This window comes from Aedes aegypti, chromosome 2, assembly GCF_002204515.2.
Source record: "Aedes aegypti strain LVP_AGWG chromosome 2, AaegL5.0 Primary Assembly, whole genome shotgun sequence".
NCBI classification, from domain to species: Eukaryota; Metazoa; Arthropoda; class Insecta; order Diptera; family Culicidae; genus Aedes; species Aedes aegypti.
The window spans coordinates 174,245,477-174,533,834 of record NC_035108.1 but is presented as its reverse complement, the minus strand read 5'-3'; the positions used below and the strand labels follow the sequence as shown (position 1 = coordinate 174,533,834).

At 38.5% G+C, this 288,358-nt stretch overlaps 7 protein-coding genes and 3 long non-coding RNA genes across 19 annotated transcripts in view; 5 read left to right on the top strand and 5 right to left on the bottom strand.

The window, feature by feature from the left end:
- The window catches only part of LOC110676218, a 169,223-nt gene extending 116,263 nt beyond the window's left edge, over window positions 1–52,960 (bottom strand). Inside the window, exon 1 of the long non-coding RNA XR_002500180.1 lies at window positions 51,455–52,960. This is a non-coding gene — a long non-coding RNA (uncharacterized LOC110676218). The remainder of the gene's footprint in view (window positions 1–51,454) is intronic.
- Window positions 52,961–68,247: 15,287 nt separating this feature from the next.
- LOC5578160 (esterase B1) lies at window positions 68,248–96,340 on the bottom strand. Of its 5 annotated transcripts, none has more exons than XM_021843197.1 (4): window positions 96,180–96,340; window positions 95,260–96,121; window positions 94,737–95,205; window positions 68,248–68,750 (listed from the first exon to the last, which is right to left on the bottom strand). In XM_021843197.1, the coding sequence occupies exons 1-4, from the start codon at window positions 96,246–96,248 to the stop codon at window positions 68,303–68,305; spliced, it is 1,848 nt and encodes a 615-aa protein (XP_021698889.1). In that variant the 5' UTR covers window positions 96,249–96,340; the 3' UTR covers window positions 68,248–68,302. The 5 variants fall into 5 exon arrangements, with proteins under 5 accessions (XP_021698889.1, XP_021698894.1, XP_021698893.1 ...); XM_021843202.1 differs by having other exon boundaries at window positions 95,260–96,118; XM_021843201.1 differs by having other exon boundaries at window positions 96,183–96,339.
- A 21,474-nt stretch (window positions 96,341–117,814) lies between these two features.
- LOC5566024 (esterase B1) lies at window positions 117,815–133,664 on the top strand. The gene is made up of 3 exons (XM_001650322.3): window positions 117,815–118,729; window positions 132,532–132,994; window positions 133,059–133,664. Exons 1-3 carry the CDS (start codon window positions 117,961–117,963, stop codon window positions 133,489–133,491), a joined length of 1,665 nt encoding a protein of 554 aa, XP_001650372.3. The 5' UTR covers window positions 117,815–117,960; the 3' UTR covers window positions 133,492–133,664.
- A 22,610-nt stretch (window positions 133,665–156,274) lies between these two features.
- LOC5566007 (esterase B1) lies at window positions 156,275–174,793 on the bottom strand. The gene is made up of 5 exons (XM_021843196.1): window positions 174,655–174,793; window positions 158,384–158,474; window positions 157,483–158,306; window positions 156,941–157,409; window positions 156,275–156,882 (listed from the first exon to the last, which is right to left on the bottom strand). The coding sequence occupies exons 3-5, from the start codon at window positions 158,243–158,245 to the stop codon at window positions 156,459–156,461; spliced, it is 1,656 nt and encodes a 551-aa protein (XP_021698888.1). The 5' UTR covers window positions 158,246–158,306; window positions 158,384–158,474; window positions 174,655–174,793; the 3' UTR covers window positions 156,275–156,458.
- On the top strand, window positions 158,481–168,236 carry LOC5566029 (venom carboxylesterase-6). The gene is made up of 6 exons (XM_001650324.3): window positions 158,481–158,794; window positions 166,422–166,912; window positions 166,972–167,111; window positions 167,169–167,640; window positions 167,701–167,823; window positions 167,890–168,236. The coding sequence occupies exons 1-6, from the start codon at window positions 158,555–158,557 to the stop codon at window positions 168,164–168,166; spliced, it is 1,743 nt and encodes a 580-aa protein (XP_001650374.3). The 5' UTR covers window positions 158,481–158,554; the 3' UTR covers window positions 168,167–168,236.
- LOC5566033 (esterase B1) lies at window positions 168,178–174,880 on the bottom strand. Of its 5 annotated transcripts, none has more exons than XM_021843191.1 (4): window positions 174,568–174,743; window positions 173,755–174,122; window positions 172,708–173,694; window positions 168,178–168,564 (listed from the first exon to the last, which is right to left on the bottom strand). In XM_021843191.1, exons 1-4 carry the CDS (start codon window positions 174,637–174,639, stop codon window positions 168,258–168,260), a joined length of 1,734 nt encoding a protein of 577 aa, XP_021698883.1. In that variant the 5' UTR covers window positions 174,640–174,743; the 3' UTR covers window positions 168,178–168,257. The 5 variants fall into 5 exon arrangements, with proteins under 5 accessions (XP_021698883.1, XP_021698885.1, XP_021698886.1 ...); XM_021843193.1 differs by lacking the exon at window positions 174,568–174,743 and adding an exon at window positions 174,792–174,880 and having other exon boundaries at window positions 168,195–168,564; XM_021843194.1 differs by lacking the exon at window positions 174,568–174,743 and adding an exon at window positions 174,181–174,502 and having other exon boundaries at window positions 168,195–168,564.
- A 12,860-nt stretch (window positions 174,881–187,740) lies between these two features.
- Window positions 187,741–197,603, top strand: LOC5567118 (ester hydrolase C11orf54 homolog). 2 transcript variants are annotated; one of them, XM_021843190.1, is made up of 4 exons: window positions 187,741–188,331; window positions 195,498–195,827; window positions 196,550–196,648; window positions 196,705–197,603. In XM_021843190.1, the coding sequence occupies exons 2-4, from the start codon at window positions 195,800–195,802 to the stop codon at window positions 197,493–197,495; spliced, it is 918 nt and encodes a 305-aa protein (XP_021698882.1). In that variant the 5' UTR covers window positions 187,741–188,331; window positions 195,498–195,799; the 3' UTR covers window positions 197,496–197,603. The 2 variants fall into 2 exon arrangements, with proteins under 2 accessions (XP_021698882.1, XP_001651535.2); XM_001651485.2 differs by lacking the exon at window positions 195,498–195,827 and having other exon boundaries at window positions 187,747–188,331.
- Window positions 197,604–220,351: 22,748 nt separating this feature from the next.
- Window positions 220,352–261,432, bottom strand: LOC5566025 (dentin sialophosphoprotein). The gene is made up of 4 exons (XM_021843189.1): window positions 260,626–261,432; window positions 238,382–239,759; window positions 222,234–222,373; window positions 220,352–222,167 (listed from the first exon to the last, which is right to left on the bottom strand). Exons 1-4 carry the CDS (start codon window positions 261,152–261,154, stop codon window positions 221,992–221,994), a joined length of 2,223 nt encoding a protein of 740 aa, XP_021698881.1. The 5' UTR covers window positions 261,155–261,432; the 3' UTR covers window positions 220,352–221,991.
- On the top strand, window positions 246,908–247,641 carry LOC110676216. Its single transcript, XR_002500178.1, has 2 exons — window positions 246,908–247,400; window positions 247,463–247,641. It is a non-coding gene; the product is annotated as an uncharacterized LOC110676216 (long non-coding RNA).
- Window positions 261,433–264,040: 2,608 nt separating the features above from the next.
- On the top strand, window positions 264,041–283,991 carry LOC110676215. The gene is made up of 3 exons (XR_002500177.1): window positions 264,041–264,168; window positions 264,246–264,561; window positions 283,773–283,991. It is a non-coding gene; the product is annotated as an uncharacterized LOC110676215 (long non-coding RNA).
- Window positions 283,992–288,358: the final 4,367 nt, after the last annotated feature.

Sequence of the window (288,358 nt, the reverse complement as noted above, 5' to 3'; positions counted from 1 at the left end):
ATTTCATGTCTGATGGAGCAGCATCGCAGTACAAAAACCGTAAGAATTTTTCGAGCCTATGTCAATTTAAATCAAAGTACGGAATTTATGCAGAATGGCATTTCTTTGCTACGTCACATGGCAAAGGTCCTTGTGATGCTATTGGAGGAACCATAAAGCGCATGGCCACAAGAGCAAGTTTAGCCAAAGAACGTGAGCATCCAATTAAAACTGCAAAAGAACTATTTGATTGGGCGAATCGCAGAAAAGAAGAAGATTTAACAAAATTATCATTTTGTTTTACTACTACTGAAGAGTACGAATTAACGGCATCAGAGCTCAGCGAGCAATATAATAACGCGAAAACGATCCAAGGAACCCAAAAATCTCACTGTTTCATTCCATTGTCAGAAAATAAAACTAAAGCAAAACTATACTCGAACTGTACTGATAATGATGCAAAAGTGTTCGATATTGTAAAAAAATTGAATAACAATAAATAAATAAATAAGTATTAATAAAATGTTTTCATGATCTCATAACGCATACCCAAATCCAAAACTTTTAAAGTTTATATATAACATTTAGAAACTCATCGATCATACTCTAAAAAAAATATCCTGGTAAAAAAAAATAAATATTTTCGTGTAATCTGTTAATTTATTTAAATTTATACATATATACATATACATATAATATTTATACATATACATAATATTTATACATATAATATACATAATACTAATGAATACATGAAAACGACTTGTTTAACTCACGCAAGGCCCTTAACAATAAAATCAGCAACAAACTGCGGTTCCCGTAATAATTTGCACCGAAAAAAATTTTTTTTCAACTAAATGTGAAAACTGTGACATGTTTGAAATGTCATAACTTTTTTGTTTATTGGTTTACCATCACCATCATTTTTATGGTAGATAGCTAATATAATGGACCGTTTTCCCTCAAAAAATTACGTTGGTATTCCGATAGGGTTTTGAGATATTTGAGTTTTTGTGTCAAAAATTATGTTTTTTAATGCGAAAAAATTTTTTTTTACTGTGTGTATTTTTTTTTGGAATCTTTATTTAGTTGTCTAACTTTGTTTCTTTAGTTGTCTAACAATCGAACGAACCGTTTTTGCTGTGCAGCTTTTTGAATATTTTTGAACCATTTTCACATACACCCTTTTGAAAAGTTAGTCATGACTCAACTTGATGATTTGATATCGGAAAATGACGATTTAGATGGAACTGGAAAACTGTGCAAAGTTTCAGCTCAATAGAAAAAAATGAATTAAAAAATTTACCAAATTTTGGTGCTGTTGCTTGGAATAACTCATTAGTATCATTCCAAACATTACATTCATTTCTTATACCTAGGTGCTCTGTTTTAGACAACATTATCATCCTAATTTGGTAATACAAATTTGAAATTTTATTTACATTTTGTTCACAACATATTGCATTTCATTTGCCGTAGCAGTTCAGATTTTTTACAGGTTAGTTGATTTCACCTGCTTATAAGAGAAAAAAACATGTTTTCAATTTACTTAACCTAAATATATAACGCATTAATCGTGGCAGTAGAAGATTATAACGATTTTTTTCAATATTGGTACAGCATACAACATGGCTGGTCTGAATATTTGTTTGAATATAAAAAGCTTGTTCTTAAGACAAAGTTTTGATTTTCTATTAAAAAGGGGATAGAGACATTTAACAAATTTATTACATTTGGCTTGAATGCCCTCAATGTCATTTTTGAAAGTTAATTTAGCATGAGCCCTAGATACTTAACTTCATCTGACCAATTTATTGGAACCCCTCTCATCGTGACAACATGTCTACTGGAAGATTTCAAATAAAGAGCTTTTCGTTTATGTGGAAATATTATTAGTTGAGTTTTGGAAGCATTAGGAGAAATCTTCCATTTTTGCAAGTATGAAGAAAAAATATCTAAACTTTTTTGCAATCGACTACAGATGACACGCAGACTTCGTCCTTTGGTGGAGAGGCCTGTGTCATCCGCAAACAAGGATTTTTGACATCCCTGAGGTAACTCAGATAAGTCAGATGTGAAAATATTGTATAATATTGGTCCCAAAATGCTGCCTTGGGGAACAGGAAGTCTTTCAGATCTGGAGTTCTGATAATTAACCTGAAGTCTACGATTTGATAGATAACTTTATTATTATATATTTATATATTTATATATTTATATTAATTATTCAACAATGTATGTTCGAAAATTAAAGTTTTTTAATTTTACGATCAAACCTTCATGCCAAACACTGTCGAATTCTTTTTCTATGTCTAGACGAGCAAGACCAGTAGAATAGCCTTCAGATTTGTTGGAACGGATCAAATTTGTTATACGTAAAAGTTGATTAGTGGTCGAATGTCCATGGCGGAATCCGAATTGTGCATTGGAAAAAAATGAATTTTAGTTTATGTGGACCATCATTCTGTTCAAAATGACCTTTTCAAAAAGTTTACTGATGGAGGAAAGCAAACTGATTGGACGGTAGCTAGAAGCTTCTGCAGGATTTTTGTCTGGTTTTAAAATTGGAACAACCTTAGCATTTTTCCATTTGCCAGGAAAATATGCTAATTGAAAACATTTGTTAAATATATCAACTAAGAATGATAAGCTACTTTCTGGAAGTTTCTTGATGAGGATGTAGAAAATTCCATCATCGACAGCAGTGTTGTTCAGACTCATTTCCCCGAAAATAACATTTTCCGAACTACGAAGCCACGAACTACTACAACCATTCTTTATCCACCTAAGATAGAAAAGCAGATGGTTAAGCTTGAGTACTGCACACAAAATCGATCAATTTTGATCCCAGAGAGCCACAATTCGAGTTTCGGTGAAATGAAATGAGTGAGTGAGTGAGTGAGAATCATTTCACCGAAACTTGAATTGCGGCCCACCGAGATCGAAACTGTCGGATCCCATGTGCAACACTCAAGCCCAACCACCTCCCCCTCCATCTCAGGAATACAACGCACAGTTATAACAGTTCATGGCTTCACAATTCGAATTTCGGGGAAATGAGTCTGGTCAACACTGATCGACAGGAGCTTTCATATTTTTGATTTTTTTAATAATAGTTCTCACTTCTTCCAAATCAGTCTGCCAGGAATTTTCGAAAACCTTCTCTTTTCGAAGTCCTGAGTAATTTGACTTTCAATTGGACTAGTAAGTCCTAAATTAAAATTGTACGGGCTTTCAAACTGCATACCAAGTTTTGAGCTTTTTCGCAATTATTTAGTTATAATTTGTTTTCCTCTTTCAATGTCGGTATTGGCTTCTAAGTTTTTTTTTTTGATTTTAGATAATTTCAAAAAGGGCTTAGAGCCAGGGTCCAATTGAGAAATCTAATTTTCAAAATATTTGTTTCTTAATTGTGCAACACATTCCTTGATTTCTTTCTGCAAATCCTGCTATATAAAGCATGCACATTCATCCACCTCATCTCGGGTATAAAATATGGACTGACACAAGGTGAAGCCCTCTTTCTACTACAACACCGTGTGACGTCATAGAAGTGGACTATCCGCCCTTGTGTTATGTGTCCAATTTAATTTTGGTTGAATATTACACACATTTAGCATTTTACTTTTATCCATGCATCATGGTTGTTTGGAACGCGTTTAACACACATTTTCAATCGTAGTAGGCCTTGGATTTTTGAAAACAAGATTTCCTTTTACTCGTGGAATGTCACTTTTGTTAACACTGAACGGTAATATTTATTTTTATTTTTTTTTTTCGAATTTCGAGATTAAACTCATAACAGATTGGAGAAGATTTTTCAAACTCCTCGTTCCACACATGTTACAAAAACTTCCTTCAAACTGCACAGAACGATTCACGGTCTCTTCAATAAACTCTGCGATTAACAAATGCAATGCACACCACGGTCTCAACATTTAGGATCCGTTTTGCTCTATCCATTCACATTTGTGTCGATCACTACTTAATCAAATAATAAAATTCTGGACTGGAAAGCTTAGGAACCATCAGCCGAATTTCACCAAACCGCAGATAAGCAACACGAGACAAAAAAAACACGGGTTAGAAATTTCCACGTCCTTTTTCGGAGTAGCACAACCAGCCTTTTCGCATTTTCTCCTTTTAAAATTATAATCATCGCGATAACGAGAAAAGCACGATGCACCACAACCTATGCTCAAATATTTCAGAAGAAGACACTTTTTCTCGAAAACAGCACCAGCCGATTCACCAGCCGAATCTAATTATTTGCGGAGATGATAAAAACGTGACAGAACAATTTTAAACACACCCGTTCGCGCGCGCAGCTTACTGCGATCTCTTTGATTTTTTGTTTATTATATGATTTTAAAATAGCTCTGAACTCATTAATTTTGCATGATTTTTTTTCGCCCAAAATTTTCATATGAATTTAATTGGAAATCTTTGATTTTTAATAAATACATTTGGCAGCAATTACCGTGATGCATCAATACCCGGACGCTTAAGGCGACACAAATGTTCGAATTCTGATATGAATGTGTTGTTTTAGAAAATCCTCAATGTAATATTGTTTTATACATTGTTTCAAGCAAGATCTTCACGAAAGTGATAACATTATTGGTAAAAACCATGATTCTAATATGAAAATAACTCAATTATTAGAGCATGTCTTGTCTATAAATCCGGACACCTGATGCAAACGATGTCTTCAAATCCGGACACTTTTGAATCGATATCCGGACATTGGTATTATAGTAAGTAATATTAGTTTAATCCAAATAAAATCATATCAACACACAATGAAATATCAATGTTTAATAAACTTGATGTCCGCGTTTGCCCTACAATGTCAAATAGAATGGTACGTTTGTAATATAAGTGGTATGATTACCTGAGCAGAAGTGCATGTTGATTGAACTGCAGTCAATGTGGCTCGAACTGTTATTATGAAAGTTGTACAAAATGTATTTCCATTTAATTCAATTCTGATAGCTCACTATGCTTCCCACAGTTATTTTTCAAGTTTTCTCTTATTTTGTTTTTCTGGAAACTCACTTTCACTAGTTTTACGTTGGTCTTTTAGACGATGTCCACTTCTTGAAACAATGGCTCGTAATCCCGGACAGTCTTTTTGCACAACGATAAATATATATTTCCAACTTATTTAATAACAGTGAAGTCCCCGTATATTCAAAATATCTCTTTTAAAACACGTATGGTTAAAACTTTCTGTAAACATATAGTTCACAAACTTATTCTGCAAACAAGCGATGCGCGCGCGTTTATCCATCGTAAAATTTGAGTTAGAATTGGACCACGATGAAATGACGTCCACCACGAACAAATGATTTAGTTTTATTTTTTTAATTATTTGACGATGGTTACTAGATCAGAAATAAATGTTAAATTATGGATATTTTTAATAGTAAAGGGAGTGAATAAAATCCAAACATATTATCACTTAATTTTACCTTTAATTTATTAATAGCATCAGAGTGTCCGGATATTGGTACCGTCCGGATTTTGATTCACCTCGGTACACACATAATTTAATTTCTGGGCTCCTCAAAAGAGTTGTTTCAAAAATCCTGAAGGTCATTTTTCTGTATGTCTGATGAATTCGATGATATAGATTCAAAGAGGTTGTCAAATATTGCAATATCCTGCAATCTCCATGTGCCGGTTGCTCTAAAAATTGAATTCTTGCATGTTTCAAGTGAATAAACATTTGACCAAAATTTGGTCGAAATCTGTGCTAGTGGGCTTCACATGCTGTGGACGCTTGGTGTGGAATGGCCCATATATAAGCGGGAAATTCGACAGGAAATAAATCTTCAGACCAATATTATTCGGCTTTTGTAGCGGGCATTCACGTTGCACATGCCGTACCCAATATAAGTTCATACAAGCTATGCATCGTACAGGTGAGGAAATCAATTTTTCATGTCCCGGTGTTTTCCTATGCATAGAATAACTCGGTGGCCTTTGCGATCTATTAGGTCTCGTATGCCGTGGACACGTGTGGGTACTGCTGGATTGGTAAAAGGACATCTATTGTTACCACAACCCGCCATCCTGACGTAAAGTAAACGCTTCGACCCTATGTATTCTACCGTCACCAGGCTTTATTGGTGTAGGAGAGAAGGATGTTCAATTTAGCATATTGATACATCGGAAAGGAAATGGGTTCCAATTGATTTTACGAACGGGCGGCTCTTGTTCATAGTGACATGAATGCAGGGAATTTTCCCCCTAGATAGTACTGATGTTTGTATCAATCCAGTGACCTTGCGTAAAGTGGTCTTCCATTTCATTGGGACGTCGGTGGCAATGGCATTGGGGAATATGTTTGTTGTTATGAAGCAACCAGTGGTCTACAAACATGTCGCTAGTGGCCAGTAATATGATTCCATAAATATTACAAAAATCGAAAAAAATATAGGGTAGCAATGCAAACGCTTTTTTCTTTTGTCTAAAAATTTAAAATAAAGGGCTCGAACGCAAAGGGTGACATTTTAGCCGATTTTGAGTTTAGGATACTAAAAAAATCTATAGTCTTCAAGCTTTCCAACAGGGTTTTAGGTGAATTTCATAATAACATGATTCACAATCAAAAGAACGTTTTCGAAAAAAAAAGCCTCTTAATTGAGTAATGCTCTGCGAAAAGATAAATTTAATTGCAAAAGTTCTATACACTTCCACTATATCCAAATCTTCGTTTTTCATTTTATTTTCCTTTGTGATATTTTCCAATTAGCTATAAGTGCTTCACAAGTTGAGAATCACTACCGACCTATATAACCTATGACAGTAACCATAGATGGGATGGGGACTAGTTTCGGGTAGACACAAAAAACCCCAACAGCTATAGGTCACACACGTTTTAGGGGTGGTAAGGCTGGCTCGGCTTAGATACGGTTCACTTATATGGCTCAACTATTGCAGCTCAGGGGCATTGGCGGAAGATGGCATGTGTAGAACTTACTTTACTACACTTTGTGCCCCGTCACGAGGGTCATTGTGAAACTTGCTCCAATGATGCTACTCCTATATATTGGAGGTACTATTTTCGGGTGATAGGCTTTTAGCCGAAGTGGTTTCGATTTTCTTTCGTGTCGGAAAATAATCATTTGTTGCTGGAGCTCATGTGCTGTGGAACGGGGCCAGAGTGGTACTGATTGTCACAATGCGTGTTACTCGTGTTACGAAAGGTCATAACAAATTGGGATTGTCTTGAGTTTGATGAGTAATACTCATGACGTTTTTGTGTTATAAATGAACATACGTGAAATTAGGGCGATTCAAAATTCAAAAATGTTTGAAAATTCAATCTCCCATATGTTCTTTATCATCCTTACCATAAACATAATGTTCTGTAAAATTTTCAACTCTTTCGGTGGTGATTTAAAGGTGGCCCAAAGACAATGCATTGGACCATTGCAATGTATGTTTATATCGAAATTACTTTGGAGAAATTTTGAGAAATGTTTCAATCACGCTAGTACGGTAGTATAAGTACAAACTTATCATTCCATAGTGAAAACTCATTTTCCAAATCTTAATGAAGGATGTTACTAAATAAATAAATCCCTTTTGAGCTAGTATTGTTTGGGATTTTTGTAGATGTTTGCAGGCCATAATCCTGTATGAAGCTAAATAAAAGCAAACAAACTCATGAATCTCTCTTCTCCTACCAGTCGGATTGACTTCCTTTCTTCGGCAAATTTCTTGATTGTGGTGTGAAGAATGAAGTTTTACTGGGATGATAAGTTTGTAAATACATTCCAGTACTAACGTGTTTGGGACATTTTTCTAAATTTCTACATAGTAATTTCCATATAAACCTACATTGTTTTTGGGCCACCTTTAAATCACCACCTAGAAAGCTGAAAATTTCACATAACACTATTTGTATGGTAAGGATGGTAAGGAACATATGGGAGATTGGATTTTCAAACTTTTTCTAAATTTCAAACTGCCCTAATGTGAAATATCGGAAGGTAGTTCATTTTTCAGCGATATTTTGATAATTTAAAAATTCTTGACTGTCAAGTAATTGATGACATATCGTCCAATTCTCCGTTGAATTGTGGTAATGCTTGTGATCTTTCCATTAGTCAGTTTATATCGATGTACTAATTTGTTAAATATGATGACTACGTAGCAGGATATCTATCTACCAAAATTAATATTAATGGAATGGTGTTTGTTTGTCACAAGTTGGCTCGAGAACGGGTCAATTAATATGAAAAAATCATTAAAATTGCATTATTTCAGGACTCCGACGTATTCGTGTACATAAGAGATTTTCTCAAAGGCTATGAAATAACCGGAAAAAAAATATCTGTCATTTTCCATGGCGGGTTACATTGCGTTTCCAACAGCCTACATCAGGGATTTTCAGCCTTTTTCACTTGCGGAGCACTTTTTATAATCTAGATTTTTTCATACCATATAATTCCTAATCCTGAACCACGAATCTTTTTAGTTTTGATTTTATTTATTATTTTAATTCTTATCTGAAGAATTTGCTTTATTTGACTGAGCATTTTTTTTATTTCAAGGTTAAACTATCTCAATGACTCCTGACATACCAACGAAACTAATTAGATTTCCATCAAATATGCAAAAAATCATGACTTTAAAATAGCAGGTATGTTTTGGTTAGTAAATTTTCCTTCTTTTATTGTTAGTTTGAACGACTTAACGAATTTATGTATTGAAATATTTCTAATGAAATTATGTTTTGCTTCTGAATGTGTTCAAGAAAACCCAATTTTACAGCCTAAACTGTCATATGCTTAAGGTTTTCGTAAAATATCCGAAGCACAAGAAAATTCCATAATGATCGTGAGACTCGCAAAATAGTAGTTTACATAACAAGTTGCAGAATAATGGTTTATACAGCACGAGTCGTAAATTACGACGAGTGCTATAAAAATCGAGTGCATGAATCATTACAGCACTGGTTTCAGTTGCGTAATGACTATTCCGGCACTGCATATTTCAGTGCAGGGAAAGTAGGCCGTTTCATGACAGATTGGCGTGATGAAATACAGTGTATTACGATGAGTAATTGCAAAAACTTTGTTTTGTCATGAATGATATCCACCTCTGAATTTTCAAAAGCACAAATTTAGAGAGCAGAACAGTGGTCTTAAATGAAAATTCTATCTATTGATCGCAACCAACGAGATACTGATCCATCAAACTTTCAACGCAATCGGTTGTTGATTCTAGATATGGTTTGATTAAGTCTAATTTAAAACGTATTTTGAAGCAAGAAGTACGGATATTTTAAGGCATTGGTATCACTTTTCAAAACTGTCGCGGAGCACGATTCCGCCATAGGATCAACAACCCCGTCATAATCATTTTAAGAGAATTGGCAACCTAAACATAGAAAAATAATTGACAATATTCTCTGAGTTCAAAATCACTCCAAAAAACTGTTTCTTAGCGAAGACATCTATACGATTCCATTCGAGCTAAAACGAGAGTAAAGGCCCAAACGCAATGATAGCGGAACGACAACGGAAAGCGGAATCGGTTCGCCAGCATTAACTATAGCATGCTTGCCGACTTAGACTTGGGTCACTTTTGTTTGTTGATAGCACAGTCAGGACGGTGTGATTCATGCTGGCGAACCGGTTCCGCTTTCTGTTGCCGTTCCGCTATCATTGCGTTTGGGCCTTAATTCTTCAAGAAGTTGCGAAACTGCAGCAATTTGAACTTATTTTTTCGTATGCTGGGCAGATACGGGTTAATAACTATGAAAGCAATATAAAACACTAAGCTGAGAAACTGGCTCTACACCAATAAGGATGTAATGTCAAGAGAAGAAGAACCCTAAAACTGATAAAAGTTACCCCAGATTACGGTACCTAATTACAATACACTAAGGTTTTTTTTACACGGGAAATACGTGTGAATTTCGGAATCCATGTAAAAATAAATCGTGTAAATTCTGAAATCCATCTAAAAGAAACTATGTTAATTCTGGAATCCGTATAAAAAAAAACAAACCATGTAAATTCCGGACTCCGTGTAAAAAAAAAAGCTATTTTGAACGGTATCTCATGCATATTACCGGGGTTCATTTTTAATTTGAACTTCTAGTCACCCTACGATCAATAAAAAACGTACTTCTATATATCCTTCTGGCTGTTTTGTTTTGATTCTGCGTTCTATTTCACTTTACTCCGTTCCAGGAGCTAAATGACATTTGAACCCTTTTTAATCTGAACGATGTGCAAATTAGCGGGGTACAAATTTAAAAGTGTTCAGATTATATGTGGTCAAACCAACGGGGGTACCCGGTAAATGCCGATATCAGTGCACAAAAAAAACTGTGTAAATTCCGTAAACCGTGTAAAAAAACCGTGCAAAAAAACGTGTAAGAAAACTTTATTGTATTGCAATTGCAGCAATTCAAACTCTCGTTTATCGTACCGTAAAACAAGGTAACTTTGATTAGTGGGGTTGCATTGATCGAAATGGTCCGTTGCAAAATTTTCATGCCTGACTGGTGTTCCTCTTTCTTATATTCATAAGCTTATCACGGCGTGTCTGGTAGAACAATATTATCACAAAAAAATAGGCATCGCTAAACCTTTCACCATTCGAAAGTATAGGTGTTTAGCTTTCTTTTGACGTGTTAGCATTAGCATTAGCATTAAGCATTACGCACAAATTCGTAAGTGGTACAGACCTAGACCATTGTATCAGGGTTGCCTCCTTTTCGTCCGTTACCAAAGTCAGAGATTTGGGATTAACCTCTAACTCTTAGACAAGATTGACGCATCCTCCGATAATCGAGAGCTGTCCTGGCCACGTCCTTGCGAAAGCTGGGGAATGGGAAAGGATGATTGATTGAACACCTACTTATGAAAGATGCAGAGAACTCTACGACCTCTCATAGGTGTTACGGGATGTTGTGGAATGTTGATGGAAAGGGTAGTGCCATAGGATACGTTCGGTAGACGTTCTGGACAATAACGTGAGCCGTAACTTAGCACTACAAAGTGCCCATCTTAATGCACACACTGCAGTTCTTAATCCATCCCGAATCGAACATCCACGAACCACATTCAATTTTTGAATCAACACGCACGGGAGATAAAAAAAAAACAAGTCACGCGAAACGAATTCAATTGATGGTGCCATTACAGAGCACTCTCGAGCAAAATGCAAGCAAATCGAATAAAAGAAAAAAAAAATAGACTTCACAAGACATCTTCATATATAATCTCCAATAAAAAACACATCTATCACTTCGAAAAACATGTTTCTACAGAACATTTGCACGTGGCGTAGCACCGCCGAATCTTATTTTCCAGCTTTCTGATGACGTGTTCCCCAAAAACACCGAGGGATGCCGAATCTATTATGTTAAATGTTTGTTTCTTGAAGTACCTAAATTATTTTCAAATAAAATCATGGTTAAAGTCAGTTTTTATTTTCTCTCAAGCTCGATGGTAGCCTCAAATTAAAATTAAAGTTGACAAAACAAAGCTTTATAAGGTAACATGTTGTAATGGACATACTATGTGATCTTGCGGATTTAATAAGCCATGAGACACTTATTCGTACAGTGGAAGTACACTTTCAGTTTAGTTCAACTAATTTTCATTCTTTCGCCGGGATCCACACAGCCCAGCAGTCAGCAAATGAATTTTAACTGATATGTGAACAAAAAAAACAAGTTTATTTAAAGCAGCACCTTTGGCTGCCATATTGGCATCAAACGTCACTTTTAGTCAAAAAAAAACTTTATCCGAGATTTGCAGAGCTGAGTTCGGCTTTTTGATTTTAGTGTAAATTTGGTTCTAGCGTATAACTGTGGGTAAGTGTACCAGTAATGGCCTTTTTTTTTTTTTTTTTGGGAGGTTAAGCCACTGCGTCCATTGGATTGAACTTTTGTGGCATGTCCCTTTTTACTATTCGCATCATTGAACAAACTAAAACCTGTCCACCATGAATCAAGTGAACAGCTTAAGCACTTTGACGCGTCTTTTCCCAGTCAGGCAAAATAGAGTTAATAAAACCCACAACCTTTCTGGGATTTCCAGTCCAAATTTCACTTGGTGGTAAATAACCCCCGTTTAGAAATTTGGATCTGCGCTTGTATAAAGCACTACAACTGCAGAGCAGGTGTTCCGAGGTTTCGCGTTCCATGTTACAGAAACGACAGATATTATTCTGAACCTGACCAATATTCTTTAAATGATATCTACTCGGACAGTGGCCAGTGTATATACAAAGAACTCTCTTGTTGAGCTCTAAGAGTCTTTTCGTGATAGTTTCATTTGGAACTAAAAATCTTTTAGATTGATTACACCTTGTGGTGACCATCCAATTGGTCATCACCCTTTGTCGTTCCCAGCTTTTTAGTTCCATATTTAGTGCACAGTACGATATGCCACAGAATGGCTCCGGTCCAATGAACTGTGTATTTGAACCCTGTTTAGCAAGCTCGTCTGCCTTTTCATTTCCTACAATGCCATTGTTTCCCGGAACCCAATACAAACATACAGAGTTTTCTTGGCACACCTTTCGCAATGAGAGAATGCATTCCCAGACAAGTCTTGATGAGCATTTATATGCGCCCAATGCCTTCAGCTTGACTATCACAAAAAATACAGATATTTGCATGTCTGTATTTTCTCTCAAGACAAATAATAGCGCATTCTAGTATGGCAAAAATCTCCGCTTGGAATACTGTTGGATAGCTTCCCATCGCCACGGAGACGTTTGTCCCAGGGCCGTAGATTCCTGCTCCAGTTTGTGTCCCAATTTTTGAGCCATCTGTAAAGAATTTTATGGAGCCTTGACGAACATTGGGACCTCCAACATCCCAATCCGTACGCGTCGTATCGCATACATTGTAAGGGATATCAGAATTGTCCACAGTTTTCATCCAGTCCTCATGCATAGTCATCACTGGCTCACAATGGATATGTTGTGAAATATTCAAGTGCCCAACAAGATCACCTGATTTGAACTTATTTAATCTATTAAGCCTTAGAAAACTCTTCTCCGCTTCTAATTGTACAAATTCGTACAACGGTAGCAGATGAAGAATAGCATCTAATGCTAAAGTTATGGACATAGTGGTTCCCTATTTCGCCATACGTAATAACTTTAATGCCTTCAAATTTTGAAAAATGTGTATGTTATAGTAGTTAGATTTAAGATATAACTTGCTGTTAAAGCATTCAAAAATATTTAAAATGTGGAAGTTATCCAAATTTCACATATGGCCAAACAGGGAACCACTATGGCCATAACTGGTACACTTTCCCTATTTCAGTTTTAAATTCCGTACAAATTCAAACTGAAAGCGGTTAATGCGAAATAATGCTCTTTTAAACCATTTTTACACATCAATGACACTTTCTGCAGTGTTCATATTTTCATCTTTTTCACAATTAGTATGATACACAAAGATGCTTGGTTTACTAGTTTGGTAGTAAGAAAACAAAGGAGAGCAGATAAATCCTTCAGGTTGTTGACAACTGTGTATTTCTTTTTTTTTTTTTTTGTATAATGATTGACTGCTGTTCTACGCATATTTCTGCTGCGGTCTATAAGGTTTACATCGAACATGGGGCAAGTAAGCGCAGTAGGGCAGTTGATTTAAATTTAACGGGACAAGTGGAACATAAAAGTAATTCAGTAAATTTTCCAATAAAATATTCAATTCCAAATATTTTTAATATCTTATGGATAATGGACCTTGTGAAAGCATACAGGGTGTGTCATCTTTTATGTTGGTTTGTGAACATTGAATAACTTTGATATTAACCGATTGATTTGGTTTGACATGTATTGAAAACGTCAATTCAGTACAATTTTAATCATGAACAACACCGAAACAACATACCAAAATCCACTATATTCTCTTTGAATTGAAGATGGTCTTGCAGTTGTGTTAACTCAACTTTTATATCCTTGAAAATATCGTGGTCAACAGGCACCATTTGGCTTCATAAATAAGCAAAAATGCCACATTTGAGGAACAGAAAATCTATTCGAGATTCAAGAAACGCCATCCCATGACCAAGTAGTAACAGTTTGGACCAGCGTTCGCGACAAAAAAATCATTGAGTCATTTTTACAAACTTATTTAATTTTCACATACCGACGTACAATATGGTGCACCCTATATCTGATGATGTGCGCACGCGTGGAAAAGTATCTTTTCGAGATATTGAAACCCTTAGACAGTGTTGTGAAAAATTCAATTTCTCACAACTCGCGCTTGAGATTGTTCATGTGTGAGTTGTCAATCACGCAACTCAGCAGGCAAAAAACCATGAAGGAGTTGGCTCACCTTTTTGACTCATTGTCTCGTATTTTAACAGTTTACTCACACACGGCAATAATTTCTTGTTAGTCTGGTAAAATTATAGTAATCCTTTCTAACGTAAACAACAACATTTGGAATTCAGGTTGGTTCTCTAGATTCGTGCTCTTGAAAATTTGATCTTTGGCTCCGATTCATCTTCACCTTAAATTTACTAAAAGTCGTCCATACATTGCAAATTGGGCATATTTTAGGGAAAAAAGTTTTTCTAACATCGAATTTTTTAAGTCCAAAATGATTTTTTTATATTATTTTTATTTCGCTTTAAATAGTCTAGTATGATCATATTTTCAAGTGATTAATGAGTTTAAATAACAAAATAGATTATATTTGTTTTATTGGGAGTAGTTAAAAGACATAAAACGGAAATATACAGAGCCTTTTTTAAACAAGTTCAAAAGCAAATAGTCTTTGATGATGTCTTATAAAGAGCCGTACATGATTTTTGAAGAACGATGCCAAAATGTAGAAATTGGTTTTACTTTGTTTACTATGTTGAGGCTTCTCGATAGCACAGGAATTCATAATGTATGTGTGTGCCCATACCTCGAAAATGTGAAATTAATGCTTAACAGTTTAGGAATTGTTTCTTAGGCAGAAATTAGAGAAAAACTGTTTTGCGATGTTCTAGTATGAACGACTGATTGTTTTTTTCGAGAATGTGAAAATTTTAATTCCAAAGAAAATATTACTGGAGAACTAATCTCGCTCTTAGAGGAAAGCGACAAAGAAGATATAATTTTTCAGCAATGGCTCACCATCGATTGCTGTAACTTAGAAACTATAATAAAGCCTGTTGAAGAATTTGTTACGTATTTCGTGAAGAAAGTTGATAAGCTCATAACTTATGATTTTGTTTGACCTTAAAACAAGGTGAAATACAGGTAATTAGCGACTTTTCTGAAAATTATAGTTTTATCATACAAAACGCTGCTCTAGGATATCACTGGAATATTTCCCAAACATCGATACACCCATTCGAGATTTACCATAAAAAAGATAATAAATTGGAAAACGTTAGTTTTATTATAACATCAGAAGTGTTGACCCATGACATAGCTATTTATTTCAAAATTGATAAATTTTGTTAATAAAAAAAATTCTCGCTATTCCTGAACTCAAAGATATTCCGAAGAAGCATTCTGGTACCAAAAAAGTATTCTAAATGAAAATTTCTTTTTAATCACCTGTTTTTATAACTAATTATATTTTCAGATAATCAGATAATAAAATTGAACATATGCATCAAAAAAACAGTGAATCTTTCTGATTATTTTAATTTTGTTTATGCCAGCAATTCCACTCACCTGAAATTTATCAATGTTTTTCAATAATTTCACCAAAAACTTGCCGCAACTACCATAGAAAATTTCCCCCTAAAATCCTTCAAGAATGTGTCCTTATAGGGTAAATTATCAAAAAATGGAGAGGAGAGCTAGAAGATTCAGAGGCCTTTTGTTTCTACGCCGATGGTTGTAAATTTATAATCTTTGTGCGCTTCGCTAAATCCAAAAAGGTCCCTGGTTGAACTGTTATGGTTTACTCAGTCACGATTCTTGATCAAATCACTCTTTCCCACATCTAATTTAGATGCAAATGTTCAAAATAGTGGGTGGCCCGTAATAGTGTGACCACTGTACTCTTGTCATTCCTTCTACACCAACTTTTTTATCTTTTCATGGTCTACTGCAGTAATTAATCAAATCAAATTATCAAAACAAAACATCAATTTGGTGCATAATCGATAAACATCATCGTATCACGTCTGAAGAACCGAATGAATGCGTAAATAAAACGGAATAATTATTACATTACATCCCATCACAAACTTCGCCACAAAATCTAACGCGGGCTGCTCTCACTCAGCATCAGAAGAGGCAATAAAATTTAATAAAATAAGATTATTGCATCTAGCACCGCGCCCCCATACTGCACTCTATACATCACTCGCTAGCATGGGTGTTGGTGTCCTTCTTTCGATTCCAAGATTTCATCTCTCGCATGTACCGTTTTGTCTACAATTCCGAATAGAGTCGTATTCTGAACACTGGGATTTGATACGGCGATTAAGTTTAATATTTCACTGAAACCTGTCATGAAATTAACAGGAACCTGTTAATGGATACGAGTAACTGACATTGAAGAAGACTGCAAGTGGTAGTCGAAATACGCGTATCTGTCAAAGATAAGCATTCAGGGCGGAATTAAAAGGTACAAGGTACTTCAAATCTTCTTTTAAGATTCTGCTCAGAGGATACGAATACATTAAAAAGAGTTAACTGGAGCCTTTTTCACACCCTTGGAGTTATAACTCCCTAATTTCAACCTCAAATGTTCGGAATATGAATCGAAACGGTACCCAGCAATTGAGTCATTTTCATATCCGCTTGCTTGGCACAACAAACGTGGCCCTCAAGTGTTTATGGATTACCGGGAACGGAGAAAGTGAAAGTGGGAATCTGCATTTTCCGAATACTTTTCCCGTGTTAGGGTTGACGGACCGGGTATAGTCATGAAACAGATTTTGATGTTCGGATGTAAAACAGTATTTACCTACGTTTTGAAAACGAAACAGGTAATGTTGTTGAATTCACCAAATTGATAATCTATTTTCTTTAAGGATATATTTTTATTTAACACTAGTGGTCCCGGCAAACTTCGTCTTGCCATCAAGTAGGCTGTTGAAAAACGCCACCGTGTAGAAAATGACAGATTAGTATTCTCCCGTTTTCCCCACTATCCCGAAGATTTTCCTAAACTTTTTTTTCGCACAAACACGTCGGAGCTCTGGACGAATTCAACAGTGAAAGAATCATGTAAGTCCAATCACCAGTTCTCAAGCCATTTCGTGACATACAAACACCATTCCATTTTTATTTATATAGATGAGTGCCCGATAATAAGTCCATCACCCCACCTACATACAGGTTCAGTGGAAAAGAAGAGGTGTTACTGTTACTAGAATGAGCTAAATTTAATTCAACGCACGACGCGCCGCTGATGCTGTCGCAATACAACCTACAGCATTAGACATATAAAAAGGACCGATACCGTTTTCTTCACACAAAATGGCCGACTTCAGATAACTGTACTGCTCTTCTACGCCTACTTATCTCATGTTCTACGTAAATACTATGGACCGCGCTACCAATAAGCGTTCGCCACAAAAAAAATAGTTGAGAACCATCATTGCAGAATTCGTTCTCATTTTAAAACATCAGCAATATTTCGCAAGTTGTACCAAGCTTAATAAATAGCAGCAGCGAAGACGAGCCCCAAGGAAAGAGCGACGATAAAACCCATTTTTCTCGCTTATTTCCCATTGGGGGTAGGTGTTTTACTCTATTAGCATAATAGACATCCCCGAACATCTGATAGCGATAGTGACCCCCAGGTTTGAAGATAGTTTAGATAGATTTTGTCATGTACTGTTATGCCCATTTTTCTCAGAATTCAACCCCTGGTTGAGAAACAGCGTAGCTATCTGAAACTGATTATTTTGTATGGGATAACGTTTTTGGTGGTTTTTTTTATGTCCGATACTGTACATCAGAAGCCGAAAGGTTCTCCCGTATTTCCTTACCTTCTGTGAATGATTTCCCGTTGTATTGAAGTGCCAACGTGGTCTCTGTTGGAGAGGGTATTGTGGCGAAGATTTATGAGTGGCATTGTCGTGTCAGTATTACGGTAAATCTGAACCAATAATCCCTATCAAAATGAAGAAATATATTTTTATATTAGAAAATGAGCATAAGAGCGCACGATGTCAATGAAGGGCCTGTTGAAAAAGGTTTTTATTCGTTTTTGAATCAACTTCATTTATTGGACGATTTTGTATTAAAGTAATTTTAAGCACAACGTCGATAAAATATATATGCCAAGAAGTGTATTTCAGAACAAAACAAAACTAAAATTTTAGGGATATTACTATATATTTTACTAAAAATAGACAGACATAAAGCTTATACAATGTGATTCGAAATTTCATATTATTTATTTGCCAGTGCGGCAAAAATAGTTTACTTTAACAGAACATTACCTTAAATATTGCTTACTAGTGGTCCCGGCCTAGCAGGGAGAAACCGATACGAAATTTATGTACGTCAAGGTGAGCCGAGATTCTGCTGTCACGAACTGTCACTATGAGCCCAGATCTTTAACAATGGACAAACTTTATAAAAGCGCGTAATTGATCAACACATATTTCTGCATTTTATCAAATGTGACAAAAAATCACTTGAAAAGCTGTTCATGTTTATTCAAAAGTAATGTAACGATAGTACCTTTCATTTTGATCGAATATAAAGTATTCAAATACGCATCATTTTACTTTTTCCAAGGGGGTGGTCACTCTACACACTTCGTCGGCGCATATTTTTTTCATGCTGTGCCTTCAGAGCGCCAAAGTGCGCCAAGCGTGCCAAGCTTGCTATTATTCTAAATGCTATAAAAATCCTATGAACTGAAATTACAGGAAAACATTCTCAGCAAACATTGACATCTAGGACAGGACGTGACAGCTCAACTTAGACTGCCCAGTTGTTTTTCGGCCGATATCCTTGACGATACAAAAGCCAGTGCTACCAGTATTCATTTTAAGCAAATCTTGTGAACAAATTCAAATATCAATGCCCATAATTTGGTTGTTTCTTGCACGCTTCATTCATATAGTGCAATAGAGGATGCTTTATTTTTTAAAATTCAGGTTTATATTAGAAACCGGCAATACTTGTAGAGAAAATTGGCACAATTTCCATTATATTGCTCTCAATGAAGTATATTTAATTGATTTAAGTATTATAGGAGCACATGCGGAAAAGTTAACATGGAATATAAATGGATTCTAAACAAAAAGACTTCATGAAAAATGTTCAAACTTTTTATGAAATTTTAATTTATGATCTAGCAACACGGCCGATGTGAAAGTAGGCCTTTGCCAAAACGACCAATGAGAAGTGGTCTTTTTTGACAGGCAATTGGTTTCATTTTTGTACTGTGACCTGTCACGTCTTGTCTTAGATTGACATCAGTAATTTTCTTTTTGCTTACATCTCATTCCGCGAATTTCAGAAACCTTAGGTATGGTTATGATCCCTTGGGTAGGATTGTACGGTATTAATTACGATTACTTCGGAGTACCATCCGTTTTCGCTTCACAAGGAAATACTTTTTATTAGGCGAAGGCATTTCGGGATACGTTTTACATAATCGACGGAGAATATTACGGGAAGTCCAAATCACTTGTGGGACACATATGTTACTTTAATGGGAAGGTTTGGGAAAGGCCCTGTTGTTTTGGGCCGATGATGAATTATGGAGCATTAACGGTTATATACGAGTTAAGATAATTATATGTACGGGAGGTGTGGTGGAAAAGGAAGGAGTGTATGGGGAGCTGTGACCACTGAAAACCACTGGGCACATAGCGACGTTGAGATAAAATTCTTAGAGAGGCAAAACGAGGACATTCCCGTAGATTGATGGTAATATTTGGACGTTCGCCAAAGTATTTTGAGTTTTCACTTAGTCTTAGGTTTCCCAATACAGTTTTTACTCATTCTATTTCAGACATTCCCAAAATATTTTTTACTCCGACTTCGGGATTCAATGAGTTTTATTAAAAGAGAAATAAAAACTATAGGGGAAAAGCGCAACTGGTTTATCTTTTGTTCTAGTCCTAAAACAACTTTTTCACGTTTTAGCCCGCCTATTTCTGTCAGCAAAACTTGTTTCAATTGCGTCGCCTGCGGTATTCTTCTTCTATAGTTTACTATATCTATTGGTCTGTAACGTCGATCTGAAATAACAAAACAAATGATAAATGGGAAATATATTACAATTAGCATAAGTAAGATTTTCCTGCGCTAACCAGTATGTTTTCCATTATTTGACGGGAAGCAAACAACAAAGAAATATCAATGGTTGCTAAGAACAAAATTTCAGTTCACTGTGATTTTTATAGCGACCTGTTATGGAAAACTATTTTTATGGAAGTGCGCCTGGGTGTGCCTAAGCAGCGCCTGGCACATTGTGTAGAGTGACCACCCCGTTGACTTTTTCCAATAAAATCGAAAATTAAATGCATAGAAAACTTTGGCCCTTTTTCCAAGTTTGTCCTGAACGATCGAAGGTACACAACAAAAGAAAACAAGCGATTTTCATCAAGTCTGCCTTGATTATTGTTGGCAAGCTTGATTTTTCTTGCAGTTTGAAACAAATTTGTAACATATTTTGTGTGTAGTATCGGTGCCTCCTTCCCAGGTCCCGGCAAACTTCGTTAAGCCATCAAGTAGGCTGTTGGCGAACCATATTGATCGTCCCATACGAAATGACAGTTCCGTTCACGCATGGTTTTCCAACTTCCCCGGTGAGTATCCTGGGATTTTTATACACACAGCGACACATATTTTCAGACACATTGAACAATGAAAAAATATTCAGAATCAATCAATTTATATGAGAATAATATTAACATGCCATTTAAAGTTCTTAACTCTTAAAAGTAACAAACAACAACAAGTTACTTATTAAATAATCCATTGTATACGGAACAGTATTGAAAATAACCTTTAATTGGTTATGCTTGTGAAGTATGTATCGAACGAAAACAACACTTACAATCTATCAAACCATTTTTCAGATACGTTCATCTCAATCATTATCGTCATCATCATTAGCGTTATCATTATAGGATTAATTTTGAAGCGGTATTTTTAGGGCGCTCTTAAAACTGTAATAAACAAATGAAAGAATTATAATACCTATTCGTTCACTCCCGCCAAGTAATAAATTTAGATTTTATTCCGAGCACACATGCCTATCGCACTCGACCATGAGTGGATGTGGCTGCAATGTATGCAACAGAAACGAGTTCAACGTTTTTCAACACATCATCAGCATCATCATTATCATTAAAAAGAATCGGGGGGGTGGAGTGATTTTTTGTTTCCATAGCATACTAGGGGACCTTCATTCACAACTTTTGAGGCAATTAAAAGCAGAACCATATATTGCTGAAAAAAATCACCGTTCTGCTTCGGCTTTTTAAAACTATTGAAGGAAATTATTCATTTTTAGACATTATATGCTAATTTCTAAAGTTTACTCTTTATGTTAAACAGTCAAAAACAAGCATTTTTAGTTATATTCTAATTTTATTTTATTTTTAGTAGATAAGAAAATGTTATATTCTCAAAATGTATTGATATATGATAATCAATTTTGACACAAAGTTTCGCTATCAGTTTTTAATTATTGAGCTAATTTAGCCTTTCTCTCACAATATTAAGTAAATGACCACTCAAATTCTCAGGTTTCAGGTTGACCGACGGCGAGGCTGCAGTATCGTTACCAGTTCTGTGGCGTAGTTGGTTAACGCGCCCAGTCTAGCGTATTGGGAGTCGTGCAATCGAAGCCCACCAGAACGATTTCATTATTTTTCACAATTTAAAATCCCAATTTGTCCAAATCGACTTTTGGGTCTACGAACTTCGGGTTTTTTTTGTCACAATCAGCCAGAGTGGTCAGCCAGTTATTGTACAAAACTGTCCCACAATACATATATCTCTGGCGGTCATTCTTGGGTTATTTCGGTGGTCACAATTAGCCAGAATGGTAATTCATCTACAATAAGCTGTCACACGCCTACTTTTGGTGCTTAAACTTAATGGTCCCATATTACGGATTTCCCGGTGGCCATTCCGATTCTCCAAAAGGACCAGAATAACCACCCATTTATCCTGTTGGCAAAATACATCCAAACCTAAACTATCATAAATAATTGGACACAATTCATTTGGTTTTGGGGTATAAATCCGAGTAATTTCGAAATTGTCTAGATTGGCCACCTTCCGTGACTCCAGGAACCGGTTCCGCATGAACCATACTGGACCGAATTTATCAGGCCATGTGCGTCGGAAATTGATTCCGATTTTTTGGATGTTCCGGGTTTCCGGAACCGGTTATGAATAACTAAATGATTTGAGTATCTCTATTAACATTCCACGTGCATACCTATTTAACAATATGAGGGTGGTTCAGATTACTTGCTTAGTTACGAATTTTCTCAACGGTGGAAAATGTTTTGGAAATCTTTTTCCAGTTAACATTTTTATCAATTCCTTAGAAAATTTGGCTTCATTTTTGTAGAAGTCAATAAAACACTTGTTACTTCTAGAGCTCTGGATCTAAAGTGACATTTATTATAACATATATCTTACGTGCCTCCTATGATTGATACATGTTTCTCGGCCTACTACAATTTTCATAAAAAAAGCTTTGTTTCTACGATGCTTCTTTCTTGAGCTATGATTTTTCAAAGAAAAAGCTCAAAATGGCACATTTGCACAGTTTTTACAAATTGGCCATAACTCAAAAACAAAAAAAAAATACCATTTTAAAAATTTCAGCGATTAAAGCTTATAAAATTACCTTCTCAAAAATATCTTTTTGAAAATTTTCCACGAGTTGGAGCATAGTTTTTCCGGCTTTTCTTTACGAATTTTCTCAACGGTGGAAAATTTTGTGGAAAACTTTTTCAGTTTTTTTTTTATTCCTGAGAAAATTTGCTTTCATTTTCATAAAAAAAAACTTTGTTTCTATGGTGCTTCGTTCTTGAGTTATGATTTTTCAAAGTAAGTAGTGTCAGGGGAAAACATAAAAAATCCAACTGAGTTTTCCGGGAAAATAGGCGACCCTGAATTTTTATCAATTTTTTTTATTCATATATTGATGAGCCCTGCCTGTGGAAAAAGTTTCATGGAAATCTAAGACCTTTCGGCCCAAACCCGTACGGAAATAAAAAAAAATCCCCATCTGTATTTAAAGAATTAGACTTAGTTAAAAGAAGTTTTCTCCAATTTTTTCCTTATTTTACTAAAAAAAAATCATATTTGTTTGACCATAACTTCATGAATACTCAATCAACTCCAAATCTTAGCTCTTCAGCTTGAGCTTGAGTTTGAGCTTGATTGGCCACCCGTGGATGCTACTCCAGGTATCGCCAGATCAGCTGCACCTACACAAGGAACCAACCGAATGACTGCTTGGGACTAACAGACACCCTCAGTGTATAAGTGCTGGTGATCTTCTATTTTTAGACAACAATGGCGCCCGCCACGCCAGAATGCAGACCAATGTGGGGAAAGGGGAGGAAATGATGTTGCACTTATACTGGCCCACTGTAGACCGTGGAGTCCGACTGCATCTACGCCAGTTCATGCGGAAGTGTATGGATTGGGGGAAAGGCATGGCAGAGAGGTTTGCTTTTGTGGTTAGCAGACTGCCTATGTATCAGGCGTAAGGAAAGGCATGCGCGTGGAAGAACGGAAGCGTTAGGGAAACGGTTTCTCGTCCGTCTCTGGTTCTAGTTTGAGTGTGATGGATTAAGAATGGAAGATAGAAGCAAGTGAGAGATATACAACTACAAAGTACGAGGAAAGGGACGGGCCTGGGATTGAACCCATGACCTTCTGCTTATGCAACAGAAGCGGTAGCCATTAGACCACCAACCCCGTCTTCAACTCCAAATATTAGTTATTGAACAAAAACTACCCAGAAACATGATTTTTTTTTTAGGAAAAACTCAAGTTTCTTTGAATTATTTAAGTTTTTTCGCCGGAAATTAATTTTTTTTCTATAAAACTTAAGTTTATAAAGCATCTTATTTTAATTATGGGTTATAAAGTGTATATAATTCTCAACATGTGCAAAAATATTTTTGTTTCAAAATTATTTAAAAATTTTTGCAAAGTCCTTTCCAAAGGTTTAACAAATTAGAAAAACCAGTTTCTGCTTTAGAGATAATGATAATAAATTTTCGAGCTGTTAAGTTAAGCCCCTGCTTGTTTTGTCTCACTGAAGATTTGCCCGCAAGGAGCAGTTTTGTCCCTGAGACGGGAGAAATATGCCGTTTTATCTGACGGAAAAGCTGACTACCTCACTATTTTAATTTAACACCTATAAAACTAGTATTTCATACAACTTGGTCGATCTGTAGCACAAAATTGTGACGTGAATGCGACAACGGACTCAGCATCCTCAAATTTACTGGCCATACTTTATTTTAGCAAATGATCTTACCATGGGGCGAGGAGGTTTCAAAAACGTCAAATGTCATACGTTACTAATGAACAGTTCCACATGCAGGAGTTCTCCCCAATGATCAACTGACGGTACTGATTTTGATGAGTTCCATGTCAAATCGGTCATCACAGAACTCGAGCATCTTTGATTTGCAGTAAATTATGCACATGGTTTTGATATGGTAGTATTCAATAGAAAAATTGATCATTCTGACTCAAAAATAACTTTTGAAAATGGCCTATAAATTTTTGCATGCAATTTATTTGAGAAATTCTAATTCCGAAACTATCGATTTCAGAGAAAAATGTTCTATGAAGAAGTTGTAGTAAACCGTTTGGACTAGAAGAAAAACATATACACTGAAAAAATAGTTTATTTTTTATCATGACAAAATCAAAAATAAAACTTAAATTTTAAATTACACAAATACCACATTTAAATATTTTTAAATTTACACCATAGTTTCTTGATAGTAAAGAGAAGTTTGGGACAAAAATTCATGGTGAAGAAAAAAATAGTAAAAAAATTGTTTTAAGAGCAACTATTGGTCGATTTTCAAAATATTTTTTGGTTTTCATCAAAATAAATACGTTCTGATGATACAATAAGAATCTTTAAATTATTCTCAACCATAATGATTATCATGGTCACTTCTCTGCCATTAAGCAAGTTCAATGTAAAAAATATCATTTTAATAATAAAATAGGTCATTTTCACTAGCTTTTAGCGATTCTTCATCAAGAACAATACGTTTTCGAGAGTATAGACCATATTTTTCCCCACTTACTTATTTATGTTGATGGAGAATCGCTAATAACTAATGGAAATGTCCTATTTTATTATTCAATTTATACATTTTTGCATTGAACTAGATATAATTTGAAAATGCCTACATCTAAAGAAGTGATCAATATAATCATTATGATCCAGAATAATTTCAAGAATCTAATTGTATCTTCAAAACGAATTTATTTCGACAAAAAAAAACTTATAACTTTGTCCTTAGAAAAAAAAAATTATTTAAAATTTCTCCATCATGAAACTTTGTATCAAACATCTGTTTACTATCAAGATTCTATGATGAAAATTGAAAAAAATCTTTTTTTTTAGAGACACTTTACACTATTTAGTGCATTCGTGTCTCTAGTAAAGAAAAATAGAACATTACAATTCAATTCGTTTTCATTTTTTTCTAGACCGAGTTTGGTACACTTTCCACTCGTGCTCATTTTTTGCATCAGTTTTCTGGCCACCTTGACTACAAGATCGTTTCGGTTTATTGTTGTCTTCTGTTGTTCCACTACTAGTCTCAGTCGACAACCGTCTCTTCCCTTTAGCTTCTACTGTTGCATGTGCGTTGTCGTCGTCGTCGTTATCGCTTTCGTCCCCATCGTCATCGTCATCGTCGCTTGAGTCAACGGCGGGGTGAGCCGATGGTGCGTCGTCGTTTTCATTCTCTTTGCCATTGCTAGGTCCTCCTTGCGTTGCTGAATTTTTGCTTGTGGTTGATGATGTGCGTTGTTGTTGTTTCGTATCGTTTTTCAGGTAGCTAATGTAGCTGCGATGACCATCGACCACAACGTATGATGGCAGTGGTTTGTCAATCCGCAGCCGAAGAATTCTAACGCCGTTTGGAACCCCAGGGAAATAGTTCTCCCAAACGTCGTTTTGAATTGAGATAACCTTACCATACTGCTGCATATAGTTGGTGATCACCGTGTTTGGCATTTGTGGTGGCAGATCGTGGATCTTTATGATGGTATTGGAGCCATCCACATACACCGGTACGAAGTAATCAACTCCTTCGTAAACAAAGGAGTGTTTTAAGTGGTGTAGTTTTTGCAGACGCGGTGCAACGCTTGCGTTGTTCATTTCTATGAACACGCAGTTCTCGAGGTGATGAAGCTGAATGCTTTTGACGTCGGCCATGTCGAGATCGATTCTATTTTTCAGGAACTCCTCCACCTGATCTAGAATCGGACGTTTTGGCAGGGTACTGAAATCCACTACCAAGGTGTTTTTCCTATGCGGCGACATTTTGTGTATAACACAAAATTCTATCGCAACAGGAACCACGAAAACTTGTTAAACGGGAGCTTCGGTGATAAACGTGTATCGCGAACGAAGAGCGGTTGCCAGCTGGAAAAAAAAATCTTGAATATAGGACTTTTCATAAAAAAAATCTTCCAGTGTATATTTTTTTCTTGTAGTCCAAACGGTTTACTACAACTTCTTCATAGAACATTTTTCTCATAAATCAACAATGTTGAAGTTATATTTTTTTTCAATTAAATTGTATGCAAAAACTCATAGGCCATTATTAAAGTTATTCTTGAGTCAAATTGATAGATTTTTCTGTGGAAAACACTTATTGTACCATATTAAACCAATATGCAATTTTTTTTTGCAAATCGAAGAGCACGATTTTCATTATAATTTTTTTTCGACTTTTTCTGGATGGAATTCGTCTTTTGACGAAAATTTAAGCTTTTGAAAACAAAACAGAACGTCGATAGATTGTAATAATTTGCTTTCTGTTTACAGTAACACCCTATGTCTTTGATGGTGATCAAGTCACAGATGATTTTCAAATTTCCCTTAAAGATCTGCTCCACTTTTGTACCTATTAGGTCATTTTACCACATGTTATTCGGGAGCTTTGCACATATAAGCAACGCAAAATGCGTTTTCGTTCGAACATTTGGAAATATTCTAAGAAGAAGTATTTGTTCTTCTTATTTTCCATCAAAATTCAATATGTTACTTTTTAATAAGTAACTCATTGGAAAAAAAATACATTGGGAAAATATATCTACCCCTATCGTTCAAAATTTAGCCAATTTCTCATGATACTAATTGATCTTGATCTGCTCGAAATGTGTCAAAATGTATCGAAAGCAATCTTTATCTCGGATTTTCTAAGTTCCAGAATTGACTGCCCCAGTTATCAAATATTGATTTTCGGATATCCCCTAAATGACAAAGTATGAGACCATATAAACTATACTACACTGTGTTTAATAAAGTATATGGCATCGCTTCAAATTTTGTGTAAATCATAATAGTGGAAAATTTGTCCTGCTTGTTTCGCCGTAGTAGACTGGAAACACAAGTGAAAATTCAGGATAAGTTTTTTCCTCGATTTGCAGGAAACATGATCCTTCATAGCGTGATAGGTTAGCGTGACCCAATTTGGACAGGTTTGAGCAGCCCAAAGATCTAACTCTAAAGTGAGCATAGTGCCTCCTCTTTCATACAAATTTTAAATTGTGCAAACTCATAACTAATGATTCAAAAGTCTATATTACAATAGCGTCTGCCGTCGGACGGGGTTACTTTTGGAAAAATAACGTTGGCCCTCAACGGGATTACTATTGATTCTGGGGATTACTTTGTTGACTAACGATTGACAATAATTCATTATCATCATAAATAATATTCAAAATGAAAAGCTTATTCTCATTCTATTTAATTCTATTCATGATCTTAAGAATTATCTTTTGATTTTTAAACAAATTTTCAAACAAGCCACTCTTTATGCGTATCAATATGAACTAGCTACGGTAACACCAGAAAGAAGGCTCTGCAGATGATTCACAATGATTTTTTTTAAGGTAAGTTTGAAGCTTCCTTCTTGGTATGGAACTAATAAATTACATTTTTTTCTGGCTCACGCAACAAAAACCCTGGCAACACTGTATGGGTTTGACAACTTATTAGGTCAGCTGTTCACAGATATAAACATAAACAATTTCATCAAAGTACAACTAAGTTACAAATAAAGTAATGTTTTGAGCTATTTTGAGCCGTTCTGTTCTGAACTAAAAATCATTCAATAAGAATTTTGGATGGTATAAGTTATTTGTAAAGATATAACTTATCATAAAAGCTCGAGCAAAAGTACTTTCAATTCAATTGTTATCTTATGCGGAATGCTTGGTACGAGCCTTTGCCATTACTCTATGTTGTTAGATGCTTTTGGAACAAGAATTGTTTTTGTGTATGCAACAGGTGCATATTAGAACAAATAATTTGAGTTTTGAGTTAAGGTACCGCGGGGAAAGTGGGTAAATGGGGTAAGTGAAAATAATTAATAAATTTTACTGAATATGTGAATTAACGTTATAAACTCATGCGTAAACCTTTGAGACCATTGAGAACATTACAATAGGTAAGAGATATCTGAGATTTTTCAGCCATTATTGCATAATAGAGCGAAACATTGTTAACCTGTCCACTATCACTCCGTAAAAAGTTGACGGCGTGTTATCTTATTTTAATATTTTCTGTGGAAAAAAGTTGCGGATAAATATTTTGTACCACTTCTAACTTGTCCCCTGTGACAGTTTTAAACTGCAATAAAAAAAAGTTTAAGAATTAATTCGACATAGGCCTAAAAATAACTAAATTGAAACACCGTCAATTTTCCAATCGCGTGGGGCAAGTGAAAAGTTTTTCATAAGAAATTGAATTTGTGTTTTCTCTTTAGGTAGCTATAAGTATACAAGGCTCATAATTATCATAGAACAACAGAACGTGCTGCTAAATGCTATTATCATGGCCCAATCTTGGAACTTCTCTAATAATAAAGTTGCCAAATATTACGATATTAATATGTTCACTTCGGACAGCCGATTAAAAGGAAGACGTTGATTGAAAAGTTCCAATATAAGAGATCGCCCGGAAATCTCGTGGAATGTCTATGTAAAGCTAGTTCAAAACATAAAAATGGGGTATAGGTGTATCCACATAAAAAAGTTCATAAATACTTTATTGAAATTTTTCGTTTGATTTCTTTTGAAGAATTATCTGACGTCATATCCGATTTTCTTAAAAACAAATAACGAGCGGTGGAAAATCTACAGACCAGAAATGCAATTGCTGTCTCATGATGTAAGAACTAACATTGGATATGTTTCAGTTATAATGTTGTCGAGTCATTTCAACAAACAAAACTGAACAGAGGAAAATTCAAGTAACAGGAATAAAATTGTCTTTGTATACATACCGTAAAATGGGGTAACTTTGATAATGCGGGTAACTTTGATAGTGCGAGACACCCTACATACTAAACGAAATAACGAAGTTTCTGTCAATTAGTTAAGAAAAACAAATGGATTTATACGCAAATATTAAAAATTTACAAGATTTTAGCATTTTTGCAACGCTCACAAACAATCTGTTCTACGACCACTATTTGATAAAGTAATAATGAGTTCGTCACTTACCCATGATAGCCTAGTTATAGTAGAACATTAATTCGGTCTCAAATCTCTCAGCGAAAACCATTTTTACAAACTGGGACCATTTTTGTAATCTAAGTCAGAAATTTCCATATAGCGTGAAACGCCTAGAGGTATGCAACGCCCTATAAATGTTCCGTAATTCATTCAATCTTGTTCGATTTATACTCCATTATCAAAGTTACCCCAAAACAGAAAACCGACTTTCGATTATTTGAAAAATTATATATCCATTCAGAATAAATCTTTTGGCAATCTATCAAGTGCAATCGATAGTTAGGATGTCAGTACTTGTTTTAAAAATATAAATTGTAATTCTTTGAAACAGCATGCATAAATATTGAATTTTTCTTCGAAAAAACTATTAAAGTTACCCCGTTTTACGGTACTTATGTTATTGTTCATTGGGACGCCTTAACTGCCGTGAATCGCAAGTCAGTCCCATCAGTAAAAAGTAGGCATTGAGAAAATGCGCTGTGATGTTTTCAAACTCGTTTTCCATATGAATATTCAAAAAATTCCAGAGGATTGTAACATGTTCCAATCGTAATGAAACTTATAGAACTTGCTTTTCACAAAAATATTTCCCCGAGAAAAATATAATGATGATCAAAACAAGTTACATTTTTGCGTTTCACGGTGCGAAAGTCTGCAGTGGGACTGCTATGCGGTTACTTTTCATTATTTGACTTGCTGTTTTTTCCTATTTTTTCCGAACAAATCATATTATTTCATCAGTGCAGCTGATAGAGCATCGGAAGAGATGTTGAAAACTGAACTCAACTCAATTTAGACGAAAATGCAGATGGGGTTGAATTGCGATTCACGGCAGTTAACAAATGTTAAAGGTAATAGAAATCGTTAATGTAACTGTTAGTTTTTGGATTTATTGTCCAAAACGGTAAACTTTTCACTTGCCCCACCAGTAGGGCTAGTGAAAAGTAAGGAGACTTTTTTCAAAAACTTTGTCTGTACCTTTTTCTTCAATTTTACATAAAAATCAATTTCAGTATACTGTTTATATTTGGTGGGAGTCTAGCTAAAAAATATACACGACCTCATTTGTTTAAATTTAAGATCTCTAGAATTTGAAGAATCCCAACAATGTAAAATCCATTATCCACTTGCCCCACGGTACCTTAACACAGCAAAAAATCCGTTCTCGTATCCGTGAACAGCAGACGTGAACTCGTCAACAACAAAAATACACCGTGAACTAGATCATGTTTATGTGACCATTTGTGGTAGTTCTTGGTGTATTTTTGACATTTCACGTTTTCCAGAATTCTTTTTTGAGCGTGAATATAAAAAAATCTGATCAATGATACCCCAGATTACGGTACTCTTTTAAAAGCGCACTTGTCAGCTTATATCAAAACAGTAAAACCTGCAATCTGTCATTCTGACGATCAAATTTCAATTAAATTTCTATTGTATAATCACCAACCTTGAGCAACAAATACAGGCTATCATCAAACCGAAGAAAGCGTTTCAAATTTCTCTCCTTCCTCCTTCATTATTCCTAAGAAATCCATTAAGCGAAATCAGATACCATGTTTTACAAATCTACCTCCGGTGGAACTCCACCTTCCGGGAATCAAATCATTTTCCATAATGTCTCAGAACACAGCGTATGGGTACCAGTCATATTCTCCCCATCTCCACCTACGCACATGTAAATGTGACTTCAATTTCTTCAATGTCTCGCACAGGCAAACCTGCGAGGCAAAATCTTTAAAAATCGATTTCCTTCCGTTATTCCTTTGTGGTTTATCATGTGCTTTAATGGAAAGTCAAGCATCACTAGGGACGTGTAGGAGCCCGATGAAGACGTCAACGACATGGATGATGCGCCAAGCAGTGTGAGCTGCGGATTCCCTTGTTGGGGATTTCTTTTCAGAACTTTGGCTCACCGTTAGTCAAACACTTGAATTTTGGATCTTTATGGAACAGTTGATGGAGGTAAAAGGGACGGTGGCGTTAAATGTACCGCTTTTATGAATTATGTTTTGAGAACAATCATTTCGAGTGCATTAGAATTTTTGGTCTTACATTAACGTTGTTGGGAATAACATCAGAAGTTCTTTTTTGTACCTGGTTGGATCTGAACATTTAATCTTAACTTAACTTAATAAATTGAAACCGATGCAGGTAGAACATCTGAAATATAAAAACAACTTTTTGCAAAGAGCTAGTTTTTTTTTTAATTTTCATGACCCCATGTTCTACATTCCTTAAGAGACTCCCCTATATTCTCACCAAGGGTTGTGAATATTCCGGCGCCCGCCTTCAGCTTCCGCAATGCGATTAACCGTTTTCTCCCCCACTTGAGATGAAATTGAAGAAGACATTTTCCCATCGCTCAAAATGGATCCCTTTCGGTGGCTGTTGTAGGTATGAAGAACCATCAAATGTATCTGAGTTTTGCAAATTCCTTGAACCAACAATAAAGTTCAGAAAGCCATCTTACGACACTAAGCTCGGAAAAGGAATGAAAAATGGTTTCGTCTTATTGAATTGGTGTTTACTTTTTTGTAGTACAAGACGAAAACTTAATAAAGATATAATCTATGCTATGGAAACAGAATGGAAATCGGTTGGGTAGGATTATCCCATGAGGGTTCTGCTTTGGCCTCGTGGTAGCGTCCGTGTATATCAAGAAGAGCTATTTTGAGGTGTTTGGATTCGATTTCCGGACAGCACAGAATATTTTATGCTATTCGCCTTTTATGGAAGAAGTATACACTAAGGTGGTCAGAAATTCAAAAAACTTTTTAAATTCAAGTTGTCATATCTTCCTTACCATCTTTACGATAGAAATAGTATTCTGTGAAATTTGCAGCTCTTTCGGTGGTGATTTAGAGGTAGCCCAAAGACAATGTAGGTTTATATGGGAATTTCTATGGAGAAACTGTTCCAGAGACATTAGTACTGTAATGCAGTGAACGCGAGCGAAAAGTGCACGAGAACGCAGCAAACATTGAACCCTCGAGCAAGATTCTGCCACTGCTCATGAACGGCCCGTTCAATTTAAAATGCACAATGAAGCTTAAAACTCGAATAAGCTACATCGATCTGTATTGAATTCTACTCATTCAAAATGTATGGAACCTAAACCGTTCCATAATATCTTTCGCATTGAAATATGTTGTGCACCTGTCATAGAATGGGGCCCAGATAGCCGTAGCGGTAAACGCACAGCTATTCAGCAAAACCAAGCTGAGGGTCGTGGGTTCGAATCCCACCGGTCGAGGATCTTTTCGGGTTGGAAATTTTCTCGACTTCCCAGGGCATAGAGTATCTTCGTACCTGCCACACGATATACACATGCAAAAATGGTCATTGGCATAGTAAGCTCTCAGTTAATAACTGTGGAAGTGCTCATAAGAACACTAAGTTGAAAAGCAGGCTCTGTCCCAGTGCGGACGTAATGCCAGAAAGAAGAAGAAGAACCTGTCATAGAACCAATGTTTATTGCGCGTTCAATTTTCATCTCTCACGGGTTCAAATTTATGAACTAATCAATGTTCAAGCCTACTTGAACCCTCGTTCAAAAATTTGAACTGGAACGCAAATTGAACGCGTTCAAATGCAACACTGCTGTAATGTCAGTACAAACATATGATTCCACAGTAAAAACTAATTTTCAAAACTCAAAAAAGGAAGCTGCTTAAGATAGCAATTCAATCCAATGGGACGATGTGCCAAGACTGCGATTAAGGCAACGGCACTATCATCACACGGTTGCGTATGCATAAGTTTTAACCCGTATTGGCCTGAGTGAAAGCAAAAATTCTAAAATCCTCACAGCTCAGCGAATTCTCAATGGATTCAAATGATTTTTTGTCAGTATACTGGCACACATATCTAGTTTCTAGAAGTGGACAGAGGAAGGCGGAAATATTCCTGAGGTTGGAGTTATTCCGGTGGATCATTGGGTCAGGTCGGGTAAGAAGGGTGCTGTACGTTTGTACCCCTGGAGGTAGGCAAATTTCAAGTCACAGATAATTTCCGGAATTGGTTATGATGTGGCCACTACATGACGGAATTTTAAGAAAATAGCATCAGTGTAAACCTTTTGAGAAATGATTGAATTAGATGACTAAGAACTTTGCATTTGATTAATCCTACAAATGACAATTTTCGGGTCCCGGGACGCCTCAAACTTACGATAAAGTGGTCAATTTGTATCTGAACATCTGTGCCAAGCTTATTGAAACGCATTTTAGTGCACATTTAAGTTTGATTTCTACTTTTCGAGCATTGAAACAGTTTAGTATTCAAAAAATCTACAGCCGGTTCTTCCGGGCATTACCTTGGAATGGCCACATCTGGTATATTTTAAACGGTGTAAAACTCTTCATTTATAATGTTGAATAGCAGATCTTAATGATTTATGCAAATTAAAATGATTGTCATTGTGAATAAATATAGGTAACATGGCATGTCCCAAAAAATAGCCCTATTTTACCCGACTTGACCCAGTGACCCACCGGAATATCTCCGGCCACAGGAATATTTCCGAGTTTCTCTGGCCACTTTGAGAAACTAGATATGTGGGCCAGTGAACTGACTAAAAATCATTTGAATTCGTTAAGAATTCTCTGAGCGGTGAGGGTTTCACTATTTTTGCTTTCACTCAGGCCTATACGGGTTAATAATGATTAATGCTAAAACCAAACTTAAATATATTTGGGTACTTTCATGATTCACATTGGCATACAGGTCTTTCTAAGCCTATTCGTCTGAAACTTTGCATAAGAATCAATTAAATGTGATACATATTGTGGTCAAATATGAGCTCAGCAAAAATCCCCTACTCAAGTAAATCAAAACTGCTAAGAATAGGATTTGACTGTCTGATACCCATAAAAAGAAAATATATGTTGCAGCTGCAGATGGGCTACAGGCTACAAAGCTCCAGTAAACAGACACAAAATTCGCCCTATGATATTTACGACGTTTGGCACATGTACGTTCAGTCGAAAGACGTGTAAAGTATTTCCCAAGACCAACGAAGATGAAGCTCGTCTTCTTTTTTCTGGCGTTACGTCCCAATTGAGACCTAGCCTGCTTCTCAGCAGTGTTTTTATGAGCACTTCCATAATTATCAACTAAGAGCTATCTTTGTCAATTGACCATTTTTGCAAGTGTATATCATGTGGCAAGTACGAAAATACTCTATACCTTGAGAATTCGAGAAAATTTCGAAAATATCTTCGACCGGTGAGATTCGAACCCACGTCCGTTAGCTTGATCTTGCTTAATAGCTGCGCATTCACCACTACGACTATCTATTCTACATTTGCAATTTCATTTCCTCATTATTAAAAAACAACGTGTTTATCCAGTTGTTAGAGTAAAACTTAAAGGTCACTTTCAGATTAGTCTCTAATAGTGCCGGATTAACCGAAGTATAAACGTGCACTATGCCGATTGGTAGCTAAAGAGAGCATTTCATCCGCATACTTTCACTAATGCGACGATTTTCCTGACATCGTTTCCCACATTGCCAGTCAGTACCATGTTTTATGACGAATGAAAGCTTTTAGGGGATAAATTAAAAGTCTCGTGCTGTGCTAATGAAACAGTGGGGGTAGAGCCAATCCGTAATGCGCCATGTAGTTGTAGTTGGATATTTTCGGAACACTACAGAAACTTCCGGGCTAAGCATAAAAAGAAAACAAATCCCTAAAAGGAATTTCTCATTACAACTTCTCGTCGCATCCGCCCTGCTGAATTAGAACATATCTCAACGTTACACGCTTGCTAGAAGGGTACAACATTATTGCTTCGTTTCGTGCTACGATGTCTCCTCGGCTAGAATGTTGCAGATGCTCTCTTTTGGTAGGTAAATGTACATCCAGAATGAACAGTAATAACCGAAGGCCATCGGAGTGTGTTTTTCAACTTTATGTTTGTGTCAGCCTGTCAAAAGTTTCTGTTCGCTACTTTACCATCCAGGAGCCGTGACATACCAATTGCAGTGCGTTTGCTGTATGCTGCCCGAAGGACGATAGGTTTTTTATTTTTAGCGCAGAATAACAATACAAAAATACAACGCCGTTAATTTATTGCTATTCATGATACAAAAAAATGGTCCACCAGGTAATTGGACGTGGTGATGCTATTTTTAGATTACCATGTGGCGGGCATGACCTGGTCAACATCGAAGACATTGGTTTAGATATACAATTACATTTCGTTTGTTTATGTTCTTTGCTATGTGGTGAAATTGATGATTAAATCTCATGCTTTCTTTACTATAGATTGGAGTATATCAATATAACTGGTAGGACATAAGGCTAGTTTATCCTAGCTTATATCATGTGTTGAAAATAATTAAACTATGTTTCATGATTTAATGGAAAACATCAACACTTTGGAATCTATTCCTTGATTTACATATGGCGACAGCCTGAAAGGTTTCTTAAATCTCTTGAAAATATATCTCGGTAATCAAAACTTGTGTGAGTTCACAATTTTTACACGATTTATTATGTCTTCTTCTTCTTTCTGGCGTTATGTCGCCACTGGGACAGAGCCTGCTTCTCAGCTTAGTGTTCTTATGAGCACTTCCACAGTTATTCACTGAGAGCTTACTATGCCAATGACCATTTTTTGCATGTGTATATCGTGTGTCAGGTACGAAGATACTCTATGCCCTGGGAAGTCGAGAAAATTTCCAACCCGAAAAGATCCTCGACCGGTGGAATTCAAACCCACGACCCTCAGCTTGGTCATGCTGAATAGCTGCGCGTTTACCGCTACGGCTATCTGGGCCCTTTATTATGTGGCGACAGGAAATTGCGTAAATTTAGGCGTTTAGCACGGTGTCCTCCTAATTTTATTATTAAATATTTCAATTCATATCGTAAATATAAAAAAGTGCAATCAAATTCATATTTCGAGAACCCAACACAATGAAAAAATTTTGAAATATGAATGAACATACCTGAAGCGGGAGATAACTTTTACCCAAAATAAGATTTTTTAATTCATCAATCCTTTCACAGGTGAAAAACCTCGCTTCTCGTACATACTTAACATCGGCGCGGTCGGCGCGGTGCTTCTGAAGCAGGTCAACTGTGCCTGCTGTTCATAATTGTGCTAGAAAGTGTCATGCCGACAGCTGGATTTAACAACCGAAGTACGATTTTCACAACCTCCAGCCAATTTGTTTGCTTCGTTGATGATATAGGTATTGTGGGCGGAACATTCGAAACAGTGGCAGATCTGCATACCCACCTGAAACGTAAAACGACTAAGGTCAGATTGGTGATGGATGCGTCAAAAATAAAGTACGGTAAAATGGTCTCAAATACCACTTTAAGTATTTGTGTCGTTTTCTTGTAAAAAGATCCACATTTGAAGGCTATTCGAAGTCCTAACAGTAACTTTACAATATTTACTGGCTACCACAATGAAAAAATCCCAAATTTGAGATTTTTATTGCGATTTTAAATCGTGTCGAAAAGTTGGTTCAAAATGTCCAAGTGGATGTGGTAGAATGCCATTTAGTATGAAGATCGAAGAGTTAGCAACCTTGCTTCCCCATGAATTTGCTCTGTGGCATGGAAACGCATATTCGCTAATAAAATCATTCCAAAAGCTTACGACTTAGTCAAAAAAGTGAAAAATTGTGGAATTTCACCGGGAAATTAAAGGAAAATATATGAGTTTATGTCAAAGAGTTGTAGCAGTAACATACATACATTATACAAATTGAAACGTGTAAGGAATAATCCAATGAGTCGGGCCATTTAACCTCATTAGTGCGTATTGGGCTATCTTCCCCTACATGCAGATAGATGGAATCGAGTGCGATTACGGTTCCAACGACGCATTGATTAAACCTATTGGTCGATTCAATGCTGAGAAATTAAGCCATGATTTTTCAGTATGTTCTTCTAAAAATGTCACAACATTAAGTAAAATTCAACAAACAAAACTCAAAAAATGTTTATGTCATAATACCTACGAAGTAAGATAAACTCATTGTCTTTCGAATGCGTCAACAAGACGTGTAATCACAGAAATACGGATACTTTTGTCACAGACAAACAGACGTCACACTCTCATCGCTGTCCATCGACCAACTTTTTAACGATCGTTTCAAATATTAGGTAGGTGGTCAATCGACCACCTGCAGCGCTTGCGTCGTTTTTGTTCGTGTTTGAAGTTTACACACTACCGTCACCTGTTGGTCCATCGGGCAACTGCAGTGTTTTTAGCATTGGGCGTACATGATTTCGCGACTATGATTTAGATCGAGATTTGTTCTAAGTGTTACGTCTGTTTCTCTGTGCTTTTGTGTTTTTATGGGGTGTATTTAGTAAGTCAACTAATATGTCACGGGAGTGTCAATATTCAGCCTTTTAATAGACCAAGTACAATATTTGTTATCGTAATGAAAAGTGCAACTTCACATCAAAATTTGTAACAATATCTGTGATCGATATCATGTTAATCGATCATAATTTTTTGAACCAAACTGTAAATAGTGTAAATATTTACTCCTAGTATTTAAGTTAGCTTGAATTAACCCAAAATGAATTTATTGAACTAGTCTAACACAGAACATAACTCTCATAAGAGACTGCGAGATGAGAGAACGCTATCTCAGCGACGATCACGCTGCTGTTGACCACTATGCAAAGCACAAGAGCTTGAAAGGAGTAGTAGCAAATAGATACCCGGAGCGTGATTACCAAACCGTTGTTTGTTTTTTTTGTGCAATAAATCTAGTGGGGTAGACGAAGATTGAATTTTGTAGTGTATCCGAACCTCGGTCGTGCGTGAAGAATCTAGTGCGTGCGTGAGAATCACTAAACTGCAGTGAATCTGTGGACTGCAAACGCCAGGGAAGACTTGCAATTAAGTGTCTGCCTTCAGCCTTCGATTAAGAAGGTGAAGTAAACTGGAACCAAGTGCACCAAATTGTCCCACTGGTTTCTGTGCACCGTTCGTAGCACGAACGAGTCTGCGGCTCGAACAATCTGTTATAATAACATTTAATTTAATTTAAATCAAGTTATAACTATATCATGACGTGTTATAAATGTGATATGAACGCACGTTTTTTTTTGTGTTATTCTAACTAGCAAAGATTTATAACACATTCTATTAATAAACAGTTTTGAAGCATTATCATTGCCTATTATAATTTTGTTATTCCTTACTGATAGGACATCACATGGTAAGCACAAACATTTCCATCATGAAAAGATCCTCGACAGGCATGTTTTATCCTGAACATGGTCTTGCTGAATAGCTACGCTTTTATCGCTACAGTTATTGAGCCTAATATCTGAATGTCCAAGCCAAATCCCTGAAATAATAATGTAGAAGTTCTTAAATCCTCGAAAGAATTCCTATTTATAACATAATTTCAAAACGGTTATAGGGTTTTTTTGCTAGATGCATTGACAAATTCAAAAGTTGCCGTATAAGGAGCTTCATCCAGTCATTTATTCAGTTAACATATAAACAGATAACACTGAATCCCCATTTCACGCCACAATACTCGGTTCGTGGATACATCTCTCCATCCTCGGATCTGCCCCACGCTCGTCAATTCAATGTGCACTTGATCCACCTACCTAGTTCGCTGCACTTCACACCTTCTTGTACCAACTGGATTCGAAGCGAACACCATCTTTGCAGGGTTGCTATCCGGCATTCTTGCAACATGTCTTGTCCAATGTATCCTTCCAGCTTTGCCACCTTCTGGATACTGGGTTCGCCGTAGAGTAATTATTATTATTTATTCAAATACGTAACTCAGCATTCACATCTTATAATATTACATTCAAGTTAAATGATGGATTTGACGTTTATTTTACTGAATAATTTAGATTTAGATTAACAAAAAATGAAATAACTGGTATTTTATTCGAAGTGCTCAAAACTTCTCCTTCTAAATTTCAATAATCCACTAGGTTGAACCATGGTTACATACACTTCTCACGAAAAATGTAAAACCATAATTAGCAGTGCGATGACGTATAATAACGAATTTCTTCGACTTCCTCGGAAAACAGACAATTTCTCAAATAAATAACACCAGGCATTTTATTGTTTACAAGGTGAGAAGCATCTTGTTTTACAAAAATTATCAAACGAGCAGCCTTTTAGACGATGCTGTAAATGAGATGCATGAGACATCCTTCCTAGACCATACACAAAACGTACGCAGTTATTGAGCGCAACAAGCAATTTTTGTATAGCGCGTGCAGATGATTGCATGAGCCAAAGATCGCATGCAATAAAATAAGGTTAAATTAAGCTTTTGAAAAGTTTTATTTTAGCTTCCGATTTAAGGATTACAGCTTTTAATTGGAGCGTTCCTAATTTAGCATATATTTTCCCACATTGGCTCAAGATAACAGAATCCCATTCAAAATTAGATTTAATATTGAAACCAAGAGTCACAGCAGTTTCTATATATTTTAGAGACAATTTGTTGAGTGCATTCCTTGTTGAGCTACCGTGCGAGACAGTCGATAGTTCTCGTGTGTCCGGGTTCACCCCCGTTTTTCCAAATCTTTGGTATTTCGACGCCTATTGCAAAGTGTTTTTAGTGCAGTGAAGAGCCTTAGTTCGGCTTGGAAGCGGAACACTTTTGGCGAAGCCATTGTGTTGCCGATTAATCGAGTTTTGCGCAAAAGTATTGAACGTTTTCGCCATTGCGTGGTTATTTTCCGATCACGTGTATCGTAGAAGACAGCTTGCACCTCGTCCCGTGTGCTACCTGAGTGATCATCGTTTGTGGTGTGCATATAGCGTGCACAGCGGTGCGCTCTCCACACCGACAGTGGTCACCATCGTTATCGACGCCTGTGTTGGTTGGTGGCAGGCAGTGAGAGACCAACCACACATACACCGTACCAGCGAACCAGGAACCAGACCGTCCTTTTTTGATCACGTGTATCATCGAAGGCAGCTCGCACCCCGTCCCGTGTGCTACCTGTGTGCAGTGCAGAGCAGTCTTGGGAACTGTGACCACAATTCACCACAGTTCATCGATTCTGCCATTCCACCAAAACACAAAGCAGCAGCAGCATCAATACCATCAGGCGTTGCGCTGCCAACGGTTCACACACTGCTTGACTGTTTTTGTCTCTCCACTATGACCATTTTCGGGCAGCCATTCCAAGCTGAATGATTGAAAAAAGTGTTAAATCATTCAATCGCTAATATTTCGCTTGTGTTTTCAACTAATTGAAATCTATTAGCTCTAACAGAAAGACCACAATCATTCCGTTACGATACATATAAACAAGTTCAATTTCATACTGCCTTTATCGAGCAAAAATGCAAAACCCCGAAAACCGCAAAAATCGTGTCACCACTGTGCTCGAGTCATTTCGCATTCGGGGTTGAAAAACGTTAGGAAGAAGAAGATTACATTTTTTGAAGAGCCGTGACATTTTTTGTTTTGAACCGTCATGGTTTGCTTTGGATTTTGATGGTCGTGTAGAAAGATGTAAATGTAGAGGCGGTAAATGTTTGCTCCAGTACTTTTCTCATCCCTGGTGCAGAGTTCATCAGTGCGATCATCGTCTGTGGTGTGCGTATAGCGTGGACAGCGGAGATCAACCACACATCTACGCGTCCCAGCGAATGGTCGTACGTTACTTGCTACCTCTCCCCAAGCGTAGACGCCCATCGGTTACAGCATCAACGACGCCAGCGTGGATAGAGTAAAAGATAAGTACCTCTCGTTGTCCTTCTCCTCTTCACGTCTTTTTTGATTAGTTTTTACTGCGTGTGAAAGTTTTCCCTCTTCCCTTTCCCCTTTGTATGTTTTTTTTCAGTTTGATTCAATTTCCATTTCAGTGAATAGTGTTAGTTTGAGTTATTCGTGCGCCCTTTGCGGTGTTAAGCTACCGCAATGGGTGTAGATGATGATGGCGGGGGAACGTCGTATCCCCTCACTGAGTCTTCGAATGTGTTGAACCAACAAAACACAAACACCTCTATGCCCAATCCATGTGTGTCCCCTCAATCTGATGTGTCTCAAATGGACACCAATATTTTACCATCTCCGACGTCCCCTCGCCTCAAGGCCTACCCGCTCGACTCTGGTGGGCCTTTTGTTGTTTTCTTTCGATCCAAAGGCAAACGGTTGAACACTATTCAGATCAGTAAGGATCTGACTAAGCGGTTCTCTTCCGTTGTCGCCATTGACACAGTGGGTTCTGGTAAGCTGCGCGTCACCGTCAGTGACCGTAAACAGGCCAATGAGATTGTGGCCTGTGAGCTCTTTACTCGTGAGTACCAAACTTATCTGCCAAGCCATCGGGTTGAGATTGCGGGAGTGGTCACCGAAGGCAGTATGACCTGCGAAGAATTGATGCAGGGTTGTGGTCGCTTCAAAAACCCTTCTCTCCCATCTGTCCCCATACTGGAATGCAAGCAATTGCATTCCGTATCCCTGGTGGGAGAAAAGAAGATCTATTCACATTCTGAATCCATCTGTGTGACCTTTTCCGGATCTGCTTTGCCGAATTTTCTTGTAATCGGCAAACTTCGTTTACCTGTGCGGCTGTACGTACCGAAGGTAATGAATTGCACAAATTGCAAGCAGCTGGGCCATACTGCCCAGTATTGCTGCAATAAACCTCGCTGTGCTTCTTGCGGGGAGAGACATGTGGATGGTGCATGTAGTATACCGCCAAAATGCGTTTATTGCAACGAAAGTCCACCACATGCCCTCGAAAACTGCCCGACGTACGTACGCCGGCAGCAACATCAGCGACGATCATTAGAGCAGCGCTCTCGGCGTAGTTTTGCCGAGATGTTGAAAAAGGCTGCTCCGTCTGCTGAATCCCAAAATATCTACTCTTCTCTGTCTCTTGATGATCAGGGCTCCGACTCTGAGGTTGGTGAAGGAATTTCCTTCGTTTTCAAGGGTTCATCGAGGAAGCGTGTGAGACTCCAGAGACCCACAAAAAAGCCTCGGAATCTGTCTAGCAGTGATGACCCACCAGCCATGAAAAATACTAAGCCTGTCGCGAAAGTCTCAAAGCTTTCACCTCCTGGATTCAAACTCCAAGAGGAAAGAGACTTTCCGCCACTACCGGGAAAATCTGAAATCCCAAATATTCCAAAATTTCAAACTGCTCAGCCAAAAGAAAGTTCGCATTCGGAGCCCCTAGGGCAACCTCAGGGCGTTCCAATGTTTACGCTTTCTGGCATTGTAGATATCATCCTTAATTTCTTCAATGCTTCTGACCCAGTGAAGAACATTGTCAAAGGATTGCTTCCATGTGTGACTCCTCTTTTGAAGCAACTGGCTTCTAGAATGCCCCTCCTTGCAACGATCATATCTTTTGATGGATAAATTATCCACAGAGGTCGAAGATATGATTTCTGTTCTACACTGGAACTGTCGTAGTATAATGCCTAAATTAGATAGTTTTAAATTTTTAGTTAGTAATTTACAGTGCGATGTTTTTGCGTTATCAGAAACATGGCTAACACCTGATGTGACCCTTCCTTTCCATGATTTTAATATTATTCGCCTGGATCGATCCGACTCATATGGAGGAGTGCTTTTGGGGATCAAAAAGCATCACTCGTTCTACAGAGTCGATCTGCCGCCGATGTCAGGCATTGAAGTCGTTGCATGTCAGGTGACTATCCGAGGCAAAAGCCTCAGTGTCGCCTCCATATATCTTCCTCCGAGATCGGCGATATCTCGCAGAGATCTCTCTCACATCTGCTCTGTTATGCCTGAACCACGGTTGTTCATTGGGGATTTCAACTCCCACGGAACAGGCTGGGGGGAACTGTATGACGACCACCGATCAACGTTGATATATGACCTCTGCGACGACTTCAATATGACAATTCTCAACACTGGGGAAGTTACACGAGTGGCACCTCCAGCTCAAGATGGAAGTCCTAGGGATAGCCGTTTAGACCTCTCAATATGTTCAAGCTCGTTATCGCTGGATTGTTCATGGAGGGTAATCCAGGATCCTCATGGTAGCGATCACTTGCCGATCGTAGTTTCAATTTCCAATGGAACACACCAGTCTTCATCCATCGATCTCGCCTACGACCTCACAAAGCACATAGACTGGGGAAAGTACGCGGAAACGATCATTGATGGAGAACAAGCGGTAGAAGTACTTCCTCCGTTGGAAGAGTATCGCTTTTTATCCGAGTTGATTCTCAACAGCGCTCTTCAAGCCCAACGCCGTCCTGTGCCTGGTCCGTCGGTTCGCAAGAAGCCTTCCAATCCGTGGTGGGATGAAGAGTGTAAGGCACTCTATCGCGAGAAATCCGCCGCGTTTAAAGACTTCCGGAAACGTGGTTCAATTGACAACTATGAGCGCTATTCTTCCCTTGAACGCAAGTTTAAAAGCTTGGTCAAAGCAAAGAAAAGCGGTTATTGGCGTCATTTTGTGGAAGGATTATCACGTGAGACCTCGTTGAGAACGCTTTGGACCGTCGGAAGAAGAATGCGTAATACATCGTCGGTTAATGAAGATCGAGAGAGCTCTCCTCGGTGGATTATCGATTTTGCTAAGAAAGTTTGTCCGGATTCCATTCCTGTTGATCGCGTGCGACGAGATATTCCGGTGGATAGGGACGCCATGGATAGACCTTTTTCGATGGTTGAATTCTCACTTGCTCTCCTTTCATGTAACAATTCCGCTCCAGGAATGGATCGAATCAAGTTCAATTTGCTTAAGGGCCTCCCTGACGTCGCAAAGATGCGCCTATTAAACTTGTTTAATCACTTTCTGGAGTGTAACATTGTTCCGGATGACTGGAGGCAGGTGAGAGTAATAGCCATCCAAAAACCCGGGAAACCCGCGTCGAACTATAATTCGTACCGCCCAATTGCGATGTTGTCGTGTATTCGCAAGTTGTTAGAGAAGATGATTCTCTTTCGGCTGGATAAATGGGTTGAATCGAATGGCATGCTGTCAGATACACAGTTTGGTTTTCGTAGAGCCAAAGGAACGAACGACTGTCTTGCGCTGCTTTCTTCAGAAATTCAACTTGCCTTTGCCCAAAAGGAACAGATGGGTTCAGTGTTTTTGGATATTAAGGGTGCTTTTGACTCAGTTTGTGTTGATGTCCTTTCAGACAAACTCCACGCAAGTGGCCTTTCATCAGTTTTGAACAATTTTTTGTACAATTTGTTGTCCGAGAAGCATATGAGTTTTACTCATGGCAACTTGTCAGTTTCACGAATTAGCTACATGGGTCTCCCCCAGGGATCATGTCTGAGTCCCCTTCTTTATAATTTTTATGTGAGAGACATTGATGACTGTCTCATGGAAAATTGCTCGTTAAGACAGCTTGCAGACGACTGTGTTGTTTCTGTCACAGGACCAACAGCAGCCGAACTACAAGGACCCTTACAAGATACTCTGGACAATTTGTCTACTTGGGCCTTAAAGCTGGGTATCGAATTCTCTGCGGAGAAAACTGAGATGGTTGTCTTTTCAAAGAAACACAAACCTGCCAAGTTTCCGCTTACACTCATGGGTAAGACAATCACTCATAGCTTGTCTTCTAAATATCTCGGGGTCTGGTTCGACGCCAAATGCACCTGGGGGAAACACATTGTGTATCTGACACAGAAATGCCAAAAACGAATCAACTTCATGCGAACTATAACCGGAACATGGTGGGGAGCCCATCCGGAAGATCTGATCAAGCTGTACCAAACAACCATCTTGTCGGTCTTAGAGTACGGTAGCTTTTGCTTTCAATCCGCGGCGAAAACACATATGCTGAAGATACAGCGGATTCAGTACCGCTGTCTTCGCATCGCGCTAGGCTGCATGAACTCGACTCACACAATGAGTTTAGAGGTACTTGCAGGAGTACAGCCCCTGACAGATCGTTTCGCGGAGTTAACACTCAGGTTCCTCATCCGTTGTGAGGTTCTCAATCCATTGGTTATTGAAAACTACGAAAAGCTGCTTGAACATAACCCTCAAACTCGTTTCATGAGTGTGTACTACTGGTACATGACGCTGGAGGTTAGCCCATCTTCGGTTAACACCAATCGTGATAACTTCCTAGAATTCGACTGTTCCTCTGTAGTATTTGATTTGTCCATGAAGCAAGATATCCATGGTAAACCAGATCACTTTCGTTCAAAGTTTATCCCTCCCATGTTTGCAAGTAAATTCGGGCATGTCAGCGAGAGCCGACAGTTCTTCACTGATGGGTCAAAAATGGATGATATCACTGGTTTCGGTGTTTACAACGTTTCTCATAGCGCCTCCTTCATGCTTCAAAAACCATGTTCTGTATATGTTGCTGAACTAGCAGCTATACATTACACCTTAGAGTACATCAGTTCTCTCCCACCCGAGCACTTCTTCATTTTTTCCGACAGTTTAAGTTCTCTGGAGGCTGTTCGGTCAATGAAGCCGGTGAAGCACTCAGCGTACTTCCTGAATAGAATACGCCAGGCATTGAGTGCTTTGTCAATTCGCTCTTACACTATTACCCTAACTTGGGTCCCTTCGCATTGCTCCATTCCTGGCAATGAGAAAGCGGACTCTCTGGCTAAGGTAGGCGCTAAAGAAGGCGATGTTTACGAGCGTCAAATCGCCTTCGAAGAATTTTTTGCATTGGCCCGTCGGGAGACCTTGATCAGCTGGCAACAGAAATGGAGAGACGGAGAAATGGGTAGATGGCTGCATTCCATATTTCCACAGGTGTCGAAAAAGCCATGGTTTAAGGGGTTGGGCATGAGCCGTGATTTCATTCGTGTCATGTGTCGGCTTATGTCCAATCACTATTCGTTAAGCGCGCATACCCACCGTATTGGGCTCTCAGAAAGCAATCTCTGTGTTTGCGGCGTGGCTTACCAGGATATCGAACATGTTGTGTGGGGATGCGTTGAGCATCGTGGCGTCAGATCTGAGCTGACTGAAACTCTCCGGATCCGAGGAAAACAGCAGAAACCTGTCAGGGAAGTGTTGGCGGGCCTTGATTTAGAATATATGAATTTAATCCATCTGTTTTTGAAGCGTACCAATATCCGGGTGTGATTGTGTTCGTTCCCTGTCTTTCTTTTTCCCATTCAAATTGTCCTCTTCTCGTCGTGTCTCCCACAAACCGTTTCTGTTTAGTTTCATTACAGATCTGGACATCCTGTCCCTTCAAGCTTCATCAGCTTAGTAGTCTAAGTAGCTTAAGAAATTCTAAAAAATCCTTTCCTTCCCTGTTTCAAATGTATCCACTAACCTTTAAACTTCCGCAAACTAACATAGTTTTTAAAATAAGTTCAAATTTCAAAATGTAAATAATGTAAAAAAAAGAAAAGATTTCGGCTCTGTTATGCCCTACGGCGCCTGAGCCTGCCAAATAAACGAGATAAGTAAAAAAAAAAATTTGTTGAGTGTTACATCAGGTTTTATATGTCTTTGATTACTGGTACTTTTAAACATAGCATGTGATTTATTAGTGTTCAATGAAAGTTTATTTTTAGTTGCCCATTTGAATATGGAATCTAGGTCGTCATTGAGTTTGCAAACGGAAGCTTCAGATTGTTCTATGTATACCTGTACATCATCAGCAAAAATGTGAACATGGCAGTGCTCCAAGATGGAGGGAAGATCGTTGATATATAATGAAAATAATATTTGACCCTGTGTAGACCCCTGAAGTACCTCTGAGGCTGTATGTAGAAATTTAGAAAAAGTCAATCGCTGACAAAGTGCGAGGTATTGCTGACAAAGTTATTCCAGACTATCTCTGGGTCAGGTAGGGTAAAAACCACATAACTTCCTTTTAGAACTCAACGAAACGAAATGTTTTCATATACGAAGTGTACGGAGCAGTTATTTGTAATAAGTAACGATGCACTAGTCAGTGGATTAATAATTTTATAATTATCCTAGAACAATGCTGAGACCTCCGGAAAGTTCTGAAATTTTGGCTATTATCTACACAGGTGCATACATTATTTTAAGCGAGTGATTTCTACATTTAGTGCTTCACAGCACTCATTAAGCCTTATCAGACGTGTCCACAAATTTCGACAAGATATTAGATATTGGAAGTCATCCAAATCGTCTTGGAATTCAAGTCCTTATGATCTACAAATTCAACTACAGTCTTTACGCACCCAATTCTCGTGAAACATTCTTATTTCTACCCATAATTCATCATATGGCTTGGGATGTGCACTACTATAACTATTGTTAATCTTAGGGTCATCAAAACACACAGAGGTAATAGGCATCAATTACGGTATAAACAAGCTGTATTATTCAAACAAGATGTTTTTAATATATCCATACTTGACCATAAAATTTCTTTGTGAACCATTTTATGAGCGTATTGGTTGTACTATGAATTTAAAATTATTCTGTGATGACAAGATTTACAATACCTACTGAATCAACTGGTGCTGTTTCTCACTTCTTGTCAACATTGAGCCTCTAGAGACATCTGCAGAGCTTGATGGCTACTAAATTGGCGGTTCTGAAACCTAGCTGACCCTTAGTTAGCTGACTAACTCTCTAACTTACTCATCTCTTCTTTCCTTCACTAACTCATACATTTTCTCATTAACTCACACACAGAAAATTTTGCTTTGAGTCCCAAAGTATAAAATATTTTTCCCTCACTTCTCCAAATGTGGCTGCGTTTGGCTTATATCACTTGAGCCTTCATTAAGTGCCTCAACATAGTGTTGAGGATATACATATATCCTCTATATTTGGTAACATATACACTAAAACTCATTTTTCTACTATGAATAGATAAGGGCCTGTGCCATATCAAAAAAAACATCAAAGGATCGCTAAATATGCCATTACATTGCAGGTATATATTCCAGGAAGTTTTTGGATGAACTAGAAACCCTGTTGTACTCCCTTAGTTACCAAAACTTGGATCTGACAATACAAACGCTTCTTAAAAATGTAACAATCTTCTAGGGTCCAGTTCTTCTACATAGAAATGATAAATTGATCTCCGTTAACTCATGTAGAATATGCCCAAACTCCAAAGAGTTCTTGGAAGACCTTAACTTGCACACACAATAATATAAATTAATTTCATACAAGTAGACTCCAAACGGCAAAACCTCGTTTTACGAACTGAGCTCCCTCGTTTTATGCACTGATTCAATTTAAGCACCAACTCAATTTACGCACCCCCGATCTAGTTCATAAAATGAGGTTATAGTGTATACGTAAGAACGGTCATCAGTACGCTTAGGACATAATAGATCACTACTATGAGTGGGAATGTTAAGCGTAGAAATTCACTCAAAACCCCGTATTTCTTGGCATAACAGTCCTACTTTGAAATTCGTAGAACGATTTGGATGGTTTCCAATATCCAATATCTTGTCAAAATTTGTGGACACGTCTGTTAAGGCTTAATGAAACCTGTAGAGCACTAAACGTAGACATCACTCGCATAAAATAATGTATGAACCTGTGTAGATTATGGTAAAAACTCCATAATGTTCTGGAGGTCTTAGCATTGTTCTAGGTTAATTATATATTTCTTCATCGTAACTTATTACAAATAACTGCTCCGTACACTTTTTGTATGAAACCATTTCGTTTTCAAATGGAAAAAAGCAAAGTTTATGTGATTTTTACCCTACCTGACCCAGAGATGTTCTGGAATAACATTTTCAACAATATTCCGAATGTATACTTTCACAATACTCATAAAACTACAACTAATAGTGAAGTAGTCCTCAAAATTACATTACAAGTTGTTGCAAGATTCGTCGAGTTTCTGATAGAACTTCTGTTATTTTTTAGACTGGCACAGCTGTTCCATCTCCTCGCACTCTGTCTCCTTCATGCGTCGTTTTTTCATCTGCTTGTGCCGTTTCCACCCGTAAGGTTCTACGTTCTACCGGGTCTTTTGCTGCAGCATGACGCCTGCGCTGCATTCTTCTCCTCCAGAGTCTGCCTACATTCCTCGTCGAACCAATCATACTGTCGACTCCGTCCCATGTACCCGATATCTCTCAGCTGCATTGTGTACGGCTGCTATACTCCAGTAGTCCTCAGGAGGGGCTTCATTCAGCCCATCCTCGTCCGGTAGTTAAGACTGAAGGTGCTGCTCGTATGCAGTTGCGACATCCGGTTGCTTATATCGCTGTAGGTCATACCAGGACGGCCATCAATACCGCACGTTATCACAGTCGGAGGGGTTTGGGCGCAGTTTAACCATCAGAGTCGATGTTTGCACCATAATGTCCTGACGACGATAATGTCGAAAAAGTGTCGTCAATCAATCAGAACGTGGTCGATTTATAATTATGTCTGCTGTGGTGATCTCCAGGTGCTACGAATGGCCATTTTCTTGAAGGCGGCAAAATCAATCAGTCGAAGGCCGTTTTCGTACGTCATCCGATGAGCGCTAATCTTACCATTAGTTGGTCTGAACTCCTCATCCTGGCCAACCTAGATCTTCTATGATGATTTTGCCATCGTAGCATGGGCAGTTGTTGTACTGCGCCTTTATTATGCTGAAGTCGAAGAACCGGCCTTTGATCCTCAATTTGCACATTCTCTCATTGATCGGCCACCACCCAATCACGCGCCTCTGCGGATTATCCATCACTATAAATGCTGTTCACAGCTCGTGTGTGTTGTCTTAATTGTGGTAGATGGTGTGGTTCTTGGTTGAATCTTCCAAAAACTTTCAAAGAATTTTGGAAGCAAAATAAAAGTAATATATGGATTCGTATATCGAGTGGCCGGTATGATGATACTCTTTGGCCAGGGAAGTCAAGGAAATTTCCATTACTAAAAGATCCTGGACCGACCGGGAATCGAATCCAGACGCCTTAAGCATGGCTTTGCTTTGTATCCGCAGAGTCTTACCACTCGACTAAGGAAGGCCCCTATGAGATCTGAAGATTTTTTTCATAAGTTACAAATTGCACATTCTGTCAAAAAAGTTTAAATATTTTTATAAGGAGTAATATCTTTGGAGGAAATCTTAGAGAAAGTCATAAAAAAATCCCAAATAACAGTTACAAGTCAATTAAAATATATCTTACGTAATTGGGCCCAGATAGCCGTTGCGGTAAACGCGCAGCTATTCAGCATGACCATGCTGAGGGTCGTGGGTTCGAATCCCGCCGGTCGAGGATCTTTTCGTAAAGGAAATTTTCTCGATTCCCAGGGCATAGAGTATCTTCGTACCTGCCACACGATATACACATGCAAAAATGGTCAATCGGCAAAGAAAGCTCTCAGTTAAAAACTGTGGAAGTGCTCATAAGAACACTAATCTGAGAAGCAGGCTTTGTCCCAGTTGGGACGTAACGCCAGGAAGAAGAAGAATTGTTCTAGATACCATAAGGAAAAAGTTGAAGTATTTTCCGAATAATCATTGAAACTATATTTGAAGTTGTAACTAAAAATGATAATTAAATAAATACCCACAGGTGACAAAGGCGTAGCTACAAGAACAAGAACACTTAAATATGTTCAAAATAGTTGTTTCCAAACAATCAAAAATAACGTCACTCATCATTTCCTAGCGTTTAAAAAAAATGCTTTCAGAATTTTTCGAATCGTCAATCCTAGTAATGGTCAATCCTTTCAAGAAATCAATATTGTTTCTAATTATATATTTTATTAAGTTGTTGTACAAACTTTTTCATCAGCAGATCCCCTCGTCACCACCCTTGTAAGATGAAATTCCCAAGTACAGCAAGGTCCCCAATCAAATATTCTCATCTGTTGAAGCCAACAACAACAACAAGATTCTCATCAGCACTAAAACTCATAAATTTGGTACTCACGCAAAGGTTACTGTTTCGTCTCCTGGTACTTCCTGCTCCTCGATTTACTCCACCTATCCCTTTGAAACTCAGCGAAGAATTCAAAAGCCCGCCACCAATTTCCCACCCTCCAGCGAACGGGTTCACTTTTCTTTTGTTTTATGGTAGACGACGACGGTACGGGAAATCTCTGCCACCAACCAGCCCTTAAATGGATTCCTTACACAGCTCACGAAAACTTATAACTTTGTACAGGTTGCCAGCGTACCATTCTTAATATTATCATGCACTGCTGGTTTTTCGTGCGTCGGGCCCCACGGTTCATCGGAGCCAGAGGGTTGTTTTTCACTGAAGTCTTCTTCTGCTTGGAAACATTAACTGTAACCTGCTGCACGAAGGGGATGACAACGGCCACGATTTGTCTAAGGTCAAAGGAAAAAGTCGGGCATTCAATTATTTTCAATTTCCTTGAGGCTGTTTAAACGGTTTTCTTTCAATATATTTTCTTTTGTGTGTGGCAATAAGGATCACTACCACAATCGCGAAGTTCTTGATGCCAGCGGAAGTCAGCTGGTTTGTTCCCAAAGGGGCTTTTGTAGTTAGGCTGGATTCATCTGCCAATTTGTGATTGTTGTCGGTATCATTTGATGGACAAACAACTCACTCCAATGACAATTACGTCGACATGACTCTATTGTCAGCTTTTCCGCACTGGGGTAGCTGTGAGGGGTAATGTGTTATCTTTTCATCAAACTCCATTTATTGTACTGGTAGCATTTTCATGTTACCGTATTCTAATACATGTATGGATTCATTGTTTAACTCGTTGTCAATAATCTTGTTGCATTCGCTCGTGATAAGCCAAAATAATGAACTACACTGAGTGGAATTACGGCCATAAATATCACAATTTCGACGTCGAACAGCACTTCATTTTCCCACGACACCTTTTTTGTACGAAAATTCACAGTAATTGACGATGATATCGGAAACTTTGTTCTCCGAAATATCTCTTCTCAACTGAACTGCACACAATTTGCTACATAAAGCTCTCCAGGATTATATACATCCTTAAATGATTTTCTCGCCTTCGTCCGAAGCATAGAAATTAATAAACTTTTCCAATTACATTCATTCTAGTTTTGCCAATCAAAGGTTTACAAAACCATAGCACATAGTTCAGTGATTGACGCCCCAATTTATCCTATAACATGAGCAACGGAACAGGTGGAAGTTTCCCGGAGGACCGGTCACACGCACACAGATCGCTATCCACCACAGCACTGATGATATGTGATGTTCTATGTGCCCTGCTCAGCTGTTCCACCTGAGGAGCCAATGACAGAACCAAATAAAAAAATCTCCAACCTTCTATCTTAAAACAGCGCTTGCTAACAATTTTTGCGATTTTCCACTTGCGGAAAAATTCCGATATTTCATCCGACAACGACCACGACTGAATACCGACTGAAGCACGTTTCGGAACAGTGTAGTAAACGGTACGTATTTTGTTTTGGATCCGATGAACGCTCCAACCGACCGACCGACACGGCAGCCTCTCTAGAGGGAAAACCTCACTGGGTGTCGCGAAGCGGTGCGATGGTGGTAGAAGATAGCTCCGGACGAACCAAAGGCGGAGAGGAAAATTCTCCTTCGCCAGTCAGTGACGTGCACCATATTGGTGGTCAGAGTGTCCCTCTCGTGTAATGCTGAGAAGTGCAATTAATTTCTCTAGTTAGTACATGGAGAAATCTTTTTGCCTAGATTTTAAGTTTACTTTACTCAAAATTAATTATATCGATTTAGCTTTCATGATGATTTTGATGATTTGGTTCTACCATCTATTGTAGCAAGGCATCTGCCTATAGCACTGGAATAATCTGAAAAGCGATTTGATCAAGATTGTGCTGTTGTCGTGAGCAGTCAGTCTCCTGTATGAAGGGCCAAAAACGGATGTGCGGACCCGCAAGCAGAGACACTTGCACGAAACCCGCGGCAGGGGAAAAGAATCTCCTTCCAGAAGAAAGTTTTCACGAACAATCAAGCCCTCGATTGACAGAATACTCCCAATAGATGGGGTCGAAGAGCCCGCCCTCAATCCACGAAATGTTAACAACAGGGAGGAGGCAGTCCCAAGCTCCCTGTCCAAATCGCTTCATTCGGGTGCCCTGGTGGTCCCTCCCAACCCAGTTATATATGATATAAAAAGATAAATAAATACAATATAAATTAGAATAATCTCACCAAGTTTGTTGGAACCCCATGCAGATTTGTAACACTTAATGAACTGGATGAACTCTCCGATGACCAATGATGGTTTGATTTTTCTTATGGTTCCCTATTTACACTATATGCTATACTGTACTCGCGAAACATGTCATTAATGATTGTGTTCATTTCACGCAAAATTTAATAAGATTGAGATTTCTCACGCGCCATATAATTATTTTTGTTTATTTTCATACAAAATGGTCAGTCCCTTAATGGTAGGAAATGTAGATCTAAAACTACAAAATACTTATTTTGCAATTTTTTATTCCGGATATCCTGTAATGTAACTACGACCCACGCAATTCAACAAGGCGTTACAATGTCACATGTAGCGTCACTCGTCGCTTATATGCAAATCACACGATGAACGCGTCACGCTTCGCTTGACGCGCCGCGTTACTATGTCGTCGGCCTACAGCTTTAGGTTGTTCCACTTCTAACACCACATTTTGTCGTTGTCATGAACATAATGCTCGATGCGCTAAGTTTCACGCACACACGCTTACTGATCTGAGGTACCCATGGCTTCCAGCACTTCAACCACATGATTTTATATAATGAATTGAACAACTTTATAGGGAAATATTTATAATATGCCTTAGATGCCAATTGAGAACAATTCATTCAACATCATTGAATCCCATTAAAACAACGTCATTCAAGCTTCAGATGAAAAAACCCCTCACTTCACTCCACCCACACGACAACACTAATACAATGACTACGCCAGGTTTTTTTTTTCACTTCACATCGGCCAAGCCATTACAAAATCGATCAAACATCTCGAAAAATACCATAATTTCACAATTCTTCACTATACACCATAAAAATTCATTCTTACACGCACTATCCGCTACTTTTTTGAGAAATTTCTTCCATATTATCGAGAACATTGCATTTAAAACAGGAACCGCATCCGCGCACGTCTTCGCCGCCCGAGCACTATTGTCCACTCTTGTTTCAGATATTTACGAGAATCCTTAAAATAATTCCTTTGGAAATCTTCCTGATAATATTTTAGTGATTTCTCTGTGGTTCTTCTGTAAATCGACCGTCCGGGATTCTTCCGGAAATCCTCCTTTAATTCCAAAGCAATTTCTAGTAGAATTTTTAGAAAGATATTTTTCCCTAAGAATCTCAATGTAAATTCTGGAAAAAATACCAGAACGATTTACGGTTGAATCTCACGAAAACTTTCGGTAGAATTCTTGAATGATATCCGGAAGAATGAAAATCGTATTTTTGGATGAATCTCTGCACTGCCCATAACTCTAAAACAGTCACATTCGACATTTTTGACAAATTGGAGTTAATACCATGGAGAGTCATCAAATGACAAATACTTTCGATCAACTTCAATTATATCGATTTAGCTTTCAACCCATAATCTCTCAGTATTATCGGTCAAAAATAGAGAGAGCTGCATTTACCCAATGAGGGGCACTTTGACCAATAAGCCAAATTTTGGTGAATGCAAGTTTTCTTATGTTTAGGCTAAAAGAACTCAATTTTACATTAAATTAACCCAAAATTGAGAATAGTTTTTAATGGAATTGAACTACCAAACTACCTAGTGGAGAACTTGTAAATTTAGCCAATTACCCAGGGCTCAACTACGGGACAACCCAAAATTGAGCTGAATCCCGTCTCCGTGTATGGTAAGGACCATGAACATAATATTTGATATTCTTAGCTTCTGAACTATCGTTCTAAGAAGTGGTTCATGATTTCATTTTGTTGATTTTTATTTCTTTGATACAACATTGTAAAGCCTTCCAAAATGCTAACGTCAAATCTATAATACTTGGTAGCTATAACCATGCAATCATTAGCCGACCATATTTCTCTAACATGTTCAAAATTTGGTTGGAAAATGTTAAAAATGACCCAAGAGATGGGGTAGAGTACCTGTAAGAATATAAGAATGGAGAAAGAAATACCAGCAACCAAGCGCCTCCATGATATGTATGCAACAGGCAGATCGAAGGACATCGGGACATTTTGGTGCAAACAATATAACTATCAATTCGTAGGATATACCCTGGGAAAATCGAAAGAAATTCAACGTACCGTAGATATGGGTCATTCCAAACCAAGGGGGGAGACGGTTTTGCTCTGAGCATGCTATGTGCATCGAGCAACTTTGAGTTACTTGCATTTACTTAGAAATATGCGAATGCAAACAGTCAAAGTATGGAAAACATTCTTTCGGTCTGACTTCTTCCAACAAATGTCTAGTAGATAAGATAAGTGATTTTCTAGTGGTAATGTAGTTTCTTGTCGTGTAGAGTTTGCCATAATGATAAAATATAAAATCTAACTAATATGTTTATCAAACACCTGTCAATTGCATAATGTCTAGCATAATGTCTAGCATATTGCGCGGCAACTCCATTTAATTTCAGTAGTAAATGAAAGCCTAATTATGATATAGTTACACTTTCTTATAACAAACAATTGATTTAAAGCTAGGCTGCAATTTTATTGTTGGGAATACTTCACTGCAGTTATCCATAAGTACTTTTTGATAAATGTGACAATGCATAATGGCCGGGCCCAATATAAAGGTGCGTCCAAAACTACCAAAAACTTTTTCTAGATTTTTATGTTTTTTATTACTTTAAATATACCTCATGTATTATATTATTATGTTCCTTAAATTAATTTGAACTAAAATTAATTTTTCTTTGACTTTTATGACTTCAAATTGGTTGATGTCAAAAAATTGAAAAATCTAACAATAATATAAAGTACAAAATTCATATTTAAGGAATGCAATATTTCCTCAAAGTTACGCACTATCTGAAAGCTTATGGTTCAACACTTTTATCAAGCATACGGATGAAAAAAAATATTTGGTCGATATTTTAATACTATTCAATATTACGGGGCCTATTTTGTAAATCGAGCAGATTCATGTGACTCGTCTGTTTTCATTGTCGATCAAAGCAAGCTTGCATATTTCAGATGTCACCCGTCGACTCCCATAGTAATCCAGTCACATAGAGTGACAACTGTCGAAAAACTCGAGTGACAGAGCTGAGTCGAGCGAATTTTTCGGTCGACAGTGACTTTAGTCGAGTCATTTTGATCGACTCGACTTATAAAATAGACCCCTACATTTTAGTTAGTTTGATGATTTTGGACATGAAAAACAACTCTTGTCGTGTCATGTCGCCGCCATTTCAAACATTGCACATCAAAAATCATCCTGAGATCTTACAAAAAATTTTTTTTGCAGAAATTTGCTGATTTTCAAGTCAGAGCTATTTGAATAATTCAATATTTTTCATATATTTTGACGATATTTTCCATACAAAGTTCATTTCAAATATATTTAAGCACTCTTCATACACATTTTAAGTAAAATAGAAACAAAATTTGTGCTTTCAGCCAAATTTAATTGCATTGCTAATAAAAAAAAAACTGAAAAAAGTATACGTAATATGTAAATAACCCCTTCTGAAACAATAAAAACGCCAAATAACATATTCATATTATATATTTCATCGATTAAGGCGATAAAACTAGTTTTGGCCAAACTTTATTTTTTAGTGCAATGTAAGGATTATGTGGTGAAGTCATCAAAGATACATGATCAGAACATTAATGCAATTAATACACTAGTTATACTATTGATGAATAGCTGTATCATAAATAGTTTGTTTGATAACTGCCCATATGTTATTTGGGCTGATAGAAAGTGTTTTCATCGAAATATTCAGCTCAGAAAAAGACTTCTGATGATAAGCAAAGGCGGCTGCAGAAAACACGATACTAACATTTTTCACTGCGAAAAAACAACCAACACAAATAGGCCTTTTCTTGAAGCACTTTGACAGTTGTTCTATGATAATGACGGCCCTGTGTATGCACCGGCCACCCACCGGTGTGAATAAATGCAAGGCTTATGGTATTGTAAGAATAATAGGCGATGTTATCTTTTCAACGTTTTATTTCAGAATGGTCTTATTTGTCACTGTCCAAGCCAATGCCTACTTAGCTTTGGAACTATGCACCAAAGCCTACTAAAACTCGGCCATCCTGATATTCTCGATGTCCTCATCGAAACAATCATCAGTCAAATCATCATCATCTATTCATTTTCTCATATTTTGAGGTGAACAAACCGCGTTAAAAGGAACATTTGAAATGTGAAACCCTTGAATATCAACTACAACGTATCGTTCATTTGGGAAAATTTTCGAAATTTTATACGGACCCTTAAATTTTGGAGATAATTTATGTGATTCATCTATTTTCAAAACAACAAAATGTCCCTCTCTATAATTTGTTTTTATGTGCTTACCGATAAATTCCTGAAATTCTCCGGATTTCTCACAGAAGATGAGTTTGATCTTGCGGAACAAACCAATTGATTTTCTCCTTCACTCTCATGTTCTTCCGAAACTTCTCTATAGTAGATAATAACTTCATCTCTCAAAGCATTTCTCCCAAAGCTGGTTCCAGAAGCTGGTTCATCGTAGGCGAGGCTTTCAAACCCTAGATCGAAGTCCGCTTGTCCGAATTGCCTTGCTTCTGAAAACTTGGCAGATTTTCCATTCCCTAGAATAGATTCCGCAGGTGAACTTCCAGCTAAATCAAAACGGGCGAAATTTTCATTCTCCACAATCATCTCTGGTTTCGATATTCTCCTGTATAGATTTTCAGCTGTAGACGTTGGTGTATCCCACTTCTGATGTTGTAAGAATAAAAGGCGATGTTATCTTTTCAATGTTTTATTTCAGAATGGTCTTATTTGTCACTGTCCAAGTCAATGCCTACTAGCTGTGCGTACACAAATTCTTTCTGCTCTTGGAAATTTTTAAAACTACCTAAAACTGTAAAACAGTATTTCTCAGTGTCACAAAGCAGTACTTGTCAGTATTATTTTTACGGTACTTTTCAGTATTATTTTTTCTACTATCCTTGTTTGAACCCATGCCTTCGATTTTTCGTTGGACTCGTAACTGAAAGCTAGCGGTGGTAATCATTCTTGAACACCGTCTTGAGAAAAAACCTATTAATAGTAGTTTACGGAACAAGTTGCAGAACGATGATTTTTACAGCACGAGTTGTAAATTTATCCTACGAGGCTTGCCGAGTAGGATAATTACGACGAGGGCTGGAAAAATCGAGTTCTGCAACGAGTTACGTACAATATTTTTTGCAATTTCGTAGAAGACCACTTGAGGGTATCAGACACTATATCGGAATGCATTCACCACTATTTTACAATTTTTGAAAAATTGTTGTGTTATGATTCATAACGCAACTCAAAACAGTTGCGTAATGAGAAAGCGTTGTGTAATGAATCATTACAGCACTGGTTTCAGTTGCGTAATGACTATTCCCGCACTGCATACTACAGTGCAGGAAAGTAGGCCGTTTCATGACAGATTGGCGTGATGAAATTCAGCCTATTACGATGAGAAATTGCAAAAAAAGGTATGTTCTTCTTTCGTTTATTCACTGAACATGGTTGCAACCATGAGCAAACACAGATAAAAATATTTAAATTTCAATGTAGCGTAAACAGAAGAAGATAGTAAAAGTAAACCAAAATCATCTATTGTTACAGCATCACGTTTAATTTTCAACTAAAGATGGTTGAATGTTATATGATCGTGTATATTTCAATTGTATTCGATTGAAAAATATGCAATTTGTCGTTGACATTTCAGTTTATTTGGATGCTCCGAACATGTGCATGAAAATAAACTGAAATTTACTACATATTTTTAGCTGTGAAAGGAAGGGTAAAACATTGAATTCACAACTTCCTCACAAAAAAAAATAGGATTTAAAACTGTCACTAATGGTGGCAATAATGAAAGAAAGAACGTTTCTCCGGAATGCGCACTTTCTTCTAAGGGTGAAATGGTTAATGCTTAAAATTGCATCGAAATGAACAAATATTTCGATGCTCTAGACAAATTTTCTGAACACCAAATCGAAGCAGCCTCTAGCTCAGGCTCTTTGATTTAAATGAGGAAACAAAGAGTGCCGCCTATCGTGTTCAGTTGTTCCGAATTTGGGTGATTTAGGCTTCAGGACTGTCGCGAATTGCCGGAAACTCTGAAAGATCGCCAACTTATTCTCAAATATCTTGAAAAGAGGAAACCCACATTTTTTTACTAACGACGACAAAACTGAACGTTTGTTCACGGTCGTCTTGGAAGGTCTTTCAAGTAACTGTAAGTCACCTGAAAAGATCAAAATTAGAACAAATGATTTTCTTTGATTCCCCCCAGTCGTTGATCATTGTAAAAAAGAGACTCCAATCTGGCATCTGTCGCAATGGCCTTTTCTCATTATTGGGTTCACTTTAACATTAGTGATCTTAATAATATTAAAGCTTTACAAATCCGTTTGACATGAGAACATTTCAATAAACCTAGAGACCATTTCCAGAATCCCACTTAGTGCTACTAAAATTGTTATTAGATTACGTTTCTCTAATGACTCTCAATATTTTTTAAATATTTTGAACTGGAATGCTCGTTCTTTGAATTGTTAAGAGGGCGAGCTATTTAATTAAATAACAGCTTATAACATATGTAAATATAGCAGTTGTCACTAAAAAATATTTGAAGCCTGGATCCAAACTGAAAAAAAATCCAAATTTTGTTTGTTTGTCGTAATGATCGACTGGATCGAGCATGTTGGGGAGTTGCTATTATCATTCATAGGTGTATAAAACATGAATTTGTTCGTCATTTGAAACAAAAGTTTTTGGAATTTTGGGTGTTTCTGTTGTAACACGCAGCTTGGTGAATATATTTTCATAGCTGCCTATTTGCCTTTTCAAACCCTGGGCTGCAAGTTAATTGTTATCAAACTGACTTGCGGAAATTGGCTCTCAATAAGTCAATGTTTTTGTCATTGATGACTTTAGTGTAAAATATCACTCACGGATTAATTCGCAAAGTAATTCCAATGGCAGAATTTTATTTGATGATCATTCAGGATATATCTCAATTCACTACCCTGATAGCCCAACTTGTTTTTCCTTTTCTAAGCACCTTCTACGATTGATTTGATCTTTACCGAATATAGTCAGCTTTGTAGCCAACTGATTACTCACGCTGATTTTAATTCTGATCATATCTTTGTTACATTTCAAATATCCCATGAAGCAATTCATAAATCATAACTTGAAACATGAAAAAAATCTAATTTGTATGTCAATCGGACCACCATAGGACCACTCCCCCGTGATCGAAAATTTGGAAAAGCCTCATAGTATTGCTAAAAATCTTCAATTTATATCTTTGAAATTATTACACAGCGAAACAAAAATATCATTTTTGCACGCCTTACATAAATTAGGGATTGCTTAACCTAATGCCATTTTTAACCTTCCTTAGTCCCTAACAGAAAGTTACAAATTGTGACTTTGGGTCGTTTTCGACCCGAAAATTCAAACAGCTCGCAAAAATCAGAGTGTTGACCGAATTTAGTTCTGTTGGACTTAAATAAAAGGCACACATGTCTTGTTTCAGAAACGCTCCTTGAGATCCGGATTTGGTCACTGGTAAAAAATGAAGCTGCCGGTAGAGGGGTTAAAATCAATTTACGACATTTTTTGTAGTGGCGCCACTATTAATGCACAGTATTTCGATAGGCCGAAATCGTGAACTTAATTCAGTAACTCTTCAGTAATTCAGTAACTCTTAAACGTGATTTTTCTGGAATGGTGTCTTATTTATTTATTTATTTATACTTCATCTTCGACTAAGTCGTACAGATTGCTAGTAGTGTGGTATAATTCTTACCTTAAATACATTGCATATCAGCGAAGTTACATATACAGAGGTACACATTAAAAAGAAAGGGGAAGACAAATCATTATAGAATTACATTGTTCGATTTGGTCGCCATACAACGTTTGTGTGTTCCTGAAACTCACGGCATCGTACTCCATTTGGCCAACTAGATCTTCTCAGGGCAGCATCACGAAATCGTGCATCGATGGAAACTTTGAAAGATACATAGTTCAGTGTTGAGACATTCATCCACGAAGCTACCAAACATTTTACATGCAACACATTTTCCGCTCCAATGGACTCGCATACCATCATCTTAAGTTCATTTGCGATCACGTCGGTTGCAATGTTCGATATGTACAGATCTACTGAATCTTGCATAATATTGGCAACCAGGTTGTTTCTATGCATCAAGCTAACAGGAGTAGAATGTTTAGCGATGAAGTTATGATGTCCTTGATATGATGTCCTTCGGATGAAAACTTTCTAAAAATATAGCGCATATACTGGCGGTAAATGTTAATTCGTAACTTTGGTGTAGGCGGCGCTGTAAATTTTAAATTTCTGAAATGACGATCTTTAAATATGGTGTCTAAGGCAAAGTTTTAGATAATTTAAATACAAACAACTTTGCCAAAGACACCAACTATGTATCTAGTCACATTTCCAAAATATGGAGGTATTTTACGAACGCCTCCTAAAAACAGTTTTTCTTGAATATTTTGAAAATGTGAGGTTTCCGGTAGCAACATTGTTCTACAAAATTGTGTAAACAGTAAAATTGAATCTTTGTCTCGAAGACACTAAGGTTCTAAAATGTAAAGAAAAGCAATTATAGTAATTTAAGTGCATATATTAGTCACTTTTGGGGGTCATATTTCAGCCCTGTGCAATGTTGCCCCCAGATTATTTTTGATCCAGAGTTGACGATTTACAACGGATTATGGTTCCGCATCGTGTCAGCCCCACTTTGTCACCCGGTGTTCATATTGCCTCAATTTTCCAGCTTAAAACCAATGATTTAAACATTTTTCTCTGAAATTTGAGTGAATAATTAACACTTTTGACAAGCAACTGAAATATTGTTTGCATTGAAAGTGTAAAACTGTTCGCATATGCAAACAAACAGGAGGTGTCAATTCTGCCCGGGTGTTCATACTGCCCCCGGTACCCCTAAGTGTTCCGGAAGAATATTTGGAGTAAACCTCGGAGGAAACTTTCGTGCTCCTGATTTCTTGATAACGCTGAATAACTTTCTTAAGAATCCCTTGAAAAAGACTTAAATTATGCTTTAAGACATACAGAGATTTTTTTCAGGAATTCATTAAGTTATTCATATAATAATACGAGAAGAATAACCAGAAGTGATATATTATATTCGATGGAATGCATGAAAAGCAATTGAAATTCAAAAAAAAATATGTGTTATATTTTTTAGAAATTTTCATTGAAATTCCTAAAGGGTAGTTAGCAGGGTTGGGAAAAAATCTGAAATTCGCTCTACAGTAGTCAAACAAAGCCAATCACAGTCAGCGAAGCCAGTGAAACTCACGTCCATCGCTGCTGTAGGCAGAAAGCCTTGAAAATTTCAAAAAAACCCGTTGCTAAGGGCAACCCTAAATTACTGCAGAAAAATGTTCTATTTCCCGCATTTAGAGCCTTCAATGACACTACTGATTTAGAGAAATTCATGTACCCAATAAAGGCTACTTGATGAGATTCACAATTTTAAACTACTGTAGTGAGAGAGCCACGTGATTTTCGCGAAATTCAAGCCTACTACTATTACCATTCCCAGCACTGGTAGTTAGTCATTACCAGGACGAATACTTTAAGGCTTAAATTAAATGATTTTGGAATAATTTAAATTTAAACTTTTTGGAAAACTCTTAAAGAGATATCTTTAAAAGTTATTGAAACAAACTACGAAGTATTTGCTTGAGCTTCTTCAGGGATTGCTAATACTTCTTCAAGCTTCCTAGTATTTTTGTGAGGTGTCTTCAAAAAAATGTCTTCGCACAATTCGTGTTCGGCTTATTTTTGAAATTGTTCATGGCAAAATATAATCTTTGGTACAATCGATAAAGATTTTTTTTTTTCAAAAAATTGTATAGAACTAAAACATCTGACAGGTATTCTATGAAGATTACAAAAGTAGAGTGATTCCCGATTGATAAGAGATATTTTGGATTTTAAGTGAACGAAATTCTCTTGTATGGTGACTATTGTATCATCAGAATCTTTCGGCAAATCGTCTCACACGGTTAAACAAAAATCTTCTTATGTCTTTTGTAATATACGGACCCCTTTCGATGCCCCTTGCTATGCACACAAATAGTAGACTGTCCTCAGTTATTCCACATCCCGCTCGGAGTGTAATAATTACAAAGACCACTACTGCTAGGTAACAAAGCAGTATGTCAGCTGGAGATAGCTTTCCTGATAGGTTCATTCGCTGGGATGTCGATAGACAATGATGATGATAACAATTTATAATCGTATACGAGAGCTATTCAACGGAAGAGAACAAGTGGAAAATCGAGAGGAAATCTTTACATCGTACCAACCGTAGCCGACCAACTTGTCGGGACATTTGTAGATGCTCTCGCTCTTACTCTCGTGCGTCGGAATTCAACTCTGCTCTCGGGAAACCGATTTGTTAATACGTACCGGTAGATAAATAGTAATTTAGGCAAAGCGACCCTTCTTGATCGTACACCTATCATCAATGTAATCGTTATGTAGAATGTGGTGTGGAAGAGCGAAATTTAACGAATCTCGAGAGCAACATATCGCATGACAAATTCTTAAGAGCAGCGCCACACTTGAACGCGTTGTTCGTAGTAATGAACCATGATAGATAGATAAAATTGTTTTGCATTTTCGGAATATTGCAGAAAGTGTAGAAGCGATTTCACCATACTGAACAATTTCAAGAAAGCTGCAGTTTAAAATCTAATTTTCAAACATTTGATTCTCTTACCCATCCAAAATAAATTTTGAGTTTTTAGCGATTGATTATATTTTATTGATTATAATGATATTAAGAATTTAAGCCTACCCAAACATACAGCGATTTAATTTAAATAAATTGGATATGTGATATTTCAAGTTCTACTAAAATTCCTGAAGAGCCATAACTTCGGTAAGATATCTGCAGTTGACGAAGATAAATAAAAGTTTTCATCACTGTAGCAATTATAATAAGACAGTATTAGCAAGGTTCATAGATAACGTTGTATTAATATAAATTTAAATCGAGTTTAAGATATTTTGCTGAACAAAAACGCCAATTAAATGGGCAATGAGGTCCTAATCGCCTCATGCTCGCTCTAGTGGTTCCTAGCTTGAATTCGATAACATCAAACAAAAGAAACAAACTAACGACACCCGAGCAAAATCGAAAATAAAAAAAAAACAAGTCGAAAGCATATCCTGTTTTATTGATCATCACTCATCACTGCCGATTTTAACACGGGTTTCTGTTCGATTTTATCACGCCACAATTATTATATGAAGCTCGAACATTTTTTTTTTAATAAGCCGAAACAATTATAATATAGCTATTTGACCAATTTTCTACGTGCTTTGTATTTCATTTGCTCTATTTCTGCAACATAAATGTCAAATTTTGATACGATTTATATAACAGAAAAATACCTTTCAATTTAATCACGCTTCGGTATACCACGCCAAAAAATTTGGGATCCGTGATATAATCGAGAGATTACTGTATTATATTCGATATCATACTTTGGTTTCGTTTTGCTATCTTTTTGAATAGTTGGTAATCCCGAGCAAAGCTTGAGATCATAATGAAAACTAATTTTGATGTTGGGATGTCGCAAATTTCGAAACCTCACTTTGTTGTCATTTTGGTCGTTTTAACAGAAAAAAATCAAAACTGAGAGCAGAAAAGAGAAATCAAATTGAAAACAGTTTTTGCTGTTAGTGAAAGTAAATTAAAAACTGTTTCTGCTATCATGGACAGCAAATTGAGAACTTACAGATAAATACATGTTCTCGATTGACAAAAAAGTGAGTCTGCGTCAAGATGATTGTTTTATTTTTATATTTTCTTATTGTATATACAAGTATCACGAACAAATTTATAATTTATTGATATTATAACTTTAACAACAATTCAGATTGATAGCAGAACAAAAACAAAATATGATATTATTTGATATTGATAAATTTATATCAAATTATGATATCAACTTGATGGTGAAAACAAAATATGTTCAAAGCTATGATAGTATACAAAAATATACATTTTTCTTGTTGCAGACTTGTTTCGATATTAAAATATGAATTTCTAAGTGAGTTCTCAATTTGCTCTCAATGATAGCGATTTGCTTTTACTGACAGCAAAAATAGTTATCAATTTGATTTCATGGAAACATTTTTCTGCTCTCAGTTTTGATATTTCAATCGTTAAAACGACTAAAATGACAGCAAACTGAATTATCAAAATCCACGCCAGCACAACATCAAAGTTATCAAATTCCACGCCACACTGTTAAAAATAATGAAGATGAGACGTCATGTAAAATTCATGTATGCGATGTAAACCTGACGACATGTAAATTTAAGTCATAAATCATGTAAAAATGTGTTATATGTCATGTAATCACACAGAATCCTGCTGGATTACATGACATATAATTGAAGTTTACATGGCATATCATGTAAATCTCCATGATATTCCACGCTCCAATTATGTGCATTATTTGTCTCAGAAATGTACACGTTTCGTTCGAACTGTGCAGCACAACATCAAAATTTGTAAGCTCAAAGATTTATTATCGTCAAAATTAGTTTTCAATATGATCTCAAGCTTTGCTAGGGAAGACGGTTTTATTTTGTTTTTCGTTTATAATATTGTGTTACCTCCTTCTTTAACAATAATAGTTTCACTTACACTACCCGTCATAAATACGGACTCACTAAAATAAGTATTGCAACACCCAGCTGAATATTGAATCACCCTGAAAAGTTTAGCATCACCTCAAAACAGGTTAATTCACATTGCTATATCTCGAGATCCTTACGACTTACAAAGAAGCGATCTTCAGCAAATTTGTTCAGGGGATCAAGGACATCCGGAAAGCGAACAGTTTAGTTCGCGATTTTGCCGCTAGGTGGCCTAGTGAGTATGCAAAATTGAGCATTTTGAACTAGTTCTAGCTTGTGATCCATAAGAGATAGAAAGTTCGGGTCTTCGGCAAAGTTGCTCAGGGGTTCAAGGACATCCGGAAAGCGATCAGTTTAGTTCGCGATTTTGCCCAGACAATAAGAAATCGCATGAAAGTTCACGTTATAACTCGTTTATTCATACAAATTACATCAAACTCGCAAAACACCGTGGATAAACTCGTCAGATTGATGAGTTTCCTCGCATAAAACACTTTTTTCTGAGTTCATTTGTACATTTTGCTTCGTCCCGTACACTCGTACAAAGTAAATCGAATCAATTCGTAGCAGCTGTCAAATCAACATTTGTTATCATAAGTTATGTCGCATAAGATCACAGGTCAGTTCGGTAGAATATTTATACACTCGCATTGTATGTTATTATTCATCACATAATATATGCATGCATATCGCCTCCACTTTTGTACGTAGAAGGCCTTTTCGCGACATCTTATAAGTGAAATTTTGCACATACAAAGCCTCCAGGTGATTTCGTTATATGTACATTTTGGTTGTCTGGGTGCCGCTAGGTGGCGCTAGTGAGCATACAAAATTGAGCATTTCAAAGTAGTTCTAGCTTGTGATCCATAAGAGATAGAAAGTTCGGGTCTTCGGCAAAGTTGCTCAGGGGTTCAAGGACATCCGGAAAGCGATCAGTTTCAGCATTTTGAACTAGTTCTAGCTTGTGATCCATAAGAGATAGAAAGTTCGGGTCTTCGGCAAAGTTGCTCAGGGGTTTAAGGACATCCGGAAAGGAAACAGTTTAGTTCGCGATTTTTCCGCTAGAAGGCGCTTGTGAGCATGTAAAAATGAGCATTTTGAACTAGTTCTAGCTTGTGATCCATAAGAGATAGAAAGTTCGGGTCTTCGGCAAAGTTGCTCAGGGGTTCAAGGACATCCGGAAAGCGATCAGTTTCAGCATTTTGAACTAGTTCTAGCTTGTGATCCATAAGAGATAGAAAGTTCGGGTCTTCGGCAAAGTTGCTCAGGGGTTTAAGGACATCTGGAAAGCGACATTAATTCAATATTCCGGATGTCCTTGAACCCCTGAGCAACTTTGCCGAAGACCCGAACTTTCTATCTCTTATGGATCACAAGCTAGAACTAGTTCAAAATGCTCAATTTTGCATGCTATCCTTGAACCCCTGAGCAACTTTTCCGAAGACCCGAACTTTCTATCTCTTATGGATCACAAGCTAGAACTAGTTCAAAATGCTCAATTTTACATGCTTACTAGCGCCACCTAGCGGCAAAATCGCGAACTAAACTGTTCGCTTCCCGGATGTCCTTGATCCCCTGAACAACTTTGCTGAAGATCGCTTCTTTGCAAGTCGTAAGGATCTCGAGATATAGCAATGTGAATTAACCTGTTTTGAGGTGATGCTATACTTGTTGGGGGTGATTCATTATTCAGCTGAGTGTTGCAATACTTATTTCAGTGAGTCCGTATTTATGACGGGTAGTGTATATTGATTGATATTATTTAGAAATATGCTTGTGAGTACTGTCTGACTATTCAGCGTTTTATAAGGTTTTGTGATATAAAACAGCCACAAACATTATTTATTACATCATTTGTTTTTTTATATAATAAATCTATGTATTTAATCATTAATATCATTTGAAACCATTTTTATTGACCATTATATGTTTTACCACCCACGCTTTCATTCATCAAATAATTGCCGTAATAACGTGCGAATATTTCGCGCCAAAACTGAACTCTTTCCAAAAACGGATTTTCTATCATCGTCAACTCATCATTCAAATTTGCTGCGTTCAGCACAAACTGCGAATCATAGGCCGGCTTGACTGGCTCCCACACAAAATCTATTCCTCCGTTGGTCGGCGGAGTGGGATTTCCATATTTCGCGAAGTTTGTCCACAGTTTGCACATCGTCGATCGGAATTTATCCTCACGGGAGCCTGGCTCGACGTCGGTACCCATCCACGTCGAGCTGAACAGATAGAGCAATTCATCAGCATGGCATACTCCTTCAAGATGCTCCGGAACAGAGAACAAAGTGCGGTACTTGTTCAGTTTTCCTTCAAATGAGTCCAGATAGAAATATAGTGGTGCCCTGAAAATATATCGATAAAAAATGTTACTTGTTCTAAAAGCTAGAAATCGAAAACTATTTAAAAAAAGGAAGTTTATGACATTAGCAGATAGTCAGATTGTTGGCACTAAGTAGTTATTTGTGAGTTTGTATCTGTTTCTCTATTAAGGCTCAAGAATCCATCATTCAACCATTAGCAATCATCAAATATCAAAAACCAGTTTTATTCGTTCATATTTAAAGAAATCCGTGTAAAAATCTAGGAATGATAGATTTTCTTAAATTTTGCTTTAGTTTTGAGCAAAAAAAATTGTAAAACGATGATGGTTATTTTCCTCTTAACATGGTCTAATTAAAAACATTCCGTGAATAACACTGATATCATAGAGAACAGACATTCCTGCTAGTACACAAAAAAAGCTGATGTTTTGTAAAGACTCAACCCAAAATACATTGAAATCACTATGCCCACCATAGAGCGTATTGCGCCATTTTAGATATGTGATTTTAGATATGTAACCACTTATCTGCTGTCTTATTCACCACTGTCCGTTCCGTTAGAAATAAGCCAAACCAGCGCCACCGCGATGTGGCTACCTGTGTTGCCATAGCCATAACAATTGGTAAATTTGCACATATTATATTGTAACCTAAAAAGCAATGGCAGCAGATTATTCGAATAAACGTCATGAGCATGTTGTCCCTAAAACCATATGCTCGTGTGGACTTAAGCCGAACGATTAAAAGTTCGTCTCTGCTAACGGCTTGGTTTACAAATTACTTTAAAAATTAGTCAAATAAACAAATTAGTTTCAACATAGATAACATGGCTTCCTCAGCCGAGTGGTTAGAGTCCGCGGCTACAAAGTAAAGCCATGCTGAACGTGTCTGGGTTTGATTTCCGGTCGGTCCAGGATCTTTTCGTAATGGAAATTTCCTTGACTTCCCTGGGCATAGAGTATAATCGTACCTGCCACACGATATACGAACGCGAAAATGGTAATTTTGGCAAAGAAAGCTCTCAGTTAATAACTGTGGAAGTGCTCATAGGAACACATAAGCTGAGAAGCAGGCTCTGTCCCAGTGAGGATGTAATGCCAAGAAGAAAAGAAGAACATGACTTACAAATGAAGCTGCTTAGAAGGCTACATAAAAACTTCAAACTAGCTTCAACCTACATTGATTATGTCCTAAATCTTTTTCATATCATAATTTATCAAATAGCTTTCAAATGCACCTGAAAGTCTTGATTTTAAACTTTGGATTATCAAGGCTTTCATTTGCTAATTACAAAGAGATGATCAGTTATGCCCTTAAAACAAGATATCGAATCACATGCCATAAGTTCAAAATACTTCTAGTTTGAGATTATCTTCGTACTTTCTGATGATTAATAGCTACCAACTCAAATCCCTGAAAAATCTTGTCGATCAATCAAACTTACTCATTTTGATAACGTGCGTGAAGTTCACTTGCGACATAGGCTGCCATTACGAACATGTTATCGGACATGATATCGACCAATGTTGACAAACGATCCACAGTGATGCCATTATCACCAAAGAAGAATCGTCTAACTTCATCAGCGGCTTCTTTTAGACGATTTTCATCCAGTGGCAACTCTTGTGGCACTATCATTTTTGAATCTGCTCCGTAGAGCTCAATATCTCTCGATAATTGGGCAGCTACAAGAAGACCTTCATTGCTAGTAACTCCGGTCATCATCGGAATTTTAGTCATGTTGGGCTTCATCATCGAACTGATGCAATTTTCCATCAAAAATGATTCTTCCGAACACTCAGATTCAACTACTGGCGTGAATGCGAAATACTTATTTGTACGTTTTTCGTTCTCGCTGAGAACATCCGGCGAATGAAGAAGAAGATCCTTAGCGTTAGCTTCCATTAGTGTCTCTAAAATATGAATATTATTGCATCATTATCAAACTGAGTAATCCCAAGACTTACGATAAACATCATTATCACTCGTAGACTTGGCACCCATAAGCTCAGCCAGTTTACGAGCCTTTGCTTCAGGATTGCTTTGCAAAACCCAAGGATTATAAGAAACGCCAGACATACAGATTGCCTTGTGGAAGTATTGTCTCGAGCTGTCCGCTAGATAATTCAAATGCACCGAGGCTCCTCCGGCACTTTCTCCAAACAGTGTTACATTGCTTGGGTCACCTCCGAAACGACTGATATTCTCGTTAACCCACTTCAACACCAGTCGTTGATCCTTCAATCCCATATTACCATAGATTCCAACAGACGGCAGGCATAAAAATCCAAATGTTCCCAATCTGTAGTTGCACGTCACGACAACAACTTCTTCCTGCAGCAAAAATTCAGGACCATAAACAGCAGCATCTCCACTGCCAAGATTAAACCCTCCACCATGAATCCATAGCATAACCGGCAATGTCGCAACATCCTGATCTTTCAGCAGCTTTGGTGTGTATACATTCAGAAACAAGCAATCTTCCGATGCAAACTCTTCGTTCTCTGGTGGATAATACATGTAACTGTAGCAGTTGCTGCCTTCCTTTTGACAATCCAACACATCGCGATCAAATTTTTGCACCGGCACTGGTGGTTTGAACCTTAAGTCACCGACTGGTGGTTCGGCGTAAGGTATGCCACTAAAACGGAAGTAGTTCTTTCCATTTGGAAGCACTTGTTTTACACCACGAATTTTACCAGGAGCGATTTGCACTATTACATCATCTGCTTCTCCATTCACATGACTCAAAGAGATGGGTTCTGGATCTTGAGCGGATTGGGGTACACTAAAAGCCGCAGCCGTTTCTTGCTCAACAGAAGGTTTCACCTGAGATTTTAAGGTTGATTAGTGTACGTAAAATTTGGCATAAAGTTGATAGAAAAAATACTACCACTTCAACAGGTTGAGCAACATGTTTGTGCACTGCAGGCGGAACGTACAGTTTTCTAATCACCATCTTTACACGGGAGGAGAAGAAATAATAATGTGGCTCTTAGTTTTGGACTGCCGAATCCCAATGTACTAAATGATACCTGCCCAAATCTAAATTGTGTTGGTTAAACAATTACGAAGATAAGGGTTGCATTATCATAATCAAAAGATAAAATTACCAACGCTTTCAAGGTACCGTACCTCACTGATATCGATAAGTATAGGCGAAAACATACAGCAGGGTGGGCTAATTGGTCGGCGTTAAGTCAGAGTGGACCAAGTCACATTTTTCATATTTTGAGAAAAATGGGTTTAAAGTTTAACGCTTTGTAATTTTTGAACTCGTTTGAAGTTAGGTTCAATATTTCTACACCTCTTTGTATTACTTCCAAACAATATAATGTGAAGTGATAATCATGAAAAATCGTAATTCAAACTTCTGATAGAACGATTTTTTGATGGAATATGTGTACTTGGTCCACTCTGACTGTACTAAAGACCAACGTTCGGTGAGTTGGTTCACTCTGACTGAACAATTTCTAGGAAAATAACAATCATTCAATGCTTGCATGGTCAAACTGGGTACATATCTCTTAGAAAAGCAGATTATCAAGACCCTTCGACACCAGTATTGTAAATTCTTCTATATTCCATTGGTCAATACCAAGATCAGTGGAATTACGATAGCTTGAAAATTAAGGTTTTGCAGGGTCAGGGCATTGACGACCAGAAATATTCAAATATGTGTTCAGTCAGAGTGGACCAAGTGAAAATCTTGAGTACCGACCAAAATATACTGGTCCAATAAGCATGTTCTAGCACACTCCATACATACACCACAGAACTACCATAAGCTTCTATTGGACTCTGGAATTGACTCAAAAAATGCAATAATCAATCAGTTTATTGCTTTTCAACACTTGGTCCGCTCTGTCTGCACAGAAATTGTTGCAATTTCTGACCACCCATCCAAATATGGTAAATAGTCAAAAATCAAAATCAAATGCATTGAATTAAGTAATATTCATAAATTTCTATTGATGGATAAGTAAAAGAATCATCGATGTCGAAAAATCTGACAAATCTCTTGAAATGTTTTTCATTTCCTAGCATTCCTTAGCGCGTTGATCATTTTAGCTGTTATGGTAATAAGCACTTGGTCCACTCTGACTGCACACTTTATCGATTTTTATTGATCATCCAAAGTAAATTTGCCACATATCTCTCGCAGTTTACAGCATTCATCAAATCTGGTCAAAGTGAAACGGAGGTAAGGTAATTTCGCATCTAATGAGAGAATAATCCAATTTTCCCAAAATTTGTACTTGGTCCCCTCTGACTTAACGCCGACCTATTGCGATACTAATAAAAAAAGCTAATTCCAATACTCATAAAGAAGCTGTGCTTCTTTGTTAATCAATGATCTGGTGTCTCTTCTGAGCACGATATTCTTATAAAGATTTAACAATAATTTTTGTTATTTGGCACGGTAAATACTGGGCATGGCGTACCATTGGTACCTCGCGTACCTGCAAGAATAAAATAGACCCCTTTGAGTGGTCCTTAGCCTCCTGCCAGCAGCTCCTATCCTTATCTCCTCGCGCTACTGGCCGGGGTACGAGCAACTTTAGGGAAGATCGGGTAACCAACCCCGGTGGGATTTTTGGTCGTATGCTGACAAGGAAAGAAGGGTTTGCAAAGAAGAACTCTAAGCTAAACTAAACGGCGAAGACCACAGCGACGTAAAGGGACTAGCGATTGGAAGCTCGGTACGTGGAACTGTAAATCTCTCAACTTCATCGGGAGCACACGCATACTCGCCGACGTGCTGAAGGACCGTGGATTCGGCATCGTAGCGTTGCAGAAAGTGTGTTGGAAGGGATCAATGGTGCGAACGTTTAGAGGTAATCATACCATCTACCAGAGCTGCGGCAACACACACGAGCTGGGAACAGCTTTTATAGTGATGGGTGATATGCAGAGGCGCGTGATCGGGTGGTGGCCGATCAATGAGAGAATGTGCAAGTTGAGGCTCAAAGACCGGTTCTTCAACTTCAGTATAATAAACGTGCACAGCCCTCAATCCGGAAGCACCGATGATGATAAAGGCGCTTTTTACGCGCAGCTCGAACGCGAGTACGACAGCTGCCCAAGCCATGACGTCAAAATAATCATAGGAGATTTAAACGCTCAGGTCGGCCTGGAGGAGGAGTTCAGACCGACTATTGGAAAGTTCAGCGCCCAGCGGCTGACGAACGAAAACGGCTTACGACTAATTGATTTCGCTGCCTCCAAGAATATGGCCATCCGTAGCACCTATTTCCAGCACAGCCTTCCAAACCGATACACCTGGAGATCACCACAGCAGACAGAATCACAAATCGACCACGTTCTGATTGATGGACGGCACTTCTCCAACATTATCGACGTCAGGACCTATCGTGGCGCTAACATCGACTCTTAGCACTATCTGGTGATGGTTAAACTGCGCCGAAAACTCTCCATTGTTAACAAAGTACGGTACCGACGGCCGTCCCGGTATGACCTGAAGCGGCTCAAGCAACCGGATATCGCAGCGGCATACGCGCAGCACCTCGAGGCTGCATTACCGAAAGAGGGTGAGCTGGATGAAGCCCCTCTTGATGACTGCTGGAGAACAGTGAAGGCAGCCATCAACAATGCAGCTGAGAGCAACGCACAGTATTTCGATCGCTCGAAATCGTGACCTTAATTCTGTAGCACCTTTAAATGTGATTTTTTCGGAATGGTGTCTTCGGACGAAAATTTTCTAAAAATGTAGCGCATATATTGACGGTAAACGTTAGTTCGCAACTTTGCCACGGGCGGCGCTGCGAAACTATTTTTTTTTTTTTTTTTGAAATGACGATCTTTAAATATGATGTCTTCGGCAAAGTTGTAGATAATTCAAATACAAACAACTTTGCCAAAGACACCTAGTGTGTATACAGCCGCATTTGCAAAATACGGGAGTATTTTATGAACGAACCCCTAAAACTAGTTTTTCTCATATATTTTGAAAATGCGAAGAGTGCGTCGAGAAAGCCCGAGAAGTCGTCAGTTTTTTCCCTCTCGGGTGACGCGTTCTTTTCTGCCGGGCAGTGCGTCGAGAAAGTCCGAGAAGTCGTCAGTTTTTTTCCCTCTCGGGTGACGCGTTCTTTTCTGCCGGGCAGTGCGTCGAGAAAGTCCGAGAAGTCGTCAGTTTCTTCCCTCTCGGGTGACGCGTTCTTTTCTGCCGGGCAGTGCGTCGAGAAAGCCCGAGAAATCGTCATTATTTTTCCCTCTCGGGTGACGCGTTCTTTTCTGCCGGGCAGTGCGTCGAGAAAGTCCGAGAAGTCGTCAGTTTTTTTTTCCTCTCAGGTGACGCGTTTTTTTTCTGAGTGCTTTTATATGGCCGAGCACACGAGTGAAGCTGAAAGTGGATTGTGGCTGCTCAATCAAGCGGTGAGCTCGTTTCATGCTTTTTTTCAAGTCTATAAAATATGTATGACCGCACATTTGATCGTTACATAAATATGATTTTTCAACAAACTATGAATGGTTCGTCACTGTAAGTGTCGGCATAAACTCTTATTTATAACTTTATTGTTTTATATTTTTTGTATTAAATCACTTACCTTCATTTTTATACATAAAAAAATGCTTTGAATGGTTTGGTCTGTGCTAGAAGTGTAGACTTGCAAAACGTTCATTTTATTCAAAAAACTTTGGATGGTTCGCCACTGTAAGTGTCGGCATAAGAATATTATGTGATGGTCTAGCCAATCGATATTTTTTTTTTTCAATTTGAGTAAAATATCCTGTAGGAATGTTGCTTTTAGCTATTTGTTCAACAAACTTTGAATGGTTCGTCACTTCAAGTAACGGCATTATTTTCTCATACTTGAAAATTTTTCATGTCAATCGAAAAAATTTTATATTTCTAATAAGCGGTTTCTTCACCACCGCTTAGGCCTTAAACCTGGTTTAATCGTATGGGTAAACGTGGTTTACGGCTCAAGCGAAGGTGAAGAAATTGGCCCTAAGTATGTTTATATCTCACAAATAATCGCTTATCATGGTCTAATCGCTTATCAAAGTGAATCCTGTGACCCAACGATCCTCCCCATTAACAAACATCCCTCCCAGTAACCTTTGCGGAGATGCAGAGGCAAACACGGTCTCCAAATAGCAAAGGTTACACACTAACATTCCTTCCCCCAATCCCACCTGACTGCAAGGACGTGGCCGGCGCCGTTATTGACCCTGTATAAATAGAGGCACTGAATTATGCACACTGAAGAAGATTATGGCCAATCCCAGCCGAACTTCTAGTTGATTCTTTATGCATTTTCAGTGACTTCGGTCAATCACGGAATAGCAACCATTGATATGTGTAGTCAGTCTAAGCTAAGCTAAGCTAAGCTAAGCTATATTTTGAAAATGCGAAGTTTCCGAAAGCAACAATGTTCTACAAAATTGTGTAAACAGTCAAAATGAATCATTCTCTAGAAGACACTAGGTTTCTAAAGATCAAGGAAAAGCAGTTATAACCATTTAAGTGCAAAAATCAGTCACTTTTGGGGTCCGTGTATTTATTCGTGTGGCAGATGAAACCTAGTTACTTAATTACTAGTTGTAAATGTCGATAGTGTTATTTGTATCCACAAGTATACCTTTTACTTAGAGGAAGTTTCATCAATGACTCTTATAACCCTGTTGTACTTATGGGGCCCAGATAGCCGTAGCGGTAAACGCGCAGCTATTCAGCAAGACCAAGCTGAGGGTCGTGGGTTCGAATCCCACCGGTCGAGGATCTTTTCGGGTTGGAAATTTCCTCGACTTCCCAGGGCATAGAGTATCTTCGTACCTGCCACACGATATACACATGCAAAAATGGTCATTGGCATAGTAAGCTCTCAGTTAATAACTGTGGAAGTGCTCATAAGAACACTAAGCTGAGAAGCAGGCTCTGTCCCAGTAGGGACGTAACGCCAGAAAGAAGAAGAAGAACCCTGTTGTACTTAGTTATATGATGGGTAGAGGGCTATGTGGCTCCAAACTTCTTCTTTTTCTTCTTCTTGACACATTCTTCATGTTTATACACACACTCAATAGGATCCAAATACTTTTATGAAGAAAGTTCTCAAGAGTCTTTACAAAATGACTCGCCATACAACTATTTTTCGCTTGCAGTTTGAGCTATTTTTCGTACATAGACACTATAGCAAGTGCAAGCTATTCAAATTACGTGAAATATTCTGTTGAGAAAAGAATCACTATTGTTGAGAATCATTAAATCACTATTGTGTGAATCAAATCAGTGTTTAAATGTTAACGCAATTTATATGGTCGCAACACTCATTTACATATTGATCCGATATTGAGGCTCTTGCGTGATTTTTGGATTTGAATTTGATACATCACTTAATTTGCTACTCACCGCATCGTGCTTGCACGTGTCATAGTGTCTATCTCAAGTAAACACTAGCCTGCTTAACCCTCAAAGCCCCGGGACAGACCTTTCATTTTCAATTGACTGGTGCTCAGGAGCAAATAAGTTTAACGAAATGCGGTTTTCACTACGATCGATGGGATGAGTTAGACTTTCTGCGAGTGGTATTTTCAAACCGGAAGTTCAAGTCTGGACATGTTTTTCAACCGGAAATAAGTGTTCCCTAGTCACATATTTTATAACTTTGGCAACGAAACCAAGGTTTAACGATAAGTTTTAGCTAGTTTTAGACATTATATAACGGACCAAGGCAAGAATACACTATTTGATTTATTTTCTTGCATGAGACGAAAACCGGAACCTGGTTCCGGAAGTACTATATGAGTAGGAGCCGAGGCTAAGGAACACATGTAAATTTGACCTGAAGCAACATATGCGGCTACTTGAATGTCATGAAATCATCTCAGTAAGCCAATGCAAGACATCAACTCTCAATATTGTCAATTGTACCATATGACCAAGGCTGGAATGTAGGGTCACTTCCGGTGAACCAGGAGACAAATATAGATGAAGCTCAAAACTAGGCATGCGACTGCTCAAACTTCATGAAATAGTCTCAGCGTTGCTGTAAGAACATGCTTCTTTCCTATATGGGCACTTAGACCAGATTATCAAACGTTGTCCGGATGCTGAGGTCACTTCCGGTGAATCTGTAGACAAACATAAATAACAGGTAAAACTAGACATGTGACCGTTCAGACTTCATAAAAGAACCCCAGCGTAGCTGTAAGAACATGCTTCTTGCCTGTATGGACACTTCGGCCAGATGATCAGACAATGTCCGGAATTTGAGGTCACTTCCGGTGAATCAGAAACAAACATAATTGGCAAAACTAGGCATGTGACCGCTCAAATTTCAAGAAATAACTTCAGCGTTGCTATAAGAACGTGCTTTTGTTTGTATTTTATACTTGTATACTTCGGCCCGATGAACAGACAATGGTTTCTGAGGTCACTTCCGGTGATTCAGGGAACATACATGAATAATAGCTAAAACTAGAAATGCAACCACTGAAACTTCATGAAATAACCTCAACGTTGTGGTAAGAACATACTTCTTGCATCAATCGATACTTCGGCCAGATAATCAGAATATGAGCGGATTTTGAGGTCACTTCCGGTGAATCAGGAAACAAACATGGATGAAGCTCTAAACTAGGCTTGTGATTGCTCAAACTTTATGAAATAATCTCAGCATTGCTGTAAAAACATGACCCTTGCCTGTAGAGACACTTCGGCCAGACGACCAGACAATGACCGGATTTTGAGGCCACTTTCGGTGAACCAGAAGACACACATGAATAAAGTATAAAAAGAGGAGCGCGGCTATTCAAACTTCATAAAATCGCCCAAACTCTGCTTTGCTGTTTGCAATTGTCAAATACAATCAACTACACAAGCTATAAGAATGTTGTACACATTTTTTGATAAAAGAGACCTAATTTCTTTTTTTCATATTTGTTTCCTGATTCAGCAGAACGGATCTTAAAATCCGGACATTTGGCTGAAGTTTTGATACATGCAAGAAACATGTTCTCTTGATTCACCGGAAGTGAATTAAAATCTGGATATTGTCTGGTTCTATGGGCGAAGTATCAGTACATGTAAAAAGCATGTTCATACAGCAACGCTGAGGTTGTATTATGAAGTTTGAGTAGTCGCATTTCTAGTTTTACTTTTTTTTCTATTTGTTCCCTGAATCACCGGAAGTGACTCCAGAAACCGGCCATTGTCTGGTCATCTGGAAAAAGTGTCCATACAGGCAAAAAGCATGGTCTTACAGCAATGCTGAGGTTCTTTCATGAAGTTTGAGCGGTCGCATGTCTAGTTTTACCTGTAATTTATGTTTGTCTCTAGATTTGCCGGAAGTGACCTCAGAATCCGGTCAATGTTTGGAAATCTGGCCGAAGTGTCCATATAGGCAAGAATCATATTCTTACAGTAACGCTTAGACTATTTCATGACGTTCGAGCAGTCGCATGCCTAGTTTTGACTTCATTCATGTATGTCCTCCGGTTCACCGGAAGTGACCCTACAACCCAGCCTTGGCCACATGGTAAAATTGACAATATTGAGAGTTGATGTCGTGCATTGGTTTTCTGAGATGAATTCATGACGTTCAAGTAGCCGCATTGTCGCTTTGGGACAAATTTACATGTGTTTCTTGACCGCGGCACCAACCCGTAAAGTACTTCCGGAACCCGGTTCCGGTTTTCGTCCCATACAAGAAAATAAATCAAATGATGCATTCTTGCCTTGGTCCGATACATAATGTTTAAAAATAGCTAAAACCTATCGTTTGATATTTGTTTCGTTGTTAAATTTGTAAAATATGTGACTAGGGAACACTTATTTCTGGTTGAAAAACATGTCTAGACCTGAACTTCCGGTTTGAAAACCCCACTCGCAGGAAGTCTAACTCATCCCATCGATCATAGTGAAAACCACATTTCGTTAAACTTATTTATTTTTGAGCACCAGTCGATTGAAAATAAAAGGTCTATCCCGGGGCTTTGAGGGTTAATCATCTTTATGGTCTTATAGTGCTATTATTCGACCAATTAAGCGTGTCAGCTGTATAATGCTAGCACGCAGAGCGAATTGAAGTGCTATTTGGTTACTTGGGATGTACGAAAAAACGCAAAAATCTCAAGTAAAAAAAAAGTTGTAATGCGAGTCATTTCGTAAAGCGTCATTTCTCGAGATTGAGAACTTTCTACAAAAATGTATTTGGAACCTATTGGTTGTGCGTAATGATGAAGAATGTGTCAAGAAGAAGAAGAAGAAGAAGAAGAAGAAGTATGGAGCCACATAGCCCTCTACCCATCATATAACTGAGTACAACAGGGTAATAAGAATCTTTTTTTTTAAACTTCCTTTAAGTAAAAGGGATACTCGTGGATACTAATGACACTAGCGACATTTACATTTACGTAATCCGGGGGCAAATTGATCACTATTTTACAACTTTTTGTTGTGTTGTCCTTCGGAATTCAAATATTGTCAAATAAATTTCGACAAAATCAGTACTCCATTGATCTTTATCAGTTTACGTAATCGAATATTTATGAAATAATATTCAACATATCATAAAAATAGTTTTAATATCAAAAAAATAAAATGTCACTTTGGGGCGAATTTGATCACCATACAAAAAAGCAAGTTTAAACAAAAACAAATCCCTCTCTACTAAATTTGTGTCTCTTGAATCTAAAAATGATGTCAAAATTCTTACAAGTCGAGTATTTCATTATTTTATTGCAAAATTAAACTTTGAAAATCTGCCTAAAACGCCTAAATGTAGGCAATTTCCATTGAAATGAGCACATTATTTGAGAATAAACGGTTTTATGAGCAAAAAACTATACTTTCTATGCTGTATGATATCAAAAATGAGTTCAGTAGTTCAAACTTAAGCTTACACAACATTTTAAACACCCAAAGTTGACATGTGGGCTTAGCACCAGTTGATTGTTTAGCACCGACATTTCCAACTGTGTTGCTTACACTATCAAAAAGTGTGAATATGTCTATACAAAACTCACCCTACTAAAAATGTTATGGTTGAAAATCATCAGTAGACATCTATAAACTAGAAAACATGGAATGTATGTGGTGCCAATGAAACCTTTAGCATCCTTGGGAGGAATTGTGTTTTTGTACCGACCTGATCAAAATCGTCCCAGTGATCAATTTGCCCCCGGTTTACGGTACTAATGATGTATTATGAGTCCTACTAGGCTTGATCTGCCACCACCTGCCACTCGAATAAATACACGGACCCCAAAAAATGACTGATTTGTGCACTTAAATGGTTACAACTGCTTTTCCTTGATTTTTAGAAACCTAGTGTCTTCTAGAGGATGATTCATTTTGACTGTTTACACAATTTTGTAGAACATTGTTGCTACCGGAAACTTCACATTTTCAAAATATACGAAAAAACTAGTTTTAGGGAGGCGTTCATAAAATACTCCCGTATTTTGGAAATGCGGCTGAATACACACTAGGTCTCTTTGGCAAAGCTGTTTGTATTTGAATTATCTACAACTTTGCCGAAGACATCATATTTAAAGATCGTCATTTCAAAAATAATAATTTCGCAGCGCCGCCCGTGGCAAAGTTGCGAACTAACATTTAACCGTCATTATATGCGCTATATTTATAGAAAATTTTCGTCCGAAGGCACCATTCCGAAAAAATCACATTTAAGGTGAAGATCAATCGAAGCCAAACATCAAATTCTCAAGAGCACGAATCTGGTGAACCAAACATCCGTTCAGGCTGAAAACTTAATCGATTGGTAGGGACCAATCGATTAAGTTTTCAGCTTAAACGGGTGTTCGGTTCTCCAGATCCGTGCTCTTGAAAATTTGAAGTTTGGCTTCGATTCATCTTCACCTAAAAGGTGCTACAGAATTAACCCCTCTACCGGCAGCTTCATTTTTTACCGCAAAATAAATATTCAAATCGTTATAACTTTTTTAATTTTCAATATTTTTGCACCATTTTTTCACAAGTTCTCAAAAAACTCTTCTAGTTTAGAAATCCGTGTCGATATTAATTATTGGTCATCTGGTTTGAAAGATATTCCGATGTTCCTTGGGGGACCGACTTTTTCCATATAAAATGTCTTCGGCGGCCATTTTGTTTTTGATCAATTTATCAAAAACATAAAATGTGGTCTATATAATGCCAGGTAATAAGGAGCTTCTCTGAAAAAATCATACAAATCGGTTCAGTATTCTTGGAGATATCTGAAAATTACGATATGATGTTTTTTGAAGTTTTTAAGATCTTTATTTGGCCAGCGTGGTTCCAGAAACCTAAATGGTCATTATTTAAAGACGGCTGTACCAAATTGCTTCATTTTTTCACAACATACTCTCATTAATGTATTGTTCCGAAGAGTGAATATCCGAATACGATTAAAATTCTGTAGCCTGAGAAATTAACGGGGGGTTCTAGTTACGGGTCGGTCCCCCAAGGAATTTTGGAATATCTTCAAAACAAAATGACCAACGATCAATATCGACACAGATCCTAACACTACAATAGTTTTTTGAAAGCTTGTGAAAAAATGGTGAAAAAATATTGAAAAACAAAAAAGTTATAACGATTTGAATTTTAATTTTGCGGTAAAAAATGAAGCTGCCGGTAGAGGCGTTAAGTTCACTATTTCAGCCGATCGAAATACTGTGCAACGTCGGGTACGTGGGACGGAGTGGACGAAACGATTGGTTTGACGAGGAATGTAGGCAGATTCTGGAGGAGAAGAATGCAGCGCAGGCGGTCATGCTGCAGCAAAGGACCCGACAGAACGTGGAACGTTATAGACAGAAACGGCAACAGCAGACCCGCCTCTTTCGGGAGAAAAAACGCCGCCTGGAGGTGACGGAGTGCGAGTAGATGGAACAGCTGTGCCGGTCTCAAGAAACACGCAAGTTCTATCAGAAGCTCAACGCATCCCGCAACGGCTTCGTGCCGCGAGCCGAAATGTGCAGGGATAAGGATGGGAGCATTTTGACGGACGAGCGTGAGGTGATCGATAGGTGGAAGCAGCACTTCGACGAGCACCTGAATGGCGCTGAAAGCACAGGCAATGAAGGTCGAGACAACGCAGGAAATGCCTTGGTCAGTACTGCGGAGGATGTTTACCAACCAGCCCCCACTTTGAGGGAGGTTAAGGATGCCATTCACCAGTTCAAGAACAACAAAGCTGCTGGTAAGAATGATATCGGAGCTGAACTAAAAGAGATAGGCCCGGAGAGGCTGGCCATTTGTCTGCACCGGCTGATAGGTACAATCTGAGAAACAGCACAGCTACCGGAGGAGTGGAAGGAAGGGGTAATATGCCCCTTCTACAAGAAATGCGACAAGTTAGATTATGAGAAGTTTCGAGCGATCACCATTCTAAATGTGGCCTACAACGTATTATCCCAGATCATCTTCCGTCGTCTGTCACCTGTAGTAAACGAGTTCGTGGGAAGTTATCAAGCCGGCTTTGTTGACGACCGATCGACAACGGACCAGATCTTTACTGTACGGCAAATCCTCCAAAAATGTCGTGAATACCAGGTACCAACGCATCACCTTTTCATCGATTTCAAGGCGGCATACGATAGTATCGACCGCGTAGTGCTAGAGAAAATCATGGACGAGAACAGCTTTCCCGGGAAGCTCACGAGACTGATAAGAGCGACGATGGAGGGTGTGCAAAATTGTGTAAAGGTTTCAGACGAACATTCCAGTTCGTTTGGATCCCGCCGGGGACTACGACAAGGTGATGGACTTTCGTGCCTGTTGTTCAATATTGCGCTAGAAGGTGTTATGCGGAGAGCCGGGCTCAACAGCCGGGTACGATTTTTACAAGATCCAGTCAATTTGTTTGCTTCGCGGATGATATGGACATCGTCGGCCGAACATTTGAAAAGGTGGCAGACCTGTATACCCGCCTGAAACGCGAGGCAGCAAAAGTTGGACTGGTGGTGAATGCGTCCAAAACATGCTAACTGGTGGAGTGTTACGATAGACGGAGATACGTTCGAGGTGGTCGACGAGTTCGTCTACCTTGGATCCTTGTTGATGGTTGACAATTATTAATAACGTTAGCCGTGAAATACCGAGGCGCATCATCAGTGGAAGTCAGGCCTACTATGGCCTCCAGAAGAAGCTGCGGTCAAAACAGATTCACGCCCGCACCAAATGTATCATGTACAAAACACTCAAAAGGCCGGTAGTCCTCTATGGGCATGAAACGTGGACGATGCTCGAGGAGGACCTGCAAGCACTTGGAGTCTTCGAACGTCGGGTGCTTAGAACGATCTTTGGCGGTGTGCAGGAAAACGGTGTGTGGCGGCTGATGAGATGAACCACGAGCTCACCAAACTCTACGGTGAACCCAGTACACCCGATTCTGTTTTTGCACGGATTTTTTTTTACACGGCCGTGCAAAAAAAGTTTGCATACATTTTTTTTTCGTCAAAACCTTATTTTTGCATGAATCGTCGAGAAATGATGTTACTTTTTTTGCACGGTTTTTGAAATTTTGAACTGAAAACTTTTTTTGCACGGTACGCATCCCCCGTGCAAAAACAGAATCGGGTGTATCCAGAAAGTGGCCAAAGTTGGAACTATACGATGGGCAGGGCATGTTGCACGAATGCCGGACAGCAACCCTGCAAAAATGGTGTTCGCTTCGGATCCGGTTGGTACAAGAAGGCGTGCAGCGCAGCGAGCTAGGTGGGTGGATCAAGTGCGTATCGATTTGGTGAGCGTGGGGCAGAACCAAGGATGGAGGGATGCGGCCACGAACCGAGTATTGTGGCGTGAAATTGTTCATTGAGTGTTATCTGTTTAGATATTAACTAAATAAATGAAAACATGAGGGTGATGTGCTAGTATACATCGTATTAAGTTTTGATCAGTGAGAACCTGCAATTTTCCCAGTATAGCAGTGAATGATGCTGATACAAACAGATGCCAATCAATGCTTTCCCAAAACGGCTTACGCATTGTGTAATAAGATTTTGATAAACCTTGATCGTCTTTTTGGAAGTAATGCAATGAAATTGCGTCTTGCCGTATTCTCAATTCGTCGTATCGTTTTCACTTCTGTCGCAATCAGTTTCCAGATTCGTCTCACAACTTACGGCTCAGTGTGATATAGTGTGTGGTTGAAAACATATCAACGATATTATAAAATGTTTTACCAGAATATATAGATCTACGGGCATTTCCCTCCATTCCTTCAGCATGATGAAATATATAAATTTCCTTTAGAATTCATTGTTTGCCATCAAAATTTAGCTCAAACATATAAACACATATCCTTTTGACCGAACAATTATGACATTTGCCCACAATGCAGCGAAAACAACACAATCAAAGGACCTGTTTTTTTTACGTTGGGCATCGCGCACAAGCTTTGTTTTCTCGGTACGACGGATTGAACTTTGTTTACCTTCTCAATTTTGAGCGGTCGTTGAAGAAATTTCATAAAATTTCGTGAATTATAGAACTTTCTCGGCGTGTGATTGGAATGAAATCCTTCAGTAAAGAAGTACGAAGGTTTTCCATAGTGAAAATAAGTGCCCGGTGAAGTAAGTCACACAGGGGACGGGAAGAAACTTGTATGATACAAGTATACAAGTTACAAGTTGTATCATAAAGTGGTGTGACTGGTGTCGATCGCTAAGCATTACTCTCAAATCGTGTTCGTCCATGCGATTTCGGTGAAAAAGTGCAATGTGGATAATTGAACTGAAGTTATTTATCGGAATACAATAGTTTAATTGCATTTTTGATGCACAAGTGTACGCACCATACCAGCTTTCACAAAATAACGCATGGAAAATGAATCTATGTTGCAGGTAAGTTGGCCGTAGCGCAAAATTTTAAGTTTAATACGACGAATAATAGCGCTTACGACGAATTAGAACGAAACCCTATTCAAAGCGTTTTTTTTTCTCTTATAAGCAGGTGAAATCAACTCACCTGTAAAAAATCTGAACTGCTACGGCAAATGAAATGTAATATGTTGTTAACAAAATGTTAATTCAATCTTAAATTTGTTTTACCAAATTAGGATGATAGTGTTGTCTAATAACACAGAACACCTAGATATAAGAAATGAATGTAATGTTTTTAACGATACTAATAAAGAAATTTAAAAAAAAAAGAACGAAACCCTATGTGACGCATGGTTAACTTTCGCTAAATCAAGCAATACCAAGGATGGAAATCTAGTGATCATGATAAAACAAATGATGCATCGTGGTTGTTCTTTATCATGCGATCATAGCAACAACGATAAACCCTTAGTCGTCAAGCCATCATAACAAACTTCGCTCCGCGAAAAATGAATCGCTTGGCATGTGTGCTAACGATCAATTGTTCGCAAAACGAATTCATAAATTTTGGAAGATTTTCACGCTTTCACTCTGCGAAATGACTTCTAGCATACCGTGATGAATCAATACCCGGACGCTTAAGTAGAGACAAATGTTCGAACTCCATTTAAGCAAATATTTTTCGAATTAAATTGAAGTGTGATGTTTCCACAACAAGCTTTACACCTAATCTTGGTATAAACGATGTATTTTATGTTAAAAGTTATGAAAATGTAATAAAAAACATTTAAACAATCAATCATGTCTTGTCCTTAAATCCGGACAGCTAACGCATACCATGGTTTTAAATCCGGACACAAATGAATCGAAATCCGGACACCTGTATCGTAACATGAATTATTGGAAAGATATTCAGAAAATTGTATTGTACTCAACTATTTTACTACATTGTGATCATTTGATTAAATTTTTGATTCAGGCGTTTGATCTACGAACCTAATAAACATAAAATTTTAGAAAATATGTGGTTCAATCACCTCTACTGGCTTAGGACTCATACGATTGGGTACTTGGTGTTTATTCAGTATCAAAAATTGAGTCAAACTGATTTTGTTAGCACTTGTTATCACTTGTAACTTTTTAATGATTGTATTTTCTACTTTCCTGTTAAATTTTCTTTCCAATCCAAACATAGCACTTTTGAACGATGTCCGGATTTGTAGCCACTTGTCTTTCATTCCGGACAGTCTCTTCTTTCACATTTTAAAGCTTATTTTAACGTTTGGTCACTAGTGTAGTGCTTCACAATATCTAAATATATGTTTCGTACACTATTTTCACTAAAACACTTCTAGAATAATGTAATTTTGACATACAACTGTTAACTTAACATTGTGGTGCGTTCGTCGAGACTCTTTCTAAAATGACCCGCACTGCAAAAAAAAATACGCCAAACTGAAGCATCAATTTTGTTTTTCTTCTTCTTTCTGGCGTTACGTCCCCACTGGGACAGAGCCTGCTTCTCAGCTTAGTGTTCTTATGAGCACTTCCACAGTTATTAACTGAGAGCTTTCTATGCCAATTGACCATTTTTGCATGTGTATATCGTGTGGCAGGTACGAAGATACTCTATGCCCTGGGAAGTCGAGAAAATTTCCAACCCGAAAAGATCCTCGACCGGTGGGATTCGAACCCACGACCCTCAGCTTGGTCTTGCTGAATAGCTGCGCGTTTACCGCTACGGCTATCTGGGCCCCAATTTTGTTTTTATTTTTATCAATTATCAGCCAATGCTAACTAGATTATGAATGAAACTAAAATGATTAATAGTCTTGAAAAAAGAAGTTGTGTATAAAATTATGTAAAATATTATATGATTTGTATGGTTAATTAATGATAATTATCAGAGTGTCCGGATATTGGTACCGTCCGGATTTTGATTCACCACGGTACCATTTTTGATCCTAAAGTCAATCGTGCATGGAATGTGAGGGAGATTATCTGTGAATTTTAAATTGATTCGCATTAATCGCAACTTGTTACAATATCCGACAAACCTTGTGTCCTACGACAAACAGTTGATCGGATATATATATATATATATATATATATATATATATATATATATATATATATATATATATATGATATTAGACTGGCCCACCTTAGTATGGGAGAAATATAAAGTTGTATAATTCCACGGGGCACCCGCCAGGATTATTCTTTAGGGTTAGAGGAAGACTTTCTGAAAGATTCAGCTCATTTGGTCGTTCCACGAGCTGGCGCAATTGAATTAAAGTTAATATGGGATTTTCAGCTCCAACATACCGGAAACAGCACATCATCTCCTGTTTGAGTCAGGAAAATTGTTGTTCGCGTTCAATTGAACCCAGAATGTCAAAAACACTACTTGATACTATAGCAAACAATATTGTAGAAGGTTGTATGATGATTAAAATTGATAAAGTTGGTGTTTTAACTATCTGAAGTAGATTTGCAATATTGCTTAGTATTCCTTCAACATAGCTGGGTTTTTTTTTTTTTTTTTTTTTTTTTTTTTTTTTTTTATAGTAGGGTTCAAAAAAGCTTCAAAAGCCTGGCCTGTTGTGTGTTGGCACGGTGTGGGACTCACGTTAGGCGTGCTTAACCACTAAAAAACTTTCCCTACTGCTCCTGTGCCTCGATCTCCCCCGGAACTACATCAGGCAACTTCATCGGGGGAGGGCTGTGCTCATGCACTTCTTCAATCTCAGCCTCTAACTGTTCTGCTAGTTCGCTGTTGGAGCGTTTTGCCCAATTGGCGGTTGAACATCTCGCCAGGACTTTGGACAGCTTTCTGTGCGACGACGCATACTTCGCTTGGGCTGGCCTCGCGTCAGAGCTCTGTTGATCTTCTACTGGACGCTCATGTGCACTTCGTTGCTCTACGACGACTTGTTCTCCGCTGCTGCTGTTCGAGCTCTCCTTGTTGACCAGTTGGATGCCGAGGTCGGTCCAGCGATTCCGGTTGGAGGATGACTTCCGGTTCACTGGCGCCCAGACGACCCAAAACTGGTTTGTGACGATCGATGCTACTCGGCTTAGTCCCCGACGGTGGAGCTAGCCTACTCCGGCTACGCGCTTCTTCATGATTCGATACAGGCCGGTGGAGTGCCGAAGTCGGTCCAGCGATTCCGGTTGGAGGATGGCTTCCGGTTCGCTGGCGCTCCGACGACTCAAGCCGGTGATACGCTACGTACTACTCAGAGTAGTCCCCGGCGGTGGATCTATCCTACTCCGACGAAGATTTCCCCGGCGGCGGAAGATCTCCCGAACCGATGCTATCCGGGCAGATGCCGAGGTCGGTCCTGCGATTCCGGTGGAGGGAAGCTTCCGGTTCACAGGCGCCCCGACGATCATTTGCCGGTGCAACAACGCGATCTACTCAACTAGTCCCCGGCGGTGGACTTAGCCTACTCCGAAGCTGGCCGGGCAGATGCCGAGGTCGGCCCTGCGATTCCGGTGGAGGGAAACTTCCGGTTCACAGGCGCCCGACGACCATTTGCCGGTGCTATTTCGCGAATTACTCAGCTGGACCCCGGCGGTGGACTCAGCCTACTCCGACTCGACGTTGGTCGGCCAAGTGCCAGGGTCGGTTCTGCAATTCCGGTTGGAGGATGGCTTCCGGTTTGCAGGCGCCCCGACGACTATTAACCGATACTACGCTACGCCCGCTCTACTCGGTCTAGTCCCCGACGGAGGATCTAGCCTACTCCGATCGCGACCCGGAGCTCTCTGGTCTTCACGCCATCTCCTTTGCAGCAACGACATAATCGCCGTTATTCCCCTGTTCACCGCATTCCAGGTGCTTTCATGCTGGCACATGTTCTGCACGATGTTGTCCGGATTTAGAACGCTTGCGGTTTCTGACATCATCTCGCTTCGTATATCCCTGAATCGAGGGCAGTCAAATATAACGTGCTCCGGTGTCTCCTCGATATTTGGACAGGCCGGACAATGTGGCGATTCTGCGTGTCCGAATCTGTGCAGATATTTCCGGAAGCATCCATGGCCTGACAGAAACTGGGTCAGGAAGAAGTTAACTTCTCCATGTTTTCTGGTCGTCCACACCGACACGTTAGGAATGAGCCTGTGGGTCCACCTTCCTTTCTCCGAGTTATCCCACTCCTGCTGCCACCTGGCCATTGTGTCCAACCTAATGGTATTCCTCACATTCCGTGTGTCCCTTTGCTGGTAACATGCGATGTCTTCAGCCAGAGTGATGCAGATGGGGATCATTCCGGCGATAACGCACACTGCCTCCGATGATATAGTGCGGTAGGCACTCGCAACCCGTATAGCCATGAGCCGGAACGTACCTGCCAGCTTATCTCGATTACGTTTGGTTCCCAACGCTGCAGCCCAAGCCGGGACTCCATACCTCAGTATAGACGATGATACGGTCGCTAGAAGACGCCTCGTGCTGCTTCTTGGTCCTCCAATGTTGGGCATGATCCTGGCTACGGTGTTAGCAGCTTTCGCTGCCTTTTCGCAGGCATAGTCTACGTGGCTGTTGAAGTTTAGCCTGTCGTCGACCATTACTCCGAGATGCTTTAGAGAGCGCTTCGATGGGATTGCGTGCCCTCCGACGTTGATTTCCAACTGCTGTACCGCCTTGCAGTTGCTGACCAGCACCACCTCCGTTTTATGATGAGCCAACTGCAGCTTGACTCCAGTCATCCACGATTCGATGGTGTCTAGCGATTCCGCCGTCAGCATCTCCACCTCCTCCGCAGTCTCACCAGTTATCGCAAGAACGACGTCGTCTGCGAACCCGACGATCTCGACTCCATTCGGCAGTGACAAGGTTAGCACTCCATCGTACATCATGTTCCACAATGTTGGACCAAGTATGGATCCTTGTGGAACTCCCGCCGTGACTTCAATTGACATCCGTCCCTGGTTCGTGTCGTAGACCAGTACCCGGTTCTGGAAGTAACTTTGCAGAACTTTACACAGATATCCGGGAACCCGCATTCTGTGTAGGGCTGCGGCAATAGCCTCCCAACTGGCACTGTTGAACGCGTTCTTGACGTCTATTGTTACCACTGCGCAGTATCGATTGCCTCTCCTCTTCTGCTTGGCCGCTTTCTCCGCGCACGCGATGACTGCCCGAACAGCATCCACCGTCGAAGTCTTTTTACGGAATCCGAACTGCCTTTTCGACAATCCGTTCTCGCCTTCCGTGTAGATCGTCAGCCTGCCGAGGATGACCTTCTCCAAAAGTTTGCCAAGAGTATCCAGCAAGCATATTGGTCTATATGAAGCAGGATCTCCTGGCGGTTTTCCCGGTTTTGGCAGTAACACCAGCTTCTGCACCTTCCATCTGTCTGGGAAGCAGCCTTCCGCTAGACACTTCTGCAACGCTGTCCTGAATATGTCTGGGAACGCCAAGATTGCTGCCCTTAGCGCAACATTAGGGATACCATCTGGTCCGGGAGCTTTGTTCAGCTTCAATCCTTTCGCAACCGTTATCAGCTCGGCGTTAGACACTTGTATACCGGCATTTTCCTCATCTACGTCAGCGTACGGTGTGGGCGGCCACGCTGTTGGAGCATGCGTAGGAAAGAGACCGTTCACTATCGCCTTCAGTTTGTCGGGACACATTTCAGCTGGGGTAACTGGGCCCTTGATCTTCGCCATCACTACTCGATAGGCGTTGCCCCAGGGATTTGCGTCAGCTTCCCGGCACAACTCCTTGTAGCAGTTCATTTTACTCGTCGATATTTCCCGTTTGAACGCGGCTCTGGCCAGTCGGTAGGTCACTTTACGCTCTTCCATGCTGGCTTCGGATCTAGCTCTCTGCACGCGTCTTCTGGCTCTTAAGCAGGCTGCGCGAAGGGTGCTGAGTCTGTCGTTCCACCAGTATGCAGGACGCCGTTGATTCCTTGGCTCCAGTTTTCTCGGCATAGTCGCGTCACACGCTCTCGCCAACGCTTCTGTCAGCTCTCCTGCATCCATGTTTGGAGCGTCGCTTACTGCTCGGAGTGCTTCGACGAAAAGATCCTTATCGAAATGCTTCGTCTTCCACCTTCGTTCTCCATTCCTCCTCTGCCATACTGCACAACTTCTCTGGCCAACGCAGTAGTGGATCGCTTGATGGTCACTGTGGGTGTATTCTTCGCTAACTCTCCAGTTCATATTGGTGACTAGTGACGGGCTGCAGAAGGTCACGTCGATGATGGACTCCCTACCGTCTTTGCGAAATGTGCTAGCGAGACCGTCGTTGCACAGCCTTACGTCGAGCTTCGCTAGAGCTTCCAGCAAACTGTATCCTCTCGCGTTGGTCAGTCTGCTACCCCACTCCACGGCCCAAGCATTGAAGTCTCCTGCTATTATTACCGGCGTTCGACCGATCAGCTTGTCGGTTAGCACATCCAACATCTGGGTGTACTGCTCCAGTGTCCATCTCGGGGGGGCGTAACAGCTACACACGAAGATTCCGTTAATTTTAACGATCACGAAGCCCTCGTATGAGCGTTCGACAACTTCTTGGATAGGGAATCGGCCCATTACTTGAATCGCCGTCGTCTCTGCTCTGTCTGCTACCCAATTGCCGTTATCGGGAGGAACCCGATACGGTTCTGCAATGATCGCAATGTCGCACTTTGTTTCTGTTGTCGACTGCCACAACAGTTGTTGTGCGGCGTCGCAATGATTGAGGTTCACCTGCGTTATCTCCATCATCATTACTGCCCTGCCTTCGCCTTCTGATATTTGGGGCACTTGAAGCCACCCGTCGTATGGGCGTTACCTTCCTCCACCTTACACAGCATGCACCTAGGTGACTTCAGGCAGTCCCTGCCAACGTGACCTTTTTCACCACATTTCCTGCAGTGTTCGGACCTGTCCGGGCCTTTGCAGTTTATTGCCCGGTGGCCGAAATCCATGCATTTGAAGCATCTCTCCACCGGATTTGTCTTCCGAGGGATCAGTTTCAGCGGGCAAACCGACCATCCCACCTTGATCTTACCAGCCTCGACGAGTTTTTTGGCTGCTGCGACTGGTAATCGGATCGTCGCTATTTGCATACCTCCGTAAGCTCTCCTCAGCCGGATGGACTGTGGTGCTTCTTCCAGGTTGCATTGAGATAGCAGTGCACCTCTCACGTCGTCTTCTGTTGTGATCTCGTCCAGTTCTCTACATTCGATCACTGCCTCCTGGGATAAGGCTCTCACGCTTGCCTCGTTGCCCAGCGACTTCGCGATGAGCTCTCGGCAGGCCGAACTCTTGATCGACGGATCTTTTTTAAGCTCAAAGAGCATGTCACCTTTCTGGGTGCGCCTGGTTCTCACCACGTTTTCACCCAGCTCCTTAAGCTCTGGGTCCTCCCTCACTCTCCTGAGAATCGCCGCGTAGCTTGTCTTATCGCTTGCCTCAATGACAAGAGCATCGCCCCTGAACCTCTCGCGAGGTGACCGTTGCTTTTCTTTCTTCTTCGGTTCCTTTTTTTGCCGCTTCCTCATAGCTGGGTGGTAGCCACTAAGCGCATCATAGCCACCTATGACGCTGGGCGAGCTGCGGCACAAGGTGCATGCACATGTGTGATTGTACGGGAGTGCTGATCTAAGCCTTACTTTCAACAACTGAAAGCTTAATGAAAATGAGCTTAAATCCAGATACAACCTTCGGCAACTATGTTCATTAGCGTATCAACTAGTGAATTTGTCATTCTGGGCTCAATTGAACGCGATTAACTAGTGTATGAGACGAAATAGTGACATAGGGTCAATTTTCAATATATTTGAGACGAATATTCCATACAAACTTTGAATTGAATGCGCCAGCTGGGGGAGCAACCAAATGAGTTGAAATTTTGAGAGAGCTTTTTTCTTACCCTAAGGCACATATCTAGGGGGTGCCCCGTCGAATTTTACAACTTTTTTGTTTAAGGGCCAGTCTAATATGATATCTATGATTAGCGCGCGTGGTGAGGTGTTGAAATCATGTTGCTGCAAGAGCGATGGCCCTCTTGGACCGTTCAAATATCGTGTTGTTTGTCGTTAGAGCTGATTTTTTTCCATCCTAGAGCAATACAAATGCATTGAGTTGAAAATCTCTTGATTTTGCACAATCATCCGCAATATGTCACAATTTGATCCATAATATAAAAATTGATCCATAACAGGATTTTCAGAAACTGATAGTTTTTTTTAATTTTTATGCAATCCTAAGTAAATATTACACTCAAATAGTTAACTAACCGAAGTTCCCATTTGAAACGATTCATTTTGTGCTCTTACATGAACATTTTATGTTTTCTATGTTGTTTTATTGAATTTTATGGGTCGGACTCAACACTATTTGATCCATAACTGTGGAGTCATGTTATATACCACTGGCACTGTTTTCAAAGAAAAAAAATCATTTAAATTAAGAGTGCAAGCTCACCTGAGTGATCATAATAGTATTCAAATTGGCACTTGAATATCAAGTTATCAAGAGTTAGCTGCACTAAAAGTGACTTTCTGGAGCAAGTTTTGCACATTCCTTCAAAATCTGTTTATCTCGCCCTTTGATTACGTTTTTAAAAAAACTTTCAAATTCATTTAGCGAAGCTGCATAGAAGGCTACTGTTTTGATTCATGTTATGGACACTTAAGACTCAGTAAAGTATAACTCGACAAAAAAACATGTAAAATGAATCATTCCGAATTATACCTCAGCGTTATAAAGCCTTGAGAATACTTAACATTTGAATAAAGGGAGAAGAAAACGCACCTTGAATAATTTTAAATTAATAGAAAAGTGTGGACTCTTCGTTATTCTTAATCCGGACGCATCCTCAGTTTTGTTTAATGCTCCGGATACTTTGAGTCAAATACCGGACAGCCCATAAAAATCATAATCAGAAAGGTCAAACCATCTTTTCGATGCACCAAACCATTAAAACGACGTCCAAGGCAGTTTGGCATTGTTAATTTTCATATATATCTATTGAAAATACTAACAGAAATGAGCTTCTAAGGTGGGAGCTTTTGGCTCGCAAATATTTGAATATTTCGTCTGAAATTATTTCTATACAAGGTAGAGTAACCGGAACCTCAGCTTTGATAATGTCCTATCTCATACATGGGTAATATAACCTAACACAGAACATTTCGTACTTTCTGATTTATGATTATTGATAGCTATTTGAGTTGGAAGATCTAGTTGATCAATCGAACTTACTCATTTTGATATCGTGCGTGAAGTTCACTTGCGACATAGGCTGCCATTACAAACATGTTATCGGACATGATATCAACCAACGTTGACAAACGATCCTCAGTAATGCCATCATCACCAAAGAAGAATCGTTTTATTTCATCAGCTGCTTCTTTCAGCCGATCTTCATCCAGTGGCAACTCCTGAGGCACTATCATTGTTGAATCTGCTGCGTAGAGCTCAATATCTCTCAATAATTGGCCAGATACAAGTAGACCTTCATTGCTAGTAACTCCGGTCATCATCGGAATTTTAGTCATGTTGGGCTTCATCATCAAACTGATGAAGTTTTCCTTCAAAAATGGTTCTTCCGAATACTCAGATTCGACTACCGGCGTAAATGCGAAAAACTTATTTGTGCGTTTTTCGTTCTCGCTGGGAACATCCGGTGAATGAAGAAGAAGATCCTTAGCGTTAGCTTCCATTAGTATCTCTAAAATAGGAATATTATTGCATCATTATCTAACTGAGTAATCCCAAGACTTACGATAAACATCATTATCACTCGTAGACTTGGCACCCAAAAGCTCAGCCAGCTTACGAGCCTTTGCTTCAGGATTGGTTTGCAACACCCAAGGATTATAAGAAACGCCAGACATGCAGATTGCCTTGTGGAAGTATTGTCTCGAGCTGTCCGCTAGATAATTCAAATGCACCGAGGCTCCTCCGGCACTTTCTCCAAACAGTGTTACATTGCTTGGGTCACCTCCGAAACGACTGATATTCTCGTTAACCCACTTCAACACCAGTCGTTGATCCTTCAATCCCATATTACCATAGATTCCAACAGACGGCAGGCATAAAAATCCAAATGTTCCCAATCTGTAGTTGCACGTCACGACAACAACTTCTTCTTGCAGCAAAAATTCAGGACCATAAATAGCAGCATCTCCACTCTCAAGATTAAAGCCTCCGCCATGAATCCATAGCATAACCGGCAATGTTGCAACATCCTGACCTTCCGGCAGCTTTGGTGTGTATACATTCAGAAACAAGCAATCTTCCGATGCAAACTCTTCGTTCTCTGGTGGATAATACATGTAACTGTAGCAGTTGCTGCCTTCCTTTTGACAATCCAACACATCGTGATCAAATGTTTGCACCGGCACTGGAGGCTTGAACCTTAAATCACCAACTGGTGGTTCGGCGTAAGGTATGCCACTAAAACGGAAGTAGTCCGTCCCATTTGGAAGCACTTCTTTCACTCCACGAATTTTACCAGGAGCGATTTGCACTATTACATCATCTGCTTCTCCATTCACATGACTCGAAGAGATGGGTGCTGGATCTAGAGCGGATTCGGGTACACTAAAAGCTTGAGCCGTTTCTTGCTCAACCGAAGGTTTACCCTGAGGTTTTAAAGGTGATTAGTCTACGTATAGTTTGACATAAAGTTGAAAATATTACTACCAATTCAACAGGTTGAGCAACATGCTTGTGCACTGCAGGTGGAACGTACAGTTTTCTAATCACCATCTTCTCACGGAACGAAATGGAATAATAATATGTCTCTTAGTTTTGGACTACTGAACACCAATGATAAATAATAACTGCCGCAGAGTACTACCCATTCCCAAATCTGAACTGTGTTGGTCAAACAATTACGAAGATAAGGGTTTCATAACCATAATCTAAAGATAAAATAACCAACGCTTCCAAGGTACCGTACCTCACTGTTATCGATAAGTATGGACAATAGAAATATTAGTAGTAGAACGCTAATGGCGCTGTTCTCACAAAACTGAATTAGTTTATTATCACCTTTAACTGTATCTTTTCATTGTTTGTAGTTGTTTCATTGTAGTGGATGATTTTAAAATTTATTTGACTCTTTGAGGACCGGTACTCAAGCTGTCAGCGCGTGGCAAACTAGATGTTGGTAACACGAACAGTAGCGACATTAGCATTCTTAGGTTAATGCTTCTACTGTATGGACCAATGCACGAGTTCATTGATTTGACTTTTGAGCAGTGCCGAATACACTGGTTTCTATGGCCACATAAATAACACGGCACCGGAGATATGGCAATGATAAGAGTTTATTTGACATTAATATCCATATTTAGCGTTTCTCTTAGCTCACCATTTAGGAAAATAGAGTAAGATGAAATTTAGTGTTGATAAGATGATTTTTAATTTAAAAAAATCATGATATAATTCCCTAACTTGACCCAAAATATATAAAGCACTTATTATAACCATAAAAAATTGGAACAATGTTTGTCTGAAATTATTGATTACTTTGATCGACATTTGGTCCAATGTTTCAATATTGGATATTTTGATTATTTCCAAGTGTTGTACCAGGGAATCAGCTAAAGAGTCATCTTCCAAATATCATTTCAAATTCTCTGTGGAGTCTTTTTTCGGTTTATGGACAAAAGGTCGAGATAAAAAAGGTCGAAAATGATTTGCATAGTGGAAAATTTTTCCTTCTTTGAAAATAGATTTTCGACCTTTTGTCCCTTCATTTTTGTTCTGCGACTTTTTGTCCTTTGGACCTTTTGTCATAGATTTTTTTTAACCATCCCACGTTGCATGTACATATCAGTAAGGTGGTTCAAAATTACAAAAAAAAAATGAAAATCTGATCTACCATATCTTTCTTACCATTCTTACCATAAAAAAGTGTTCTGTAAAATGTTTCGCTTTCTAGGGGGCGACTTAAAGGTTGCCCAAAGACGATGTAGGTTTATATGGAAATTATTATGCAGAAATTAAAGAAAATTGCTTAAAACATGTTAAAACTGGAACGTACATAAGTACAAACTCATCATCCAATAGTGACAACTCATTCTTAAAACCATAATAAAGAAATTTGCTGAGTGCAATTCGATCAACGAAAAGAAACAGAGGCAGTGGCGCAACCAAAGGGGGGAAAAAAATATTTGCAAACTTGTAATATAATATAGTACTGAACTGAGTAGAATATAGTACAAGTTGGTCGTTTTATCAAAAAAAAAAATGGTCGAGTTTGGAGGATTGGATCTCGGCTTCTAGTACTTGGATTGCCTTAAAATTTACATCCTAACTTGGAAATACATAGGTTAGCCGGAAATTCGCAACTTTAAAAATTGATCTTTTGAGTAATAATAAATCTTCAAATTTAACAAAAACACAAAAATAAAACTGTTCATTCCACTATTTTGCGAAATTGATCAATAATTCAAACTTGTCTTTAGAACTATATTATTTAGTAAAAATTTTGGATTCGAATAAAATCAAAGTGAAAGTTAAGACATTTTTCAGACGATGCGAAACATACGATGACAAAGAAGTTTGTGTTTGAAATATCATGAATTTTCTGCTGAGTGAAACTATGGGAAGTGAGTGAAAGCTTATTTATGAATATCAGTGCAAATTACAAAAAGCCCACTAGAAGCCAAGACCCAGGTCTCCAAGTTTGATCTTTTAATATGAAAAGCGACCCGGGGACAATTTATTCTGTTCAGTGCTGTAAGGCTATAATATTGTTTTGCCTATTCTGAAAACTTAACTGAAGCATTTGTGTCAGAAATTAGTCATCCATTTAAATATATTGGGAAAAAGCTCCCATCCGCAGCATAAATAATCTTTCAATTTGCTCATTACATTGCAAACTTTCCGAACTTCAGAGCATATGAATTTCCGGAGAATCGTTTCTTCAGTTTTAAAAAAATACGCAGATAATGTTTTCTCCTTCTGCATATCGAATACTGTAACATGGGACGACAACGAATGCTAGGGTAAATATTCAACGAACACAGATAAGTAAATGCTGATTGAGCATTATCACGCGTTATGTATTTTAATCTTGTTTAATGAGTTTAACCAAGTATGCACATTCAAAACAAAATAAGGTACCCCGGGGCAAGCGAGAAACCGGGGTAAGTGGGGCGTTTCGTCATAGCTCAACTAGGATAAGTTTTTCATGAGGGTATTCTTCTAGAAAGTTGAAGATACAATGACAAGGAATGTATTTAGTACTAAACATATTGTTATTTTTATTACCATGTTGTTCATGTAACAGTTGTCAGTTCAGCGCCATTTTCAACTTGCATGCCAAATTGTGACACGTTTCACGTCTTGCATTGACTCGCAAAAAATAAATGTGTTTTAAATCGAATTTCCATCAGTAAGCTATAATTTTTAGTATTATTACAAGCTGCTAACGATAAACCAGTATTTTGTTTTCATTTCATATGAAATTTTCGATGGTCTATCTTACCCCAAAATATATTTGTACCTGAGGTAAGTGGGACCTATCAAAACAAAAACCAGAATCAAAACTTTTCTACACGTTTCATACATTTTACTAGAGAGTAGCACTAAAACATTCAAACAAATGATTTTTATAAAAAAAAAGATCAACCTCGTAATTGCATAAGAGGGAGCAGAAAAGTGTTATTATTCTTCATTTTTGAATTAATTTTTTATTTTTGAAATACGACTTCAAAATTGAACAAACACACAGCTGAAATTTGAAATGCATCATAAGAACGATTACTTTTCTATATTATTTGAACATTATTTGTTATTTCTACCAAATTAAGTAGTGATGGAAAACAATTCCATCCCATAAGGTGGTTTTCTGCCATGCATATAAATAATAACAAAACATATTTATAATTTCGTCAATTATTGATTGTTTATGTGCTACACTTTAATCAACAACTTATAAATGATATATATTGAACATGTTCAATTTCTCTTTCTGCTTTTATTGAGGAATTTCCAGTTAATATTAAATGTGAGGTGACATACTATTAAATAAAGGGTTTCTTCTTAAAACGTAACGTATTTTATGGTTGATCCCTTATGCACATCAAATATGTACTTAAAATTAAAAATCTATGACTTATCAGTCCTATTATTGTAATGGTTGACTTACTGATGTGGAATGACGCATGAAACTGGATGTGTCCCACTTGCCCCGCTTAGCGAGGTAACTGCGTCCATTGGCTCATTCTAAAACTTTCTTCCAAGGTTCTCACAATTTCGAAATCATTCGATTAGTTTCATGCACACACCAGCAAATATGTTGCCAAAACGTGATTGTGTTGTTGGATTTGAAAAATATTGACATTTGAAAATTTTATTGAACAATTTGTTTGAACTATCGTTTTTTTCGTTCCCACTTGCCCCGCGGTACCTTATACTAAAACTCTACAACCCATTTTTTTGTTGAAACATTGGGTGCAGAACCATTTGGGCACTTCCCTGATTCACTTTGGCATGGGGGATTTTTCTCGGTAGAATTGTCTGAAACTTTGGTGTAAGAAACGCATCAGTACGATGCATATTGTGGCCAAATATGAGCGCTCTTGCTTTAAAAAAAAACCCCACTGCCGAAGTGAGCCAAGAATGGGGTCTGGCTTCCAACTTTCCCAAAAATTATTACCTTCAAGATATCTAACCCCCCAAACCCAAATCCTGGTAGCGCTACTGAAAAGAGGTTAATTTGTTTGCTATTATTTCGATTCATGTGGCCCTGCAAACAACTACAAAAATCCCAAACATAATTAGTTCAAATGGGTTTTGTTTCTTGAGCAACATCCTTCAATAAGGTTTGAAGAATGAGTTTTCACTATGAAAAAATAAGTCACACCTACATTGGCTTTGGCTACCTATAAATTAAAACCGAAAAAGCTGGAAATTTCACAGACCATTATTTTTATGGTAAAGATGAAAAATTGTATTTTCAAACAATTTTTAATTTTGATTCACCCTAATGTATCAACCTTATTCGTATCGCCGAATACCATGTTCAGATATTATCTGTCACAGGTCGTTATTTTTTGTTTTGTTTTGTTTTTTTTTATTAGTATCATTTCAAACATTACATTCATTTCTTATATCTAGGTGTTCTGTGTTATTAGACAACACTATCATCCTAATTTGGTAAAACAAATTTAAGATTTCATTAACATTTCGTTAACAACATATTACATTTCATTTGCCGTAGTAGTTCAGATTTTTTACAGATGAGTTGATTTCACCTGCTTATAAGAGAAAAAAAAACGCTTTGAATATACTTAACCTAACTTAAGGTGAAGGTGAATCGAAGCCAAAGTTAAAATTTTCAAGAGCACGAATCTAGAGAACCAGACATCCGTTTGAGCGGAAAACTTAATCGATTGGTAAGTCGCTGGTGGTGACCAATCGATTAGGTTTTCCGCTCAAATGGAAGTTCGGTTCTCCATATTAGTGGTCTTCAATATTTGAGTTTTGGCATCGATTCATCTTCACCTTAACCTAAACATATAACGCATTAATCGTGGCAATAGAAGATTGTAACGATTTTTGCCTGAAATTATTAATCATTTTATTTGACATTTTTTCCAATGTTTCAACATTGGATATTCTATGTAACTCATTGGTACTATACCAGGGAGGCAGCTTCAGAATCATTTTCAAAATTTTATTTTGAATTCTCTGCAGAGCTTTCTTTCTGGTATTACAACAGCTAGTCTATTTTGGTACAGCATACAACATGGCTGGGCTGAAAATTTGTTTGAATATCAAAAGCTTGTTCTTAAGACAAAGTTTTGATTTTCTATTAATAAGGGGATAGAGACATTTTACATATATATTACATTTGACTTGAATGCCCTCAATGTGATTTTTGAAAGTTAAATTCTTATCTAGCATGAGCCCTAGATACTTAACTTCATCTGACCAATTTATTGGAACCCCTCTCATCGTGACAACATGTCTACTTGAAGGTTTCAAATAAAGAGCTTTGGGTTTATATGGGAATATTATTAATTGAGTTTTGGAAGCATTAGGAGAAATCTTCCATTTTTGCAAGTATGAAGAAAAAATATCCAAACTTTTTCGCAATCGACCACAGATGACACACAGGCTTCATCCTTTGGCGGAGAAGCCTGTGTCATCCGCAAACAAAGATTTTTGACATCCCTGTGGTAACTCAGGTAAGACAGATGTGAAAATATTGTATAATATTGGCCCCGAAATGCTGCCTTGAGGAAAACCAGCTCTTACAGGAAGTCTTTCAGATTTGGAGTTCTGATAATTAACCTGAAGTGTACGATTTGACAGATAACTTTGAATTATTCTAACAATGTACATATGTTAGAAATTTTTTTTTTATTTTACGATCAAACCTTCATGCCAAACACTGTCGAATGCTTTTTCCATGTCTAGAAGAGCAAGACCAGTAGAATAGCCTCCAGATTTGTTGGAACGGATCAAATATGTTACACGTAAAAGTTGATGAGTGGTCGAATGTCCATGGCTGAATCCGAACTGTTCATTGGCAAAAAATGAATTTTCTTTGATGTGGGCCATCATTCTGTTCAATATGACCTTTTCAAAAAGTTTACAGATGGAGGAAAGCAAACTGATTGGACGATAGCTAGAAGCTTCTGCTGGATTTTTGTCTCGTTTTAAAATTGGAACAACCTTAGCATTTTTCCATTTGTCAGGAAAATATGCTAACTGAAAACATTTGTTGAATATATCAACTAAAAATGATAAGCTACTTTCTGGAAGTTTCTTGATGAGGATGTAGAAAATTCCATCATCGCCAGGAGCTCTCATATTTTAGATTTTTTTAATAATAGTTCACACTACTTCCAAATCAGTCTCACAGGCATTTTCGAAAACGTTCTCTTGATTGAGAATATTTTCGAAGTCCTGAGTAACTTGATTTTCAATTGGACTAGTAAGTCCTAAATTAAAATTGTGCGCACTTTCAAACTGCATAGCAAGTTTTTGTGCTTTTTCGCAATTAGTTAGTAATAATTTGTTTTCCTCTTTCAATGCCGGTATTGGCTTCTAAAGGTTTTTTCAAAATTTTAGATAATTTCCAAAAGGGTTTAGAGCCAGGGTCCAATTGAGAAATCTTATTTTCAAAATTTTTGCTTCTTAATTGCGCAAAACGTTTCTTGATTTCTTTCTGCAAGTCCTGCCATATAATTTTCATAGCAGGATCGCGAGTGCGTTGAAATTGCCTTCTCCTCACGTTTTTAATACGGATCAAAAGTTTCAGATCATCATCTGTAATCATGGGTTCAAATTTTACTTCACATTTTGGAATTGCAATGCTTCTGGCTTCAACGATGGAATTTGTTAAAGTTTCAAGAGCATTGTCAATATCCAGTTTTGTTGTCACAGGTCATTTTTTCACTGAATCGTACGCTGTCTTGAAATTAATTAAGAGATCATGAATCTGCAAGTTATACTCCAGAATTTTATCTAAATTTATACGCAAGGTAAAAATCTGGTCCGTTGTCGAATGGATTAAGAAGTCTCTTTCTTTGTGAAGATCAACCGAAGCCACCTCGAATTTACAAGACCACGAATATGAATATTAACATTTTAGTTTATCGATTACACTGGAAAAGGACAACTTTTTGTGTTCAATCCTCTAACTGCTCGTCATAATAATATATTGAAAAGTGAACAATAACACAATAACAAAAAAAAATCTTCTCAGACACCTAAACTTTTCAAAGTTTGATGTTTTCTCAAATGAGAAAAGCTGTGGTAGATCAAGTTCTTAAATTCTGTAGCAGGCCAAATTCTTATAAATGTCTTAGTTTCGCAAGAACTCTTAAGTTTGTTTACTGATAACATTTTAGTTCTGATGATGAAGCGTGGTCTTTATGTTTTAGACCAGGGCTGCCCAACGTTATGACCGCATATTGTGCGACCCGTGGAGGGCTCGAAGATTCTTCTCGTATTTGACCCGTTGACTATTCTACTAACCCGAAGTTAGAACATACCAAGACTAATCGGTTTAGTTTTCAATTTAGTTTCAAGCCAATATTTTAGTAATGTTTTTTTTCGAATCTTCTTAAATAATTAATTTTATGAATGATTAAAATTGTTGCTTTTGCATTTTTGGCGTTTTGCAGCTTCATAGGCTGTCGGTTGCAGTTTTAATACCGGTTAAAATTGTTCTATGCATAAATCTGACTTGAGACAATAATTTGAGAGTTTAAAGTAGATGGAGTACCGTGTACCTTTTAATTCCGCTCCTAATTGCTTATCTTTGACAGATACGCGTATTTCGACTACCACTTGCAGTCTTCTTCAGTGTCAGTTATACGCGTATCTGTCAGAGATAAGCATTTAGGAGCGGAATTAAAAGGTACACGGTACTCCATCTACTTTAAAGTTTCTCTATTTGAGATTCTGCTCAGAGGATTCGAACATTCATTAAAGAGTAATAATTTGAGGTTCGTGATAAAAAAGGGGCCCAGATAACCGTAGCGGTAAACGCGCAGCTATTCAGCAAGACCAAGCTAAGGGTCGTGGGTTCGAATCCCACCGGTCGAGGATCTTTTCGGGTTGGAAATTTTCTCGACTTCCCAGGGCATAAAGTATCTTCGTACCTGCCACACGAAATACGCATGCAAAAATGGTCATTGGCACAGTAAGCTCTCAGTTAATAACTGTGGAAGTGCTCATAAGAAAACTAAGCTGAGAAGCAGGCTCTGTCCCAGAGGGGACGAAATGCCAGAAAGAAGAAGAAGAAGATAAAAAAAATCATTTCTACCATGACTATCTTCAACATTCAAAAAAACGTAGCATGTACAAAACTCGTTGCCAATTTTCAAACATAATTTCTCTGAATCATAAGCTAATACTCTTACAGAATTTTGGAAATAAATTTTACCACAACCTAAGCGTGATTCACGAAGAATCCTTGACATGATAATAAAAAAGACAGGCTTTAAATAAAATCCAGAACAGAATTTTTGAGGAATTTTTGACACGGCTTTCACGGAAAATATAGCCAGGATTCTCACTGAATCCTCAATAGGAATTCATATTTAGTCTTCTAGCTAGGATTTTTGACGAATTCAATATGTAATTTTCTAAAATCCTGTTAAAGGTTACAAAATAACACTATGTGATATTTTGACAGAATCTCATGCAAAAAAATGGAATTTTAAGCAGGTTTCTTTTAAAATACTGGTTAGCATTCTTAAAGATTCCAAGGTACGATTTCGAAACGATTATTGAGTGAGATTCTGTAGACATCCTAGAATCCACGATTCTTTTAAAATTTTGGAAATTCTGACCAAGATTTTAGTAAAAGCTTAATCAGGATTTTAAAAACTTCTGTTCCATTCAAATAATTTTAGGTCGGATTCTGGGAAAAAAATTGGAATATGATTTTTATAAAATCCTGGGAATTACTTTCATGGGTTCCGAAGTTTCTGGGGTGGATTCTTCAAAATATTCTGTAATAGATTATAACATATTTTCAAAAGAGACTCACATAATATCCATCCTGATGCTTGTAGTAATAATGATGTACTTGGGAAAAATAATTAATGATTTAATAAAACAATTCGCAAGTGTATGTCTGGAAATACTTGAGAGTGTCAGATTTCGAATGTATCGTGGTTCATCTTCGTTCGGTTGCTTCAAGTTCTACTTCTTGTTGTAACAACGGACCAGTTATGTGAGTGTGTGAGTCTGAAACTAGCAACACATGCTTGGGCTTGCTTTCTGGTACAGGTAGCATGGTTGAGTGACGGCAAAGATTGAATGCGTGTGAGAGGGAATGAGAATAAGTTCAACCAGAGTTGGTGTGCGTGACGTGTTACTGCTGGGCTTGATGTTGAAGGCCGTTCTGTTGAAATGATGCGTGCGTAAATGATTCTGTGAACGACTTTGTTGGCGAATGGACGTGTTGTCCTTGATTCGCGTTTTCGGTTACTACAATGGCGCAGTTTGTAGGAAGTCTATCAGAAGTGATTAGAAATCAGGTTACACTCAAAATGTGTTATTGTATTTAAGAAAAGCGTAAGTATTTTACCTGGGGAAGCGGAAAAAATATGAGATTTTGAAGTATCAAAAAAAAAAAGTGATTTGTTTAAAGTATCAAATTCTAACGGAATTCCAGTAGGCTCACCATGATTTAAAAGTGGTGAGTTGGCTGCGAATGATCCAAGATGGAAGCAAAAATGCTAAAAATAAAAGGAATTCCAGTAGGCTCTCCAGGTGGTGAGTAGGCTGAGAATGGTCCGAGATGAAAGCAAAAATGCTAAAAAAAAAACGGAATTCCAGTAGGCTCATTAGGTGGTGAGTAGGCTGAGAATGATCCGTATTTAAGAAAAAATAAGGAAGAGAAATTAAATTGAAACAAAAAAAAAATGGAGTTCCAGTGGCTTATCAGGAGATGAGTAGGCTGTGAATGATCCTAGTATGTAAAAAAAAAGTGAAACGGAATTCCAGTAGGCTCGCACTTGAGTGAGTAGGCTGAGAATGATCCTATGTTAAGATAAAAAAAAAGCAGTGAAAACTGGTCTACTTCAGATGACAACAATACAGATTTTATTTTCTTTTTTCAATAACCCTGGCAAGCTTTATTGATTGAAAGGTGATTTTTGATTGATGAACTCAATTACGAATCTACATATACAGTAAAATGGACGCTAGCCACATTCATTTATGTATGAGTGGATTTTCAATAAAGTTTCTGATGATAAAGTTTTTGATTCGATTTGAATTAGATTTGGATTGGATTTGGATTTGGATTTAATTGAATTTGGATTGGATTTGAATTAGATTTGGATTGGATTTGGATTTGGATTGGATTTGGATTGGATTTGGATTTGGATTTGGATTGGATTTGGATTGGATTTGGATTGGATTTGGATTGGATTTGGATTGGATTTGGATTGGATTTGGATTGGATTTGGATTGGATTTGGATTGGATTTGGATTGGATTTGGATTGGATTTGGATTGGATTTGGATTGGATTTGGATTGGATTTGGATTGGATTTGGATTGGATTTGGATTGGATTTGGATTGGATTTGGATTGGATTTGGATTGGATTTGGATTAGATTTGGATTGGATTTGGATTAGATTTGGATTGGATTTGGATAGGAATTGGATTGCATTTGGATTGGATTTGGATTGGATTTGGATTGGATTTGGATCGGATATTAATTTGAAACGAATTTTGAATTTATTGTGAGATGAAGTGTTGGTAGAATTGAATTTGAATTTTTTTCTTACAACGGAATCAGATTTTTATTTATTTATTTTGAATAGATGTTTATTAAAATCGGATGATGATTTCAAGTCATGATAAGGTTCCGATTGAATAGAGTGGAGAAGGGGGAGAATGTAGTAATAATGATGTACTTGGGAAAAATAATTAATGATTTAATAAAACAATTCGCAAGTGTATGTCTGGAAATACTTGAGAGTGTCAGATTTCGAATGTATCGTGGTTCATCTTCGTTCGGTTGCTTCAAGTTCTACTTCTTGTTGTAACAACGGACCAGTTATGTGAGTGTGTGAGTCTGAAACTAGCAACACATGCTTGGGCTTGCTTTCTGGTACAGGTAGCATGGTTGAGTGACGGCAAAGATTGAATGCGTGTGAGAGGGAATGAGAATAAGTTCAACCAGAGTTGGTGTGCGTGACGTGTTACTGCTGGGCTTGATGTTGAAGGCCGTTCTGTTGAAATGATGCGTGCGTAAATGATTCTGTGAACGACTTTGTTGGCGAATGGACGTGTTGTCCTTGATTCGCGTTTTCGGTTACTACAATGCTGGGCAGCAATTATTTGATTTTCAATTTCGCTTAATAAAATTTGCTTCATTCACTTATTTTTATCAGATTTCATGAACTTAATTTACTGACTTTTGTAAGATTTCATGAGAAAATGTTTGTTTTTAAAAAAGTGGCCCGCCACGCAAAATTATTTCTGCGATTTGGCCCGCGGTTCAAAAAGGTAGTTTGACCCAGTGCTGGGAATGGTAATACAGTCGACTCTCCACATCTCGATGTTCTACATCTCGATATCTCTCCCTATGTCGATGATTTCATAAGTCCCTTCAGTCTGCATACTCCACAATTGCGATCGAGTGGGCTGCAGTCAATTCCACTTCTTCGATCGATTCATCGTAGACCTCCAGCGTAATATCGTCGGCAAATCCAACGATGACCCGCCGGGAATTTTAATCTCAATACCTCGTCGTACATGACATTCCATAACACTGGACCCAGGATGGAACGTTGCGGGACTCCTAAGGTTATGTGAAAGCACTTCCGACTCACCTCTGTGTCATAGACTAATACCCGATTCTGGAAGTAACTTTCGAGAATCTTGTACAGGTACTCGGGTATCTCCAGACGCAGGAGCGCATCAGCAATAGCTGCCCAACTGGCACTATTAAATGCGTTCCTTACATGCAGAGTCACTACTGCGCAGTAGCGAATCCCCCTCCTCTTACGCTGGAGTGCTATCTCAGCGGTTTTCTTAACCGTCAGAATAGCGTCTACGGTGGACCTCCCTTTCCGGAAGCCGAACTGGTTGCTTGAGAGACCATTTACACCATCAGTGTACCTCAACAGTCTGTTGAGGATGATCTTCTCGAGCACTTTCCCCACCGTGTCAATCAAGCATATTGGTCTATACGCCGACGGGTCACCGGGTGTTTTTCCCGCCTTTGGCAATAGTACCAGGCTCTGCCTCTTCCACACATCTGGAAATACTTTCTCGTCCAGGCATATCTGCATAGCAGATCTGAACATCCCGGGAGCCTACAAGATTGCGACCTGGCCCTCAAGTTCGGAACTCCGTCCGGACCGGGTGCCTTCCCCATGCTGAGGGATTTTGCAATCCCTACAAGTTCCTCATCGGTTACCCTATCCTCATCGCCAGCCCCAATCCCCGGCTGTCCTACAAAAGGAGGCCATGGGCTAGGGTTGTGGCGCGGAAAGAGACCATGGATGATCCCCTCCAGCATCTCTGGAGATTGCTCTGTAGGAGCCATTGCACTTCTTGTCTTCGCCATAACGATCCTGTAGGCATCGCCCCACGGATTCGCGTTGGCACTCTGACAGAGTCCCTCAAAGCAGGCCTTTTTGCTTGCCCTTATCTCGGACTTCATCGCGACTTTGGCAGCGGTGAACACCGCCCGTCGTTCTTCACGCTCTTCCTCGGTATGTGCTCGCTGCATCCGCCTCCTGGCCCGTAGGCAGGCACGGCGCAGGTTCGCAATCGCTTGAGTCCACCAGTACGTCGGTGGTCTCCCATTCCTAGGGTGGACTTTCCTAGGCATGGTCGCATCGCATACACGCGAGAGCACCGCTACCAGTTCGTCCCCACTTAGGCCGAGTAGGTTACGCTCACGGCGGAGCACCTCTCTAAGTGCTTCGTCATTGAAGTACGATGTCTTCCACTTACGAGAGCTTGGCCTTGACCTAGCCGCTTCGTCTACTCGCTGCCTGCTGTTGTTGTAGTCGATACTGTAGCGAACGGCCAGGTGGTCGCTGTGAGTGTAGGCATTGTCTACCCTCCAGATCGAACTACTCGTTAGGCCAGGACTACAAAAAGTAACGTCGATAATTGACTCCACTCCGTTTCGGCTAAAGGTACTTTTGGTACCAACATTAGCCAGATCGACATCTAGCACGGCCAGTGCCTCTAGCAGGATTTGACCTCGCTGGTTCGTGATACGGCTTCCCCATTCCACGGCCCAGGCATTGAAGTCACCCGCTATTACTACTGGCCTTCGCCCTGTCAGTACGGTCGACATACAGTCCAGCATCTGCGTGAACCGCTCGGTCGACCAACTCGGAGGCGCATAGCAGCTACAGAAGAGGACCCCGTTTACCTTGACGATCACGAAGCCCTCGTAGGTAGTAGACACCAACTCCTGGACGGGGTATTTACCCGTCGTCCATATCGCCGCCATTTTTCCGGATCCATCCACGACCCAGTTGCCGTTGCCAGCGGGTACTCGGTATAGGTCCGATATGATGGCGATATCCGTCCCCCACTTAGCAACTGCCTGGTACAGCAGTTGCTGAGCTGCGTCATAGTGGTTCAGGTTCAGCTGCGTTACCTGCACTGTGACTTTTCGTTTATGGCTCGTTTGAAGGTCGAGCACCTTGAGCCTCCCGTTGGATGCTTGTTGCTACGGACTTGCCGGAACAAATCAAGCACTTGGGAGGGTTCTTGCAGCCTAGTGCCTTATGACCTTCCTCACCACAACGCTCACACAACTTGGTCCTATCAGGGCCTTTACAGCCCCAGGACTTGTGTCCTGGTTCCCTACACCTAAAGCAGATCACCGGTTGCTCGTGTATGGTCAATGAGCATACTGACCAACCCACCTTGATCTTACCTACCCTAGCGGACTTATTTGCGTCCGCCACAGGTAGCTGTACTAAGGCCACCTGAGTTCCTGCCGGACCTTTCCGTAGCCGAACGGCAGCGGTGGGCACTTGTACCTCGCACTGTTGCCGCAGTGCCGTGACGAGCTCTTCTGCGTCAGTGATCTCGTCAAGGTTCATCACCTTCAGAGTCACTGCCTGCGTTAGAGCCCTCACCTCGACACCCTCGCCAAGGACCTCTTCCGCCAAGCTTTTGTAGGCGGCACCCTTGCGCTCCTTGTCGCGCTTAAGCTCCAGGATCATTTCACCTGTACGAGTGCGTCTGACACTGCGTGCGTCGGCTCCTAGATCTGCGAGCTTCGGGTCGCTGCGCATCGCCTTCAAGACTTCCGAGTACTTGGGCTCTTCCGTCTTAATGATGATCGCATCACCCTTTTCGCGCTTGGCACCTACCCTCCTACCTTTCTTTGGGCTGGTATCCCTGCGCTCCTGCACTTCCAGAGGAAAAAGAACTCTTCTTTTGCTCTACGGTTGTCCAGGGGGCGATCCGCCCTAACCTGTGGTGATTGAGGACCTCTCAATGGTCGCAACCCCCTGTTCCCGTCAATCCGTGAGGGGCCAGCCTTTTCGGGCCCACCCTTCTCAGCTTTCCGGGACGCCTGGCTGGGGTCCGATTTTCCGGCACTTCTGCCGACTTTCGGGTTAATATTCGCCTGGCCTTACGAGCGCCGCCGGGTAGCTGCTCCCCTGACGGTTGCCTCACACGCTTCTGCGATTGCTTGTTGTAAGCATTCGCTTCCGCACTTTTGGGGCTACCCGCGAAAACGAAGGACTCCGTCTGGGTAGATTTCGGCACCTTCAATTCCACGGGTTCTGCCGCTGCCACAGTCGCCATGGGTTCAGCATGGTTCTGCTTGGCCGCCAACATCGACTTACGAAGTCTGAACAGGGCCTGCTTGAGGTTCTTGCTGATGTTAGACTTCGAGGATGCAAAGTCAATGATGGAGTCAAGCTGCTGTGCAGCCACTTCCATCGCAGAGAGCCCATCTCTACTTTTATTGATGGCCCTCATCAACCCCGATACGTTAGCCGGGGATGAAATATGGTGTCCAGCACTAACACTACGTGCACTGCTGCCTCCTCCTGCTTCCGCTCTCCTCAACGGAGACCTAGCTAACCCACTTCTTGCGAAGGGGTTCGCTTCCCTACTACTGCTACCTGGGCTACTACTACTATTTTGATTAGAATTTGTACTCACATGGATCCCACGAGTTGCACGGGAAAAGAGGTCCACCACGCCAGAGCCCTGCATTAACGCGGTAAGGGACAAATTACTGTCAGGGGTGCCCAGGTGCCCCACAGGCTTCGTTAATGGCCGAACATCTTTTCCACTCTTTCGACCATTCATTCCTCAGCACGTTTTTTCGTTTCACACCTTGAATTGGGGTTACCGAGTATTAGTATTGTTTGATCCTTCGACCTGGTTGCTTGCTCCTGCGGAGGCGAGCGACGAGGGTAGGATCAAACATGTCGCGCGTCGTTCGCGAACCACGGTGGAATAGTATCGCGGATCCCGTTAGTAGTGTTTGATCCTTTGATCTTGTCGCTTGCTCCTGCGGGGCGAGCGACGAACACTTGTTCGGCGTTCAATGCTTTTATCGAGTAATATCGCTAATCCGGTTAGGCGCATTAATTTCAAATTATATATTTATCGTTTACCAAAACGAATCCTTTGCCCAAACCTTTCCCGTATCCAAACTCCCAGTGTCTACTTGTGGAAGTGCAGAGGACTCCTCGGCTTCCGTTAAGCAAGTAACACGTCAACATTTCCCTCCTATCCCTAAATTGACCTGCATTCGGACGCAGCCGGCGCCGTTATTGTTTGTTATAATAATGAGAGCACCAGTAATTACACATTGAGGATGCTACTGATCCCGAGTAGTGTCTGTTGGTTCCCTGTGTAAGTACAGCTGTTCTTGCAATAACGGAGTAGCATCTGCGGGCGGTCAATCATGCTCATGCTCATGCTCACACCTTGAATTGGGGCGACCCGTACCGCTTTCAAAGTACTTTAGCCCATCACCAGGAGCGCCACCCGGCGCATTAGGATCCAGGCCAGCGAGATCCTGATTATGGAAGACTGGCAGCATAAGAACATGGACACGACTATGGACCACGCATAGGAACTACGCTACAGAGCTGACAGTCGTACTATTCTACACCCTTAGTAAGGATGGATGACACCTCCCTGAAACGGCGAGTGGGTTAATGGTACGGTTGCCCCCGTCCCGTTAAAACCTTGGCAGGCCTCCAAGTACGTTCCAAACCCGCCACCTTAGCTGGTGGAAGTAGGCTCAGTTGAACCTTTCCTGACTTGCGCCGATCTGGCTCTGAACTTGGCACCCCATAAGGGGCCGGGTCAACCCTAGCATGGCGTCACTGCTGGCAAACATCACCATGGGATCACGAAGGCGACTACTTACGACGGGCGAGGATAGCGGCTTAGAGGGGGGACCCACTAAAATGGAGAATTTCCAAAACAATGCCGAAACAATGGAGTTTAATGCAGCAGGAGTCGAGCGCGTTCCAGAAAAGCGGAAAGGTGCCGCGTTCGCCGTTGCATACCACGGAGAATATACCGACGGCCAGCAGTAGCTAGAAGCAATGTGAAACACAGGGACCACAAGGAGGATTAGGGATTCAGAGTCCAGTGTTCACACCGAAATCGAGCAATAACACTCAAGGAGGCCAACTACCAGAAAACTTGAGGTTGACTGAGGTAAAGAATAAGGTCGATGAACTCATACAGTTCGTTAAGGACCGGCACAATGTGCATACTGTGATCAAGAACAAGCTGACGAGCATCAAATCCGCTGTCAACGCTGCCATGAAGGAGCAGGAAGCGTTGATGATGAGGGCAGAGTCTGCCGAAAAAACGCTGAGATTACCGTCGGGGGACATGTCATAGCATCACAGCGGTCACTCAGACACCTGGGCGTGATGATAGACGATCGGCTAAATTTCAACAGCCACGTCGACTATGCATGTGAAAAGGCGGCAAAGGCGACCAACGCACTCACAAGGATCATGCCGAACGCTCATGGTCCGAGAAGCAGTAGGAGGCGTCTTCTGGCTAGCGTACTATCGTCGATACTGAGATACGGAGTTCCGGCCTGGGGTGCAGCACTGCAAACCAAGCGCAATCGGGACAAGCTCAACAGCACGTTCCGGCTCATGGCTATGAGAGTAGCAAGCGCATACAGAACAATATCGTCGGAGGCGGTATTTGTGATCACCGGGATGACTCCGATTTACATCACCCTGGGAGAAGACATCGAGTGTTATCAGCGGAGAGGCACTAGACAGGTGAGGAAGCGGCGAGGATCGGCTCGCTGGACAAGTGGCAGCAAGAATGGGATGCCTCTGAGAAAGGTAGATGGACCCACAGACTCATCCCGAATGTGTCGACCTGGGTAAACAGGAAGCATGGCGAAGTAAACTTCCACCTGACACAGTTCCTGTCGGGTCACGTTTGCTTCGAACAGTATTTACATCGGTTCGGCCACGCGCCGTCACCGTTCTGTCCTGTGTGTAGTGAAAGAGAGGAAACGCCGGAACATGTTGTTTTCGACTGCCCGAGGTTCAACATGGAACGAAGCGCGGCGGTGGCTGCTTTTAGACAGGACTTCAATGCAGACAGAATTGTAAGCAAAATGATAGGCGATGCTAATCTTTGGAATCTGGTGGAAAAAATGGTGGTGGAGATAACATCTATCTTGCAGAGAAACTGGCGGGAAGAACAGCGAAGCGAGAGGCAGAGAGCAGTGCCTGGCATCGTATCGTTGGGGCGCTAATGAACCGGAAGTCAACCCCCAACCGGAATCGTTTGACCGACCTCGGCACTCGAGTCAGCCTGACGAAGATCTCCCCTGCGATAGCCGCCGGTAGTCGGGGCACCATCAGTGCGGACGTCTCCCCAACCGGTACTGGTGACAACCTCCGACGCCGGGGGAAGTCAGAAGGAGAAGGAAGCGAGAAGAGATGAACGATGAGAGGAGGCAGAAAAGCGGAAGAAGATGGAACGGCAGTCTGCTCAACATGCAAGAGCAAACCACTGGCAGACTGCGCAGAGTGCAAGAGCACAGAGCGGAAAAACGTCAAGAACGTAAGAGAAGATGCACAGCACATGTATTTAACAAATATGTCAAAGCAGAATTGCTGTCTTCTGGTCAAAGCTCAACTATCGTATGGTAAATATTAAAAACATTCCGTTATTCTTAACCCGCAGTGGTAATGCGCTATATGCTCTATTTACGCTCATGCGTTTTGCAGGTCCCCTTTTCAGGGCGCTATTTGAACCCATTGTGGTATAGAGCTTCATGCTCTCATTTCGCTTATACCGGGTACCCTCGTTGGTTTGACCTCATTTAATCTGAACACTTTTCAATCTGTGCCCCGCTAATTTTCATCGTGAAATTTTCCCTCTTTAAGGCGCAAGTAAAAATGAAGCAAATGTCAAAAATGAAAAAGCAGTTTTCGCCGTTACAATCGACAAATCAAAAAATAAATAAAAACACACAGCTTTTTCATTTGCAAAATAAAAAGGCTGCGTGATTTTTTTTTTTTTTCCGATTTGTTGATTTCAAGGGCGAAAACTGCTTTTACGTTTTTGACATTTGTTTCATTTTTACTTGCGCCTTAAAGGACCCCACTCCTGTTTCGTCCCATCTTTCCCTTTCCATTCCTTTCCCATCGGGTAGATGGTGAAATAGTCTCAAATATGTTGAACATCCCAAATGGCGGGGAACGTGCCTCTGGAGCCGGACTTGTGATAAGCGACACAATCAATGGACCAAGCATTTCTGAATTGATCACGCCACCTTTGCACCTTTTCTGCATCGCTCTCTCCCATATGAGCAAGCAACAAAATTGATAATAAACTTTTTTTGTAAGAAATACAGGTATGTTCCGTTTTTATCACGTTCCCCTTTTTGTCACGCTCCGATTTTGTCACGTTCCGATTTCGTCAACAAATTATTCCGTTTTTATCAACACACAAAAGATGTTTTAGTTTTTGTTTTCAAAATGTATAGAATATAAACTAAATACTTATTTTGAAGTAGTTTGAATGCTTTTAAATAGCCTCAGAGTTAAATTTTTGACATTATGTTTATGATGAGCACCTACGATACATGGTAGGTGTCAAGTTATATACGATTCAATAAGGTGTGACTCCTTCTTATCCACCAATCAATTGGAGTTTTCAAACTTAGCATGGTCTGTTCGACAAGATTGACTCATGCTTCAACAATCGAGAGTTGCTCTGGCCACGTCCTAGCAACAACTGGAATTTGTGATTAGTTGAATTCGTACTTAAGAGAGTTGCAGAGACATCTCCTTTTTCACATATAACATGGCATCAAAGCACTTTCTATGTGAATTTGATTTGGTCGGTTTTTCGACCCCTCTCTCCCTATGGTATTGATGTTTTGTATGAAAATAAAAAATAATTTGTATGGCACGTATAATATCTCAAACACCCTCACTCCCCCATAACTCCTTACGTGATTAATGGACGATCCCATATATGTTCAGTTCTTTTAAAAAGGGATGCACTTGTGAATGAACTCAAGAGTGTTTGGGCAACGGCAAGAGATATGATCGAGTTTATTTCATTTTTGATAAGACTGTCGACCCCGTCATATTTTGGCGTTTGAGCTTTGCTACCTGTGCCTGTGTTGGTAGCAAAGCTCAAAGCTTTGAGCCAACCCTTTTCCAGTAGAGAAGCTAGGCAAAATACAGGACGCTTCGATGTTTACTGACTTTAAAATGGCTTGCTCAATGTTCACCACCTAATTAAATTTCAATCTTGTCGCTCCCTTGCGACGCCTATGCACCTATTCGTTTTCATCATTTGCTTCTATAGACTCCCTTTACCTTTGAGTCGCATGACCGATATAGCCATAAAACAATAATAATTTAAAAACAATCACGGTCGAAACCTTCTCCTATAAAAAACTAGAACTTTAGGTTAGTTTATTGCCAGTCTACTTGTGATGTAACGTAAAACTAAAAGGCTATGGTGGCGCTGTTCTAGATTGGCGATTAGAGCATCCATGTCGAAGTTGGTAGTAATAACTTTAGAAGAAAGATCACGCAATCGTTTTACTGATAAGATTTTGACAATTTAGCAACACAGGAAACCGTAAATGTTCATTTCAGTTTGCAAAACTTTTGCAACATAACCCCACATTTAATCGCCAATCGGGTGTGAAATGAAAAAAAATGTACCTTGGCATAAAAGCTCTCAGTTAATAACTGCGGTAGAACACTAAACTGAGAAGAAGGCTCTTTCTCAGTTGGAATATAATGCCATAAACAAGAAGAAGAAGCATAGAGATGAGGATGAACAGTAGAAAAAGAAGTTGTTTCTTGTTTAATGTTTCTTAAAAAAAAATAATGATCAGCATGACCCACTTCTTAGTAGTTATTTTTACAAATATGACGCATCTTATGATGCAAAGGACATTTATGTGATTATCATTTTCTTTATAATAATTTATAATATTCTAAATTACATTTATTAATATTCTAATCAAGAAAACTAAAACAATTAATGATTTATGACAAAATCATATTGATTGATAGGAGTATGCAATCAACTTTCATTACGAACCCATAAGAATGAACAATCTAAATGCTTCTCACAGCTCCTAAACACCAATACTGTGCATTTATATGATGGAAATGTGTATTATGCTGACAAAACAAAATTTGTTTTTCAAATTTGTAAAATATTTTGTCTAAGAAAATTATTCCGTTTTTGTCACGGTTCCGTTTTTGTCAACTGAAAATTGCCGATCGTGTTGATAAAAACGGAACATACCTGTAGTGCGATAAAAGATGCAAGATAAAAATCATCAAAATTACCAATGTGTAGTATTGAATAGTGCTAAAACTAAATGCTCGATAAAAATGTTAAACCATAAGCTTTCAGATAGTGCATGACATAAGGGAAACATTGCATTCATAGAATATGAAATTTGTGCTTTATTTCAGCATCACATTTTTAAATTTTTCGCCAACGCCAAAACATCAACCAATTTGACGTTTTTAATATAATTTATTTGAATTTTTTCTCAATTCAAATCAAGGATCATAATAATATAAGACAAAAGGTATATTTTAAATTAAAAAAAAAACATAAAAATCTCAAACTCCACCGCTGTATTACTGGTTGGAAAATTCCCCTCTCAATCGTTGCACATAGCGGGCTAAAAAGCAAATATATACTGAATTTGTTTGTGGTCGATTCTCTCAAAGTGCGAGTCTTTTTGTAATGCTTAAAACAGCATGAATTAATAATACACGAATGAAAAAATTTCAACTTTGGCAAAACAATTTTCAGTTGTTAACTGTGGAAGTGCTCATAGAACACTAAGCTAAGAAGCAGGCTCTGTCTCAATAAAGTCATAATGCCAAGAATAAAAGCTTAAAAGATTGAAACTACTAAAATATTGATGTCATGTTGTTTTCTGCTAGCATCGGCTTCAACGACTACAAACCAAAATATGTACGTCGCAGACGAAGCCGATTGATGTTCCCCAATGTAATTATTGACCTATTGACAGACGACTGTGTAATACTGAGATGATTACGCAATCAAAACAAACTAATAACCCGGCGCTGGTTTGTACATAAGTGGTTATCTATAGTGACAAAGCATTTTCAAAAGCGTTGAATCGTTCAATACATAATACAATTACGCCAGCTCAAATCATCTCAAATGATTCAAATTTATCTACTCTGGAAGGTTTTGACTGAATGTGCGAAGCACAAGGAGCGTGATTTTTGCCTTGATATAATCTACTGCATCATGACTTTTGATTTTATTTATTTAACCGAGTACTATTTAAATTTGATTACAAGCGTCGGTCTTGAGCATCACCGGTACGGATTTCATTTTCAGTCGATTTTGTGACTGCACAGAGGCAACAACATTCACCTTCCCCAAACTCTGCGACGATTGTGATCTGGCAAAGCCCAATTGGATCATTTTATTTGAATCAATTTAGTTCGTTAAGCATTATGTCCACTTTGGAACGTGTTATAACTCAACTCAGTGCCGGTAAAGTTCAAGGTTGCAAATCTGCACTACCGAACGGGAATAGCTATTGCTTCTACAGAGGAATCCCATATGCCAAACCTCCTGTCGGTGAGCTTCGTTTTCGGCCACCTGTTGCTTTGGAAAGATTCGAGGAAGAAGTGCTGGATTGCAGTTATGAGCGGAGTTCCTGTTATGCGTATATGCATTTCCCACCCACGGTGGCCGTTAGCGAGGATTGTTTGTACGCAAATGTCTACACCCCGATAGATCCTACCGAAATCGAACGGACAATTCCACTTCCTGTAATGGTTTGGATCCATGGTGGAGGTTTTATAGCAGGAAGCGGCGATGCAGCTATTTATGGTCCTAGATATATAGTGCAGGAGGGGGTCATTGTGGTGACGTTCAACTATCGATTGGGTCCCTTGGGATTCCTATATTTCCCAGAGAAAGGAATTTACGGTAATATGGGATTGAAGGATCAACGGTTCCTACTGAAATGGGTACAAGAAAACATTTCAAAATTCGGAGGAGATCCCGATAATGTCACGATTTTTGGTGAAAGTGCAGGTGGTGCATCATGTCATTTGCAATATCTGTGCGAATCCTCTCGGAAGTATTTCCACAAGGCAATATGTCAGTCGGGAGTAGCTTTCACTGTGTGGACCGAGCAGATGGATGCAGTTTCCAAAACACGCAACTTGGCCAAGTTCGTAGGCTGTGTAGCAGAGAGCGATGATGAAATTTACGGTAATTCAACAAATATAACTGGATACACGTTTGTTATTTTTTTTTTTTTTTTTGCCTGACACCACATTTTGCAGTTTATCATAAATTCATTGATCTCTATTGAAAAATTAAGAAGAAAATAAGAATTTGCTAAGAAGCTATAAGCCAGCGAAGGCGGAACTTAAATTATTTTTTGCAGAAATATTTTTAAACTAATATCATTAAAATATGAAAAAAAATCGTTGAACATTTGAATGGTTACAGTATATTTTTATCAGCCCAGTGACAGTTCAAAATTTGTCTCTGTGAAGAGCTTTGTGAATTTTGATGTTTTTGAATGAGAAAAGCTATGGTAGGCAAAGTTCATAAACGTTGCCTCAAATTATTGAAAAATTGTTCGCTTCGCAAAAATCTCCAGTTCAGTTTACACCCGATTCTGTTTTTGTACGGATTTTTTTCACACGGCCGAGCACAGGTTCCATACATTTTTTTTCGCCAAAACTTTATTTTTGCATGAAACGTCGAGAAATGGTGTTACTTTTTTTGCACGGTTTTTGAAATTTTGAACTGAAAACTTTTTTTGCACGGTACGCATCCCCCGTGCAAAAACAGAATTGGGTGTATTGATATAAAATATAATCATTATTCTTATAACCAATCTGATAATGAAGCGTCATCTTTATTTTATATAGACCATAAAATTGAAGGTGCTATCTATGTTTTAATTTGTCGAAGACTCCGAAGACACACACACTTATTCTGGATTTATGTGGTCGGCATTTTTTAACTGGGTTTAAACTAGAAATGTACTGCAAAATTAGTAATAATCCAGTATTTTTCTCCCAAAACTATTGATTATCAGTTAGAATCTTTACTTTGTACTGAGTACGGTAGTTTAACCTTTACAGTACTGGGTGCCCACATTGAAGAGTAGTGTTTGATCCTTCGACCTTGATGCTTGCTCCTGCGGGGGCGGCGATGAGGGCAGGATCATTGATCTATTGAACGCGTCGCTTGCTCTTGCGTGGGCGAGCGATGAACACTTGTTCGGGGTACAATGCGATTATCGAATTATTTCATGTATCCGGTTAGGCGTGATTATATCATGGATCGCATCCCCAACAATGTGTGACTCCCAGATCTCTACCTTATCCCACTAACCCAATATCCTTTCCATGACAACCGTGGAGATGCAGAGGTGATCTCGGACTCTAGTAACAACGGTAGTCACACTAACATTCCTTGCCTTCCCTGATGACCGTAGGGACGTAGCTGGCGCCGTTATTGACTTTTAAAATTTGAGCTCTCGATTTGTGTACATTGTGTACATTAAGCTAGTATCAAGCCCCATTCACTAAATCTCTGTGCAACTTCGATTGTTCTGGTCGGTTATTTATGCTTATGCTTTACAGTACTGGGAGTACCATCGAAATCGCATCAAAATTCGGTACCATCACCGAATTTTAAACAATTTATGCATGATTCATAAATATAACTCATTGTGATTTTCCTGTAAATCTCTATCCTGGAAAAATCTATCGAATGATGGCGAAGATACAGTGTTTTGAAACTTTGACGTCGGCATCAAGTACTTTAAAAATTAAACAACACTTTTATGAGAATCTGCTGTTGAAAATAAATCAAATTGAAGCAACCGTTTTTAGCAATGAATATTTATGTTTCTAGTGCAACTCTAGCTTATAAAGATCTTATAAACTTTATGAGGCATGATATCGCAATTTTCTGATTTTTTGGAGACAACTCAACTAATTTGTATGATTGCTTGGAATAAGCGTCTTAGTTTCCGACAATGTGTAGCCCACTATTCATATAAATATCGAGTATATCGAAATCACGGTGTGCCTGAAACCATTATTAACGAAAAAATGATAAAGAGTTTGGCACTTACCATTCGAAAGATATAATATTTAAGCATGATGAAATGCTTGTTGCGAACCTGATTTTAGACAACTGAAATAAAATCTTAAAGACATGTTCACTAACTGCAAATATGCATGAATACTATATGGTTTGAATGTCGAATGTCAATCAAATTGACCTTTTTAATTGTAAATAATGTCCTTTAATATGACAAAGGAAAATAAAGGATCACTAATCTCAACTTCATTGTAATAAGAGTAAATATACAAATCACTGTAGCTTCGACGAAATGATTTCAAATTTACTGAGGAGCTACTTGGATATCACATGTTTTGAATGTTTAAAGCAAAGTTGATGATCCCTTGATTGGTTTACAAATTAATAATGGTACACCGTTAGGGAATATTTTGAAGCATGTGAAAAATATAGCCCAAAACCTCCAAATCACGATAGTTTTCGATTCCCTCGTTAGAATATTTTTAAATTCGGAGAAGATGCTTTAGTATAAGCTTTCGAATGGTGGGTGCCTAAATCTTGAAAATTGTTTTCGTTAGTAACGGTTTCAGGCACACCGTGTAAATATCTTCAAAACTACGAAATCAATGGTCGAAATCGAAACAGAGTTTTTATGGAACAAAACTATGAATAATCACGTTTTAAATTTTGTGTGGTGTAAAATGATGCTGACGGTTGAGGAGTAACTAACGAAAATATTATAAATTTTGTTAAAAAAGGTATTCGTTAACACGAAAAATTGTCTGTAGTAAATAAAGTACTTAAATCAATATACCAGCTGATGAACTTGCAATAAGTGTTAACGGGAAATTAGGAAATTATATTTGGAGATTTACCTAAATATTTAGTCATATATAGTTAACTCTGTACTAGAATACAAGTTTCAAGATTTATATTGTTTACTTCGGAAAATACCATTGAATTATATTCTGACGATTTCGAACAAAGTTAACCCTTTGCGTACTACTCTGATGAGTTTATTTATTTATTATTGTCGTCAATCATGTTTGTAGACCGTTACAGTTTCTTATGCGCTAGTTACACTTCTACATTCAATTACCTAATTTTTCTTCTTAAGATAATGTGCGGAAGTATTGTTTTAGCTTCGCTTTGGACCAAGTTAAGTCGATTGAATTGTAATGTTTATTATAAGTAGTCATCATTTGGTTCATTGGCCCAAATTTTGCATAATTAGTACGGTGATAGTTGATTGCAAATAGTTCTCGATGGCGTAAACGTCTGGATGGTACATAAAAGTTTAATTTAGATAATAATTCTGGTGAATCAACTTTATGGGATACAATATCGTTTATAAATGAAATCATGGCATATTCACGACGCTCTCTTAGTGTTTGAATATTAATCAACATACATCTAGCTTTGTAAGATGGTAATGGAAATTCTGTCCAACCTAATTTGCGAAGAGCATATAATAAAAATTGTTTTTGCACCGACTCTATCCTTTCATCATGTACTGTTGAAAAAGGTGACCAAATTATGCTGCAATATTCAAGTATTGATCTAACATAGGCAATGAACAATGTTTTTATTGTGTATGGATCATTGAAGTTATAAGCGAAGCGTTTAATGAAGCCTAACATATTATTAGCTTTATTTATCATAGTGTTATAGTGATCAATGAAAGTAAGTTTTGAGTCTAAAATTATGCCTAAGTCTCTGATTCTATTACATTTTTCAACATTTTGATTGCCTAAAGTTATTGTTACATTGGGAATGTCTCTTTTCCTGTTAAAAGATATCAGGTTACATTTTTTTACATTCAGTTGTAGTAGGCTTTTCTGACACCACGTGTGGAAGATTTGTACTTCGTGTTTAAAAGTATGTATGTCCTGTGCAATTTTTATTTCCAAATAAAGTTTAATATCGTCAGCATAGATTAATACTTTTATTTTGCCAAGAATAAACGACAAATCGTTTACAAACAGTATAAACAAAAGCGGACCTAAATGAGAGCCTTGTGGAACCCCTGAAGTGGCATGTATTGGAGTTGACTTTTTCCCTTTGAATTTCACTATTAGCTCGCGAGTGGTTAAATATGATTCAATCCATTTCAGCAATTTGGCTTCAATACCAATTTTTTGTAGTTTAAATATAAGCATGGGTATATCAACACGGTCAAATGCTTTACTAAAATCTTTTTTTTTTTTTCTATGTCGTTTATTTGAGAGGCTCAATTGTTTAATTGAAAACTTCACGGAGCCGAGGATCATGTTAACAAAATTTGTTATTCTAAACTATTTCAAAGAAATTCAATGATAAGATCTACGAGAGCTCTTCTTCCTAGGCTGTGAATCGGAACTGGAACTGGAGTTCGCAAATTTAGCTCGCCGTATATTTGCAGTTTCGTTTTCGAACGCTTCCTTGATGGCAATTGCAGCCGCTCTCATTTTTTCCATGCTCTCCTGCTGTTGCGTTTCCTCCTCCGAGGCGGGTTCAGTTACCCACATAGTTGCCTCATTTTGTTCCGTGTCGTCTGTTTCCGAGGGCTGGTCGATAAATTCCTCATCGAGAACTTCGATGATTTCGTCCGTCGGCATCACTTGCTCCGCAGGTATCACTTGCTTTCCGGAAACTACCGCAGCATATGAATTTATCGCTGACTTGTCCTGCTTCATCTGTTCCTGTTTCCTTTCCCGAGTTTTCCGCTGAGGGCAGGAGTCCCTTCGATGTCCCACAGTTTGACACAAAAAACAAGTGTCTTTCAGACCGTCGTAGAACATTTTGGCTTTCCGGCCCACCACATCGACTGAAGGTGGGATATCTTTCCTTACATCCATATATACTCCTCGCACTCCAGTGAACATATGGTCGAGGCCCAAATTCGGAGGAAATTTTTCTCGTACCACACGTTCTATTTTGCCGAATTCTCCAAGGACTGATAATAGTTCATCATCTGGTAGTTCCGGGGGTAAATCGAATACCCGCACGTAACGTATATCGTCACCTGCGATCGTCATACGCACCTCTACTGTTGTTCCACTGGTATATACAAATGATCGTGGTCCCGCGTTCCTTTCGAGAGAGTTCATCATAGCTTCCTGGGTTGTAAACTTGATGAACAACGATCGATCACGCGCTGTTCTGTATGTTGTCTCCATCAGTGCCACATCCGTATCCAATTGCTTGACAAAATTGGCGATTTCGATCCAAGACGGTCGTGGGCTTCCCATCGGGAAGCGAAATTGAACAGTGTTCACAATCATCACATCACCCATGATGATGTATAGATGGAATTTACACAGCACCGAAAGCACTACCGGCGAACGGCGTAGAAGTTAAAAATCGAGAAACAAAAGAGATTCCTAAACAGCGCTTGCTGATGACAAAGCAATACCGCAGTGCAGAGCGCACTTTTGCCTTCGACTTTGTCTGACGACGGCAGAGATCGAACTGTTTACTAAAATCTGTGTATAAAGCTTCTACATGATTTCCATTTTCCATAGCACTCAATGAATAGTTTACAAATTCGAGCAAATTAGTGGCTGTCGAACGCCCTTTAAAAAAGCCGTGCTGCGCTGTAGTTATTCTGTTTTTGATTTGGATGAATACTTTTTCATTTATGATAGCCTCAAAGAGCTTCGGAATGCACGAAATAAGGGCAATGCCACGATAGTTAATAATATCAGATTTTTTGCCAGATTTGAAAATGGGAACAAGGTATGAGCTTTTCCACATCTTTGGAAAGACTCCAGACTCCAGTGACATATTAAAGAGCCAAAATAAGGGGGTAGTTAATTCAATTGCTAAAATCTTCATGAAGATTGGTGGAACTCCATCCGGTCCATTTCCTTTGGTTGCATCCAAGTTTTTCAAACCATTCAATATTTCATGCACATCTATATGACTGATACCAACATCGTTAGGAAATGCAGGATGGAAATCGAAATATTTATAATCACGATCAGCTTCAGAGTATGTCGTGTATACTTCTTGAAAAAATTTTGAAAATAAGTTGCATATATCTTGTGAGGTATGGCCAACCTTTTCATTAAAATACATTGTAGAAGGAAAGTTATTGGATTTTAGTTTAGATTTAACATAGTTGAAGAAATTCTGTGGACAGTTTTTGATTTCTTGCTCAGTTTTGGAGTTGTAGCTTTCATATGCCAATCGCATTGCTGAGTTGAGTTGTACGCTCATATTCAAATATACTTGTAAATTCTCTTGACTTTTATGCTTTTTGTAAATTTTATGTAGTTTCTGTTTACGATTCTTCAAATTTATTATTTCTTTATTGAACCAAACAGGATGTTTTGAAAAACCATTACACCTTCTTTTAATGATTGGTACTTCTTCTAATATTATTTTGAACAAACAGTTGTAGAAAACTTCTGTTGAATTATTTACATCATCTTTGCTTCTCAAAATCGATTGCCAGTTAATGTTATTTAATTTATTTCTAATGTTGTCATAGTTAGCTGAATTAAAGTCGAATATTTCCTCAAATTCATTGTCAATATAGAAATCTGTATTAGAAATAAACTGAGAAAATTCTATTGCCGTATGAAACACTTCATTTTTCCAAAGTGGAGTCAATGCCTCATTAACACAAAAGTCATCAGAGACGTTTGTCAGCAAGAGATCAAGATAACAGTTTTGTTGATTTTTTACATGATTGATTTGATTAAGACCTAAGTTTGCAATTTTGTCAAATATAAACTGTAGCAATTCACTTTCTCCAATGACTGGGAGTAATATATAATCATTGTCCATATCTGGTATAAAATCAATGTTGCGTTGATTAAAATCACCGTAAATATGAATCTTAACTTCAGGGGGTAAACTAGACATAACATTTTCCGCTACACTAAAAAATTTATCGTATGTTTCTTTGCACGCATTGTTAGGAGGAAAGTATACGGAGACAAAAATATGTGTCTCGCCAGACAATTGCACTTTCGCCCACACGTGCTCAAATTCTTTAAATTTAGTGGTAACGATAATTTCAGAGTTCAATTTTGCTGAAACTGCGATTAAAACTCCGCCACCCGACTTTTTTTCAGACCATTGATAATTACGATCAGCTCTATAAACATTGTAATTATTTCCAAAAATTTCTTCACTCCGTATACTCTCATCCCAACTCGTTTCAGTTCCCAGAATAACAGAGTATGCGCAACCTGATACTTTACGATGAATTTCAGTCAATTTGGCTGCGCTTCTCATCCTGTTAAAATTTTGACAATATGTTATAATTTCATTTGAAGCACCTGATGAGTTTACTGAAGAACTCGATGAGTTATTTTCATTAAAACTATCTAATGCTATCTGGGTCGTTTGCTTATACTCTACCTCTGAAGAACGCGTCAAGTTGTCATCTACTTCCTCTGAAGAGAGCGTCAAGTCCGACGAAAACACGAATGTTTGCATGCGCATGCTTCGCAAGGTGGTGAAGGTGGACTTCTCTGTGTCATGATGTGTTGTGGATTCGTGAGGCCGTCCGGTTGATAAGGGTTGAGTGTTTCCCGTTTTTCAAATCGAATAGTTGGGCGATAATTAGATGGTGGTCGAGAAAATTGATTTTTTGCCGCCGCAAGGAGTTCACGATCGGGTGGAAGATAATTTTCGTTCATATTAGATTTATTGCTGTTGTCGTTATCGTATCTACGACTGCCGAAAACTGTGCGGCGCGGGGCATTGGTGTAATTGTTGTTGCAATCGTTGTTTACATTTTTTTCCAAACGGCTGTTTCTGCTGGTTGTAGAATTTCGAGTTGCGTTCCGCTTACGTCGCCTTCGAGCCTTCTCGGCCTGCTTTTGCTGATCCAAGCGGCGGAGTTGGCGTTTGTCGTATTCCTCCCAATTCGCTTTCCATACTTTCCTCGTACCTAAAAGTCGCCAGCCAGAGTTGTCCTCTTTTTTTGCATTCAATTCAGCATTTAAACTGGGAGGAGAATCCAATGTGGGGTCTAGTGATTCAACTTCGGTGCTGGAGTTCGTCATAATATTTGCTGATATGGCTTTCAGCTCATTCAAAATATCTATTTCCAGTAATGGGTTGTTTCTCATAGGCTCCAACGAAGTTATGTCTAAGATCAAAGATGCTAATTCTCCTACATCTTTGCTAAGACCTTTCACCTCGTCAGTGATATTGTTTGCTATTGACTGCACTGCCGTTGATATGCTTGATTTGGACGACTCAAGCGCAACATCAAACATCGCAGTGATGTGGTTTTTAACAGCATTTACATTGCCAGCAAAACAACTGCTTTCAAGTATTTCAAGATAACCTCAATGCGCACTTTAACAGATTTTTGTCAGCACCTTCATAGGTTTTGGAAACTAACACGAGAAGAATTTTAAAGACTTTGATGTATTTTTTTTTATATAATATTTTCAAGTGATCATTTAACTTTTGATAGAAACTGTCCCCTATGGCTCCTCACTTCATGGACTGCATATCCCTAGGAGTTTTTTTAATTGATTTCACTACAAATTGAAGAGCAATTAATTCAAAGAATTTAAGAGCAAATCATTTAAAATATATGAAGTTCTGTTAATTAACCTAAAGTGTACGATTTGACGAATAACTTCGGATTATTCTAACAATGTGTGTTCGAAAATTAAAGATTTGTAATTTTTCTATCAAGCCTTCATTTCGAACACTGTCAAATTCTTTTTCTGTGTCTAGAAGAACAAGACCAGTAGAATAGCCTTCAGATTCGTTGGAACGAATCGAATTTGTTACACGTAAAAGTTGATGAGTGGTCGAAATTCGAACTGTTCATTGGCAAACATTGAATTTTCGACCATTATTCTGTTCAAAATGACCTTTTCAATAAGTTTACTGATGGATGAAAGCAAACTGTTCGAACGATAGCTAGAAGCTTCTGCAGGATTTTTATCTGGTTTTAAAATTGGAACAACCTTAGCATTTTTCCATTTATCAGGAAAATATGCTAATTGGGAGTGCTTCGTGAAACCCTGAGAGAGAGGAGACAGCTGGCTTAGATTGCGAGCTCCCAAAAGTCATGGAAACCTGTCATCAACTGTCACTGGAAAACCGCACATTCGAAGGGCAGAACGTGAAAAACCGTCAAAATTTAACCGAACTAAAACTGGATGTAATTGAAAATTTAGGTTGTTTTCCTGTGCAATCGAATATAAAATAGTTGAATATTTAAATATTGTCGATTGGACTCCATTTGCTATTGCAAATTTTAAATTTTATGATCTTTTTGATATCAAATGGAATGTGAAAATGGTTTTGACCCAGTTTGTACTCTCCGAACCATTGTGCATAGCCCAAACATGAGAAGAAGAAATCAAAGAAGCCAAGAAAACAAGCCAGTTGTCAGTGAGCTGTCTCCTCTCTCTCAGGTGAAACCCAAGCATGACAGTTCGGTTTTGCGTCGTCCGATGGATTTTGCTGACAATTTCGCGCGTGCTTTCGTTGCCGGAGATTTTTTTTTTCCCCTGTTTTGGAGCGTCTAGCTGGGTAATGCTTCGTGAAGCCCAAGCAGGACAGTTCGGTTTTGCGTCGTCCGATAGATTTTGCTGACAATTTCGCGCATGCTTTCGTTGCCGGAGAGAGAATTTTTTTTCCCTGTTTTGGAGCGTCTTGCTGGGTAGGTATTTGGGAAGGCCCAAGCAAGACGGTTTGTTTTCGGGACGCCAAGAAGTTTTGCTGTCAGTGTCAGTTTTGTGTTCAGTCGAGAATGGATTACCAACTGGTGAGTTCGTTTCATGTTTATGATAACACATTTTTTCTTGAAAGCGTAACTTTTGTGTAATATTAAAACAAACGTTGTATGGTTCGTCACTGTTTGTGTCGGCATTATGCTCTTTTCTTATACAATTTCAATATACATACATTTTTCTCTTTTTGACATTATTAAAAATTATCTTTTGAATTGTTCGACATTGTGAATGTTGACGTATTTTCTTAAACTTCTGCCATATCGAGACAAAATGCACAGTAATACTCATATGTAATTTTCAAACAAACTATGTATGGTTCTTCACTACAATTATCGGCATTATTCCTGTTTCATATAATTTAAAATACATACATGTAATTTTCAGTTTCCGTCATTAATTAAAACGTCTTTTGAATTGTTCGACATTATAGATGTTGACGTATTTTTTCCAAAAACTTCTCGAGACAAAAATACAAAACTAGCTTTAAATATAAGTCGTATATTTCCCCCTTGTCCATGGATCGCATCACCGACCAGAGGTGACTCCCAGATCTTTTCCTCCCTCACTAATAAACACCCTTCCCGTGGTGATTGTGGAGATGCAGAGATATTCTCGGTCTCTAGAAGCAACAATCATTACACCCTAACATTCCTTCCCCATCCCAACTGACTGTAAGGACTTGGCCGGCGCCGTTATTGATCAATAATATTAGATCTGCTAAAATTGCACTTCGAGAGTAAGCGGAAACTCCTATCCCTTATTCATTTAGATCGTAGTGCAATTCTTACCAGTTCCGATCAATCACGGAGTAGCAGTCAGTCTATGCTATGCTATGCTATGCTATGCTTATCAGGAAAATATGCTAATTGAAAACATTTGTTAAATATATCAACAAAGAATGATAAGCTACTTTCTGGAAGTTTCTTGTTGAGGATGTAGAAAATTCCATCATGATTGAGAATATTTTAGAAGTCCTGAGTAACTTGATTTTCAATTGGACTAGTAGGTCCTAAATTAAAATTGTACGGGCTTTCAAACTGCATAGCAAGTTTTTGAGCTTTTTCGCAATTAGTAATAATTTGTTTATCTCTTTCAATGCCGGTATTGGCTTCTGAGGTTTTTTTTTCAAGATTTAAGATTATTTCCAAAAGGGCTTAGAGCCAGGGTCCAATTGAGAAATTTTATTTTCTAAATTTTTGTTTCTTAATTGTGCAAAACGTTTCTTGATTTCTTTCTGCAAATCCTGCCATATAATTTTCATAGCAGGATCGCGAGTGCGTTGAAATTGCCTTCTCCTCATGTTTTTAATACGGATCAAGAGTTTAAGATCATCGTCTATAAACATGGATTCAAATTTTACTTCACATTTTGGAGTTGCAATGCTCCTGGCTTCAACAATGGAATTTGTTAAAGTTTCAAGAGCATTGTCAATATCAAGTTTTGTTTGTAAAGAAATGTTAACATCAAGATTAGAGTCAATAAATGTTTCATATATATTCCAGTCGGATCGAAAATAATTGAAAGTGGACCTGATAGGATTGAGAATCGCTTCATGGGATATTTGAAATATAACAGGGACATAATCAGAATCAAAATCAGCATGAGTAACTACCGTTTTGTCTCAAATTCCGAACAGACTCATATTCCGAACACTCTGTTTTTGTATGGCTGTTCGGTTGAAATGTTTCGCTGAAATATGTCATCGAATAACAAAGAAATGGCAGTCATTTGCAATTCAATTCTAACGTTTTACAATCTATTTTATACCTCTGGAGTAGTGGTGATTCTCTAGTTCGAGACCAGTAAAACTAGCTTAGATAAATATATTTGCGAAATTATTCATTAGAATACGCTTTATTCGTGCTGTTCGGAATTTGAATCAAGGTGTTCGGAATATGAGACAGATTGAACACAGTGTTCGGCATTTGAATCAAAATGTTGTCCCACGCTTTCACGTATAAACAATACGAAATAAGTTAAAATTAACAATTTTATCGGCACACCCAACAGCTAACAGTTAAGCTTTGCGGAGAAATTGAAATTTTTACAAATATCAGCTTATTTATGCCTATCAGATGCATTTGAAGTCACTGTTAGCCTTAAGTGTTCGGAATATGAGTCAAAACGGTAATTGGCCACAAAAATGACTAGAGTCGGTTAAGACCAAATCAATCGTAGATGGATTTCTAGAAGAGGAAAAACATGTAGGGCTATCAGGGTATTGAATTGAGAAACATCCTGAAGAGTACTCATCAAATAAAATTCTGCTGTTGGAATTACTTTGCGAATTATTCCATGAGCGATGTTTGGCATTCAAATCACCAATGACAAAAAAATTGACTTATTGTGAATCAATCTCCGCAAGTCATTTTGGAGTAAATTAAATTGCTGCCCAGAGCATTGAAAAGGCAAATAGGCAGCTATGAATGTATATTCACCAAGCTGTGTTCAACAGAAACAATGTTTCAAAATCTTTGGTTTCAAATGACGAAAAAAGTTGACGAAAACGTATGTAAAAACACGCCGATGATTGAAACTGTCCCATATGCCCCATTTGATCGAATTCATTACGATAAACAAAAAAGTTTGGATCTCTTTTTATTTTTGATCCATGTTTCAGTAATAACTGCTATATGTATGTTATTAGCTGTTATTTTAAACAGTTATAATTAAACAGCTCGTCCCCTTTACCAAGAATGAGAATTTAAATTTAAAATATTTATAAAACATTTGAATCCATTGGAGAAACGTAATCCGATAACATATTAGTAAATATTACACCAACTTGGACTGCTTCAGCCATTGTGGTGGTTTGAACATTGCATCAATTATTAAATTAAATTAATCGGTTAAAAAATCAAAATCAGAGGGAGATATTTCACTACAATAAGGTGCATTTTCTGAGGATTTTTTTGTTGGAAATTCCCGTTAAGTAAGAGAAGGACTAGGAGTTGCCTGCAGCGACAGGGGTTTTTCCATATGATTTGAAGCCATTAGAACGGTTATCAGTAATAAGACAATTTGAAGAAGAGAAGTTGAAACTGCCTGCTAAAATATCGGCATACGAGTTTCCCCGGGTAAATTCATTATAAATTAAAAGATTCGAACGGCTTCCCGACGGATTAAAATTTGTTTGTGAATGAGCATTATTATAATTTACCTTATGGGTATGATTCTCAAGCAAGCAATCGTTAACTTAAAAATGAGCATTATTGGAGATTCTGCCTGAGGAACGAAAAACGTTCATCTGGTACGAGCCTCGATGATTCTACACGATGAGTTAACGCGAAGGGCAATCCCGAAGGTTAGATTTATGGTTGCCCAGCAATTTTCGCATACAAACTGTTCGATATCTTCCTTCACAGGACAGATGTCCTTAGCGAGAGAAGAACCTCCGCAAATCATGCATTTAGCATCTATGTGGCAATATTTTGTTCCATTACCCCACTTTTGGCACCGACGGCACTGGGTGGAGTTCTGAAAATGTCCTCCAGGTTTCTGGAATTATTCCCATGTTACACGGACATCAAGCATAAGTTCTGCTTTATCTGAAGCTTTAATATTATTTAGATCACTTTTGTTAAAGTGAACTAAATAATATTCTTGAGAAGACCCTGATGGAGTTTAAGATCTCCTGCCTAAAGCCCCCATATTTGGAACAACTGACCACGATAGGTGACAGTCTTTGATTCCACACATGAATGAAAGAGGCTGCTTCGATTTGATGTTCTGAAAATTTGTCTCGAGTATCGAACTGATTGCTCATTTCGATGCAATTATCAGCATTAACCTTTTCCCCTTTGGAAGAAAGTGCGCAATCCGGAGAAACCACATTTCTTCCATTATTGCCACGTTTAGTGACAGTTTTTAATCCCGCTTCTTTGGAAGGAAGTTGTGAATTCAGAGATCAGAAGTTATCCTTTTATTCGTGGTTGCAACCATGTTGTGATATGGCCTACGTAGAAAAATATGGAACACGTTTCGGCTGGCATAAAAAATGTACTGATATAAGTTTAATTTTATACATGAATGACAGTCAGCATGTACTCCCTTTAACGTTCAACAAGTTCAAAGTTGTAGGGTTTCTTCCTTCGCGAATGAATCGAACACGATTTATGTTATTTAGTTACTTACTCGAACTAGTCATTCCTACAAAAAGTTATTCCATCACTTATCCTTCCATCCATCCTAGCTTACCATACATATTCTAATGAACGAAGTCTCAATTTACTTTATTTCTAATTTTTATTTTTATTTATTTACTAGAAACCCTCATGAGTGCACCCGCTGACGATCTCATAGCTGGCAGTGAACAATGTGTTTCAGATCTAGATCGTTCGATTTACAGAATCTTTGCATTTTCTCCAGTAGTAGAACCAAAGGAATCAGAAGATCCTTTCATAACCGAAAACTACGTGGATATTCTAAGAAACCCGAATATGACGAATATTCCACTAATACTGGGCTTAACCAGTAATGAAGCCATTTGCTTCATTCAAAACCTCTCGGTTGAACTTTATGCAAATGATGCAAAACTATTCGTGCCTCCTCAATTGGCTGTTCCAGAAGACCGATTGCTTCAAGTTGGAGAAGAAGTCAAACGGTTTTATTTTGAAAATCGAACTGTTTCATCTGAAAACTTGCAGTTTCTTTTGGATTTTGTTTCTGACTGTATGTTTGTCATACCGGTTTGTGTGGCAAGCGAATTGCATTCGAGATATCAGCACAGGTAATTGCCTACAATGGTATATTTCGGCGAAATCTATTTAAAAACGTGTTCTTCTCATTTTTAGTGCTCCACAATATTTCTACTGCTTTTCATTTGAAGGTAAATCGAATCACATAAAAGCAATGTTCCAAAACGACTACCAACTAGAAGGTGCAGCTCATGCGGATGAATTGACATACATGTTTGAGGCAAGCTTTTTCACCACCGAGGAGATGGATACCGATAGCCAGGAATACAAGATACGCAAAGCTATGTGCCGTATGTGGACAAATTTTGCAAAATGTGGCAATCCAACGCCGGATGAAGATCAACTGGATATTTTGTGGCAGCCAGTAGAGAAAATAGATCCTGATCAGGAGAAATATAACATCAGAGCGCTGGACTTGAACGAACCATCCAAAATGGTAGACCACCCATTCGAAAAGCGAGTTAATTTTTGGAAACGATTGTTTGAAAAATACGGTGGGAACTATTTGCTTCATCGAGCATTGCAATGAAATCCAACTTCTTCCAAATTGTGTTCAATCATAAAAATGCCCTTTGAATATATATAACCCTCGATGCTTTTATAAAAGAAATACTAGAGAATATAATTAACTGATTGATATTAATCCAAACTACTTTCGTGTAAAACGATGAAAATAAATTTATTCTCAATGTTTTCAATACATTTTTGAATGCATAACCTAAGAACATGTTCATGTGGGTGATGTGGATGCTGTGCACTACCTTAATAAGGATGTGCTTGAAGTTGTTGAAGACTTCTTCGGGGATACGACTGCGATGAATATGTTCTAGGTTTTGGCTTTCAGTCTATTATTAAATTATGTACAAATATACACAGAAAAAAATATTTAATTTTCAATGTGATGTAAACTGAAGTCTACTGTAAAAATAAATCAAATTCGTGTGTTGTTACAGCATCATGTAAATTCAAATGAATATACATTCAATTTTCAACTAGAAAAATAATTGATTGGTCGTTGAAAATTAGGTTTATTTTGATGCTCCAAATATGTGCATGAAAATAAACTTAAATTTACAACATATTTTTAGCTGTGTACAGAATACGATAATTTTGACGTAAACTGTCGAAGAAATACTCAGTCGAAAACTAGATGTACACTCCCGTGCATAAGTGTGGGTTCACCACCTAAAAAACATGCAAAACTGTTCAGTCCATATCTCTGTGATTACACGTCCAATTGAAACTCTCTGAGCCACAATCGAAAGACAGAGTTATTCTTACTTCGTATGTATTTTTCCGAAAACATTCTTTGGACTTTGTATACTAAATTTTTACATGAAGTTGTGACATTTTTCAAAAAACACACTGAAAAAACATAGCTAATTTCCTCAGTATTGGATCGACCAAAATTTTAAAACAAGGTGTCATTAGAATAGTAATCTTATATTCTTTGAAGGGCACTCACGAAATGTTTGCGGAAAAATCTGAAAAGTAATCAAAATCAATGAAACAGTCAGTCAAGTCATCGTGCAAAAGTTTGGGTTCACCTGAACTTTTTTAAATCTGTAAAATCTCAAACCAATCATGTACGCTCCATTACTTGAGCTCAAAACTTTTGCACGATTTGCATCATACTGAGGGGTGAACCCAAACTTTTGCACGATGACTTGACTGACTGTTTCATTGATTTTGAATACTTTCCAGATTTTTCCACAAACATTTCGTGGGGTCTCTTCAAAGAATATAAGATTACGATTCTAATGACACTTTAATTTAAAATTTTGGTCGATCCAATGCTGAGGAAATTAGATATGATTTTTCAGTGTGTTTTTTGAAAAATGTAACAATTTTAGGTAAAAATTTAGTATACAAAATTCAAAAAATGTTTTTGGAAAAATACAAACGAAGTAAGAATAACTCTTTGTCTTTCGAATGCGGCTCAAGGAGTTTAAATTGAACATGTAATCACAGATATATGGACATAACACTTGTGTATGTTTTTAAGGGGGTGAACCCAAACTTTTGCACGAGAGTGTATACATCAAGATTAGTATCCGGTGTACAAAAAAGCTAAAATAACACCAATATAAATACGGCAGACTTCCATGGGCTGGACACTTAGTCACTGGACACTAGGACACTTAGGACAGTCACGGTTTACAATATTCAGGTTATATATTCCGAAAACTGACAGCTACTTGACGACGTCATTCCTACACCCAAAATAATTCGGATGGCGGATTTCCCTCCTAGCGTATTAGGTGCTAAATCCACCTATTGATGGTAAGATTCGCCTCCTAAGCGTAGACGGGCAAACCCGTCAATTGAAATCGAGCACATTGGACTTGAAAATTCGAGCAATCTAAATGTTTACGCCCGACCCACACAATTGCACAACCAATCCGAAGCCGAATGATGGCATCGGAAACGCACACTTAGGCAAATGGTCACGCAGCAAATGGATGGTGGACATGTCAGAGGAATGGAATGAATATTGCAATATAAAACGCTTTATATATTGCTTTTGTCACTTCTCCCATCAAGCCGTCGATAGGTTCGTGGAGTTAGTACTGGTTTATGAATCGGGAGGTCCATGGTTCGAATCTGAATAAGCGCAAGTATATATTTTGTTTTTATTTTTTGGTTCTTCAGGCAAATTTATGAATTTACCCGATTTCTTGTGGCGAATTATCATAATAGATTCCGGTCCCTGTATTTAGATAATCATTTTACTTGAGTGACTATCGAAATAAGGTACCGTGTGACAAATGGGTAAAGGAAATCGTATAGAGAGGGTTCTTAAAAAAAATAAAATGAATAAGATCTACTATATTTTTCAGATTGTTTCCTACTAAATCTATGCTATATTTAAATTTAATGTTTGTGCCAAAGTTCAAGGTAAATATTGAAAATTTTGGAAGCTAGTGGGACAAGTGAAAATATTGTCGTTTTAAATGACTGAACTGAAACTAAAAAAATAACAGTCAGATCTGTGATTTCAAATGGCCTCATTTGTTAGTGTATGAATACACAAAAAATCACACATAAATAATAAACATTTTGTTCTTTTTAAAACAATTTTCTTGAGTAAAGTTATTTATTTAGCAACAATGTTACTTTTATTGAAAGTAATAACATCATCGAAAATCAAACACCATTCTATTTTACCGATTTTCTACTACTCATTTTATATAAAGTTAAGTTATCTCTTTTCTAAGTAATGTATTTATTGCCTTTATCGAGCGGATTTAACCCGGTCAAAAGTGTTAACATTCTTGTACCTACTGAATAAGTCATTATTTGAACCTAGTATCCAAATTCATGCGTCATCCGCTGAAGCCATTCAGAACATTACGATGTACATGTTTTTTTTAAATTTCTTTATTAGTATCATTCCAAACATTACATTCATTTCTTCTATCATCCTAATTTGGTAAAACAAATTTAAGATTTTATTAACATTTTGTTAACAACATACTACATCTCCCTGGCTCTTCACCCGAAAGGCTTTGGGGTTTCACATATTTCGACATGTTGAATCCAACAAAAATAGTCCGGTTGAAAACCCCGTGTAACACATCGTGACCTTCCCTTGTTAGCTACCCCATATACCCGATTGCTCCAAGGCTCCGCCACAAGAAATTTGCCTTAGACACCAAAATATGAAAAACAAAAAAATAATAACAGTAACTGGATTCGAAACCGCAACCTTCGGATCCTCAAACATAAACCCACATCACTCGCCTATCACAATTTCTCATGTGTGGAGTTCTCTACATCACACAAAATGGAACCATCTTGTCACGGAGGACAACCTGCAAGAGGAGCAAAATACAACACCCGTTGGACAGCCAAGTGCGAGAAGGGGTGAGATGATATGTTCTATAAATATATTTAAAGTACCAACGCGGTGCTCCGGGATTTTCTTATGTCGTTTTCGTTTTTAGGAACTGGGTCGGTGATCAACACATAAACAAACAAACGTCAAGCTAATTGTAGTTCGGTCGAACCTGAATCGGGTTGGGGTTGAAACTGTGATTCAGAACGGGTTGCGCCAGTTCCAACCTGGGTTCAAAAACGAATTCGACATTACTTATACCAGAGTCAAAATCTATATGTTTGTATATCTTTATTATCGGCAATGACTTATACATTTGCAGTGGAAATAGAATTTCATGCCGTGCGTGTTGGATTGGGTAATATATTAGGGAGAAACAAATAAACACACTTGACTATAACAGTCGGGCGCTTTATAAGCAGAATTTTATCGTTGACGTTTGCTGATTGATTTACTTTTCATTTATTTACATTTTGGTCTCCTATTAGTCGTATGGTTGGGGACGGTATGAGACTCCTCGAAGTAGGAGACCCAGGGTTTGTGGGATTCGATTCATTTGACGATGTAATATTGTAATCAAACATCTAAGTGTGCATACAGCAAACTGGATTACCGTAATTCTTTTAACAATTACTTATCAAAATAGAGGCCGTTGATAAACTATGTTATCATTTAGCGGGGAGGGGGTATCTAGCCAAAGACCACGGTCCACCCATTTGTGTTTCAAAGAAAATTCCACCATCAACTAAACCTGAAAGGTTTCATTAGCAGTCGGATGGTTCAAATTAAAAAAAAAAAAGTTTTAAAATTCAATATTTCATATCTTCTTTACCAACAACGATTAGAAGACGATTAAGATTTCTATGGAAATTACTATGACAAAATTTGAAAAAAAAAAATGTTCCCCACATGTTAGTACTGTAATGTTAATACAAAATTATCTCTAAGTGAAAACTAATTCCTCAAACAATAATAAGTAACACTGCAGTAGAAACAAATCTTTTTTGAGCTAATTTTGTCAGGGATTTTTGCAGAAGTTTGTCACACTATAATCTCACATTTCGCTTAATAATAGCAAACCAATTCATAAATATCTCTTCTCCCATTTTTCAAATTTCTGTTTCATTCATGAACAAATGAAACACATGATCATTGGGCGAGCGGGGGGTTATTCGTCAAAACCACACAAAAGCACGAGGGGGGAGGAGGTGACTGAAAAGTCAGGAAAAATGTTCACGTGGTTTATGGACGACCCCTAAGAAAGATATGGGTATTGGAATTTCATACTTTTTTTAAATTTAAAACCGCTCTTATTAGCAGTCATTTACATTTACCGTTATATTTTTTTTTGTAAAGAAGATGCAATAGTACCTAACTGGAATTTACAGAAATTACAATAAGGTTTAATTATCGCACTCAACATTTTACACCAAAGCCAGATTTTCCATATTTTTGGAATTGATATACATAAATAATAATTCTCAAAAAACTTATGTGCACAACATAATCGCAATATAATGGTGAACGCGTCACGAAATGATTTCTTCAACCCTTAAGTGGATTTTTTGGTGTTGGTGTTCGTTCAGAGGTTTGCCAAGCCGCATAACTATATAAAACTCGTGAAGATCTTTTCCGAACAATATTTTTTCTACATCCCAGAAAATTTACTTAAAATAATAATGCTCAACATATTGTCGATTTAAAGTCATGCTTAAGAGCATTCATGATGTCAAAACTATGTATCATTGCTTGACAGTTATCGAATGAGTGCAATAAAACTTATTTTAATCTGCATTTTACTATGCATATAAAAATAAACACACATTGTTTGAAAATGTATTGGAAAATATGAAGTTGGTGCAGTCCCATATTGAAAAATAAAGGCATACCAGTCTCCATATGAACTTTTAATTTAAATTTCAGCTGCAAACGTGAATTGTGTTCAAGTTTATTATTTTTTGCTGATCATTAGAAGCAAAATTAGTAAGCTATGCGGTTGTGTTAAATATGTCAGGAAGAAATGTAAGGGGTCATCCATAAATGACGTAGCTATTTAGGGGGGAGGGGGATCTTTACAGGGCCCATATAGCCGTAGTGGTAAACGCGGAGATATTCAGCATGATCAAGCTGAGGGTCGTGGGTTCGAATCCCACCGGTCGAGGATCTTTTCGGGTTGGAAATTTTCTCGACTTCCCAGAGCATAGAGTATCTTCGTTCCTACCACACGATATACGCAAGCAAAAATGGTCATTGGCACAGTAAGCTTTCAGTTAATAACTGTGGAAGTGCTCATAAGAACACTGAGAAGCAGGCTCTGTCCTCTGTTTTGTTTGACTTATAAACTTGGTTTATAAAATGATGATTCAGCTTCAAAACATTCATCAAGATTGAAAAGAAATCTGAGAAATTTTAGATTTTCTTGATAAATGCAATCAAACAGATTTTTCAAAGCTTTAAATGGTTATGTAAATATTATATTATATTCGTGTCTTAATTGATAAATTTATAAATAAACAAAATCAAAGTTTAATAAATAAAATAAAAATCAATGCTTTAACTACTTGGAGTACATTGTTTTCTCATTTGTTAACAAGTCATAAAGTCAGCCGTTTTCAAGACAATAAAATATGCTCTTTTCGGCAAATATTACATGAAACAATATATTTATACCGTGTATTATGCATTCAATGTTGCAGGAGATCTCACTCAATCAACTCATCGATTTGTTTTGAAGTATCAATGCTCTTGATGGAATAGCCTGAATATTAATGAGGACAACAGATTCGAGTGATATCGAAATTGCCCTATCATTCAATTTTATTGATACCTTGGTAATTTGATAATTTTTTATTATTTAACTGTTTCATTATAGGTTGTGTAGGTTTATTTTATTATGAAGAAAGATAATGAAGTTCAGCTGAAATATTAATAGAGATAAATAATTTGTATAATAATCGCTAAAATTTTCTAAACATTCCAAATATATCAAGTGTAATCTTTTCTATATCTGGCCACTGATTGCCAAATGGATTTGAATTTGGATAATAATTCATTTCGAATTAATATATTGTATTGTTCATTTTCATTGAAATCTATTTCCTAACAAAGAATAATTAAAAAAAAACAATCCTTTAATAACGAAATTTTTGTTCTAACTAAAAATATATTGTACCCTAACTCAACAATAACGAGCTTCATCAATCCAATCATTTTTTTTTTCTTATTTTCTATAGTAAACTTGTTTGGCTTGGTGACAACAGCAAAAGTAATACAATTTAGCCTATATGAAACTAGATACCAAAATTATGTAACAGGAACTGTGTTTATTTGAAACTGTTTTCCAAATTACTTTCGAGCGCTACTGTATATCATACTGTTAGATTAGATTATCCTTACATTTTAGTCAGTAATTAATATCAAATTTTGTATTGAACTTCTGAATTCTAATTTTTTGTTTCAACCCAATCACTGAGGAAAATTAATAAAAAATGCAAAGGGGGGGCCTTCCTTAGCCGAGTGGTTAGAGTCCGCGGCTACAAAGCAAAGCCATGCTGAAGGTGTCTGGGTTCGATTCCCGGTCGGTCCAGGATCTTTTCGGGTTGGAAATTTTCTCGACTTCCCTGGGCATAGAGTATAATCGTACCTGCCACACGATATACGAATGCGAAAATGGCAACTTTGGCATAGAAAGCTTGTCACCTTCCCAAAGAAAGGTTGCATGAGACGGAGACAAAATGATATGAAGAGGAAGTAGCGACCTTCGACTCACCTACCAATTTCCTCTAAAAAGGTTCGAACGTGGAACCACCATGAAGTAGACTAATCGAGTCATTCCGTTACAAGAGAAAAGTATAAATTTTACATGCATGAAATGAGTAAATGGGTTTTATTTGTACTTACGTTCTATTTGACGACTTACTAACTAGATGATCTCTTAAACCTAGTGTTGTGTGGCGTCAGTGTCCAAGTGTATCCCACGGCGACAGGAAAGCGAGGATCTGTCCGGACAGAAGGGGGACATCGGCTTCATGCCGATCACTCCGCAGCAGACCTCACCATCAGCCATAGCGGTACAGCGGCGCACTTAAACCACGACGTGATGGCTACCAGGGCCATTGATTTTAGGGTAAAAGAGGAAAGCCTAAATGGAGAGGCATATTGGGGGCACACTTTAGTAATTATCCCATTACTCCTGGGTGAAACTTGGGATTAGTTCTAAACTTCGTTCAAATCTCTTACCGATCTCCAATAATGTTTGGTCAACTAGTCCATCATGATGCTAGTGCATCTCCACGTGAACTAGGTGGACTTTGCTGTCGGAAGGAAGAAATTCATTTTCACAAATCAAGAAGCTCATTTCACCAACCACTTTACCGTTTCTTCACCATACACATGCACTCTACTTAAACTCTTCTTGTCGGTCAGGCTTTCGATATTAATTTGCTAGCTAGACTTGCCTGCTTAGCGATTAACCAACGACTGACTCTATTTGAAATTCAGTGTAGAGATGTACCCTTAGGTAGTATCCATCTCCATCTACATACATGGGTACATGGGTGGCGGTAATTTGCAATGAGAGAGATTATGAGAGAATAGTTTTGGCTAGGGTTTCCGATACCATATTATGGATATAATCTTGGTGTAATCTGGTCTTCTCATGATGATGGAGATCAGGCCTCGCTCCCCATATATTGCGCTCTCGGCTTTAGGTAGCTATATAGATGATAACTCTCATCTCTTAGCGTGATCGTATTGCGGTCTATTTTGGTATGCGACACTGGATCAAGATGAAGGGGTATAATGTTCTGTTGTGTTGTTGTGTCGTGTAGTGGTTGATACATGGTAAGATGACCTATACTTTCATTTTGAACGGTAGACAGTGGGAGCTATACTGATGCTCACGCGATCTACAATTAGTGATGATGTGAAAGTTACAATACCCCCACACCAGACTGCAATATAGAGATCAGATCTCTGTATAGCAGTGGCTTCTTTCTTACCATGAGCAATCCACTCATGCGATCGACAATTGTCGACCTTGTAAAGTAGTGTAGGGTGTCGTCAAGTGTAATCTGTTTTCCCACATAAAGATCATTCTTGTCTGAGCAAACCTTTGACCTCTCATGCGTATATGGATGTTTATTTGCCAGATAGAAGCATTCGTTTTTACTGGTTCAATTTTTGCTATTATTTTTAATACGAAGGTCAACAACAGTCAGGAACAGATCCATGATCATTCGAAGTTAACTGATGCGCCAATTTAGGACAAACTATGATCACTATTCCAATCTGCTCAGTCAACTGAAGGTTGCACTGGCGTTCATTTGAGGAACATCAACACAAATTCCACATTACAAATAAACAAACATTCATTTCACTTCAAATTTCCCATATTTTCATACTTCACACATAAAAGATTCTCGGACATAACAATTTAACTTGCATACTCGATCTAATTCTACATAAACCCGAACACTCTGCTAATATTACGCGAACACTCGGATGACTAAAATATTCATACCTACACAAACTCTATATTCTCAACTTATCTTAATTCTCGGTATACTTTCGCAAATACTTCATTGATTCAAACTTTCACACAAATTCTTCACTTTTATACTACGCTTAACACTCGTTATACTTTCACAAACGCTTCATTGATTCAAACTTTCGCACAAATACAAATTATTTATTCTTAAATTACGCTAACTCTCGGTGATCACCATTTCCTCGAACATACTATCCACATATCAGTTTCTTAATCATTCAATTACACGCGATTTTCATTCATACGATCTATAACACAATTTCTCAAATACACGACCAAATTTACTTATATTCGTAATACATATTTCTCGAAGTATATCTCACACAATCTATTCAGGAATCAAATCTTGCGCCGCAAACACACCTAAATTTCTGCCTTCTTCATCTTCTAGCTCATATGATGATGCTCCTCTCCTGGCAATTATTTTACATGGGACATATACAGGGCCAAGTTTGGCTGAATAATGATCAACAGCACTTGAAATTTTGAAATTCTTCTTGTAAACTTTTTGGCCGATGTTAAAAGTAGGTGGTAAACCTTTGTGCCTGCTGTCATAATTCTTTTTGTACTTTTCAAACTGTTTTTTATTGTTTTTGATTACTTCTCCATACACGGTGCCCATAGCTTTAGTCCTGCGTTCGATGAATTGATCTGATGAAGGATCAGAAGTGCACCTATCCTGAAGATGGTCCCTTCCATCAACAATCGATTCATAGCCATGCACTAGGAAAAATGGTGTGAATCCCGTAGATGAATGCTTGGTGTTGTTGATCGCAAACTCTATTTCCGGGATCTGAGAATCCCAGATACGATGATCATTTTGACAATAGGTCCGGATGCAGGCTAGAATAACTCTGTTAACCCGCTCAACAGGATTGTTTTGACAATGTCTCCTGCTATTTTTAAAATGATGCACATTGAACTTAGACAACAAATCTTGAAACTTATTAGCCAAAAACGTTACAGCATTGTCTGAAATCAATACTTGTGGAACACCAAATTTCAAAAACCATTCACATTTAATTAACTGAGTCAAACTTTCAACACTAATCTTTTTAACAGGGAACAGACGAACATATTTAGTGAACACATCCAGACAAACCAACAAATCACTGTTTCCTGATTTACTCCGAACAAAACCACTAATATAGTCCATAGCAATCATTTGAAATGGACGCGTAGCATTCTTTTGCTCTCCCATTGGAGGAACACTAGCAATCGTGGAATGCTTCGACTGCTTACAAATGCCACACTTAGATAAAATCCTTTTGACATCAGATTTCATCTTAGGCCAATAATATTTTAATTTTATTCGCTCAAGGGTTTTATCTACTCCAAGATGCATTAGTTTGGCATGTTCTTCTTCCACTAGTTGTGTCATCTTGTCAGGCGGCACAACCACTTTCCATTCCAGTCTGCCCATATCAAGAGATGATCTGGAAGTGACAAACTTGTACAAGTCGCCATTTTCTATTTTAAAATTCTGGTATTTTTCTGGTGCGTTGCTCACTTTATTTTTCAAGTCGTTGTACCATTTTGAAGTCGAGTCATCAAAGATGGCACAAACAGCACGACTTAGGGCATCGCAAACTACGTTGTCCCGTCCTTTTCTGTGCTTGATGGTCATGTCGAATTCTTGTAATTTGACGGACCATCGTGACAACCTTGAACTAGGACGCCACTTAGAATTGCAGATGAACGTGACTGCAGAGCAATCAGTTATCAGCGTGAAGTGAGCACCCTCTACATAACATCTGAAATGTTCGATTGCTTCGAGAGCAGCTAAGCCTTCTTTGTCGGTGGGCCCATACTTCTTTTCACAAGAGCTCAGCTTTCGTGAAAAGTAGGCAATAATGTGTTCTTTACCATCCAACACCTGCGTCAGTATGCCAGCTATTGCTACATCACTAGCGTCGGTTTGAATGGTAAATTCTTTTGTCCAGTCTGGGTTGGCTAAGACCGGCTCCGAAATCAAACATTCTTTCAGTTTGGTAAATGCCTGTTCGGCCTTATCATTCCACCTAATCTTCTTTGGCTTACTTAGCTCTTCATATCATTTTGTCTCCGTCTCATGCAACCTTTCTTTGGGAAGGTGACAAATGGCGCCCAACGTAAATGTTACTGTACAGTGGATAACCATTTTGACGAAGTTTTTCTATCATGGAGTCATTCGCTTATAATAAAGCAATTTCTGATTTTTCATGTGCAATGGTGGATGGCTTTTGTATATATGCTTTTGTAAATATGTATATAGTAATTTAGTATTAATCTTTCTGGATTTTTTATGGAATTTATAATTTATATATTTTAATTTTACTTGGACATTAGAGCTGGAACTCTTGCATTTTTCTCTGAATTTCCGCAAGAAGTTGTAAATATGTCAAAAAAATATATCTGTTTAAGCAACCTGAGTTGCAACAATATTTGAATTAAGCTGCATATTATCAATAATTTGAACTTTCTCCTTGAATTCCACATGTTTCTCATAAAATCAAATTAATATTACTGAATTTTACTGAATTTCCCAACATTTACATAATTAACACGCTTATTGATTTTAGGATAATTGAATTGAGTAGCCGATCTCCAAATAATCATTTTATCGATCTCAAAGTAATTATTTCGTTAATTGAATAGAAGAAAAGTGAAATAGAAGTGAAAAGGACACTAATGGCGCATAGCATTGAAAGTGAAGATATCGTGGATAATTTAACTGATTTTGACGGTGAAGCTAGTCCGGTAATGAACATTAATAAAATGAGTCAGCGGCAAGTTCGTAGACTCACAATCTCTCCCACATTTCGGGATAGATTAAACGAAGTTTATGAGAATAAAGCGAAGCAAACTGCGGATTCGGTTATGGAAAATCAACGGGACAAACACGAGCGCGAGAAAAATCCGGATAATGAGAGACAAACCATTCCTCCCCCGCCGCCGCCGGCAATGCAACGTGAAAAAGTAATGCACGGTGAAGATTTGGATACTATTCGCGAACCAATGATAGCAGGTGAAAAGTACACGGGTACTAAGAAGAAGATTTCGTCGGTAGTTCAGGAACAAAATGGTGCTCCTGATTTAGATTTGAACTTCAATCCTGAAGTGATTTTAGTTGAAGGCCAGAAGGATTCGGTTGAATTTCTTCCACCAGGTTTCAACATTACTTCTCAGTTTTCAAATCCGGCTTTGTCGAACAATCCCCTATTTTTCAACCTTCCGAATAGCAGCTCAAACAGCAGAAAATCGCTTCCGGTTTCACAATGGCCGATTAAGTACGCAGGAAATGACAATGGAATTGGTTTGAATCTTTTCCTTCGAAGAGTTGAATTTTTTGCGCACTCTGAGAAGATGTCGAAAGAAGAATTGTTTGAATCAGCCCACTTTCTCTTAGTAGGACCTGCTCAAGACTGGTTTGTTGCAAAATGGCCGATTTTACGCAACAAAAACTGGGATTATTTCATCCAAGCCTTGAGACACCAGTTTTTGCCAAGTAACATTGACCACTACATAAAAGTGCGTTCATTCTCAATGTTTCAGGCGAAAACAGAATTATTTTCGAACTTTTTGGTTCGCATGGAACAGTTCTTTTTGTGCAGAACCACTCCAATGTCCGAAGAAGACAAATTCGACATAATGTGGCACACAATGAGGCCCATCTACCGAGACCGATTGGCCTTAGTGGACGTGAAAGATTTACATACTCTTGAACAACTATGCACTCGAATTGATAACAACAACGAATCAATCATGAATAAATTCGTTCTCTCATTCGAAAATCAAAAAATTAATGAAATCAATTTCAGTAGCAATCCCAGAGCAAATTTTAATTCCATTGTTAGACCCCAATCAAGCAATAGTAATCAATCCAATCAACAACGAATTCAACAACATAATCAAAGTAATAGTAGAAATAACCAAAGCAGCTCAAATCAAAATTTTATTCCACAAAGCAATAGACCAAGGAACAATTCTAATAACAACAATAATCAAAATATTCAGCAAGAATACCAACCAGATTGTGGATGGAGAGAGTTATCGTTAAATGATATTCTGAGGCACTATAAAGTTCCTGATCGTAGAATTTGCTTTAATTGTCGGAAATTTGGTCATCATTTCACGAAATGTTTCTCAAGGCGCAATGTATTTTGCTGCATATGTGGACTTCCGGAATTTCATTACGAGGAATGTCCATTCTGTGAGGCAAAAAACCAGAGAAGGGGAGATTGAAGGAGGTGATTTCCCCAACCTCAGAAATTCCTCCAGGTTTTCACCGTGATCCAAAAACCGTAAATGTTTTTCAGCAAATTGTTTCCGAATTTCAGAATACAGATTGTACCGATGAGAAACAAGAAAAAGATGATTCAATAAATTATTTTGGTTATTTTCGTCAAGTTGAAACCGTTTTTGTGAATTTAAATAACGATGCTAGATATTTTTTGAAATTTAGTGTTTTAGGATTTCAGTTGCATGGATTATTGGATAGTGGGAGTAGTGTGTCATTAGTTGGAGAACACTTTGGAAATTTAACTAGCTTTCTGCAAATTCAAGATCTGAACAAAGACCTCAAAATTTCAACTGCCAGTGGTGAACCGATGCAAATTAAAGGATTTGTAGACGTCCCATTTACTGTGAATCACTCAACGAGAATATTACCTTGCTTAGTAGTACCTGAGCTTGGAACTCGTTGTATTCTAGGAATGGATTTTTTCAAACTATTCAATATCAAGCTGACTTTTGAAGACATTGAAATCATTGGTAATCTGGTAACCTGTAATATTGAGTTAAGCAATGAAATTCAGCCAACTTCTCACGTTCTCAACGCGGAAGAGACTGAATTACTAGAATCCGTTAAAAGTTCTTTCAAAACATCAGAGCCTGGCACTCTAGAAGCTTGCAATGTCATGGAGCATAGCATTGAGCTCACAGATAACAATGCCATTCACTTGAATCCCCATCCATGGTCTCCAACAATTCAAAAGAAAGTGAATGAAGAAATAAATAGATTATTAGACTTAGACATCATTGAGCCCTCAAACTCAAATTGGGCCTTGCAAGTAGTACCAGTTACCAAAGAAAATGGTGATATGAGACTTTGCTTAGATGCTCGTAAATTAAATGCCAAAACCGTTAGAGACGCATATCCTCTAGCGAGCTCAATGAGAATTTTAAACAATCTAGGCAAAAATCGATATTTTTCAGTTTTGGATTTGAAGGAATCGTTTCTACAGGTCAAGCTTGCGGAAGACTCTAAGAAATACACCAGTTTTAAAATCATTGGCAGGGGACTTTTTCAATACAAAAGATTACCTTTTGGGTTAATCAACAGCAGTGCCACTATGTCTCGTATCCTTGACAGAGTTTTGAAAGAAGGGCTCTATGAGCCATTCATATTTTCGTATCTTGACGATATTATAATTGCAACTAGAACATTCAAGGACCACATAAAATATCTCAAAATTGTCGCTGATTGCTTACGAGAAGCGAACCTTTCCGTAAATTTGGCCAAGTGTAAATTTTGCCTGAAAAGAATAAAATATTTAGGATTTATTCTTTCAGAGAACGGCTACCAGCCGAACCCTGAAAGAGTTACTGCGATCTCCAAGTTTGCTCGACCGCAAACTCCAAAGGAGATTCGCAGATTCTTAGGGATGGCGGGATACTACCGCAACTTCATCCCGAATTTTAGCGGTATATCAGCCCCTATCTCTGACTTATTGAAAGGTAAGCCAAAGAAGATTAGGTGGAATGATAAGGCCGAACAGGCATTTACCAAACTGAAAGAATGTTTGATTTCGGAGCCGGTCTTAGCCAACCCAGACTGGACAAAAGAATTTACCATTCAAACCGACGCTAGTGATGTAGCAATAGCTGGCATACTGACGCAGGTGTTGGATGGTAAAGAACACATTATTGCCTACTTTTCACGAAAGTAGGCAATAATGTGTTCTTTACCATCCAACACCGTGGGATACACTTGGACACTGACGCCACACAACACTAGGTTTAAGAGATCATCTAGTTAGTAAGTCGTCAAATAGAACGTAAGTACAAATAAAACCCATTTACTCATTTCATGCATGTAAAATTTATACTTTTCTCTTGTAACGGAATGACTCGATTAGTCTACTTCATGGTGGTTCCACGTTCGAACCTTTTTAGAGGAAATTGGTAGGTGAGTCGAAGGTCGCTACTTCCTCTTCATATCATTTTGTCTCCGTCTCATGCAACCTTTCTTTGGGAAGGTGACAAATTGATATGAAGAGGAAGTAGCGACCTTCGACTCACCTACCAATTTCCTCTAAAAAGGTTCGAACGTGGAACCACCATGAAGTAGACTAATCGAGTCATTCCGTTACAAGAGAAAAGTATAAATTTTACATGCATGAAATGAGTAAATGGGTTTTATTTGTACTTACGTTCTATTTGACGACTTACTAACTAGATGATCTCTTAAACCTAGTGTTGTGTGGCGTCAGTGTCCAAGTGTATCCCACGGCGACAGGAAAGCGAGGATCTGTCCGGACAGAAGGGGGACATCGGCTTCATGCCGATCACTCCGCAGCAGACCTCACCATCAGCCATAGCGGTACAGCGGCGCACTTAAACCACGACGTGATGGCTACCAGGGCCATTGATTTTAGGGTAAAAGAGGAAAGCCTAAATGGAGAGGCATATTGGGGGCACACTTTAGTAATTATCCCATTACTCCTGGGTGAAACTTGGGATTAGTTCTAAACTTCGTTCAAATCTCTTACCGATCTCCAATAATGTTTGGTCAACTAGTCCATCATGATGCTAGTGCATCTCCACGTGAACTAGGTGGACTTTGCTGTCGGAAGGAAGAAATTCATTTTCACAAATCAAGAAGCTCATTTCACCAACCACTTTACCGTTTCTTCACCATACACATGCACTCTACTTAAACTCTTCTTGTCGGTCAGGCTTTCGATATTAATTTGCTAGCTAGACTTGCCTGCTTAGCGATTAACCAACGACTGACTCTATTTGAAATTCAGTGTAGAGATGTACCCTTAGGTAGTATCCATCTCCATCTACATACATGGGTACATGGGTGGCGGTAATTTGCAATGAGAGAGATTATGAGAGAATAGTTTTGGCTAGGGTTTCCGATACCATATTATGGATATAATCTTGGTGTAATCTGGTCTTCTCATGATGATGGAGATCAGGCCTCGCTCCCCATATATTGCGCTCTCGGCTTTAGGTAGCTATATAGATGATAACTCTCATCTCTTAGCGTGATCGTATTGCGGTCTATTTTGGTATGCGACACTGGATCAAGATGAAGGGGTATAATGTTCTGTTGTGTTGTTGTGTCGTGTAGTGGTTGATACATGGTAAGATGACCTATACTTTCATTTTGAACGGTAGACAGTGGGAGCTATACTGATGCTCACGCGATCTACAATTAGTGATGATGTGAAAGTTACAAGCTCTCAGTTAATAACTGTGGAAGTGCTCATAAGAACACTAAGCTGAGAAGCAGGCTCTGTCCCAGTGAGGACGTCAATGCCAAGAAGAAGAAGAAGAAGAAGAAGAAGGGGGGGGGTGCTTGATATGCTACGAATTTTCCAAGGGGAAGTATCAGCATTTGTGACGAAACGGTACGAGAGGGGAGGGGGGTGTAAAAAATCAGTGAAAAATGCTACGTTATTTATGGACGGCCCCTAATAGAAAATTATAAACATTTGTATGAAAGAAAAACTTCAAAGTTTGCGCGCTATTTTCTCAGTGCCTACTTTTTTCAATATGGGCCTTTATGGACAGCATAAGTTGTTCTTAGAAAAACTTTCTTATCGAAAATGTCTCTGAAATTTTGTCCTGAACAACTAATTCTAATCACAATTCATAGATAGTCAAAATTAAAAATGATAAAAAAAAAGATTATTGCGTTATATAAAAATGAAATTTTGTTTTCATATTTTTCATGATAAAAAAAATCAGTATATATGTTCTCTTGACTTCTCCAAACGGTTTACTACAATCTCCCCACTGAACGTTCTGTTCTAAAATCAACATATCGGTGCCATAATTCTTAAAATAAATTGCTTGCAAAAACTAATAGCCAATTTGCAGAAATTGTTCTTGAGTCAAAATGATCGATTCATCTATAGGGGCCCAGATAGCCGTAGCGGTAAACGCGCAGCTATTCAGCAAGACCAAGCTGAGGGTCGTGGGTTCGAATCCCACCGGTCGAGGATCTTTCCGGGTTGGAAATTTTCTCGATTTCCCAGGGCATAAAGTATCATCGTACCTGCCACACGATATACGCATGCAAAAATGGTCATTGGCATAGTAAGCTCTCAGTTAATAACTGTGGAAGTGCTCATAAGAACACTAAGCTGAGAAGCAGGCTCTGTCCCAGTGGGGACGTAACGCCAGAAAGAAGAAGAATCTATAGAAAACTCTTTTACTATTATACTAAAACCATGGTTAAAATTTAATCCCATATATGGCGCACGGTTTCTTATAATCGGCTCATTCTGGGTAGCATTCATCAGCATTGGATCGATATTTTTTTATCAATGTGAAAGTAGAACCGTGATCTTGTTTTCTTTGAATAGCACCAGCAAAAGATTCCACAGAGTTTTCATGTTTTAAAGACTATTCATTTTATAAAGAGGACATTTTGTTTATGCTTTATCTTTTTTATCATGTATATAAAATCCCAGAGTTTTCTTTCTGTCAGTAATGCTTTGAAAGGTTTCATTGAGCAGCATACAACAGCAATTTAAGAGCACAACAACAGTCAAATTAAGAGCACTGCAAAAGTCCATTTGAATGTAACAACATTACAAAAGGGTCCTAAAGCCCTGTCCCAATTTAAGTGCCAAACGCTTACGTTCAGGCCAAAAACACATGTTTACTCAATTTTTTAATGTTTTTCATTTGTTTAAGTACAAAAAACATTTTTATAGATTATATAGTTTATTATATTATTATAGATTATTTATTATAGATAGTTTTTATAGATTTTGTCACACTCCTTGATTTGAACTCAAATTTCGGGTGTATTTTGTTTTCCGTGTCCCTTCCGAAATGTCAGATAGCAACAACCCCAGTGTTAAAACTAAAACCCCTGTGATATTTTTGTCGACTAAGCGAACGTCAAACATGATCTCAAGTGTCAAGGTTCATTTATGGATCCAATTTTGAAATTAAAGTTTAAATATGATATATCCGTTATTTGAGCGAGAAAAATTGCTAAAGTATTTGCAGTAATATGATCTTTCGTGTTATTAAATGAAAACAAGATTTAATTAACCATTTTAGGACCCTATTGCAAATTGTGGAGCACTATAACAGCTATTGCACAGGGTGTTCTAGAGTTTTCCGGAGCTTTGTCCTTCCTAATTCATATAAAAGTCACGATCTTTTTATCATTGTAGTTTTCCGGTTTTATGAACTTGGACGGTAATCAAAATGTAAACAAACCAACTTTATGCTGTTCGACCGCACTTAAATTCCGATGCAAGTTGAAAATGTGATTCATTACGGGTTTCGTCATTTCAATATAAGGTTCAAAAACAAATAAGATATTTGCAAAGGAAAGATAAACATGATTGTGGGCCGAATATTCTAGTTTTTTTTATTTACACAACCTTCTTGAGTCGATGTTCCATGGTTCGATATCGACTTATGAAGGCAAAATAAAAATATTTTTTTATGGTAACTATAATGGTCCCCTAAAAGAGCTTTCCAAAGCATTCCTGTTCGATGACTCGATATATTCATTAGTCGATAGTCCCCTAATTACAATTCGAGTCGTTGTATATCGTTGACGATCGCCATCGCAGCACAAAGATCTATACAGAAATTGTAGCACTGATTAATCGGGATTCAATAGAATATTCAAGAATTTTCAGTCAGATTCTTCTCTCTAATTTATAGAAGCTTCTGGAACTTTTGAAATATTTCACAACAGCATTTAAGGCTGTAATTATTTCAGATCAGAATAACGGCACTATAACATATGGTATGGTTAGAGCATAAATTTGGGCGATTTTGCGTTCATAAATATCATGCGTGTCTCAGCTTATTATTCATACACCAATGGCATATTATTATTCATACACCAATGGCATAATAATCCATGTTATCATTTTGCAATTGAACATAAACATTATTAATCTTTGAAAGAGGTTTTTGCTTGAAAATTCTTATGGAACGTGACTAGCCACGCTGGGTTAGCTAGTTTATCAATGAAATCATAATCGGTTTTCTGTGCATCGTATTACTATTATTTTCCTCTTATATGGAAATATAAGATCTTACAAAGAAGAACAAAGAAGTTTCGACAAAAAGTTCCTAGAAAAGATGTTCTTCAAACTTAAACAATATTTTTCACATACCAAAAATCCGAATTTTTATGAATGAATTGTGTTTTGGTATACTCAACTATTATACTTGGCTCCAGACCTACCAATCTTTGACCATTCTAAACATTGTTCCTTATTCGTGTGAATTATAATTATTTTGATGGCTTTTTTGTTATAACACCATCGTGCAATAATATAATAGTCTAACGATACTGTATACAGAAAACCGATTACGATTCTATTGATATATTATAAAGATATAGCATGCACAAGGTGTCCACTTTATAAAATTAACAGTCCTTAAGTAAGTTCTACAATAGAGAATGTGGCTACTCTGGTAGGTGATAAATTATTATGAATATACATTAAACTTGTTCAACATACGATGATTAACGCTTTAAAGGAGACTTGACTGTATATCTTTATTTTGCTGGGGATAACACATGTTCACATGTTTATCAACAGCATGAGCAATCATGCATATGAAACGTAAAACCACATCGACTTTGGTTACACTTCACTTCAGTAGTAAGTTTGGAGCAGTAGATACACGGTGTGCTAGTCGATCCGATGATTATGGTTCGAATCTGGTTTGCACCCTCTCGGTTTTTTGCGTATTTCCATACTTCCAATACATGCACTTAAAAGAGGCATATGTGTGGAAGTTTTATTTTTTAATACATGTGTTGGTGATGCACGCACATGAAAAAAAAATACACATGCGACATCAACCAGGATTGATCCATGGTCATGAGCGTGAGAACCAAATACTATATCACAGCATTAAACCTGCTTGTTGGTATGCGTGGTTCAAAAAGCATATCAAGTTGTACTTCCCCATTTGTACCGTAAAAACTGCTCGACTCAATGACCGGATTATCTGCCTATCAATAGACGCTCAAAAACGTCATGTCGCTCAGAAGAACACTTTTCCGCCATCAATAGACGCAGAAAACGCCTATAATGACGGTTTCAACTTTTGGGTGTACAAGTTTCAATTCTAATGTTGTTAATTGCATCGAAATGAGCAATCAGTACGATGATCTAGAAAAATGCATCCTTTATCTCAGGCTCTTTGATGCAAATAAAGAAACAAAGAGTGCCACCTGTCGAGATCAGTTGTTCCGAATTTGGAGGAATTAGGCAGGAGATGTTGAACTCCATTAGAACAATCAAGGTTTCCTTCCATATCACAAAGAAAGGAGACTGTCGCGTTTTGCCGGAAACTCTAAAACATTGCGAAACTCTTCTCGAACAGCTTAACGATAAAAAGCACATTTTTTATTTACTTATGACGACGAAACTGAACGTTTATTCAAGGTCGTCTTGAAAGGTCTCACAAGCGACTATGAGCCACCTGAAGAGATCAAAAATGGGATAAATGATTTACTTGGACTTTCTCCAGTCGAAGTAATCATTACGAAAAAAGACCCAATCTGCCATTCTCCGGAGAGGATTTTCTCGTGAATATTATTTTGTTCACAATAGTGATCTAAATAATATCAAAGCTTTAGATATAACAAGACTTATGTTCGATGTCCGTGTGACATGGGAATAAGTCCATATACCTAGAGGAAATTTTCAGAATCCCACCCAGCGCCGTCGGTGCCAAAAGTGGGGTCATGATACAAAACATTGCAACATGGATGATTTGCGGAGGTTCTTCTCACGCTAAGGACGTCTGCCTTGCGAAGGAAGATACCAAAAAGTTTGTATGCGCAAATTGCGTGGGCAACCATAAGTCTAACTTTTGAGCTTTCCCACCGCGTAGACGAATCGTCGAGGCTCGTGCCAGATGTAATATCCGTTTGATCAATTCCGCCATCGGCCGAACCAATAAATGCTAAGATCAAACATGCACGTTCATATAAAAATAATCAATATTTGTATACTCCAACTTAAGCTACCACACCAGGTAGATGAACGGTAACGTTTTTCGTTCCCGGAATTCCCCAGGCAGAATCTCCAACAATGCTATTTTTTAATTAATGATCGCTTGCTTAAGAATCATACCCATCAGGTAAATGATAATCATGATCATTCACAAGCTAGTCGGCTAGCCGCTCGAATCTTTTGATTTCGAAAAGATTTACCCAACAAAATTCCTTTGCCGATGTTGTAGCAGTTCCAACTCCACCCATTCAAATTGTCTTCCTATGGATAACCGTTCCAATTGTTTTCAAATCATATGGAAAAACCCCTGCCGCTGCAGGCAACTCCTATTCCGTCTCTTCATTAATGGATAATTCCAACAAAATATCAAAATATCAGAAAATGCACCTACTTATAGTAAAATATCTTCCTCTGATTTAGATTCTGATCTTATCCCTGTTACATTTTAAATGTCCCATGAAGCGATTCTCAATGCTATCAGCTCCACTTAATAAATAATTTTCGAGCTGCTTGGAATATTGACAATACTCTCGAAACTTTATCAAATTCCATTGTTGATGGCCCCTTGCATTTGCAATTCCAAAATGTGAAGTAAAAATCGAATCCGTGATTATAGACGACGATGTTAAACTCTTGATCCATTTTAAAAACGTGAAGAGAAGGAAATTTCAAGGCACTCACCATCCTGCTATGAAAAGAAATTAAAAAACGGTTTTCTTAATTGAGAAACAAAAATTGTGAAAATTATCAAAAACTAAATAAATAAAAACCTCAGAATCCAATTCCGGCCTTGAAAAAGAGAAACAAATTATTACTATTTGCAATAAGCTCAAAAACTTGCTATGCAGTTTAAAAGCGCGCATAAATTTGATTAAGGACTCACTAGTCCAATTAAAAATCAAGATACTCAGGAATTCGAAAGCATTCTCAATCTAGAGAACGTTTTTGTAATTTCCTGGGAGACTGGTTTGGTAGAAGTGAGAACTATTAATAAAAAAAAAACAATAAACAAAAATCCTGCAGAAGCTTCCAGCTATCGTACAATCAGCTTGCTTTCCTCCATCAATAAACTTATTGAAAAGGCAATTTTGAACAGAATGATGGTCCACATCAATGAAAATTCAATTCAGTTCGGATTCCAACATGGACATTGGACCACTCATTACGTGTAACAAATTTGATTCTTTCCAACAATTCAAGAAGCATTTTTATTGGTCATACTCTTAGAAAAATCATTCGATATGTTGGCATGAAGGCTTGATTATATAGTTAAAAACTTTAATTTTCCAACATACATTGTTAGAATAATCCAAAGTTATCTGTCAAATCGTACACTTCAGGTCAATTATCAAAACTCCAAGTCTGAATGACTTCCTGTAAGAGCTGGTGTTCCTCAAGGCATCATTCTGGGCCAATATTATACAATATTTTCACGTCTGACTTATCTGAGTTACCTGAGTTGGAATAATACCAATAAATAACTGAAAAAAACACGGTTATTTCGATAGACGACACTTCTGGCTAACATTGATGAAAAGACACGAGGTATCGAAAGGTGAAAGCAACACCACGATGAACATGTGAATGGAACAGATGGTCTGGATAGCAAGGTGAACCAAGCAAGCATGGCGACTTATGCCACCGGAAGAGGAAGTAGGGATACCATTCAACATTTTCAAACCACGCACAAACGGAGTATGTTTTGTTGGATATTTTCAATTTCTTTATTAATCTTAAGCATTTGTTGAAATATATCGATTTATGCAGTACAGTACAATAAATATGATATATATAACAATTCGGTGGATAAAACCCACATTAGTTAAGTCATAGAATAACGATAAAAACTTTTGAATGCAAATAAAAGTAACAATACTATCTTACATCAGCTTTGGTTCCAGAAATGATCCATTATATCTATGATAGAGATTCTTCCAAAAGTTTAACACTTCTCGGAATGGATTTTCCACCATCTCTATTTTTTCATCGATTTGTAAGCAGTTAATCGGCACATTATCGTTACAATCATTCGATGATTCGTATGGTAGCCAAGTGCATTCCATTCCAGTTGACGTTGGATTGCCTGTTTTTGCAAAATTGGTCCACAGTTTGCACATTTTCGCACGGAACCGATCCGCCATGCTCTCCTTCTTTACGGCCCTTGTGTAGAAATATGAAGAACTGAGCAGATAGCACAGTTCATCACCATGACACGCTCCTCGAATATAGTCTGGAACGTTCCACAGTCGTCGGTATTTATTTAACTCGTCTTCCATCGAAAATTGGTAGAAATAGAGTGGAGTGCTTGAAAAACAATAAATATCAAAGAATTATTATCATACGGCTAGTTACATACACTTACGATGGATGATGCTTTCGTTGTAGCTCCAAAGACATGAGTGTTGGCAAAACATAGAAGATATCGGAAAGTAGCCGAGTCAGTTCGGAAACTTTTTCGACAGTTGGTTCACTATGGCCTGTGTAAAATTTGAGAACCTTGCAAGCAACTGGTTTTGCCATTGCTTCCGGTAATTCCAACGAGTCTGGAAGAAATCTCTGAGGTTCGCTTCTGTACAGATCTAAATTCTTCAAAAGAGAATTGACTTTATAGGACAGTTCTTCGTTGTTTACGCCAAATATGATAGGAATTGAGACCCGATTTGGGTTCTTTGTGAGATTCAATACATTTTCGGTGAGGAATGGTTGATCAGATTCTGGTACTTCTATAACAGGTACAAAAGGATAGAACACGTCGAGGGATTGTTCGTGTTCAATTAAAGCACCCATCTGCTTGGAGCAGATGACTTCTGCAGGCATGTAGTGAAGGAATTCTACAAATAAAGAAATTATTTACTTAAAACCCGTGTTGACTTTATTGTTTTAATATCAACTTAATAATCTTACCATAAATCTCCTGGTCTGTGTTCCCGCGGCACCCAATATGTTGAGCTAATCGACGAGCCTTAACTTCTGGATCGATCTGCAATATCCTAGAGCTGGTAGCAACACCAGATTGGCAAATGGCTTTATGGAAATATTTAGTAGATTCATCGCTGAGAGTATGTAAGTGAGTAGATATACTTCCAGCACTCATTCCAAAAAGTGTAACATTAGTTTTATCGCCTCCAAACGCCAAAATATTGCTATGCACCCATTTCATCACCAAAAGTTGGTCTTTAAGACCCATATTTCCATAAATACCAAACGTGGGAAGGCATAGGAATCCAAGTGGTCCAAGGCGATAATTGAAGGTCACCACTACTACTCCTTCCTGGACCAAATATTCTGGATTATATAGTGCGGAATCGCCACTCCCGGTACAAAAAGCACCTCCGTGAATCCAAACCATAACCGGCAACTTATCTTTGATTGATGTGGTTGGACCAATGGGCGTGTACACGTTTAAAAATAAGCAATCTTCAGAAGCGACAGCATCAGGTGGCATATAACTATAACTGTAGCATACGTTCCCTTCAATGCTACAATCCAAAATTTGACCTCCAAATGTTTCTAACGGTTCAGGTGGTTTGAAGCGCAGGCATCCAACAGGGGGCTTTGCATATGGTATACCTTTGTAACGGTACCATTTTTCGCCATTGGGCAATGTACCCTTCAATCCGGCGACCTTTCCTGGTCTAATTTGAACTATTGGCCGTTTCTCCGACATTTACTCTGCTGTCTCCAAAACAAATCTGAACCACTAAATAACGACCATAACAGAACGTCGACTGGAAAGAGTTGCTCTCAATTATGTACTAAGGCATTATCACTCGAACGAGATAAAGTCACATGTAGAGGTACGTACTGCATTATCTGGTTTCACAATCTCCAACCGCAATCGTTTCCATTTGTTTCGTCTATCCACCACGACGCTGAATACTGTTGGACGCTCTGGCCTAGAAATAGAGCAATAAAAAACAGTCAGAAAATAACAATCAACCATACTCATTTAGTTGCAGTTGAAGCTTCTCTTGGGATGGATATCGAAGACGGTAAATTAGATTGTGGTTCACCAGATGCGTCAGTGGCAGAGAAGTGTATGTCAAGTAGTGATGCTACTACCCAGGGCGATGGACAATGTGACACGAGAGTAATAGCTCAAATTAAAGCTGGGACGTTGCGTGGAATAATTGAACGGCTGCCCAATGGAGGAAACATGTACGTCTTTAAAGGGATTCCATACGCTCAAGCACCCGTTGGTGAACTGAGGTTTAAGGTAATTTTGGCAAATTTAATTTTAAATCCTAACCGTTGAAATCATACAGATCGAAAAATAATTATTAAATGTACAGGATATGTACATGTATTATTGAAAAAAAAAATGGATAGGTGAACTTGTTTTGAAAATCATTTTGAACAGAATGATCAACGGAAATCCAATTTTTACTAATAAACAGTTCGAATTTTGACATGGACATTCGACCACGCATCAACTTTTACGTGTAACGAATTTAATTCGTTCCCACAAATCTGAAGGCTATTCAACTACACTGAAAACAGCATTGCGGTAAAAATTACCATGTTGATAGTTTAAAATAAATGCACAGCACCACTTCTTTTGTGCAGACTACCCACTGCATTCATTTCAATCACAATTTGTCGTCTTATTTTACCATGCTGGCGAAATAAGAGGTAAGCAGTGTAAATCACCATGTTCCATGGTTATGTTGAAAACCAAGAAAAGTTATTCTTTCAATCATCTCTTGCATTCAAAGCAACGACAATCATGTAGTAAATTTTACTATTAGACGTGGTAACGATAAATAGAATTCGAAGTGGAATATTCAACCATTAATTGCATTTAAAATAAAGAATGCCGAGTAGTTAATATATCTAGCTGCTTGTATTATTGGATATTATTAATTCATCAAGGTCCACGCATAATGCATTTAGATTTATCGGTATTCCAATCTAAATGCAAATGCGCATACCTTGAATAGAGTCAATATATATTTGCAAAATATTATTTTTTATTTAGTTCGATAATTTTCACTTAAAAATGCCTTATCATTATTTAGATTGAAGAATTCGTCGTTGAATTTTGGAAGCAAAACAAGAGTAGGGACGATATGCATGACAGCTTCTGTAAACTCATCCGCTTTCCTGTGGCACCGATTACAAAGAAATCTGGGTGGAGGTTCTCATTGCTCGATACGTAGGTCAAAGTACACTCCTGTAAATGAGTGAGCTTATAAGAAAATGAATTATGCTGTGATATAAAATAGAAGCAATTACAGCAGGTTTGGTTGGTTTTCTCTACTATACATTGCGCGACTCGAGTCTCGGCAGCTCTGGATTTTGGTATGAGGAACTCTAGATTCTCAGCCCGGGCTAAAAATATAAATTAGTATTACTTTATATCCAACTCAAATTTAGATCATACGCACCATTTTGCAGGTCTGAATCTTAAACATTTGAAAACAAGAACTTCTATTTCTATATAATTACATTTCTGTTATTTTATTATTTCTATTCAGCTACTTACAAATAAAGGAGAATTGTTTGATTTAATTAATACATTTTGAAGCGAACCACACAACTAAGCAAAGTCCTTTGCTTGTTTGCAATGTATCACAAATATAATTAATAAATAAAGTACCATAACACGGAGTAACTTCCAAAGTGCTTTGCTTTCATATATATTTTTAATTTATATTTTTACAGCAAATGCATTGGCGTTTTACAACTAACTTGAATTCCAATAGGAATCTTAATATAAACATCGTAAAAAAGCATAACAAAAACAATTTTTACTAGCTATATTAAAATTTATGTTTTCCATTGTTATACTAAATAAATAAAGCTACTCGGTGAAGCGAAATTCTCTTTAATAAAGATAATAATAAAAGTTTTCAAAATATGGTACTGCTCTAACACTACCAATTTGGCTATTATTTTTTTTCTGACTTTTGAATACAGCTAACTCAACCTTGAAGTATTACTACTTAATTTTGAGTTATTTGCAAGTTGGCGTTTAATTTATTTTTTATTCTAAGAAAGTTTCCAAAATAAAGAAACATATTTCTCGGGTGAGTTGAATTATAATATTTCTAAACGATGTTATAAGCATTTTGTAACATTTGTATTTCAGATATCTAGATTCATGTCAAAATCATCCAAAAATGTGATCTTTTGGAAACAAATATTGAAACACTCAATTTTTAGTTCCGAATCTCAATTAAATCGGTAAGGATTGAACATTAATTTTTTTGCACAATAAGATGATTAACATATACATTTCCCCACATTCACACTTTTTGACGAGTTGAGACGAAAACCGCTGAATTGAAGTGGAAGCCAGTTTATGAATTGGATACCAGGGATGGATATTCGTCAAAAGAACGAAAATTAATATGTTAATATATAGTATTATGCTTCAGTGTTTTAAGTTTTTAAGAAATACCATTTTGATTCATATTACGGACACTTAAGGCATCATTAAAGTAGAACTCATCAAAAAGCATGTAAAATAAACCATTCCGTATGATTCCTCTGCATTATTGAACCTTCAAAACACTAAACTTTCGAATGGTGAGTGAAGATTTTGATTCCGCAACATAAATGATTTTAAGTAAATAGAAATGTGTGAACTTATCATGATTCTTATTCCGGACGCTCCATCGCTTTTGCCCCATATTCCGAACACTCCGATTCGAATTCCAGACAGGTCAAACAAATCATAAATAGAAAAGTAAAATCATCAATTGAAATTGTCAAACCACTAGAGAGACACCTAAGGTAGTTGGGCATTATCAATTTTCGTAGATATCTAAGGAAAATGCTTATCAAAACGAGCTTCGAAAGTGAGAACTTTCGAACGGCAAATATTGATACATTTCGTGTGAAATGTTTCCCATACAAAGTAGAGTGTCCGGAATTTGAAGTTGTCCGTGATATGAATCAAAACGGTACCTTGCAAATAACAAATAACTACCTTGCAAACAAAAATATATTACTTGTTGAACTTTCCATATGATTCATATTGAATGATCAAACCTTGCGTTAACTTACATAATGCGAAATGTAGAAATATATTATTTGTGTTGCCACCTTTTCTGCCCATGTTTGCATAGTCTACGTATGCGCCGATATTACCAAATTGCATTTTTCCATTGATATGCATTATTTATTTGATCATACTCTCGTTGGACATGCGAACAACTTCTTTTTGTTCCGAAAAATTTGAATTAAGGTAGGTGTACTAGTTATGGCCATAGTGGTTCCCTATTTCGCCATACGTGATAACTTGAATGTCTTCACATTTTGAAAAGTTTTGTTTGTTCTAGCAGTAAGATATAGGATATATATTGATGTTAAAACATTCAAAAAGATTAAAAATGTAAAAGTCAGTGAAATTTCACATATGGCCAAATAGAGAACCACTATGGCCATAACTGGTACACTTTCCCTATAAGAGAAAAACGTAATGACGTGAGCACATACATCAACTTATCACTCGGTTTGCCTACTGTTTAATTGAATGGAACAACTCACGAGTTCACTAGTTTGACGTTTGAGCGGTGCCGAATTCATTCGTTGCCATGGTCACGTAAATAACACAGCACCGCTCAAACGTCTCAAAGTGAACTCGTGCATCGGTCCATAGTTTAGCGTATAAACCAGGTTACTATGATAGTCAATTCATCCATATAATCAGACTTGATAGAAACTCCTCTGCGAGGCAGGTCAGGCTACTGAGCTATCCGCAAAACAAAAATTCTTTGCTCACTAGCGCCGTCTAGTGGCAAAATTTCGAAACTTTCGCCTCAAATAATGTTAGCCCTTGTGATACTGAACAACTTTGTCGAAGTCACCATCTTTCTAAGTGGTCAGGCTACTGAGCTATGCGCAATACAAAAATTCCATGCTCACTAGCGCCACCTAGGGGCAAAATTTCGAAACTTTCGGCTCATATAATGTTAGTCCTTGTGATACTGAGCAACTTTGCCGAAGACGCCATCTTTCTAAATGGTCAAGCTACTGAGCTATGCGCGAAACACAAATTATTTGCCCACTAGCGCCGCCTGGTGGCGTAATTCCGAATCAGAATAACTACCGCATGTCAGTCCTTGAGCTACTGAACAACTCTTCCGAAGACACCAACCTTCCAAAACATCAGGATCTAGTGATATCATATGTTACAAATTTTTGCATTCTTATCCCTCATGGTTCATAAAGTGCAAATCAGAAAAAGCGCCCTTACCGGCCAAGTTCTCAACTAAAAGGATGATCCTCAACTCCTAAAGGTAGATCGTACTTAGCACTGAAACTTCGCCGAAGACAGAACTGTGCTATCTCTTTTGGCATACGAGATATTCAACAACACCCCCAAAGTGATATAATCCCATAAGCCCTGGGTCTCCTATATCGCAGATTCCTATAACGCCCCCAACCATGTGTCTAATAGGAGACCTGACTGTACATGATTGGAAAATACAAACATGACTGATAATATTTTCGGGAACCAGTATACAAACATGGCCATTTTTCGGAAGTTAATCAACGTATCTTAATGCGTCCGGCGGCATTCAATTTTCAAAAGGATCTAGTTTATTGGTAAATTGTAAACATCTATATAACTTCACATCGCATAAAAATACAAGTGAAAAAAACGTTATTTGGACATGACTTCGGAAAATACGGAACAACTCCGGTGGTCCTGAGGCCAATGCATGGCCAGACAAATTTCTGAAACTAGACCAACAGTCGAATGCTTCAGAATACATCCATTTTCATTCATTTTTCAAAAAGTTATGACCATTTGAATTTAGACAAATTTTTGCCTATTCCAATCATTTTACGTATCCCCTGTACCTAGTTTAAATATATAATATGTGCATACGATGGATTTCTTCATGTCGAGTGTATTACACGACACTGAAGACGGCCTTAAGGTTGAGGTTGAGAGAAGGTCCTGATCTTCTTATTTGTAACCCAAGATCGGTCGCATGCGTGTACTGAGTACACGCACCCTGAAAAAAGTTCGCTTTTCATGCACAGCTCGAGCGAGGTGGTGTCGGCAATGGCTGAATGCGCGACCGCTTTTGAGTTAAGCTTTCTGCTAGTGCACCGTCGTTAGATACTTCTTTCCCCAGATTAGTGACTTTGATCTTTCAGTGCAATCTTGAAAGTTTGATTTCAAGCTGTATTTTTTATTTTGTTATTTAACAACAACCATGTCATAACACTAGTGTGGTCCAATATTATGGTAACCAAACCTCAAAGCAGTGCTGTTAAATGTCACGAATATCACGTGACAATTGAATATTGCTTATATCTTTCTTCCTCATACAAAATGTCATCGCAAAATGGATGTTTCCATAAACAATTCTGAATTGCTGTCTGTTGATCATAATAACCGATGCCATATATCGCTTGTGTAATTAGCATTTAGATTTCCCAAGAAATGTTACATTTAACAGCACTATCTTTAAGTAATCATTCTCGATTCTATTTAACATTACTGTGATTGAGGTTAGTATTATTTAAAATAAAAACAATAGCAAAACACAATTTATACAGTCGACTTTCCGTATCTCGATATCGAAGGGACCATCGAGATAGGGAGAGATCGAGACAAAGAACATATTTTTAATGAATACTCCCACCATTGTCAGAAAAATAAGGAAAATGATGGGCATATCAAAAAATCGGGAATAAAAATCACATCGAGATATGGAGATATCAAGACAAGCAGGATATCGAGATATGGTTTATGGACAAAAGGTTGAAAGAGAAAAGGTCGAAAGGACAAAAGGTCAAAACTGATTTGCTCGGTGGGAAATTTTTCCTTCTTTGAAATTTTTTTTCGCCATTTTGTCCCTTCTTTTTTGTTCTTCGACCTTTTGTCCTTTCGACCTTTTGTCTTTCGACGTTCTGTCCTTTCGACCTTTTGTCTTTGGACCTTTTGTCATAGATTCCAATCGCTGATTTTTTCCTCAAGTCTGGGATAGCACTTTGAAGGCATTTAGGATAGTGTTTGCACAATAACTTTCACATTCCATTTTGTCGTCCTTTTAGTAGATGAGGCATCAGAGTGGTTTAAAAAATCTTTTTTTGCTCCACACGGCTCATTAGATTCAAGATCAAATTCTGAGTGTGCTCCTAAAATTTGAGCTCATTCGGATGAAAATTGAGACTGCACAAGCCCTCCATAGTTTATATGGGAATAACTATAAGAAAAGCAAGCAAATTATTCTATCGGTCATAGTGTTTTCTCATGTGCTCTTGGGGATTAGAGCTACGTTGATAATGTAAGATACATTCATCAGCTATAACTTTGAAGAAAACCCGTTTTCAAATCAGACGGCTCAGTAACTAGTAACCGATGCAAACAAGCAGCCAATCTCTCTTGATGAGTTCGGCTCCTATACCATCCTTGCCAGTGGCCTTGTTGTTCTTGTTTGTTTGTTTATTTATTATACGTAACATAAGACTTACATATTTTTGTGTTACAAGATAATACCATGGGTAACAAAGTGTCTTTATAGTCTTGAGCTGTTAAATGGCATCCTTCCATCGTGCCTTCCCCATCGTGGGAGCTGGTTGGTTTTCACTGTCTGCTGTACTGTCATAGCCATCACCTTCGCTGTCCTGACTTTCTGTGTCTGTGCTCTCTACACCATTCAAGTGTTCGTCGTAGTGCTGCATCCATCTTTCGATCACCTCGCGTCCATCCTTATCCCGGCACTTTTCAGCTCGCGGCATGAAGCCTTTGCCGGATGCGTTGAGCTTTTGATAGAACTTTCGCGTTTCTTGAAAGCGGCAAAGCAACTTCGTCTCTTGGCATTTCATCTCTTCCAGGCAGCGCTTTTTATCCCGGGTTTGCTGTTTCTGCTTCAATCTGTATTTGACAACGTTTTACCGCATACCATGCTGCAGCTGTGCTGCCTGCGCTGCATTTTTTTCCTCCAAAACTTCCTGACATTCCTCGTCGAATCAATCGTTTCTTGAACTGTGTTCCACGATAGGTTCTGACGTCCATCGAACAAAAAGTGGTCGAGGGCCTGACACCAACCCCCTAGATTTCTAGAGGAATATTCCCCCTAAATGTTCGGAGAATCATAGTACGTAGTTTAGTTAAGAATCCTTCTCTGGCACTTGAACGAGGATCAGCCGCCCCTGACATGGGGAACAGACGCTGTTGTGAGCCGCTCCTAACTCTTACACACGCTTCAGGTTTGCAGAAGCAAACCCCACCCCCTCCCCTTTCAGCATACGACCAAAGTTCCTATCAGGGGTAGTTAACCGATCTTCCCTAAGGTTACTCGTACCCCGACCAATACCGCGAGGGGTTGCTGGGAAGGAGGTGAAGAACCACTCTATTGCCTTCCTTCAGGTTCCTGAAGTACCAAAAATGGTACGCCATGTCCAGCATTTACCACGAGGCGATCGGTTGGCATTTTTTTCCCTTTCCTTTCTCTCCTTCCACGAGATCGTGAGCCGAGTGGTACTGCTGTAAAAGGTAAGTGCAACGATTTGCCTCCCGAGTAAAATCCCCAAACGAGTTGAGTACCCAACATTCTCCAAGCCAATTCTGTTTTCGTCTTGGCAGCTCGCCACCATTGGGATAAAGTTTGCTTCTCAGCTGTTAAATTTTGTTATTTTTTTCACTTTAGCTAAATTTAACATTAAAACATTTTGTTCGCAAAGCCCATCATTTAAAATTGATCAAACTTACAGCTATTGTACTGTTCATTTTTTACGGTAATTTACGGTTTTAATTTAGTACTTAAAAAATGTTTTTTTCATGATCATTAACACAAAACTATTGAAACATAATTAATTTAATTCATAAAATAATTCAAAAAACTATTTTATTATCATAAATATATACTTAACAGCCTCCCCGCCCGCTTGAAAAGCTCACGAATGAAATACTGGACTGCACACAAGATGGACCGGGTTGTTACACAGTCGACAACTATCTACCGAACGACCGCATGTCGGAGAGCTGTCTATATTTGAACGTGTATTCACCGGCCCAACAAAGCCCCAAATGTGAAACTGACAAAAAGTTACCCGTCATGATATGGATCCATGGTGGGGGCTTCGTTAGCGGAAGTGCCCAATCATCTATGTACAATCCCAAACACCTGGTCCAGGAAGGAGTCGTCGTGGTCACCGTCAACTACCGGCTAGGACCACTTGGCTTTCTCTGCCTACCGTCAATGGGAATTTACGGCAATATGGGACTGAAAGATCAGAGAATGGCTTTTCGATGGGTTGGTGACAATATATCGGCTTTCGGAGGGGATCCCAATAATGTCACAATTTTTGGACAAAGTGCAGGAGGTGCATCCGTGCATCTGCATTACCTCTCGGAGATTTCTCGGTAAGGTCTACAATTCAGCTAATGTAAATGTTCAGTATTTTCACATTTTTTGTTTATAGACAGTATTTTCATAAAGTAATCGCTCAAAGCGGGACTGCTTTCAATCAATGGGTCTTTCAGAGAAATCCTGAAGAACGTTCACGAAAGCTGGCGACCCTTCTAGGGTGTCCATCTGATGACGATGACAGGTTGATCTACGGTATTTTTGACCACTTAAATTCGTAATTCAGAAAATAATACCAAATTTCATCCATAGACACTTTGATGAAAGCATCTCCGAAGGAGCTAACTGAAATTCAATATGAAGTTATGTCTGACCGGGAAAGAAACGTATTAGTAAACTTTCCTTTCACACCTGTGATAGAGAAGCCCGGTTCAGATGATCCAGTTATAACGGATAATCACATGAATCTAGTGAAACAGCAATTCGCTAAGGACATTCCAATCATTATGGGTATCACAAATGAAGAAGGAGCTGGTCTCGCCAATCACGTAATTGATAATATGGAGCAGTATACAACAAGCATAACGGATCAGCTGGTTCCTTTTGCATTTCACAAAGAAGATAATCCAAATCTCCGTGATATATACCATGAAATAAAACAGTTTTTCTTAAAGGGAGAAGCGTTAACTTTAAACAATGTTCCAATTCTGGTACAAATTTTGGGTGATAATGCTAATAAATATGCCGGGTACCAATCAGCCAAACTGCACTCACGTTTTCAAACGTAAGTTAATATAAATGTTAAGCAACATGCTAGAGAATAATAATTAATACTTTTTTTAAGAGCCCCGCTCTATTTCTATATTTTTTCTTACACATCTGAGTTGAACAAAATGCGGCTATTAGCGAAAACGCCTGAGAACTGTCCTGGAGCTGTTCACGGAGACGATCTCTGCTATCTTTTTGAGTAAGTTCGAACAAATTTCATATTTACCTATAGCTAACCATTGAATTCAAACGAATTTGCACACAGGTCATCGTTCTTCAACACACAAGCGGTGAGCCCCCAATCAATGGCAAAGCGACGAAGGATGTGTCATCTTTGGACGAACTTTGCCAAATTTGGCGAACCATCACAGGAATGGCCACAAATACCTCTGCATGATGACAAAACTCGATTTGTATTGAAAGCTTTAGAGATTTGTGATAATCTTTCAGTAGTGAACAATCCATTTTCCAGTAGATTTGATTTTTGGGACAATATTTTCAGGAAATATGGTGAAACTCAATGCGATTCTTACTGTGAATAGAAACAACATAGTTTATACAAAAAAAAACTATTTTAATATCAATTTTACTTATAAACTTCAAAAATACCTATACATTTCCAGAACCGGATGATTACAATTTCACTTTCAACATTCCCTCGTTAAAACGCCTGTAGACCGATCGCCAAAAGTCCATCCTATGCTTATCCGGATTCGTGATCATTTTCGGTTCCTCGGTGATATCCAAACAATTTAGTTGGAAATCCTCTTTCGATTCGGCCGCAATCTTCCCAACCGGATCCCACCGATAAGGAAGCGTGCTGTCCTCCGGGGGAGTCGGGTTCCCATACTTGGCAAAGTTGGTCCACATGCGACACATGTAGTAGCGCACACGAGCCTCCGGGGACTCAGGTTCTACCTCGACTGGAGCCATCCGAAATCTGAAATGCAATAAAATAAAACTATTTGAGTCAGGATTTCACCACGGAGTCTTGTATAACTTAGTTTAAAGTAAAAATAATTATTTTGGCAAATGTATTGCTTGTGCATAAAATTCCAAAAATCTTCGAAGTGATTTGCTGCAAATTTTGCATGGTTCATAAGAATCTAATAATTAGAGATATAAAAATTATAATTTTTGACGTCGATCAAACAACTAATGCATAAAACATTTTTTAATTTACAATTTCAATAAGTGAAAGTGATTTCAAATGCTATAATTTTTTAATGAGTGTCAGATGACAGTAAGGATTTATCGGATTGCTTCGTGATCATCTACAATGTTCTTCATCGTAAGATTTCCGATTGGGGATAAAATAGCAGAAGTGGTATACGTGCAGCTATACAGCAAGACCATGCTAAAGCTTAAGAGTCATTTCGTTGTGAAAATTTTCTCAACATCCAACGATTTACGATTGCAAAAATGGGCAAATGTCAAAGAAAGCTCTCAATCATCAATTGTAGAAGTGCTCATAAGAACACTAAGCTAAAGAAAGTAATATGTGATTTATATTTTATAGAGGTCAATTGGTGTTTGAAAATTGTAATAGTAAGTTTTCCAAAATAAATTCCATATTGAACGGCTGACCCTAAATCATAATAGTACCGATTAAGCTAAGCGGCACAGTTGTTAAAGGACCTAAATGACACCTGAAATTGGACTGGAATATGAATTAACATTATTCATCTTTCCAGTATTAGACATTCCCCCGCAATGCCTTTATCTGAACTATTACACAACGTAACAAAAATGAAATTTTTGCGTGTCTCAAAGATCAAATAATGTGTCTCTTGTAGATTTCATGTCGCTGAATCTGACGTCATTCTCAAAAATGTTCCAGCACATCACCATTTTTAACTTGTATATAAAGTTGTATATAAAGTTGTGATCCAATCCACCAAGCATGCAAAATTGGACTTAAACTTTCAATTTAGATATGATTTAGTTGAAACTGTACGTTAAAATTTAGATTAAATTGATTTTTTTCAACATACTTGCTATCTCCATACAAAATTCATCGTTTCTCTTATACGGCAAAAATCAATACTTTTCTTTAAGGTACTGTGGGGCATGTGCGTAATGGAAATCGTATAGTTGAGTTTATATACATCATAAAGACTGTAAATCAAAATAAATAAGGTCGTGTATATTTTTAAGCTTGACTCCACAAGCGATGAGCCGAAATTAATTATGTAAATTTAAAGAAAAAAATAACAGAAAAAGTTTTTGAAAAATGTTTCTTTACTTTTCACTCGGCTTGGAACAAGTGAAAAGTTTGTCGTTTTGAACAATAAATTGAAAAACTAACAGTTACATTTACAATTTCTATCTACTTTAACAATTTCTATCTACTTTAACGAGTTCCAATGAACAATAACACAAGTTACATGTAAAGAAAGAAAATTTTATTCTTGGCAATTCAGTTTTCTTCTTTTCAACAAACATAGTTTGTTCAAATGATCCGACAACATTTTCAACGTTAGTTCTTGCATCATTGGAGAGCAATTGCTCTGTAGATCCACCGCTCGTTATCTGTTTTAAAGAATGTCAGATATGACGTCGGATAACTCTCCGGGAGAAACTATTTCTTGAAACGGAATCCTTCAATAAGGTATTTAGAATCTTTTTTGTGTTACTATATCAATACCCCATTTTTATGTTTTGAACTAACACTACATAAATATTCAATCTCTAATAATAAACTTTTCACTAGCCCCAAGTGATTAGAAAATTGACGGTGTTTGAATTTAGTCAGTTTTAAGTCTACGTCGAATTAATTATTAAACATTTTTTTTATTTCTGTTTGAAACTGTCGGAAATGACAACTGTGGTACAGAAAATTATTTTTCGCAACTTTTTTCAACTGAAAATATTAAAAAAAGATTGTACGTCGCCAACTTGTTACGAAGTAACAATTGACAGGTTGACTATTTGTCGCTCTATTATGCAATAATAGTCGAAAAATCTTAGGAATCTTTTACCTATCACAATGTTCCGAATGGCCTAAAAGGTTTACGAATGAGTTTAAAACGTTAATTCACATATTTGGTAAAATATACAAATTTTTTTTCACTTACCCCATTTACCCACTTGCCCCGCGGTACCTTACCAACAAAAAATACTTTTTACCATCTCAAGTATTATGAACTTTGTTGATAAGTAACATTTTACACATAAAGTTTGAATTCTGTGACAAATTAAGCAAATAAATTGCCATACAAGCTGGCAAATGCAAGTTGGCTGCAATAGTGAAATTTTGCATTTTCAACAATTAATATCTCAAAAACTAGACGTGATGTGATATTTTTGAAAACGGCAATGGATTCAGCAACCCTTAATTGAGTGAATAACGGAATGTTGGTACTTGAGACAAAAACGTGTTCCACAGTGCTATCTATCCGAAAAAATCATCGACATAGGGAGATATATCGAGATGTAGAACATCGAGATATGGAGAGTCGACTGTAATTACTTTTGAATTTGAAAAAATCTCTAAAAAAAAATAATGAAAATTGTTTTTATGATATCTGAAATTTGAATTTGAAATAATTTGTTTTTTTTTTTTTCAAGAGTCTTCTTATTGACAGGGCTTGTTCTTTTGAAAATAAAAAATATAGAATGATGAATTTTCCAGCCAATTTCTAATAACAATCGGTTTTGATTATCTTCAAAAATCGACCGTTCTAATCGTTGTTCCTTAAAGATTTAACCTGCCAAATATTTACCGTTTTTGTTTTGTTTTCAAATGGATTGACCCAACGGTGGGCAAGAGATTGGATCATGTGTGAGGCAAAAGCTCGCTCGCCGAAACAAACCCAACCATTTATGTTTGCTGAAAAATACACACCTAATTTTCATAAAAAAAAAATACCAAAACAAGCAAAACAAGGGTACTTGTAAGATAATTATACTATATTATATATTATACATGTTACTATGTTATTTATTATACTCGCAAAACTAAGTACAAACATAAATTTTTGTGCCTTTTTCACACGACTTACTATTTGAGCTAAAGAGTTAGATCAATAGTGTCTTCAGCAAAGTTGTTCATAATAACATTTTCAAATCGCGCAACCATAAGATTTGACAAAAAGAAATATTAAAAATAAAAACTATCTTGTAAGAAGATGCAAAACTCAATTACGAACAACTTATCTGAAAACATCATACACCTAACGTCTATTATCAACCTCTTCTCGTTCTCGAACAAAAGTATTTTCTTGCCAAATTGTCATTTCGGATAAGCTATATTGTGCTTTGCATTGATAAATGGATTATTGGGAAAGTTGTGTAGCGCACTTCGAAGGTCACCAAGCAGTGGTTCCAAATATGTTTCTAAGCAAATTGATCCATACCCAAAGTTCTTCAAATGTACATTTACGCGACAAATTACACTGGATTTTCTATCCAAATGCAGATTTGCACTTGAGTGCATCATTGCTACAATTAATTACAATTGAAAATTAATTACAATGAAAATTACAATTTTCGTGAAACAAATAAAACAAACAAACTAGCAACCCTGTTGAGAGCACATGCTTTTGATAAAACGTAAACAATTTTCGTTGGCGCGAAACCGATTCACTGCCTTTTCTTGCCCGCCAACGGCGAAAACAAAGGGTTTGACGCTTCCCACTTATGAACCCGCCCGCACTTCTGAAGTGCGGGGTCCAATAAGGTGGGAACTGCGCAATACAATCGCGTACTTTTATTAGCGTTCCCGCACTTGTAAAAACTTCTGCGATAGTCCAGTGGTGAAAGAAATGCGCAATATTATTGCACACTTTGAGCCTAAATATTGCACACATCCATAATGTTGCATATTGCGTGGAGTTGGCTCGCTAGTGTAATTGAAGACGGCGTAATATATTGCGCAGTTCCCGCCTTATTGGACCCCGCACTTCAAAACTGACGCTGCTATTATTCTGAACAGCACTATACAGCTCGCGAGCAACACATTAATTCCCATTATTACATATCACAGTTGAAGAGCCTCTTTTTGTTAACAAATTATCCTGAAGAAAATAGTTGTCTCATTGGGTATTGTGCTATACAATAATAAAATATATTATATACTTACAGAAATTGATATGATAATTCGTCAGCATGGCACGCTCCGGGAACCTTCAAATTCAGCAGTCTTTTGTACATGTTCAACATTCCATCGAAGCTAAAGTTGTAGTAGTAAAGCGGTGACTGATGTTGATACCGAGAGTGCAGCTCACAGCAAACGTTAGCCAAGATTGAAAAGTGGTAATCGCTCATTAAATCTGCCAACTGTGGAAGCATCTTTGTGGTAATCGGTTGATTACCAAAGTAAAATTTCTTGATTTCCTCTCCCAGCTCGTTACTCGCCACGGTGCCAGGATTAACGTTCACGGTCCTAGGTATCAATCGAGCCATGTCGTTTTCATAAAGCTCAAGCTTTTTAATGCCATCCAGCAACATTATTGTGCCTTCCCTGTTATTTACCCCCATCATCACCGGGATATTTGGAATGGCATTCGGAGTCTTCATAACGTCAATTGGCGCTTTCGTTACAATTGCATCCGTAGCAGACTCGCTCTCTACAACCGGCTTAAAAGGCATGGGCAAACCACGAATCTTTTCATCGTCAGTCAAAACGCTTACCATCCGGCCAACGACATCTGCAGTAGAGGATGTCATCAACGTTTCATATACCTCTTCGTCAGACTGTCCTTTGCATCCTATCAACTTGGCCAATGTCCTAGCCTTATACTCTGGATCACGTTGCATAACCCATTCCATAATACTGCAACCACTCTGACAGATGGCCTTGTGAAAATATTGTCTAGAATTAGGTGATAGCAAGTGCAAATGTACCGAAGCTGCTCCTGCACTTTCCCCGAACATCGTTACATTGTTTGGATCACCACCAAACTTTGCAATATTTTGTTTTACCCATTTTAAAGCCATCAGTTGATCTTTCAATCCAGAATTTCCTTCAATACCTTGACTTGGAAGGTATGTAAATCCTAGTGTACCGAGGCGATAGTTCAACGTTACTGCTACAACATCTTCTTGTACTAAGTATTCCGGTGAGTAACTGAAATAAGCAAATTTTTAAGACATTTGATTACTGCTCAAAATCTTTTTGCTAACTTACCAATCGCTATTACCACTGCCAAACATAAATGCCCCTCCATGGATGAAAACCATCACTGGAAGTGCCTTATCGTCACTTCCTATCTTCGGTGAATACACATTGAGGTAAAGACAGTCCTCCGACCCTTCTATTTCTTGCGTGAACATATTCCTACTGAAGCACACATCTCGTTCAAAGCTACAATCCAGTATAGGATACTGGAATTTATCTAAAGGCTGCGGAGCCTTAAAGCGCAACTCTCCGACGGGTGGCTTAGCGTACGGAATTCCGCGAAATGCAAATGATTCGTTTCCATTGGGCAGTTTCTCCCGGACACCAGATACGGTGCCCTGGTGTACCTTAACATTAATGCGATTAGCCGCGCTCATCTGTGGGATATTCAATTTTAAACAAAGATGATATGAAGTTCTTTCGAGACCACCCTACTAGCCTTCAAAGACTGCTCAATAGTATGAAAGATTTTGACACAAAGTTAACTCTCATTACCGACACACCTGCACCGCACAAAACTTCTTAAGGTACTGACCGTTGACTTGAGTTCGCGATGATAAAATTGTTAATCTTATCATGCGAACTGGTTCAGTGTTCAACAAGTTGCAAATAATTACGTATAATGCATAAGGATTAGTAATGGCCCATCCGCCACCATTCACACGCACATTCGTACATCATACATCGAGTCAAAGTTCAATCAACATAAATCAATATTATCGAATGCTGTTGTAAATCTCCACTGAAAACGAAACTTAAGTAAGCAGGCAAATTTTGAAATCTAAAACATTCCAAAAACTTATCATAATTATCAATACTTGCCGATCGAGCACTAGTACCAATTTCGATGTGACGTAGCAACTTGCAGCTTAATGACCTTATACCATATAGCATTTTAACACCACTTACGACAGACACCCTTTTCGTAAATTTTAGATGCGTTTCTTTATGCCAGATATCAGCAGGATTTGCTCTCGTTATAAACTTCCAATGACAACAATTATGTTTAAATGATGATTTTTATAAACCAAAATACGTGTACTAACACTAGAGTCATATACGACTGTGAATTGTTGTGGACTTCGATCTTTCCAAGTGCGTTTGAGGGGAAGGTTATTCTACTACTGCTTTAATTTTCTAGCAAGACACGAGTGACACAGCGAAGTACGTGCTCGCACATAATGAATGAGGTAGGAACATCAAATACGGTTGATATGGATTGGAATGAACTCCACAAGCTACGATGAAAGCATAACGAAGTGAACATGCTCAAAACGCCGACGTGAAGCCAGATGTGAAGACTTGAAAGCGCGCAATTACGCTTGTGGAACGAAGTACGAAGGTAATCATAAACTTAGTCATGTGGCGGCAAAGGGCAATGTTTAATGTTCAATATAATTTACTCAAAATATACAAATTAACATTTAAAACCTCTGATGCATATTAGCTAAGATATCTACAAGCTAAGAAAAATCATTTAAATTTACGTAATTTGTGCCCGACATATTGAAGCAGGAAAAATTACGTAAATTTTAGTTAGAAATGACGTAATTTTCCGCTACATTGAACTGAATACTGTACGGATAACATTCAGTCATATTGGATGTAATTTAACACCATCAAACTTTCGTCATTTGATTTTTTACATCGAGTATTTGGTTAACCATAAAAATTTACATATTTCACATATCGTTCGAACGTCTAGATGTATGCAATGATCTTTACTTCATGATGGAACTCTTAATTATTTTGATGAAAATACATTTATATCTGTTATAGAAACGGTTGATCGTAATTGAAATTGTGAATTGTATAATTTGTCTTAAGAAATTGGGCCAAAAATGCATATGCTGATTATTGAATAACACTCGTAATTTGACTTGAAAAATTATCTTCAGTATGGGAATACAGTTTTGTCTCAGATTCCGAACATACTCATCTTCCGAACACTTGGTTATTGTATGGCGATTTGGTTGAAATATTTCGCTGAAATATGTCACCAAATAACAAGGAAATGGTAGTCAATTGCAATTCAATTTTAACGCCTTCAATATAATTTATTCCGCGGGAGTAGTGATGATTCTCTAGATTGAGACCAGTAGAACAAGCTCAGATAAATTTATTTGCGAAATTATTCATTTGAATACGATTTATTCGTGCTGTTCGGAATTTGAATCAATCATATTCTGAATTTGAATCAAAATGTTGTTCCATGCTTTTACGTAAAAACAATACTAAAACTAATTAAATCAACATTACTATCGGCACACCCAACAGCTGACAGTTAAATTTTGCGGAGAAAATAAAATTTACACAAATATCAGTCAATTTATGCCAATCAGATGCATTTGAAGACACTGTTGGCCTTAAATGTTCGGAATATGAGACAAACGGTACGTTTTTGAATGATGGATTTGCAATTGTTAAACAATATTCGAAATTTATTTATTTACTAGTGGTCCCGGCAAACTTTGTCTTGCCATCAAGTAGGCTGTAGGAAAACGATTTGAATCACCCCATACAAAATGACAGTTCATTCTCGCTTTTTCGACTTTTTTGGTGAATATCCTTAAATTTTGATTCACACTAACACGTCGGAACTCTTGTCGAACGAAGCGGAGAAAGAATCATGCAAATCCGTAGACCCATTTGTAAGTCATTTCGTTACATACAAACACCATACCATTTTTATTTATATAGATCACTGATCAATGTGAATATAAAAATTGACCCATTAATAGGTGCCAATGGGTCAAGAAAACTGGACTGTAATTGATCCACATTAGAAGCAAAGCAAAATAATCGTCCTCTTTTAAAATTTGGTGCGAAACGCAAATATCAAATGCGGTAAGATTTTTCCCAAGGAAGGTAAAGTCAAAGGATGATTTTCTTTGCTGGGTGGGCGGTGATATAGATCATGGTTGCTAAGTGTCCTTTGATTACTTTGTGTTGCCGCATTTGAAGAACATTTAGACTAGTTTGCAACGTCAAACGCAAACAGCAATACTACTTACCAATAACAGTAAATATGATGGACCATAATATATTTTTTAACGTTCAACGCTCCGTCATCGTAATCATCGTCATCATCGAAACTTCAAAAGCAGTTTTTTATGTTCAAAACTAAAAATTATTCGATGAAAATATGTTCATTGTGTTTCGTTTCGTGAATAGAATACAGTGAACAAATTTTCCTGTAAATTTTCTTGATTTTAAACGAAAAAATCAGAGGGGGTTGTGTACAAGACACGACCGCATGACGTTAACTACGCCAAGTGATTTTTTGCATTTGAATTTTAGTCGATTTTCATAGTTGCAGCCTTCCTTTAATTCAAACTCTAACATAATTTCGTGACGGTCGCAACATTTTAGATTTTTAATTGACACCCAGTATATTGCCGTAAGATGTAGTTTACATCAAAATAAGAATGAGCGAAGAAGCAGAAAATTATCTCCTTTTATAGTGCACTAGCCAACCCAAAGGAATCGTGGAAGGCAATATGAACGAGTTTGGTACTATGGGAAAACTTACTTTTGCAAAGAAAAATCGCCAGAGGTCGCCCATTGACCTCTATAAAAATTCTGAACACAGATCTCGATAGGTATTTCTACGATGAACAACATTGCCAAAGACCGCAAAGCAATCCGATGTTTGTGAAAAAAGTTATTAAGCATAGACTATTCGGAAATTTTGTCCGATTTTGTTATTATTGTTATTCCCTTACGTGTTAATCAACGTCGCCTTGCCAATAGGTTTTCATTGAATAACTTTTTTCACAAGTGTCGGATTGTTTCACGGTCTTCGGCAATATTCATCGTAAAAATACCTATCGAGGTCTGTGTTCAGAATTTTTATAGAGGTCAATGGGCGACCTCTGGCGATTTTTCTTTGCAAAAGTAAGTTTTCCCATAGTAAATCCCATACAAACTTTGAACGGCTGGCGCTAAAATATAGTTTTCTCCGATCGAGTTGAAATTTTGCACAGTTGGTATGGGACCTAAATGCAATCCAAAAAGTGAACTGGAGCAAGAAACTAAGTTTTGTCCCACACTAATGTATTGTAGTTGCTAAAATATGATGCAGAGCTACTTGTAAAAGTACCGTAATCCGGGGAATCATTGATCAGCGGGGTAACATTGATCGGAATAACTCATCTCGGAAAAAAATCGTATCATCATCTATTGACCAAACATTTCTAAATTACGAATGGTGCTTCGCTTTCTTACATTCATGAGCTAATAAAAGTGAAGATTTTTGCGAAAATTGTGTTAACCTTATGCGTAAATTCGTCAACTTTTCGAAACAATGATTTCAATGGTTAAGGATGACACTACCGAAAATTCATGCCTCACATGAATTCCGCAAACGATATGAGCAAGAAAAATGCGATTCTTACTAAAAATGGCATTGTCGAAAACGATTCCGATGTCAAAATGTTCATAAGTATGCTCAATTAGGCAACATTAATGAATAACTGTTAAGAATGTAGGATTCCCTTAGGAAATTGCCTACCTTTAGGTGTATTCCGTGGTTCGAGGTGTTTTTAATTTTAAAATAACTAAAAAAATAAATGATTGTAAATGTTTGGTCTTCATATTCGGCTTCAGAGGCCACGATTCAAGTAAGTCGTTACTTTTCAACATTACCGAACGTTGTTTACATAGGTTCGATCGATCAATGTTACCCCATATCAACTAAATCAAAAAATCGCTTAAAACATTTTTCAAAACAAGCTTAAATCTTTCAAAAAATAAAATACAGTATGTACCGTTTTGATTCATATTACGGACACTTAAGGACTCAGGAAATATAACTCAGCATAGAGCATACAAAATAAATCATTCTGTATGATTCCTTAGCGCTATCGAGCGTCGGAAGCCCTTTACTTTCGAAAGGTGGGTGAAGAATACGCTTCCGCAGCTTCAATAATTTGAAATAAATGAAAATGTGTGGCTTTTTCATGATTCTTATTTCGGACGCTTCCTCACTTTTGCCTCATATTCCGGACACTTTGAATCGAATTCCGGACAGCTCATGATAATCATTGATGGAACATTCAAATCATCAATCGAAATCGTTAAACCACCAAAGAGACATCTAAGGTAGTTGGGCATTATAAATTTTCAAAGATATTTATGGAAAAAGTTTACTAAAACGAGCCTTGAAATTAAGAACTTTTGAACAGCAAAAATTGAAACATTTCGCGTGAAATGTTTCCCATACAAAGTAGAGTGTCCGGAATATGAAGCTGTCCGTAATATAAATCAAAACGGTAGTTACGAGCTATGCGTGGCAATACTTGTTTTAAAAATATAAAATTTGCAACATGTGCATTTTCAAACGAAATATTCAAGAAAAATTCAAAAAAATGATCAATGTTACCCCGGATTACGGTACCATGAATAGGATACGGCTCCCTTATAGTGATTCAACACAACGTTTTAGTGGCGTCTCATTATTTACATAATGTGTCGTTCAATCATAACGTGAATTGCGTCCTAGGTAATTTACATTATTTTTAACAGTTTAGTGCATTTATTATTATGTGACTTCTATGTACATGTACCGCATTATAAAGGGCCATACTGTGAACAAAACCCGTCGAGTATTGTTCTTAAGAATATTATTGAGGACTACACTTTGGTTTGGTAACGATAGATATCTTTATTGCTAAATGGTAGCACATACATCACATCTGTTGTACAAACATTGGACTAACATGGAAAAAGCGCGTAACTGATTAAAACACATTTTCGCATTTCATCAAAAGTGACAAAAATTGAATGAAAATCAATTCATACACAAAATGTAAGTAATGTCACGTGAGCACCTTCCAACTGATTGAATATAAAGCTTTGAAAAACGCATCGTTTTACTTTTTACAATGAAAATTATTATTTATTGCATAGCAAACTGTGGCCCTTTTTCCATGTTTGTCAGGAAAGATCGAAAGTACACAACAAAAGAAAACTAGCGGTTTTCCCCAGGCCTGCCTTGATTGTTGTTGGCAAGCTGGAGTTATCTTGCAGTTCAAACAAACGTTGTTCTATATTTCGTGTGTAGTATCGGTGACTGTTGTGATAAAATAAACTTTTACATTGAAATTTTTGATTTAGAAAATCAATTCTTATATAGCCAGCACAGACCCTACTTTTGTGTTTTGTTGGAACATAACTAGTATTGAATGTTTTATCAATAATCTATCGATTTGGTGAGTTTAAGTACATTGTATCTAAGATGTTCCACAAGAATTTTTGTTTCAAATTTTATTTGGCTTTGCTAGAAAGCATTTGACAAAATGGTAGAATTCTTAAAAATCACTAGTTTCTCTCGCCACACAAGATAACTTCACAAAATCATAGGTTTTCAGGTATTTTCAATATAAATAAAAATAATTCATTTCAAATTGACTTACCGTTTTGATTCATATTACGGACAGCTTCAAATTCCGGACACTCTACTTTGTATGGGAAACATTTCACGCGAAATGTTTCAATTTTTGCTGTTCAAAAGTTCTCAATTTCAAGGCTCGTTTTAGTAAACTTTTTCCATAAATATCTTTGAAAATTTATAATGCCCAACTACCTTAGATGTCTCTTTGGTGGTTTAACGATTTCGATTGATGATTTGACTGTTCCATTAATGATTATCATGAGCTGTCCGGAATTCGATTCAAAGTGTCCGGAATATGAGGCAAAAGTGAGGAAGCGTCCGTAATAAGAATCATGAAAAGGCCACACATTTTTATTTATTTAAAATTATTGAAGTTGCGGAAGCGTATTCTTCACCCACCGTTCGAAAGTAAAGGGCTTGTGACGCTCGATAGTGCTAAGGAATCATACAGAATGATTTATTTTGTATGCTCTATGCTGGGTTATATTTCCCTGAGTCCTTAAGTGTCCGTAATATGAATCAAAACGGTATGTCAAATATCTATATTTTTGGATAGGCAACAAAAATTTGAGATTTTCACATGTTTTAACGGAAGGACTTAGTTTTGACCCTTTTAAAAATCGATCAAAGTTGAAACCAGATTTTTAGTTTCTCTTCAAATTTTATATACTTAACATTATTATTTACAATAAAATAAGTGATAGTCTGATGATTTAACGTATCGGCAATGATTAACATATTTTTTAAGATTTTTATTGTACGTACTTTATGACATAGCACTAATTGCGTATAACAAAGACACTTAAATATAACGCGATTTGTGCAAAACTGTGCCCATACTACTGGGACACCCTATAGTTATTGATTTATACCCAATCGCAAATAGCATATATAATTGGGTTGTTTAGTGAAGACAAATTCACAGTTTTTTATCGCTTGATCGAAAGAGCACATTTTTCTAAGTATAACATGGTTTTATTGCACAAAAAATTACAATTTTTTTTTTTTTGCACTTCAATATCTTAATGTTGATATTATAAATTCTTAAAAAAGATTTAAATCCGCCGACCTAATGGCATTTCAATTTACATAATGACAGCTCGTCCCGAAGTAAAATTTGCCGAGGGGTGATTCAAAAGTGATTTCAAACGTGTTTTAAAAATAGTTCCAGGTCACGGAAAATTGCAAAACTTTGGGTTCTAGTTTAATTTTTAACGTAGATTCAGAATATGTAAGAAACTAGATACCTCTAAACAAGCCAATTAAAATTTTCTTCTGCACCTTGGAAAACTGACACACTGATTTTCCCCTTGAATATTAGCATTTTTCGAAACTTTTTACCGAGATTGGCACCACTGAGCAACGCAACTTCTGACTAGTTCTCAGCAGACTAGAGCACAAGGCAGTGATAAAAAATTGCCAAACGCAATTCAGGTTGTATTTACTTCGTACTGTTTTAACCTAATCAAACTAAAAAAATCCTGAAACCAGTCATTTTAAAAAATAAAATAAAAAAAACGAATACCTGCGTAAAATTTTTAATTAACACTTCAGTCGTCGCACTGTTGTATTTTGTACAACACTGCTGAGAAAACCTCACTTTTCGTTCACAGCAGCAGTGTGGTGGTTCTGGTGGTGCGACGACCGGAAGGTTAACATTGATTGTCAAGAATTGTTGTAACATCACATTTTCACGAAAAACAATCTCATTGAAAGCAGAATTCTGGACAAACATTTGAAAAGGGCTCAAGAGGTCTTGAGCCTTTTTTTTAGAAACGTTGCTGTTGAGCCCTTTTTAGCCCGCCCACGCAAACTAACCCCACTATCAGATTTATAAGCAAATATTAAAAATTTACAAGATTTTAGCATTTTTACAACGGTTACACACAATCTGTTCTACGATCACCATTTGATAAAGTCATAATGAGTTCGTCACTTATCCATGACAGCCTAGTTATAGTAGAACATGAATTCGGTCTCAAATCTCTTAGCGAAAACCATTTTTATAAACTGGGACCATTTTTGTTATCTACGTCAGAAATTTTTATATAGCGTTAAACGCCTAGAGGTATGCAACGCCCTATAAATGTTCCGTAATTCATTCAATTTTGTTCGATTTTTACTCCATTATCAGGTTACCCCAAAACAGAAAACCGTCTTTCAATTATATGAAAAGTTATATATCCATTCAGAATAAATCTTTTGGCAATATATCAACTGCAATCGATAGTTAGGATACCAGTACTAGTTTTAAAAATATAAATTGTAATTCTTTGAAACAGCATGCATATTGAAGTTATATTCGAAAAAACTATCAAAGTTACCCCGTTTTACGGTGCATAAGAATTTGTATTAAAATGTATTTCTGAATAGATATCATCTCATACTTATGTTTCTACAATGAATTAATCATAATTCATGATTTTAGAATAAGAGTATGTATATTTTGATACAAACCTCTAGGCGCTTAACGTTATATGGAAATTCATGTCTTTGAGTGACAAATAGGCTCCAATTAGTAAATTTTCCCTTACGCTAAGAGATTTGAGACCAAATTCAAGTTCTACTGTAACTAGACCGTCAAGGAAAAGCGACGTACTTTTGAAAACTTTATCAAATGACTATCGTAGAACCGATTGTTTGTGAGCGTTTCGAAACCGCTTAAATCTCATCAATTTTGAATATTTGTATATGAACGAAAATAGCTCTGACATGAAATGTCATACTAAAACTCTTTACTTTTGCATTTGTTTTGCTCGCTGTTTAACAGAAATTATGTGATTTCATTATATATATTGTGTGTCCCGCACAATCAAAGCTACCCGCATTATCAAAGTTACCCCTTTTACGGTAATTATTAACAAACCAAAACTTGATAAAAGAAAGGAAAAGTTATATGCAAAATATTGAGAGCTTTGATGCAAAGACCTATTATTGCAGAATTATTCAAATATATCCTTCTTATGAAGCCATATGTTTTTGTTCAAAATGTTCAAAGATGTTTTCGAAACAAGATACAGTGTTTGTAAAAAATAAATATGTGTTGAAATATTAATAGGAGTCAAAGCTGCAATGAATATGTAAACAGCAAAAGCTTGAAAGAATAACTCAAACAGCGTAATATAAATATCATGAACCAAACAATAAAATATTAAAATAAGGCTTTCAAAATATAACTTGGGCAGATTAATGTATTCATTTTACATCCTTTTTTCAGTAGGAAGTTCAATATCAGCTCCAAAACCAATAATTATTTGAGTACAGTGGTCACACTATTATGGGTCACCCACTAATATGGGTCATTTGCATTTACATTGCATGTGAAACAGAGTGACTAATAATCGTGACTAGGTGACCCATAATAGTGTGACCACTGTAATATTGCTCCAAAGAACAGCGTATGTTTAAAAGAAGGTAAAATTAATTTAAATTTTTATTAGCAGTTGTAATAATTATAATTGATGTTACATCATATTTCGAAAGAACAACCAATATTTGAAAGAAGGGTAAATTTGTGATAGACATGTCAAAAGCTTCAGTGCCTTAATTTATTCCTATAGGGTAGAAGCACCATTTTTGGCCATACGCCAGTTGTAGCCATAGGGGATTATACATCATTTTACATAGCCAATCAGCATAAAACCTTTTGTGTTCAATAGATCACATTCACATGATAGTGCTACATTCATTTACTCATCGAAATTGATTCAAAACATAAGAAAAACAATTCATTTTCCTTATTATTTTAACTCCCATACACCTAATTTGGCCAGGGCACTCCTAATTTGGCCACTCTTATGAGAAATCAATGCGATTGGCCAATTTAGGAACCGAAGTTAAATCTCTGGCCGAAACTGGTTCCGTTGTCCTATATTGACCAACGGGATTTTCAAAGCGAAAAAATGGTTTTAGCTCAGTTTTGATATTTACACACATAATATGGATTGAAAGCTTGCATTTGACATATTTGTATTATAAATACGGCTTCCCATTTAATTTTCATCGACAATTTCTCTTAGGCTGGCCAAAACCGGTGCTTTTACCCTAGTGCAACTCAAAGAATAGAGCGCTGCATATGACGAGCCTAACCTCACTTATTTGACAGCTGCTGGTCCTGTTGTTTACGTTTCGGACTCGGTCTCGGTCGTTTTTTCCATCATTTTTTCATCTTCGCATTTCTATCATCAGCATGCTGATGGTGACGATTTTCCACGGTAGGAAGATAGAATAATACGATCCGTGGGTATCTGCAGTGGATTTGACCTCTCCTCGCAGCAAACTTTCACGAAATTAAGAATGATTCGAAAAAAGTACTAAGTCCAAACTGTAAACAACAGGACCAGTACCTGTCAAAATTGATGCGTGACGTCACAGTGCAATGGAGTATAATTGATATGCGAAAGAAGGGAAATCTGTGGGTAAATAATAATACACTATTTGCGATATTTTCTCCACTGTGGGTTATGAATGAGTTCATCCAAGAGCATGGGATTGTTGAACAAAGCACCATTTTGTTTTGTATCAATTACAGGTCGGACTCGATTATCCGGAGTATCGATTTTTTTTTTACTCCGGATAATCAAATCCTCCGGATAATCGAATCACTAAGAAAAAAATTGAAATCCTCGATAAAAGAACTTAAATATTATCTTTTTCGTTGTTTTATTTATATGATACGGTGGTGTAGCCAGAATACGAACAGCAGGGGTCTTTACAAGAAAAAAACATTTGATCACCATGCACAAAAAACACTTTTTCAAACTCACCTTCCCCCACGTTAAAAACTGCAAAGCCATTCATATTGTATATTGCAATACCAAATTATCTCAGATTTATGCATAAAAATTGAAAAACAAGAACATCAAAAAATAAATCCCGAATAATCGAGTCTAAAATTCCGGATAATCGAATCCCAGATAATCAAGTCACCGGATAATCGAGTCCGACCTGTATTTCCACAATAAACCTGATGTCGTTAGTGGAATTAAAAAGAAACGTTAGTCACCTTAAGGAATTATTGATTTAATACTCATTATGCCAAACGACTGTTATGCCAAATGACTTTATGCCAAGGCCTTAAGCCAAATGGCCTTATATCAAATGGCCTTATGCCAAATGACTTACCACTCTCTTAGACATGTTCCAGCGCTTTACAATTTTTGCTAAAGGTCGCCAAAGCTGTAAACGAATTAATTAATTTCATTTAATGGGATAATATTTAAACTATAGTTTATTAAAAGTTTTAGTTATTATATCGACAGTTGCATGTTAGAAACGAAATTTAAACTTTTATTTGAGACATGATTTGGTTTGAATTGCATTCATCATAATAAATCTTCGAGCTGTTTAGAAGAATACCTGTAAGTAGATGAAAAAACGAATTTAGTACTATATCATTTAATTGCACTAGAGTTTGTATCCTTTGACAAATACGCGTATTTCGACCTCAACTGTAAGGTCGTCTTCAGTGTCGTGTACTAGACTAAGTCGAGTCTAGTACACGACACTGAAGACGGCCTTACAGTTGAGGTCGAAATACGCGTGTCTGTCAAAGAAAACAAACTCTAGTGGAATTAAATGGTATAAGTCTAAATTCGTTTTTTTCATCTGCTTTCATCATTTTTTTTTTCAAAATACCTGAAATCTGTATAAAGACCTTCTTTGCAGATAGTAGGGTAACGTATATAACTTGGACATGCATATAATTTGGACAGGCTGGTCGATCTATGTTCATTTCCAATGGGATAGTGAGAAATATATTTACGGGATATCATGTATTGCTTTACGTTTTGGAGGCTAATGCTACAGTTTGTAAACTTTTTCTCTCCAGAAACTCAAAGTACAATAAGACATTAAACATATAAGGAACATAACGTAATAAAATATTAGTATCTAATGCAGTTAATCGATCGCCGTTTCCAGACATATACTTAGCCTGTCAAAAATACATAATTTACCCTATTGCAAACTTCGTCAATACATATTCTTTAGTTCAAAACAAAATTTATTTCTGTAGTAAATTAACTTCCAAAAATCCATCATAGTTATCATCGTCATCATTAAAACTCAAAAAGCCGTTTTTCTGTTCTACACAGACATTTCATCGATGAGATTTTTTATCGCGCGTCCCTTCCAGTAACCTTTATGGAAATGCAAAGTAAACACGGTCTCCAAATAGCAAAGGTTACACACAAATATTCCTTCCCCCAATCCCACCTGAATGCCATGCCACAAAATTAAAAATTGTTTTTGTTTTATTTTGTCCAACGTTTCGGCCCGTTTAAGACCTTCTTCAGGGTCAATCCAACATCAACAAGAAACTACAGTCGAACAAACAACGATATGGCGTCGCTCTTGATTCTGTATAAATAGAGGCATTATGCACAATTAAGAAGTTCATGGCCAATCCCTGTCGAACTTCTAGTTGATTCTTTGTGCATCTTCATTGACTTTGGTCTACCACGGAAAAGCAACCATCTACACTGCTGTGAATCGCAAGTCAGTCTCATCTGTAAAATGTAGGCATTGAGAAAATGGACTGTGAAGTTTTCAAACTCGTTTACCATACGAAAACAAGTTTCATTTTTGTGTTACACGGTGCGGGAATCTGTAGAGGGACTGATATGCGGTTACATTTCATTATGGGACAATTTGACTTGCTGTTTTTTTCCTAATTTTTCCAAACAAATCATATTATTTCATTAGTGCAGCTGAAAGAGCATTGGAAGATACATTAAAAACTAAACTCAACTCAATTAAAATTAAAATTAACAAAAATTCAGATGAGACTGACTTGGGATTCACGACAGTATATGTGTAGTCAGTCCACTAAACTAAGCTACAAACAAACATTTCATCATCGGTTGTATGATAGAAAGCAGTGAACTTGTTTTCATAGAAATATAAATCTCAACAAAATTTTGCACACCATCCATTGTTGTTGATTTGCATAAATTTTACGAAAAGCTGTCCCCGAATTTACATATAATCTATAGGATAATCGTAGGATAGTTTCCACAATCCAGAATGTCACACGTTTTGTAAAAAAAAAGAGCATAAAACCCCTTGCATCCAATCCAATAAAAGATTTTCCGTCTACCAGATTCCGATTACACTAGACGAACTTTCGAATGTTACCAAAATCATACAGTTTCATGTGCCCAAAACCGCAACGTCCGATTCCAACTGAAACAAATCCGGCTTCTTTTCAATCTCTTACACTTTTATCAACTGTTTATTACATAGCCAGCACGAAGATTCTAAGGCTCTAGCTTATTTGAAAAGATTTTCAACAGGGTCATAATTCGAATCCGTCACCCTCATTTACCTAGTCTTTTTGGACAGCTGAATTATGGTATTTCTCGCGTTAAATCATCTTAACAGTGTATTGTAATTTTCCAATATTTTTTATGCGTACATATATTTTAAATATTACATATGCATGCAACTGTTCATGAACCTATGCAAACGCAAGAATTTCATTCATTTCCATTTGAAATCAGTGCACATGTACTTTGGCAAACGAGTTTCTCACTCACCCAAAATAATAGCACCTGCGCAAAGCACACAACCATAGGTGAACGAAATGAACATTGTTTTGCCTAGTCTAGATAAATTACGATAGTTCCTTATGAATTATCCCAGTTTTTGAACAAGAAAGCGAGCTAGTCACCCCAAAACATTATTATCTCGCATCGTTGAAGTGTATTGAAATAAGTGATAAGGAAGTGATAGTGAACCGAGGAGGATTGTTTGCGGTTTTTTTTTCTAGTGTTTACAAATGATAAAATAATATTTACAACTCGTAGACTAGATGAAAAATGCATACCCACACATTGAGTGGACAGCTGATTCGTGTCCGTATTATAATGGTGAACGAACGGGTTTAGCAACGACACTCACAAGCAACCACCATCGAACGATCCCTACTTGGGAGTTTGTAGTCAATCAAAGTGACTTTCATTCAGTCGTCGACGTTGGGCGCTAAGTGCGAAAGTAAGCCTGCAGTCAGGGGCCTTTTTTGGATCACGGTGTTATTATCTTAATTATAAACTGTTTGGAAAGCTAGAGATTTTTTCCTAAAGACCTATCAGTAAATTAATATCGAATTAAAATGGCCAGTATCGATACAACCATACTACCGTTCGAAGAGAAACCCTTATACGTGCCATCATTGGACGAGGTGTGCAAGGGTAAGTTCAAGTTGGATTTTATTTGCCATGTAGCCGATCTTAGTAATGATTTTTTTTCTGTGCATGCATCTTTGTTAGAAGAACAGGTTTTATGATTTAAAACTAGAAAGGCCTGAAGATCGGACAGAAAGCAAAAACACGCAGTTTGGAATTTCGAAGCAAGGAGTTTTTGAAAAGTTTCAATAGAACAATAAATCTTAAAATAAAAATAAAATATTGTTAAATATTATTTTTTTAATAATGTTTTTAAGAAAAAAATCGTGTTTTCATTATTATGAATGACTTTACCAAACACGTATGTTTCACATGGATTCCGCAAATAATATAAACTGATGAATATAATTGACTAAGACGATTTCAATACAAAAATTTCAAGAAGTATGTTTTATCCACCGGAAAAAGAATTAGACGGTAGTTTACAGCAAGAGTTTTTTTTTATTAACCAGCCTCGGGCTGGAATTTTTTCATAATAGAGAGTCAATCAATCAATCAAACTAAACTATCCAAAATATGTCAGAAAATAAAAATGTTAGATTGTCAAAATTTCCAGCCAATTCTAAAAAATATTGATTTTGATAACCTTCAAAAATTGAATGCTGATCGAAATCTGATTCTCTCGCATTTGATTATTGAACCCATAAAGATTCGATTGCGATTCAATTTTGAGTAAATTGTTTATCAATGTGTTGATAATCGGAATTTCATGGCGCCCCTGTGAGAATCTCCATATTTGCTCCCCTTAGTTAAAGCTTAATGCCCTTTTTATGATACAACTTAGTGTAATATAAATAAGGCATATTCCAAAGTGAGAAAATCCTTGAAGTGATAAAATATTGAAGTTTTTTTTAATTTTAAGTACCGTAAAGTGCCCTAATTCAGCGCATTGCCTAATTCCGCGCATTTTACACAAAATTATTTATATATGGAAATACAGATTAATACTCCAAGAACTTTTAACGCCATTTGATGCTACTTTGATTTAGAATAAGTTTGAATCACAAATAAGAGCAAATAAAGCAGTTTTTTGCGGCGTAAAATCATCAGTGGAGGCCCGTTTAAGTTGAGGCCATTTTTTCAATTTCCTTAGCGGTCGTGCTAAGACTGTACGACACAAACAAACATGATTTAATTATTGAAAATGTTTTTAATCTTTCATGCAATATTCTATGGAACTACTTGCTACAGATGTTTCTTGATGCTTCTATGATATCTTATCAAATATTAGCATAATTACTGAGATTTATCCCAAAAAGTATTGCGCGGAATTAGGCCACGTCTTTTTTCATAAGTCCCTAATTCCGCGCACTACTATTCACAGAACAACAAACAAGTAAAACATGCTATATTCGTCTTCACAGCTGAATATTTATCTGACGAATTATTTTCATGCATAAATACGTTTCACAAACAACCGGAATATCGGGAAAGCCCACTTACAGGGAAACTAGCGGCCGTTCAAAAACCACGTGGTCATTCATGGTGGGAGGAAAAGTTTGTCCAAAACCAAGGTCCATAAACATTTGTTATTGTATTAACATTTGTTATTGTATGAAAAATTCCGAACAGACTCATATTCCGAACACTTGGTTTTTGTATGGCGATTTGGTTGAAGTGTTTCGCTGAAATATGTCATCAAATTACATGGAAAAGACAGTAAATTGCAATCCAATTTAAACGTCTTCCAAACTATTTTATATCTTGGGAATAGTGACTATTTGCTAATTCAAGATCAGTAAAATAGCTCAGATGAATTTATTTGCGAAATTGTTCGTTTGGATACGAATTATTCGTGCTGTTCGGAATTTTAATCAAGGTGTTCGGAATATGAGACAGAATGAGCACAGTGTTCGGCATTTGCATCAATATGTTCTTTCAAACATTTACGTAAAAACAATATTACAAGTTAAATAAACAATTTTATCGACGCACCCGACAGCTAACAGTTAGATTTGGAGGAGAAATTAAAATTTTCACAAATATCAGCTATTTTATGTCTATAAGATGCATTTCAAGTCACTGTTAGCCTTAAGTGTTCGGAATATAAGTCAAAACGGTATTTGTTGTTCATTAAGAATTAACGAATGATTTGAATATTCGTCAAATTCTTCAAAACTTATTTTTTCTGTTATATATTATTGAGATCAAAAAATTTGTTTGGAAATTCACGTAGAATTTGTCAAGATACCATCTAAAAATTGCATGCAAAGATTGTTACATGAAAGTAAAGAATCAAATTATACAATTGCTATGAATGTAAGAAAGAGTTCTACATGAATTTTTAAACAGGTCTTTATTTTTCTTTGATTATCATTTCTATTGATATCAAAAGCTTTTCCTACAATGATAGTCGTTGTGTGAGTAATTTACACAAGATTGTATCCAAGAAAAACCATTGATAACCAAGTATGTAGCTTGTTGTTACTGAGCAAACAAATGGATTTCCACGTTATTCAACATTGCTACGATGAAGAAAAAATCCTCCTCAATCCCTCAAGGGTGATAGTTTTAATTTTGGTCTATCCATTTGCTTAAAACCAATGAGCTACGCACTCGGTTACTAATAGCTTTTATGGCGAGATCATAAATTTTACGAGTTATGTAAGCGTTATACGAGAGTTAGAGTTAACTAATGCGTGGTATGCACGTAAAACGTGAAGCACTCAAGTAAATTTTCTTTTTACCAAAGTATTTTGACAGCTGATCCAGTATGAGCGAAATGTCACTTTTACTTGCGGAAAAATTCTAGACAGGTGTTAGTTTGCGCCCACGTAAACTGTTATGTGTAGGAATTCACGACAATGCTATCAGCTCCATTTCACAGCAGCGTACAGCTCAAGTAATTTTGGTATCAGAATCATGCCTTGACCGTTTCTTGTCCTATCCTTTTGCACAGTACTTATGAGGCTTATTATTTTATTTATTTAGTTGGTATTACATCAATTAATTTGATAAAACCTCGTTAACAATGTTACGCTAATTAACTCGGTCCATGACTGTGTCTCTCCAAATTCGATTTTGGCCCACGTTCTCCAGATCTTGTTGCACCTGATCAAGCCACCTCGCTCGCTGTGCTCCCCTCCTTCTTGTACCAACCGGATTCGACGCGAACACCATCTTTGCAGGATTGTTGTCCGGTAATCTAGCAACATGCCCTGCCCAGCGCACCCTTCCGGCATTCGAAACCTTCTGGATACTGGGTTCGCCGTAGAGCCTAGCGAGCTCGTGGTTCATTCTCCGCCGCCACACACCGTTCTCCTGCACTCCGCCAAAGATCGTTCGAACACTCCAAGTGCTTGCAGGTCCTCTTCCAGCATGGTCCATGCTTCATGCCGATAGAGGACCACCGGTCTTATAAGCGTTTTGTACATGGTACATTTGGTGCGAGGGTGAATCTTTCTCGACCGCAGCTCCTTCTGGAGTCCATAGTAGGCGCGACTTCCACTGATGATGCGTCTCCGTATTTCACGACTAACGTTGTTATCAGCCGTTAACAAGGATCCGAGATAGACGAACTCATCAACCATCTTAAAAGTATCTCCGTCTATCGTCACACTGCATCCTAGGCGGGTTCTGTCGCGCTCGGTTCCGCCTATCAGCATCTTTGTTTTTGATGCATTCATCACCAGGCCGACTTTTGTCGCTTCACATTTCAGGCGGGTGTACAGGTCTGTCACCTTTTCAAATGTTCGGCCGACGATGTCCATATCGTCAAGAAACAAGCCAATTGGCTGGATCTTGTGAAAATCGTACCTCGATTATTGAACTCGGCTCTCCGCATGACACCTTCAAGAGCGATGTTGAACAGCAGGCACGAAAGTCCATCACCCTATCGAAGTACCCGGCGGGAATGTTCACCCGAAATCTTCACGCAATTCTGCACACCGTCCATCGATGCTCTTATTAGACTTGTGAGCTTCCCGAGAAAGCTGTACTCGTCCATGATTTTCCATAGCTCTTCGCGGTCGATGCAATCGTAAGCCGCTTTAAAATCGATGAACAGGTGATGCGTTGGGACTTGGTATTCACGGCATTTCTGGAGGATTTGCCGTACAGTTAAGATTTGGTCCGTCGTCGAGCGGCCATTGATGAAACCAGCTTGATAACTTCCCACAAACTCATTTGCTATTGGTGATAGACGACGGAAGATAATCTGGGATAGCACTTTGTAGGCGGCATTCAGGATAGTGATCGCACGATAGTTTTCACATTCCAGTTTGTCGCCCTTCTTGTAGATGGGGCATATGACCCCTTCCTTCCACTCCTCCGGCAGCTGTTCCGATTCCCAGATTCTGACAACCAGCCGGTGCAGACAGGCGGCCAACCTCACCGGGCCCATTTTGATGAGTTCAACTCCAATACCATCCTTAACAGCGGCCTTGTTATTCTTGAGCTGGTTGATGGCATCCTTAACTCAATGTGGGGCAGATTGGTTTCCTTCATCCACCGTGCTGACGTAGTCACTTCCTCCGCTGTCGTGACCTTCTGCGCCTGTGTTCTCCGTGCCATTCAGGTGTTCATCGTAGTGCTGCTTCCACCTTTCAATCACCTCATGTCCGTCCGTCAAGATGCTTCCGTCCTTATCCCTACACATTTCCGCTCGCGGCACGAAGCCTTTTCGAGATGCGTTAAGCTTCTCGTAGAACTTTCGCGTTTCTTATGAACGATGCAGCTGTTCCATTTCTTCACATTCCACTTCTTCCAGGCGGCGCTTTTTGTCCCGGAATAGGCGGGTTTGCTGCTTTCGTTTTCTTTCATATCGCTCCAGTGGAATTGAATGCGCCAGCTGGGGGAGCAACCAAATGAGTTGAAATTTTGAGGGAGCATTTTTCTTACCCTAAGGCACATACTTAGGGGGTGCCCCGTCGAGTTTTACAACTTTTTTGTTGAAGGGCCTGTCTACGCTCCACGTTTTGTCGCGTCCCTTGCTGCAGCATTGCAGCCCGCGTTGCATCCTTCTCCTCCAAAACCTGCCTGCATACTTCATCGAAACAATCGTTACATGTCCTCCTTTCCACGTACCCGACGATGCTCTTAGCTGCTTTGTTGATGGCTGATTTTATGTTGCTCCAGCAGTCCTCAAGAGAGGCTTCATCAAGCTCGCCCTCCTCCGGCAACGCCACCTCGAGATGCGGCGGCGACGTTCAGTTGGGCGTTGATACCGTACATTGTTGATGACGGATAGTTTTGGGCGCAGTTTCACCATCACTAGATAGTGATCAGAGTCAATATTAGCGCCACGATAGGTTCTGACGTCGGTTATATCGGAGAAGTGCCGTCCATCGACCAAAACGTGGTCGATTTGTGATTCCGTCTGCTGTGGTGATCTCCAGATGTATCGATACGAAGTAGGTGCTGCGAATGGCCATGTGCTTGGAGGCGGCAAAATCTATCATTCGTAGGCCGTTCTCGTTCGTCAGCCGGTGGGCGCTGAACTTTCCAATCGTCGGTCTGAACTCCTCCTCCTGGCCAACCTGAGCTTTCAAATCTCCTATGATGATCTTGACGTCGTGGCTTGGGCAGCGGTCGTACTCGTTCGAGCTGCGCGTAAAATGCGTCCTTGTCATCATCAGTGCTTCCGGAGTGAGGGCTATGCACGTTTATGATGCTAAAGTTGAAGAACCGGCCTTTGAGCCTAAACTTGCACATTCTTTCGACCACCACCCGATCATGCGCCTTTGCATATCACCCATCACTATAAAAGCTGTTCCCAGCTCACGTGTGTTGCCGCAGCTCCGGTAGATGGTATGATTACCTCTAAACGTTCGCACCATCGAACCTGCCCAACACACCTCCTGCAGCGCTACGATGTCGAAACCACGGATCTTCAGTACATCGGAGAGTATGCGTGTGCTCCCGATGAAGTTGAGATATTTGCAGTTCCACGTACCGAGTTTCCAATCGCAAGTCCATTTTCGTCGCTGTGGTCTTTGCCGATTGTTCCGGTCCGTATTCTCTCGTTGACGTTCCTGTGCTGGTGTATTTTTTACGGCTGGCTTGCAGGGCCTGACACCAACCCCCTAGATTTCCGGAGGACCATTCCCCCTATATGTTCGGAGGGCCATAGTGCGCAGCTTAGCTTAGAGTCCTTCTCTGGCACTCGGATTTCTGTTCGTATTGACCCCTCTATTGGAGCATCATATTTTGCCAAAAAAAATATTGTTTTTCAAAATTTTTGCACCATTTTTTCACAACTTCTCAAAAAACTCTTCTACTTCTAGAATCTATGTCGATTTTAATTATTGACCGGAGATATTCCGAAATTTCTTGGGGGACCGACGCGTAGCCATAACCCACTTCAATATCTTAAGCTACAGATTTTTTCTCGTTTTCTATTAATCATTTTTCGAATCAATACTTTAATGAGAGTTTTGTGAGAAAATTAAGCGATTTGGTGCAATCGTTTATGATGGGCCATTTATGTTTGTGGTACCACTCTGGTCGTAGGAGGATCTCGAAAACTTCAAAAACTACATCATGTTGTAACTTTAAGACTGCTTGGAGACAATCACAGAAATCGCAGATTTTTTTCAGAGAAGCTTTTTATTACCTAACATTGTATAGCCCATGTTTTATTTTTATTTTTTAATAAATTGACTCAAAACAAAAAGCATCTATCACAATAAATTGAAAATAAAATTGTGTTCTTGGATAGCATTAGTTGGTTTATAATTTTAAATCAAAAGAACATGGACAGTGATACGGTAAAACGGGGTAATTTTGATAGTTTTTCAGAGGAAACTCTTAAAATTTCTACATTTGCAGTAAGAACAAAGATAATAGATCAATACATGACCTATAATTTAAACAACAATTCGAAGATGATTCAAGATTAATTGCCTATTCAATCTTGAATCATTTAAAAGTTGTTGTTGTGGCTAATTATGAATCAATTGATTTGAATGAAACCTCGATCTCGTTGAGGACGCATTCCTCGTAATAAGGGAATGGAAAAAAAAAAAGATTTTTTTTTTATTAAAAATTCTGGAATTTGTCATGTCTACCTATATCAAGTGATAGTCATTACAATACCCTATGACTGTGGTATATTTTACTTGTTCGTACCTACTGGATTTCTGAGCTATAAATACTGGCTGCTGTATGCGCAGAAGAGAGAGACTTCCCGGACGGTGGACTGATTAATATATAATTTTATTCTTTATTTTCAGGATATAAAAGTGGCGACGAGGATCATGGAAACGCGTGTTGGAGATAATCGTTTTTCTTTGGGGTGGCGAATTGCCAATTTCATTTGTTTTGAAAAGTGTGGTGAAATTGCCGATATGAGTTGAACCAAATTGTTCTTTAGAGCTGACGAAATCGTTGTTTATTGTGAACAAAGTTGTTCTTTAGTAAAGCGATTGCTGTATTGAGATGAACGGAATTGTTCTTTAGTGTTGACGAATTTGTCAAATGTAATTTTGAGCAGTGTGAATACGAATGTTTTGTTGTAAATAATCAAATTTGTGATATGAAGATGAAATTGTGGAATTTTCTAGGTATATTTTCAATTGTTCATTGTATGAATTATTGTAACGTGCAGGTGTCTTTTTAAAGAGTTATTAGAAAGTTTCTAAAGGGGAAAGGACTGTCATGTCTACCTATATCAAGTGATAGTCATTACAATACCCTATGACTGTGGTATATTTTACTTGTTCGTACCTACTGGATTTCTGAGCTATAAATACTGGCTGCTGTATGCGCAGAAGAGAGAGACTTCCCGGACGGTGGACTGATTAATATATAATTTTATTCTTTATTTTCAGGATATAAAAGAATTATCGGAAGTAAAAACATTTTGGTGAACATTTCTTCATCGTTGCTCTATTTACATTATTGCAGAAAACTGATTTACTTCTTGTAACATGTTTTGTATTGTAGGATAAAGAACCACTATATATTGTTTTATGAACAAGACATATTACAGATTCATTTAATTTTGTGAAATTATTAGCGAAAGAGATGATCGAAGAAGTCAAGAAGTCGCTCATGTCAATTAATCCCTTGTGAAGAAACAGTGTCGAAATAGTCTGAACTGCGCTGGTATTCGCTACTTTCCAGCAAATTGATAAAATTCTAAAAACCAATGGAAAGAATTAACTGTTCAAAGCAATCGTATATGCTAGAATTTTGCATACCAATGTGCACATAAACATCTTCAACATTAACTTTACATTTCAAAGCTATTGAATTAACTATTTTATCTTCTATTTTTCCATAGTCGTGGCTTCTGGGCTGAAATCTAATTTTGAAACTGTGCAAGTTGAAGTCGTAGATTGTCCAAACTTAACGGAGGATCCATTCCATCTAGCGAGTCAAGGTAAGTCATAGAGAAAATATGTTCCACAAATCACTAGAAATTACATTTCCTTTTAGGACTCAATGGCAGCCCCACTCTTCTGGAAATTGGAGGCCCTCCGTACCTTCTTCCTCACGTGGATTACACCAAACTCTACGATCTGGTGGCCATTTCCGAACGGGCACTTAATGTAACAAAAAAGGAGTTCCTTGCAATAGGAGCTGGAGCCGGTCCATATCCGTATGTCGACTCCAATTGTGAAGGCATGTTCAACCTGAAAGTCCATGCCAATGGACACGTTTTAAGCGAAAGCCACCTTGCGCGAGTAACACCAGACAGGAAAAAAGTACTTCTTGAAAAGATTCCCAATACGGAAACTCGTTGCGCGCTTTTGGGTAACATCTTCCTTAGCGAAGGCAAGCCCGGAAAAGTTCTCAAGGTCAAGTGTAAGAAGCGCACTGGAAACAAGGATTTCATCGCTAGTATTCGCACTACCTTGGAACAGCACTACGGCGAACGCACTGTTGGCATGGGAGGTGTATTTCTGCTGAAAAATGGGAAAGCCAAGCAACACGTGATGTCGCCATTTTCCGAAACCGCCATTTATACAGAAGACGAGTTGAACAGCTGGCTGAATTTCTTCGACATGTCTGCAACGCTGATCGCCGTTGGAACCCTGGTAACAAACGAGTGCGATCTGGACCTGCGTTTGCAGCACTTCCACAGCTTCTCCAGACATGGGGAAGGTGGTCACTATCACATCGATACGACCCCGGATACGGTCGAGTACGAGGGTTATTTCAATTTGGGAGAAAAAATTGTACGGGTCGACAAACCAGTCAACACTCACAAATTCGGACGTGATTGATGTTCTACTATGGAACAAGTCTCAATAAAAAAAAATCAAGCAGAAGTTCAAAGCTCATCGGTAATTAAATGCCTTATTAATGTTTCTTTCGAATGATAGATAACCGAACACAGCCCAGTATTTCATTGTCCATGCAAAGTGTTGAAGTGAATGATAAGCCGTTTTGTTTGATTGACATTGGTGTCGGCGAGTAAACTCGTGCGATTGACTGAAACGGAAAGAAATTGCCCAGGAAGGGATTGTCCAAACAATATTTTGATGTATGCGCTCAATAATTATTTATTTGTTAGTTCAGTTAGTATCAACTTATTTGAGATGAGTAGACTCACTGACTCGGGGCCCAGATAGCCATAGCGGTAAACGCGCAGCTATTCATCAAGGTCACGGGTTCGAATCCCATCGTTCGAGGATCTTTTCGCAACGGAAATTTTCTTGACTTTCCAGGGCATAAAATTCGTTTGTACCTGTTACAGGATATACACATACAAAATGGCCAACCGGCAAAAAAGCTTTCAATGAAAACTGTTGAAAGTGCTCATAAGAACACTGAGCAAGCTGAGAAGCTAGCTCTGTCCTAGCTGGGACGTAATGCCAGAAAGAAGAAGAAGAACGACTCATTCCCCATTGAGGGGCCCAATTAGCCGTAGCTAAAAAAACATACAAAAATTTTGTGTCCACATCTCTGTGATTAAACGTATAATTGAAATTCTCTATGGGGCATACAAAGGACAGTGAAATAATCTTACTCCGTAGGTATTTCGACAAAGAAAATTGTTGAGTTGTGTTGACTAAATTATTACCTAAAGTTGTGCCATTTTTCTAGAAACACACTGAATAAAAACATTGCTATATTCTTAGCATTGGGTCGACCAAAATTTTCAATTAATATGACATTATATTCTAGCGGAAAAATCTGAAATCTGTGTATCATTAATTAATTAGTCATTTATGACAACGTGCAAAAGTTTGAGTTTAATCCTCTGTATAGTGTATCGTGCAAAAGTTTGGATTCACTAGACCTTACTTGAAGCACGAAAATTCTGTGAACTAACATACCAATTATGTGCGCACCGTTATTTACGTTCAAATAAACTATTAACTCTTGGAATTGTTCGGAAAACGGCTGAGACAATATTAAAAATTGTTTGCAAGATGACTTGAATGGTTCTTTAATTAATATTTAATAGCTTTTAGATTGTTCTCCAAAATTTCGCTAGTGCTCTTAACAAAATATAAAATTGGAGTTCTAATGATGTATTCATTTGAATGTTGGTCAATCCAATTCTTTCATAAATGCAACATTTTCAATTGAAAGGCAATAGGCAGCGCGCGTGAACGGATGTGTTCAAAATTTATCTGTACCGTTTTTATCGTCTCCGCAAATTATTAGATACGGCTGGTGAAACGGCTGGTGTAATTAAAAAAAAATGTCTATAGCGGAAATCTATTTATTCTGCACGCGTTCTGCTGGGCAGTGCTTTGTTAGATCATCGAAGCCAAACCTCTTATTTTTGGAAGCACGGATCTGGAAAGCCAAACAGTAGATCGAGCTGAGGGCTTGATTGATTGGTAACTCGCTGGTGATGACAAATCGTTCAAGTTTTAATTTTGAATCGCTATCTGGATCTCTAAATTTGTGCTCTTGAAAATTTGAGTTTTGGCTTCTTTTCATCTCGGTTTTTTTTTGTGTCGCCGAAGTTTTTTTTTTCTTGTTTTAGTTTGCACGCGTTCTGAGTGCAATTGAGTTCAGGATTTTGGCGTCGCCGGAGTGATATTTTGCTTTTGTGAAATGAACATACTGATAGAAGTAGCTTACAGCTGCTTAATCAAGGATTGATGACCAATTTGGTGAGCTTGTTTCATGCCTTTATTATAAATGTACAATATATTAAGAAACGTATTTTTATCATGACAACAGTGGAAATGTTACTTGAATAAATTAATTTAACAAAATATGAACAGTTCATCATCCTAAGTGTCGACATATACTCTTGTAAATTAACATTGAAACCCCTTTTACCTTAATTGTATCATTATAAAAAAATACCTTTGAATGGTTCGACGCTAAAATTGTCGACTTACCATATGTTCACATTGTCTTTAGTGTCCCAGACAACCAGAAATCGCATGAAATTTCACGCAATAACACGTTTATTCACACAAATTACATCAAACCCGCAAAACACGGTGGACAAAATCATCAGATTGATGAGTTTCCTCACATAAAACACTATTTTTCTGAGTTCATTTGTACATTTCGTTTCTTCCTGTACACTCGTACAAAGTAAATCGAATCAATCCGTAGCAGCTGTCAAATCAACATTTGTTATCATATGTCAAGTCACAAAAGGTCACAGATTAATTCGGAAGAAAATTTATGTACTCGCATTGTATGCTATAATTCATCACATAATATATGCACGTATATCGCCTCCACTTTTGTACGTAGAAGGCCTTTTCGCGACATGAGTGAAATTTTGCACATACGAAGCCTCCAGGTGATTTCATTAGGTATGCGTACATTTTGGTTGTCTGGGGTACTGAGAGGTATATTTTGAACTGAGGTTACATGAATCGCATCACTTACCAAGGTGAATCCTGATCATGCAGCTATAATCTATCCCCATTAAGGCTAAATAGCCCGTCATTCGTTTTGACAACAATGATGACTTTTCAGCTTGCATTTCAAAGTGATAAAAGTCAGTCTTGATAGTTTATATTGACATGATAAAGTATCACTGTACGCGCTGACATGCATAAAGTATGCAGATACTTTTTCAGCTGTGTCAGTGCAAAACCAACTGATTTTCTTGGATTCGAAATCGTGACATGAATTAGCAACAATCATCAACGACACGTACAAATTTCAATGACGGCCTACTTCGCCTTAACGAAACTCCTTCCCATGACAACCATTGCTCACAGGTGGCGTTGCAGCATGATGAAATGTCTCTTTTGACATTTTAGGTACTCAACCGTCCTGAGAAAGTCGGACGTCCAACTTTGACAGTTCATAGGTATCACTATTATTTTGAACTGATTTTGATATTTCTATCAGCAACATAATCGGACATTATTCAAGATCAACGTTAAATAAACTTCTCATAGCTACCCATAGCTATTTAGTGAAAGGCAATTTGGAGTTTTTTGAAACACTAATTTAACAATAAAACTAAATTGAAAGCGATCACATGTAGTTTCTTGGCATAAATTTGCTTCTAGAAGTACAATTAACAAGTTTCAGCAAAATAGTAAATGCGTTTGATTGAACTCAATATTTGTTAAATTAAGCAAAATTCTATTTTTCAAAACTGTTTGCTTATATGTACCACAGACAAACAGACGTCACACTCTCATCATTGTCCATCGACCACCTTTTTAACGGTCAATTCAAAAATATGTTAGGTGGCCAATCCGCAAACCGCAGCGCTCGCATCATTTTTGCTCGTGTTTGACGTTTACACACTACCGCCATCTGTTGGCGTGTTGGCCAAACACAACGATTTTAGTATTGGGCGTATATGTCCTCGAGACTATGATTTTGATTCAGATTTGTTCTAAGTGTTACGTCTGTTTGTCTGTGTATGTACTATATAAAGCAATTACTTGTTTTTTTTTTTCAACAAAAATATGTTTTTGTAGTCCAGCGAACATGATTGAGAGCAGAAAAGGAAATTTTGAATTACTCTCAAAATCTACTAGAAATTATTGATGTTCATACTGTTTGCATGAAAAGCAATATTTAAAGCTAGGACTTGTTTTATTTTTCGAAACAAACTCACGTGTAGAAATTTAGTGAGTTTGGGCAAAAATAACATTTTTTTAAACACTCAAAACTTCTTTTACTAAAAACAACATAAAAATCCTGATTTTTATAGCTATTTAACTATTTAACTGATTTTTATAACAATTTTACTATAACGTAATCTGATAATTGTATAATTGCTTGACAAAAAATTACTGTAAAACAATTAAATAAAATTCACTAAAAGTTAAGACACACGACTTTTTGCTGTATTTGTTTCTATTACTGCGGTGTAGTTTATATACGCAATGTATGTAATTACAAAATAATAAGAACTGCGAGCTGCAGAGGTGAGTCAAAATTTATGATTGAAACTCTGTGTGAGTCATAGACAATTTATTCCTCCTATGCTAGTGTCCAATCTACGAAGTATACCGTGACTACGCTAACACGCATGTGACAGTTGCTTGTACTTCGTTCATACGAGCTGTTCTGAAGCAAAGTGGTTTTTTACAAGGTATCTAGAAGGGAGGTACCCCAATGTGTCAGATTTCCCATTCCGCCATTTTGAAATGCCAAGTGACAGCTGGCGAGTTTGTTTTGGTTGTTTGGATATCAGATGCATGGCGTGACAAAGTAGGTATAGAATGTTTCTTTTACACCCACATCTGTGTGGTATACGCGGCAAAGTATCTGAATTTACTTCAGTGTGTAATGCACTGATAGTAGAATGACTTAACTTACGAGATAAAGTTACAAGAATACAACCGCCATCGTCAGACGGCGCATCCTCTCTTTCATCTGTAGACCATCGGTGGTGGGTGGCTCTCATCCGCTGCACTATTCGAAATTTCCACATTGCACATGCATGTATTACATGCAATTGTAAACCAATTTTTCAAATAATCTGCTTTTCTTCGACACAAAACATCGGAATACTACATTAAAGACGAAAATTTGATTCGCGACAAAATGCTGGAGAAAATTTTCACTTCACTGTGTTTATGTTTGTTGGAATAAACATTCCCTAACAACCCCATAGAACCGGTTGAGTACACAAACCCGCCAGCTAGCCAACTCGCCAACTGTCACTTCCGCCTTCCCCGCAGCTAACCACACCGCGCACCCACTGACTGCTGAGATCGGTAAACCTGTCATTATAATAATCTTGGTATTTTATGGGTATCACCTACTGGCAGACTCAAGTGGGCTGGTCTCTAGTTGAGATACAGGTGCAGATTAATGACTTCATGAAACGTTGCGAATGCATAACCAATGACTATCTCGAAGTAAATAAGCGAGTACGATATCCCTTGGTAGTTTATCATTATCAACTAAGATGGAGCTCTGGAATATACCTATTTGGTGTGTTGCTGATCTGTGGTTCAAATGACTAAAGCAACAGACATGATGATATTTACAATAACTTACAAATTTCAATGGTATCAAAAAGATCTAAAAATAATATCCAAAATTCACTCCTGGAATACCATTACCATATCATATTTATTTAGCTTTTGTAAAATATAACTAACATCAGCAAGCTATTCATTAGATCAGCAAACATCAACTTCAGCTATGGCTTATATACCTTATTGCGCATAACATAGGAGATACAGTCGAAGCGCGTTATAACGACATCGCAAAGGACCGTCGCAATAGAGAAAAGTCGTTATAGAGAATAGATATAACATTGAAATATTTTTCATTGGACCGAAAAATGTCGCTATAGAGAACATTTGTCATTATAAAAGTTGTCGTTATAACGAGCTTCGACTGTAATAAGAACCGGAACAATCGACAAAGACCCACGCAACGAAATAAGGATTACGATTGGAAACTTGGAACATGGAACTGCAAGTCACTTGGTTTCGCAGGTTGCGACAGGATAATCTATGACGAACTACATCCACGTAACTTGGATATCGGATAGCCGATCAACGCAAGGATGTGCATGATGAGGATAAAAGGCCGTTTCTTCAACGTACACTGCCCACACGAAGGGAGACCCGACGACGAGAAGGAGACGCTTTACGCGCAACTGAAGCAGATTTATGACGGATGCTAGCCGCGTGACGTGAAAATCGTTGTTGGCGACATGAACGCACAGGTAGGACGAGAGGAGATGTACAGACCGGTGATCAGGCGGAACAGTCTGCACTCCTTATCTAACGACATCGGCCAGCGATGCGTCAACTTTGCAGCCCTTCGTGGTATGGTAGTCCGAAGCACTTTCCGGAAAATTCTTCTCTGACATTACCAATGTTCGCACATACCACAGTGCGAATATAGATTCGGATCACTACCTAATTGCTGTATTGACAATTCGATTGACAATTAGAAGTTCGGCAGTCAAAACTTCGGCGAAGTTCGGCGTCGGCATTCTAATTTAGTGCTTCGCCGACGCATAAGGATTGCCTTTGTCGGCGTAGCACTTCTTTAGAATGCCGACGCCGAACTTCGGCGAACTTTTGTTTGTGATATTTCATTTATCTTATGAACTTCGGTCTAAAGTTCATCTGAATGCACAATATGTATGCGCTCAAAACTTTCGACGGAGACCAACTTGCGTCGAAGCCTAACGCCGCGGCTTAACATCGAGCGGCTACGGGGCTCAGAAGTAGCCCAAGAATATGCGCAGCAGTTGGAAATGGCCCTACCAACGGAAGAGCGGCTTGGCGCCGCCACTCTTGAAGATGGCTAGAGGCACATAAGATCCGTCATAGGTAGCACCGCAACAGCAGCACTAGGTCCAGCGGCCCCGAATCAGAGAAACGACTGGTACGATGGCGAATGCGAGCAGTTGAAAAATGAGAAGAATGCAGCATGGGCGAGAATGCTGCAAAACCACACGAGAGCGACCGAGGCACGATAAAAACAGACACGGAACAGACAAAACTCGATCTTCCGAAGAAAAAAGCGCCATCAAGAAGAACGAGATCGCGAAGCGATGGAAGAGCTGTTCCGCGCTAAAGACTCACGGAAGTTCTACGAGAAGCTTAACCGTTCGCGCAAAGGCTTTGTGCCACAAGCCGACATGTGCAGAGACTGTGACGGAAATCTTCTCACGAACGAACGTGAGGTGGTCGAAAGGTGGCGGCAGCACTACGACGAGCACCTTAATGGTGATGTGGCCAGTAGCGAAGGTGGCACGGAAATAACTTTGGGAGCACTTGCGGACGACGAAAGACTTCCGCCTCCAGATCTCCAAGAAGTAGAAACGGAGATTAGACGGTTGAACCGAGCGAATTGCTAAAATACGGTGGTGATGCACTGACAAGAGTGCTGCACTGGATTATTTTCAAGATTTGGGAGGAGGAAGTATTGCCGGAGGAGTTGATGGAAGGTGTCGTGTGTCCCATCTACAAAAAGGACGACAAGTTGGATTGCGCCAATTACGGTGCAATCACAATTTTGAGCGCCGCCTACAAGGTACTCTCCCAAATTCTATGCCGCTGTCTATCACCAATTGCTAGAGAATACGTTGGGCAATACCAGGCAGGATTTATGGGCGAACGAGCAACAACGGACCAGATATTCGCCATCCGCCAGGTGTTGCAGAAATGCCGCGAATACAATGTACCCACACATCATTTATTCATCGATTTTAAATCGGCCTATGATACAATCGATCGAGAACGGCTATGACAGATTATGCACGAATACGGTTTCCAGGACAAACTGATAAGATTGATCAAGGCAACGATGGAGCGAGTGATGTGCGTAGTCCGAGTATCAGGGACACTCTCGAGTCCCTTCGAATCTCGCAGAGTGTTACGGCAAGGTGATGGCCTTTCGTGTTTACTGTTCAACATTGCTTTAGAGGGTGTGATAAGAAGAACGGGGTAGACACGAGTGGCACGATTTTCAGAAAGTCCGTTCAGTTACTTGGTTTCGCCGACGACATTGATATTGTTGCACGAAATACGTACATCCGACTAAGGGCTGAAGCTAGGCGAGTCGAACTGAACATCAATGTGTCGAAGACGAAGTGCATGGCAGCGAGCAAGATGGGTCGATCAAGTGGAGGACGATCTGCGGACCCTTCGCAGAATGCGTGGCTGGCGACGGGCAGCCATGGACCGAGTCGAATGGAGACGTCTCCTACGTACAGCAGAGGCCACCCAGTCCTTAGCCTGACTGGTAAAATAAGTAACTCTCCTTAACTCGATAGGGACCATCGAGTTAGGGAGGTATCAAGTTAAAAAAAAATAGAAAAAAAATAAAACCAGTGCAAATGCGATCTAAGAGACCATTCATTCCATTTTTGAAGCCCGGAGCATTGCAATTCCAAAATGTGAAGTAAAATTTGAATCCGTGATTATAGACGATGATCTTAAACTCTTGATCCGTCTTAAGGCCGCACGGGACGTCATCATAATCACCCTATCCATTTCAAGAAGCAAATCCCAAGAACCACTCCATATATCTATGCGAAAATGTATCACTATGATTCTATATATGTAGTGCACAATCCGATAAATTTTCAGCTTCATCGGTTCACCAAAATTCGAGATTTGCTTCCACAAAGTTTTGATGATTATTGTTAGAGTGAGACGAAAGATAGGGAAAATAACACGGTCTCCCGTGTCCCCTTAAAAACGTGAGGAGAAGGCAATTTCAACGCACTCGCGATCCTGATATGAAAATTATATGGCAGGATTTGCAGAAAGAAATCAAGAAACGTTTTGCTCAATTGAGAAACAAAAATTTCGAAAATAAAATTTCTCAATTGGACCCTGGCTCTAAGCCCTTTTGGAAATTATCTAAAATCTTGAAAAAACCTCAGAAGCCAATACCGGCATTGAAAGAGGAAAACAAATTATTACTAACTAATTGCGAAAAAGCTCAAAAACTTGCTAGGCAGTTTGAAAGTGCGCACAATTTTAATTTAGGACTTACTAGTCCAATTGAAAATGAAGTTACTCAGGAGTTCGAAAATATTCTCAATCAAGAGAACGTTTTCGAAAATGCCTGGGAGACTGATTTAGAAGAAGTGAGAACTATTATTAAAAAATTCAAAAACATGAAAGCTCCTGGCGATGATGGAATTTTCTACATCCTCATCAAGCAACTTCCAGAAAGTAGCTTATCATTTTTAGTTGATATATTTAACAAATGTTTTCAATTAGCATATTTTCCTGACAAATGGAAAAATGCTAAAATTGTTCCAATTTTAAAACCAGACAAAAATCCTGCAGAAGCTTCTAGCTATCGTCCAATCAGTTTGCTTTCCTCCATCAGTAAACTTTTTGAAAAGGTTATTTTGAACAGAATGATGGCCCACATCAACGAAAATTCAATTCTTGCCAATGAACAGTTCGGATTCCGCCATGGACATTCGACCACTCATCAACTTTTACGTGTAACAAATTTGATCCGTTCTAACAAATCTGAAGGCTATTCTACTGGTCTTGCACTTCTAGACATAGAAAAAGCATTCGACAGTGTTTGGCATGAAGGTTTGATTGTAAAATTAAAAAACTTTAATTTTCCAACATACATTGTTCGAATAATTCAAAGTTATTTGTCAAATCGTACACTTCAGGTTAATTATCAGAACTCCAGATCTGAAAGACTTCCTGTAAGAGCTGGTGTTCCTCAAGGCAGCATTTTGGGACCAATATTATACAATATTTTCACATCTGACTTACCTGAGTTACCTCAGGGATGTCAAAAATCTTTGTTTGCGGATGACACAGGCCTCTCCGCCAAAGGACGAAGCCTTCGTGTCATCTGTCGATTGCAAAAAAGTTTGGATATTTTTTCTTCATACTTGCAAAAATGGAAGATTTCTCCTAATGCTTCCAAAACTCAACTAATAATATTCCCACATAAACCAAAAGCTCTTTATTTGAAACCTTCAAGTAGAGATGTTGTCACGATGAGAGGGGTTCCAATAAATTGGTCAGATGAAGTTAAGTATCTAGGGCTCATGCTAGATAAGAATTTAACTTTCAAAAATCACATTGAGGGCATTCAAGCCAAATATAATAAATATGTAAAATGTCTCTACAGTCAGGTCTCCTATTAGACACATGGTTGGGGGGCGTAATAGGAATCTACGTTATAGGAGACCCAGGGCTTATGGGATTTCATCACTTTGGGGGTGTGGTTGAATATCTCGTAGGCCAAAAGAGATAGCACAGTACTGTCTTCGGCGAAATTTCAGTGCTAAGTACGATCTACCTTTAGGAGTTGAGGATCATCCTTTTAGTTGAGAACTTGGCCTGTAGGGGCGCTTTTTCTGATTTGCACTATATGAACCATGAGGGATAAGAATGCAAAATTTTGTAACATATGATATCTCTAGATCCTGATGTTTTGGAAGGTTGGTGTCTTCGGAAGAGTTGTTCAGTAGCTCAAGGGCTGACATGCGGTGGTCATTCTGATACGGAATTACGCCACCAGGCGGCGCTAGTGGACATGAAATTTTGTTTTGCGCATAGCTCAGTAGCCTGACCACTTAGAAAGATGGCGTCTTCGGCAAAGTAGCTCTGTATCACAAGGGCTAACATTATTTGAGCCTAAAGTTTCGAAATTTTGCCACTAGGCGGCGCTAGTGAGCAAAGAATTTTTGTTTCGCGGATAGCTTAGTAGCCTTATCACTTAGAAAGATGGCGTCTTCGGCAAAGTTGCTCAGTATCACAAGGGCTAACATTATTTGAGCCTAAAGTTTGGAAATTTTGCCACTAGGCGGCGCTAGTGAGCAAAGAATTTTTGTTTCGCGGATAGCTCAGTAGCCTTATCACTTAGGAAGATGGCGTCTTCGGCAAAGTTGCTCTGTATCACAAGGGCTAACATTATTTGAGCCTAAAGTTTCGAAATTTTGCCACTAGGCGGCGCTAGTGAGCAAAGAATTTTTGCTTTGCGCATAGCTCAGTAGCCTGACCACTTAGAGAGATGGCGTCTTCGGCAAAGTTGCTCAGTATCACAAGGGATAACATTATTTGAGCCGAAAGATTCGAAATTTTGTCACTAGGCGGCGCTAGTGAGCAAAGAATTTTTGTTTCGCGGATAGCTCAGTAGCCTTATCACTTAGGAAGATGGCGTCTTCGGCAAAGTTGCTCAGTATCACAAGGGCTAACATTATTTGAGCCTAAAGTTTGGAAATTTTGCCACTACGCGGCGCTAGTGAGCAAAGAATTTTTGTTTCGCAGATAGCTCAGTAGCCTGACCACTTAGAAAGATGGCGTCTTCGGCAAAGTTGCTCAGTATCACAAGGGCTAATATTATTTGAGCCTAAATTTTGGAAATGTTGCCACAAGGCGGCGCCAGTGAGCAAAGAATTTTTGTTTCGCGGATAGCTCAGTAGCCTTATCACTTAGGAAGATGGCGTCTTCGGCAAAGTTGCTCTGTATCACAAGGGCTAACATTATTTGAGCCTAAAGTTTCGAAATTTTGCCACTAGGCGGCGCTAGTGAGCAAAGAATTTTTGTTTCGCGGATAGCTTAGTAGCCTTATCACTTAGAAAGATGGCGTCTTCGGCAAAGTTGCTCAGTATCACAAGGGCTAACATTATTTGAGCCTAAACTTTGTAAATTTTGCCACTAGGCGGCGCCAGTGAGCAAATAATTTTTGTTTCGCAGATAGCTCAGTAGCCTTATCACTTAGAAAGATGGCGTCTTCGGCAAAGTTGCTCAGTATCACAAGGGATAACATTATTTGAGCCGAAAGATTCGAAATTTTGTCACTAGGCGGCGCTAGTGAGCAAAGAATTTTTGTTTCGCGGATAGCTCAGTAGCCTTATCACTTAGGAAGATGGCGTCTTCGGCAAAGTTGCTCAGTATCACAAGGGCTAACATTATTTGAGCCTAAACTTTGTAAATTTTGCCACTAGGCGGCGCCAGTGAGCAAATAATTTTTGTTTCGCAGATAGCTCAGTAGCCTTATCACTTAGGAAGATGGCGTCTTCGGCAAAGTTGCTCTGTATCACAAGGGCTAACATTATTTGAGCCTAAAGTTTCGAAATTTTGCCACTAGGCGGCGCTAGTGAGCAAAGAATTTTTGTTTCGCGGATAGCTTAGTAGCCTTATCACTTAGAAAGATGGCGTCTTCGGCAAAGTTGCTCAGTATCACAAGGGCTAACATTATTTGAGCCTAAACTTTGTAAATTTTGCCACTAGGCGGCGCCAGTGAGCAAATAATTTTTGTTTCGCAGATAGCTCAGTAGCCTTATCACTTAGAAAGATGGCGTCTTCGGCAAAGTTGCTCAGTATCACAAGGGATAACATTATTTGAGCCGAAAGATTCGAAATTTTGTCACTAGGCGGCGCTAGTGAGCAAAGAATTTTTGTTTCGCGGATAGCTCAGTAGCCTTATCACTTAGGAAGATGGCGTCTTCGGCAAAGTTGCTCAGTATCACAAGGGCTAACATTATTTGAGCCTAAACTTTGTAAATTTTGCCACTAGGCGGCGCCAGTGAGCAAATAATTTTTGTTTCGCAGATAGCTCAGTAGCCTTATCACTTAGAAAGATGGCGTCTTCGGCAAAGTTGCTCAGTATCACAAGGGCTAACATTATTTGAGCCTAAAGTTTGGAAATTTTGCCACTACGCGGCGCTAGTGAGAAAAGCATTTTTGTTTCGCGGACAGCTGAGTAGCCTGACCACTTAGAAAGATGGCGTCTTCGGCAAAGTTGCTCAGTATTACAAGGGCTAATATTATTTGAGCCTAAATTTTGGAAATGTTGCCACAAGGCGGCGCCAGTGAGCAAATAATTTTTGTTTCGCGGATAGCTCAGTAGCCTTATCACTTAGGAAGATGGCGTCTTCGGCAAAGTTGCTCCGTATCACAAGGGCTAACATTATTTGAGCCTAAAGTTTGGAAATTTTGCCACTAGGCGGCGCTAGTGAGCAAAGCATTTTTGTTTCGCGGACAGCTGAGTAGCCTGACCACTTAGAAAGATGGCGTCTTTGGCAAAGTTGCTCTGTATCACAAGGGCTAACATTATTTGAGCCTAAAAATTCGAAATTTTGCCACTAGGTGGCGCTAGTGAGCAAAGAATTTTTGCTTTGCGCATAGCTCAGTAGCCTGACCACTTAGAGAGATGGCGTCTTCGGCAAAGTTGCTCTGTATCACAAGGGCTAACATTATTTGAGCCTAGCGTTTCGAAATTTTGCCACTAGGCGGCGCTAGTGAGCAAAGAATTTTTGTTTCGCGGATAGCTCAGTAGCCTTATCACTTAGGAAGATGGCGTCTTCGGCAAAGTTGCTCAGTATCAAAAGGACTAACATTATTTGAGCCGAAAGTTTCGAAATTTTGCCACCAGGCGGCGCTAGTGAGCAAAGAATTTTTGTTTCGCGCATAGCTGAGTAGATTGACCACTTAGAGAGATGACGTCTTCGACGAAGTTGCTCTGTATCACGAGGACTAACATTATTTGAGTCGAAGGTTTCGAAAATTTGCCACTAGGCGGCGCTAGTGAGCAAAGCATTTTTGTTTCGCGGACAGCTGAGTAGCCTGACCACTTAGAAAGATGGCGTCTTCGGCAAAGTTGCTCTGTATCACAAGGGCTAACATTATTTGAGCCTAAAATTTCGAAATTTTGCCACTAGGCGGCGCTAGTGAGCAAAGAATTTTTCCTTTGCGCATAGCTCAGTAGCCTGACCACTTAGAAAGATGGCACCTTCGGCAAAGTTGCTCAGTATCACAAGGACTAACATTATTTGAGCCGAAAGATTCGAAATTTTGTCACTAGGCGGCGCTAGTGAGCAAATAATTTTTGTTTCGCGCATAGCTCAGTAGCCTGACCACTTAGAAAGATGGCGCCTTGGGCAAAGTTGCTCAGTATCAAAAGGACTAACATTATTTGAGCCGAAAGTTTCGAAATTTTGCCACCAGGCGGCGCTAGTGAGCAAAGAATTTTTGTTTTGCGGATAGCTCAGTAGCCTGATCATGTAGAAAAAAATACATGTTAATGTTAATGTTAATGTTAATGTTAATGTTAGTCCTTGTGATACAGAGCAACTTTGCCGAAGACGCCATCTTCCTAAGTGATAAGGGTACTGAGCTATCCGCGAAACAAAAGTTCTTTGCTCACTAGCGCCGCCTAGTGGCAAAATTTCGAAACGTTAGGCTCAAATAATGTTAGCCCTTGCGATACAGAGCAACTTTGCCGAAGACGCCATCTTCCTAAGTGATAAGGCTACTGAGCTATCCGCGAAACAAAAGTTCTTTGCTCACTAGCGCCGCCTAGTGGCAAAACTTCGAAACGTTAGGCTCAAATAATGTTAGCCCTTGCGATACAGAGCAACTTTGCCGAAGACGCCATCTTTCTAAGTGGTCAGACTACTTAGCTATGCACAAAGCGAAAATTCTTTGCTCACTAGCGCCACCTATCCGCGAAACAAAAATTCTTTGCTCACTGGCGCCGCCTTGTGGCAAAATTTCGAAACTTTAGGCTCAAATAATGTTAGCCCTTGTGATACTGAGCAACTTTGCCGAAGACGCCATCTTCCTAAGTGATAAGGCTACTGAGCTATCCGCGAAACAAAAATTCTTTGCTCACTAGCGCCGCCTAGTGGCAAAATTTCCAAACTTTAGGCTCAAATAATGTTAGCCCTTGTGATACTGAGCAACTTTGCCGAAGGTGCCATCTTCCTAAGTGATAAGGCTACTGAGCTACCCGCGAAACAAAAATTCTTTGCTCACTAGCGCCGCCTAGTAGCAAAATTTCGAAACTTTCGGCTCAAATAATGTTAGTCCTTGTGATACTGAGCAACTTTGCCGAAGACGCCATCTTTCTAAGTGGTCAGGCTACTGAGCTATCTGCGAAACAAAAATTATTTGCTCACTAGCGCCTCCTAGTGGCAAAATTTCGAAACCTTCGGCTCAAATAGTGTTAGCCCTTGTGATACAGAGCAACTTTGCCGAAGACGCCATCTTTCTAAGTGGTCAGGCTACTGAGCTATCTGCGAAACAAAAATTCTTTGCTCACTAGCGCCGCCTAGTGGCAAAATTTCGAAACCTTCGGCTCAAATAGTGTTATCCCTTGTGATACAGAGCAACTTTGCCGAAGACGCCATCTTTCTAAGTGGTCAGGCTACTGAGCTATCCTCGAAACAAAAATTATTTGCTCACTAGCGCCGCCTAGTGGCAAAATTTCTAAACCTTCGGCTCAAATAGTGTTAGCCTTTGTGATGCAGAGCAGCTTTGCCGAAGACGCCATCTTTCTAAGTGGTCAGGCTACTGAGCTATCTGCGAAACAAAAATTCTTTGCTCACTAGCGCCGCCTAGTGGCAAAATTTCGAAACCTTCGGCTCAAATAGTGTTAGCCCTTGTGATACAGAGCAACTTTGCCGAAGACGCCATCTTTCAAAGTGGTCAGGCTACTGAGCTATCCTCGAAACAAAAATTATTTGCTCACTAGCGCCGCCTAGTGGCAAAATTTCTAAACCTTCGGCTCAAATAGTGTTAGCCTTTGTGATGCAGAGCAGCTTTGCCGAAGACGCCATCTTTCTAAGTGGTCAGGCTACTGAGCTATCCTCGAAACAAAAATTCTTTGCTCACTAGTGCCGCCTAGTGGCAAAATTTCTAAACCTTCGGCTCAAATAGTGTTAGCCTTTGTGATGCAAAGCAGCTTTGCCGAAGACGCCATCTTTCTAAGTGGTCAGGCTACTGAGCTATCTGCGAAATAAAAATTCTTTGCTCACTAGCGCCGCCTAGTGGCAAAATTTCGAATCTTTCGGTTCAAAAAATGTTAGTCCTTGTGATACAGAGCAACTTTGCCGAAGACGCCATCTTTCTAAGTGGTCAGGCTACTGAGCTATGCGCAAAACAAAAATTCCATGTCCACTAGCGCCGCCTGGTGGCGTAATTCCGTATCAGAATGACCACCGCATGTCAGCCCTTGAGCTACTGAACAACTCTACCGAAGACACCAACCTTCCAAAACATCAGGATCTAGAGCTATCATATGTTACAAAATTTTGCATTCTTATCCCTCATGGTTCATATAGTGCAAATCAGAAAAAGCGCCCCTACCGGCCAAGTTCTCAACTAAAAGGATGATCCTCAACTCCTAAAGGTAGATCGTACTTAGCACTGAAACTTCGCCGAAGACAGTACTGTGCTATCTCTTTTGGCATACGAGATATTCAACGACACCCCCAAAGTGATGAAATCCCATAAGCCCTGGGTCTCCTATAACGTTCTGGTGTGTCTGATAGGAGTGAGCGTAATAGGAGTGCACGTTATAGGAATGCGCTTAATAGGAGACCCGACTGTATCCCCTTTTTAATAGAAAATCAAAACTTTGTCTTAAGAACAAGCTTTTGATATTCAAACAAATTTTCAGGCCAGCCATGTTGTATGCTGTACCAATATGGACTAGCTGTTGTAATACCAGGAAGAAAGCTCTGCAGAGAATTCAAAATAAAATTTTGAAAATGATTCTGAGGCTTCCTCCCTGGTGTTGAAACATTGGAACAAATGTCAAATACAATCATTAATAATTTCAGGCAAAAATCGTTACAATCTTCTATTGCCACGATAAATGCGTAATATGTTTAGGTAAAATTAGGTTAAGTATATTAAAAACGTTTTTTTTTTCTCTTATAACTCACCTGTAAAAAAACTGAACTGCTACGCCAAATGAAATGTAATATGTTGTTAACAAAATGTTAATTAAATCTTAAATTTGTTTTACCAAATTAGGATGATAGTGTTGTCTAATAACACAGAACACCTAGATATAAGAAATGAATGTAATGTTTGGAATGATACTAAAAAAAAAAAAAAAAAAAAAGGAGACCATTAAGGTAGCCATGTAGGATTACCATCCGTCCTGATTTAGCAGGACATGTCCTGATTTAGCAGGACATGTCCTGATTTTAAAATTCTTTTGAGGCGTCCTGATTTATTTTTCATATTTTAAGTTTGGCGAACACCGTGGAATATCATAGATATTTCGGATTAGGAATAGCTATCCTACTGCCAAAAAAAACAGCAAGAATGTTCAAATGGAATCTTTTACAAAATCCATGTTGACAAAACGCTATCGGTTCGCAACGCGGTTCAGAAATCGACTTCTGTCGCATAGAAAGTTTGGGATGCGTTTCATACTGTGTCACAATTCCTTCAAATTCAGTCGATGTTTGACGATATGTTAATAATAAAATCATTTGAGCTCGTACTTGTGAGTGTTGGTTATTTTATGTCGTGAGAGTCAACGGGAAATTCGTGTTAAGCGTTTGGTAGAATGTAAATTCTACCATGGCCAAAACTAGAAAATTAAAGTTGGTGAGCCCTCCGTTAGTTTCTGGAAAGATCCTTAACGAATTGCTCTTAGAATCGTGTTGAAAACACTGTCGGTTTCCAGTAAAAATCTTTGTCAGATTTCTCCCTAAAACTTGAATGATTTTTATAGGACTCTTCATGAATTTCTAGCGAGATCCTATCTTAAAATTTATCATAAGCTTCTTTGTGAAAATTCTAAAAAGATTCTTAGCACATTCTTTTTAAAACCATGATTCAAAGAATCCAAGCGACATTTCCTCGATCTTTGATAAATCTCTGAAAATACTTTAAGGTGAAGATGAATCGAAGCCGAAACTCAAATTTTCAAGAGCACGAATCTGGAGAGCCGAACATCCATCTGAGTTGAAAAATTAATCGATTGCTAGTGACCAATCGATTAAGTACTCCAGATTCGTGTTCTTGAAAGTTTTAGGTTTGGCTTCGATGCACCTTCACCTTAAGCAGATTTCAAATGTTTTTTTTTAGATTCTATGAAATATACTTTTGACATTCTTAGACTGTTTTTTTGACATTCTTAGGAATGTTCTTGCAGAATCTTGATAAGAGAGATTGGCGAAATTGTTGCAGGATTTCCTTAATAGATAAATGGATGTTCAGAGACCGTCAGTAGATTCTTAAAGGATTACTGACGAGATGCTTTATGTAATTTTAGGTGACAGTCTGACAAACAGGATTTCTACTGTGTTTTTTTTGACAGACTTCAAACAATAATATTGAGAAAATACTTGTCAGTAAAAACAAAAGTCAAAACACACTAGAGTCTTCCGAAAAGGGATAGATTATTGTGTTTCAAAAATGCTAGTAATAAATAAAATAAATGCTCATGCTCATACCCGCTAATTGGAAGTTTCTATGTATGATACAAGTCCTCAACGTTAAAAATTTAAAAAAAATCTATGTAATCGCTGCTGGTCGGAATATGAGTCATTAGAGTGGTTCAAACAATCGTTTTTGCTCCACACCGTTCGATCCTAAATCAAATTCTGAGTGTCCTCCCAAAATTTGAGCTCAATCGGATGAAAACTGAGGCTGCACAGCCCATTAAAGTTTATATGGGAATTTCTATGGGAAAAGCAAGCAAATCATTCAATCGGTCATGGTGTTTGCCCATGTGCTTTTGGGGATTAGATCTATGTTGATAATGTAAAATACATTCATCAGCTACAACTTTGCTAAAGATCGTTTTCAAATCGGAATAAATTTGAAACAAAATGGAATTTGTACAGGAAAATTGTGAAAATTGCAAATTGTCCTGATTTTAAATCTCCAGGATATGGTCACCCTATAGCCATGAAAACCATCTTTTACTATGGTTCTCTTACTCGATATCGAGTATTTTTTAAGCGTTCATGTGACGTTATTTATTTCGGATTGAAGCATATTCTAAGAGGGGAACATTGTTAATCGGATTATAAAACTAAAAATCTGTTTATCATTTATTTGCACAATTTATTTGATGAGTAGAACATTACATTACGTTAAGATACAGTAATGGAAAACGTGGAAAATGTACGGTAATAATGTCTTGTTATCCCAGAAACATACATGCTGGCACCACTTTTGCGAGAGTTATGGGAATGTTATCAAGGTTGAGTATCTGTTTCAGTCGAAAGATCTTCTTCTTGGCATTACGTCCTCACCGGGACAGAGCCTGCTTCTCAGCTTAGTGTTCACTGAGCATTTCCACAGTTATTAACTGAAAGCTTTCATTTCCAATGTTGCCATTTTCGCAATTTGTATCTCGTTTGGCAGGTACGATGATAGTCTATGCCCAGGGAAGTCAAGGAAATTTCCATTACAAAAAGATCCTGGACCGACCGGGAATCGAAGGACACCTTCAGCGTGGTTTTGCTTTGTAGCCGCGGACTTTAACCACTCGGCTTAGGAAGGCCCCGCAGTCAGTCGAAATATGTCGGGGGAAAAATCTTGGGGTCCAACTAGCCATGACGGTAAACTGAAAGCTTCTCAGCAAGACCAAGCTGAGAGTCATGGGTTCAAACCGAGCCGTTCGAGGATATTCGAGAGATAGAAATTTTCTTGACTTTGTGTTTATCACACAATTTACAATCGAATGGTAAGATTTGCACTCAGTTTGCTAAATTTAAAAAGAAGGTATGAAGGAGATATTTTACCATTTTAATAACATATTTATTTATTACGAAAATGTTTCTTTGACTTTTAGAGATTCAATTCTCAATATTATCAATATAATCATTTAGAAACAAAGTCAACAATGAAAATTGTAATAACTTGAAGGCTTGTTCCTGAAGAGCAGTGAGTTTTCTATACTAAGTTGATTTTAGTATTTTAAGCCTATTTAAATAAATCGGTGTACTATATGTTGAGAATATGCATTTCAAATTGTACCGTTTCATATAAAAAAAAAAACAATCAATACGTGTTGTATTCTGCACAGTACTGTGTTTATTCGCGTGTTAACAGGTTATTTCAAGATATGAGAAATTCAACGATCGAGTTATTGATAAACATTTGGTCTTGTACATTATTACTCCGATATTCCAATATCATCAAAATCTCAGTTGATGACTCAACCCTGGTAACATTTCTGTAGCTTCCACATGTGCATCTCGCGAACATCAATATGCAATTGTCTTTCGCATTGGACATCACTGAATTATTTTAGAAGACCATGCAATCTTAGCTCCACACAGCCCCGAGTAACATCAAGAACGTGACAGTGACAACTATAGAACCTCCATTGTTACGAATAGAACCGACACTTCGAGAATGATTGTTGATAATGTAACATTAGAATGACTAAAAAATGACAGTGAACGTGTTGCAATATGGTAGTTTGTTGAACAGATCACAATAGATTGATTCTAACCTGGGAGGGAGAAACCGATACAAAATTTATGTACGTCATAGTGAGCCGAGATTCTGCTGTCACGAACTGTCACGGTGAGCCCAGATCTTGAAGAATGGACAAACTTGATAAAAGCGCGCAATTGATCAAAACAAATTTTTGCATTCCAACAATGTTGAAAATCAATTCCTGCAACACCCAAAAGCAATGCCACGATAGTACCTTTTAATTTGATCGAGTATAAAGTAATGAAACACGTATCTTTTTACTGTTTTCCAATCATCATTAAAACTGTATGCACATAAAACTATGGCCCTTTTTCCAAGTTTGTCCAGAAAGATCGAAGGTACACAATAAAAGAAAACTAGCGATTTTCCCCAAGCCTGCCTTGATTGTCGTTGGTGAGCGGGAGTTATCTTGCAATTTGGAAAAGTGTTGTGTCATATTTCGTGTGTAGTATCGGTGCCTCCCTCCCAGATTCTAACATACTGCGAGAAGTATCGTTCCACAGAATCTTCAGTATTTTCATTCTCCAGAATACACCATTTCCAAGATTCTCCGTATAATGTGAAGCTTAATGAAAAGACCAAAAACTGACGAAATTCCGAAAGGATAAAAGCTCCAAAACGATTTGCTTCAACCTGCTGTCACTCCAGCTATTACCTTTTGTACTCGACCTGTCGAACGTCCGTTCTTTCGACATTATGTCTTAAATTCCCTAGAATGAGGAAAAAAGGGCTAAATTTTGAAAACATTTTCAAAAAATAGAAAGATTACTTCGAAACATTTTAGGGGTTTTTAATGATTTCTAAGTTTGTTCGTCAAAAAATTGCACAAATGGCACCTCCGTGCAATTCGATAAATATTTGTTTAAAAAGATTTATCAGGAATTCCACCATAAACTTGCCAAACAAACGAAATTCCTCAAGAGCTTTTTAGAACTATAAATTTATGTGATTTGTACTAACGTAAGAACAATTTAGATTTTTAAAAATTTCTTAGTATTTGATTCCGAAGAAAAAATCAATGATCCCTATATTTAAAAAAAAAATAATTGTTCTAAAATTATGCCCTAAATAACTCCATGAATTCTTCCTAAAACTTTTTTGATAAAACGCAAGCTGGGACTCTTCAAAAAAAATTTACCTGACAAATCCTCTAAGAAACTTTAAATTTGACAAAGCATTTTGTAAGAAACTCCCAAAATATTTCATCAAGAATTCTTTTGAAGATTTTTGAAATATTCCTAGAGGAAAGATTCACGGACTCGACCAGCAATTTCACTGGGGAAGGCTTCAAGCTTTTTAAGATGGATTTTCCCAAGAAACACCGTCAAAAAATATTCCAGAAATTCTTTCCGCCATTCGACTGACATTCTTTCCAGGAAGTTGATATCAATTTCTAAAACGATGTCTCTTCAACATTTTTTTCAAGCATATCTTTTTAGATTATTCAATTCCTACAACGATCTTTGCAGAAAAGTCTTGGATAGATTTTTAACAAGTCAACGAGATTTTTCCAGGAGCTTCATCTATGATTTTTCCCGAAACTCTTGTGAGGAATCCTTGAGCTGCTCTAGAAATTTAATTTATTTTTTCAAGCATTATGTTTTGATAACCCTCAGTTTTAACAGCAAGCTTTTTCTGACACTTAATGCAAGAATTTCATCAGTAATTAAGTCAACGATTTTCCTATAACATATTTTCAAGATCTAACAAGGAATGCTAACTGAGAATTTCTTGGGACAAAAACAAAGAAAACTCTGTAGTATCTAATATTGTTAGTAGTATTCTAGGAAAGTTTCTACAGTTATCCTTAGAGAGAAATTCTTGAATGAATCATAGAGAATCATCTAGATTACTGGAGTAGTTACTGGTGTCGATTCTGAATGAATCGAAGAAAATAATAAATGAACTCTCGGGCTTAAAACTCACTGTTCTAATCTCGTAAGCACGTAAACCACATTGAAATTTTCCGCCTATTTTATCATAGGTATATCTGCATAAATAATGAAAACGTGATAATTCTGTTACTGAAGGTTATAAAACAAATGCCAATTTATCATACTAGCGAATAAATACAGCTGCTCAATGGTTTGTGTTTGATAATTAAAAATGAACTGAATGGTTTAAGTTTACGTCACTCCGCCAGATTACAGTAGCAAAATGCTCCTCAGAGGTATCATGCATTCCATTACCTCATTCCTAAGACATTCCTTAGGAGTGATTAGTGGCAGTATGTCAGCAGAATAATGAGAAGTATTCTCGAAAACTAATTCATATAGACTCAAGTCAAAAAAGTATACAAACTTACTTTATCGATCCTACGTGTTTCGCAGACAAAATTCTACACGTTTCGCTCTGAACCAACTGGATTTTTCACTTTTCGAACGTTTAATTTCCAATTTACAAAACGACGAAAGTAAGATTTTCAACTTTCGCAACCTAACCACTACTTTCGCCGCCCCGCTGTATGGAGAGACAAAGTGACTTAACCACGAATCAAAACAAAACACTACTTGAGTCGATTATACACTGGTAGAAAAATGTCGCAAGTAACTGAATGAAACGGCTTATCATTTTGTCATAAAATTCTTGTGTGAAATAAAAGGAACTCCATAGTTTTTGAACGCAAGCTCATTGTATGCAAAATTTGAGCAATGTACACGTCGAAAAAATGTTAAAAAGGTGATTCATTTTAAAACAGTTTTAGAAGACAGGTTGTGATTGTTCTGATTTAATTTTCTCAAACCCGTATGGAAGTTACTTACGTCGCTTTGAAAAAGTAATCGAGTATTGTCTAAAAACATCTCCTGAAGATATATCATGGGAGAGTTGATAACATTTAAAAAAATATCCTTGAACATGTCTCAAATTGATTCCTGAATTTAAATTATCTGCCTTTGAAATTTTATCTTGGTAGAGGAATACGGGGCATAGTTGTTCAATGCCTTCAAGTGGAAATACCTGAAAGTATAACATAAGAACTTCTTGGGCGAGTCATGAATTGGATATATACACGAATATTTTGTAAAATGCTCAGAAAGTACTTGAAAAATCCTCGGAGGAATCTTTATTTTTTGTAAGAAAAAAACACATGATGTTATCCGTTGAAGAAATCCTTCGAGAAACTCTGCAGCTTACTGTAGATTGCCTGCATGATATATAAAATTATTGTTGGAAGAAACGCTGAAGATGTTTTTTTTTTGGCCATTAATCAAATATTCATACTAGCAATCCATTTTAATAGACCCGTTACTATGTGGAGAAATTGTATCAGATCGCATTTTGGAGTTCACTTTATTTGTTCTAATAGAATAAAGGATTTTTATCCCATCATATCAGTTGGGTACATTTCAAATTACGAACTGTTTTTTTTTTTTGAAAATATAAACTTTTAAAATCTTGGATACAGCGTCTTCTGAGGAGATGGAAATAAAACTAATTCTGGAAAATGGAATTCTGTGGAATGCTGTTTTTTTTTTAATTGTTACAGTTTCCAAAGCATGCAATGAGGGGCAAAAATCGCAAATGTAAAGCAATGTAGTAATCCAGCACATGTAACTTGCAGAAATTACCATACATGAAAATCAACCCGCTATATTAGAATTTAAGGAAACTCGACGCTCCTGTGCTTAATTGTCTTCCGTTAAGAATTGATTCATTACTTAAAGTTTCTGTCTCGGTTTCACTGACCTGTTTAATTATGAAATTGAGCGAATTGATCGTCCAAAAGATGTCCTTCGTCAGAATGTCCGAAGCCAGCATGTGACTACCATAGTTTTGTTATTACATAGATAAGTGTATCTAATCGAACTGTGTAACAGTAGAAAAATAAAACTTAATTTCGAAATAAATAAAATAGTATACAATCGGCAATCAGCAGCCGTTCTGGCGAGGTCATTTTGGTATCTTCATAAAATATTTATTTTAATTGGAATTTTTCAAGTCTGAACTAGGTACAATTTCTTCACAACTTTTTCCTATCACCTAAAACTTTTTGTTATGTGGCATCGAACCAACATTGCTTTGGAGTTATCTACAGATTACCGATAAATTTATAGTTTTCGCGTTAAGTATCATATGAACGTAACTTAAATTATCAATTTTCTATTCATCGATTTTCTTTTTGAACTAGTACGGAAAATTCAATCGATGTTTTTCAATATTTTAAGACTTTCTGATGATAAAAGAGAAAACTATAACTGTAGTTACGCTCTTACGATAGATTAACGTGAAAATTTGGTTACTGTGCGTCGCCAGGAAATAGGTATTCAATAAAATAAAAATAAATCTCTGTAACAAATGTCATAAGTATGTACCTACCAGTAAACTTTTATGGATTTACAATTTACATACCTTCATCACATGTTTAATCATATACAACTCTTTAGTTCTCCTAATTCTACTGCGGGAGTGTGACCTATCTACGTTAATAGGATTATTACCGACAACACGAATTGGACTGCCATCTAGGCATCGGGCATCCCATAAATATCCCTAAAACCGCCTTGCTTGCTTATTGTATTGTTTTCGATTCAAACACACTAAAACTAAATCACAATGTTCCAAAACTCTGCCTAAATTTGTTTTCGATTCTAGGGCTCGTTCGATGTGGTGATGAGCAAACGTGTAATCAACACTTTCACATTTATAGCACTTTCAGTTACACTTTGAACGATCGGACAACCCGAACGATGTACTGCCGACAGATGGGACACTCGCTGAGCACCTTGCCGCAGTTGATGCACGTAGCCATGTGGCCACATTCCAGTATTACACAATTGATGGGCGCGTCCATGCAGATTCGGCAAAGATCATCCGACGCCAGCCGTTCTGGTGCTGTAAGATGAATTATAGCATTTTAATATTTTATTATATCTAACCACAAATGTCGGTAAAACTTACAAACAATGGATTTGTGGTCCAACCATAGCCTCAGGACGCGCTCCCGTAACTCCGCCTTTTCACAGCAGCCTTTGAAGTCCACTCGGTTCATCACCAAGATCTTTTTCAGTTGTTTCACCGAAAGCACATCCAAATCAGCGCTGTAGTAAAGGACAAATGTAGAGAAGGAAAAATGAAGATACTTAGATATAATTCACGAGGAATATTTAATAAGTTTGCTGACTTGCGATCTAAAGTTCCCTATGGACTACAAAGGAATATATCAACTGTCCCTTTTATCTTATCTTTTTAGATACTTGGTAACTATTTCAATGCATGTCTCTATTTTTCATAGAAGTTCTTCAAAGTATCTTCTAAAAACTAAAATGGTCTTCAAAGTCACTTTTTTTCTATTAGCCCTTACAGTGAACCAGTGATGCAAAATTATAGAGTTCTAAGAGGAACCTTCAGATACACTAAAGCGATTATTATAATGGTATTCGGGAACTTCCTCTTAGATTTATCGAGGAAAGTTTGAAGAATTCTAATACTGATTTTTTTCCAGAAATTTCTTCGTTTTGAAGACTCCGTTTAGCATATCTCAAGAAGTTCCTACAAAGATTCTTAAACGATTTTCAAAAAAAATCGTCCAGGAAATACGTTCAGATTTTTTAAGAGATGCTTACAAAAATTTCTTCATGATTTGCTCCAGTATTTTCTTAAGGGTTTCCTTCAGAGATTTTTGCACCGATTTCTTCAGTAGTTACATACTTTCGCAGATGTTCCAATGAACCCAACAAGATTTCTTCTAATTTCTTCCAAGCTTTATTCCACAAGTTTTGCATAAATTCGTTTATGAATTTTGTTCCAGTAAAACCTACAAGAATTTCTCCAGGATATTCTTCCATATCGATTCTTCAAGAATTCATCCATAATTTCCCTAAAAATGATCCAGGAAGTTCTAAATCATTTCGAACAGAAATTTCTCCAAATATTTCTTAAAGAAGTTCTCCAGCATTTCGTACTAGGATCACTTCTGTAATTCTTATGAACATTTCTCTAAGGGATCATTCAAAAATGACGCCCATCATTTGGGGGATGGGGGGTCTACGAAAGTAGGATAATACGTGCATTAGGTATTGGAAAAAGCGTGAGAGGGGGGAGGGGGGTCTAGAATTCCCGAAAAATGATGAACGTCATATTTGCAGGGCTGGTAGCAAGAATTGGTACCAAAAAAAGTTATTTTAGTGATCAAATTTGAGAAATAAGTGACTAAAAAGTGACTTTCTATTCTCGAAAAAGTGACTAAAAGTGACTTGAAAAGCAAGCCGTAATCAATTTTATTTCAATTCTAGTATACTGTTTTACGATCAATATCAATCATGATAGGGAATATTTCATATGATCTTCTGCAGGTAGTAGGTCTAGTTGAGTACCATATTTGGAAATTTTTATTGTGCTTCCAAATTTACAAGATATTGCCTAGAATTTTTTAAAACAGGGTAGTTTATATTTACGTAAAAAATCCTTTTTAGTAGATTTTCAATATTTTCAAAATGTTGTGTCTTTTATATTACCACAATATTTTATATTGTTAATTTTAATAAGAATTTTTGTAAAATTAAAATTTTTGTCATTTCACATTTCCATTTAAACTCCAGCTCTTCTACCTAATAAGGTCAATATGTTTATGCATTAATCGATATTTCAAATAAAAAATGATGATAGAAGATTGAATTTGATTGGAATACTGCTTAAATCGCGTTTTTTAAACGCCGACTAAGGAAGAAATTTTTCATCAGTAAGTTTAATGGAAAGTATTCACATTCTAAGACTTCCTCGTAAAATTACAAGTAACTTTTCGTTTTGCCGTAAATTATATACCTTCATGTATTCAATCTGTTTTTTTTTAAAGGAAAACCACGAACGAAAAAAATAATTTAAAAAATATCATATTTTTTGTGAGAAATTTTGAAAAATTGACGAAGAATTTCTAAATAAATCCTAGTGTAATTTCTGATGAAACTTGTGTGAGTTGTAATGATGAATACCTACAAGGATAACTGAAAGATCTCTCGAATTCTTGATGAATATATTTATAGATAAATTGCTATGATAATAAAAGCATATTAATCCATCAATGGTCGGAGCAATAACTGTAAGAATTGCTGTAGTATTAACTAGTGTGGAACCTTGGATGAAATTTTAAAGAATCTATGCAGGTCTTGTATTTGAAAAAATATCAGTAAAGTGTTTGAGCCGCAGTAATAATATTTTGAAGAAATGCTGGACAAATTTCTAGAAGAATCTAATGAGGAATCCCAGATGCAATTCTTGGAAAAGATTTTATCCAATAATACCTTAAGTAAGTTTTGAAAAATTCCGGAGAGAAATTATGGATGAATTTTTGAGAGAATCCTTAGAAAAAGGCCTGGATTAAATGAAAAATGCGTAAGAATTATTGTAGGGTTTCTTGTAAAAATGTCGATTTTTTTCGAAAACTCTATAATAAACCTTTGGGTAAAAACTTCTGTAGGGCATGCGGGAAGTATCCTAGAAGTAGCGATTGAAAAAATCTGTGAAAGAATCAGTGATCTGGAGGAAATACTGAGATTTTTTCTTCAGAGTAATCTCTGTGAAAATTACTGGAGGTATTAGCGTGGGAATGCTCTAAAATTTTTAGTATAAAATTGAGAAGAAATTCCTCTGAGCTTCTATTGAAAAATTGCTGGTGGCATACCTGCTGGAGTTCTTGAAAGCATTCTAGAAGGAATCTCTGGATAAATAGTTACGTAATAGTCTCTGAAGATTTCTCTGGAGCCTCTAGAATGTTACACCAGAATTTATTGCAAGCAGATTAACCATCTATTTCCGACGATTTTAATCGCCAGTTTCTTTATAAAAAAGCGTTTTTATAAAAAGTAATTCAAAAAACAATATTTCAAAGGGTCTACTTTTTTCAAAATCAGTTTAAAATTTGTTGGTTGTTTTACAATAGAAAACTGATTGCTTACCAATAGTTTTACTATTCAAAAAGTTAGTTGACTTTTGGATTAATTTGATAAGTATAGAATCATAATCTACTGTTAACTCTCCCTTACTCGATATTTCGTATCTCGATATCGCGTTAGAGAACCACAGTAAAAGTTGGTTTTCATGGCTACTGCGATGGTCCCTCGGATCGCATTTGCACTGGTTTTGTGTTCCATAATTCGATACCTCCCTTACTCGATAACCCCTTCAATATCGAGATATGGAGAGTTGACTGTAGAAACTAACGCATAGTATTCCTCCGGTTCGGTTTGCCTCAAGTTCGTCAAAAATAATTGAGCTCTAGAGCTACCATGGGAAAGAGAGGGTTATGGCAAATAAGTGACTTTAGATACCATATTGCTTATAATGTCTTTAGAGACCTTAACTAAAAATAAACACTTTTTGAGATATGCATTGAAATAGTATCCAAGCCTTTAAAAAAGATCTGCTTACCTGAAAATATACTATTTTTACTAGCTTTAATCTTTTCCTACAAATATTATTTATTTCATATGCTCATGAAATATACCCAACTAGAACTGGGAATCGTATTTGCCTCTCCCATTTTAGCAATCCTAAGTCCTACTACCATATTTAAACAAGTTATTCGGATTATTAAAAATAATTTAAAGTGAATTGACTGAATACTTCAAGTTGTAACAGCGGCGCAGCCGAAATTTTTTTTGATTGAAGAAATGTTGTGTTACAAAAAGGACATATTCTGCCATAATAATTACTGGTTCGAGGTTTTTTCCTGCGTATAGTCGAAATCCTCTGATAATTCCAGGTTGAATAAAATTCCCTGATAATTCCAGGTTTTCCAGGATTTTTTAGGTAGTAGACACCCTAGGGTGCAGTTGCTAACTTAAAACTTAGCCTAAATTAAGAAGGCCGATTCAAAATTTTCTCTCGAAAAATTAGCTCAAAATAGTTGAAAAAAGTGACTTATTGACGAAAAAAGTGACTTTAGTTGAAATGGCTTCAAAAAAGAGACTTTAAAGTGACTGGCCTCAAAAAAGTGACCAAGTCACTAAAAAGTGACTCGCTACCAGCCTTGCATATTTGGGTCATCCTTTTTTTTTAATTAGAATACCATGCACAATTAAATTCGGAAATCTACCTCAGTTAACGGATTAGCCGAGAACCCAGCAATTATTTGCCGGATCTCTGTAAAACTTTTGAACGTTTAAACTTTTTTACGAATTAACGTTAGAATAATAAAGAAGTACCGGTATTCGGTGTTGAAAAATACCCGAGAGTTCAGCTGTTGGGTTCTCGGCGAATTCTTATGATCATTTCCAAACATTTTTTTTTTTTAGATTCGGTCCGATGTTTTTCAAGGTAATCTTACTGATATTATATAGGTATTCAAGAAGATGAATTTAATTGCAGTTTCAGAAAAAAAATTACTCTGAAATTATCGTTGCCACTTAATTTAAAGAATTCGAGCACGTTTGGGCAAAAGTGCAATTGTCTGCCGAGACACATGTTTTTTTCTCCGTATACTTTCCTTCAAACAATGCGTGCAAAGAAACATACGATATTTTTTTAGTATATCGGAAAAAAATATGTCTAGTTAACCCTCTGAAGTTAAGGTTCATATTTACGGTGATTTTAATCAACGCAATATTGATTTTATACCAGATATGGACAATGATAATATATTACTCCCAGTCATTGGAGAAAGTAAATTGCTGCAGTTTATATTTGACAACATTGTAAACTTCTTAATTAAATCAACCATGTAAAAAATCAACAAAACTGTTATCTTGATTTCTTGCTGACGAACGTCTCTGATGACTTTTGTGTTAATAAGGCATTGACTCCACTTTGGAGAAATGAAGAGTTTGTTTCACACGGCATTAGAATTTTCTCAGTTTATTTCTAATTGACAATGAATTTCTATATTGACAATGAATTTGAGGAAGTATTCGACTATAATTCAGCAAACTATGACAACATTAGAAATAAACTAAATAATATTAACTGGCAATCGATTTTGGAAAGCAAAGATGATGTAAATATTTTAACTGAAGTTTTCTACAATGGTTTGCTCAATTTGAAATTTATAAATTCCCAAAAAGGGGAAACCATTAACCCTTATCGGCCTGAAAAGCCCGCCAGGCTTGAAAACCCTCCACTCTTTGACCCCATGCGTCCACCTATAGTCAGACTTACCGAAGAATCTGCAGCCGGGGACCAACGCTTCCTGAAAGCACGTCTACGGGACCCGAAAATCATGGACATAGTGCGGACCTATCTTTCATTCTTGCATGACCAGTCCCCTTCAACATGTATTCGTGTGTAAATTGTCTTTTTTAAAACTAGCGCATCTTTAACCTTAGCAGCAGAAGGACTACCAGCGGACACTAATCTCTTGCGCGAAATTTTCTTGGACGTCCACGAAGAACTCGGAATTTCGCGAACCGACGCCGTAGAAGACTTGAAGTCGTACCGGGCATTCTTATCCAGCGAACGCATACAGCGACTGCAGCTTACCGAGGAGAGTGCAAATAAATTTTACTCAACCGGCTCACAAAATTTTCGAAAATAAAGAGGCCTTCCTTGGAAACAGACATCACTGACGTCTACACAACATCCACCCTTCACACGCTACCTGACGCACATAGTAATGTAGGTATTACTAATATTGTAATTGTAATTTTGTAATTGCTCAATCCACACCCTGGCAGACAATTATCCGCCAATCTAGACACGGGCTGGGTGAGGACCTACCAAGCCTCCCCCGTTAACATGTCCTATACCGTTTAGCACACCGGGTTCTTCCACAAGCAGGCGCCGGAATTAAAGCGGTCCCACAAGTTTCAGATACATTAAATAGATATAGTCCCTCTGCCACTAAACCGAATAGCGCCCTCCATCTCATCACCAGCACTGCCCATCCCGCACACCAAACAAAATGTCGGAAGTGGCGTGCCGTGTAGCACATCAGATGTTCTACAGACCACACCACCTCCGACACCATGCTCAACGTACAGCAAAGACAGCGCTAATAAAAGCGGAATGCGCCATTCGATTCAGTACCAGAGGGACTATAAATGTAACGAAGAGGAAATGAAAAGATAGTAGAAATGGTTTGGCTGTTGGATTGCTGGAACGAGAAGAAAGAAATAAAGTTATTACGTTAAAACGTGATTTTTATAGTTGAATAAATGTATCGATAGTTTCTCATCTGTTTCTTTTCTGTATCGTAGTTCCGTCGATTCTATCCACCTCGAGTTTTGTCGACTCCGCTCGGGCAATGAGGACCGTGATGAAATGAAAAATATAAAAATATAAAAACATGAGCATTAGTGTTTATCTATTATTTAATGTGGTTCTCATTTGCTTTCAAATACCTAAGTAACATGTGAACTCTGCCTCTATTAGAAAATTCTAATAAATCATAATTTATTCTCCTCCACTTTCCCTAACACAAAGTATTCCTATTTAATAAGACAAGTGCAAAAGCACAAATAAAAGTGTGAGACCGCATCGAATCATGTTGATGCCCTCAGAGCACTCATTCTTCGATTTGCGAAATATGAGTCCGCTGAAAACACCGACCCGACTCGACGCAATCGCGCACCTCTACCGGCACCTCCGCACATGTAAAAACTTCTGCGATAATCCTGTGGTGTGAAAGAAATGCGCAATATTATTTTGATTTCAATCCTAACTTCATGACCCGTAGGCTCTACGCGTATGATTGTTCATTATTTAGGCTAAATATACCTGTTTATACCTGTACATCAGAAAAAAAAAAAACGAAAAACGACTACGAATATCTTGCAGCGTAAAGTTTAAGTGATCAAATATTCATCCTCTCTTCGACCCTGCACTATAATAACCTCCTAATATAACGCCGAGCTAAAGATTCTTTCTTGCGTTACACAATCTGAACAAGAAACCATTTTCAAATACTTCCCATAATTTATGCGAAGCAAAACAGATTCCACTTTCTACGTAATGTAACCCAGCATAAACAGCTGCCCAACTCTCCAGACCAACGCCCTCCAAGGTCCAAGGTGCTGCTGCCTTACGTTCAAAACTTCTTTCCTCAAAGTCTGTCTATCAATTCCGAACTCTATTGCATACTACAATACCAATCAGACCCTATTCCTGACAAGACACAGAGTCACAACCCCAATGTGATGGATTTACCCACAACCTTGTCATAACCCCTCTTACGTTTCGCTATCCTCGGAAGTCACCCATATTGATGCTTGGCAAAAAATATCAGTATTCAATCCACAAATCCCAGATTACACCACATTACGTTGGTCCGTTTGGCGTCGCCGGTGGATACCTGTTCTGACATTCTTTTCTTTCAAACCCCATTTCAAGCCTGTCCCCCCACTTTATCAATAAGAATGTTGACGAATCACGATAATCTGAAGATCGTGACCAGAACGGAGGTAGGATTTATCACTAGGGACCAACCACCACCATAGTAATGTAGGTATTACTAATAATCCAAAAATTTCTTCGCGTTCTCAGCTCAGCCAAAATGAAGGAAATTCAACAAAAACTTTTATCTTCTTCTTTCAATGTAATTCTTGGAACTGAAACCAGCTGGAACGAAAGCGTAAGAAACGAAGAAATTTTTGGAAACAATTTCAATGTATTTCGACAAGACCGAAATTTGCAACACTGTAATAAGAAGTTGATCTAGGATACTCGACTGGAAGGATTTTAACTGTGATTTTATGGCTTTCTCAGTCTAGGGAAATCAAGACGGAAAGTTTTGTTTTGCCCTGTTTTTGGCAAAACAAAACTTTCCGTTTTGATTTCCCTAGACTGAGAAAGCCATAAAATCACAGTTGTAATAAAAAGTCTAGTGGTGGAGTCCTCATAGCCATCAATTTACTTTACTTCTGAAGAAATTGAAACTTTCAAACACAAAGAATTCGAAAATATTTGGGCTAAAGCTATAATTAATAGAGAAACGCATATTTTTTCGTCCGTGTATTTTCCACCTGATGAAAATGAATCACTTTTACTTCCAGTCGTAGGCGAAGACAGCACTTTACAATTTTAATTCGACAAAATATCATATTTTGGCCTAAATCAAATTAATCACGTAAAAAAACAGCAAAATTCTTACTTGGACCTCTTATTTACAAATTGCACTGAAGATTTCTGTGTGTACACATCATTATCACCTCTATGGAAAAATGAAGTATTTCACACAGCAATTGAATACTCAATCTTCATACATAAGACTTCTCTCCCCAGCGACTGGGAGTACGAGGAAGTGCCGGAATACAATAAAGCAAATTTCAAAGAAGTCAAACGTAGACTATGTACAATTAATTGGCAACAAATTATAAGTATTGAAGGAAATGTCGACACCGAAGTAGACAAATTCCATTCAATTATTCAACAAACAATTAATGAAACTGTGCCAACAAGAAGAAGAAGACGTATACAAAATAACAAATTACCGGTGTGGTTTAGTCTACAACTGAAAAATCTGAAGAACAAGAAACAGAAAGCGCATAAATTATACAAAAAAGAAAATACTGTCACGAACTTACAAATTTATCATGACATATGTAACCAATTCAACTCAGCCATTAACTCCGCACATGAAGAATATAATCGTAAAGTCGAATCCGAAGTCAAATCATGTTCTAAAAACTTTTTTAATTAGTGTTTAAATTAAAAAGTAGCAATTACCCTTTGCGAATGTATTTTGACGAAAACGTAGGTGAAAACTCTTCCGATATCTGCAACCTCTTTGCAGATTTCTTCCAAGAAGTATATACCACCTACTCCGAAGAAGACCGCGACCACAATTTCTTTTCTTTTTTCCCAGAAATTTCTAATAGTAGGGAAAGTGTACCAGTTACGGCCATAGTGGTTCCCTATTTGGCCATATGCAAAATTCGGATAACTTTCAAATTTTTAATCTTTTCGAATGTTTTAACATCAAGATATATCCTATATCTTACTGCTAAAACACTAAAAAACTTTTCAAAATGTTGAGACATTCAAGTTATCACGGCGAAATAGGGAACCATTATGGCCATAACTGGTACACCTACCCTATATCTATTGAAAAACTATCACAACATGAAATCTTATTTATTTATTTTATTTATTTAGTTGGTATTACATCAATTAATTTGATAAAACCTCGTTAACGATGTTACGCCAATTTACTCGATCCATGGCTGTGTCTCTCCAACTTCAATTTTGGCCCACGTTCTCCAGATCTTGTTGCACCTGATCTAGCCACCTCGCGCGCTGTGCTCCTCGCCTTCTTGTGCCAACCGGATTCGACGCGAACACCATCTTTGCAGGATTGTTGTCCGGTAGTCTTGCAACATGCCCTGCCCAGAGCACCCTTCCGGCTTTCGCAACCTTCTGGATACTGGGTTCGCCGAAGAGCCTAGCGAGCTCGTGGTTCATTCTCCGCCGCCACACACCGTTTTCCTGTACTCCGCCAAAGATCGTCCTAAACACCCTTCATTCGAACACTCCAAGTGCTTGCAGGTCCTCTTCCAGCATGGTCCATGCTTCATGTCCATAGAGCACACCCGGTCTTACACTACCGTGCAAAAGTTTGGGTTCACCCCCTCCAAAACATACAAAAGTGTTCTGTCCATATCTCTGTGATTACAAGTCCAATTCAAACTCTTTAAGCCGCATTCGAAAGGCAAAAAGTTATTCTTACTTCGTATGTATTTTTCCAAAAGCATTTTTTAAATTTTGTATACTAAATTTATACTTAAAGTTGTAACATTTTTCAAAAAACACACTGAAAAATCATATCTAATTTCCTCAGCATTGGGTCGACCAAAATTTTAAATCAAAGTGTCTCTAGAATCGTAATCTTATATTCTTTGATGAGACACCACGAAATTTTGGCGGAAAAATCTGGAAAGTATTCAAAATCAATGAAACAGTCAGTCAAGTCATCGTGCAAAAGTTTGGGTTCACCCCTCAGTATGATGCAAATCGTGCAAAAGTTTGGGTTCATCTGAGCCACACGCACATCATTTTTGTCAATATCTCTGCCATTTTTCAACCGATTTTAATAGTTTAAAGCTTTTTTGAGCGCAAATAATGGCGCGTACATGATTGCTTTGAGATTTCACAGATTTAAGTAAGTTAAGGTGAACCCAAACTTTTGCACGATGACTTGACTGACTGTTTCATTGATTTTGAATACTTTTCAGATTTTTCCGCAAAAATTTCATGAGTGCTCTTCAAAGAATATAAGATTACGATTCTAAAAACACCTTGTTTTAAAATTTTGGTCGATCCAATGCTGAGGAAATTAGTAATGTTTTTTCAGTGTGTTTTTTGAAAAATGTCACAATTTTAAGTACATATTTAGTATACAAAGTTCAAAGAATGTATTTGGAAAAATAAATACGAAGTAAGAATAACTCTTTGCCTTTGGAATGCGGCTTAAAGAGTTTGAATTGGACGTGTAATCACAGAGATATGGACTGAACACTTTTGCATGTTTTTTAGAGGGTGAACCCAAACTTATGCACGGGAGTGTATAAGCGTTTTGTACATGGTACATTTGGTGCGAGGGTGAATCTTTCTCGACCGTAGCTTCTTCTGGAGCCCATAGTAGGCGTGACTTCCACTGATGATGCGTCTCCGTATTTCACGACTAACGTTGTTATCAGCCGTTAACAAGGATCCGAGGTAGACGAACTCATCAACCACCTCAAAAGTATCCCCGTCAATCGTAACACTGCTTCCCAGGCGGGCTCTGTCGCGCTCGGTTCCGCCTATCAGCATGTACTTTGTTTTTGACGCATTCACCATCAGGCCGACTTTTGTCGCTTCAAGTTTCAGGCGGGTGTACAGGTCTGCCACCGTTCCAAATGTTCTGCCGACAATATCCATATCATCCGCGAAGCAAACAAATTGGCTGGATCTTGTGAAAATCGTACCTCGGTTATTGAACCCGGCGATGTTGAACAGCAGGCACGAAAGTCCATCACCCTGTCGAAGTCCCCGGCGGGATTCGAACGAACTGGAATGTTCGCCCGAAATCTTCACGCTATTCTGCACACCGTCCATCGTTGCTCTTATTAGTCTTGTGAGCTTCCCGGGAAAGCTGTACTCGTCCATGATTTTCCATAGCTCTTCGCGGTCGATGCTATCATAAGCCGGTTTGAAATCGATGAACAAGTGATGCGTTGGGACTTGGTATTCACGGCATTTCTGGAGGATTTGCCGTACAGTGAAGATTTGGTCCGTTGTCGAGCGGCCGTTGATGAAACCAGCTTGATAACTTCCCACAAACTCATTTGTTATTGGTGATAGACGACGGAAGATAATCTGGAATAGCACTTTGTAGGCGGCATTCAGGATAGTGATCGCACGATAGTTTTAACATTCCAGTTTGTCACCCTTCTTGTAGATGGGGCATATGACCCCTTGCTTCCACTCCTCCGGCAGCTGTACCGTTTCCCAGATTCTGACAATCAGCCGGTGCAGACAGGCTGCCAACCTCTCCGGGCCCATTTTGATGAGTTCAGCTCCAATACCATCCTTACCAGCGGCCTTGTTATTCTTGAGCTGGTTAATGGCATCCTTAACTTCCCTCAATGTGGGGACAGGTTGGTTTCCTTCATCCGCCGTGCTGACGTAGACACTTCCTCCGCTGCCGTGACCCTCGGCGCCTGTGTTCTCCATGCCATTCAGGTGTTCATCGTAGTGCTGCCTCCACCTTTCAATCACCTCACGTCCGTCCGTCAAGATGCTTCCGCCCTTATCCCTACACATTTCGGCTCGCGGCACGAAGCCTTTTCGGGATGCGTTAAGCTTCTCGTAGAACTTTCGCGTTTCTTGTGAACGATGCAGCTGTTCCATTTCTTCACATTCCGCTTCTTCCAGGCGGCGCTTTTTGTCCCGGAATAGGCGGGTTTGCTGCTTTCGTTTTCTTTTATATCGCTCCACGTTTTGTCGTGTTCCTTGCTGCAGCATTGCTGCCCGCGCTGCATCCTTCTCCTCCAAAACCTGCCTGCATTCATCGTCGAACCAATCGTCACATGTCCTCCTTTCCACGTACCCGACGATGCTCTCGGCTGCGTTGTTGATGGCTGCTTTTATGTTGCTTCAGCAGTCCTCAAGAGGGGCTTCGTCAAGCTCGCCCTCTTCCGACAACGCTACCTCGAGATGCTGCGCGTATGCGGCAGCGACGTTCGGTTGGGCCAGTCGCGCTAGGTTATACCGAGGCGGGCGTCGATACCGTACATTGTTAATGACGGATAGTTTTTGGCGCAGTTTCACCATCACCAGGTAGTGTTCGGAGTCAATGTTAGCGCCACGATAGGTTCTGACGTCGGTAATATCGGAGAAGTGCCGTCCATCGATCAAAACGTGGTCGATTTGTGATTCCGTCTGCAGTGGTGATCTCCAGGTGTATCGATACGGGAGGCTGTGCTGGAAGTAGGTGCTGCGAATGGCCATGTTCTTCGAGGCGGCAAAATCTATCAGTCGTAGGCCGTTCTCGTTCGTCAGCCGGTGGGCGCTGAACTTTCCAATCGTCGGTCTGAACTCCTCCTCCTGGCCAACCTGAGCGTTTAAGTCTCCTATGATGATCTTGACGTCGTGGCTTGGGCAACGGTCGTACTCGCGTTCAAGCTGCGCGTAAAATGCGTCCTTGTCATCATCAGTGCTTCCGGAGTGAGGGCTATGCACGTTTATGATGCTGAAGTTGAAGAACCGGCCTTTGAGCCTCAACTTGCACATTCTTTCGTTGATCGGCCACCACCCGATCACGCGCCTCTGCATATCACCCATCACTATAAAAGCTGTTCCCAGCTCACGTATGTTGCCGCAGCTCTGGTAGATGGTATGATTACCTCTGAACGTTCGCACCATCGAACCTGTCCAGCACACCTCCTGCAGCGCTACGATGTCGAAACCACGGATCTTCAGTACATCGGAGAGTATGCGTGTGCTTCCGATGAAGTTGAGAGATTTGCAGTTCCACGTACCGAGTTTCCAATCGCAAGTCCATTTTCGTCGCTGTGGTCTTTGCCGATTGTTCCGGTCCGTATTCTCTTGTTGACGTTCCTGTGCTGGTGTATTTTTACGACTGGCTTGCAGGGCCTGACACCAACCCCCTAGATTTCCGGAGGACCATTCCCCCTATATGTTCGGATGGCCATAGTGCGCAGTTTAGCTTAGAGTCCTTCTCTGGCACTCGGACGATGATCAGCCATGACATGAAATTTTATCGGCACTAAAAAACTTGGACGCATCAAAAGGAGCAGGACCGGATGGCATTGCACCCGTGTTCTTCAAAAATCTCTCAGAAGAACTTACCCTTCCCTTAGAATGCCTTTTCAACATGTCTCTAAATAATTGAAAATTCCCAGAAGCTTGGAAATCCTCGTATTTGGTGCCTGTTTTTAAATCTGGTACAAAATCTGACATACGGAACTATCGCGGAATTGCCAGTATCGCCTGTATCCCCAAACTCTTCGAATCTCTCGTGAACGACAAAATTTTCCAGCAAGTAAAAAACCAAATTACTTGTAGGCAGCATGGCTTTCTTAAAGGCCGCTCAACATCTTCCAATCTGCTAGAATTTGTATCATTTATTCTCAACGCAATGGACAATGGCAAGCACGTAGAAGCCCTCTACACTGACTTCAGTAAGGCATTTGACCGAATCGACATACCATTATTAATCTTCAAATTGCAAAAAATAGGAATGGAGCCAGGACTCTTGAGTTGGATCCAGTCATATCTATCACATCGGAAACAAATAGTGCGCTTTTAAAATAAATCATCAGCACCCATTTCTGTAACCTCTGGAGTACCCCAAGGTTCTCATTTAGGCCCACTTCTTTTTATTTTGTATGTAAACGACATTTCCTTTTTACTTAGACAAATAAAATTTCTTATATATACAGACGACATGAAGCTCTTCATGGAAGTAAGTAATTCTAGCGAAGCAGAAGAATTTCAGGATGACATTAACTTATTCTTCACTTGGTGCAAAAAAGTCTACTCCAACTGAATATAAAAAAAAATGTAATTCAATAGCATTTAGTCGAAAATATGTAACACCACCAATTTTTAGGAAATCAAGTAGTGCAGAAGTGTAAAATTGTAAGGGATTTTGGCGTAATCCTAGATTCTAATCTCACTTTTGTAGAACATTATAATTCCATAATAAACAAAGCTGTTGCTTGGCTTCATTAAGAGGTACAGTAACAATTAACAAGACCCTTATACTATTAAACTATTGTATATTACATATGTAAGACCAATTCTGGAATATTGTCACCTAGTATGGAACCCGTACCATGTCGTACACGAAGAACGCATAGAATCAGTACAGAAGCAACTCCTTTTATACGCCCTTCTGAAATTGAATTGGACTGTACTGCCACTTCCGTCGTATGAAGCACGCTGCATGCTCATCAACTTGGAAACACTTAAGCAACGTCAGGAGTTCGCAATGATTCTCTTTATAAACAACATTATTTCGAACCGTGTAAACTCTGGTGCACTTCTCTCTCAATTAAACTTCTACACACCCTCTCGGCATTTAAGAACAAAAAAAATATCTTCAAAAAAATCATGCAGAACACATTATGCTCAAAACGGACCAATAAACCGTATGATGCGTCAGTATAATGTACATTGCGAATTCATTGGCATTACTATATCTAAAGAGCCGCTTAAAAACGACTTAAGGTCAATAGAAGTTATCCATTGTATGTGAGAAATTATTGTAGTTATTGTATGTAGTCTACTTATGCTTGACGAAATAAATAAATGAATAAGTTATTAATAATACTATATAATATAATTCACGTGGAATAATAAGTTTGCTGACTTGCGACCTGGCACAGCTTATAGTTCCCTATGAAGGACTATGTCAATCTTAACATGGCCTCCCTGCTTGCATGTATAACCATAGCAGGGTATCTTCTTAGATACTTGGTAACAATTTCAATGCATGTATGTTTCAATGTTTCGGGAGAAAACTGCATCTTAAATTTTGGCAAATAACCAATTCTAAATATTAAGGTTCTATTTAAAAATGAAAAAAAAACATACTTAAGCCAATTTGGTAAGTTAAGTCAGTTGTAATTTTCGATAAAAACAACGTTAACAATTATGTAACTGGTTGTAAACAGCTTGGTTAACTTTTTGAGAGTCTTTGATGCTATTGCGAAATTTTAATAAGGATTATCTGAAAAAAAAGCGGAACACTTCAAATCAAGATTTTTCAAGATTCCTTCTATGGTTTTTTAATTCTATATTCCAGAAGGTGCAGAATGACCTAAGGAATCGAGCCATGTACTCAGATTTGATGATGTTGAGCGGGACATCGTGAAAATTAGCCGGTAAGCTTAAGTGGAGTCATCTGGCAAAATCGATGAAATAATCTCTGAATGAGGTTTCTGGAGAACTATGGACTTTCTACTAGAAAGTTTCTATAGATATCTGTGAAAATGTTAAGAATTATTACAGCAGCAACGCATGCTCTCCCTCCGGTGATTCTAAACTTTTTGAGGAGTTGCAATATTGATTACGAGTATGGCAATACTCGATGGAGCGATTCTATTCTTTTGGCGGGTACTGTACGTTAATGTGCTTTATGCGCTAACTACTCCCCAAATTACCGGAGAATATGTTTCACTAATGGCGTTTTCGGTTTTAAACCTGGGGTCAGAGCTGACCCGACTCGCAATAAACGAACGAAAACGGATCCAGGTTCGAGTCAAATCGAATATGTCATACCTACATTCGAACTGTCAGTCACACAGTTTCATGAAATTTCGCTTCTCTGAGTGCAAAATCACAAAAGAAAGTCTCAATATTAATGAAATAAATATTGCCGAATGCTTTCGTAAACATCTCTTGTTATTAAAATTATGTTTTAATCATTAATTTTTATAATTATAAAAATGTAAACAATCAATTTTTGACAGTTGAACCCCGCTCAGGTTGGATCGCAAAAAATCGACAGAGCGAGCCTCGTTGTGCTTGGGTCGAACTTGGGGCGGATCCGGTTTCGACCCGACCCAATAAAAAAACGTTTTGACAGCTGTTAGAGCGAATCCAGGGCGAACCTAGGTTCGCCCCAGCAATAAACGAAAACGCCATAAATGTGGAACTGCAAAAAAACATACCTTTCCTTTATATCACTGAGTTTTATCTGGCTCATGCCGGCCAACTGTTGATTACCCGACGAATACACATTGGTTTTTCCGATTGTAGTATCTTCATCGACCTTGGGATAATGGGACGTTTGCACCCGACTTTCATCACTGGCGCCCAGCGATGGTAAAGTAAATCCCGCTGCGATCCCTTCGCACAGAGGATCCGCCTCCGCCAGGCTAACGCTAGCGTCTTCGCTTATGGATTCACCTTCGGAGAGCTCGATTGATCCTTTACTGCGCCGTTCCAAATAGCTGAGGAACGCCTCCAATTGACGTCGTTTATCTGCCTCCGGAACTGATGCGGTATCGAGCAGCTTTCGTATTTTCTTCAGCTGCTTGCGAATTCCGCTACGTCTTTTGCCACACTTAAAGCATTTGTTGGTGTCGGTAGACGTTGCTTGACTAGACTGGGCTAATGTTTCCTGTGGATCCACCGATCGAACTACTACTGTACTGGCACCGTTATTGATCATCATTAGATAGCTATCGGAGCGTCTTCTGGCTACCTGATGGGTCAAGGGGTCACAACTGACCGGGGGTTGATTCAACTTGTCTGAAGAATTTAAATCACTAGAACTATCAGTCGTTTCGGTAATTGTAGCAGTTGTGGTAGTTGGTAAGTTTGTAGCACTTTCTTGTGTGTCCGAAGTATCGACATTATTGATTACTTGCCAGGGTTCCGTATCCGTTAAGGCAACCATTTCTACTTCTGGAAGCGATTCATTTGCATCACATTCAGGATTTAACTCGTCGAATGAAGATGATGAGGTATCAGTTTTCGATTCCGGAATGGGTAATTGTGCTACATGCATCGCTTGGCTAGTTCCAGCTTCCGAAATAAGGTTCTCTTCTGAAGAAATCTTTTTGGATTCTTTTCTGCGTGGAGTATCCAACTCCTCACATTCCTCGTCGGAACATTCACAGTCATTTTGGTTCTTCTCCGATGCCAACATATTATCTATCCTTTCACTGAGAGAAAGTTTGGGGATCTCACTTGATTGTGTACCGGGCTTGGATTTTTCATGCTCCGGAGAAGAAACGGACGAAGTATTGTTGCTGGAATCTGCACCGCTAGTAATACCACTGCCGCCAACATCACTGGAATCGTTGGTTGGCGATAATGCTATTTCATTTGGCACATCTATCTCGGAATCACGGACCGGCAACGATGGCTGGCAAGCTTCCCTTCCGCTTTGGGTCGTTTGCTGATCGCGAACCCAGTATACATCATTTGCACCGAACCGTGGCTGCTGATGAACACTTGGATCAGCCTGAGGACGCGACCTTATATTCTCCTCTGCGGACGGATTCGTATATCGCGGACCAAAGTTGGACGTTTTGGGAATATCTAAAACAAAGTAAAAAATGTATTTAAAGTTTTATTAGATACAAATGAGGTAGATTATTTCAGTGAATATACACAGGCATAAACTTAATTTCATAATCATTTTCATTTTGCAGCGTTTGGTGAGGCGAAAAGAGCGCAAGTCAATTCAAAGCAATGACAGAAAAGTCTTTGCTAACCACACAAAAGCCATGAGAGAGGAAAACTAGGATTGGGTTGGGGTATTGGGTAGATGGTATGGCTTGACACAAGAATGCTAATAATGCTGCAAAATGTAATGAAAATTCATTTGGTTATTTAAGAACTCATAAAAAAAAGTGATTTACAATTAAAACTGATTTAATAGTACAGCACAATAAAGTCAAAATAGCAAAATGATAAATGAACAACACAACTTTATGTAGTGAAACAAACTGTCATTCATTATATATTTAGTGTTCAAAAGTTTAGTGAGTCGTCGCTGATGTCCAAAAATTTCGTACTGTGATGCAATTTGTATGATATTCCTACTTTAATATTGTTTGGTTTATGAAATGTTTATTGTCATTAGTCAGCATTAAAGTAAGAATACACCTTGTCATACAAATGCCTACAAAAAAGGAAAGTATGTATGTAGGGGTAGGCGGGGCATAGTGAGCATATCAGGTATTCCGTCACGAATAGCACTTAAGTAAGCGATATCAATATTTGACGGATTCCGGTGAAATCTCAACAGCTGTTCAGCAGTTCGGTAAAGTAAATTAATAGAGTACGGTGATTTTATAAAATTTTAGGAAAAAATCAACGGAATCTTTAAGATTTTGACGGAAATACGGTATTTTGATTTAACCGAACGGTTCAGCTGTTAAAATTAATTATAAGCGCCCTAGTAATACATAATGAACGAGTCATGATTTGTAAAGCTCAGATGTTGTTGAATCTAGCTTTTAAATTATCAAGTCTTTTTTGAACAGGTTGCACACACAGGGTATTGTTGAGTAATGTGAGATCTACGGTTATACAATTTTTATAGGTCATCGTTTTCCAAACTTAAATTTCGTCCCCTGCATGTCAGTACCTCACTTAGTATGTGTTCATTTTTTCATTTATTTAGTTAACATCTAAACAGATAACACTGAATCAACAATTTCACGCCACAATACTCGGTTCGTGGCCGCTTCTCTCCATCCTCGGTTCTGCCCCACGCTCGCCAAGTCGATACGCACTTGATCCGCCCAAGGGTGGAGGGCGGCTGTCAACTGGGAGTAAAATTGAAAAGCCGCCAACCTAAGTCCAGAACCAGTTTTAAGGCTTAACGCGGAAAAGTAAAAATCATTCTTCGCAAAATTACAGGTAATCAATGCGCTTGAAAGAAATTGTTTGCAAGCAGTTATTTGCTACGTGCTACTGCAGTGCGCTGTTGGCAATTTAATCAGAAAATTCTGCTAAATTCCCGAAAAAGATGTTTGCGAGAAAATTGATTACGCCGTCACCATTGTTTGGTCGTTATTTTGTATGGTTGTTTACATTTTAGAACCAGCGACACGTCGGGGTAGCAATAAAGAGCCGCCAGTTCCACCCTTGGATCCGCCCACCTAGCTCGCTGCGCTCCACGCCTTCTTGTACCAACCGGATCCGAAGCGAACACCATCTTTGCAGGGTTGCTGTCCGGCATTCTTGCAACATGCCCTGCCCATATCGTATCCTTCCAGCTTTGGCCACCTTCTTGATACTGGGTTCGCCGTTGAGTTGGGCGAGCTCGTGGTTCATCCTTCGCCGCCACATACTGTTTTCCTGCACACCGCCAAAGATCGTCCTAAGCATCCGACGTTCGAAGACTCCAAGTGCTTGTAAGTCCACGTTTCATACCCGTAGAGGACTACTGGCCTTATGAGCGTTTTGTACATGGTACATTTGGTGCGGGTGTGAATCTTTTTTGACCACTACTTCTTGTGGAGGTAGACGAATTCGTCGACCATCTCGAACGTATCCCCGTCTATCGTAACACTGCTACCTAGGCGAGCCCTGTCGCGCTCGGCCCCACCAGCTAGCATGTACTTTGTCTTGGCAGCATTCACCACCAATCCAAACTTTGCTGCCTCGCGTTTCATGCGGGTGTACACTGCCCATACTCGCATAACAGTCCCATATGGATTTTAACCATTTTTTAGTTAACTTCATGAATGGTGTTTATGTTTAGTGTACTTTATGAAATCATGCTTAAAATTGAATTTTTGTATGGACAAAATGCGAAAAAAAATACCAAATCATGTGCGTCCCATATTGAAAGTACCCGCATATTAGTCCCATTAGTAAATTACAAAGAAGTTGAAGCAAACCTGGCCCTGTTAAAAGTTTTGTAATCTTGCATCGTATTGTTTTTTTTTTTTTATTAAAAGGAGAAATAATACAAATTTCAATTACTCAAACCATGTTTATTCATGTAAAGTATTTATGTTTACGTGGTATTAACCTATGCGTACCCAACGTCTGTTTCTGAGTATTTTGAAATCTTCAATCAGCTGTTAAAAAGTCATTTTCCAACCGATTTTCTTGAAACCAATGGCAAGCGATCCAGATTTGTCTAAATTTGCAAGGGCCGCAAAACGGAACCGGTTCACCTAATGGTTCCGGAGTTATTCCGGATTCCGTTGGGGTCAGAACCTATCGAAAAACGAATTTTCAAACAATTTAACTTCTTTACACGTGCTATTCGATATTTATGTACATAAAATACTATCAATATATACAACCATATACAATTCAGTGTTAATGACCTCTTTGGACACGACAATCTGTTTACTTGTGCCAGATATGTTCCGGAAGTCCTGGGGAAGGTGGTCATTCCCACAATGTTATCAGAACCATTCGTGCGACACCTCAATCTTCATGATTTGTCAAATAATGAGTGGAAATGGTCATTAGAAAGTTCAACGACCATTCGTGATTGACCTGGTCACACCGGACATGTTTTGAACACCCTGGCGGAAGTGGCCAATTCCACAATGCTGTATAAATGTTCGTGCGACATATCAAACTTCATGATTTATGGAAACAAGAACGAAAATTAATGTTCTGGACATCCATGACCATTTTGGACCGTGTTACACCGGACATATTCCGGATACCTCTTGGGAAATGGCCATTTTCTAAGTTTTTCCAAAACAATTCGTACAACACCTCAAAAACCACGATTCGTCAAATAATGAGTGGAAATGGCTATCAGAAATTTCAACGACCATTGGGATCATGCACAAATTATGTCACGCTTCAAGGAGGGGGGAGGTGTCAGGCCCAGCGTGACAAGCCTTAAAAAAAATGAAGGCTTCATACAAAAAGCGTGACAAAGGAGGGGGGGGGCGAAAAAGTCCAAATTTAGCGTGACATAATTTGTGTACCATCCCATTTAGGATTGAACTGATTACATCTGACATGTTCCGAGCACTCTGGCGAAAGTAGCCAATTCCAAATTGTACAAACCTGTTCAAACCATTCAAGCGACATATCATTCATCATGACTGGTGGAACGATAGTGTTATGTGATATATTTGCAATCATAAAGTAAATTTCTTGTTTTTTATCGAAAAATTTTAAAAACTTTATTATATTGATAATGGTATACACTTTTATTTAACTCCCTGGGCTTGGGATTATATTTTCCAGGGAGCGATGAGTTTTGATAATTGATCGCTGTTGTTAGTAGCTTTGATTAGATGTTGGGTGAATTTCAAAGCAATGGCAACCTTTTTATTACAAAATTTAGATTTTGTCTTCTGACCTAAAGATTCTGGTTAAACTACTGCATAGTGCGGCTATCACTCATCAAAATTACTTTCACTTCGGGAAAATATAATTTCAATCTGGCGAGAAGATTACAAACTGAGGGTGGGTTAGGAGCACAGTCAGACCCTTGAATGTGCAATGTGGGGTAGTAATTGGGAATGCCATTGACGGTTTGTAATCTTCTACAAGGTTTTCGAAAACCAACAGGGCGCGTGCACCGGGTTGCGGATAGGAGCAAAGGGAGATCAATAGCATCTACTTAAAATAATAGAGCAAAAAGCCGTTCCATGATTAGGTAATGTTTAGCGATCTTCTATGGTGTTCTAGTACTATAAAATTTTTCACTCACTGGGAATTCTGGCCTTGATAATATCAATAGTGATAAAAACATAAAATAATACTCAATAAGTTCAATGTATCTTCAATGTAGTCATAAATGAAATAAAATCAATTTTCTATAATTGACAAGGTTTTGAAGACAATCAATGAGTGAAAGAACTACCTATTAGAAAAGCCACATCAGCTAAGGCTATACATATACAAATGTTGGTCATAGGGTCATGGCGAGCATTCGGTATGTATGTCTATGACTGATTCTAATCTAATAGGGGCACTAGAAGACCACGCGGACAATTTCGAAACAAATTATTTTTATACATCGGTCTTATGATCCGAAAGGCTCAGCTATGCTGTAATGTCATTTTTTAAGCTATTCATTAGTGCTGTTTAATTGTTTATTATTCTAACAAAACTACATAATTACTCATTACTAATCACTGTTCCTATATCCTCTCTTTCTCACCTTCTTATCTGTTGCATGATTATGATCATTACTAATATAATGCATGAGCATGCACAATAAGAATAATTTCAGAACTGTAAGCAGTCCATGGATAACTGGATAGAATAGCTTCGAAAAGGATGCTCAAAACAGAATAATTCTGGTCAGGGAAGTATGAACCACATGAGTAAGTAACACATTTCATTTTAATAATATCAAATATTTTTATATAAATCAGCACCGCCAATCAGTGAACTGAATTATAATTTTATATCTGTACATAATAAAAACAGATAAAGTTTGTAAAGTTGTTACCATCGATTGAATTGCGTTCTTTATAGTAATGTTCAATCATTATCAAAAGCTCCTAAAGCATCGCATCGTGCCATCAGCAGTTCTTAGCATCACTCTCATATTGTTATTACTTTGTTGTTTATTAAATTTCTATAAAGCGATCAGCTCATTCTTTCTTACTTGTACAATTGTTTGAAATTTTAATAAATCAAACCAAACTTCAAAACTCAAATTAAATTGCTCTCAGCACATTTACATTTTGCAGCATTAATCGCATTACTGTGTCAAGTCTTCTCCAATTTCCTATACCCTACCCCAACCCTTCTTATCATTTCCGATGGTGTTCAAGTGGTCCGCATAGACTATTACGGCCATTACCTATCCCTGCCCCCGGCTTTGGACTGACTTGCGCTCTCATTGCCCCACCAAGCGCTGCAAAATGAAAATGAAAATGAAAATGATAATGGTATACACTTTTATTTAACTGGTTTTATTTTTGAAGTCAAAAACACTCCTTTATGGTGGTCACTTCAAACTCCAACATTGACCCATCATTCACAACAGAAGCTGTGTGAACCTCCATGCGACCCATGTTCATTGCAGATTTTCTTAAGGCACATACTGCAAACGGTTTTCACTTTTATATCCTTAGATCTGCAACAGAAGTAGCACCTTTTTCTTTCGAAACTGTTCTTGTATTCTGGATGTAGTGTTATTTCCTGTGAATTTTTGAAAACCTGACACAAAATCAAGTTTACGGTTCTCGTATGGGTGTCACAAGCAATATTGTCACACCTGTAACAATGTGACATATTTGTCCGACCCGTACACTTGAAACAAGCTTTCGTCAACAAGATGTATCGTCCATACATTTGTTCATAAGAATTAATGTACTTATTGATTTTATCTTGAACGTTTATAGATAAACCCAACGTATCTCTTCGCAGCTTTACAAGTTCAATGGCCAATTCTTTTGCCAGCCAATCCAAGAATTTGCGTTTTTTGCTTTTATCATTGGGGCAATAGTTAGGATTCGCAGTCGTGAAAAGAAAATAGGCATTATGGCTGCAAATATCAATTAGGTTCATGAACGTGGCAAACGACCACCTATCTGTTCTTCGTTTGCACGTATATGCAGCAGTCGCTTTATCAATGGTGTCTACACCACCTTTCAATTTATTATAGATTTCTACAACTTTCGGCTTATGCAAACCCTTCTCTGCCTCATTCTGTAATAAAATAAGAAGGAATTTGTTTTTAAAATCATAGAACATTGAATATTTGTTAAAAAAAAAAGATCAAACTGTAAGCTAATGCACATTTACTTTTGCTTCCGCTGTTTTTGTTACAGTTCGACTTTTTTTTATGTGGATGGTTGGTCGTTCTCAACATTCTCTATATCATGATCGGCATCGTTTCCGCATCAGTTGACAAAAGCAACACAGTTTTGCCTTTCCATTCTGTCCATGAGGTCAACATCATATCTTCAGTGTATCCACACAGAGCAGTTCCAGGTTCAATCTTCTTTTTATCTATAAATTCAAGTGGAACCTCTCTCTTATTGCTCCTAAGTGTGCCCACTGATACTAATCCATTGTCCTTGATGTTGTCCTTGATTTTTCTCTGGTCTATCGTTGGTTTTGCCTGAGGAAAAGATTAATAAATTCAAAATCCGAGGATTATCAAATTTACGAAAAAAGAGATTTATGTGAAACTCACACATACAGGCAATTTCCCTGTTAGTAGAAATTATTTCAATTAGACTCCACATACAAATGTGGTAATGTTAATTTTACTCAAGCTCAAAAATATGAGGAGTTTGAATTTTACAATAAATTATTTATGAAAATTATTGTTTGTGATGCAGAACACCATCATTACATTTTTGATCAATATGGACTGTTGATTATCAAATCTGTGAAGTGGCTTTCATTCATACTAAAGCGTAAAGTTACTTTTACAGTCAAACCTCCATGAGTCGATCTCTGAAGGGACCAGCAACTAATAAAAATATCGAGTAATGGAACACAAGTGGTTTGGAAGGTGGTTTGGAAAGTGGATTGAAGGGATCATCATAGTAACCACGAAATTTTGCTTTTAGTATGATTCCATGAGTCGATATCGAGAGATGGAACATCGACTTATGGAGGATTCACTGTACTTATGTTCTCATATCAATAAAAAAATATTTTTATAGCTACTTTCTGGTTATCATGACTGGTTTCATGTACGCTGATAGACAGGTATGGATTTTAGGGGTGGGGGAAACAAAATTGAAAATTACTACTGATGTGCAGTCAAACCGGAGCGGTATTTTAGTATTTTTTTTTAAATCTTTAACATTGTCAAGGATATATTATTATCACAATATTAATCTCTTTCTTTTGGTATTTTAACTCAATTTGTATATATTGCCCCTTTCATGAGATCTGATCAGAGCCCTCCGAAGCCTAAGCCCGCCACTGCCGATAATAGATAATAATGTTTTATGCACTCAAAATAATCCAAACGTCATTGCTACGTGAAAAATCACGTAGATCATTCCAAATTCATTTTGCCTCATCTTCACCTGACCAAGGTAATTATAACTAGAGCATATATAATCACCAAATGGAGTCCGGATGATTGTTACCGAAGCTACCCGTCGCACTTACGTGAAAATCACGTAGGCAATTAAATTCATTTTGACACCGCGTTCATTCTCTGTTTTGACATCGCGTGCATTCTCAGTTCAATTTTTAAAATGGTGGCCGCTTGTTTTTCCAGGAGTTGCTGGACTTTAAAACAACCTTTGGATTGATTTCATGGTAAATATGTGTTAGATACTGGAGAATATCAATATTTTATAGCTTTTTTATATCTTTCATAGCTTACGAAACATAGAACAGCAAATCCGAACAAATTTGTGTATGTTCTAATGCAGTTGGACCATGGATGCCACCGTGTCGGTCAGTGGGTATTGGACATTGATTCACACCATCAATTGAAAACAATGTTAATACATTGTATTCGCAATAACGATTGAATGCAATAAATAATTGAATTCTTTTTGTTTGTTTTACTTTTTTCAAATTGAAATACTTTTTAATTGGCAAAGCCAATGCAAAGCAGAATTGGATCTCATTTAACTATACCGATAAAAATCAATAAAAATATCATCTAGGATCCACTAAAGCACTTCGTAGAAGCAACGTGAAACTTCATGTAGCAGCTACGTCAAACTTCGATGGAACTGATGAGGTCTATTTGTTCATTCAAGGGTACCTATGATCCACGTAAGCGCTACGTGAAAAGTGCGATGGAAAAAAACCACGTATGTTTTCACGTAAGAATGACGTTTGGATTATTTTGAGTGTGGTTATGGTTAAACAATTATATACAGTATCGGACATATAAATGCTCCAAAGCCGTTTTCCCTTACAAAATGGTCAAGTTCAGATAGCTATATATCCGCCGTTTCTAAACCAATTCTTTTCATTTTTTCTGTTATGAACTACAAATTTTCTTAATTTTCAAAAACTAATGTAAAAGTAGTTTGAAAACTATGGATTCAAAAGTTACAGATAGGTTGAATTTTGACATAAAAAATGCACCAAGACACAAAGTTATGCAGCTGAAAAACTACGTGGCGTAGAATCTTGGTGTCTTCAGCGTATTTGTTAGTTGAGTTATAAGGATCAAATGCGCTCAAGACACCGAAAGGATACGCCGCATAGTTTGTCTGATACCTCACTTTTCGTCTTGGTGCATTTTTTATGTCAAAATTCAACCCATCTGTAACTTTTAAACCAGTAGTTTTCACACAACTTTTTTAATAGTTATCAAAAATTGAAGTAATTTGTAGTTCGTCACAGAAAAAATGAGAAGAATCGGTTGAGAAACGGCGGAGATATAGCTCCCTGAAGTTGACCATTTTGTATGGGAAAACGGCTTTGGTGCATTTTATATGTCCGATACTGTAACTGTATCAGTTTATGCATTATATGAATTCGAATTAAGGCAACAAAAACCAATGCCGAAAACAAAATGTTGGATTCCTACTGAAATTTAAAAATTGTCGATATTACAATTCAAGAAAATTATCTTGCAAGTTCTATTTAAACTACGAAAAAATAACTAAACCAATATATTTGAATGAGATATGCATTCTGTTGAACACTTACTTGCATAGATATCAAAATTACACATCACTGATGATCGTGCATCGACAGCAGCCCAAACTTTGATGCCATAACGACAGAGCCACAACTCAAAATGTGTGCTTACGAGCCGCTAAACCAAAAATAGTCAATAAAAATCTTCCTTTTAAGTAAATGCTGCTGCTCTCACTACTATTGTACTTCGGCCAATGATCACCGAACTCTTCGGTAGGCTTAACTTGTTATGGCTTGAAATTGGGTTGATTTTTTTGGCCAGAGTTTCCACAGTCACCCCTAAGTAGGTACATGCGACTTCTAAACCTAAGTAGTAAGATGGTTCAAGGCATACAACAGGACAATTCACATATATCTAAGGAATCTTCAACAGCTTTGCCGTCTTCATGCTGGCCAAAAATTGCTTTGTTGCATTGCTTGAACCCAACATCCTCGTGGTGGATTCCATTAACTTTCTAGATTGGCTGACCAGAACATGTTCTGCAGTTAAATAAAATCCAGGAGAGTCTTCAATATGATCACTGTTACCACCGAATAGTACAATAACTTTGAAAGACATTTTTAATCCAAATTTATTATTATTAACAGTTGCAGTTGGGAAATTCCTTGGGATCTAGCGTTGCATCTACTGTAAACTTGAAAACGATTGTGTCAAGGTTCATAAAAACATAGTAAGCCAGTCCCCCGTAATGGGACTGGTATGCGGGTATATTTGTGTTTGGCAAGAAAAATACTCGGATAACGAGTCCCATTGGATTGAATCTTAGATTAAGATTGAGTAATGCCACTACAATTTACTACTGTCAGAAACGGTGAAACGAAAATGTTATGTGTTATGTTTAGAAGCGTTTTTCTCGACATGACGATTTTCCTAATGGGACTGTATTGCGAGTATGGGCAGTACAGGTCTGCAACCTTTTCAAATGTTCGGCCGACAATGTCCATATCATCCGCGAAGCAAACAAATTGACTGGATCTCGTAAAAATCGTACCCCGACTGTTGAGTCCTGCTCTCCGCATAACACCTTCTAGCGCAATGTTGAACAACAGGCACGAAAGTCCATCACCTCATCGTAGTCCCCAGCGGAATCCAAACGAACTGGGGTGTTCGCCTGAAACCTTCACACAATTTTGCACACCCTCCATCGTCGCTCTTATCAGTCTCGTGAGCTTCCTGGGAGAGCTGTTCTCGTCCATAATTTTCCATAGCTCTACGCGGTCAATACTATCGTATGCCGCCTTGAAATCGATGAAAGAGTGATGCGTTGGGACCTGGTATTCACGACATTTTGGAACTTAGGGCTCTATTTTATAAGTTGAGTCGATTTAAATGACTCGACTGGAGCCACCGTCGACCGAAAAAATCGCTCGACTCAGCTCTGTCACTCGAGTTTTTAGACTGTTGTCACTCTATGTGACTGTGTCGACGGGTGACATCTGAAATATGCATGCTTACTTTGATCGATTGTGATTATAGATGAGTTACATGATTCTGTTCGATTTACAAAATAGACCCCTTAGTCTGTGTAAAGCCGAGTAAACTACGGTGGATAAGTCATGCAGCGGAACACTACCGGCAAGGGAAATACAGAGGGCAATCCGGGTAACTTTCGGTAATCGCGTTAAACAGTGGTAAACTACGAACGTGCGTTTGAATTTCTTTATTCCACGGACATTAACAGTGAACTGATATTGGTTGCTTCTCATCTCTCACACATTGCCGCACATAGATATGGGGACAGATGTCGCACATCCCGACACTCCTCCTCGACATTGTCAGCGGCTATACAGATTTCTTACGCACTCGCTCAGAACATCGGACTTTCTTCAACGACTATACCCTCATCGACTATATAGTCGTCAAACCTCCGTGGACGAACACCTCTAGTTGATCGTTTTTCAGCTCGTTGCTCAGGTTCTGGCTCATCTTCAAATCCGTAGAACTCATCTTCGGAATCAACACATTTATTTGTGCTCCTTGCACTATTAATTTTCACGGTCGATTCGCTTCTCCTGAACTGGCTCCTCCTGCAACAACTCTGCTTCTGTTGACTCCTCCTGAGGCGAAGCTGGTATCAAACCTTCGTCACCAATGTTTTCGGTTGAATCCGATAATTCTGAATCACATCATGGTATTCAACCTGCTGTTCAAAGAACAGTACATCTTGGCTGAACGTTATTCTGTTTGTCTTCATATCCAACAATCGATAGGTTCTCTTCTTTTTCGTCGAAAACAAGCTGTTGATCTTCAATGCCCGGTATGTGGGCAATTGCCGAGCTTCCAAATACACGAATATGTCCCACAGCATGTACTCTTCCGAACCATTTTTCGTATGGAATTCTGTCGACCACACGGGAAGATAATCGATTCAGCACATAAGCTGCTCTTATCACAGCTTCTCCCCAATATCGTTTGGGAAGATTCACATCGATCTGTACACATACAGGTAGCCATTTTTGTAGCGTGCGGATTTTGCGCTCTGCTGAAGGCCTTCTTGCTTGTAGAATTTCCGCAACTCGTTGTTCACATACTCGCCGCCTCCATCCGACCTGATGACACATGGAGCTCTTCCAAACAGTGTTTTAACGTGAGAAACGTACTGTTTAATACAACCGACGACATCTGACGTCCACTTAAACAGACGAACAACAGTGTACCGGCTAAAGTCGTCAATTAGTGTCATAAGATACCGGTTTCCTCCAGGGGTGACATTCGACATCGGTCCACAAACGTCAGTGTGGACTAGATCAAGCACACGGCTAGCTCTGCTCTGTGAAGCTTTTGGAAACGGTTTACGAGGGAGCTTACCTTCCCAACAGATTTCACAAGTCTGTCTTAACCCGCAATCCTGCATCTCAAATTCTCTAACGAAACTTTCAGCTTTCATACGATCAAGCACCGCAGGATCTCTGTGCCCAAATTGCCTGTGCCAAATGTGTTGGTAGTTCATAAAATTATAAGCTTCCTCACCTGCCTTTACTCAGTTTAGAAAACTCGACGGTCTTCAAGACAAAAAAAAACTCCCGTAAACTTCACTCACAGCTACCGTTTCTTCTGTTTCACCTATGATCACACAACCTCATTCGTTAAAATGCACTTCAAATCCTCTCAGCGTAAACTTTTACACAGAAAGCAGTCCACTGTCTAAAGACGGTATATGCAACACTTCTGTGAGCTTTATATCAACAATATTTCCTTTTGCATCAATGCACTTCACTAGGCTTTCGTCCACTCCTTTGGGCTCGTGGAAAACTCATCTGCCAAAACAACATCGACGCACTTGCTGCCATCCAACTAAGTAAAGAAAGAGCGGTTTATCGTCATGTGATACACGGTAAAAAATCAGCACGTTCGATTGAATAGATTGATCACTTGACTCAATTCAAAACACTAATCACCATGATTTAAAGGGTTTCAACTTTGGATTTGCTCTACTCTCTTTAGAACTAGACTCTGAAGTGAAAAGTCGTTGATTTTGAACATCATGTCTTTTGTATGAGAGCAATCATTGACAGCTCGTTGTAGAAAGTAATTGAGATCAATTCGATCCCTTTCAACAGATGCGAGTTGGTGTTGAGGTAAGACACTAGACCTGCACTCCGAAGGTTGGTGGTTCAAATCTGGGTCAGGCGAAAATATTTGTTTTAACTTTTTTTTATTTCAAATCAAAACATGCAACGTTGAATTCAAGTGCTGTTACCTTGATTTTGTCAAGATTCAACAGTAGTGCAAATCCAAGTGCAGAACTATTGATAACATGGTGCTTATTTTTTACCGTGTATGAACAACCACTATCAATATACCAAAAGCCAGTGGCGCAACCAAGGGGGGGTTTAGGGGGTCAACACCACCCCCCCCGACCAAAAAAAGAAAATGACCTACTATACTGCAATCAACATAAACTAGAACAGAAGGTTGTGTTAAGAGTTATATTCTTCTATGTTGTGACTTCCTTATCAATAAACCTCTAAGAGTTTCATTAAAACAAAATTTACTCTTTTTAATTATGAATCGTGGTTTACCGCTAATCAGCCAAGTAAAAGTTTAACAACAACCGAAAAACTAAACACCATATATAGTAGAGTGGTTCAAAAAATCGTTTTTGCTCCACAACGCTCATTCGATTCAAGATCAAATTCTGAGTGTCCTCTCAAAATTTGAGCTTATTCGGATGAAAATTGAGACTGCACAAGCCCTTCAAAGTTTATACGGGAATTACTATGGGAAAAGTAAGCAAATCATTCAATGGGTCATAGCGTTTGCCCATGTGCTCTTGTGGACTAGAGCTGCATTGCTAATGTAAGATACATTTATCAGCTACAACTTTGCCGAAGACCGTTTTCAAATTGGACGCCTCAGTAATTAGATATTGATTTTTGTATGAGTTGTAAAACTTTGGCTATAATAATTGTGCTGCTTTTCAGGCATCACTGCATATATGCAGTAAAACATAGTAGCCATGATTCATGTGATATATAGTCTGCAAGTTAATTAAAACTACTTACTTATTTGGCTTTACATCAATTATCTTGATAAAGCCTCGCCAATTCACTCGGTTTTTTTTTTACTTATTCATTTATTTGGTAGGCTCAGAATTCACTCGGTTCATAGCCGCTTCTCTCCATCCTCGACTGTGACCCACCATCTCCAGGTCCTGGTGTACCTGGTCAATCCACCTAGCTCGCTGCGCCCCACGCCCTCTTGTTCCGACCGGATTCGTAGCGAACACCATCTTTACAGAGTTGTTGTCCGGCATTCTTGCAACATGCGCTGCCCAGCGTATCCTTCCAGCTTTAGTTACCTTCACGATATTGGGTTCGCCGTAGAGTTGAGCGAGCTCGTGGTTCATCCTTCGCCGCCATACGCCGTTCTCCTGCACGCCGCCGAAGATCGTCCTTAGCACTCGGCGTTCGAAAACCCCAACGTCTCATGCCTATAGAGGACTACCGGTCTTATGAGCGTTTTGTACATCGTGCATTTGGTGCGGGGGTGAATCATTCTTGACCGCAGTTTCTTCTGGAGCCCATAGTAGGCACGACTTCTACTGATGATGCGCCTTCGTATTTCCCGACTAACATTGTTGTCAGCCGTCAACAAGGATCCGAGGTAGACGAACTCGTCCACCACCTCGAAGGTATCCCCGTCTATTGTAACGCTGCTTCCTAGGCGGGCCCTGTCGCGCTCAGTTCCGCCAACCAGCATGTACTTTGTTTTCAACGCATTCACCATTAGCCCGACTCTTGTTGCTCCGCGTTTAGGGGGGTGATCAAATCTGCCACCGTTTCAAATTTTCTCCCAATAATATCCATGTCGTCCGCGAAGCAAACGAATTGTCCGGATCTCGTGAAAATCGTGCCTCGACTGTTAAGTCCGGCTCTCCGCATGACACCTTCAAGCGCAATATTGAACAACAGGCACGAATGTCCGTCGCCCTGTCGTAGTCCCCGCCGAGACTCGAACGAACTGGAGTGAACGCCCGAGATCTTCACGCAGTTTTGCACACCGTCCATCGTTGCTCTGATCAATCTTGAACTAGTTTGCTATAGGTCAACTGATCAACCACGAACTAGTTTGCTATAGGTGATAGACGACGGAAGAGAATCTGGGATAGCACTTTGTAGGCGGCGTTTAGGATGGTGATTGCACGATAATTTTCACACTCCAGCTTGTCGCCCTTTTTGTAGATAGGGCATATAACGCATTGCTTCCACTCCTCCGGTAGCTATTCCGTTTCCCAGATTCTGACTATCAGCAGATGCAGACAAGCGGCCAACCTGTTCGGGCCCATCTTGATGAGTTCGGCTTCGATACCATCCTTGCCAGCGGCCTTGTTGTTCTTGAGCTGTTGAATGGCATCCTTAACTTCCCCATCGTGGGAGCTTATTGGTTTCCACTGTCCGCTGTGCTGACGTAGCCATCGCTTTCGCTGTCCTGAGCTTCTGTGCCTGTGTTCTCTGCGCCATTCAGGTGTTTATCGTAGTGCTGCTTCCACCTTTCGATCACCTTGCGTCCGTCCGTCAGGATGCTCCCATCCTTATCCCGGCACATTTCAAAACAGACACACAGCAACTCCATCTCTTGGCATTCCACCTCTTCCAGGCGGCGCTTTTTGTTCCGGAATAGGCGGGTTTGCTGTTTCCACTTCAGTCTGTATCGTTCCACGTTTTGCCGCGTACCATGCTGCAGCATTGCAGCCCGCGCTGCATTCTTCTCCTCTAAAACCTCCTGGCACTCCTCGTCGAACCAATCGTTTCTTGAGCTGACAATGCTTTCGGCAGCGTCGTTAATGCCTGCTTTGATTGTCCTCCAGCAATCCTCAAGAGGGGCCCTATCGAGCTCGCCCTCATCCGGCAACGCTGCCTCAAGATGCTGCGCGTACGAGACGGGCGTCGGTACCGTACATCGTTGATGACGGATAGTTTTGGGCGCAGTTTCACCATCATCAGGTAGTGGTCGGAGTCAATGTTAGCGCCACGATAGGTTCTGACGTCGGTTATGTCGGAGAAGTGCCGTCCATCGATCAAAACGTGGTCGATTTGCGATTCTGTCTGCAGAGGTGATCTCCAGGTGTACCGATACGAGAGGCTGTGCTGGTAACAGGTGCTACGAATGGCCATATTTTTGGAGGCGGCTAAATCTATCAGTCGTAGGCCGTTCTCGTTCGTCAGCCGGTGGGCGCTGAACTTTCTAATCATCGGTCGGAACTCCTCCTCCTGGCCAATTTGAGCGTTCAAATCTCCTATGATGATCTTAACGTCGTGGTTGGGCAGCGGTTGTACTCGCATTCGAGCTGCGCGTAAAATTCGTCCTTGTCATCATCAGTGCCTCCGGAGTGTGGGCTATGCACGTTGATTATGCTGAAGTTTAAAAAATAGGCCTTCGATTCTTAACTTGCACATTCGTTGATTAATCGGCCACCACCCTATCACGCTTACAAAATTACACTTGGAAAATGAATCTATATTCAGGCTTGATAGAAACTCCTCTGCGATGCAAAGAGGAGGCGATTTTGCCGTTTTTCTGAGGAGAAAAAAATAAACTCAAAATTTTCAACACAGATCCTCAAGCGATTCGAGTGAGAGTGCAGAAAAATGCGAGAATTTTTTCAGCCACTCTCTCTCTCTCGTTGCGATGCTCACCATCACTCACACTTCAAACGAACTCTCGAGTCTGCCGCCCGAACAGACAGTCCTCGGGGAGTTATGAGAGCACCCTTTTTTGATGGAATTTAACTCGTTTTTTTTTTTGTGCTGCATCTTCCTCGCTCATTTTTTGTTGCCTCGCTGCTTAGCATTTTTTGGCTCCCTCGCAAAGAGGCACTGGCAGCACGCTGCTCTAGAGTATGTCACCGAACTCTGATGATGTTGAGGAGAACTATCAAGCCTGTCTATATTGCAGGTAAGTTGGAATATCTGCCATAGTGGAACATTTCAAGTTTGATACGACGAATAATAGCGCTTACGACGAAGTAGAACAAAACCCTACGCAGTTGAAAAGAGAGTCGCTGTAAACAAATCCTGCCAGAATTTTTTTTTAGTGATTCCTTTTCAGCAGCAAATCAAGCTTAATGGAAAGTATGCAATTCAACAGAAAAATAAATGAGTGTCTCGATGCGTGGGATTTTTTTTTTTCAGAAATGGTCAAAAAGCACTTTTTTTGCAATTTCTCATCATAATAGGCTGTTTTTCATCACGAGAGTTCTGTTTGATCTTTCGACCTTGACGCTTGCTTTTGCCGGAGCGAGCGACGAGGGCAGGATCAAACATGTCGCGCGTCGGTCTCGTAAGTGAAAAAGTGGCGTGATCGGGAAGTTCGGTTGGAGTGAGTGAAAAAGTGCCGCGATCGGTTAGTTCTGTTTGATCTTTCGACCTTGATGCTTGCTTTTGCCGGAGCGAGCGACGAGGGCAGGATCAAACATGTCGCGCGTCGGTCTAGTAAGTGAAAAAGTGGCGTGATCGGGGAGTTCGGTTGGAGTAAGTGAAAAAGTGCCGCGATCGGTTAGTTCTGTTTGATCTTTCGACCTTGACGCTTGCTTTTGCCGGAGCGAGCGACGAGGGCAGGATCAAACATGTCGCGCGTCGGTCTCGTAAGTGAAAAAGTGGCGTGATCGGGGAGTTCGGTTGGAGTAAGTTAAAAAGTGCCGCGATCGGTTCGTTCTTTTTGATCTTTCGACGACCTTGACGCTTGCTCCTGGGCAGTGCGTCAAGAAAGCCCGAGCTGTCGTCCGTGTTTTTTTTTCGAGTCGCGCGCCTTTTTTTTTTTTTTTTTTTTTTTTTTTTTTTTTTTTTTTTTTTTTTTTTTTTTTTTTTTTTTTTTTTTTTTTTTTCTGGGTGCTAGCCGAGCAAACGAGTGAAGCTGAAAATGGATTGTGGCCGCTCAGTCAAGGATAACGGATCAATTGGTGAGCTCGTTTCATGCTACTATTTCTAATCTATAAAATATGTATGACTGCACATTTAATCGTTACAATGGTGGGATGTAAATATGATGTTTCAACAAACTATGGATGGTTCGTCACTGTGAGTGTCGACACAAACTCTGATTCATGATTTATTTATGTTTAACATTTTTTTTTTTTTTTTCAGAACACCCCTTATATACCTTTATTTTTGTAATTAAAAAAACTTTGAATGGTTCGACACTACAAGTGTAGACTTGCGAAAGGTCCACTTTATTCAACAAACTTTGGATGGTTCGCCACTGTAAGTGTCGGCATAAGAATAAGAGTGTTCTATGATGTCCCAACCAATTGAGTCTTTTGTTTCTTTTCAAATGAGTAAAATATAATAACACATGCTTTCGTACTGACAGCTGTAGGAATGTTACATTTAGGTATTTGTTCAACAAACTTTGAATGGTTCGTCACCTCAAGTGTCGGCATAATTTTCCTCTACATAGAAATTATATGAACAATTATATTTACGTATAAGCATGTATATATCTCACAAATCATTGTTTATCATGGTCTAATCGCTTATCAAAGTGAATCCTTTGACCCAACGATCCTCCCCATTAACAAACATCCCTCCCAGTAACCTTTGTGGAGATGCAGAGGCAAACACGGTCTCCAAATAGCAAAGGTTACACACTAACATTCCTTCCCTCAATCCCACCTGACTGCAAGGACGTGGCCGGCGCCGTTATTGACCTTGTATAAATAGAGGCACTGAATTATGCACACTGAAGAAGATTATGGCCTATCCCAGCTGAACTTCTAGTTGATTCTTTGTGCATTTTCACTGACTTCGGTCAATCACGGAATAGCAACCATTGATATGTGTAGTCAGTCTAAGCTAAGCTAAGCTAAGCTATAATAGGCTGTTTTTCATCACGCCAATCTGTCATGAAACTACTTTCCTGCACCGGAGTATGCAGTGCGGGAATAGTCATTACGTAACTGAAACCTGTGCTGTAATGATTCATTATGCAACGCTTTCTCATTACGCAACTGTTTTAAGTTGGTGAGTTGGTGCTCACTGTAGAATTTTTTTGGCCATTTCTTGCGAACAAATTTCTTGAGCGGAACAGCATATTAATACTTAACTTAAAGAAAAAAAGCAATCAAGCAAACACTCAAATATTGCCTGAAATGCCGGCAGTTGGTGCCAATGTTACATAGTAGACTTCACTAGATGTTTATTTTTTTTTTTATATTCGCTTAAGAAAATAAGGACATGTTTACCTCAATCACATTTGACCGAAAAAGAGCACATATCTTTTCAAGGGATACCATCTGGTTAACCTAACTATACTGCAATAGGAATTATCTCTAAGAACGTGAAATAAACACAATGAGAAGCATGACTTTTCTTTTGGAAAATAGATATTGCGTTATTCAAAAAGATATGATTGAAGGTTTATATGCTACTTCTAGAAATCAGCGAATCGCGAAATTCGCGACTGTTGTAATAGCCCTGTATTTCTTCACATTCAAAATATTGAATAAAGTTGTAAATGGGAAGAGGTTAACAATTTGTTAGACAATCGGTTACTGAAATCCGATTCAAAATTTCAGCAGCTTCACCGTGTCTTCTGTTTCCCTTAACGTTGCTGAGAATGTTAACTTGTAGATAACTATTTTATTTTGATACCGTACTGAAGCAAAATATATCTGGTCACTTAATTGAAAGGGTTCTTGAATTGATTTAAGAATGAATCACTGATGAGCTATTAGCTCAAAAGCTCAACCATTGGAAAAATTAGCTACTTGGTAATTCTGGTGAGTATATATAGAATTAATTCATTGAGCTTTTGAGCTACCGAGAGTAATAGTTTCGGTTTCGGCAGGGACCTCTGCACAGTCATGGTCCTAGTGGATTTTTCGATGGCTTTCAACTGCGTCAACCACCGAATCTTGGAAGCGAAATTGCGCAACGAGTTTCGATTTTCACAAACTGCGTGCGACCTTATCTCATCATTCCTTGCACAACGAAAACAGTCGGTACGCCTTTCTAATTCTGTGTCCGGCGAGCGTGGTGTCCTTGATGGTACTCCACAAGGTTCTTGCTAAGGCGCGTTGTTATTCAGCTTATACATCAACAGCCTGCCATTATCTCTGAAGTGCAACTACCATCTGTACGCCGACGATCTCCAGGTGTACATTACCGGGCCTGTGGCGGAAATCGACATGCTCATCCAAATCATAAACGAGGACCTCGAAGTGATAAAACACTGGGCCTAGGCTAATAAACTATCACCTAACCCAAAGAAAACTCAGGCAATAGTTTTCAATAGAACTGCAACTGTTAATCCCCAAATACCGATTTCATTCTGCGGCGAGGTGGTACCTTTGTCTACCAAGGTAACGAATCTTGGACTGCAGCTTGACAATAACCTGTCATGGACTAATCAGGTGAACGATGTAGTCACGAGAACCTACAATACACTACGCACATTCCGTCGTTTCGCTCCAGTTCTATCACTTCCAACGAGGAGAAAGCTGGTCCAAGCCGTCGTGATACCCATATTCACTTATGGTGATGCTGTGTATTTCGCTACGTTTGCTGCAACTACACCGGTGCTACAAATCAGCTGTGCGTTTCGTTTTCAATCTACGGCGGCGTGATTCTACTGTAGCTGTTCGCAACTCAATTTTGGGACACGATTTACTTCCGAACTTACTTTACTTTACATTTACTTTTGCTGTCTCTACGTCCTTCAAGACATGACCTGCGCCACAATGTTACGCCAACTAACTCGGTCCATGGCTGCTAACCTCCGATTCCTTGATCGCCCCACACTTCCAAGATCCTGCTCCACTTGGTCAAACCACCTAGCTCGTTGCGCTCCCCTTCGTGTTGTGCCGGCCGGATTTGAGTTGAACACCATTTTTGCGGGATTGTTGTCCGGCATTCTCACAACGTGTCCCGCCCATCGTACCCTTCCAGCTTTGGCGACTTCCGAACTATCATCTACGAATCAGTACTTTCATGAGGCAAGCCTACTATGGGAATCAACCAGAATACATCCTGCAACATCTACAACGTGGACAGCAAGAACGAACTCGTTGTTTCATCATACCAAGGCACACAGCGGCGAGTGGCAAAAGCCTGCTGGTGTTCGGAGCCACCTACTGGAACGGATTGCCGGTCGAAACAAAACAAAAACCAACACTATCGTCTTTTAAAAGCGCGATGAAAAGTTTAATTTAACTTCAAACTTTCTTTGTTCCTTTTTTGCAATTATGTTATTTTTTTTTGTTTCCTTTAGTCATTTTGTTTTGCATTATTAAGTAATTTTGTTAGTTTCGACTTCAATATGTAGTATCCTTAAAATTTCCTTGACTTGATAAAAAGTGTAAACTAACAAGTTATCGTAAGAATAAATAAACAAATTATATGATAGATGTAAAACATATTCAACCAATATCGCACTTACCCGAGTTAAGCTTGTCCGTGAATGACGTGAACAAATTCTGGCAAGTGTTCTTAATCTGGTCGAACGTGTTTGCACAATTTTCCGCACTGGTTGCGTAAAAGTTCCTAGACGATGATCCGGACTGGCTTCCTCCTCGACCGTTTCCGCTGCTTCCGCCGGTAGATGAAGCCGAACTAAAATGAAACGTCCTCCCATGGCCGCCACCACTTCCAGTGCTTCCTGCCGGGCTTCGAGGACTACTGCCCGTAGAATTTACGTGCCCAATCACCAAATTGATGAGGTCATCTTTTTCCACGCATCCAGCCGTCGAAATGTGCTTTGATTGTAGATAGAGAATCAAATCTTTATTCTTTAACTGTCCCAAATCGACCTTCGACAGGGGTCGCTTGGTAAAAATCAAACAGTTGTGACAAAGAATTTTCTCCTGCCGCTTTTCCAAACAATTTTTGCAGAACAGACGCCGGCACTCGTAGCAAGACTTCTTTCTCGTTATAATGCCAAACTGGACATTGCAACCTTCGCAAGGCATTTTTGCGATTTCACGCCTTATCAGCCCTCTAGCTGCTATCTGAGACAGATAAAACTCTGCGCCTCAACTTCTGGACTAAGACTATTCGCAAGGCAACGTCATCTGCCTTCTGCAGTTGATTAATCCCTCTTTTCTTCCTGTACAAATTCTTCTGATTCTAGCACACAAATCGTCCAAAGCACACATATTTCACAATACGTTGAATATTCAACCGCTCACGAATTACAAACAGCTTCATGAAATGACTTATAATATGAAAATATTCACAAAATTTTATATTAGCTGTGTTCAATGACTTTGATCGAACTTGCTCGGGGTTGGTTGTACTAGCTCGTATTTTTTGTCAACAAATAACTGTCAAAGCTACTTCGAGCAACTCCAAGCTGCTTTCTCAATGAACGCTCTTTTTACTCTTTTTACTAATTTACCGGAATTCCACGTGAAAAAAAATTCGCGCACTCAACAATCCGTATCGCTTCGGAATTTTGCTTTTTTTTCTCAATGTTTACGTTTTTGAACGTCAAAAACACGAGCTACTGCGAGCTGGTTGAACTAGCTCGGACTCTAGCTTCCAACCTGTTTCGAGCGACTCGGAGTTGGTTGGACTCGGCTCAATGAACACAAACCCGAGCGACTCGAAGTAGGTTGGAGTGGCTCAATGAACACCAAAAGCTGACTCGCAAGTGGTTGCAACCAAGTTCGAGCAGCTCGTTGAACACAGCTATTAATGCAAAAATTTGCGTTAGATCTCACGGGAAAAAAACTGACCAGATGGAAGAAAAACAAATTCCTACTTTTCTTTTTTTTATTTTGACAGATCGCTGTCAGTATTTATGTCCTTTGCAGCATAACTAAATTAAAGGCAACTTCACCGGTGGTCCTAATCTGAAACGAGACTCGCGAAGACGGTCTTCTTTTTCTATGATAAGGCTATCCATGAGGACTTTCCGCGATAGGACTGACAGCTAAAAGTGTACATGTAACCGAAATGGCAGGGTAAACAAAGCATGAGAGCGTTGTCGGAGCTTTACATTTTCCTTTGTAATCGACCAGTCACTCCGATCGCGAAACGTCAAAACCTCATGATAAACAAAAAACCAGCTGATCGCAGCTGTCTCATGGATTGCCTTATTTCTAAGTTTTTCTTTGGCCCACTGGTTTTGTTCACAAATTTCATAACGCCAAAAATAACCATTTTCGATACCCACCCACCCCCTCGTTACGCATTTTGTATTAATATTTTTCAAATTTTGCATGAGCTGTAACATCTCAAGGACACCCCTTCAGCGTTAATGCGTAGTACGCACCTGAAACGCTCAAGTAAAATTTCTCTTTTTACCAAAGTAATTTTGACCTGAGACGAGACTCGCGAAGACGGTCTTCTTTTTCTGTGATTGCTGAGTTTTTTTTCTTATTCCACTTTGTGTTTATACCAATTATGCGCAAGCCGTTCAAACCCTCACATGAAGCTCGCAGCAAAAAATGATTGAGTTTGCATCACATCGAATCATAAATAACCGTTTGAATGAAATTTCACGCCAGCAAACGTAGCAGACATTAGAAATAATTAATCTTCTGCTTAGATTTATCAGCAACTTTGGAAAAAAAAACTGCTCCGCCGATTGAGGTTTTTAATAACAGTTTACTTTGAACACAATACTTTTCACTTTTTCAGCCATAAAAACGGTGGGCTGCATTTGACGTTTCGTGAGAGGGGAATCTGGGCTGCTTATGACGTTGATAATTTTCCTCTTCGCGAGTCTCTCTCAGATTTTGACAGCCGATCCAGTTTGAGCGAAGTGTCAATTTCGATAGTGGTGTGCCGAGATTTTCAGCAAATGATTGCCGATATTTTCGTCAAGTTTTGACGGCTGGGTTGATTTATTATTTTGCAGTTCAATTGGTACAGTGGGGATTCGCTCGTTGGGGGTCCGCTACACGGAATGACTCGATGGTTGGATGTTCGCTGGTTGAAAAAAAAATCCAACTAAAAAGCACTTGAATGTCAGGAGAAGATGTCAAACTAACTTTGACGTCTGACTGCCGTCGCATTGAAATCCAATGAGAATATGAGGTGTGGAAAAGACATTTAGTGTGCGTGACATCCATGTACGGTGTAAAATGTTTCTTAACTACAAGCGAGTGAGCTCCCATAAGAAGCCGTGTAAATTAGTGACGTAGTTATTTTTGTTTACGTTTTTTATCATTACTAATACACTGCCATTGCTTCTTCTTCCACACTTTGATATCAAGCATAATTCTTCAATCCGACGTATCTGCAAAAATAAACAAATCGAGATTTGCTTTGCATGGGCTTGACAAACGCGTAATCTACATATTGAGCCGACAAAAGTATTCCTAAAACCATTTTTCGCTTTTTTGAAATAAATTTCAATTCTACCCTATGTGCACTTTACTCAGTGTTTTAATTTGGCTACATACACCCTACGTTTCTAGAGCGACTCAACTGTCAACATTTTTCATTCTAGCACATACACCGTACATATGCTCATAGTAAAGCGACCTATATGCAAAATCAATACATAAAATTTTAATCAGCAGATACGTCATACTGTTTGGGAATCACTTAACATGTTGGAAATCGAGAAATTCGGATTTCCACAGCTGCAGCTACACAGCAAAAAATAATGTAATTTGCATCGATGTAATTCATCCGATGTAATGAAAATCCGATGTAACAGCAAAAATCAGATGCATAATAGCATATTTTTGATGTTATATTACATCGCCCTGAAATTACACGGAAACAAGATTATCATTTCTCATTACATGGTTCTTGCGTAATATTCACATCTAAAATATAGAAATATTACACACAAACCGCTGCAACCAAGTCATTCTGACGAACGTTGTCATATTACACAGATTCGAATGTTATTTTGCATCTCTCATTGATGCGATAGTAAGTCTCGCAACACTGCCATAGTTTGTTTTGCGCATCATGGCGGTCGATGTTGCAGTTCGTGTTGTTTTGAGTTTCGTTGCGGCTTTTGGTAAGTTTTATTGGAAAAAATCTCCTTAGAACGAGTTTTACACGTAAGATACTAATATTTCGTTTCAATTTCAACAGGTACGGCTCATCTCGGTCGCAGTAGCTGTAAATTCGGACACTTTCTTCGGATCCATCACCTTCCTCGTTCGGAAGCAGAAGGTTCCGGTGCCACTCACATCCAGGATGGAAGGAACAGATTTGGAATACAAGTCCGAACGTAGGTATTGGGGGAAGTGGGGAAGTTTCCCCATGACAGGAGGATGGAAGTACAATGGCAGAGAAGCCTACGGATTTTTGTTGTGCACCTGGATGAGCTGGAGAATGTAACCAAATACATCCATGAATGCCCGATCCGGTGAATCCCTAATACAGCCAACCAACGATAACGATACAGGTAAGTAGGTGAAAATCAATGGTAATCTAGTAAGTACAAACACTCAAATTATGCTGGAATGGCAGCGCCTATGCCAGAGGATTAGCCCTGCCGAGGTTAGTCCTCTGTAACAATATTTAAAACGGCAAGAATGTTCTTTTTCTTGGCATTACGTCCTCACTGGGACTGAGCCTGGTTCTCTGCTTAGTGCTCTTATGAAAAGTTCCGCAGTTATTAATTGAGAGCTTTTTTTGCCAAAGTTGCTATTTTCGCATTCGTATATCGTGTGGCTGGCTTGGCAGGTACGATGATACTCTATGCCAAGGGAAGTCAACGAAATTCCCATTACGAAAAGATCCTAGACCGACTGGAAATCGGTCCCAGACACCTTCAACATGGCTTTGCTTTGTAGCCGTGGACTCTAACCACTCGGCTAAGGAAGGCCCCGGCTAGGATGTGTTAAAGTGATATATGCACTGGCACCATCACTCTGGCACTCTTTAAGTCTATGCTGGCACCTCCCCGAATAAGTACCGCAAGGAGGTTCCGAGGAGAAAAGTTTCTGATGCTAAGGCTCCTTAGGGTTTGTGTATTCGGTACACATCTACAATACATGGAAGGGTTTGGGTGAGTACAAAGTTGGTTGTGCGGCATCCTCACATTCCCTGAGTTATCTTCTCAGGAGTCTGCGTGCAGATGGGTCTATGTAAAAATACACAATCAGTTCTTCAGAACTGTCCCTATCAAAATAGCTAGAACATATCATGTAACTCCACAGTAATGTCTTCTACTACTGAGGAATACTTCTCAAGGTGTTTTAAGGAATACTTCTCCTAAGTTCTTAAGGTGTTCTTTTGAAACTCATCTAAGAAGTTTGTAATTTTATTCATTCATTCAGCCTGTTAGTTACAAAACTTTCAATCAGGTAAAGGAAAAGACATATTTCCGAAAATTCTACCAAGTAGGGTGCAGAGTTACTTGGGCACTTCCATGATTCACTTTGGCACGAGGGTTTTTTCTCGGCCGATTTGTCTGAAAATTTGCAATTAGAAGCACTTCAATACGACGCCTATATGACCAAATATGAGCTGAGTAGCTTCCAAAAAACCCCACTGCCGAAGTGAATCAAAAGTGCCAAGAATAGGATCCGGCCCTACACAGTATTGGACAAAACATTTGAAACTTGTTTGATTTTCCATACAAAATGGTCAACTATGGAAGGCCAGATCTCAGTTATTTATTGACCCATTTGAATGAATTTTTTACAGCAAATCAGACATACAATTTCAACAATATAATATGAACGATTTTTCTATTTGGTCAAGAAATTTTCTACGGTGAGCTCCATTTGAAATGACATTTCTTTTCAACTGCGTACTGCGATCAAAGAAAAATGCTTTTCTTGATCATTTCTTGCAAGAAATTTCCTACGCATCGAGATAGGCGATTACTTTTCTGTTGAAGTGCATACTTCCCATAAGAGTTCAAAACAGTGGTCACAAAACTGCGGCCCTCAACCAGGTTTTGTGCGGCCCGTGGAGGGATTTTGCATATTGGAGTAGTGTGACCTGCTTGTTGTGATTTCAGAATTTCAAAATTTATAATTTGTAAAGTGTAGCAATCTTTTCCTGTAGTGGGCCATTCGATTAATTTTAAGATTTTCTTTTTTGCCATGTGTTGAGCAAGGGAATGGCTAGACATTAATACTATTGGTGTCGATCAGTTTGCCTTTTGCTAAGGGGCTGTCCATTAATTACGTAAGGGTTTATGGGGGGAGGGAGGGTCTGAGATTTCTTACGCGCCATACAATTTATTTTTGATTTTCATACAAAAAATCTTACCATGGGGGGAGGGGGGGTTGAAAAACCCCGAAATTTGCCTTACGTAATTAATGGACCGCCCCTAACCAGGATGATCCGTAGCCACTCTTACTATTAGCTAACGAGAAACATCGTCATCATGTACGACGTAGGGAATATTACTTTGAGGAAAATTACTAGTAGATTCACTGAGTAGAAATGAGTGGCGACAACCTTATTTTAATATGGTTTTTACATTGCCATAATAAGAAATGCCTCTTTTGTAACAACGGTATAAATAATCTAATTCCAGCTTCATTTTCGCAAAATTTACAAGTAGAAAGTAGGCGTTGTGAAGCATTGCATTTGCCACCGAAAAGTGAATCTTGTAAGAGACTGTAATAGAAGTCTAAGGCAACTTTAATCTTAAATATTCACTATAAAAATGACTATGGAAAGTAAGACGCTGAGATCGATCATTAGGATACACTTGCTAGTTTCGAGAAATTGTTGAACATACAAAGAAAGTGGCTTTTTTCTTTAAGAATATATGAACGTAATGATCAATAAATACTTTTAACAACAAAAAATGAAATTAACTTGAACTACTACTAAACAGCCTATTTTTGTTAAGACTTGACGACAATTGACATTTAGGACTCTAATCTTACGTAAAAGACAGGAGTAATCAGAATAGCACTTAAATGACAAAATCATTTCGAGTAGACAGTATTGGTGGGGATTGCTCATCAAACCTTCCGGTCCGCCTCATAGTTACGTACTATTTGGTGCTGGGTGTAGTTCTTGTTTTTCCAGCTGTATTGAAAAGCATGAGCCATAGTCTTTGGCATACAATCGGATCTTTCTTCAGCAGAAAAGAACCGAAATGTCTATCGACGACCGGTGATTGCTAGCAGATATAGTGGAGAGCTTGTCTTGAAACGTTCATCGCTTCAAGCTAGTTGAAAAACTGAATACACTGATTGCCTGTCGATCAGAGCCGAACTAAGCATAGATCGTATACATACATCTGAATCTACATGTCTCCGATGTATTACATCGTTCCAGGTGGGAGTTATCTGATATGTGAATATGGTACCATAACAGAATTTTCCATCTGAACGAAGTGATAAATCATAATATTCCGCAAACTGTATCACACATCTACAGAATGTATTGCGTGAAGTTAAGACACAGCAGAGTATTGGGTACATAGGACCAAGTCCCTGCCGGGTGGCGCGAAACTGATGAGCGATAGACAATAGAATCAACAACACTGCCATAAGGGATAGTAAGCATGTGACTATTGTCGAAACTATGATTAGGAGGCAAATCAACATCCCAAGATCAAATTTTTGTTACAACCAATGTAGGAATTATTAAATTAGGCTGTAGAAAATGATAAATATCTGCAAGGTAATAAATGCTCATAGTCTGTTTTCTTCGAATACACATGTATAAATTGTTGAAATTGCCGAATCATACGCGGAATTTATTAAACGGATCATGAAATTAGGACTGAAATCATAATGATGATAGATTATCAACTTTCCTTTCGTCGTGCTATTTTTTACCGTTAGAATCACCAAACTGATTGGTTTCCCACTACATACACCAATACAACAGCACAAAAACTGAAGTATTATAATCGCGCGTTGAAACTTATTCAGTGAATTCTTGTATATAGCTAGTATAAATGACAGAATCATCAACTTTTTAAACTTTCTTTAACTGAAAACAGGATGCTTGTTTATCAAACATGCTCAATCTGCACCTAAAATCTTGGATCCAAATAGTTTTCTAAATAAAAATTGTGTCTAAATAAAACGTGCAGGCCAACAAAACATAATTGAGTAGGAGTTTACAAGTTACTTAGCACATGAAAAGCATTTTGAAAAGGGATTTTGACGGTTCGATTGGCGGCTTACCGCCTACTCGCATTTCTCCCTTTCAGGATCTCTACTCACAACAATAATTATTTAACACAAACTAATATCAGATGGGCCGCCATTCTGTGGAGTGATGTGGCCCCTTCCTTTCCTTGTTTTATTATCTTTCCAGAACAACCGAAATGAAGAAGGAAACCTCCAAGCCATTGTGGAGAAGTGATGTCACAACAGGAAGATACGCATACCGTTAACACGTGGAAGGTCGTAAATCGGTTTGATTACATGCATAATAATAACTATTTACACCCTGACAGAACTGCCTATCTGAAAAATAGGTAAGAAGGGCGGGACGATGGTGCGAGCCTACCCACTCTGTCATCGGTGGGCGTCGGGCGTTTATAGGGGGGTTTATAGGGATGTTTGTGTAAACAACGCAGATTGGCCATGGCTAGGGGGTGCGTTGATATTAGCAGATTAGCAGATTAGCAGAAAATCATTTCGAGTAGACAGTATTAGTAATGACACTACTGCACTACTATTTCAAACAAATTCTGATGGAGCTGCTGATTTTCACAATGCTTCCTTTTCTCAGAAGCAAGGGAATATGGGTATTTTTCAAAAACTACCACGTCACAATACTAATAACAAACAGTGTTCATGTGGGCACCATAGCCTAGTCCGTCTGAGTATTGGTCCTGGTAGAGGGGAAACTTGGCAAAAATCAGACCGAGGGTTCAGCCTTGACAAGTTAAGCTGTCAGGCAGCTCCAACTGAATACCATATAAAAAATATTAATAATTTTATTAAATATAGTTTTGCTAGTTTTGTAATAATTAATATTTGACATCCAAAAGATACAAGATACAAGCATTGAACAAATCCTTCTAATTATATTACATTAATTTCTTATATCTAGATGTTCTGTGTTGGACAGCACTATCATCTTAATTTGGTAAAACAAAATTAAGCTTTTGTTAACATGTGGTTAACAACATTATACTTCATTTGCAGTAGCAGCCCAGAATTTTTACAGAAGAGTTAACTTAACCTGCTCTCAAGAGAGAAAAACAAATAAATTTACTTAACCTAACTTGATCTAAATATATAACACATTAATCGTGGCAATAGAAGATTGCAACGATTTTTGTCTTAAATTATTAATTATTTTATGTGACATTTGTTCCAATGTTTCAACATTCGATATTCTTTGTAACTCATTAGTACTAGAGATGTACCGAATATTCGGCCGACCGAATATCTCGATTATTTTGATTTTGCCGATTATTCGGTCAGCGGAATAATAAAATCTGTTATTCGGTCGAATAGGCCGTATAGTGACCGAATAATAACAAAATATACTAAATTGTAATAGGATATTAGGTTTCAAGAAACGAAGGAAAGTTTAAAAGTTCAAACGATTAATTCAAGTAATCGCATATTGATTTTTTTATGGATGCCAAATATTATAAAATTGAGAATTTCTCCGTTCTATGGCATTAAGCTGCTAAATACACAAGCCTTTTTCTGTAAATCAACCTTTTACTAATCTTGTAGAAGTTGCGAAGTAGTTTGATGCGTTTGGACATTTACACTTTTTATATAACCCATCAATTATCAGGACTTTCCATATTTTTGCGACACCTACTGTTCACGTTCTTCCTTTATAATTATGCGAGGCAGTAGTCTGCGGTCTGTTTGCACATATTTCTATGAAGCACGTTCAGAAGTCAGAAACTTCAGAAATACAGAAATCCTCAGAACTTACGATTTTCGTAAATTCTGCAAACGGTTTCAAAAGCTCGAGAAGACTCATTTATTCCCATTCATACTGAGTTCGATTCTTTACCGATGAATCTTTCCCTGGTCAAAACACCTCGCTTTTTGTTTTAATCAAAGATTATAAAAAGTATTTTTTAAAAAATTGGACCAGCATCAGGGTGTTATTCGGCCAAATATATAGATTTTGTTTGGCCGAATAAATATTAAGTTATTATTTATTTGGCCGAATGTTATTTCAACTATCCGGTATTCGGCCAAAGGCTAGAGTTTTGAAAAAAATAAAAAAGGAGTTATATTTCTTTTGTTTTGTGTTTGAACTATTTGAAAACGCTGAAAATTTTATTAAAAAAAATCCATTAGGCATATTTTGAAATTTCTCAAATTCTGATAAAGCTAAGGCTAAGTAATTCTGGAAATGTTTAATGGATATTAAGACTATGTTATCACTGATTCTTTCTGAAGTTACGTAACAAAAGAGACAGAGCCTGCTCCTCAGATTAGGCTTCTTGTTCAGACTAACTGCCATTTCAAAAAGTAGCATACTTTCTTTTATTTTTGCCTATTTCTACATTGAAGTGTATTTTTGAGTTTTCTTCGCAACCTTGACTGTATCTCTCTGGTATTCGAAAGTTCGCCGCGCTATGAACACGCAACTCGCGACGCTAATAAAAAACTGTTAATTTTCGTTAATAAATACAGTCCATTTCTCGAATTCCAGTCCGAAACCGTACATTATTGGTCCGTTCGATCGCGGATATGGAATAATCGGTCGTTTTCGCGAATTATTCGATGCCGGTCAACACTCGTCGCAGCTCGAAAATTCCGATAATTCCTACAGTCCGGCAGCAAAAAGTGGCGAAGGCCGACGCCGAACGACGGAAGAAAATGGCGGAAGAATTGAAGGCGCTCCAACGACGATGCGAATTCATTTCGGCGAAGGTTGCACGCATCAAAACTAACCTCATAAAAGCGGACGATGAACAGACTCCAGTCAACGAGTACGTTCTCGATACTTTCCTACGTACGATTGATGCTGCATACATCGACATGAACGATTGTCAGGCGAAGATTTTGCTGTCACACCGAACAAACAGGAGGATGAGGAGGAAAAGTATTTGCTGTTCGAAGAGCTGTATACGGAAGTGCGGGCGGAAGTATGCAGGCAAGTAGACGGACACAGGAAACGAGCGGAATTTCACATAGATTCTGGTCGCCAGCTGGTACCAAGTGCGCAACAGATACGAGTTCAACAGTCCGTTTTACCGCATACGCCGCTACCAACGTTCGACGGCAACTCAGAGCATTGGTTCAAGTTTAAATCGATGTTTCTGGACATTATGAAGAAGTGCCCAACCGAGGATGCTGCTACAAAGCTATATCACTTGGATAAGTGTCTTGTCGGGGATGCAGCCGGCGCGATTAACCAGCAGTTCATCAACGAAAACAATTTTGACGGTGCTTGGAATTTTCTACAGCAACGATACGAGGACAAACGGAAAATCGTGGACATTCATGCTACTCGGTTGCTCCAGCTGAAGCCGATGACTCAGGAAAGTGGTAAGCAGTTGAGGGAACTAATCGAAGAATGCGTGAGGCATGTCGATTCGCTCAGATACCACGGGTACGACGTACTAGGCCTCTCAGACATTCTGTTGGTCAACATGATTGCCTCTCGGCTCGATTTCGAAACGAAAAAGACGTGGGAAGCTACTAACAAACACGGTGTGATTCCCACATACGCCGATACGATTTCCTTCTTGGAAAAGCACACTCAAGTTCTCGAGAGAGTAGAGGCCAGTCAGCAAAAGATTAAGCAGAAATCCAGTGCGAGTGCTCCAATGCACCCACAAAAGTCACATGCGAAGTCCACTACTTTGACAGTGACTAGCGAGACGAAATGCGTTTTCTGTGAGAAGGCACATTTCAACCACCAATGTGAAGAGCTGCTTAAACTTTCTGCTACCGACAGGAACGCCAAAGCAAAGCAAGCTGGCGTATGCTACAATTGTTTGAGAAAAGGGCACATGACTGCAAAATGTACGTCGAAGCACTCTTGCCGAGACTGCAACAAACGACATCACACGGTTCTACACATTGACGTCCCGAAGCCAAGTGATGATACTAGCAAACCAAGCGATGTTCAGTCTCCTGAAACCGGCAATGCTTCGACAAATACGAGCAACGTGGTAACCCTCAATTGCGCCGAAAATACAATCGAACAGAAAACAGTGCTACTATCGACAGCTGTGGTAAACATACTTGATGTACATGGCCAGTTCAAACTGTGCCGTGTTTTACTAGACTCTGGATCGCAGCTGCATCTAATTACGGAAGCAATGGCCAATCTCCTTGGAATCACCCGAACCCGATGCTCTACTAGTGTAGTTGGTGTCAACGGAAAACAGACGCCAATCAAGCACAAGTTATCTGTTCAATTTGGCTCACGTATCAACGAGTACTCTCAACACATCGAATGTCTCATCGTACCTAGGATTGCCAGCATTATTCCAGCAAGCAAACTCAACGTGTCTGATTGGATTATTCCGGAGGAAGCCGTTCTGGCAGATCCAGATTTCAATAAGCCCCAACGTATCGACCTTCTCATCGGCGCAGAATTGTTTTACCGCACCCTGAAGAGTGGACAAATTCAACTTGGCGACAGATTACCTGTCCTACAAGAGACCACACTAGGGTGGGTCGTATCTGGTCCAGTGTCGCGACATTCGTCGTATCGTCAACGTGAAGACTGCAATGCAACTCTCTCCGATTCTGATCATCAAGAACTCGAGCAGTTGATCCAACGTTTTTGGGAATTGGAAGAGGTTCCAACGGCTTCAAAGCTATCGAGCGAAGAGGAATTGTGTGAACAACATTATCAGCAGACAACAACGAGAGATTCGACCGGTCGCTACGTGGTCAGGCTGCCTTTCCGCGACAATGCTGACCAACTTGGTGAGTCACGTCAGCAAGCAGTCAAGAGGTTCGAGCATTTGGAAAGGCGTTTGAGTAACAACACGGAGCTGAAACAGCAATACGATTCCTTCATGGTGGAATACATAGAGCTTCATCACTGTGAAGAGACTCCAGAACACGAGGTTATCAGTACTCCAAACTTTTATCTACCTCACCATGCCGTTTTAAAACCGTCTTCATCGTCCACCAAACTTCGAACGGTTTTTGATGCATCCGCAAAGTCATCTTCTGGTGTGTCGCTTAATGATCTTCTCATGATCGGACCGGTCGTGCAAGAATCATTACTGAATATTATGATGCGGTTCCGAATCCATCGATACGTCTTCTCGAGCGACATCTCTAAAATGTATCGCCAAATCAGGATCCACGACGACGATACAAAGTTCCAGAGGATTGTTTGGCGAAAGAATCCTACAGATTCCCTCAAAACGTACGATTTGACAACAGTGACGTATGGCACCGCGTCAGCACCGTTCGCAGCCACACGTACTTTGAATCAATTAGCTGCTGACGAAGGCTCAAATTTTCCACTAGCTGCTGCGGTTGTTATTCAAGATTTCTATGTGGACGATGTTTTGTCGGGAGGTGACACTGTGAACGAGATTCAAACTACGGCTGAACAACTGACACAATTGCTGAAGTGTGGAGGATTTCAACTACACAAATGGTGCTCTAATTCAGCAGAGTTTCTAGAAACAATTCCGGAAGAGCTACGAGAAAAGCAAGCCCCAATGGAAATTAGTGGAGTCAATGACATCATCAAAACGCTTGGCCTGCTTTGGAACCCGTCGTCGGACGAACTGGCATTCAGGATCAATCCGATTCAACAACAAACCTCTATCACCAAACGACATATTCTGTCCGAGGTTTCGAAAATATACGATCCTCTTGGGTTGTTTGCACCCGCCACGGTGGTTACTAAGCTTCTCATGCGTGAACTGTGGAAACTTAAAATCGGCTGGGACGAAGAAGTGCCAGAAGAGCAGCGGGATAAATGGATCACCTTCGTTACGAGTCTAATGAATACAGCTGGAATGACAATCAATCGACACGTCCTAGCAAACAATCGAATTGCCTTGGAATTACACGCCTTCTCGGATGCTTCCTTGGCAGCCTACGGTACATGTGTATACGTGCGTTCTGTTCTTCCAAATGGTTCCGCTGAAGTGCATCTTCTGACAAGTAAATCTAAAGTGGCTCCAAATCAGACAATACCTCGCCTGGAGCTATGTGCGTTTCTGCTAATGTGCCGGCTAGTAAAAGCTGTTACTTCGGCGCTTCATTTGGAATTCGAAAGTATCGTTCTTTGGACGGATTCCCAAATTGTTATTTGCTGGCTGAAGAAATCGCCCCACGAGCTCACCACGTTCGTCGCCAATCGTGTAGCCGAGGCACAAAGGTGTACCAATGGTTACCAGTACAGGTACGTCCGATCAGCACTGAATCCAGCGGATATAGTGTCCAGGGGTATCCTCCCAGAGGAGCTGAAGCATAACGATGTTTGGTGGCACGGCCCGTCGTTCTTGCGATCCGCTGCTTACCCGGAATTTGAGTCTGCAGATGAAATTGAATTACCAGATGTTAAAGCAGTTACACTTGTAGTCAACAATCGACCAGATGAGTTTCCTGTTCTCTACCGATACAGCTCTTTTCGCAAACTGCGGAGAGTGATGGCTTACGTAGCACGATTCATTCGGAAATGCAGGAAGACACGAACAGCATATGATGATGAACCGTTCCCTACGGTTGAAGAATATCAAGCAAGCCTTTACATGATCGTCAGCTTTGTGCAACGGCAACATTACGCAAAGGACATCAAGCAAATACAGCACTACCAAACAACGCAGAATGTGAACGATAAATATGTTGGTGATTTACGTTTCCTGAACCCGTTATATGAAGCTGGAATACTACGTGTAGGTGGGAGAATCAAACATGCGGACCTAGCGTTTGAACTGTTGGGCAGAGGTGGACACACCACAACGCAGAACAGGGTCACCGAAGCGGAACGCGGAACCAGGATTTCGGTAGGAAAGAAACAACTACAACTTGACTACTGTACGCAACGAGAAAGCTTTAATAAACACGTCTGAACGGATCGAACATCACATTACGGATGAATGCAATTCTTTCATTCTCCCTTTCTTCGCTCACATTTGGCGCGCTCGCCGCCTGCCCTACCGGCGCATGCGTCGCAGCCTCATTCTCCACATTCTACAAATTCAGTGTTGCCGCTTTGCATACGAGGCACAACCATTGCATACTCCAACACTCCTCCTCAATGTTGTCCTCGTACTCGTCCACATCCTCTTTGCCTTCCATGCCGGGTTAATCTCCTCCTGCTTCAAGCATCGACAACGTAATCAACCAACCGGCCAGGTCGGACTCCACGATTACTCCTCCTGGATCGCCGAACTTCCCTCCAGTTATCAGCATCCGAATCTGGGCTTCCACTGTTGGACTCCGCCACATGCAGCGGCTCCACTTCCTCGCTTGAAGTGTCCGCATCGAAGTATTCTTCTTCACGTTCATCATCGGCTCTATTTGGCTTCATCTCCGAATACCAGCTCACCACACCGACTGGTGAACTTCTTCCCTTCGTTGTCTTCTTCTCGCCAATTATCGGCCACTGGCCCTCCACTTTCTTCTCAACTTTCGCCAACTTCAGCCGATACAATGGCCCTGACTTTTCTCCAATAACCACTTTCTTCCCGAATGTATCGCAAATGTCGCAACCATCTTTCTTAAATTTCACTGAGAACTCTTTCGCCGTCAATCTGTCCACTGACACAAGTCCACTCTTTAACGACGGAACATACAAGACGTTGGTAAGCTTCACCTCAACTCTGTTTCCATTTCCGTCCAAACCGTACACAACACCTTCGCCACAACCAGCGGCGGTAACCACTTTTCCGTTCGCTAACACTACACTCGGGCCTTTTCTTTCTTTCAGCGATTTGAAAAAGCTTCTATCGCTCGTCATGTGCCGACTTGCTCCACTGTCAATGTACCAGCACTTTTGCTGATCCACTCCCGCCATGAAGCACACACTGGCACCGCAATTTTCGTCCGTCGCTTGTCTCGCGTTTTGCCTCACACGCACTCTGTCGTCCGGTTTCTTCTTCTCTTCGCTTTCTCTCTCTAGCTCCTGCTTCGCTAGCATAAACGAACGACAGTTGCGACGCAAATGACCGGGCTTGTCGCAAAAGTAGCATCTTCTCACTGGTGCTCTATTGCCGAGTCCACCCACGCTTTGCACTTCGTTTCGCACAACAACACTTTTCATCGCCTTCGTCTCACATTGCATTTCGCTGGAACGCTCTCTCCGACGTTCAAACTCATCGATCAGCTTCGATTTCACAAGCTGCATCGTGATGTCCGCATCGGCACGACTCTCCAACGCCGTCACCAAACCACCGTACGAATCAGGCAAGCTACGCAGGATCATCGCAATCCGCAGCGATTCCTCCAGCTGTTGGCCTGCATTCGTCAAACGGTCGAACAAATCGTCCAACACCACCAGATGATTCTCAAGGTCACATCCCTCCGCGAGATTCAACGAACACAATTTCTTCAACAAAGACACACGTGACGTTACCGTGTTCTTCTCGTGATAACCACGCAACTGATCCCAAAACGTTTTTGCACTGTTTGCTTCCTTCACCAGTGCAAACTGGTTATCGTCAATACACAATCCGATAGTGGCACGAGCTTTCCTATCGTCCTTCGTCCACTGATCGGTCACTACAGCCGGCATCGCATCACCGACCACATACCATAGTTCCTCTCTCGTCAGGAGCATCTCCATCCTGAACTTCCATATTTGCCAGTTCTGATTGTTCAGTCTGGCAAACGCAAACTTGTTCACATCCGCCATTTTGTCCTAGCAAAATCACCACCGCGGAGAAACAACTCACACACACTCACACACGGCGTGATCACTTTCGCTCTCTCGGAACCTTTTTCCTACGCAATCCGGAACTTTCCCTTCGGCACTGCTGGGCCAATAACCTGTTGGGCAGAGGTGGACACACCACAACGCAGAACAGGGTCACCGAAGCGGAACGCGGAACCAGGATTTCGGTAGGAAAGAAACAACTACAACTTGACTACTGTACGCAACGAGAAAGCTTTAATAAACACGTCTGAACGGATCGAACATCACATTACGGATGAATGCAATTCTTTCATTCTCCCTTTCTTCGCTCACATTTGGCGCGCTCGCCGCCTGCCCTACCGGCGCATGCGTCGCAGCCTCATTCTCCACATTCTACAAATTCAGTGTTGCCGCTTTGCATACGAGGCACAACCATTGCATACTCCAACATGAACGACGGCATCCGATAATACTTCCTCCGAAGCATCATGTAACAAAGATCATTATCAACGATTTCCATGAAACGTACCTGCACATCGGACCCAGTGGTTTGTTGTCGGCACTTCGACAGCGGTTCTGGATAGTGGACGGCCGAAATGTGATTCAGAAACAACTTCGGAAGTGTGTTCGGTGTTTTAGGATCACTCCACCGGACGTCAAGCGCTACATGGGTGACCTGCCAAAGTTTCGTGTGACACAATCTGATGTCTTTTCGAGAGTTGGTGTTGACTACGGTGGGCCATTTCTCATCAAAACAGGTAACCCTCGGAAACCAGTGTATGTGAAAACGTACATCGCACTATTTATTTGCATGACGACGAAAGCTATTCATATTGAGTTGGCGGCAGATTTATCGACCGAAGCTTTTATCAACATACTGAAGCGTTTCGTGGCTCGTCGTGGAGTTCCCACACAAATACATTCCGATAACGCCACAAATTTTGTCGGCGCGAATTCAACATTACACGAGCTGTACGTTCTTTTCAATCAGCAGGATACAAAACTAGCTCTCAGTAACTACTGCCTACCTCAGGAGATCAAGTGGTACTTCATCCCGGCGCGGTCTCCAGAATTTGGTGGTATATGGGAGGCTGGTATAAAATCGGCCAAGCATCACATCAAACGAGTCGTTGGCGATGCGAAGTATACTTACGATGAGTGGAATACCTTGATTGCACAGATCGAAGCTATTCTTAATTCAAGGCCGCTCGTTCCTCAATCTTCTGACCCAAGCGACCTGAAGGCCATCACACCTGGACACATTCTCATTGGCCGAGAATTAACTGCAATACTGGAACCTTCCCTTGATGACGTGAAGTTGAATACGCTCTCTCGTTACCAACTCATCCAAAGAATGCGAAACGAATTTTGGAAGAGATGGTCATTAGATTATTTGCAAGAACTACAGCGTAGACCAAAGCACAATCGCAAACATACTGAAGTGAAAATCGGAGATTTAGTCGTTTTGAAGGAGGAGAACGTGCCACCCCAACAATGGCGTTTAGGCAGAGTGGTTGGAGCCAACCCGGGTTCCGATGGAATAACTAGGGCGGTGACGGTAAAGACGCACAGCGGTGTTTTCAGCAGGACGACGGCGAAGTTGGCGGTTTTACCTCTCGATGATTGAGTTCCGAGGAAACTGCAACGCGGGGGAGGATGTTCAGACTAACTGCCATTTCAAAAAGTAGCATACTTTCTTTTATTTTTGCCTATTTCTACATTGAAGTGTATTTTTGAGTTTTCTTCGCAACCTTGACTGTATCTCTCTGGTATTCGAAAGTTCGCCGCGCTATGAACACGCAACTCGCGACGCTAATAAAAAACTGTTAATTTTCGTTAATAAATACAGTCCATTTCTCGAATTCCAGTCCGAAACCGTACACTTCTTAAGAGCACTTCTACAGTTATTAACTGAAAGCTTACTTTGCCAATTGACCATCCATGATACTGTATGCTCTGCTCCATGAAATTCTACAACATTCCAACGCTACCATACAACCTTTTACAATTATTTGTAAACATTTTCCTAGTAATCATCCTCTAATTATTTTTCCAGATATTCTTACTGAAATTTCTGTGAAATTTTCCAGCAATTTTTGTTGAAAAGTACCAACACTCTATTCCTAATCATAAAATAATTCCTCAAGTAGTTCCTTCGTAGGTATATTTTTTATTTACTTTTAGCGCTTTTTAGGAACTCTTCCATGAGTTACTGTATTAATACGTGGGAAATTCAGTCATGGAATCGCCTAAGATTGCACTGATCGCAGTACGCAGTTGAAAAGTCAAACATAAGTTGCTGTAGACAATTCCTGCAAGGGATTATCAAGAAATTTCTTGAGCGATTTCAGCTGAAATTGGGCTTCAACGTAGAATCAGAATACGTAAAAAACTGGATACCCCTAAACAAGCTAATTCAGCTGGATATATTAAATCCAGATCTGATATTCGATTGACAATTTTCAAAAATAACCTTAGAAATTTAACTATAGAATTCTCCAAGATTTCCCCAAGAATCCAGGATTTCTTGAGAAGGTGTTTGCAGAAGTTTATTGGGAATTTCTACAGAAGCTACAACAGAAATTATCTAAGAAAATATCTCCTGGATTTTATATAGAAATCTCTTCAGTGATTTCTATATAAAATCCTCGAAAACTCACTAGAGACATCCCTGGATGAATTGTTTGAAAAAATCTTCAAAGGAATTTCTGGAGTAAGTCTTGAAGATATTCTTAGAGAAATTCTTGGTTAAAATCTTAAAGAAACCCATAGCGAAATTTTTGCAGAAAATTCTAATGATCGTGGAAGAAACTCTGGAGAGATATTTGGAGATGAATTATTCCAAAAAATATCATGGAACAAATCCTAAGGAAATCAAAGGATAAACTACTGAAGGACTTGGAACTTTCTCTAGAAATTTTCTCAATAGTTTATGCAGGACTTCCTGAAGAAATTCCAGTGTAAGATTTCTGGAATTATCCTCAATAATTTTAATTCATAAAAGTTCTTCTTCTTGGCATTACATCCCTATTGGTACATAGCTTTTTATCAGCTGTTTAAAGTGTGTTAAGAGTACTTCCACAGTTTTAACTAAGAGCTTTCTTTTCCAAAGCTGCTAAGGTACGGAGATATTCTATACTCTGGAAAGTCCAAAAAATACCATTAGGAAAATATTCTGGACCGACCGGGAATCGAACCCAGTTACTTTATCTTAGTTACCTTACCGAACCAGTTATCAGTTACCTAGATCCAGTTACCTAGTATATGTGCGTTTCATGACGATTTGCTCTCCTGATGCGTTAGTCTGGAACGTTTTCACCAGCTGTCAGTCTTCCTAACGGGTCGGATTCGCTACTTGGAAGGCAGTCGTGTTCCAATGAGCGAATCCCCGCTGGGACATCATCACTAGGCTGAAAATTTATCTTAATTCTTACAGGTACCTTAAAGGAATTGCTCTGTAAAAATACTAAATGAACTCCTGAAGAAATCTTCTAAGTATCTAACTTAGAGCAAATACATGAGTTAAATTATGTTAAGTTTCTGAGAAAATCATGCAAAAACATACTATAATAATGTCGTAATGTCAAAAGAAATTCATAAAAAACTGTTGAAAATATCTTTAGGGAATGTCTGGTTGGATTATCTGAGAAATATCGATAAGAACTTTTATATCTTCTTTTTTTTGTTTATTTGGATCCTGTATGATCTCGTTTTGATCCTTTTTTCAGAATGGATTATTTTTATTTTTTAGTTTTTAAGACGCTTGGTGACTACGAACCCTGTGGGATTTTTGAATATATTTGATTATGACTAGAAATCCTCCGAATAAAAAATAAATCATCACTAAATTTTTCAGAATTCTTGAATAAATTCTCGCAGGATTTATACAAGATCTTATGAATTCAAAAAAAATGGTAAGCGATTACATAAAGTATTAAAAAATAAAAAGAAAATTTTTGAGAAAAAAAAAAGACTAATAATTTTTTTGAAAATTTTCGATCTAAACATGGAAAAATTCGTAGAAGAAATAAAAAATCCCTAGTGTATTGTGTGAAAACCCTATTCAAAGAATTCTCAAGTATCTTGAGTAGAAAAAAAAACTATGGATAAGTTCTAAAAGCCCGAGGATTTTTAAAAAATCCTGAGATCAAATAAATTATGGAAAAAATCCAAAAGGAATCAATAGATAAAATTCCAGGAGAAGCTCCTGAAAGAATTTTCTTGGGTAAGAACTCCTGCAGGAACCAGGGTATTTAACTTGGACACGTATATAATTTGGGGTTTATGGACAAAAGGTCGAAAAACAAAACTTCGAAATGACAAAAGGTCGAAAATGGTTTGCTTGGCTAGTCATGTTATGCTCATTTACAATGAGATGGTGAGAAATAAATGTACGGAAAATCATCTTTTGCATTATTCAGACACTATGCTACTAAATCATGATGACAATTTTCATAACAATTACAAAATGGCTTCAAAAATATAAAAATCGTAAATTGTATGAACAAAGAATCTGTGAAACCTATGAATTCATGAGAATGTACATCTCAAGAACAAATGCAATAATAGCGTTCAAAATTGGCATTCATAAAAGGTTTAAAAGTGGTAATGTGATGAAATATGTCTAATATGAAAGCCAAGTCTATGTAGAATCTTAACATGGGTTTATAAGGCATAAATCAGATGATATCCAAAATAGATTATGGTTTTTGTTCAGTAGATATAATTTGGCCATCTGATAAAACACACTGAAATGTCGCATGCATGTGCACGTGCAGGCGAATTTCGTGGATCTGATAATATTTGCTTGCATTAAATGAAATTATTATCATTAATATACACATCCAATAAGCGAAAAATGCATAATGCACATGTAAACTCTTTAAACTTTATGATATGAACGTAATTTTAAGAAACCATTGTATGGATATTGAGATAACCTGTTCAAATTATATATAAAGGCGTCTAAAATGTATATTTAGTGTCCGAAATATATAACAGGTCTCTAAAAACGCTACAGTTTTTAATTTTTTTATCCCCAGAAATTCTAAGTACATCAAGACAGTAAGCATATAAGTAACATCAAGTAATAATATATTAGTCTCTTATGCAGTAAATTGATCGCCGTTCCCAGACATATCCTGAGCCTGTCCAAAATACATGATTTACCCTTTGTATAAATTTTAATGAAATTTCATAAAAAATAGGACTTTTAAAATCTATCCTTTCGGAATCCCCTATGAAATTTCGAGGAACATTTAAATGTATTTATTAAACTTCATATGGAAATCTTGGAAGAATCTCAAATGAAACTCTAAGTTTTTGCAGTATTAAACCCAGAGGGAATTTAACAAGCATTTTTAAAAGCTATTAAAGAGGAATTCATATATGATTAAAAGGACTCAAATAATTACTCCATAAGCAATTCCTAAAGAAATATCAAAAGTAGCCTATGGAGTAATTTCATAAGATACCTCCAGATGGAATTTATCATTGGTTCAAAAACCTTTGGTCAAATTTAACAGGAGATCTTGTAGGAATTCCAGAAAGATTTCTGTGCAATTTCAAAAAATAATATCTTGATAAAGTTTGGAAGCAATTTCACATAGACCTCCAGGAAAAATCGGAATGTAGCCTGTGCAAGAATTGAAAAAATGAGGGATTAAAAAAATAAATTCATGTGAAAATCAAACTTTGCCGGAATTTCAGAAGACTGCGGACTGGACTGCGAACTGCGGCCTCATAAGTGCGAAGGTGTGAATAAAAGTGCGGGTTTGCATCGAATCACATTGGTGTCTTCAGAGCACTTATTCTCTGATTTACAAAGAATAAGTCCCCCGAAGACACCTTTCCGATTTGATGCCATTGCGCACTTTTATTGGCGATTACGCACTTGTAAAAACTTCTGCGATAGTCCAGTGGTGAAAGAAATGCGCAATATAAAAGTGAGAAACCCCATCCAATTTAAGAAATTTCCTCATTAAGGAATTGATAAGAAGCTACTGATGGAATTTCTGAAAGGGTTTCTGAATAAATTGCAGGGTTTTTAAATAAATTGCAGGAAGAACTCAAAAGCAATTCTTGGAGAAAAAATTGAAGAAATTCGAAAATGCCAGGAAGAATTACTTAGATATTTTTAAAGAAGGAGCTCTTGACGACATTCGGAAGAATCTCCCAAAAAAAAGCTCTTACATAAGGTATTCCTTAGATAAATTCATCAGGATCTCTATAGAGATAGAACAAGTTTAGAAAGGAACTTCTCAAGTAATAACAGGAGAAATTTGAAAAGGAGAATTCTTATTTCGTTCACGCAAACAAATTTTCTTGAATAATTTACCGAAGCCATGGTAGAATTAAGAACTGCACCAACAATTTTCAACCGACTACAAAAATCTGTTAAGTTTACTATAATCTGGTGAAAATCACTGAGCAGTGCAGTAAATTTGACTAAATCGAAAACTGTATAAAAATTTAATTGCTCAAAAATTAAAAAAAAAGTGTTCTGTATCTCGGAGTCACCCTAACTCGATGATCTCTTCAATATCGAGTTAGGGAAATGTTACTGTATTATGCAAATCACCTACAATAATCTTTTGATAAAAGAAATCTGTACAGGAATTCCTCGCGGAATTCTCGAATGGCTTCTTTAGCGAAAATAAATTTGAAAACCTCAGAGGAACCGTGGTTGGAATTTCAACTAGATGACGAGAAGAGAAATTCCTTGCAAACAATCAGACGAGGAAACTGTTTTTAGAATTTCTAAATTTTTAGGTAAACTTATAGCAGGAAGATTTCCTGAAGCAAATTTGTTGAAATCTTTGCACCTAAGAATGCCCCTGTCGATCTGTTAATGCAAAATACTACAATCCTAAACATGTATAAACTAATACAAAATTTTCTTTTCTTTGGTTTTAGATTGGTACGAAAAACATGAACGGGCTCTGTGAATCATTGAACTGGTTGCTGAGGGAACCAAACCACATCCTCGAGTGCACGTATCTAATCTGGAAGGGTTCACTGCGGTTCCTCGGATTCATGATTTGAAGCCTCCCAGCCTTATGCTCTGCATTTGAATAATTCTCCAATAAATATGTAATACCTAAATGCTGCAATAAAAATAATTGATAATTGAAATGATTCCGTATGGGCCCATTCATAAATTTCATAACGCTGAAGGGGGTCGGTGGGTATCCTGAATATGTTACAGCCAATACAAAATTTGGATAATATTCATATAAAAAGCGTCACTAGGGGGTAGGTGGGTGTCGAAAACGGATATTTTCAGCGTTATGAAATTTGTGAATAAACCCTATAAGCCATTTTACGAAGCCTGGTCAAATGACAGGAGACCTGGGATTTTTCAATCATTGGCGTCAGTTTTCGCGATGATGATGGTTGATGACTGTGCGCATTTCTAGCGTAGCTTTTCATCCAGGCGAAAACTTAAATGGAGAAAAATTATTAAAATATTTCTGATCACAAAAGTGCTTTTTTATGTGCAATATGGGTAACAAAGAGGTAGCTGATACAATAACTAGGTGTAATGTTGCAGTAACGAACATTTTTGGATCTCATTTTTGTCATTTTCTCCATGTCCTCGTTTGGTAAGATGAGGCGTTATTGAAAATCACGCTGGATTTAATCCCAGGTCTCCTGTCAATTGACGCCGTTGCGGCGATCAGCTGTTCCGAAACGTCTCGTAAAATGGCTCATTGATGTTTTTTTTTGTTTAAAACATATTTTATCTTTTTTCCCATCAAGTTCTCATCAATGGTTGATTAAATTGCTTTCATTAATTCCAAAATTATAACACTTACTAACCCAATCTGCATGGGTAAAAGTCGATTTTAAATCATAAATATAGTTTAAGAGCTAATAAGAATAAAAAGCAATTTAGTCAACCATTGAGCAGAATTTGTGATCGTTTTTTTTCGATCAAATCGCTTAGATTACATGGCTCTAATATTACATCGCATCGATTACATCGTATTGGGTACGTTGAAACAACTACATCGGAAAAATTACATCGGTCGCGTTTATTACACCAATAGCCCGCGAGTACGTCGGGCTGTGTAATATAACACAAGCGAGGGAATGACTTGGTTGCAGCGGTTTCGATGTAATATTCAACAACTTTTTTTGCTGTGTAGCTGACGCGTCGGCAAACTGATGTGGAACACCATCAATATTCGGTTCTACACTGAAACAAGCGTTGCAGTAATGAGAACCATGAACGTGTTTTTAAATTTACTATTCCAACCACGATTGAGCCACAGACAAACAGACGTCACACTCTCACCGATGTCCATCGACCACCTTTTCAACGGCCGATTCAAATATATTGGAGGTGGCCAATCCACCACCCTCAGCGCTCGCATCGTTTTTGTTCGCGTTTGACGTTTACACACTACCGCCATCTGTTGGTCCATCGGCCAAACACACCGATTTTAGCATTGGGCGTACATTTCATCGTGACTATGATTTTGATCGTGATTTGTTCTAAGTGTTACGTCTGTTTCTCTGTGATTGAGCTATCATGAACGCTTTTTATTTGCGTTTTGTTCCCTCTCAATCCAACCGCGTCGATAGCCGAGCGGCTAGCGTTCGCGCTTGACAATCGCCAGATCCTCGGTTCGATTCTGGTCTGCTGCAAGTTTTTAAACATGATATAGTAATTTTTACTATACAAATGGTACCATGGTAAAATTGAATGCACAAAATATTTGAAATAAATGCGAATTTAGTCTGCACAAATCAAGTGGCGTTGTGTATTTAATTTAACCCTCTGATATAGTATTTTCAACCGCAACGCTCTTCTCAGTGTAGACAATATTTCTTACCGAATTTTTCACAAGAACTGTTCTCCATCTACTTTTCTTATTCACGGCTCCGTCAGGTGCTCCTGTTAGTTAAGATGAAATTGGAAACATTCGGAAACCAATATTCGTTGTATAGTTGAACGTAAAAACTAACTTTATTAAGTTTTATGGGAATTTGCAAACTGGTGTATGTGCAACTACAAAACAATATTGTGCTCTGCAAGATAAATCCACGTAATGCGATTATCTGAAAATGTCGATATACCGTCGCAGTGATAATGAAAATCAATAAATGTTTCAGATTTAGCAAATTTGAAACATTTGTGTCCTTGAAGCACGAAAAAATCCAAGCCTACTTGAATTTTGACGATGCGTTTGAATTGCGCGCATATCTTCTGCGCGTTACCGCCGCCGCTGGATGTGGATTTAATATAAGCGCCGCAATACTGGTGTATATGACGTGACACATGTGAAAAAAGAACTGTCAAACCGACGCATCAAGCAAGGTGTATGTATCAATCAAGGTATGATATCGACGAACCATCAAGGTGTATGTGAGTAGCACAAATCAAAAGGGTTTATTCGATAATTTTACCAGTTTTTCAATCTAATTCAAAACAAATCCGAATTGTTTAGTAGTGGTTAGAAACAGTGTTCTTTTTTTCAACTTATAGTAGATACAGTAATAGAAAAAATGCAAAACATTTTAAATAGGATTTAAAATGCTTAACAATATATTGCCACAGACAAACAGACGTAACACTCTAATTATTTCCATCGTACAGCATAATAGCACCCAATCCTAATATTTGGTAGTTGGCCGACTGGCCACTCGTGGCGCTAGCATCACTTTTGTTCGAGTTTGACGTTTGCTCACTACCGCCACCTAGTTCACGGTTGGCCAAAATGAAGTATTTTAGCATTGGGCGTAAATGTTCACGTGACTATGTTTTAAGTTGATAATTGTTCAAGCTGTTGCGTCTGTTTGTCTGTGATATTGCATTGCATTTTTCTCGAATCCTTCCGAATGTTAGTTACGCCTATTTGAAAAATTATGCTTGATATATATTCTCATTGATTGAAATCTCCATATATAGAACAAATGTATATGTATATGTGCGTTTCGTGACGATTTGCGTTCCGGATGCGTTAGTCTGGAGCTGGGAGGGAGAAACCAATACAAAATTTCTGTACGTCATAGTGAGCCGGGATTTCGCTGTCACGAACTGTCTCTGTGAGCCCAGATCTTAAACATTGGACTAACATGAAAAAAGCGCGTAACTGATTGAAACACATTTTCGCATTTCATCAAAAGTGACAAAAATTGAATGAAAATCAATTCATGCACATATTGCAAGTAATGTCACGTGAGCACCTTTCAATTGATTGAATATGAAGCATTGAAAAACGCATCGTTTTACTTTTTCCAATGAAAATTAATATTTAGTGCATAGAAAACTGTGGCCCTTTTTCCATGTTTGTCAGGAAAGATCGAAAGTACACAACAAAAGAAAACTAGCAGTTTTCTCCAAGCCTGCCTTGATTGTTGTTGGCAAGCGTGAGTTATCTTGCAGTTCAAACAAACGTGGTTCTATATTTCGTGTGTAGTATCGGTGCCTCCCTCCCAGGTCTGGAGCATTTTCACCAGCTGTCAGTCGTTCCAACTAACGGATCGGATTCGTTAGATGGAAGGCAGTCGTGTTCCAACCAGCGAATCCCCGCTGTACTTTGAACTTTTAACGAGATTTTTACCGAAATCTCAGCTGTTGGGTTCTCGGCAATTATAAAAAATAAATTAAGTGTGTATACAGTTATTCATAAGGGCTGGTTCATATATTTCATAACGCTTAAATTGGGTCCTAAAATTTTTAATAAAATCTTGTTTTTATTTAACAACACGAAAGAGCATGTTACTTCAACTACTTTAACATTTTTTCCCGCTCAAATAACGGCTATATCATGTTTTAACTTTAATTTAAAAATTGGGTCCATAAATGAACCTTGACACTTGAGATCATGTTTGACGTTCGTTTAGTCGACAAAAACACCACAGGGGTTTTAGTTTTAACACTGGGGTTGTTCCTATTTGACATTTCGGAAGGGACACGGAAAACAAAATACACCCAAAATTTGAGTTTAAGCCAAGGGGTGTGACAAAATCTAAAAAAAATGTTTTTTGGACTTAAACCAACGGAAAACATTAGAAAATTGAGTAAACATGTATTTTTGGCCTAAACTTAAGCGATTGGCACTAAAATCGGGACAGGGCTTTAGGACCCTATTGGCCATTTTGAACACCCACCCACCCCCTCGTGACGCTTTCTGTATTGATACTCAACAATTTTTGTATGAGCCGTAACAACGTTAGGACACTCAGCCACCCCCTAAAGCGTTATGAAATTTGTGAATGGGCCTTAACAGGCGGCACTCAGCTATTCCGAAATTAAGCATGGACGCAATCTGGAACAATAAGAAGAATCATTTTATTATTCAACCTCTTCCCTCTTCAAATGTATTTTGTCTTGAGTTCACCTTTTTATTAACCTTACTGTCCACGGAGAGATTTAAACCTTTATGGCCGGTACGCTGATCATAAGTACTGTGCAAAAGGATAGGACAAGAAACGGTCAAGGAATGATTCCGCTACCGAAATTACTTGAGCTGTACGCTGCTGAGAAGTAG

Bases quoted from the DNA above. Each gene is read 5' to 3' on its own strand.
- LOC5578160 (XM_021843197.1), bottom strand. From the start codon at position 96,248: ATGGTGATTAGAAAACTGTACGTTCCACCTGCAGTGCACAAGCATGTT. The intron at 96,122-96,179 runs GTAATATTTTCA...TTAAAACCTCAG, and splicing joins CTCAACCTGTTGAATTGGTA to GGTAAACCTTCGGTTGAGCA. The intron at 95,206-95,259 runs GTAAGTCTTGGG...TTCCTATTTTAG, and splicing joins GAGTGATAATGATGTTTATC to AGATACTAATGGAAGCTAAC.
- LOC5566024 (XM_001650322.3), top strand. From the start codon at position 117,961: ATGTCCACTTTGGAACGTGTTATAACTCAACTCAGTGCCGGTAAAGTT. The intron at 118,730-132,531 runs GTAATTCAACAA...TTTATTTACTAG, and splicing joins GAGCGATGATGAAATTTACG to AAACCCTCATGAGTGCACCC. The intron at 132,995-133,058 runs GTAATTGCCTAC...TCTCATTTTTAG, and splicing joins CATTCGAGATATCAGCACAG to TGCTCCACAATATTTCTACT.
- LOC5566007 (XM_021843196.1), bottom strand. From the start codon at position 158,245: ATGTCGGAGAAACGGCCAATAGTTCAAATTAGACCAGGAAAGGTCGCC. The intron at 157,410-157,482 runs GTAAGATTATTA...CTTTATTTGTAG, and splicing joins CACAGACCAGGAGATTTATG to AATTCCTTCACTACATGCCT. The intron at 156,883-156,940 runs GTAAGTGTATGT...TTGTTTTTCAAG, and splicing joins CAACGAAAGCATCATCCATC to CACTCCACTCTATTTCTACC.
- LOC5566029 (XM_001650324.3), top strand. From the start codon at position 158,555: ATGGATATCGAAGACGGTAAATTAGATTGTGGTTCACCAGATGCGTCA. The intron at 167,112-167,168 runs GTATTTTTGACC...TTTCATCCATAG, and splicing joins CGATGACAGGTTGATCTACG to ACACTTTGATGAAAGCATCT. The intron at 167,824-167,889 runs GTAAGTTCGAAC...ATTTGCACACAG, and splicing joins GATCTCTGCTATCTTTTTGA to GTCATCGTTCTTCAACACAC.
- LOC5566033 (XM_021843191.1), bottom strand. From the start codon at position 174,639: ATGCTATATGGTATAAGGTCATTAAGCTGCAAGTTGCTACGTCACATC. The intron at 174,123-174,567 runs GCAAGTATTGAT...AATATCCCACAG, and splicing joins TTGGTACTAGTGCTCGATCG to ATGAGCGCGGCTAATCGCAT. The intron at 173,695-173,754 runs GTAAGTTAGCAA...TGCTTATTTCAG, and splicing joins GGCAGTGGTAATAGCGATTG to TTACTCACCGGAATACTTAG.
- LOC5567118 (XM_001651485.2), top strand. From the start codon at position 188,253: ATGGCCAGTATCGATACAACCATACTACCGTTCGAAGAGAAACCCTTA. The intron at 188,332-196,549 runs GTAAGTTCAAGT...ATTTTTCCATAG, and splicing joins ATTGGACGAGGTGTGCAAGG to TCGTGGCTTCTGGGCTGAAA. The intron at 196,649-196,704 runs GTAAGTCATAGA...ATTTCCTTTTAG, and splicing joins ATTCCATCTAGCGAGTCAAG to GACTCAATGGCAGCCCCACT.
- LOC5566025 (XM_021843189.1), bottom strand. From the start codon at position 261,154: ATGCCTTGCGAAGGTTGCAATGTCCAGTTTGGCATTATAACGAGAAAG. The intron at 239,760-260,625 runs GTAAGTGCGATA...ACTTTGTTTTAG, and splicing joins CACGGACAAGCTTAACTCGG to ATATTCCCAAAACGTCCAAC. The intron at 222,168-222,233 runs GTAAGTTTTACC...TTCATCTTACAG, and splicing joins GGACCACAAATCCATTGTTT to CACCAGAACGGCTGGCGTCG.